The sequence below is a fragment of the Mobula birostris genome, chromosome 6 (genome assembly GCF_030028105.1).
Source record: "Mobula birostris isolate sMobBir1 chromosome 6, sMobBir1.hap1, whole genome shotgun sequence".
Classification (NCBI taxonomy): Eukaryota; Metazoa; Chordata; class Chondrichthyes; order Myliobatiformes; family Myliobatidae; genus Mobula; species Mobula birostris.
Window position 1 is genome coordinate 74,545,850 of NC_092375.1, and position 288,358 is coordinate 74,834,207.

General features: G+C 42.8%; 3 protein-coding genes and 1 long non-coding RNA gene across 7 annotated transcripts; all 4 read left to right on the forward strand.

The window, feature by feature from the left end:
• The first annotated feature begins 4,100 nt into the window (after window positions 1–4,100).
• On the forward strand, window positions 4,101–52,358 carry LOC140199821 (ribose-phosphate pyrophosphokinase 2-like). Of its 3 annotated transcripts, none has more exons than XM_072262322.1 (8): window positions 4,101–4,222; window positions 24,143–24,326; window positions 27,249–27,257; window positions 37,388–37,486; window positions 41,111–41,235; window positions 41,420–41,593; window positions 51,842–52,001; window positions 52,088–52,358. In XM_072262322.1, the coding sequence occupies exons 1-8, from the start codon at window positions 4,101–4,103 to the stop codon at window positions 52,178–52,180; spliced, it is 966 nt and encodes a 321-aa protein (XP_072118423.1). In that variant the 3' UTR covers window positions 52,181–52,358. The 3 variants fall into 3 exon arrangements, with proteins under 3 accessions (XP_072118423.1, XP_072118424.1, XP_072118422.1); XM_072262323.1 differs by lacking the exon at window positions 27,249–27,257 and adding an exon at window positions 30,640–30,648; XM_072262321.1 differs by lacking the exon at window positions 27,249–27,257.
• Window positions 52,359–58,274: 5,916 nt separating this feature from the next.
• On the forward strand, window positions 58,275–111,097 carry tlr7 (toll-like receptor 7). Of its 2 annotated transcripts, XM_072260653.1 has the most exons (3): window positions 58,275–58,362; window positions 59,204–59,268; window positions 105,529–111,097. In XM_072260653.1, the coding sequence occupies exons 2-3, from the start codon at window positions 59,239–59,241 to the stop codon at window positions 108,673–108,675; spliced, it is 3,177 nt and encodes a 1,058-aa protein (XP_072116754.1). In that variant the 5' UTR covers window positions 58,275–58,362; window positions 59,204–59,238; the 3' UTR covers window positions 108,676–111,097. The 2 variants fall into 2 exon arrangements, with proteins under 2 accessions (XP_072116754.1, XP_072116755.1); XM_072260654.1 differs by lacking the exons at window positions 58,275–58,362; window positions 59,204–59,268 and adding an exon at window positions 90,428–90,626.
• Window positions 111,098–127,956: 16,859 nt separating this feature from the next.
• Window positions 127,957–137,103, forward strand: LOC140199113 (toll-like receptor 8). The gene is made up of 2 exons (XM_072260655.1): window positions 127,957–128,005; window positions 132,333–137,103. Exons 1-2 carry the CDS (start codon window positions 127,970–127,972, stop codon window positions 135,474–135,476), a joined length of 3,180 nt encoding a protein of 1,059 aa, XP_072116756.1. The 5' UTR covers window positions 127,957–127,969; the 3' UTR covers window positions 135,477–137,103.
• A 59,000-nt stretch (window positions 137,104–196,103) lies between these two features.
• On the forward strand, window positions 196,104–197,820 carry LOC140199822 (uncharacterized). Its single transcript, XR_011886498.1, has 3 exons — window positions 196,104–196,212; window positions 196,783–196,923; window positions 197,331–197,820. It is a non-coding gene; the product is annotated as an uncharacterized lncRNA (long non-coding RNA).
• Window positions 197,821–288,358: the final 90,538 nt, after the last annotated feature.

Genomic DNA, 288,358 nt, shown 5'->3' on the forward strand with positions numbered 1-288,358 from the left:
AGCTTATGTAGATAATGATCATTATTGTACCTCCTCCAAACTCCTCAGAAACCTCAGTCAAGTTTGTAAAGAAAGACCTACCCCACTCCAAGTTATGCTGACTGTCTCTAAGCAGGCTCTGCCTTTCTAAATATGCATTAATCCTTTCCCTCAGTATCCTGTCCAATAGCTTCCACTAATATGAGGCTGCCTGACCTACAGTATAATTACCTTGTTTATCTCTATTTCCTTTCTTGAACAAAGGAACAATATTTCCTCCCCTCCAGTCTTCTCAAGCTTCATCTGTTGCTAGTGAGGACACAAATATTTTTGTCAATGCCCCAGAAATCTCCTTACTTGTTTCTTTCAATATTCTGGTCTACCTTAATCTCAAAATATCCCAGCTCATTAGCATGCCCCACTCTGTCTGCACTATCTTTCAAATCCTTCTCCTTCATGAATACTGAAACAAAGCACTCACTTCGTACTGCAGCCACTTGTTCTGAATCTAAGCACAAATCCCCGTCTTTATCACTGAGTGGACCCACCTTCTCCTCAGTCATCCTCCTTTTTTGTAAAATGAGCATAACATGTGTTACATGCTCAAGGAGATCTGTTTTTTTTTTGAGAATGCTGTAATGGTCTTTTGGAGGTCACCTGATGTGCTTTTCCCGCCGATGTGAGGTCATGTGATGACATGTGCCCCGTGACGATATAAGGGTCGACTCAGGTGACGCAGTAGGGTTTCTGAGTTTGTAGATTTCCAGGTAGAATGTGTTGTGCCTCCGTTTCTGTTGTGTGTTTGTTTTTGTGATGCAGTTTCATTTTTAAAACGGAAGGTGTGTTCTCTTACAAGATATGGTATTATTGGACTGGAAATTTGTGGCTGGAAGTGCCAATTTACTCAATTCCAACAGTTTTGAAGGGAGAGTGAAGAATTCATCGAAGTGAAGGATCGAGAGAAGTTGGCATTATTTGGCAGTTTAATAAAGAATCGACCTTATTGAGTCTTCGTTGAAGAGAACCTGCATCGAGATAGCTCTTGCAAAAAGGCAATGAGTTCATGCAAAAAGGTGCTTTCTCTCTCTAAAGGAATTTAAGGTCAGTTGATTTAAACTGTTTATTTTTGGCATCGGGAGTCCTGTAGACAGAACCAGCAGTAAAGGTGCGTCTGTGAAGAAATCCTTCTCCAGAGAATTCTCTCCCAATTGAATGTGTAAAACTGTTGGACTTTCGAAGTTATCACTTTAAGAACTATATTTGACTGTATCACTTTAAGAACTGTTTTTGCATTTAACGCTTTAAGAACCAGAGCCGAGTGGAGTTGGTGAACAGCTGCGTACCTGTTAACCTCCGGTTAAAGTTTTCCTTTGTTTTTTTTTCCTTATCGTTTATTCGTGTTTAATAAATGTTTGGTTGTTTTTATATACCCTGTCTTGATTAATATTCATTGTTGCCGGTTACGTAACACATGTTTTAGGATTGTCTGTGATCCGTCTCATCAAGGACACTTTATGGCCTGTTTTCCTAAACCTTATGTAGGAGCTTTGAATTATCCAGGATTCCGTTACCTTACTGTCCTTACTGGAATGTACTCCCTACTGTTATAGACTGATCCTGAACTCTAATCAGCGGCTCTTTAAGCAACTCCTACATGTCATGTGTGGACTTTTCCAACACCATTTGCTCTCAAACAATGCCCAATGCTCCTGGCTTATCTTGTTGGAAATTGCTCTCCCCCAGTTTAGTACCTTCCCACAAAATCTAATTTTACCCTTTAAAATAACTATCTTAAAAAATAATGAGTTATGGTCACTATTCTCAAAACATTCACTTACCATCAGGGCTAACACCCGGCCTGGATCATTTCCCAAAACCAGGTCCAGTATGTTCTCTCCTCTGGTTAGATTCTCCACGTACTCTTTCAAGAACCTCTTTTGGATACCCTGAAGAAATCCTGCCCTGTCTAAGCTTCTTGTATGACAGAAATTGAGGAACAATATTGGGGAAGTTGAAGTCCCTCACTATGACAAACCTTTTGTTTCTGCACTTTTCCCTAATCTGATAACATATCTTCAGAACAGAGGGACTTAGGGGGTACAAGTGCATACTTTATTGAAAGCAGCATCCCAGCTAGACAGGAGGGTGAAATAGGTGCTTAACACATTGGCCTCCATCTACCAGGGTATTGAGTATAGGAGTTGTGCAGAGTATAGGAGTATAGGATATCTTATAAGTAGTTGCTGAGGCTGGACTTGCAGTAATATATACCAGTTTTGGTCTCCCTGTCATAGGAAAGACATGGGTAAACTAGAAACAGTGAAGAAAAAATTTACAAGGTTGTTGCCAAGTGTGGAGGGCCTGAGTTAGAGGGAGAGATTGTCCAGGTTAGGTCTTAATTCAGAGCATCTGAGAGTAATATGATTTTACTTTCTCAAAGATATTTTAGGGATGTTCTTTTAGAAGAATGGAGGAAACTTAATAGAAATGTTTCAAATTATGAGAGGTATAGATAAGATGGATGGTCTTTTTCCTAGCATAGAGGAGACCGAAGCTTGGGGGCATAGCTTTAGGGTGAGAGGGGAAAGATTTAAAAGGGACCTGAGGAGAAACTTTCTCATATAGAAGGTGGTGAGCATATGGAACAAAATTCCAGAAAAAGTGTTTGAGGCAGATATAATCGTTTTTTTTTAATTTATTCATTTATGGGATGTGGGCGTCGCCAGCTAAGCCAGCATTTATTGCTCTTCCCCAGTTGCCCTTGAGAAGGTGGTGATGAGTTGCCTTCTTGAACCGCTGCAGTCCCTGAGGTGCAGGTTCACCCACAGTGCTGTGAGGGAGGGAATTCCAAGATTTTGACCCAGTGACAATGAAGGATTGGCGATATGTTTCCAAGTCAGGATGGTGAGTGACTTGGAAGGGGATTTCCAAGTGGAGGTGTATCTGCTGTTCTCGTCCTTCTAGCCCGTGGTGATCATGGGTCTGGAAAGTGCTGCCTTAGGAACTTTGGTGTATTGTCGCAGTGCATCTTGTAGATAGTACACACTGCGGAAACTGTACATCGATGATGGAGGGATTGGCTGCTTGTGGAAGGGGTACCAATCAAGTGAGCTGTCTTGTCAAGCTTCTTTGAGGGTTGATGGAGCTGCACTCATCCTGGCGAGTGGCAAGTATTCCATTACACTCCTGACCTGAGTCTTGTAAATGGTGGACAGGATTTGGGGAGTCAGGAGATGAGTTGCATGTATCATTGAAGAAGCACTTGGATGGGTACATGGAGGGCAGGGCTTAGAGGGATGTGAGCCAAACACGGGAAATTGGGACTAGTTGTATCGGCATTCCTGCCATTGTCTGTAAGGAATTTGTACCTGCTCCCCGTGACCACGAGGGTTTCCTCCAGGAGCTCCAGTTTCCTCCCACAGTCCAAAGACATACCGGTTGATAGGTTAAATTGTCCCATGATTAGGCTAAGATTAAATTGGAGGGTTGCTGGACAACTTGGTTCCATGCTTTATCTCAATAAATAAATTTTTAAAATTGTGAACTGGTAAGGTTGAAGGGTCTGTATCTGTTCTGTATTGCTCATAGCAATGGTGGCTGGTGGGGGCCTATAGTATAACCCAAACAGCATGATTGCACCTTTCTTGTTTCTGAGCTCCACACAAATTGTTTCTGAGGATTCTTCCTTATTACTACTGCAACACCTCTACCTCTCTTATCATCCCTCAATCACTCCAAAACAAGCAAACCCAGGATAACTGAACCGCCAGTCCTGTCCGTCACACTACACGCCACTATAATGGCAGCAATCTCGACAGGAGGAAGCGGGACGGAGTGTGGGGGTTGACACGCCTGGGAAGGGTGGTGCACGGTCCCCTCATTGACAATCAGGAGCGTAGGTGGAGATTGCGGAACAGGACAGCGGGTCTCATTCACGCTGGGGAAAAGGGGGCGGGCCTGCTCCTGATTGATAGGAGAGCAGCGCCTCACCTCAATGGCCAGGAGGTTCGAGCCTACTTTCCGATTGGCCAAGCGGGCTGGGGCGTGGGGGCGGTGTCATTCGCTGGGCGGTGGCTCGCCTTACCGCGCCAGCTGAGCCTGGTGCTCAGTTGCTTGTCACCATGCCGAACATCGTGCTGTTCAGCGGCAGCTCGCACCGGGAACTGTCGCAGCGGGTAGCTGACAGGCTCGGGCTGGAGCTGGGAAAAGTAGTGACCAAAAAATTCAGCAACCAGGAGACTTGGTGAGGGGAGGGGAAGGACGTGGTGAGGAGGCAGCGGGGACACGGGTCCGGACATGAGACGTTGTCAGGGCTGCACCGGGTTTGCCGTGCACTCATCTCCCTTCTCGTGGGTCCAGCCGCACCTGACTCTGGTTGGCGTGACCCCGCCGGTACAACAGAAAGCTTCCCGCACCTTCCCGGGCACTGGAGAGCAACGCTCTCTGAGAGAACGGAAGCTACTGTGCATTTCCATCAAGAGCTTTGGGTGCATGCCCTTGAATGGCCAGGCACGACACCACTGCCATGTGGCTGGGCTGCTGTTTAACGTGTGCTGGCTGAAAGCTCGCAATTTCCTATATGCAACTCGGCAGCGCCCTGCTTTGTTGTGCCGGGGTGAGAATCTCTTCTGCTGGTGGGCAGCTCGATTACCGGCCGTTTCAGCTGCAATATAAGCGATGTGGCTGTTAGCTTTTGTTGTGGAATAAACGTTGCTGAAAGTGTTTACTCTGCCAGCATCCAGTAAATAATTATTGAAAGTGTGCGTTGTATCTTTTCGGGGGAACTTGCTGTCACGTTGCGCTTTTAGAATGAGTTGATCATTACGGTGATGCATATGGGTTTGTATTTTACAACCACGTGAGTATGATATTGAAACAGTGATGCTCTGCAATTTCAGTTTACATTGCAGAAATGACGGAATCCTCTGCCTTTCTAAGTGCAGCTGTGTCATAAATCATTACTAATTTGTCTTATTTTTGCGAGGTGCCTTAAATTGTTCACGTTAAATGTGTAATCATAAGTAGATTTGAGGGACTAGTACATGCAGCTACAGATGGAAAAAGCAGAGCAAAGGCAGGTAGAAAGTAAACTTTATTATTGTGCGTGATGAACTTTGCGAGGACTAACAAGATAGGAACCAATGAATGGAAGGGCCATAACTTGTATTGAAGACCAGGGCGATATATGTATGTGATGGTATGTAATGCATGTTTCTCGTTACTGCACTATAAAGAAGATACAGAAAAAATGCTGTGAAGCTTTATCAGGATGTTCAAAGTAAATTTATTATCAAAATACCTGTATGTCACCAGAGACAACCAGGAGATTCATTTTATTGTGGGCCTCTGATGGAGACATAGGACAGGCTGGTTAGTTTTCCTTGCACAGAGAAGGTTAAAGTATGCAAATGAGGTGTGTATTTATCTACAGGAAAGTTCCCTACTGAGATGACCCAGCATAGGGGCAAGCAGGGGTACCAGTTTTGGAAGAGATCCAAGGACGGACTTTTCTACCTAGAAGGCAGTTGGAATAAAAAGATTTTTAAAGATTAGTTTTATTTGCATTGAAACACACAGTGAAATACATCATTTGCATCCAACAGCCATTGCAGGATGTGGCGGGAGCAGCTGGCGAGTGTCACCATGCATCGGGCGCCAACGTAGCATGCTTTCAACTTGCTATCCGCACATGGTTAGAATGTGGGAGGAAACCAGAGTACCTGGAGGGGACTCTCTCAGTTACAGGAAGAATATATAAACTTACAAACAGAGCCTCAGTTGCTGGTGCTGTAAATTGTTACCCTAACTGCTGTACAACCACACTGCTCTTGTCTGGAATTTGGAACACCCTCCCTGATTGGGTGATGGAGTAAGCTATTTTGTAGCATTTAAGTATCCAGATGAACATTTGAATAGCTAATTTATAGAAGATGCGATTGTATTCGTAAACAGGAGTGGTATAAATTAGGTAGTTGTTGGTTCTCATGAATATCCTTTTGTTAAAGTCCGATGACGTGAACTCTGAAATCTGTTTGCTGTGGTCAAAACTGGAGCAAAGACCTCCAAAGGAAGGTTGTCTAAGATGTAAAGCCATGGGACATTGTTTACTCAAACATTTAAATTAATTGTTTGCCCAGCCAATTGGCAAAATGCAGTGTGATGAAATCAACATGAGATTTTGTATGAATTTTTTTTTGAAGCTGTGGTAAATTTCATCCTGTGAAGACTAGAAATTCAGTTTTGTCTGAGGACAACTGGGGATGTTTGGACTAGATACAATAGTTGGTAATGGTTTTCTTTAGTTGATCTGATACAAAACTTATTCGATTATCAGCATCTAGAGGGAAGTTTTAATGGTAAAGGTGTACAAAAAATTAAGAATTTTAGAAACAAATCATGTTTGGTAACCAAGACTTTAATTACATTTAAAACAACAGAGTGACATTATTATTGTGTTTAATATGAGACAGCAGTTTTCCAGAGCAGATGAATATTTGAACAAAGAGAGTTTAAGAAAATTACTAGGGACCAGAAACTCATGAGACTAATTTGGCCTCTGGATCTCTGTCACATTGCTCTAAGGGTAGATTGAGACTACAGAAAGATTTGTAATTTTTTTTGGTGTTTTTGTACAAGCTTGTAACAAGTAATAGTTGTGGCTTTTTGGTGCAAACTCTGCATATGCTTTAAGCTTATGATTCCTTAAAATTGTGAGTTGTAAATTAGAGTTTAATATCACATGGATGAAGTTGCTGGTGATTTGTGAATTCTTGTGGACTGTAAGCCTTTTTCGAAGTCATTTCACTATAAATTAAAAGCAAAAATTTAACCTACTGCTGCAATCTAATGATATTCCATTTGGTCCAGGTTTTGACTCATCCCATGTCACTTCAGCATAAATGCAGGGAGGTTCAAATCTTTGTATTTAAATTTACTTTGAAATTTTTGAGGATGATAGTAGATAGGTGCACATTTAGCTTTGACTGGTTAAGGCAAAGGTACCTGTTACTATTACAGTACTTGACAGTTCTGATATCTGAGATTTTGTGACTTTAAAGGGTACAAATTTTTTTTTTCTTTTGGCAAGCAGAAGCTAGTTATGAAGAAAATGTTAAGCATCATTAACTTTTGACCTCAAAGTCAGTAAGAATAAAGTGTTAATATTTTTCTCCTCCAACTTGCCTCCATTTTTGGTTTTTTTTAAAGTTTAAAATAAGTTGCTTTTCAGAGGACTGCTTCCTAAAGGTGATTCAGGTTGGAGCATAGCATCCATTCAAATTCTGAGATGGATGATGAGTACATTTTAGCACTGAGTATTCCTCTCTGGGTCGCTGATTGAGGAGAACTAGGGAAGGTACATTCCTTCCACAATTTTCATCGGGCTTCATGTGATCCTGACTAAGAGATTCTTAGTTCTTGGTGTCATGCCAAGTGGTCAGGTTTCCCAGTAGTTTATAAGAATATTATGCTTTTTCAAGGAGGGTCTGACAACAATTTTTGGAAGTATTTCCTTCATCCTCCTGCTATGACAGCTGAATCTAAGTTTTGAAGGTTTTGAAATTTCTCGTGTAGATTTGACTGTCAATCAGAACTGGTAATTTGAGTACCATCTTTGGATGGTGCCCTGGAAAAGGGGATTGCTGTTGGTTTGTGTATCCTGCCAATAAATTTGGATGATTTTGTAGGGCTGGTATTGGTTGTATCTTTCCAGTGCTCTGTGCTTATTGTAGATGTTCTGTGTCTCAAGTATATACCAACATACTGCATTTGAGCCTTGATATTGATGGTTAAAGGCTGTGAAAATGCCGGGTGGCTAATTTTGTATCCACTTTTGCTAAGAGGTGGCTCAGGAAAATGAAAAGTGGCCATATTTTCCTTGTCTGATTGTAGAGATTTAATGTCAGATACCAGTACTTTGCTGATGCTTAGCATAAGCTTTTTGCACAGCTCTATTGAATGAGTTAATTATGCTTTGCAGCTTGTGAATGTGTACATTGCAAATATCTTTGCATTCCAAATGCCTTGCTGGTTGAAGTGACCTTCTGCATTGGACCTCCTTTATTTTGATAATTAGATTCACTCCAGCGGGGAGCCTGTTAGAGGTGATATTCAATGTTGCAGTGAACAAGGTTGAGAAAACTGGATGGTAATTCAGCTTTTCTTGAACTGGTATTAGTGGCATTATGGCCCATCTAGCTAGTTTCATGGTTTGTATACTACCATGTAGCAGATGTAAAATGGAGATTTTTTTTTAATGGTAGCTAAATTTGCAAAATATTTTCTGTAATCTTTAACAGTGAAAAATTAAGGTCAAAAGAGGCAATGTATTTTTTATGCTCCATGCATTTTCCTTGGACTTGTACAGTGAAGATCAAATCCATATTGCCACTTGACGAACTGAATCCACACTAATTCGGAAAGCACCTCTTTAGCCACTTGAAACAGTTCTTGACTCTTTGAGGCAGGTCATCGTTGGTGTTTGTTGTAACTGAATTGACTGTTCACAGAAATTAACTGAGATATGAAAGGCTTTATTGAACAGAACCTATCTTCTGGAGAGAATCTCGAATAATGTTCTAATATTTCACTGTTTCAATGTACATGTGATAATAAAATGACTCTGAATCTTCTAGCACAATGTTTTATACTTTTTATACACAGCCATAAATGATTAGCCACAATATCAATGGCTCTATGTGCATACTTTAACATTTTGAAGATAGACCAATAGTAACACACCCCAACCAGCAGAGCCTCTTTGAATATTCAATATCTGTTCCTAATAATAAAGTGGCCAAGTGGTTAAGGCACTGGACTAGTGACCTGAAGGTCGTGAGTTCGAGCCCCAGCTGAGGCAACATGTTGTGTCCTTGAACAAGGCACTTAATCACATATTGCTCTGCGATGACACTGGTGCCCAGCTGTATGGGTCCTAATGCCCTTCCCTTGGACAACATTGGTATCGTGGAGAGGGGAGACTTGCAGCATGAGCAGTGAAAGTGGCAGGCCGACAAATCCAGGGCAAGCATTAAAAAGGGCCACTTTTCAACATAATTGTATAAGGGCTAAGAGAGTTGTAAAAGAGTGCCTGAAGGCTTTGTGTGTCAATGCAAGGAGCATTTATAAAAAGGTGGATTAATTGAAAGTGCAGATTGTTATTAATGATTATGATATAGTGGGTGACCAAGGATGGAAGCTCAACATTCAGGGATATTCAATATTCAGGAGGGATAGACATGAAGGAAGGGGAGGTGGGGTGGCGTTGCTGGTTAAAGAAGAGATTAACGCAATAGAAAGGAAGGACATAAGCCGGGAAGATGTGGAATCGATATGGGTAGAGCTGCGTAACACTAAGGGGCAGAAGACGCTGGTGGGAGTTGTGTACAGGCCACCTAACAGTAGTAGTGAGGTCGGAGATGGTATTAAACAGGAAATTAGAAATGTGTGCAATAAAGGAACAGCAGTTATAATGGGTGACTTCAATCTACATGTAGATTGGATGAACCAAATTGGTAAAGGTGCTGAGGAAGAGTATTTCTTGGAAGGTATGCGGGATGGTTTTTTGAACCAACATGTCGGGAACCAACTAGAGAGCAGGCTATTCTGGACTGGGTTTTGAGCAATGAGGAAGGGTTAATGAGCAATCTTGTCGTGAGAGGCCCCTTGGGTAAGAGTGACCATAATATGGTGGAATTCTTCATTAAGATGGAGAGTGACATAGTTAATTCAGAAACAAAGGTTCTGAACTTAAAGAGGGGTAACTTTGAAGGTATGAGACGTGAATTAGCTAAGATAGACTAGCAAATGACACTTAAAGGATTGATGGTGGATATGCAATGGCAAGCATTTGAAGGTTGCATGGATGAACTACAACAATTGTTCATCCCAGTTTGGCAAAAGAATAAATCAAGGAAGGTAGTGCACCCGTGGCTGACAAGAGAAATTAGGGATAGTATCAATTCCAAAGAAGAAGCATACAAATTAGCCAGAGAAAGTGGCTCACCTGAGGACTGGGAGAAATTCAGAGTTCAGCAGAGGAGGACAAAGGGCTTAATTAGGAAGGGGAAAAAAGATTATGAGAGAAAACTGGCAGGGAACATAAAAACTGACTGTAAAAGCTTTTATAGATTTGTAAAAAGGAAAAGACTGGTAAAGACAAATGTAGGTCCCCTACAGACAGAAACAGGTGAATTGATTATGGGGAGCAAGGACATGGCAGACCAATTGAATAATTACTTTGGTTCTGTCTTCACTAAGGAGGACATAAATAATCTTCCAGAAATAGTAGGGGACAGAGGGTCCAGTGAGATGGAGGAACTGAGCGAAATACATGTTAGTAGGGAAGTGGTGTTAGGTAAATTGAAGGGATTGAAGGCAGATAAATCCCCAGGGCCAGATGGTCTGCATCCTAGAGTGCTTAAGAAAGTAACCCAAGAAATAGTGGATGCATTAGTGATAATTCTTCAAAACTCGTTAGATTCTGGACTAGTTCCTGAGGATTGGAGGGTGGCTAATGTGACCCCACTTTTTAAAAAAGGAGGGAGAGAGAAACCGGGGAATTATAGACCGGTTAGCCTAACGTCGGTGATGGGGAAACTGCTGGAGTCAGTTATCAAAGATGTGATAACAGCACATTTGGAAAGCGGTGAAATCATCGGACAAAGTCAGCATGGATTTGTGAAAGGAAAATCATGTCTGACGGATCTCATAGAATTTTTTGAGGATGTAACTAGTAGAGTGGATAGGGAAGAACCAGTGGATGTGGTATATTTGGATTTTCAAAAGGCTTTTGACAAGGTCCCACACAGGAGATTAGTGTGCAAACTTAAAGCACACGGTATTGGGGGTAAGGTATTGATGTGGATGGAGAATTGGTTAGCAGACGGGAAGCAAAGAGTGGGAATAAACGGGACCTTTTCAGAATGGCAGGCGGTGACTAGTGGGGTACTGCAAGGCTCAGTGCTGGGACCCCAGTTGTTTACAATATATATTAATGACTTGGATGAGGGAATTAAATGCAGCATCTCCAAGTTTGCGGATGACACGAAGCTGGGTGGCAGTGTTAGCTGTGAGGAGGATGCTAAGAGGATGCAGGGTGACTTGGATAGGTTGGGTGAGTGGGCAAATTCATGGCAGATGCAATTTAATGTGGATAAATGTGAAGTTATCCACTTTGGTGGCAAAAACAGAAAAACAGATTATTATCTGAATGATGGCCGATTAGGAAAAGGGGAGGTGCAACGAGACCTGGGTGTCATTATACACCAGTCATTGAAAGTGGGCATGCAGGTACAGCAGGCGGTGAAAAAGGTGAATGGTATGCTGGCATTTATAGCAAGAGGATTCGAGTACAGGAGCAGGGAGGTACTACTGCAGTTGTACAAGGCCTTGGTGAGACCACACCTGGAGTATTGTGTGCAGTTTTGGTCCCCTAATCTGAGGAAAGACATCCTTGCCATAGAGGGAGTACAAAGAGGGTTCACCAGATTGATTCCTGGGATGGCAGGACTTTCATATGAAGAAAGACTGGATGAACTGGGCTTGTACTCGTTGGAATTTAGAAGATTGACGGGGGATCTGATTGAAACGTATGAAATCCTAAAGGGATTGGACAGGCTAGATGCAGGAAGATTGTTCCCGATGTTGGGGAAGTCCAGAACAAGGGGCCACAGTTTGAGGATAAAGGAGAAGCCTTTTAGGACCGAGATTAGGAAAAACTTCTTCACACAGAGAGTGGTGAATCAGTGTAATTCTCTGCCACAGGAAGCAGTTGAGGCCAATTCATTGGCTATATTTAAGAGGGAGTTAGATATGGCCCTTGTGGCTATGGGGATCAGGGGGTATGGAGGGAAGGCTGGGGCGGGGTTCTGTGTTGGATGATCAGCCATGATCATAATAAATGGCGGTGCAGGCTCGAAGGGCCGAATGGCCTACTCCTGCACCTATTTTCTATGTTTCTATGTGTTCTATACAACCCTGTCCAGGCCTGCGCCCTGGAGAGTGAAGACTTTCCAGGCGCAGATCCATGGTCTCGCAAGACTAACGGATGCCTTTATTTATCTATCTGTTCCTATAGTTTCTTAGAAGGACCTGCAGACACCCAAAGTATACTTCTTTTTGTTACAACAACGTACAATTTCTTTCCTTCCACCGATATTGCTCGGCTTGCTGAATTCTTCCAAAAGATTTTTTGTTACTCTAAGTTCTAGCATCTGTAGTCTCTTGTCTCTCTATTACAGTATGGAGGGATGGCTCCCTCAGTATACAATTGGACAAAAACGTCTGTGTTTGCTGTGTTGGTTCTATTATTTTGTCCATTCTTTTAGTTTTAGTTCTTAAAACAGTTTTTATAGATGTATTTTTCCCTGTATTGCACATCAAACTATGTAATACTAACTAGCTTCATGAGTAGTCTGAACCTTAGTATATACTGGTGGTTGACAATCCATCTGGTAATTCTACCTTTTTTTAAAATATTCTCACAGCTGCTTTACCATCATGCCACTGATATGATTATTAAAGTAGAAAAGCTGCTATAAAACTTGGCTCAGGTAGCAGGGATATGCCTTTAATTATGTGTTTATACAGGAGACGGCTACTTAATGCCTTCACTGATCTCATTCAGAAGTTTTCAATGAACACCGATTTAAAATGAATTGTTTTCCCTTACTGGTTTGTAATAAAGATCTGAATATCCCACACCCAGTGATCAGTTTCAAGAGCCTTAAAGTTAAATTGAGGCCATGAAGTTAAATTGTGAAGTTTTTTCTCCCTGAAGGCTGGTTCTGCAGTCTCTTGTCCTCATTTTAATTAACTATCTAGAATGTAATTCCAAAATAATCCCTAACAGTCTCAAAAGCGATAACGAATCAACACTTCAAAATTATCAGGAAGTTGTGGGATCATTTTCCATCCAGTATAGTTCGGGTATTTCTTACTTTAGTGTGCCTTAATGCATGGACCTTCAAATTGAAGGCAGCTTTGGACTTCTGGTTAATTGGGCATTGATTATTCAATTACATTCCTATCATTCACTAGTCCTGTTGCCACAAAGTAAGAGATTTCATTTTGTATGTCAGTGATAGTAATTCTGAATCTTGCAATCCCACTTTGTCTATGACACAATCTAACGTGCCGTGCGCCAGTGCTGGGTTTGGAGGATGCGACTATGGTTTCAATCCCCGTGCTCCCCCCACCCAAGTTTCCTTTAAAATTGTGTTGGTTGTTTTCAAAACGTCTGAAAAAGGAGAGGGCCCCATTGCCGATTCTATTTTCCAGTTTTTGCAACTTATCCTAATGCTGAAGCTGCTTAGGAGGGTTGGTTTGCATCCCTCTGGAATGTTGGCGAAATTTAACTCAGTACAGACTGTGGTGATATCGTGTCAGAACGTGATTGGAAAGAGTTCTGAGCATGCGCAGAAATGTTAGAATGATCTGGAACGTGGCTTGGTAAAAACGTGGTTTGGTTTTGTTGCTGTAAATAAAAGTTCTAATTCTTCCAGAATATGATTCTTTATTGTCAACCCACGGTATGTATAAATATAAAGACCACAACATGGTGTCAGAAGTCGGTCTGGAAGAATAATACGTTCGCTAACATGGGAGAAGCGAAGATAATCGAAGAAAAAAAATTCGAACTGTTTTGGTGTTTGCTAACAGTTTTTAAAAATGGAAGGTTTGCAACCTCCACCGACACTTCAGCTGACTGGGAATGTAGCTGAGAACTGGAGAAAATTCAAGCAGCATTTTGAAATACATTTATCGTTGATTGGAGCTGATGATAAACCGGAAAAAACAAAAGCTGTGCTTCTACTCCATGTAATAGGTGATGATGCAATTGAGGTATATAACCACTTAATTTTTGAAGATGGAGATAATATAAAATTGGAATCGATAATGGACGAATTTGAAGTATTTTGTATACCGAAGTGCAATTTGTCATTTGAAAGGCATAAATTTTTTACACGTGCGCAGAGATCTGCTGAAACAATTGATCAATATGTTACTGAATTGAGACACCGGAGTAAAATATGCAGATTTGCAGAATTGACACACTCTCTCATTAAAGACAGAATTGTTTGTGGCATTCGGGATAATGGTCTGAAAGAAAGACTGTTAAGAGAACAAGATTTAGACTTGGAAAATGCTTTGATGCTTTGCAAAGCTTCAGAAACAGTGACGTTGCAGACTAAAGAGCTATTCACTGAGGGCTGCCAGGTAGACGCTGTGAAAAAGTGCGAACATATTAGAAATAATAATAAAACAACAACAAAACCAACAGAGAACAAGACACCATCTGAGAGAAAAAAGCTATCTGATCGCTGTGGGCGGCAGCACCGGCCAAAACAGTGTCCAGCGTATGGGGAAAATGTGCAACGACTGCAGTAAGTATTTTTCACACTGTTGCAGAAGTAGAAAAAAAAATAAAACAAGTAAATGCAGTGCTTGAAAACGAACTTGAGCTTTATATAGATGTGCTTTGTGAAAACAAGCAAAGTGAGAATGACTGGACTATTCCATTGCAAGTGAACCAAAACAATATTCAGTTTAAGCTTGATACTGGAGCACAAGTAAATGTTCTTGCAGAATCTGAGTTTAATGCATTAAAGCCAAGACCAAAGTTACATAAGACAAATATGAAAGTGACTGGGTATTCAGGTGCAGACATTCCAGTTAAAGGAACATTTATGGCAAAAGTATCACACAAAAAGATTGTGCACACACTTTCATTTGTGGTGGTGCCAAAGAATGTACAGTCAATACTGGGTCTATCTGTCTGTGAGAGACTGAATTTGGTGAAAAGAGTATTAGTCCTGGACAGTGATACAGACTCAGAATACAGTGACAGAATGGAACGGCTAGAAGTCATAAAGAAAGCTCCCAGACCCATCCGTTTATTACCAGCATCTGACAAAGCGTTGCCACCAAAACCAGGAGTTGCGATTTTTCCCTCTGGAAGTAACGCACATGCATCAATGGGCCATGCATTCCATCACAATCTCACCTCTGCAGGAGGATAGAGGCCAAACTTGCCGGTACAGTACAATACGGATCTGAAGCCAAAGAGTGACAAGAATCAGGATCCAATTGAAGAAGTGAAAGCACAAGTGAGGCCTGGTTAAAAACGTGGTTTGGTTTTGTTGCTGTAAATAAAAGTTCTAATTCTTCCAGAATATGATTACTTATTGTTAACCCACGGTACGTATAGATATAAAGAACACAACACAGACCTCATCCGTAGATTTGTTTTTGGTAGATAGTGGGGGTTTCTGCTAATGGGCATGGCATACTGTTTTTACACTAGTGAGTCAAAGGTCCCTTGTCCCACTAGAATTGTTGAGGCATTAAAACATATTTTTGCTTTAAGGCAAAACCCACCCACCTCATGTATCGGTCCTTGCCCTTCCTGTGGCCAAGTTGTTAAGGCGTTCGTCTAGTGATCTCAAGGTCGCTAGTTCGAGTCTCAGCTGTGGCAGTGTGTTTATGCCCTTGAGCAAGGCACTTAATCAGACATTGCTCTAGTGTCTGAGGAGTGGCGCCCCACACAGACTTCCAATCTGCGCCTTGTAAGGCATGAAAATGCCCGATGCGCCTCATGGTCTGAGTCGACGCTTCCTGCCGCCCCCCCCCCCCCCACCCCATGAAGATTGCATTACTATGATTACCTTTTGGAGGTATAGCCAACATGTTGTATTTTGAATTGGTCTTCTCATCACAGTGATGAAGAAATAACAATCAACAAAGACTGTCCAGCAACTAGCTACTGGCTAGTTAGAGTGTCAAAACACTCCAGACCCTAGGCTTCATATTGAGAAGTGAAAGGTGCATAAATGTGATTTCATTTAACACTGCATAGCTATGGCCTATCGGCTAACGTGGGTTTGATGGTGAAGTCTTGGACCAATGGTATAATTGTCTTAGTTTTTCCACTCTCCGGCTCCCTCACTATCTCTTGTTCCCTACCAACCTCTCACACACCACCCCATTCTTTCCTCAAACTTTAGGCACCCTTCCCTTCTTCTTTCCCTGACCTTTTTTGCATTCTCCCTTCTCTCCACAGCTTCTGTCACTGTTCTTCAGCAAAGTGCAGAACAAGAACAGACCCTTTGGCCCACAATGTCTACACTGAACATGATGTCAAATTGAACTGATTCTCTTCTACCTCTATCAAATCCATACCCCTCCCTCTCTGCAAAATTCTTTTGACTGTCTAGCAGCCTCTTGAACCCCATTATCATATCTGCTTGCCCCACACCCCGGCGGCTCATTCTAGGCACTCACCCCTTTTTGTATTTAAAAAGAAAAGTCTCTGCATGTCTCCTTCAAACTTTCGTCTTCTCACCATATTTTCTAGTACTTAACACTTATACCTGGGTTTGAGGGGTTGGTGGAGTAAGGGATTCTGATTATCTACCCTATCTATGCCTCATGTAAGCTTATAGACTCTCGCAAATTTCTACTGATGTACTGTGGGCACGTGGCCAGGTGGTTAAGGCATTCGACTAGCGACCTGAAGGTCGTGAGTTTGAGCTCCAGCCAAGGCGGCGTGTTGTGTCCTTGAGCAAGGCACTTCACCACACAGCGCTCTGTGACGACACTGGTGCCAAGCTGTATCGGTCCTTGCCCTTCCCTTGGACAACATCGGTGTCATGGAGAGGGGAGACTTGCAGCATGGGCAACTGCCGGTCTTCCATACAACTTTGCCCAGGCCTGCGCCCTGGTGAGTGAAAACTTTCCAGATGCAGATCCGTGGTCTCGCAAGACTAATGGATGCCTTTCTTACTGTGGAGAGCATTCCACGTGGTTACATCTCTGTCTGGTCTGGTATGCCACTGCACAGGATCAGAAAAAGCCGCAGAAGGTTGTAAACTCAGCCAGCTCCATCAGGGGCACTGGCCTCCCCAGCACCAAGGGCTCCTTCAAAGGGTGATGCCCAATAAAGTGGCATCCATTACCCAGGACATGACCTTGTCTCATTGCTACCATCAAGAAGGTTTTACAGGAGCCTGAAGACACGCACTCAATGTTTCAGAAACAGCTTCTTCCCCTCCACCATCAGATTTCTTTTTGCAGTACTTATTTGGTTTAATTTTTAAATATGTATTTCTTAAAGTAATTTTTAGTTTGTTTATTGTAAGTTCAAAGTAGATTTTATTATCAGTACATAGAGTATGGCTGGGTGGTGAGGATCTCTGAGGATGGATGCTGCTTTCTTACAACAGTTTGTTGCAGATGTGCTCAATTGTTCAGAGGGCTTTACCCATGATGTACTGGGCCAAATCCACTATCTGTTGTAGGATTTTATGTTTTAGATGTCATGCCAAATCTCCACAGACCCCTAAGACGTTGCCATGTTTCCTTTTCACAATTGCACTTACATGCTGGGTCCAGGACAGGTCCTCTGAAATAGTAACATGCAAGAATTTAAAATTGCTAATCCTCTCCACTTCAGATCCTCCAATGAGGACGGGCTCATGGACCTCTGGTTTCCCTCTCCTGAAGTCTACAATCAGTTCCTTGGTCTTGCTGACATTGAGTGAGAGGTTGTGACTACACCACTCAGCTAAATTTTCAATCTCCCTCCGGAGTGCAGATTGATCACCACCTTTGATACAGCCCACGACGGTGGTGTCATCAGCGGATTTGAATCAGGTATTGGAGCTGTGCTTAGCCACACAGTCAAAGTGAGTACAGAAAGGGACCAAGCACACAGCCTTGTGGTGCACCTATGCTGATGGAGTTCGTGGAGGAGACGATGTTGTCAATCCAAACTGGGGTCCAAAAATGAGGAAATCCAGGATTCAATTGCACAAGGAGGTATTGAGGCTAAGGACTTGGAGCTGATTGACTAGTTTTGAGGGGATGATGGTATTAAATACTGAGCTGTAATTGATGAAGAGCATCTTGATGTATGCATCTTTGCTGTCCAGATGTTCCAAGGTTGTGTTAATAGCCAATGAGATGGCATTTGCTTTGGACCCATTGCTCCAGTAGGAAATCGGAGCGAATTCAAGTCGCCTCTCAGGCAGGAGCTGATGTTTCATCACCAGCTTCTGAAATCACTTTGTCACAGTGGATGTAAGTATAACCGGGTGATGGTCGTTGAGGCAGCTCACCACACTCTTCTTGGACCCTGGTTTGATTGAAGCCTGCTTGAGGCAGCTGGGGACCACACACTGCCAAAGTGAGAGGTTAAAGATCTCAGAGTACACACCAGCCAGTTGGTCATCACAGGATTTTAGTATGTGGCCAGATACCCTATCCTGTCTTTTCTTGATTTCGCCCTCCTGAAGTCTGCCTGTACGTCAGCTCGGATACTGAGATCATCAGGAGATGTGATGGTTCGTGATGGTTCCTCCCTGTTCTGATGGTCAAAGCTAGCATAGAAGACATTGAGCTCATCTGGAAGCGGCCCTGCTGTCCCCCATGTCTCCTGATTGAACTTTGTAGCTGGGTATAGCAATCAAACCCTGCCACAGCTGCCATTTGGTCTGGAATCTCCCCCGTGAGATGGCTTTTCAGAGATCATACCTGCACCTCTTCGTCTCAAGACTCGAATGCCTCTGATCTGGCCCTCAGCAGATTTTCAGTGTTATGGTTTATCCAGGGCTTCTGATTGGGGAAGACTGAACGATTTAGTGGAGGCACCCTCATTTACAATTGTTTCAATAAAACCCATTACACCCTGTTCTATTCATTTAGATCTCTAGATGAGTGCTTCAACACTGCACAGTCCACTGACTCAAAGCAATCTGCCTCCTGCGACCACCTCTTAGTCATCCTAATCTCCAGAGACTTGTTTATTTTTTTTGCTCTGCCTGTATGCAGGTAGTAGGACAGCCAAGTAATCTGATTTAGTAAAATGCAATCAGGATCACATTTGGTAGGTGTTCCAAGTTGGGGGGAACACAAGTTGGACATAACTGTCACATTGGAGCACAAGTGAGCATTGGCCGTAAAACATACGCCACTTCCCTTAGTCTTACCGGAGTCTGCAGTTCAGTCCATTCTGAAAATCGTAGATTGTTCTGATCTGACTGCTATGTTCGGCGTATCTGTAGATAACCAAATCTTGATACAGTAAACAATTGAGAGATTTCGCATCTGCCTCTACAGCAGACTTGTCCTCAGATCGTCAACTTTATTCTCATGTTTATGACTAAACATTCACCAACAAGATACTGGGTGGAGGAGGCCTCATTCCTCTGTGTTTCAGCCTGGCTTGGATTTTCCCTCTCCTGCAAAACAACAAATCTCACGATGTATGCCAGTGACATTAAAATTGATTCTGAAACTTCTATCATCTCTCCCTTCAGCCTCTGCTGCAAAGATAACAAAGTTTGTCAACTTCCTTGTAGTTCATACCCTCTAATCCAGGCAGTATCCTGATAAAACCTAAAACACTTAACCCTTTCCAGAATCTCCATTATCTCTTATAATATGGTAACCAGAAACACAAATAAGTAATACAGTTGGCAGAAATTTTTTGAAGGGTTTCAATTCACCACTGATGTGAAGCAGGCTGAACTACTTATCACTCAGCTACAAAGTTATGAGGTCCGTTATCAGCTGGAGAGAGGGAAAAAAATAGTGTCGTACTTTGAAGTTGTGCGTTTGCCAGTGCTGTTTACAAGTCTTCCATTGCATTTATGTAATGGCTTTCGTAATACAAGGATGTTCCAAAAGTACAAGAGCTATTGCCACTAGTTTAGCAATAGCTTTGTGTGCAATAATATTTAGCATGCTGGATCTATTTTAATGCTCATTGAAGACTTGACATTGGCTAGAATGCAAGAGCTCTGTCTTTCTTATATGTTAACAATGCAAATGGAGGTTCATTGCAAAAGAGGTTGCTTTGGATTCTTGGGGGAAAATCTTCATCAGTGATGGACTTGCAACTTGGAGATGAAAATACATGATTTTATAGGGAGTAGGTTTCAAGGGTTTGAAGAAATGAAAATGAAGAACAATGTGTTCAGACAGGTGGAACTCTGCAGGGCCAGTAGTTGAGAGACCAGGACGGAAGTGGACAGCATACTGCTCCAGAGGCTGAAAATGATAAGCAATGCAACATGGTCATGGGGTGTATCATGAGTGTCAACTAGAGGGTGTGTGGAAGGGAGGAAGCTGGAATGAAGGGGTTCAACTTTTTTTTAAATTGTGAGCTGGCTTGGAACAGGTCCTTCCAGTCCTTTGAGCCGTGCTGCCCAGCAATCCCCAATTTAATCCTATCTCAATTATGGGACATTTTACAATGACCAACTAACCTACCAGTCAGTGCATTTGTGGACTGTGGGAGGAAACCATAGCACCCGGAGGAAACCTCAGTCACGGGGGAATGTACAAATTCCTTACATGCAACGATGGGAATTGAACCCGGGTCACTGGCAATGTAAAGCATGGTGCTAATCACTACGCTACTGTGCCACTCCTGTATGAAGATCTGATCCATATATGTATGATATAGTGGTTGATAATGGTTTCAGATTTGCAGTTTATTGAATAGATTTGTTCATTTATTTGCATTTTGCTCTTGGCTATTGAATGTATTAGCGGCATATAGGAACATTGGGAAATTTTACATGTTGCCCTCTGCCCAATCCAAAACAGCTCACTGGCTTTATACATCATTGCATTACAGTGCAGCATACAGTACTGAATCATGTGGTACTGCCTTGAGAACTGAATGTTCAATAATTCCATAATTGCAGTGCTTCTGTGAAGAGCGGCCACAGTATGATAACTGCAGGAAATAGGATACTAAGTACATTATAAGGCTGTCATGATTCATGTCAGCCTCAATCTTCAAATCTACTCCATTCATAATTTGTGGAAATAAATTCTTGGTCTTGTATAGGAGACCTTTTTCATTGAGCTTTATATTTGAGAAACAAATGGTATAAAGATATTTTATACCCTTCACTAAATCTGGCTGGAACTAATCCTTGTTATGGGACACAACTGTTGATATTGGCAAAATAAACATTTTAAGTAGTTTCATTGATGCTCTAGGCAGCCTGCTATGAGCTCTGTATTTGAATGACTGCACAGTTAAGATTCAGTCCTTGGTTATTTAGCAGAAGTATAATATTTGGCTTACGATGATTATTGTTTGCTCGTTGTTCTCATTATTCTGTTGAACAGGATGGCAAGGCATTGTTTTATATGGATTGAGCAATAGTTTTTTCCTGTATTTGCATACACATCAAGTTGTGCTAACAAATTCTGTTCTAACCATCGGAGTTACTGAGAGTTCCTCCAGTCCCAAAATGTAATCATAATGGCTAAGAAATTCAGTTTGGTTTGGAATGCCTATGCTTTGATAGTTTTACATCACCAAGCTTTACTATATGTGATCCAACAATTGCAGTTAAGGCAGCCCAGCTATTGATAGGAAAGATGGATCATGGTGTGGGGATTGATACTGTGGGGAACTGGTAATAATTCAGCCAGAATTGGGCTGCCTGCATAATTTTGCAATATAGTGAGGTTGGTACCATAATTCTGTGTATTCATAATGGGCTGACACTTTGCATTTTGCTAAAAGCTTGTTTAGAATCAATAAATTCTTGAACATAAGTAGGTAGTTGATTAAATAGATGCAACTTTTTTGGGGGGCGGGGGGTGAATTTGCATGTTGTAATAAAGCAGTTGAATTAGACTTCAGTGCAAAGTTCCATCTGAGGAAACAGGGTGGATTTGGTTTCTTCTGAAGCCAGTCATGACCTTCATTTACTAAATTAGTTAATTTCATTTACTAAAATTCAGGCTTTAAATGGCTTTTTAAGAAGAAAACCTTTATATTTCCAAATCTAAAATTTGAAATACCTGCAGCTTGCATATGCTATTTGCTTCATAATATTTTAATACCAGTTTAATACTATCAGTTTCATTTTCAGCTGAACATTCTATGCTCTGTCACTTCATTTGGGTGTCAACATTGAAGCTAACTTTAAAATAACTTTGGATTTTAATTATGATCAAAGTCGATGATTACTGTTTCATATAATTGCCTAATAAAATGAAATGTGAACCAATCGTAAGAATAATGGTCGAACTACTAAATGCCCAGTGCATTAAGCCAGTACGGAAGATAGCTACCTTAAAACAGTTGTATGACGTTACCTACCTCCTGTGAATATAAATAGTAGGTAAGTGAATGGAACACATTTTTTCAATTATTTATGGTCTAAAGAAAAATATCATTCTACATAGTATATAATGGTGAAAATTAACCCTGGGTTGGTTGATTTGCAGTTTCTACAGAGCACTAATACTAGAACTATCTGGTCTCTTCCGATTTGAGAAATATGGTCAGAAATATACATGACATAAATGCCCCTTGGAACAAGTGAAATGTTACTATCTGAAACTCAGATTACCAGGTGTGTTCTCAGTTCAATTGTTTTCTACCATGTGAGAGGCATTTCTACTCTGAACCAATACCGATAACAATGTGTCTACCCACCTAATTCCCAGTGTAGTGTAGTCTTATTAAACTGTATAATGTCATACTACAAAAACCTCAATGTTTTGAGTAAAAATGTGCAATACTTTAAAAATTATTCATGGTGGTAAAGATGTGAATATTCTCGGAAGTATCTGAAGGAACAGTAGTATTTCATTCCATAATATTCTAAGTTTTCTAATAAGATGCTTGAAAATGTTATGAACTATTTCGGAGTTTCTCTTCCGAAGTTGTTGAAGTTCTGTAGAATTGCACTGCACACGTATGCTCTCATATGAACAGAAATTTCAGTTATGCCATCCAAGCAGTTTGCATGAGTTCAACTTTACCATCCCAGTGCGGGGATATAGGCTGATACTGGAAAATTACAGATTAAAGATCTCTCTGAATCTTATTGAAAGACAGCAGGAATAATGGTCTGTTTCTGGTCCTTCCGAGGTGTTGAAACTGAAGTACTTCATTTAGTAGGAATGAAAATTGATGCTGTGACTTACTCTTTTAGTTAGTCTTAATAATGTTCTATGGTTATTTTCTGTGCTGATTTATACAGCACTATAAACTGTTTGTCCACAGCATATTCTATATGTTTATTTAAAAAAAACACATGGGGTAGAAGACAGTCAGTCAAACCATTATTTAAATGTGGGTAGTCTACCCATATCCAGTTTGCAGAGGAAAGTTCAAAATGATTGGTCTGACTGTGTGGAGTAGCATTTTAATTGTATTTGTTATTTAATAAGATTTTGCCTTTGTGTTTACACTAGTACACGAAGGATGTGTTCCCAGAGTAAGAATACTAATGGAATTAGCACTAAAAGGAGTAATTGAACCTTTGTAGAGAGATACATTACTGACAGTGCTGGGAATCTGGAGTGAATTCCTAGCAGTGCAACAGAGTTAAGGAACCCTTCACAGTCCAGCAGCAGATTACACCGTGGCTTGGTGTGGCCAGGCTGTCATTGGGGTATGGTATTGGAAGAGCCAGGGTAAGTACCTGCTCAGTGCAAATGTATGGGACTTTAGGCTGTATCCTGCTGCTGTGCAGAAACAAGCCATTGTTGGGCAAATGGCCAATGTTCTCCACGGTACTGACAGATCATCCTGACTCTATGGTCTCCTGTGTTGGATGTGCTGCCTTCCTTTCTTTGTTTGACTGCACAACGCTTCTCAGCCCTGATATTTTAGTTAAGTATGATGGAAGTTACCCTTGACTTCCTTTGAGTGACTTTTATTGCATCCGATAGAAAATTGAGAGATGTTGGATCCTTAGGTCTGTCAGCACATGGAGTGGTCACTGCCAATCCCCAGCAATGGCTTTCATTCTTTGTGCTGCTCAAGATACTTAAGCCACATCACGGCACCAAGCAGCCTCCCTACTTAGCTGAACTAGTTCCCACAAACAACTCTCCACACTGAGTGATAGGTGACTCATTACTCCAGAGGGCAGGGATTTACACTAGGTTCCTGACAAGGACGCAACGAGGACAGTTACCGGCCTAGTTTCTGACATCACAGCTTGTAGCCTGAGTGGAGGCTCTGTACCAGTGAGTGATGTAATGTACTGACGCTCTGTGAGATGACCCCGACCAGGTATCTCTGCTCCTGCTAGGAATTAAACAGTGAGTTGGTTTCTTTTTAAATATTGTTTTTTCTACAGAACATTTCAACAATGATGGCATGTCTTTTGTTTTGCAGTGTGGAAATTGGGGAGAGTGTGCGAGGTGAAGATGTATACGTCATCCAAAGTGGCTGTGGGGAAATCAATGATAATTTAATGGAGCTATTGATAATGATAAATGCCTGCAAGTTTGCATCGTCATCTCGAGTCACCGCAGTTATTCCTTGTTTTCCCTATGCTAGACAAGACAAGAAAGACAAGGTACCACTGACTCTGACCATTTGTCTTTGCGTATATTGGGGAATGCAGCTGAAAGTTGGTAACTGTCAAATAACACACCTTGATATCAATTTAGGATTGTTACTTATGGACTAAAATGTTGGTGTTGAAATGTGACTAAATATAGGAGAGATCTTTAATTTCCACTTACAATATTTTGTGTTTTTGCAGGCTAATTGCTTAAATCATAAGGTCCTTTTAAATTCTGAAATCAGTTCATATGGAATGCCTGCTAAGTGAACTCATTTGAAAGTTGAGCATTCTTTTTGTGTTGGAGTGAATTCTTACAAGTGGTTGCTTTGTAATATCATGCAGTCATTGACCTACTGGATGGAGATTCCTATATACTTAAATAGAGTTGGAAGTTGTAGAACATTTTCTTTTGCAGCCTATTAAAAATCCTGTTTTGCCTGTGCACTTAATGCCTGCAAAATAGCTTGCAAATGTTCTTGGTAGTTTTTCATCCAGCTTTCAGTTTGGAAATTACTCCTACTTAAAGACTTAAGTGAACTAAGTAAAACAAGGTTTTTCATAAGTTAGACTGAACTCTTTAAATAGATGTGGCCAAAAGCAACAGAGCATGGTCAACCAACTCATTAAAAATGAATGTTTCTGTTGTTGACATTGTTTCGGATGTTAGTCTGTGCTGCAGGCAATATGAATTAAAACTTTGCACAAGTCTTTATTTTTTGACCTGCGGCTTTGAACAGGGTTGTCAAATTAATGTAAACTAGTGGAAGTAACTAGACAGTTTTTGAGAACATAGAGCATGGATCAGTATGCACAGTACAGGTCGATTGGGCCACAATGTTGTGCCAATCTTTTGACCTAAGGTCAATCTAATCCTTCCCTCCTGCAAAGTGTTCCATTTTTCCTTCATACATGTGCCTATCTGAGTCTCTTGGATGTCCCTAATGTATCTGCCTCTACCATCTGTCCTGGCAGTGCACTCCGTCTCCTCATCACTCTGTACCTTAACATACCTCTGACATTCCTCTTATATTTTCCTTCAATCACTTTTAAAATACCTTCTTGCCTAGGGGGAAAAAGGTGCTGGCTATTCACTCAAGTAACCCTTCTTGCTCCAAAGAGAGAAGCCCCATCTTGCTCAACCTTTTCTCATAAGATATGCTCTATAATCCGGGCTGCATCCTGGTAAATCTTTGCACCCTCTCTAAAGCTTCCAAATCCTTCCTGTACTGAGGTGACCAAAACTGAACACAATAGCAGTGTGCTCTAGCATGAGTGTAGCTGCACCATTACCTTGTGGCTCTTCAACTAACGAAGGCCTACACACCATAAGCTGCCATAATCACCTCATTAACTTTGAGTGCTAAGAGAAGTGAATTTAGACCATAAGATGTAGGAGCAGAATTACAAACAAGAGAAAATCTGCAGACACTAGAAATCCAAGCCACGGACAGACATACACCCACATACACACTGCTGGAGGAACTCAGCAGGCCAGGCAGCATCTAAGGAAAAGAGTACAGTCAACGATTTGGGCTGAGACCCTTCATCCTGTCCTGATGAAAGGTATGGCCCAAAATGTTGACTGTACTATTTTCCATAGATGCTGCCTGGCCTACTGAATTCCTCCATCATTGTGTGTATGTATGTGTGTGTGTATGTTGCTAGGAGCAGAATTAGGCTACTTGGCCCATCGATTCTGCTGCACCATTTCATCATGGCTGATCCATTTTCCTCTCAGCCCCAATCTCCTGTCTTTGCCCCCCTCCCAATTATGAGGGTTAGGAGGGGTGAATTTAAATGAACTACAGTAGTTACTAGAAGCAAGTTTTCTTTCTGGAAGGATGGAGATTATTTGTTTAAATTTAGCAAGCCAGTGAGAAGTTTAGCATTAAAATATAATCTGTCTTCATTTGAGCAAGAGGAGGCAGATGGAGTCATCTTCCTCATAATGAATCTGGTAGTTTGTTTTGTGAAAAAAGTGATAATGAGAAAAATGGCTGCTGAAACTTTTTTTAAAAATGCCTAATTAAGTTCTGGCTTTCACCTTGTGTTTCAGATTATTTTAAGACACTTAAAGTGAAAGGAATTTGATGAATATTGATCCATTTGTAATTCAATGGTGTTTCACTGGTCAATCTGAAAATGGGAATTTGTGTAAAATCACTGTTCTGCAGTTACTGATGTGAATTATGAAGACTTCTGTGGCTCTTGTTTTTGCATGGTCCAAAATAACTTTTGTAAACTGCTATATTTGGATAAATGTCAAAGATTCCGGAGAACAAATTAAATTTATACAGGACAGGGCACATTTATTCATTCACCCAAGCAGAAAATAAATGAGTATAGAGATAATTCCTGAATGTTTGAATAGTGTGTAGAGTGCTGTGCGCATTTTGTTCACATTACAGGACAAAGTTGATTACAGAAAGGTGGTTTACAGCTGTGTAACAGGAATTATATCTACGGCTAAACTGGAGTTATTTGCTTTGGAACTGAGTCTCTCTCTCTGTCTCCCTCTGGCTATCCATCCCATAAGATGATGATGGTTCCCTTCAGTCAGTTAGTGGGGTAGTACCCCACTCCTCAGAAAGGAACAGCGTGTGCGTGAGTGGATTTTAGGTGAGTAGGGGTTTGCACTGGTCCAGACCCACCCTCTCAACATCCCCTCCCGGATCCAGCAGCATGGTGGGGTCCAAGATGGCTGGAGGAAGTTCTGTTGCAGTGAATGACCAGACCAAGCTTCGATGCAAGGGATGCTTTTTCCGCGCTTCACAGCACGTGTTTGCTAGATGGCCGTTGACCCTATGACAGGGTTCATCCGCCCTTTGACAGGTCTTGTTTTTCGTCCTGCAGGGTGACTAGCCACCCTCCTTACCGGGCGAGCCTGGTGGGGGAGCCGGTTTAGTTGCCGACCACCCGACCATGCGACAGGTGGGTTACGTGGTACCAGTAGCACTCAGATGAGTGTATACATTTAAGGGAGATTTAGCTAATTGTCTTCAGAGAGGCTGATAGCCAAGCATCGTAAAGTTAAAATAATTAGTATACAATTCAGAGGGAAGAACTTTTACTAAGATTGTCTTGAAGTTTGCTGCTGAAAGCATAATAGAGGGAGAAACCCTATCTCCTTTCATTTTTAGAAAAAGTACATGGATGTGCATATCAGTTGCCATACGTATTACATAGCAGAGCAACGTAGGGGACTAGGCTTTCTCGACTAACAGACAGTTGTCTGAATGGTTGCCACCTACCTCTCAAATTTGATTCTCTGAATGCAATTGCCTTACTATGCTCACTTTAATTGAGCTATTGTTCAAGGGGAATTGGCGTACTTTCTGAGTGAAAGTGAGTGGAAGGACATCATTTTGCCTGTTTAGGTCAAATAAGACTTTAAGGAGAAATACTTTTTTTTACAATTTCCTAATTTTTAGACATTATTTTGTAGAATTAAGTAAATAACACCGTCTGGGCCAGTTGCTAAAGAGGAATATTTTTATGGTTGAAGTATGTCATTTTCATCTGTACCTCTACCATAGATCTTGGGGAGGTATTTGTTCAACAAGGACCAGGATTGAGACCAAGATCTTGCACTTTGTTTGTTCAGCCACTTGGGTGCTGGTCCCACTGATAAGGGAAATGCATTGACACTCTTAGGCAATTTTGAGTTCTGAAGTGACTGATCAATCTGTTCCACAGTTGAGACGGGATATTCCTGAAGGAGATTGCGGCCATAAGTGCTTTCTGCCATTTGTTTATTCTCATTCCCAAGATCCATTCCATCTGACCTTCTGTTGCAGTCTTGCTTGTCTTTGTTTCCTAATCATAATTGTAAGTTCTGCAAGGTATCATGGACTGTCAGTTCAGTCAGACACATTTTACCATTCAGAATACCGTTCGAATGGCATAATTCTAAATGGTGTGCAATATGTCAACAGCAGGAATTCTGCAGATGCTGGAAATTCAAGCAACACACATCAAAGTTGCTGGTGAACGCAGCAGGCCAAGCAGCATCTCTAGGAAGAGGTGCAGTCGACGTTTCAAGCCGAGACCCTTCGTCAGGACTAACTTTTATGTGTGTTGCAATATGTCAACATGGCTGTAATTGTGCGTGGATATCTGAATGTTGCAGGACAAGTTGGCAGACGATTCATTTTAACTGCATTAGAACTTGAATATTGTAAATGGAAGCATCTGAAGCATAACAGAAGGTGACAGTAAAATAAGGATGGGGAGAATGCTGCTGTTGCTCAGCCAGATACTCAGGATCTCTGGAAGGAGGCAGAGTTGTTTCAGACCAAAGATTTCTCACCAGAATAGAGAGAAGTTAAAAATCAAATATGTATTGAAGAGAAATGTGCTGCATCTTTCTCTCTCCACATTTATGATCTGGCCTGCAAATTTGGACAGAGAAACAGATTTTCCAGCATTGATTATGCTTTTTATAAATATAGTGATTTGCATTTTGGTTCCATCATTTCTTTTTATTTTAAGTTCTCTCAACTCCATTTCCGTTCAGCTTCTTTTGTTTCCTCCAGATGCACCATGTGTTTAAAGTGCCTTCACTACCCCCACAATGGCTGCCATTCAGTCATGGACTTCACTTGGTCACAGGCATTATTTTTGCTCTCTGCATCCTTCCTTTCTACTTTGCAACCAAATGTTTCTAATTTTTGAGTTTCATTCGCCCGAAACAATAACTTTCTCACTGTCTGTCCACAAATGGTATCTGACCCACCCTGCATTGTTTTGTATCTTTGCAGCTGTTACTATTGATTTCAGTTTAACATGAGACATTAAGTGCTTCCATCAATCTTGTGAGGCCTGCTGTTGTCTATGTTTGTATACATTGCCTGTTTATTTAAAAGTTTTGTCCAATCATTGATGTAACTTTTGAATAAACCAGTTAGTCAGTTATTCAAGTATCAGAATCAGATTTAATATCACTGGCATATGTCATGAAATTTGTTGTTTTTCCGCAGCAGTACATTGCAATACATAAAAACTATATATGGCAGTGTATATATATAAAAAGATTAAACAAGTATTGCAAAAAAGTGACAAAAATACTGAGGTAGTGTTAATAGATCCTTGTCTATCCTTATTATGGGAGGGAGAAGAAGATGGTGGTGCGACGCAGTGCGCGCAGCCATTCCGAATGAATATCGTATGTGTTAACTAGGGGGCCATGCATCAATCTGGATTTGATGGGGACAGCCATGAAAGCACAGAGGAACATCTGGTGAAACTTCTGAAATGCCTGCTTCGCTGCCGCTGCTACTGTGCGATCGAGAATCTCAAGAGACAAAGGCCCCAAATCCTTTGCTTTGCGTATCACCTCTTGCTGGGGCCGCAGTCGAAACGCTCGGCAGAGATGGTGCTCGGTGTCGAATAAGTGGTCGGAGGCTCAGAGTTTTTTGGAGGGACTCGGAGTCGGACTGTGGTCGGATGCTTCCGGGATGCTGCAACGGCAAGTTGGCAGTGCTGGGGGCTTACTGTCTGCATGAGATGATGGGAGTTTCAGGAGACTCTTGAGACTTTTACTGTGCCATGGTCTGTTCTTATGAAATTACGGTATTGCTTTGCACTGTTGTAACTATATGTTATAATTACGTGGTTTTTGTTAGTTTTTAAGTCAGTTTGTCATGTGTTTTCATGATATCATTCTGGAAAAACATTTTTATCATTTCTTAATGCATGCATTACTAACTGACAATAAAAGGGAACTGCGTGTCCTCATAATCATAATCATATTCAGAAATCTGATGGTGAAGGAGAAGAAGCTGTTCCTGAAATGTTGAGTGTGGGTCTTCAGGCTCATGTACCACCTCCTTGATGGAGAAGATGAGAAGAGGGCATGTCCTGGGGTTTTGGGGGCCCTTAGTGATGGATGCAGCCTTTTTGAGGCATCACCTTTTGAAGGTGTCCTTGATGCTGCGGGGGTGGGGACTAGTGCCCATGATGGAGCTGGCTGAATTTACAACATTCTGCAGCTTTTTCCGATCCTGTGTAGGGCCCCTCCACACCAGACAGTGGTGCATCCAGTTAGAATGCTCTCCATTGAACATCTGTGGAAATCTACGAGTGTCTTTGCTGATATATCAAATCTCAAACTCCTAGTAACAATATTGCCGCGGTCGTGCCTTCTTTATAATTGCACCTATGTTGGGCCCAGGATAGATCCTCAGAGATGTTGACACACAGGAACTTGAAATTGCTCACCCCTCGCACTGTTGATCCCTGTGAGAACTGGTGTGTGTTCCTTCAACTTCCCTTTCCTGAAGTCCACAACCAATTCCTTGGTCTTACTGACGTTGAGTGCAAGGTTGTGGCTGTGACACCGCTCAACCAGCTGATCTATCTTGTTCCTGTACGCCTTTTTGTCACCATTTGAAATTCTGACGACAATAGTTGTGTACCCAGCAATTTTATAGTTGGCATTTGAGCTGCACGTAGCCGCACAGTTGTGGGTGTAGAGAGAGTAGAATGGTGGGCTAAGCAAGCATTCTTGAGGTGTGCCAGTATTGATTGTCAGCGAGGAGGAGATATTATTTCTGATCCACATAGACTATCATCTCCTAGTGAGGAAGCCAAGGATCCAGTTGCAGAGGGAAGTACAGGAGCTTGTTGGTTAGAACTGAGGGTATGATTATGTTGAGTGCTGAGCTGTGATCAATAGGCAGCAGGTTGATGTAGGCATTACTATTGTCCAGGTAATCCAAAGCCGAGTGGAGAGCCAGTGAAGTTGCATCAACTGTAGGTTTATTGTGGCAGCAAGCAACTTCCATCAGGTGCAGGTCCTTAGGCAGGAGTTGATTCTAGCTACGAGCAACCTTTTATCACTGTAGATGTGAGTGCCACGGGAGAATAGTCACTGAGACAGCTCACCCTGCTCTTCTTGGGCACTGGTGGGATTGATTCAAGTAGCATTAAATGGTTTGACTGCTTTGATCATTCATAGTTTGAATGCAGTATACTTATCCTATCTAATCTATTCCCAGGAGTATTATTTATATTTGTAATCAAATTCTTCCCCCTTAGTGGCCTCTGAATTGCCTCAGTATTGTTCAGCATTAATCTCTTGCTCTGGTTTATGCCACCATCTCTGTTGTTAATAACCAATCCATGGTCCTCACAAAATCCACAAAGACACTGATTTTTTTTTTAAGTTTTTAAAAGAGCTGTATTTTATCTGCTTATTGGTCCCTTTATGAAATTAATTGTATGCCTTGGTTTGAAAGCTGCTTCTATTACAGGGAAAAAACTTTCTTTATCCATTTTGCACATTCACTCTTAGCATGGTAAATAAAATATGACGTGTACAGTTAGTGCTGTTATGCTTTCTGAGTCAGCAGTTTTAGTACCAGCAGCATTTATATGCAACCTCATCTCTAAGTTTTTTTTACTTGGACATGCAGTAATGTGGTTCCTTTTGCAATTACTTCACTTGCAGTAGAGTCACAGAGCAATACCGCATGGATACGGACCTTTCAGCTCAATCCGTCCCTGCCAAACAGGTCCCTTTTAAATCTCTCTCTAAATCTAGTAGGTGGGCACCCTAGTTTTGGACTCCTCTATCCAGGCATAAGATTGTTATTGTCCACCTTATCTAATCCTAAACATTTTATTACCTCCTCTAATTTTTCTACAAGCCAATGTCTTTGAGATAGTAAAACCACTTTATTCTCATATGCAGTGATACTTTGCTTTTCATTGTTAATCAACAATGAAATCCCAATTACTGAGAGTATAATTTTCTGATTTAGATTTCTAGTTATGTTTGAAATGTTGACCATATATGAAAGATTTTGGCTCTCAAGTTTTATTTTTCTGAGATATATAAATTGGTAAATATCTTTTAAATGTTTGCCAGTTTAATTCTTTGGCTGATGTCAGAACTAATTATTGTAGTTCTCTGCTCTTTACCTTAACAGGATCCTTGTTAAGCAGCAGTTATTTTCAACAGCCTCTTCAGTATTTCAAATTTAATGTAATCCCTTCCAGTCATTTCAACATTCATGACATATCTGCCCTTTCAGATTCCAATATCTTAATTTAATCGATATTTATTAGCATCAGTCTTTGGCCTTGCCTTAAGCTGTGGGGTTGATGTGCCGGTTCTGGTTTTGTTTGTTTTTTTGTGCAGAGGAGGGATTTGGGGGTTGATGATGGTGCTGCCATTCTTTTTTTCTTTTCTTTCTGGGTTTCATGACTATCTGGAGAAGAAGGATTTCAGAGTTGTATACTTTGATTAATAAATGAACCGTTGAATATTTTTTGAACCTTTTGAAGTTGGAAATCCCTAAGCTTTCTTCAAGAACACATCCTGAAGCCATCTCTGCTTAAACTTATCTTTTAAATTTGTAAATTTTTTGCAGAACTTGTTAGATATTGTGCTTGAAACATTGCAGTATATTAAAACTGTTAATGAAGTTTGAGTTATCAGGTTCTAGTTGCAGTGGGTCTAGCCTATTTGACTCTAAGCCAGTAAAACTGATCATGTTACATTTAATATTTCACTTCAAGATTGAATTGTAGCTGTTTTGTTGATGTATTGAATGCAAGTGTGGTATTAATGAAATATTAACTAGTGGGGAGTTTTTAAATAACAAGCTTCATTTAAGCTTATTGCAAATAAGTGTAATTTATAATGTAAATTTTACTGTTTATATGCTCACATTGAGTTCAGTAAGGATTTTAATTACAGTAAATAAAGGTTAAGAATAGTTTTGATTATGCATGATTTTCTTAAATATTATGGCATAACTTTAGATTGTTTTTTAATAATCTGACAAACACTCTAAATTATTTGTGGTTGGTTAACACAATACACTGTTCAAACATAGTAAGCCAATTTACATTGCATGGTTATCTTATTAATCTAATTATTAGAATGTCTCATTTTTCTTTAAGTTGTATTACTGCCACTTAATGTACATCAGTCTTGGGATAAGTTGTTAATTTCTTTCTAGGCTGTGTGAGAGTTTCAGGTTTTTTGTTAGTGTTGATTTCATCTTTGTTGCCTAAATACTGATAGAATTCATTCTGAAGACAAATAAAATAGCTTTTGGTATCGGATGCAATTTCTGCAAATTCATACAGCAGTGGGTACAGTGGAATAGATAGATAGATATACTTTATTGATCCCGAGGGAAATTGGGTTTCATTACAGCCGCACCAACCAAGAATAGAGCATAAATATAGCAATACAAAATCCACAAACAATCAAACAACAAAATGCAAACTATGCCAGATGGAAATAAGTCCAGGACCAGCCTATTGGCTTAGGGTGTCTGACCTTCCGCGGGAGGAGCTGCAAAGTTCGATGGCCACAGGCAAGAACAACCTCCCATGACGCCCAGTGTTGTATCTCGGTGGAATATGGCCGGAGTCCAACAGCAAAAAGTTCAATATCTGGTCTACAAACACGTTCCTCGATCATAATATGACCAGGATTGCACCATCCGTAGTTAACCAGAACAGCAAGCCCCCAACTCCTTTACGCTTACCACTCTCAGTGCACTTCCGGTCAGCCCGAACGGTCTGGAAGCCATCCATGGAAAAGTTTTGATCGGGTATGTCCTCATGCAGCCCCATTTCATTAAAACACATAACACTGCACTTCCAAAATGTTTTCTGACTCCTGGCTAGCGCCGTCACATATCACATATTTTGGTGGATAATCCCCATTCCCTCTGCAGTGGCACAGTAATCCAGCCAGACTGGAATTGTAGCAAAGTGAGCAAAAACAGAACCAGCCAATTAATCTCAGATTCAAGAATTTTTAAGGTGTGCCAATAAAAACTTGCAAATTGCTCCTCCATAAGGGCGATGCGTCGTTCACGGAGCTGTTCCACAGTCTTATCCAAGCAAAAGCCCAAAGTTATTCTTGGCGTCTTTTGAAGTAATGTCCATTTAATTGATATGATAGACCTCCCAGAAGTTGTGGTAAACAGGCAAAATAATCACCTTGTACTTTGCGTTGACTCTGGACCACATGCAACCTCATGGCATCATATAGTGGCTTCCTTCAGTTAATGAGCTTAGTAGAAGTATCTGTGCCATGAAAACAATGTGTACTTTGAGTAAGGGACTTTGGTTTCCAATTTGAAGATAAGTTTGAACACTGGTTAGGTCCATACCTAACCCAAGGATATTGCTATAGGAGTTCCAATGTGCTGTGTTCTATACAAATCACTTTCAGCTTCATTATCTTCAGCTGCTTCATAGGTTGGAATGTTCATGGACTGCAGAGTTGAAAACCCTTCGCTTTTATCTGTTCAAAAGACATAAGAGCAGAATTAGGCCATCTGACCTATCAAGTCTGCTCTGCCATTCAATCATGGCTGATCCTTTTTTAATCTCCTCCTCAACCCCAGTTCCTAGCCTTCTCCCCATAACCTTTGATGCCGTGTCCAATGAAGAGCCTATCAACCTCTGCCTTAAATACACCCAGCAACCTGACCTCCACGGCTGCATGTGGCAACAAATTCACCACTCTTTGTGTTGGGCACATGGCCAAGTGGTTAAGGCATTCGTCTTGTGATCTGAAAGGTTGCTAGTTCGAGCCTCAGCTGTGGCAGTGCGTTTGTGTCCTTGAGCAAGGCACTTAACCACACATTGCCCTAGTGTCTGTGCGAGGAGTGGCACCCCACACAGACTTCCAATCTGCGCCTTGTAAGGCATGAAAATGCCCGACGCAGGCCTCTCATGGTCTGAGTCGATGTTCCCTCCCTCCCCTGACTGAAGAAATTTCTCTGTATCTCTGTTTTGAAAGGGCACCCCTCTATCCTGAGGCTGTGCCCTCTTGTCCTAGAAGCTTCCACCATGGAAAACATCCTTTCCACATCTACTCTGTCTAGGTCTTTCAACATTCAAAAGGTTTCAATGAGATCCTCCCTTCTCCTCCTGAATTCCAGCGAGTACAGACCCAGAGCCATCAAATGTTCCTCGTATGATAACCCTTTCATTCCTGGAATCATCTTTGTAAACCTCCTCTGGACCCTTTCCATTGCCAGCACATCCTTCCTAAAATGAGGGGCCTAAAACTGTTCACAATACTCAAGGTGAGGCCTCACCAGTGCTTTATAAAGCCTCAGCATTACATCCCTACTCTTGTATTCTAGGCCTCTTGAAATGAATGCTAACATTGCATTTGCTTTCCTCACCACCAATTTAACCTGCAAGTTATCCTTCAGGGTGTTCTACACAAGGACTCCCAAGTCCCTCTGCATCTCACGTTGCTGTATTTTCTGCCCGTTTAGAAAATAGTCCGCACATTTATCTCTACTACCAAAGTGCATGACCATGCATTTTCCAACATTGTATTTCATTTGCCACTTTCTTGCCTGTTCTCCTAATCTGTCCAAGTTCTTCTGCACCCTACCTGTTTTCTCAACACTACCTGCCCCTCCACCAATCTTCATATCATCTGCAAATTTGGCAACAAAGCCATCTATTCCATGATGGATTTCATGATGGAATGCAAAAAAATTCTGCACGATATTCAAGCATGGATTGATGAATAGCTGGTACAGGGTTCTCACCTGGGGTCTACAAACAAACAAAAGGGTTGTGAATCTCTAATCTCACCTTATTATTATTATTATTATTATAATAATTATTATTATTATTGTTGTTGTTCAGTGAATTTTCCAGCAATTATGGTATAGTTGCTACTGTATTTTTCTAGAAGCTGCCTAGTTTTCTGTAGCTGGTATCACATTCTTGAATCTGGCTCTTTTATAGTTTAACTATTATTGGAATTTTTTTATCTCTAGACTGACTATGAGACATCCATGTCTGCTTTTTCCTTTTCCCTTTTCTTCTCTTCTGTACTTTGTTCACTCTTTGTTCGTGTAACACTTATAACGGCCAATGAAGCTTTATGCCTCATTCTTGACATCTGAAGAACCTTTGGATCACAAATGCGTCAGGATTCAGCCACATTATGTATCTGTTAAGGTGCAGCAGAAATGAAATTTAAATGCTGCTGAAAATTAATTCCATGATGTAACATTATCATCAAAAGGAGTAAAAATCAAATGTAAACTCTGTAACAGGCTTCTTCTTGTGTATAAAAAAAACTTAATTCATTGCTAGCATGTAAAAAATTGGATAATGCCATGTCTGAGAATTCATGATTTTAACATAATTCTGCACCAGTTGTACGATAATAGAGCTCTATTCTTTAAATGTTACCATTTTATATAATTGAGATTTTTGTTTGTTTACAAATTTGAACTGTCTGATTTAATTTATTCAATTAATTGTCACATCTTTATTGGCATAAATCACAAGGCATAGGTTCACCTAATTTGATCAACAGTAGCTCTGGGCATGCAGGTCCTGCTTGGTACGGTTGTGACTGCTGAGATGTACAACTAAGCAGATTTGAAGGATTGTTGAAGGATTGCTGCTGTAACTAAAACATAGGAGGTTGAAAATAGTAGCATTTTATTTCACAGTCCTTCGTTAGAGCCTTCAGCAATTTGGGCATCGAGGGAGAGAGGAAGAGGAGAACCATCCGCAGTACCACCGCTGCGGCAGAGAGGGCCTCAAGATGGCTGTGGCTCAAAAGAGGGGAGCCATGGAGTCATAAGTAGCTAGCCATCTGGACACAAAGTGGGGTCTGATCAGCCCCAGCTGGGTCACCTGGAGGAGGTTGTATGATGTTGAAAGACCCGAAACACCCGATGATTCCAGGAACATCACTGAAGATGTGTCCAGAAGCATCAGTAGATGTATGTACACAGCAGGTTATTGAAGGGCATAATTCATGGAAAGTGGTTATTTCTTCCAACACCAATGTACAGAATAGGATTATTGGCCATAGACTTGGCAACTTAAGAGGCATTTAAACTGACAAGAATAGTGTTACAGGCAGATGGGGTTAGTTTAGATCTGTACAGTTAAGGGGCATGTTCCTTTCCTCTACTACTCTATATTCTGATTAATGTCGCATCAACCTCATTCTCCTATAGTAAATCAATTCTTGCAGAATGTTAATTGAGGCACTTTCTGGCGATTAAACATTTATACTAGAGATTTTATTCAATTATGTCTTATTTTAGAGCCGTGCCCCTATTTCTGCAAAGCTTGTGGCCAACATGCTGTCGGTTGCTGGAGCAGATCATATTATCACCATGGATTTACATGCCTCTCAAATCCAGGTGAGTGTAAACCATAACTAGCAAACCTCTGTCCTCATGAGGTGTGTTTCAAGTTTAGTTTCATTGTGTGAAATTTCTTCAAATGTTAATACTTAATACTTATACTTTATATCTTATTGTTGCCAAACAATTGATACTAGAAGGTACAATCATCACAGCGACATTTGATTTTGCACTTCCTGCTCCCTGGATTACAAATTGATAGTAAATATTAAAAATTTAAATTATAAATCACAAATAGAAAATAGAAAAATGGAAAGTAAGGTAGTGCAAAAAAAAACCGAGAGGCAGGTCCGGATATTTGGTGGGTATGGCCCAGATCCGGGTCAGGATCCGTTCAGCAGTCTCATCACAGTTGGAAAGAAGTTGTTCCCAAATCTGGCCATACGAGTCTTCAAGCTCCTGAACCTTCTCCCGGAGGGAAGAGGGACGAAAAGTGTGTTGGCTGGGTGGGTCGTGTCCTTGATTATCCTGGCAGCACTGCTCAAACAGCGTGCGGTGTAAAGTGAGTCCAAGGACGGAAGATTGGTTTGTGTGATGTGCTGTGCCATGTTCATGATCTTCTGCAGCTTCTTCCAGTCTAGGACAGGACCACTTCCATACCAGGTTGTGATGCACCCTAGAAGAATGTTTTCTACGGTGCATCTATAAAAATTAGTGAGGGTTTTAGGGGACAGGCCAAATTTCTTTAGTTTTCTCAGGAAGTAAAGGCACTGGTGGGCCTTCTTGGTAGTGGACTCTGCTTGGTTGGACCAAGTCAGGTCATTTATGATATTGACCCCGAGGAACTTAAAGCTTTTGACCTGTTCCACTTGAGCACCACCGATGTAAATGGGGTCGTGCGTTCCGCTACTCTTTCTGAAGTCAACAACCAATTCCTTCATTTTGCTGACGTTGAGGGATAGGTTATTGTCTTTGCACCATGCCACCAGTTTCTTAATTTCCTCTCTGTACTCAAACTCATCATTACCCGAGATACGGCCTACAATTGTTGTGTCATCAGCAAACTTATATATTGAGTTCGATTATTTAAAAACTCCATGATTCATTATTTGATATTATTTAACTGCTTAAGTTTCTTTTACATGACCAATAGAAATTTATAAGATTTATCTTTCACATATTAGTCTTCCCATTCTTGAAGAAAAACAGTATTTAATAATCTATAAAGGAATGGTTAATATTGATAGCATGTACTAAGCTAAAATTCTGTCTTTTAACATGTTGTACCATTCCAGTTAGCACTTTGTGAAAATGTTAGTTGAACTGTGTTGGGATTGGTATACAGGTGTTTTATTTTGACATTGTAACTGGTGGAACTATCGCATTGTGGGACACTATTAAACCTCGAATCAGCATGGGGTAATTCCAATGTTGATACGCATTGAGATGTGGCTCCTGAGTGGGGCAATAGATTGAGGCAGATGTAAATTGGGGCAGATGTAAATTGGATAATACTGTGGAAGAATTGAATTGCCAGCCTTCCCTAGTGTATTCTTTTAATGAATGCCCACTACAGCACCTACTTACCTGATGTCCATAGTGAGGTGCTTTCATGGTATTCTTAAGCAGTCTCTCTTGGTAGAAGGTAGCTCCTACAGTTCTGTGGGTCTGGAAGTGGCTCTTGTGGGGCCAGTATATGATGCCACAGTTAAAACAGGTGGTGGTTGGTGGGCCACCTTGGGGTGTTGCATGAAATGCTGTATACCCATGCCAGTTTGGTGCTTGGTTTTAAATTCAAGTTGCTCAGTACCTTCCCAGATGCTGTTCCTCCATTTTAAATGGCTACAGAACAGGGATTTCCCATTGGGGGAGATGTGACTTCCCAGGGAGGCCCTCTGTATATCCCTTACATCAGCGGTCCCCAACCACCGGGCCGCAAAGTATGTGCTACCAGGCCGCGAGGAAACGATATAATTTGGTGATATGACTCAGCTGCAGCTTTCCTCATTCCCTGTCACGCTCACTGTTGAGCTTGAACGCACACGAGGTCATTATGCACGCGTCATCCATGTCAGAGCGGGAAGGAGATCAACTCCTTGAGCTTGCAAATGACGACGGGCTGAAAAGTATGTTTGATGTAACATCTCTGCCGGCATTCTGGATCAAAGTCAAGGCTAAATATCCTGAGATAGCCACGAAAGCACTGAAAATGTTGCTTCCATTTCCAACATATCTCTGCAATGAATGCAACGAAAACTAAATGGCGGAATAGACTGGACATAAGGAACCCCCTTCGAGTATCGCTGTCTCCCATCACCCCTCTATAGGACCGTCTTGTTGCAGGGAAAGAAGCTCAGGGCTCCCACTGATTCAGCGATATTGGTGTGTGGCAATGATTTTATATGTTCATACAGGGAAAATATGTGCTGTGTGTTTAATATCCAAATGTTACTTAAAATGTTATGATGCTATTGACTTATAAGGGACTTGAATAACCGTATAACCATATAATAATTACAGCACGGAAACAGGCCATCTCTGCCCTTCTAGTCCGTGCTGAAAGCTACTCTCACCTAGTCCTACCGACCTGCACTCAGCCCATAACCCTCCATTCCTTTCCTGTCCATATACCTATCCAATTTTTCCTTGAATGATAATATCAAACCTGTCTCTACCACTTCTACTGGAAGTTCGTTCAATACTTACTTCAAGCTCCCCTGTCCTCCCCTGATAATTGACTTATCACTAAATTCATGCGAGGAAAATATGCGCTGTGTTTAATATTAAATTTGTTTTATAAACCCTTTTAGAAATTGAGTGTATTAGCCACTTATCACCTATATTCCGGTTGTGATTAACAATCCCCCCCCCCAATACAGAATCACCAAAAACCATTTGTAGAAAAAAATCGGCAAGTACACGCATGCGTAAGTCACACATGCGCACTGGTGCCCGCGCAAGGCTTCATGGTCATTGTAGTCTTTCTCGGGGTAAACACCAATGTATTTGACCGCTACTCTTGTCCGTTGGCAACCCTACCACCCCCCACCCCCCCCCCCACCCCCGGCCGGGTCGGCCGGTCCACAAGAATATTGTCAATAGTAAACCGGTCCACGTTGCAAAAAAGGTTGGGGACCCCTGCCTTACATGGTTTCTGCTCTGGAGATGTCATGCTGTGTGAGACTTTAGGAGCCTGGTATCAGACATTGGGTGGTACAGCCTGCACACCAGAGCAAGCTGATGTTGGGAACGCAGGTCTAAAAGAGGAGACTGACCTCATCGCCTATCCTACCAATTCATTTGTACCTGAATGCTTCAAACTTTTCAATGGCCCTAATAAAAGGAATATGAACATTTTTAGTTTGATTGAAGATCTTTGAATTTAAAATTACAATGCAGTGGACACTGTGCACAAAGCTGTATTTCTATTTCCTTGTTCAATTAGTACATTTACTGCCTGGACCAGGACATGAAATGGGTGCATTTGAAAAAAGCAATGGTTGTTGCTTAGTAAAAATGATATTTTGCTATAGCATGTTGAAAATGGAAATCTATGTGTTAAATAAATAAATAAATTCCAGGTAAGAGATTTGTAGCCAGGAAATTTCAATCTTCAAACTTTAGTTAAACAAAATGTAACCATTGTTGCTTTACAAATTGGCACTAATTTTCTTTGGTTAGGGTTTCTTTGATATTCCTGTGGATAATTTGTATGCGGAACCAGCAGTACTGAGATGGATAAAGGAAAATATTCCAGAATGGATGAATTCTATAATTGTCTCTCCAGATGCTGGCGGAGCTAAAAGGTGAGTTGGAGAGGGCGATTTGGGGAATTGCATGACTTACGTTTGCTCAAAGAAAGAGGAATTGATGCAATTTGCTGTTTCCAGTTAAGGAGAAAATTGCATTTAAATTTGAATCACTTGTGCTTTAGAAACACAAATTAAGATTAATGGTTTATTGTAATCCAGTTACCTTCTCTACCTTCAGGGTGACATCAATCGCAGATAGACTGAATGTTGAATTTGCGCTAATCCACAAGGAAAGGAAGAAAGCAAATGAGGTGGACAGAATGGTGCTTGTTGGTGATGTTGAAGGCAGAGTGGCCATTCTTATCGATGACATGGCAGATACATGTGGAACCATATGTTATGCTGCTAATAAGTAAGTGAATCTGGCCAAGTAGTTTCTGAAGGTTAGTTTTACCAGTGTGGTTTCTTGATTTTTGCATATGTGCTTGGAGGAGACAGTTAGGGGAAACCTCAGACTTTAAGCCTGCTGTTTCCTTGAAATGCACTTCAGGATTAAGAAAGATGTAATAGGAATTAGGACTAAAAAGTTCAAAGTATATGTATGTCACCATATACAACCCTGAGATTCATTTTCTTGCAGGCATACTCAATAAATCTATAGAATAATAACCATAATAGAATCAATGAAAGACTGCCCAACTTGGACGTTCAACCAAAGTGCAGAAGACAACAAACTGTAAATATAAAAAGAAATAATAATAAGCAATAAATATTGAGAACATGAGGTGAAGAATCCTTGTGGATGTCCTCAATGGTGGGGAGGGCTTTACCGTGATCAGCTACTTTTTCTAGTATTTTCAGTTCAAGGGCATTGGTGTTTCCATACTAAGCTGTAATGCACCGAGTCACTGCACACCTATAGAAGTTGATCAAAATTTTAGATATCATCCTGCATCTCTGCAAACTCCTGAAGAAGTAGTGGAGCTGCTGTGCTTTCTGGGCCAGGACAGGTCCTCTGAAATAGTAACACTGCGGAATTTAAAGTCGCTAACCCTCTCTACCTCTGTTCCTTCAATGAGGACTGGCTCATGTTCCTCTGGTTTCCTTCTCCTGAAGTGAATAATCAGCTCCTTGGTCTTGCTGACCTTGAGTAAGAGGTTGTCATTATGGCACCACGCAGCCAGATTTTCAATCTCTCTCCTATATGCTGATTTGTCACCATCTTTGATTCAGTTTACAATGGTGGTGTCATCAGCAAACTTGAATATGCCATATGAGCCACACAGTCATAAGTGTAAATGGAGTAAAGTACTTGTATTCCATTTTGCAACCAAAATTGATGTCGCTTAAGCGATTAAGCATCTTAAAAGCCCACTCACAGTATTTATATTTAAATTTCATCAGTTGAAGATTTTGGATCTCTCTTTAAGATCCAACTTTTATGAAATCAAGTGCTGTGCTGTGCTAGTTACATCTCCAAGAATTTTGCAGTGGCCACTCTGCAGTATGTGCACTAATTTATTAAAATAAGACTTCTGAATCCTGCAAGGTCTGTTCCTTTTTCTAATGGCTGGACATTAAGTCACTGCAATGTTACTGCTTCCTGTCCAGGAAATCATTCTTAAATCTTTGAATGATATGATGCCCTGCTAGTGTGCACATAGTGATGACATGGAGATTGCTTCTAAATTATGTATGTTCTCTTTCTGTGGTCCTTGGAGGTCATGAGAGCATGTTACTTTCTGTCAAAGTCATAGAGTACTAGAACACAGAAACAGTCCCTTCAGACCAACTCGTCCATGCCGAAATTTATTCTGCCTAATCCCATCATCCCACATCCGGACTATAGCCCTCCATATGCCTACCATCCAGGTATTTATTTAAATTTCTCTTAAATGTTGAAATCAAACCCACATTCACCACTTGCGCTAGCAGCTTGTTCCACACTCTCAGCAATTTTCCACTGAAGAAGTTCCCCTTCTGGTTTCCTTTAACTATGAGGTCTAGTTCTATTTTTCACTCGACCTCAGTGGGAAGTAGTCTAATTGCACTTACCCTGTCTATGACCCTCATAATTTTGTATATCACTATCAAATCTCCCCTCTATTTTCTTTGCTCTTGGAAATCTAATCTATTCAACCTTTCCTTGAACTTAGATGTTCAGATCCTGCAAACATCCATGTAAATTTTCTCTGCACTCTTTCAATCTTATTGATATTTTTCCTGTAGGGAGCTGACCAGAACTACACATGATCCTTGAAATTATTCTTCACCAATGTCTTGTACAACTTCAGTATAACATCAGAACCCCTGCACTCGATAGTTTGATTTAATCAAAGGTGTACATGTTACTTTTACTACTTTTAATGTTTCATTCTTCATGTATGTCCAAGTCAACAACTCATTTGTTGACAACTATCAATTGGGAAAGGACCCGAGTTTTATTTCCTTTTGAGATCAACTTTAATTAAATATTTCCATGGTTGCACACAATGAATAAACCTTAAACGCATATTAAACACTCAACTCTCCCTCCAGTACAAGCATGACTCCTCCAGAAGTTACTAGTAAACTCCAAACTAGAAATGCCAAAGAAATTTGCTGAGTAGGAGTTTGGAAAAGAAATTCCCTTTTAATGCACTACTACCACTCTACATGTGATTCTGCTTCCCTCGTGCAGTTTATACATAATGGGTGAGTAATTTGTTTTAATGGTTGGTGAAAATCTCAGTGCTTTTCTTTTGTTCCCAATATGGTCTTGATATTATGAATCTCAGACTTCTCAGCCGGTCTGTGCAGAAGTGAAAGATTTTTTTTAAAATGCTTTGTTTCAAGCAGTAATTAAAATGGGTCACTGAAGTAGTGAGTGTGAAATCTATGCAAGAGCAGGAAGTACTGAAAAGGGCAAGCCTCATTGTGTGCGAGTTTCACTTGGGTCAATAAAAAGATGAGGTTTAAACAGAGCAGCTTTTGTTGGAGTGGACAAGATTAGAGTAGGGAACTGAGGTTTTGGCTCACGAGGTGGAGGCCAAGGTCTTGGAAGCCATTTTGGATCGGCTATGATGTGAGTGGGCAAGTGTCAAAGTCTGAGATCTGATGCTTTGGCTCAAGAGGTTTCAACAAGGGGGCACAGGTGAGTAGCAGGTAAGAAGAGCCAGGGTTTCTTTTTATAGTAGTTAACAAAAAGGATACTAAATTAAAGCTGATTAAATAAAATAGAGATGCAGGATCAGGTCATGTGATGTAGCTGCATGATGTGGGAGCTAGTGGACTCCATTGTGGTTCTGGATGACTGTATCTGCAGAGATGTTGGTGGCCTGTGGAACTTGGACTCAATGTCTACCTGGAATTTGATAGTGATGCATAAGGGAGAGCAGAGTTATCTGGGCACTCTGCTTAAGGAGGCAGTCATACCCTTTAGGTTTACTAGTTCAAGTTTAGTCTTGTGTCCAGGGAAAAGAGGGCATGACAACCCTTAGGGAGCTTAAGGTAAGGGAATCCTTAGGAGACAGTCATCATAATATGATAGAATTCACTGTGTAGTTTCAGAGGGCGAAGGTAAAATCAGATGTGTTTATATTACAATTGAGTAAAGGCAACTACAGGACATGAGGCAGATGGCTGAGTTGATTTGGAAGGGGCCACTAGCAAGGATAAAGGTAGCGCGGCAATGGCTGGAGTTTCTGGGAGTAATTCAGAAGACGGAGGATTGGTTCATCCCAATCCTAGGTTCATCATGTTTATACTAACATCCCTTGTGCATATCAAGCTACTCCTTGTCCCTACTTATCCCTGACCATTTACCTCTTCATCTAATTCCTGCAAACCAGCCACTGATTAAACCACTTCAAAGGGGAGATAAAGAACTGGCCAGAACGAGCATCCTCAGTATTAAAGACCATTTTGAAAACCGCGGACTGGAACATGTTCAAGGAAGTGGTTACGTATGACTATCACATTAATAGCGATGAATATATGAGATTTGTGACAGGCTAAAAAAGAGAAGTGCACAGAGGACGTCACCGTTTTTAAACACATCTAACGTGAGGGCAAACCAGAAGCCATGGCTGACAGCAGAGGTACGAGGACAGCTGAAGAATCGGGATGCTGTTTTCAGGACTGGGGGATAAGATGGCTCTCGGGCCAGCAAGACCTGTGCTTTCCCACACCATCAGTAAGGCAAAACGGGATTATACACCGAAAATATACAACCATTTCTGTGACACCAGAGACATGAGGTGCATGTGGCAGGACATTCTGACCATAACAGACTACAAGTCCACCCTGGGCACCAACCACAGTGATGCTTCTCTTCCTGATGCACTGAATGCCTTTTGTGCTTGGTTTGGTGCATGGAATGATGTGCTGGTGATGAAGGGCCCCTCCCTCCCGAGGAGCAGACACTCAGTCTGGCTGCAGTTGATGTGAGGAGGACCCTAGCCGGGGTCAACATCAATCGACATAAAGCTGCAGGGCCTGATAACGTACCTGGTTAGGTGCCGAGTGACCATGCAGCATAATTAACTGAGTTCTAATGGACACCTTTGTGGTAACTTCTACTTTGAAAAAGGACCACTTGACAACTTCATGCCAAAGGGACAACTTTATCTGGGACAGCAAAACTGATTTTTACATACAGAGGCTTTTACCAACCCGTACGGTATGGCAGAGAAACTATATACAATGCACACCGGAAGTAAAAAGAACGGAAGTAAAACCCCACCAACCCCGAAACCAGCCTCTCTTTTAAAAACAGCTTCCCGTAGTGGGAGTACTGCTATATTACCATTATCCTAATTAGTATTTACTTTTACTAATGCTCACATTAAAACAATCTTCAACATCTTTTTGGAACAGTCTACTGTCCCTTGGGCTTCAAGGCAGCCACCATCATCCCAGTGCCCAAGAAGGCAACAACAGCCTGCCTCAATGACTACTGTCCAGTGGCACTGATCTCAACAGTAATGAAGTGCTTCGAGCAGTTAGTTATAAATCACCTTAACTCCCATCTTACTAAATTGGACTCTGTCCAGTTCGCTGCCATAGCCATAGCCATTCAATGCCGTAGCCTCTGCACTCTACTCTGTCCTGTCCCACCTGAAAAATAGTGTCTCATATGCCAGAATGCTGGCATACAATGGTTTATCTGCTTCATCACAGTATTTAATACAATCATCCCTGAAGCTGGTGGGTAAACTGTCATTGAATGGTCTCAACACCTGTCTCTCTGTCTCTCTGTCTCTCTGTCTCTCTCTCCCTCTCTTTCTCCCTCTCTCCCTCTCTCTCTCTCCTCCCCCCCCCCCACCCCCCAGAAAGGCCAGAGTCAGTCAGTGCTAGCAGAAACATCTCTGGCTCCAGGGCTGCATCCTCAGCCTGCTGCTGCAAAAGTCACTCCACACTTTAAGAAGGGAGGGAGGCAGAAGAAAGTAAATAATTGGCCAGTCAGTGGTTGAGAAGATGTTGGAGTCCTTTATTAAGGATGAGGTTTCAGGGTACTTGTTGGCACATGTTAAAATAGACCAAAATCAGCTTGGCTTGCTAAGGGGAAAATCATGCTTGATAAATCTGTTGGAATTAATTGAGGAAATAACAGGCAGGATAGACAAGGAGTCAATAGACATTGTTGATTTTCAGAAGGCCTTTGACAAGATGCAGCACATGAGGCTGCTAAACCAGCCAAGAGCCCATGGTACTGCAGGAAAGGTAATAGCATGGATCAAAGATCGGCTGAAGGTAGAGTAGGAATAAAGGGGGCTTCTTATGGTTGGCTGCCAGCAGCTGGTGGTTTCTGCAGGAGCTGGTGCTGGGTCTGCTACCTTTTGCGTTGGGGTCCGCTACTTTTCACATTACATGTTATTGATATGGATGATGCAATTGGCTTTGTGGCCAAGTTTTCAGATGATACAAAGCTAGGTGGAGGGACAGGTAGTGTTGAAGCAGGGAGTCTGCAGAAGGACTTGGACAGATAAGAATGGGCAAACTAATGGCAGAGGGAATGCAGTGTTGGGAAGTGTATGGTCATGCATTTCGGTTGATGGAATAAAACTATTTTAAATGGGAGTAAATTCAGAAATTGGAGGTGCAAAATGACTTGGCAGGATTCCCTAAGGTTATCTTACAGGTTGAGTTTGGATTAAGGAAAGCAAATGCAATGTCAGCATTTGCTTCAAGAGGACTAGAGTATAATAGCAAGGATGTAATGCTGAGACTTCAAGGCATTGGTCAGACCACTTTTGGAGTATTGTGAGCACTTTTGGGCCCTGTATCTACGGAACATTGAAGAGGGTCCAGAGGAGATTTAAGAGAGTGATGCATGGATTGAATAGCACAGCAGATTCAATGGGCTATATGGCCTAATTTTGTCTCTGTCTTGTGGTATTCACTGCCACATATTTGATATTGTTAGCTTCAATGAGTATAAATGTAAGTGTGACTGGTTGCTGGTGTTTGCACAAGTTTAGTGTTGCACAAACTTTTAGTGTTTAGTGTTTAAGTTTTGCACAAAGATGAACTCCCAGATTCTACTTGGAGGACTGGGAATGTCAAAAAGAAGGCAAAGGTGAGCCTTTTGTATTTTGGGTATGCTCTAAACTCCAATCATAAAGCACTAAATACATTTGAGGATATTTACCCATAATCTTTGTTTTTTCCATGCTAATTATCTTGTGTATGAATGAAAGAATTTACCTGCTTGTGAATCCCCCTCTCTGATTCTATATTGCTGCAGATGAGCACGTTGTAAAATTATTACAGAACAAGTTCTGAAAAGTACAAATTACTGAAATTAAAGCAATGAAAATTCCCAAATTTGACCTGCAGGAAAAGTGTAGCATTCCTTGGTGTAAGCTTCAGTTCGGCTGTTTTGCTACTGTTGTGACAATATGCTCTTCTGTACAAATCTATTTTGCTTGCTCAAATACACCCTACCCCACTACATTTCTTGTTTCCTGATGAAAGGAATCAGAAAATTCTTAGGGAGCAGAGTTGAGGGCTGCTGAAAAATGGCTGCATCCATGAACAAACTGCAGGCTCACCTTGATTATAATCCGTGACCACTTTAACCTGTTTTCCATCGGTTTTAGGAGCTTTGTATGGATGAATACCGATGAGTGCATAATATGGTTTTCATCAGCATTGATACTAGCATGATTCATCATCAATCCAGTACAGTCAAAAGCTGGCTTCTAAAATGTTGTGCTTGAAATCCAGCTGTCACATTGAAAACAATTGGAATAAGTGTGCCATTTGTAGGCTGGGGAATGTAACTAGCAGGGAACCCATGGGATTAGTTTTTGGCCAACCAGTTGTGTACTTTTTGCATTAATGACCCAAAGAAAGAAACAAAATGTAAGACTTCTAAGTTTGCTGATGTATTTTAGATAAGTACCTGGGGTGGGAGGGATATAGAAGGCTATGGTCCAAGTGCAGGTCAATAGGAATACGGAGAATAATAGTTCAGCACAAACTAGATGAGCCAAAGGGCTTGTTTCTGTGCTGTAGTCCTCTGACTCTATGCAAATAGGCGATGAGCTTTGTGTGAAAAGGATATTACAGAATCAGAGTTGGGTTAAGTGATTGGACAACAATCTGGCAAATGGAGTTTAATGTGGAGAAGTATGACCTCATGCACTTCATTAAGAAGAACCAAAATGTGGATTACTATGTAGATCAGGGGTTCCCAACCAATACAATTAAGTAAATGGTCCGTAGACCCCAGGTAGAGAACCCCTAATCTAAATAGAGAGAAACTATCAATGAGTGACGTTCAGAGGGATTTTGATGTTCTAGTGTATGGAACACAAAAGATTAACAGGTAGGTCCAACAAGTATTTAAGGCAAACAGCATGTTGGATTTTTTTTTATGAAGGAGGTGGGGTTTAAGAATAGGGAGGTTGGTTTAAAGTTGGACAAGGGGTTTGAGATCATACCTGGAATACTGTGCACCTAAAAGAAAGATGCAGTAGCATTGGAGGAAATCAAAGGAAATTCACCTGAATAATTCCTGGGATATGAGTTGTCCCATAGAAGAGAATAGATACTTTGTGTCCATATTCCTTGGTGATTAGATAAAAGTGAGATGAGCTTTATTCAAAGATACAATTTAATGGGCTCAGGAGTTGTTTGACAGGGTAGATGTTGACATATGCCTTCACTTGGGGTAGAATCATTAACGAGCAGATATTATCACAAAATAAGGATCCAGTTATTTAAAACTGTATGATCTTCCTATTTCTGGCCTCACTAGCATGTAGCACGGTTAGCAATCCTGAGATCACAATTCTGGAGGTCCTGTCTTTAACTCAGCACCTAAATTCAGAACTCACTTTGCAGAACCTCATCACTCTTCCTACCTATGCCATTGATACCTACATGAACTACGGCCTCTAGCTGCTCACCCACCCACATAAGAATGCTGAGGACTCAGGTCCTGGACCCTGGCAGCCGGGAGGCAACATACCATCTGGGAATCTCATTCTCATCCACACAACTTCCTTTCTGTTCCCCTAACTAATGAATCTCCTATCACCATAACTCACTTCTTATTCCCACAGCCTTCCCTTCTGAGACACAGAGTCAGACTTGGTGCCAAAGACCTGACCACTGTGACTTTCCTCTGCTAGTAATCCTCTCCAACGGTATCTGAAGTGGTACACCTGTTGTTGATGGGGATTTCCACAGGGTACTCTGCACTAGCTGCCTAATCCCATTCCTCTTCCAGATTGTCACTCAGTTTCCTGTGTCCCATACCTCGGTGTCTTTCTGTCCTATCTATCACCTTCTCAGCCTCCTGAATGATCCGGAGTTCATCCAGTTCCAGCTCAAAGTCCTTTGTATGCACTGCTTGCTGGTGAAGTTGTCAGAGATACTGCAGATCTCCCTGCCTTCCCACACCACACAAGAGGAGCATTTAATAATCCTGCCTGGCATTCCTACTATTCTAACTGTGCAAATATAAAGAATGAAACAATAAATGGTGGAAAAAAATCAACCTACAGCTTTTTTGGCTTCTCTCACTCAAGCCCCTCCTCGCTTGAAGCTTCAAAGAGCTGAAGCTTCAAAGAGCTAAAGCTTCAAATAACCACTCTAACAAAAGGCCAGGCTCCACATTTTTATTTGTTCTTGCTTATCAATTCTGATCACTGATTGGCCACTGTTCAAACACCAAACTGCCACAAATTGATAGCCTTATGTACTCAATGAATCTGTGAGCTACCAGTCGCTGATTGGCCACTGTTCAAAGTCACCTGGAAAAGATGAACTATGCCTAAAGATTCTCAAAGAGGCAGCTGAAGAGATTGTGGATGCATTAATAAGAATCTTTCAAGAGTAATTAGATTCTAGACTGCTTCCAGAGGACAGGAAAATTGCAAATGTTGCTCCACTCTTTAAGACAGGGAGACAGAAGAAAGGAAATTATAGGCCAGTTATCCCGAACTCGGTGATTAGGAAGCTGTTGAAGTCCATTATCAAGGATGTTGCTTTGGGGTACTTGGAGGCACATGATAAAGGTGGCCAAAGTCAATATGGTTTCCTAAAGGGGAAATCTTGACTAACAAACTGCTGGAATTCTTTGAGGAATTAACAGACAGAATAAACAAAGCAGTGTCAGTGGATGGTGTTCACTTGGATTTTCAGAAGGCCTTTGACAGGGTGTAACATGTGAGACTGCTTAACAAGATAAGAGCCTGTGGATAGAAGATTGGCTGACTAGAAGGAGGCAAAGTGTCAAAATAAAGGTGGACTATGCTGGTTGGCTGCTAGTAACTAGTGGTGTTCTGCAGGGATTGATATTAGGATTGCTTCGTTTCACATTACATGTCAATGATTTGGATGACAGAATTGATTACTGTGGCAAAGTCTGCAGATGATACAAACATGGGGGTAGGGGCAGGTAGTACTAAGGAAGTGGGGAAGCTGCAGAGGGACTTGGACAGATTGGGAGAATGGGCAAAGAAGTGGCAGATGGAATATAGTATAGGGAAGTGTATGGTCATGCACTTTGGTTGAAGGAATAAAGGTGTAGACTATTTTCTAGATGGAGAAAATTCAAAAAATAATCAGAGGTGCGAAGGGACGGGAGTTCTTGTGCAGGATTCGCTAAAGGTTAAATGGCAGGTTGAGTCAGTGGTGAGGAAGGCAAATGCAATGTTAGCGTTCATTTTAAGAATTTTAAAGTATGAGAGCAAGGATGTTATGCTGAAGCTTTGTGAGTCATTGGTCAGGCCACACTCGGAGTATTGTCAGCAGTTTCAGGCCCCTTGTCTAGGAATTCATTGCTATGTATGGTTGTTGTTGCTGTGACTCATTGAGTGTATTTAAAGCAGTTTGATTGGTTTTTGGTTTGTCAGGGCATGGAGAAGACAGTAGAATGGGGTTGAGAGGGATAATGAATCAGCCATGATGGAATGGCAGAGCAGACTCAATGGGCTAAGTAGTTTAATCTGCTCCTATGCCTTTTTTCAAAAAAAAACAGCTTTACCTTCCCGTGCCTCCAAGCCTGAACACCATTGTGTTTTACATTGTACATGGGTTCAGAGACAATATGAAAATCACAGAAATCATTGCTTAGTCAACCATTGTCTTTCAGATGCTCAAAGGTAATTTTTTTTCTCTCTTTTACTGTTATTTGCTCAAACTTTTGGTCTTGTTTTCTATTCAGATTGTTGAGTGTTGGTGCAACCAAAGTTTACGCTATTCTTACCCATGGCATCTTCTCTGGCCCTGCAATTAGTCGAATAAACAATGCTGCTTTTGAAGCCGTTGTTGTAACAAACACCATTCCACAAGAAGGAAAAATGAACAATTGCTCAAAGGTTCAGGTAAAAATAACCAGTATTTAACTTTCATAGAAGATAATGAATAATGCTTTGAATGCACAAACTTAACATGCCTACTTCCCTTTCAGGTGATTGATATATCTATGATCCTCGCTGAGGCAATTCGTAGAACTCACAATGGTGAATCTGTGTCATACCTATTCAATCATGTTCCCTTGTAAGCTGAGTTTCCAACACTTCCCTTTTTGCTGGACTAACATTGTTCTGCATTTCTGAAGAGATCATCACTACTTACAGGAATATACAGTTAACTAGTCACCAATTGAAAGGATTCACTGTCACTACACATACATGCTGAAAGCATGAAAATGTAACTATTTCTACATTTTATGGATTGGTTTGTACTTACTATCAGCAATTCTATAAGAAAAAAACTGTGCTATATATATAGACAAGGTTCTGTTTTTTGTACTTTATTAGAAATGTAAGCCCTTCAGGTGAATTTCTATAAAATATAATTCTTGTTAATGGTTATGTGGCTTTTCTACACCACAAACTATTTAAATACTTGTTGTTATATGCTGATGCCTTTTATGTGAAACAAATGTTTGGGGGAGAAAAATGCAATGTTTAGGATACAATGCAGTAATTCTCAAACAGACATTCCATTGAAATCGACACCTGGTCCCGGCTGGAAGCCTAAGATTGTTTATGAGACATTCCATTAGATTATTAAAAAATGATTTGGTGGTATTGTCACCTATTTGCATGCTGCAGCAACAGGAGCAAACTAATCAGTGGATTTGCAAATTGATTTAATCAAATCACTATCCGATTCTTTAAACAATTGCAATGCACTGCGTCGTTTGTAAGTAAAAACTCTGAAGTAAAGGGTTATCTGCAGTAATTCATAATTTTTGGTCAGAAGCCAATTGTGTGTGTGAACGCAGACACGAGGAAATCTGCAGATCCTGGAAATTCAAGCAACACACACAAAAAATGCTGGTGAACACAGCAGGCCAGGCAGCATCTATAGGAAGCGGTACAATCGACGTTTCGGTCCAGGACCCTTCATCAGGACTAACTGAGAGAAGAGCTAGTAAGAGATTTGAGAGGGGGAGGGGGAGATCCGAAATGACAGGAGAAGATGGGGGGAGGGGTGGATCTAAGAGCTGGAAAGTTGATTGGCAAAAGGGATACCAGGCTGGAGAAGGGAGAGGATCATGGGATGGGAAGCCTGGGGAGAGAGAGAAGGGGGGAGGGGAGCCCAGAGGATGGGCAAGGAGTTATAGTGAGAGGGACAGAGGGAGAAAAAGAGAGAAAAAGGGGTAAAAATTAAAAATATATTTTAAAAATACTAAATAAACAAATAAGGGATGGGGTGTGAAGGGAATGAGGGGCATTAACGGAAGTTAGAGAAGTCAATATTCATGCCATCAGGTTGGAGACTGCCCAGACGGAATTAAAATGTGTGGCCACTGGGAGATCTTGCTAACACCTACGCTCTGTCCGCCAGAGAAAGCAAGATCTCCCAGTAGCCACACATTTTAATTCCACGTCCCATTCCCATTCTGATATGTCTATCCACAGCCTCCTCTACTGTCAAGATGAAGTCACACTCAGGTTGGAGGAACAACACCTTGTATTCTGTCTGAGCAGCCTCCAACCTGATGGCATGAATATTGACTTCTCTAATTTCCGTTAATGCCCCTCCTCCCCTTCACACCCCATTCCTTACTTGTTTATTTAACATTTTTAAAATATATTTTTTATTTTTCCCCCTTTTTTCTCTTTTTTTTCTCCCTCTGTCCCTCTCACTATAACTCCTTGCCCATCTTCTGGGCTCCACTCCCCTTTCTTTCTCCCTAGGCCTCCTGTCCCATGATCCTCTCCCTTCTCCAGCCTGGTATCCCTTTTGCCAATCAACTTTCCAACTCTTAGATCCACCCCTCCCCTCCTGTCTTCTCCTGTCATTTTGGATCTCCCCCTCCCACTTTCAAATCTCTTACTATCTCTTCGTTCAGTTAGTCCTGACGAAGGGTCCCAGCCCGAAACGTCAACTGTACCTCTTCCTATAGATGCTGCCTGGCCTGCTGCATTCACCAGCATTTTGTGTGTGTGTGTGTGTGTGTGTGTGTGTGTGTGTGTGTGGAAACTGTGAATCTAAGCTCTTAAACATGAAGCAACTTTTTATTCACGTCTGGTCTCTTGTTTCTAAATTCTGTAAAGTTCAAATGTAACAAATTAAGTTGTTTACTGAAGTACTGGGTGAAGCATGTGCTTTTAAGCATTGCAAGTAACCTTAAGCAGATTTTATTGATTACATGAGCAGACTGTTCTGAAATTAAGAAATTGAATAAATGATTTGGAGAACTTTTTAAAAAAATTGTTATCTCTATCTCTTCGCACAGCATTGCTAAAGAGACTGCAATATTGTACAGTATCTTATAAAGGATTCAGCCCCCAGCCCTTTGTTCATGTAAATGAGTATTACAACCAGAGATTTTGATCAACCATCTGAGAAATTTTATTTGTGAATGACATGCTCCTTCATTCATGGTACCGCCCAAAAAACATGAGAAGCACCAAGAAAATGCCTGTTACTGGTGTACGCTAGTACCAAAACCTGTTGGACTGACTGTGGTTAATTTTGCTGTTGTCTCCAATTTAAACTGCAAAATAGTAACAGATTTTTACCACAAAAAAAAATCAGTGAAGTTCTCAAAGATGTTACAAAAATATCTGGAGCTACATCTTTCATGCAACCTGATTTCTCCTTCTCCAAAAGGCCTATAGAGTATCTATAATATCTGTCTGCACTGGTCCCCCATAATTAGTGCTAGCTTAAAAAAAAAGGAATAATTTAAAGTGAATGACCAGGAGTTAACTAACTGCAAATGTGAGTGTTTCTGGATTGGCAACTTCGCTTTCCATGAGAAGCTCCATGGGCATGGGTAGACCAAGGCCAGCAGAAAATCCAAGATCTGAAGAACAGGTGGTGGGCTGAAAGTGCAGCAGATCCAGCACCTAACCATGACATCTGTGATTTGAAGTACCAAGAGCCAAATTGGACTGATCGGACACTGGAAAGACCAAAGATCCTCAGAGTTGTGACTCTTCTTAATTTGGACAAACCCTCCGATTTCCTCACAGCAAGCTTGCTTTATCTTTTTTGCCAACTCTGACCAACTTATTTTTTTTTTTAAAAAGCCATCTGCCAGCTTACAAGTCTTAGTGAGCAGTTAGTATCCCTGCTGATGTCCCAAAACTTAGAAAAGAAAACAGTCTGTCAAATTTGCAACCTCATCACCACATGTACCTGAGAAGAGGAGGGTGTACCAGGGAACCTCTGACTGTAGACATGGTCACCTTCAGGAAAGGAGATGATCTATGGTGACTGCAAGATGGTCTCCTTGGTGTCGGTCATAGGCAAAGTCCTCATCAGGGTTCTCCCAACCACTTATCACAAAGGCTACAGAGCTGTTCCCTGAATCAAAGTGTGCATTCAGTCCATCTAGAGATAAATGACATAATCTGTATATAACTCCCAAGAGGCACATAAGGAGTAGCACCAACCATTATAGATGCTCTTTTTAGATTTGCTAAGACCTCTTGACCACATTTAGTGGGAGAGCTTGTGAGGCAGTATCCTCTAATTCAGGGGTTCCCAACCAATTTTATGCCATGGACCAATACCATTAATCAATTGGACTCTGGAACTCAGGTTGGGAACTCCTGCTCTAATTTGACTCCAACAGAAATTTATGACCATCTTATGTTTGCTTAACACTAGATCCAATCTCAGTACAGACCAGTGTCAAGCAAGGCTAGATCATTGCTCTAACACTTTTTTCTCACCTCAGTGCTCTAGCAAGTGCCTCCCACTATCCAGGTCATGCTCCATTCTTGCTACTACCACCCTGGTAGGAGGTCCAGAAGCTGTGGGTCTCACATCACCAGGTTCAGGAACAGTTATTACCCTACAACCATCAGGCTCCTGAACCAGTATGGATAACTTCATCACAATTCTGAACTGATTGGAAGTGTTAACTCATGTACTTAGTATTTCTTGTGTTTGCACAATTTACCTTCCTTTGCACATTAATTGTCAGTTTGGTTTTATGTATAGTTTTTCGTAAATTCTGTTGTGCTTCTTTACTTTTTGTAAATGTGCACAGGAAAATGTATCTCAAGGTAGTATATGGCTACACATACATACTTTAATGATAAATTTTACCTTGACTTTGCCAAAGTGGAATGAATGTACAAAACTGATAGCATACTGTTCAACCTACCTCATCTGTTCCCTTGGCCTCTTGTTACACTGAGGAACACTGCCAATGCTTGTATATGTGCACAAACAGCCTGAACTCTATTGTAAACATGCTCACTGAAGCACCCACCACTTATTCTCCACCAATCTGCACCCTCCTGTGCAACCTGACAATAAAAGTCTATGATGAGGTTTGGGAGAATGAGGCCTGTCTTGGGAGCCATTTCTCATCAAAACCAGATTGCTGATGAAATTCACTGTCACCTTCAGTGTGCCAGCTTGCCCTTTGGGCCTCTGAAGAAGTATGTATGAAGATCAGTAGCTCAAACTTGTCACAAAGTTCAGAGTTTATGGGGGAACAGTGATTTTTTATCTTTCTGTGCACTTTTGAAGCTTTAAGGAGACTGAAAGCATGCTGCTATGATGTAAAGAGCACAATCCATGAGTAGGGTAAGCAAGCCCACATCAGTGGCAACGTCCCCAGTACCGAGTGCCTGATTTTAATCAATTGGCTCTGTCAGAACGATGACATTATTAGTGTTCCCAGCACCTGGTCCCCAAACAGGCTTTTGCCATAACAGAGCTCAGAACAGAGATTACCAGCTGCTTTGAAGAAAAGATTCAAGGTTGTTCTAAGAGCCATCTAAAAACACATGACTTGGAAATCTCTGGCCTATGATTGTTCCAAGTGGTCCAAAGATGTGAAGAAGTTTTCCAGCTGGCACATCTGCCTCGAGCTCCTACACAAAAGCCTGATGTGATCTATAAGGTGCATCTCCTCTGCTCTACCTGTGGCAGATATATTGGCCTCGTCAGCCTCCTGAAAACTGTCAGAATATAAATGGAAGTGAACCATCCTGTTTTGAAGTGATTTTTAAAGTTGTATACTACAGCATTACTACTTCACATTCCCAAGATGTAACTACTGTATTCAGCTACTCAACTCATTCAGAATTCAAGTTAAGTCATACATGGTTACTATTATGCCAGGTAATTTAGGATGAGTACCTGAGCTGTGCTGACCAAGTAAAATTCTTGCTAAATTATGGAATTCTTCAGAGTTTTCAGATTTGAATTGTGATTGTTGGGGGCATCCTAAATTGGCCTTGCCTTTTATTATTGTATTATTAGCATGTATTTTATGTTACTCTTTTGTGGATGGAAACCCAGCTGATGGAAAGCATGTTGAAAGTAGGTAAGAGACATAACATGTTTGAGGGAGCTATTTGCTTTCATGATTAGTGGGTTGAGGGGATGTGGGTGCCTTTGCACTTTCCTGGGAGTATCTGTGAATGTAAGTATGGGGAAATGGCAAGTTTTTATGTACTAGGGTTAGGTTGAGTGGCGAAATTAGATATGGTGTTTTAGAGAAGATTTTTTGTCATCTTTGAGCAGTGGGCAATCAATATTGTATTTTTGGACAAGCAGTAACTGGTGAACTCAATACTGAGGAAGTAAATCGATGACTATGGCATTTGAATGAGATCTGCTCTGCACTTAGAGAAAGTGTGACTCTGAGAGAGAAAACCTGACGGTGTTGCAAGAGCCAGATATTGTATTGGGAAATGCCTAAGTGACTCAGAGCTTAAATATGGAAGTATGTGTGTGTGGAGTCTGGGGGATCGGGATCATGTTGTTAAGTAATATGACAAATGTGGGCGAGGGATATTAGAAGTCATTGTGAATACACAAATACCCTTATTCTCGCCAATGGAAACATTTCGTGAATGAACTACAGTGCAGGATTAACTAAAGTGCCTAGTGCCAGTACAACAACTAATTGTAGATTTGTAATTACAGTATAAATCATCAGACTTTAAATGACCCCAACATTTAAAGTTCTGGCCCAGAGCCATCAAAGCTTTTAATGGAAATGCACTCCTGCTGTGAGAAAGGCCCTGTAGCCACATTCGTGGCCACCAGCAAAGTTTAATCAGCTTTTACTTTGGAATTAAACTTCCTGATAATGGCTAAATATAGTCACTGTACTTGGCAGAAGTGAGAGAGTAGTCTGGGTGTGCGACACAGTGCCAGTAGTGTAGCAGGAAGTAGGGAAATGTTAAGTAGTCTTTGTGGAGCTGCAAGTGTAATAGAAGCAGTGGCAAATGGTAACTAAGGATCCTGGAAAATGTAAGTGTATTCTTATAATAAACTAGATAATCTGCTTGATAATGGAGATAATATCTTGCAATGCATTAATTCATGGAGTTTTGAGGTTAGCTGATTAGAGGTGCTAAATGTTAGTTTAGAGATCAGTAAGTTGCTGGTACAAAGCAAGTTTCTCCTATGAGACTAGACCTGGAATATTATGTACGGTTTTTGATTCATTGTCTAAACAAGAATATAATGGGGAGTACAGCAGTACTTTAAAAAAGATTGTGTTGCCTGGACTATGATTTAAAGAGAAGTGATCTAATTGAAAATACAAAGGCCTTCCATGGCTTAACAGAGTAGATGTAGGGATAATGTCTTCTCTAATGGGGTTTCTTGAACCACTGTCACAATCTTTTTAAAAAGAAAACAAGATTGGCAAATCAGGACAGGGATGAGAAGAAATTTCTTCACTACAAGTGTAGTGAATCTTTAAAATTCTCAGCCCAAGCAAACTATGGTTTCCATTACTGAATATATTCAAGACATTTGGATAGATTTTGAATATTAAAAAAATGATTATAAGATATTAATGTAGGAAAATGAATCTGAGGGAAATGGTCAGCTGTGATTTTATTTAACGGCAGAACAGGCATCAGAGACTGAATATACAGTATTATTCCTATTTCTTATTAAATGTGGCAAACAGAATGGCTGACAATAGATCAGATAGCATCTTTTTTTAAACTTATTGTCAATGTCATATGACGTACAGGCTTGCCTGCACAAGGTCTCCTGACTGTTTTCCACCCAGGCTTATTTCTGAAATTCTCTAAATTCAGCTCTACTGTTTTCTTTTTTGTTTTTGGATGTGCTATAGTTGCCAAGTGGTGATCATTCTGCACAACTGCAGTTATGAAGCAAATCATCTCAGATGCCATAATGGTAAGTGCAAGGATTTAGGAATGTGAGTAAGCAGGTCATGGGCTTGTTGAGTATGCAAATGCTGAGTGGGCACCACTCCCATTTTGAAACTCAGTGCCCGTCCCTGTTCAGTTTCACCATGCATGAGTTCAACAGTAGAAAAATAACCAGCATTGCTATTGTTACAATTCCAGGTTGGTTGGGGCTTGATTACTGCTGGCTGCTGTCTAGGTTTTTTATAAAATTGTTAATATCTGCAGGAAGTAGTGGTAACTGCTGAGTTGTTTAGTTTTGCTCTGTGGCTTCTGCAAAAGCCAGTTGCTTCTGGATATTTGTACAGCACAACTGGAGATTGTCTCATAGTTCCATCACACAACCACACGTGATTAAGTTGCATGCAAAACACATTACCCTGCTGTGTGAAATCCCAAGCAGAAAACAAGATAAAACAGAGCACTGATATCCAAAAGTCAGGCCTTTGACTACCTAGACTGTTCTGGAGTCTTTTGACTACCTGGACTTGCAAAGTGGCTGTGTGTGTGTTCGTGTCCATGTTCGTTCCGGTGGAGCTCAACTATAAAATCTGCTATTATTAGAATGGGGATTTTATTACTAATCTATCCCACTGCTGCCCTAGTTTGTTTTAAACCAGGGGCCCTTCCAATTGTAAATGTACTGTTACCTCAGTAGTATACTCCATGTCAGATTAAATTCTGACAAAAGAGAACAACCTGGACAAACTCTTCGTCCAGCCTGTAAGCACATGACCAACTTTTCCTGACTTGCCTTGGGGCAGATGATGCACTAAAGTGTCAACAAGTTGCTTCCATTATTTAATGAAATCCTGGATAATCTAAACTCAAACTCTGTTGAGATTTGGTCATCAAAACTATCAGTTTTAGATCTCAAGTTAAGAATTCAATTGCTATCTTTAGTGCAGAGCTCCAAATTTGTATCACTAACTGTATGTCCAAGTGTTTCCTCACTTAATTCTTTAAAGGCCTGGCTCTAGGGTTAGTTCACGCTGTTGCCTTCAGACTGCACCATCTCAACGTGTGGCAGCAGCCTAAGCTGATAGGAAACAGCAGTGACACTGACAGATTAACAGTGCTGGAATCACAAATGGATCACCTCGATAGAAGAGAGAAGACCTGCAGCTCCATAAAACTGTAGGCACTCTTAAGACTCTCCCAGCCATCACAGGAATGTGCCAGAAAACAGATTACTTTGCACTTTACACCCAACAAGTCCTGAAGAATAATAGAAATTAAAGACATGATTAATTCTGTGCATCCATTGTTGTAACTGGATACTGGGTTGTTTCACTTGCAATGGAAGATTGTTCATCAGCTGCCGTGCTTAAATTGTCCCATCAATATCTTTATCTTATTTCCTCTATCAGTTCTATTGAAGAGTCTTCAATCTGAAACACTAATTACTTTCCTTTCCCACTGAGATTGTTATTTGTGTTTTTGTTGCGTATTTTTCATATTTCCTGATGTCATAGAAAGAGGCCAATCAGCCCATCCAGTCTAGACCATCTCTTGGAGCAATTCCAACAAATTCCATTCCCCCACATACTTTCCCATAACACATTCTCTCCAATATGGACATGGCATCAAAGGTTACGTGGCGAAGGCTGGGAACAGGGGTTGAGGAGGAGATAGAAAGAATCAGTCATGATTGAATGGCGGAGCAGACTCGATGGGCCACATGGCCTAACTCTGCTCCTATGTCTTATGGTCTTATATGCTCATGTATTCTACTCTGATTTTTCCTACTACTGACCTACGAGGAACATTTTACAATAAATTAATAACCTACCAATCAAGTGTTGGGAGGAGGGTAGGAGGCAGAATTGGAGCCCATACTATAACAGGGAGAGCATGTAAACACCACAGACAGCACAGAAGGTCAGGATTGGACCACAGGTTTTGGATCTATACATATGTGTATAGGTAGGGTTGTAATAAGTGTGTGGAAAGTCTACTGCAAAATAAGAGGTGCAAATTTACATCATGCAGTTTATAAAGCAGAAGGATTTGTTGGAAGAGAAAATATTTGGATGTGTGATACAAACACTGAGTATCAAGTATTAATAGTTAATATTAATTAAGTATTAGGTAATCTTCAAACATCTCATCCCTGTTGTGGGCTGCATCCTCACTACAACTCTAACGATGATCGTGGTGCGCATGATCGTCCCTATATAGTCCAGCTCCCAATTATGTGGCAAGGACACACTTTTGGTTTTGTGTTCCTGCTGAAAAACAAAGGTAACATTTCACTGCTTGAATCAGAATGCACATTTTTTTTTATCTGCATTAGGAGTAAGTGATAAGGTATTACCACTGACACTGTCAATGACCCTGTTCCCTAGAGCTGCCAAAGGAAGATAATCACATTTACAGCAAAATACATGAAATAGGATAGACAAGTTAACCTGTTTTTTTTTTCAAAAGGATGGAATCTGATGGACTCCACTTATAGCACCGTGGGGCCATTGCAATGACACATGAGCAACTTAAATTTGGCTGCCTATTCTATGCCCTGGATATAATTGGAGTTTGGCTTCCAGAAGTTTGTGGGTGCCCAGAGTAACACGTGGTCAATCTAAGCACAGTTGTCAGGCCCTACTTTCAAAATGGCTTTGACAACTGATCAGGCCTCTCCTTCCTTCAATTCACCTGGTTGTGGAACTTGTCACATAGAATTGAATGTTTGTAAATGTCTTCAGCTGCGAAAGCATTTAGAAAATCTAGGAGTCAATGGATTTATAATTCTCGTTATTTTGTTATGTTAATAAATATTAGCAGAGTTGCTCTCCAAGGATTTTAAAAAGTCCAGGGTTTCTTTATTAGTAAGAATGCATTGAGTTAGCATTTATTTGGATGGCATCCATTAGTCTTGCGCGACCATGAATCTGCGCCTGGAAAGACTTGCTTCAGTCTCTCCAGGGCGCAGGCCTGGGCAAGGTTGTATGGAAGACTGGCAGTTGCCCAAGCAGCAAGTCTCCCCTCTCCATGCTACCAATGTTGTCCAAGGGAAGGGCAAGGGCCGATACAGCTTGGCACCAGTGACATCGCAGGAGTTGCCAGAACGAGGTTGAAAACAACGTTGGACTGCCTTAGGGATTCCAGCTCCGGATTTGTCCTCAGGGTTTACTCCTGAAGCCTTTCCCATAAGTGGGTATGGCTGCAAGGCAGCGGAGATTTGAAATCAGATTTTCCCCTCTCTTGGATGAACTGCCTTCCCAGGCTGACGAGCTCCATCTACCCAAATGCATTTATTTACCCACTCCTAATTGCACAGATAGAATGGGTTCCTTCAGCACATTCAGTTCTTTTGTTGTTAGTTAACAAAAACACATTTTGTGGGATTTCAAAATGTTGACCCCGGTGTCGCCCCTTGAAGTTATGTACTGAGTCAACACAGTGTGTCAATACCAATGGTACTGTTAAATTCAGTGACAAGAATGCAAAACACCTTTATGCCACATGGTATTAAATTGAATACCCTGTGATGGGTTGAAAAGGACCAGCAGAAATGGAACACACCTGGAGTCTGGTTTACTATAAATTAAGACTATATTTATTACTCTACGAATTAATATCATTAAACCGAATAATACAATACAGGTTATAAACTATTATATATATGTGTGTGTGTGTATGTATATATATATATATCGATCCGTAAATGCGTGTGTGGATACAAAAAAAATAATAGACCAGGAGGTAGATATCAGTCTTACGATGTCAGGTATCAGTCTTAAGCAGTTCAGTTCACTTTGTGTTGCATTGAGTTGAATTGATGGAGAGAGAGAGAGAGAGAGATAATTGAGTTGATGTTCAAGTTGGCAGCTTTAGTTGTTCTTGCTTCCGAAGTCTTCAGAGTCACTTTGTGTGACCCCCACACAGACACAGATGGACAGAGCCCCTCCTAGGGAACGGTCTACTAACCCACGGCACGGGTTCACCACCAGCAGACACCCACAGGCAAGCTCTTACCTGCACTGGTAATCACGGGTCGAAATTAATCGGTCGGTTGCCTCCACACTCGTGGTGGTCTTAAGCTCCACCAGTGGTTTCTCGGGTAGCTTCCGCAGTTCTCTCGTGTCGTGTCTCCTCTGCCGTTATCAGACCAAAGGATCAACTTTTTATAATCCATCCAAAATTCCAGCGTCCATTAGCTCAATCACCCTGAGCTGTTACCATGGTGACTTCCCAGCTCGTGTCTCAGCTCACGCCATCTCAGTTCATTAGACTGCTGAACTTTCTAGCTGTTTCTCACCTGCGTGACACCTTCCCCCTTTTGGGAAAATTTTGATCTTTGAGCAAAGTTTTTGCTCACTCACAGATTCTACACACCAAGCACTACATTCTACTTCACAGAGTGTACATTAAGCATTTACACAGTTTGTCAGCATTTTTTTAACAGCGGGATAGGCAATCCGCAATGACATCTGCCATACCCCTTAGGTCTTATCTCAATTTCGAACTGCTGTAAACACAGGCTCCAGTTTACTAAGCGCTGATTTTGATCTTTAATCTTATCTAAAAACTCCAAAGGGTTGTGGTCAGTGTACACCACTAACAGCTTTTGTGAGGGACTAATGTAAACCTCGAAATGTTGAAATGCAAAAATGAGGGACAGCAATTCCTTTTCTATTGTCGGCTAATTTTTTTGGTGCGCATTAAACTTTTTGGAGAAGTATGCCACCAGATGTTCAATACCATCATCTCATCTCTGTAATAACACCACCCCTGCAGCTTCATCACTAGCCTCTGTCGCTAGGGAGAACAGCTTAGTGAAGTCCGGTGCCTTTAGCACTGGATGGTGACACAGGATACCCTTTAACCATCCGAATGCCTCTTGGCAACGCTCATCCCACACAAATCGTTCACTCTTTCTCAACAGTTTTGTCAGTGGAAGGGCAATATCCGCAAAGTTCTTGCAAAATTTTCGATAATACCCCACCATATCTAAAAACCTTCTCAATGCTCTCTTACCCGTTGGAATGGGTACATCAGCAATAGCCTGAACTTTCCCTTTCACAGGAGCCAGTTGACCCTGGCCCACCACGTAACCAAGATATATGACCCTGGCTTGACCAAACTCACTCTTGGCAAGGTTCACTGTCAGATTAGCTTTAGAGAGCTGATCAAATAACTTCTCTACTGTTACAATGTGTTCCTCCCACGTGTTGTTCCATACTACTAAATCGTCATTGTATGCCCCGGTATTCTTCAAGCCTTGAATCACAGAACTTATCATACGTTGGAATGTCCCAGGGGCATTCTTCATCCTGGAAGACATCACATTATACTCGTACAACCCCAGGGGGGTGACGAATTCTGATATCGCTCGAGCCCTATAGGATAAGGGAACGCACCAGTACCTTTTTAGCATGTCAATTTTTGTTAGGTACTTAGCCTTTCCCACCCTATCGATGCAGTCATCTATTCTGGGAATAGGGTAAGCATCTGTTTTAGTTATTGCGTTGACCTTTCTATAATCTGTGCAAAATCTCGTTGTACCATCAGGCTATCACCACGGGGAAGCCCATACAGAGGTGGATGGCCTGATTATACCATTGGCCAACATATATTCGATTTCCTGTTCCACTACTTTACTACATTCTAAATTCATCTTGTAGGGGTGCTGTTTCACTGGATCAGCCTGCCCTAAAATGACATTATGGGTAGCTATACTACACTGCCTCGGTGTATCTGGGAATAGAAACATAGAAACATAGAAAATAGGTGCAGGAGTAGGCCATTCGGCCCTTTGAGCCTGCACCGCCATTTATTATGATCATGGCTGATCATCCAACTCAGAACCCCGCCCCAGCCTCCCCTCCATACCACCTGACCCCCGTAGCCACAAGGGCCATATCTAACTCCCTCTTAAATATAGCCAATGAACTGGCCTCAACTGTTTCCTGTGGCAGAGAATTCCACAGATTCACCACTCTCTGTGTGAAGAAGTTTTTCCTAATCTCGGTCCTAAAAGGCTTCCCCTCTATCCTCAAACTGTGGCCCCTCTTTCTGGACTTCCCCAACATCGGGAACAATCTTCCTGCATCTAGCCTGTCCAATCCCTTTAGGATCTTATACGTTTCAATCAGATCCCCCCTCAATCTTCTAAATTCCAACGAGTACAAGCCCAGTTCATCCAGTCTTTCTTCATATGGACGTCCTGCCATCCCAGGAATCAATCTGGTGAACCTTCTTTGTACTCCCTCTATGGCAAGGATGTCTTTCCTCAGATTAGGGGACCAAAACAGCACACAATACTCCAGGTGTGGTCTCACCAAGGCTTGTACAACTGCAGTAGTACCCCCCTGCTCCTGTACTCGAATCCTCTCGCTATAAATGCCAGCATACCATTCGCCTTTTTCACCGCCTGCTGTACCTGCATGCCCACTTTCAATGACTGGTGTATAATGACACCCAGGTCTCGGTGCACCTCCCCTTTTCCTAATCGGCCACCATTCTGATAATAATCTGTTTTCCTATTTTTGCCACCAAAGTGGATAACTTCACATTTATCCACATTAATTTGCATCTGCCATGAATTTGCCCACTCACCCAACCTATCCAAGTCACCCTGCATCCTCTTAGCATCCTCCTCACAGCTAACACTGCCACCCAGCTTCGTGTCATCCGCAAACTTGGAGATGCTGCATTTAATTCCCTCATCCAAGTCATTAATATATATTGTAAACAACTGGGGTCCCAGCACTGAGCCTTGCGGTACCCCACTAGTCACCACCTGCCATTCTGAAAAGGTCCCGTTTATTCCCACTCTTTGCTTCCTGTCTGCTAACCAACTCTCCACCCACACCAATACCTTACCCCCAATACCGTGTGCTTTAAGTTTGCACACTAATCTCCTGTGTGGGACCTTGTCAAAAGCCTTCTGAAAATCCAAATATACCACATCCACTGGTTCTCCCCTATCCACTCTACTAGTTACATCCTCAAAAAATTCTATGAGATTCGTCAGACATGATTTTCCTTTCACAAATCCATGCTGACTTTGTCCAATCATTTCACCACTTTCCAAATGTGCTGTTATCACATCCTTGATAACTGACTCCAGCAGTTTCCCCACCACCGACGTTAGGCTAACCGGTCTATAATTCCCCGGTTTCTCTCTCCCTCCTTTTTTAAAAAGTGGAGTTACATTAGCCACCCTCCAATCCTCAGGAACTAGTCCAGAATCTAATGAGTCTTGAAAAATTATCACAAATGCATCCACTATTTCTTGGGCTACTTCCTTAAGCACCCTGGGATGCAGACCATCTGGCCCTGGGGATTTATCTGCCTTCAATCCCTTCAATTTACCTAACACCACTTCCCTACTAACATGTATTTCGCTCAGTTCCTCCATCTCACTGGACCCTCTGTCCCCTACTATTTCTGGAAGATTATTTATGTCCTCCTTAGTGAAGACAGAACCAAAGTAATTATTCAATTGGTCTGCCATGTCCTTGCTCCCCATAATCAATTCACCTGTTTCTGTCTGCAGGGGACCACATTTGTCTTTACCAGTCTTTTCCTTTTTACATATCTATAAAAGCTTTTACAGTCCGTTTTTATGTTTCCTGCCAGTTTTCTCTCATAATCTTTTTTCCCCTTCCTAATTAAGCCCTTTGTCCTCCTCTGCTGAACTCTGAATTTCTCCCAGTCCTCAGGTGAGCCACTTTCTCTGGCTAATTTGTATGCTTCTTCTTTGGAATTGATACTATCCCTAATTTCTCTTGTCAGCCACGGGTGCACTACCTTCCTTGATTTATTCTTTTGCCAAACTGGGATGAACAATTGTTGTAGTTCATCCATGCAACCTTTAAATGCTTGCCATTGCATATCCACCGTCAATCCTTTAAGTGTCATTTGCCAGTCTATCTTAGCTAATTCACGTCTCATACCTTCAAAGTTACCCCTCTTTAAGTTCAGAACCTTTGTTTCTGAATTAACTATGTCACTCTCCATCTTAATGAAGAATTCCACCATATTATGGTCACTCTTACCCAAGGGGCCTCTCACGACAAGATTGCTAATTAACCCTTCCTCATTGCTCAAAACCCAGTCCAGAATAGCCTGCTCTCTAGTTGGTTCCTCGACATGTTGGTTCAAAAAACCATCCCGCATACATTCCAAGAAATCCTCTTCCTCAGCACCTTTACCAATTTGGTTCACCCAATCTACATGTAGATTGAAGTCACCCATTATAACTGCTGTTCCTTTATTGCACACATTTCTAATTTCCTGTTTAATACCATCTCCGACCTCACTACTACTGTTAGGTGGCCTGTACACAACTCCCACCAGCGTCTTCTGCCCCTTAGTGTTACGCAGCTCTACCCATATCGATTCCACATCTTCCCGGCTTATGTCCTTCCTTTCTATTGCGTTAATCTCTTCTTTAACCAGCAACGCCACCCCACCTCCCCTTCCTTCATGTCTGTCCCTCCTGAATATTGAATATCCCTGAACGTTGAGCTCCCATCCCTGGTCACCCTGGAGCCATGTCTCTGTGATCCCAACTATATCATAATCATTAATAACAATCTGCACTTTCAATTCATCCACCTTATTACGAATGCTCCTTGCATTGACACACAAAGCCTTCAGGCGCTCTTTTACAACTCTCTTAGCCCTTATACAATTATGCTGAAAAGTGGCCCTTTTTAATGCTTGCCCTGGATTTGTCGGCCTGCCACTTTTACTTTTCTCCATAGTACTTTTTGTTTCTACCCTCACTTTACACCCCTCTGTCTCTCTGCACTGGTTCCCATCCCCCTGTAGTGAACTAACCTCCTCACGCCTAGCCTCTTTAATTTGATTCCCGCCCCCCAACCATTCTAGTTTAAAGTCACCTCAGTAGCCCCCGCTAATCTTCCTGCCAGGATATTGGTCCCCCTGGGATTCAAGTGCAACCCGTCCTTTTTGTACAGGTCACGCCTGCGCCAAAAGAGGTCCCAATGATCCAAAAACTTGAAACGGAATTTTTACCAATTAGCTCCTTTATCTGTTGCTGTTGTTTCAGTTCCAGGTGGTTAATTTTACTGTCTATGTTCTCCAAAACACTAGCATTCTTGGGTCGAGCTGAAACCAGACACTGCTCATTACACTACCCCGTTATCTCTGGGCTAGTCTTTGCAGCTGGGTCTTGTTTGGTCGTGACCCTAACTGATATGGATTTAGAATCAAAATAAGGTTTGATTAGGTACACATGCACTAATTGAGTGGTCTTCCTACTACCAGGTGTCCTGATAACATAGTTCAGCTCATCAATTTTCCTCATTATTTCGTAAGGGCCACTAAATTGAGCCTGGAGAGGGTTATTCTCCAAGGGAAACAAAACCAAGACCTTATCTCCAACCTCATAGCTTCACACCCTCGCCTGTCTGTCATACCAGCGCTTCATATCAGCCTGGGAGTCTTGGAGACTGTGTTTTGCAAGGTCACAAGCCCTGCACAGACTGTCTCGAAACTCTAAGACATAATCCAATACACCAATTTGCACTTCCTTATCAGACCATTGCTCTGTCAGTAAGGTCAAAGGTCCTCGAGGCCTATGACCGAGCACGAGCTAAAACGGACTGAACCCCAATGACTCCTGGATCGAATCTCTTATCGCAAATAGAAGTAAAGGTATACTCTCATCCCAATGTTTTTCGTTTTCCATACAGCATGCTTTAATCATGGTTTTGAGGGTAGAGTGAAACCTCTCTATTGCTCCCTGGGATTGGGGATGGTATGCCGTGGACAAAATTTGTTTCACTCCCAGTTCCGTAAATATCTGTTGGAATACACCCGATGTAAAATTACTGCCCTGATCCGATTGTATCTCCTTGGGCAGACCCACTAATGTGAAGAACTTAATAAGTGCCTTCACCACTGTTTTAGCCTTTAGGTTCCTGAGGGGTATTGCTTCTGGGAACCTAGAGGCAGCGCACGTAATGGTTAACAGGTATTGGTGGCCACCTGCAGTCTTTAGCAGTGGGCCAACACAATCCACAATGACCATGGAGAAAGGTTCGCCAAAAGCTGGTATGGGGCGAAATGGCGCTTTTGGGATAGTCTGATTCGGTTTCCCTACCACTTGACAGGTGTGACAGATTTTACAAAAAACCACCACATCCTTTCTTATACCCGGCCAATGAAATTCTTTCATAATCTTGTTCCCTGTCTTTCTAACTCCAAGATGTCCCCCTAAAGGCACTGTATGAGCCATCTTTAAAATTTCTGTACGGTAACCCTTCGGAACCACCACCTGGTGCACCACTCCCCAATCCTCATTGGCAGGTGCTGTCAGTAGCCTCCACTTTCACATTAATACCCCATCCTTTAGATAGTAACCCATTGACTCCCTCTGAATTTCATCCTCAGAAAGAGCTGTCTCTTTTAGAATTACAATCTGAGGAACCCTATCCTGCTCTTCCACAAGCTTCCGCCTGGACAATGACAAACCCTTCTTATCCGCCTCACTACCTGGGTCCTGGTTGAACATAGACAGTAGAAAAGTTTCAGATCAGTCAGTAGGATCCATACCCCATCTTTGCTATCATGGGTATCTGACCCCTCCCGTCCAGATCGCTTCACCTCTGCAGCCTTCCTTGTCATACTTCTTGTGACCTCACATGTGGGATGAAGTTCACTGTCTGCGCTTGTCTCACTAACAGCAGGCTGGCTTGTTAGCTGTAACCCTGGGTATACATCTTTTCCTGCCAGGTCATTTCCCAACAAGGCGTCCACGTTAGCTATCGGTAATTTAGGTCGTATCCCTATCTCAACTGGTCCAGACACTAAGTCACATTTCAAAATTATTTTGTGCAAAGGCACAACCTCTGTTCCCTTGCCAATACCTTCCAGAATATTCACTTGGTCCGTTTTTGTCTCGTCACCAAATTCTAAGACATCACTTAATATTAGTGACTGAAAGGCTCCAGTATCGCGCCAGACTCTCACTGGAACTAGGGGTGACCCCTCCTTGATAATGAACCACTCAATCCCTTCCTGAACTTGGCCAGACTCCACCTTCCTTCGTGTGGTCTCAACCGCCGGCGCACATGCATCAGGGGTTTTCCCCTTCTCCTTTCCCATTTCTTTCTTCCAAATAAGACAGTTAGACACCACAGGGCCAAGCTTTCTGCAATAGTAACAAGTAAAACTGGAAAACTTATTTTTGGTTGGTTTCCCCTCTTCTTTACCTCTATCACTAGCCCCTGCCTTGTTTTCTGTTTTACTCGGCAGATTATCCCGGTAACTCTTCTGATAACCCTTGCTTGGGAAAAACTTAATCTTGTGAGTCAGGGCAAACTCATCCGCTAACCTAGCGGTCGCGGAAAGGATCTCAACCTCTTTCTCTTCTACGTATATCCATATCTCACTAGGGACACACTCTTTAAATTCCTCGATCAGCATCAGCTGTCTCACTTTGTGGTAGTCCTCGTCTACCTCTTTCGAGCCACACCACCAATCAAAGTACCTCTCCTTTATCGGGCAAACTCTACATATGTCTGGTTCCCAGGCTTCCTCAAACCCCGAAACTTCTGTCGGTACGCTTCTGGCACCATTTCATAGACCTTAAGCACAGCCTCCTTCACAGTATTATAATTAGTCGACTCGGTCACAGATAAGGCAGAATATGCTTGCTGCACCTTCCCTTTTAACACACTTTGCAGCAATACTGCCCAGTCCTCCCTCAGCCACTTCCTGTTCTGAGCCACTTTCTCAAAATGTAGGAAGTACCTATCAATGCCTTCTTCAGCAAATGGAGGTACCAACTTAATTTCCTGACTGACATTAATTAGTACACCCCTCTCGCCACCACGGCCTGACACTTGACCCTCTTGACGCCGCATCTCCCTCTCAAACTCCCTCTGTTTCTCTGCCTCTGCAGCTTCGAAATTAAGTCTCTCCATTCTTAATTGTTCTAGTCATTACAGGAACTCCTCATCACCTATCGGAAACTCCTGTAGCGATGCTTCCTCAAATAACTCTTTCCCTACACAATATTCAGCTATTTCCCTCTGAATTCCTGCCTTCATCATACTCTTCTGTATTCCGGAAAGTTTCCATTTCTTAGCAATGTCACATAGAACCTCCTTTCTGGCACTCCACAAAAACAGCAGAGTAGGGTTCTCTATGAATTCACTAGCCTCCATTTCTGCTGTTTTCCATACACAGATTAATTACAAGGGATTTCCCCAATCGAGACAAGCCCCCACACAATTTCAAAAATTGGCTCCAACCAAATTTGTTCAGATCCCGGACGCAGGCCCCAATTTTGTCACAACCCCGTGATGGATTGAAATGGACCAGCAGAAATGGAACACACCTGGAGTCTGGTTTACTATAAATTAAGACTATATTTATTACTACTACGAATTAATATCATTAAACCCAATAATACAATACAGATTATAAACTATTTTATAGATATAGATATATAGATATCTGTAAATGTGTGTGTGGATACATAAAAAATAATAGTCCAGGAGGTAGATATTGGTCTTACGATGTCAGGTAAGTTTAAGCAGTTCAGTTCACTTCGTGCTGTTTCAAGTTGAATTGATGGAGAGAGAGAGAGAGATAATTGAGTTGATGTTCAAGTTGGCAGCTTTAGTTGTTCTTGCTTCAGAAGTCTTCAGAGTCACTTCGTGTGACCCCCACACAGACACAGATGGACAGACCCCCTTCCAGGGAACGGTCTACTAACCCACAGCATGGGTTCACCAGCAGCAGACACCCACAGGCAAGCTCTCACCCACACTGGTAATCACGGGTCGAAATTAATCGGTCGGTTGCCTCCACACTCGTGGTGGTCTTAAGCTCCACCAGTGGTTTCTCGGGTAGCTTCCGCAGTTCTCCCGTGTCGTGTCTCCTCTGCCGTTATCAGACCAAAGGATCAACTTTTTATAATCCCTCCAAAATTCCAGCGTCCATTAGCTCAACCGCTCTGAGCTGCTACCATCTTGACTTCCCAGCTCATGTCTCAGTTCATTAGACTGCTGAACTTTCAAGCAGTTTCTCACCTGCGTGACTCCTAAACCTAACCACAGCCTACGTAGATCTTGCCTAGCCTAAGCAGAGGTTTGAATCAGCCTTGTGCCTGCCTACTGCTACCTTAACCAGTGCTGCATTACTGATAAACTTTATTTATATCAGTTGTCAATGATTTGTGAAATAATTTGCCCAGAGTGCAAAAGAGAAAAGATAACCAAATGTATTCACTAAATTATCTCAGAATCTTCAAACTCTAGTAGTTCATTAAAGCAATAAAATTGGTACTAATTGCAAAAAAGTTGATTATAAACAATCTTTTAATAATGTATACAAATAATCAAATGGTGCAGCAAAAATTGTATGTATGGGAATGTTCCTTGAAGGAAATTTCAGTCTTTCCTAAAATAAGGACCCCCATCTGTGGAACTAACACAAGAAAAAAGCCATGCATGCACAGAAAGGCTCTTGACATATTCCTGAATTGGTGCACTCATCTCAGCCCTATAATCTAGTTGAACTCCATCCACTGCTGTATTCTGTAACTTTGTTTTGTTCTCTCATGCTTTCTAAAACCAAAGATTACATATACCCTTATTAACAGCCTTATTAGCATACCCTGTCATCAGCAAAGATTTCTGTATGTGAACCTCCGATCTCTCTATTCCTAATGGCATCTGTAAAAGAATACTATTTTAATTCTAAGTTTTCTCAATTTTTATTCACCAAATGCATCACAAAATATATTTGTATGTTAAAATTCACTCACCATTGACCATATCACAGTTTCACGTGCTGTTCCTATTGCTCATTGTTCACATTCGGTCTTTGCCTTGATTCAATAGGTAGGTCCATACTCAACAGGCAGCCACTAAAACCACATCGAAGCCTGAATTGCAGCATCTTTAGACCCACATTTAATGGAAAGTGTTGAAGCTGAACGTAGCTACAGCAGATGTTGAGCTAAATTTTAAATGTCAGCACATTTACAGCTGGCATTAAATGTAACTTCCAGACAGTATAAATTGGGTTTCTTCACTCTGTTCCACTCAAATTGAGCACTGATCAGATATAGTAATAGCTGTCATTAAACAGATCCATAGATGAAAAGATGTGCGTCGGTATTTATATAACTAAGGTCGCAGCAACAACCTTGCACTCAACTTCAGTAAGACCAAGGAATTGATTGTGGACTTCAGGGAGGGGAAGTTGAGGGAAGACAAACAAGTGCTCATTGTGGGAGCAGAATTGGAAAGGATGAGCTGCTTCTGGTTCCCAGGTGTCGACATCTCCAAGGATCTCACCTGGGCTCAACACACTGATGCAATAGCAAAGAAGGCATAACAGCAGCTATATTTCATTAGGAGTTTGAGGAGAATCAATGTCACTAAAGACACTCACAAATTTCTACAGTAATACTGTGGAGAGCATTCTAGTTGTTTGCATCACCATCTAGTAGGGAGAGGCCATGGCACAGGATCAGAAAAAGCCATAGAAAGTCATGACCTCTAGCCTCCTCGGCATCGAGGACACTTTCAAAAGGTGATGCCTCAAAAAGGCAGCATCCAGCGTTAAGGACCCTCCTCGTGCAGTATATGCTCTCTTTTCATTGCTACCATCAAGGAAGTACAGGACCCTGAAGACACACTCAACGTTTCAGCAACAGCTTCTTACCCACCATTAGATTTCTGAATGGACTACAAACACTACCTCAGTACTTTGCCCCCTGTCTTTGCACTACTTATTTAAGTATTGTGTGTGTGTGTGTGTATATATATATATATATATATATATATATTATAGTAATTTAGAACTTTTATTATGTTTTGCAATGTACTACTGCTGCAAACCAACAAAGTTCACAACATGTATCAGTGATATTAAACCTAATTCTGATAGTTATCAGAATGCAGAATGGCTCAAGATCAATATGAGATTGAAATATACATTTCCATTTAGGGTCAGTACATTCCAGCTTTGTTTGCACTCAGGGAGAGTTATGTGGTATATTTTGCTAATAAATATTGCACCTTGTCATTAAGGAAGGCAAAACAGCCATGCATTTTGCAAAAAAAATAGTTAAGGTATTGTCCCAAGCATGCATCTGTGAGCTTCTGATTCTGTGTTGTTGCTATCTCACTGAGACGGTAACCCTGGTGAAGTTCTGATGCTCAGCAGTAATGAGATTCTACTGTCCACAAAATGGAGAAGGTGCATTTGGGTTTCATGGTTGTACTCACCAGCTTGAGCCCTGCAATAGGAGAATACAGGAGCCCAGAGTAAGTGGTGAAAGGAGTACACTACCTCAGTCTATACACACATCTGTCCTGTCAGACACCACCTAATACGTCTGTGGAAGATTTTGCACTTCCCACGTCGTTCTCATCGATCACTTTGAATCCACAATGGAAACAAGTCATCCTAAGGGACTGCAACACCTCATATTCCATCTGGATAGCCTTCAACCTTTAGACATGAACATTGATTTCTCCAACTTCCAATTAATTTCTCCCTTCCCCTTCTCTCTTTTTTCAATTCCCCATTCTGGCTTGCTCGTACACCACTTATGTACATGTACACATCACCTCCCTCTGGTGTCCCTCCTCCTTCCCTTTCCCCCATAGTCTGTTGCCCGCCTATCAGATTCCATCTTCAGTCCATAACCTTTTCTACTTATCATCTCCCAGCTTCTCATTTCAGCCCCCACCCACCAACCTTCCCTCTCACCTGGTTTCACCTGTAATCTACCAGCTTGTACTCCTCCTCCTTCACTCACCTCTTTGTTCTGGCTTCTTCCCCCTTCCTTTCCAGTCCCAATGAAAGGTCTTGCTCTGAAATCTCAACTGTTCTTTCACCTCCTTAGATGCTGCCTAGCCTGCTGAGTTTATCAAGCTTTTTATGCTGATTGCCAAAGAAGTTACCAGTGGCGTTTCAGTCCATAAACAGAAAATATAATTTCTGAAGTAACTTTGTGGGCTTCCATGCAGTGCTGATTTGCAATGAGGTCACAAGATGTGGATGCAACAAATTAATTATGTAGCAAATTAAGAGCATAACTGTCATAATTAAAATAAGAGGCCAATTCTTAGTTCAAAAAGATGTGACTAGACGTACTGAGTGATTGCTGCCCAGGATCTGAAAGCATTATTCTGATCTCAGCTAGCTGTACAGTATAAATACTTAACGGATGTAAGCCAAATGTGAAAGAATGTGACTGCCGTTTCCTCGCTCTTCCTAAATTTAGAAGAAGCTCAGAAGATTTAGAAGCTATGCTGCTTACAAATTCAGCAGTTTTGCATTGGATGTGCCAGAAAATCATATGACTTTTAGTTCTTTAATGAACAAAATTTTGGGGGAATGATAGATGATTTTCTGCGGTTGTAGACTTAAGTGTTAGTAAAAGATCTGCGCCTGATTAAGTCATTGATCACAAGATCAAATTTGAACAAAACTTTGTAAAGCTGAGCATTAAAGAAGATGAACATTTCTTTCTTTTCATAGTAAAAAGTTCCTCAAGGGATTTATTTAAAAAATAAATATGATAGGTGTTTACAAAAACTATTTTTACCTTTTTAAGTTTATTGTTCACGAGCATTACAGTTGAGAAGTCTTGGGTTCTTTCTGGTGCCAGGATCCTGACATACACAACAGAAAATCTGAGGTTCTGAATTGTGGGTCTCAATTTATCTTTGAAACTATAAATTGTGTGTTATGCTGACTTAAAGCAGTAACCTCATGCTATGAAAAATTGCAGGTTTTGAGAAAGTTACTTAGAGTACCCAATATTTAGTGATGCATTATAAATTGGACTAGGAGGTATTTTTAGCTTTGGCACATGAAAGGCCCTAAGAGAAATGGCAAAACTTTGCACAAACTCTTGAGAGTTAACCAGTCTAGTCACAATAGGGCTATTTGCAGGAACTGTCTAGGGCAGATAGACTAAGGAAGTTGTGAGGAGGAAAGAAAACTTGTGGGTGCAATGGCTATAAAAGCTTTCAGGTGACTAAAGATTAGCTTCTAATGTCAAAAAGTCTTTCATCTAAATGCACAGGGGACAATATCTTCTCTGCAACTCCAGCTCCAAGAGAAATAAAGTATCAATCAGTCTACATAGCCCTTTGCAACCTCAGTATACCCTCTATCCTTAATCTTCAGAACAAATGGGAGATTATTCAGTCTGCAGTGACTACCCTCCAGCACCATCGTCAGCCCAATGTCACCTAGTCAAGGCGCCCAGTGTAGATAGTTTTATTTGCTAAGCTGCAAGCTATGGTAGACTCATTCACTGAAGCATATGAAAGATTGAACTTGCACTTAAAAATTGTAAGACCAAAATCTAAAAGCTGCCCCTGCACCACTCTCACAATAGATCACATTATATGTAACCTATAACTTTGTATTGTTTAAAGCAATCACTTAATTTCTACCAACAAATCAGGTAAGAAGAAACTAATTGGATGTCAGAGGTAGGTTTTTTTGACGGTAATGGGTGCATGGAATGTCCTGCCAAGGGTGGTGGAGGTAGAGTCAGATACATTCGGAACATTTAAAGAGTTCTTAGATAGGGACATGGGTGATAGAAAAATGAAGGGTTACGTAGGAAGGAAGAGTTAGATTGATCGTAGAGTAAGCTAAAAGGTCAGCACAATATCGCAGGCCAAAGGGCCTGTACTATGCTGTGATGTTCTATATAAATCAGTGAATCATAAATCTATGCTTCATGGAAGCAGGCTACGGACTTAACTCATTCATGCTGACCAAATTACCTAAGTGAGCTTGTCCCATTTGGCCCATATTTCTCTGCTTCTTTTTTCCCTATCCATGCAACTGTCCGAATACCTTTTTAAATGTCATAATTGCACCTGTCTATCACTTCCTCTTACAGCCTAGTCCAAATTCTCAACACCCTCTGTGTGAAAAAGTTTCCCCTCAAGTGCCTTTTAAATTTTCCCCCTCTCACCTTAAGTTTATGGCCTCAGGTTGCCCACCCTCGGGAAAGGAGTTCAGGTATTGAACGTATCTGGTGCATAAGGTAATTTTATAAACATCTGTAAGATCACCCTTTGGCCTCCTACACTGCAGGGAATAAAGTCCCAGCCTCACTGATTTCTCCTTATAATTCAAACCCTCCACTCCAATATCATCCTCCTAAATCTTTTTTGTACCATCTCCAGTTTAATGACATTCTTTCTATAGCAAGGTGACAAACAATGCACTCAGTACTCTGAATGTGACCTTACCAATGTTGAAGTATTCTGACAGCTGAAGACAAGCATGTAAAATGTCAGCTTCAGCACCCTATCTACCTGTGTTGCTATTTAACAGAATTATGTACCTGCACCCATATGTCACTGAGGGCCAGACCATTTATTGCATAAATTCTGCCTTCATTTGCCTTACAATGCATTCATTATTCCTAACATGAGCATTGATATCGGTATTGCAGATGACATTGGATATACAGACTGTAAAAGAGATCTGACACTGCCCTTAACTTTGACCCAGTACAACCCTCAGCACTGTCACATAACAGTGCTTAACAGTACTGCCCTCTTACACAGTTCTTCAACACTGCTCTCTAACTCCGCCCCCTAAGGCAGCCCCAAAATGTAACACCCCACCCCAACGCATGCAAAATATTCCCTAATGCTGTCTCCTAACTTAGTCCTGTATATCTCCCTGATGATGTCATCAAAATGCAGCCTCTTAAAGCAGCCCCCAAAGGCTGTCCTATTGTACCGCCCTCTAATTACAACCCTCTAAACGCTGTGCTCTTCCTGAGGCCCAGAAAAGCATAGACATCTTCTCACGTATCTGGAGCCACCAGCTCGTAGAGCCAGGTATTGATGATGTCAGCACCTCCACCACTTGATTGAAGAGATGGTTATTTGATTATCAAGACCTCAATTCTGACCTAAAACTACTGATCTGCATGGCAGCAGTGCTTCCTACCCTCCTGGATGTTTTGGGAACCTGTACTACCAACAGCAGGCGTCTCAAGTCACTGGGAAGATCCAGGAATGCTGTTTCTGTACAGCCCTCTAAATGCACGAGAAGGATAAGTAAACCAACATTAGCAACTGAGAGCCTAATTACACTAAGTCAGCCATGTTGAGCAGACTTGTCATTATATGCTTGAAATTAGGCTCCAGAAAAAAGATTTATTTTCCAAGCTCTTCACAATAAAATATAAGAAGGACGACAATGAAAAAGGTTTAATGTTCTTAAGACCTCCTAAAATTACCACACACCCACTGACACTTGGGGCAGGATTATCCAAAATAGAGAGGGAGCATTCAGGATGTTACTGAGAAGCTGCAGACCATGTATCAGGAGAACATGGAAGCCTAGCACATGAGACAGAAAAAGCACGCCAACTGCCCACATAGCCCTTTAAGCACCGGCCTCATTTGCCACTTCAGAACCTACAGAATGGAAATGATAGTCGTCATTGATCCCAAGGGACTGTCTAAGAAATCTTGGAGTCCTATAGTCATAGAACGGTACAGTACAGACTCATTGAGTCTGCATTGACTATCAACCACCCATTTACATTAATCCTATATGAATCCTTTTTTATTCTCCTGACATCTTGTCAACTCCTTTCCAATTCGAGCATTCACCTACACACCAAGGATAATTTACAGAAGCCAATTAACCTACCAACTAGCAAATCTTTGATTTGTGGGAGGAAACCAGAGCACCCAGAGGAAACCCACTGGGAGAATGTGCAAACTTCACACAATAGATGATAAAAACTGTAAATTACAGCAGGAAGTACATAATTTGCACACATATACAATTAAAAAGTTAAATATAGTGCAAACAGAGAGAAAAGAAATTAGTGAGGTACTGTAATAGTGTAAATGGGTTCAATGTCCATTTCGAAATCTGACAGCAGAGAGGAAGAAGCTATTCCTGAATCATTGAGTGTGTGCCTTCAGGCTCTTGTACCTCCTCCCTTATGGTAGCAATGAGAAGGGATGCCCTAGGTGATGGGGGTCCTTAATGATGGATGCCACCATTTTGAGGCACTGCCTTTTGAAGATATCCTGGATGCTGGGGAAGCTGGACCCATGATGGAGCAGACTGGGGTTACAACTTCCAGCAGCTTATTTGGATCCTGGGCATTGCCCCCTCCCCTCACACCAGACAGTAATGGAGTCAGTTAGGATGCTCTTCGTGATACATTTGTAGAAATTTGTGTGTGCCTTTGGTGACAAAGCAGATCAGCTCAAACTCCTAATGAAACATAACCACTGTGGTGCCTTCTTTGTAATTGTTTCCTTGTGCCGGGTCTCAGTGATAGATCCTCAGAGATGTTGACACCCATGAATTTGAAAATGCTCCCCCTTTCCACTTTGGATCCCTCTGACTGCTGTATGTTCCCTCGTCTTACCCTTTCTGGAGTCCACCTTGAGTGTAGGGTTGTTGCTGTGGCACCACTCAACCAGCTGATCGATTTCACTCCTGTGCACCTTGTTGTCACCATCTGAAATTCTGCCAACTACAGTTGTGTCGTCAGCTGCACCTAGCCCCACAGTCATAGGTGTAGGGAATAGAGCAGCGGGCTAAGTACACATCCTTGAGATGTTGATTATCAGCGAGGTGGAGATGTTATTTCTGATCCACACACTGTGGTCTTCTGGTGAGGAAGTCGAAGATCCAATTGCAGAAAGAGGTACAGAGGCCCAGGTTTTGGAGCTTTTTGATCGGAACTGTAGGAATGATTGTGTTAAACACTGATCTGTAGTCAATATACAGTAACCTGCCACAAATATTAGTATTGTCCAGCTGATCCAAGGCACGCTGACGGGCACATGTTCAGGGAGGCTGCAACCGATGGCAACTCTACCAACTTAGAGGAGTACACAGCATCAGTGACTAGTTACATCAGCAAATGCATCGATGACGTCACTGTGGCCAAGACCATCACTACACACGCTAACCAGAAGCCATGGATGACCGCGGAGGAGTGTGCGCTGCTGGGGACCCGTGACTCCACCTTTAGAGCAGGCGACAAGGCAGCCCTAACAACAGTGAGGGCCAAACTGTCCCGGGCCATCAGAGAAACAAAGTGTGCACCCGCCCAGCGAATCCACTGCCACTTCCAGGACAGCGGAGATACGTGGTGCATGTGGAAGGGCATTCAGGACATCACCAACTACAGGACAGCATCACCTGCCTGTGCGGGTGATGCCTCCCTCCCAGATGCATTGAACAACTTCTACGCTTGGTTTGAGGTGGAAAATGACGTGGCGGTGAGGAAGACCACCCCTCCTCCAAATGACCAGGTGCTATGTCTTACAGTGGCCGATGTGAGGAGAACCCTGTGCAGGGTCAACCCACGGAAGGCTGCTGGACCAGACAATATTCCTGGCAGAGTGCTTAGGGGATGTGCAGACCAGTTAGCTGAGATTCTCACTGACATCTTCAACATCTCCCTGAGCAGCACCGTCATTTCTACATGCATCAAGGCCACCACCATTGTCCCCGTGCCGAAGAAGTCTTCAGAGTCCTGCATCAATGACTACCGTCCTGTCGCACTCACATACATCATCATGAAGTGTTTCGAAAGGCTCGTCATGAGGCACATCAAGACCCTGCTGCCCCCCTCACTGGACCCCTGCAGTTCGCGTACTGTCCCAACCGTTCAACAGATGATGCCATTGCCTTCACCCTCCACCTGGCCCTAACGCACCTGGACAAAAAAGACCAGTACGTTCGAATGCTGTTCATAGACTTCAGTTCAGCATTCAACACAATCTTCCTCAGAAACTGGAAAGCTGAGCCTACTGGGCCTGAACACCTCCTTCTGCAACTGGATCCTAGACTTCCTGACTGGGAGACCTCAGTCAGTCTGGATTGGCAGCAGCATCTCCAACACCATCACACTGAGCACGGGGGCTCCCCAGGGCTGTGTGCTCAGTCCACTGCTGTTCACTCTGCTGACCCACGACTGTGCTGCAACACACAGCTCGAACCACATCATCAAGTTCGCCGATGACACGACCATGGTGAGTCTCATCAGCAAGAACGATGAGTCAGCATACAGAGAGGAGGTGCAGCAGCTAACGGACTGGTGCAGAGCCAACAACCTGTCTCTGAATGTAAACAAAACAAAAGAGATGGTTGTTGACTTCAGGAGAATCTCACCTGGTCCCTCAACATCAATTCCATAGCAAAGAAAGCCCAGCAGCGTCTCTACTTTCTGTGAAGGCTGAGAAAAGTCCATCTCCCACCCCCCATCCTCACCACATTCTACAGAGATTGAGTTGAGAGCATCCTGAGCAGCTGCATCACGGCCTGGTTCCGAAATTGCACAATCTTGGAACGCAAGACCCTGCAGCGGATAGTGAGGTCAGCTGAGAAGATCATTGGGGTCTCTCTTCCCGCCATTAGAGACATTTACACCACACGCTGCATCCGCAAAGCAAACAACATTATGAAGGACCCCATGCACCCCTCATATAAACTCTTCTCCCTCCTGCCATCTGGAAAAAGGCACCGAAGCACTGGGGCTCTCATGACCAGACTATGTAACAGTTTCTTCCCCCAAGCCATCAGACTCATCAATACCCAAAGCCTGGCTTGACACCAACCTACTGCCCTCTACTGTACCTATTGTCTTGTTTATTATTTGTTGTTATTTATTGTAGTGCCTGCACTGTTTTGTGCACTTTATGCTGTCCTGGATAGATCTGTAGTCTAGTGCAGTTTTTGTATTGTTTCATGTCGCACCATGGTCCTGGAAAACTTTGTCTCATTTTTACTGTGTTCTGTACCATTTCAGTTATGGTTGAAATGATAATAAAAAGTGACTTGACTTGACCTAAAGAGCCAATGAGATCACATCCATTGTTGACCTATTGTGGCAATAGGCAACTTGCAGTGGGTCCAGGTCCTTGCTTAGCCATAACCACCCTCTCAAAGCACTTCAGCACCGTAGATGTGAGTGCTATGGTATGATAGTCATTAAAGCAGCTCACACTGATCTTCCTGGGCACTGATATGATTGTTGCCCTTTTGAAGCAGGTAGGAACTTCCAGCTGTGGCAATGCGAGATTGAAAATGTCTTTGAACACACCCGCCAGTTGGTTGGCACAGGTTTTCAGAGCCAATCAGGTACACCATCGGGGTCTGTCACCTTGCGAGGGTTCACCCTCTTGAAAGATGTTCTGAACCGATGTCTCTGCAGTTCTATTAGCTGCACCACTGTGCCTATTTAATTTATTTTGAATCTTGATATATAGTGAGTTAAAAGTTCAAGTAATTTGGAATCCCTGGTTTATCAAGTGGAGACAGGGCATTTGGGGTGAACACTGAGAATACTGACTTAATGCCTCAGGTGAGTGTCAAAGCCATACTACCTCTCTAACTAGCCCATCCCATCAAGATCCTTCTGCCCCATCTTTGGTTGAGCCTGCCAGACCTACCATTGACCTCTCCCTCACCCCAGTACCCATAGATTTGGGGTGGAAACAGAAGGCCCTCTACCCTGAGGGACTGTCGAAGAAAGTATTATCTTTAATGCAATAATGCCACCACCTACTGGTATAATGTGGGAAAACTGTTTATGAAGAAATTATTTGAATACTTAAAGCAATGCCATTTAAAGATCATTAAGTGTTACTCTTCACAACCACTCCTATATTATATGTAATCTATTCATTAACTTCCCTTTTTCAAATCAAAATAAATTTGTTTTTATCAAAAAATAATCTGTTATATTCATGAACAGATTATATTATGAATAAAACATGACGGAGGGTTGACAATATCATTGAAATTAATAGTGAGGAGAAAGGATTCTTATAAAGTATTTGATAAAGATAATGTGATAGAACTACTTGCTAGGATGAAGCCCATGAGTTTAATAGGACAATGGCACAAGATTAGTTATTAGATGGAAAATAGAGAATGAGGCAGAATAATTGTTTTCCTGATTTAATAGATATCAACAGTAATGTTCTACATTCATGGTGTTAGGATTATTGCCCTTTCTCATATGTGTTGGTGGCTCTAATGCAGATATTTGCAGCAAAATTTCATGAAACTAAGAAACTAGAGAACAGTAACGTTATGGTGAAATGAATAGAATAGTGCAGGACTTATTACTGAAATACCAGGCGTTACATCGTCTCAGGAAGAATGATCAATATAAATAATATAATAATAGAAGAGGGCCAGAAGAACCTTGGGTGTGTGAACACCATTTTGTGAAGATAGCTCAACAAAATGCAAAGACTTCAAAAAAGCTATGGGTGCCTTGTATTTATCAATAAAGGCATAAATTACCAAATGCATTCATAGCTGGTCACCACACACCTGGAAAGGCGCTAAAGTCTTGGAGAGTGCTCCAAAGGTTTACTAGAATTGGAATGAGGAAATGGATGTCAATGCAAGAATGAAGATGATGGAAATATTCTTAGGGAAGTGATTAAAAGATGATGTAATTCAAAATCATAAGAATTTGCCTTCAATTTCTCCTTGTGAAAATAATCTTCAGAATTCAAACTACTCTAGGACAAGGGCTTCCGTTAATTTTCAGTTCTTGTCTATTATTTGCAAGCATGAACTATATTATATTTAAGGCCTTGCCTGCAAGCGGAAACATCATCTTTATAATTATCTATCAAACACTTCGATAATCTTAAAGATCTTACAAAGGGAACTGAATGTGTCATTGATGGCTTGATGCTGACCTCCCAGTGGGTGTAAAATCAAACATTACCCCAGTTTGCTTTGCTGGAGAGGTACCAACAGAACCAGCAACGAGAGAAAAAAAACACTTTAAAGAAGAGTGGTAATGTCAAACATATAACTTTCAATAACAGGTGTATAAATGTGGCAATTAGGAGCAGACTAATTCCTAAAAACATTGAAACTATTGTAGCAGTACACCCTGCCACATCTAACCCACATCTGTTTTAAACCTCTAGTGTAAAACTAGCACAGGTTAAAAAAAAAAATCAGAGATTGGTGGGGTTCCACATACTTCTGAAGAGAAAAGTTCACATTATGAGTCCACAAAACAATGAAACAAAAGGGATATGCTGTTCAAATTAAGAAGTGTGTGTGATACTCAGTAGTGGGGAATGGCAGGTGAAAAACTCAGGCATTACATGGTCTGCATTTATCCAGGATATTGCTGAGGGTGATTAGGATTGGCCCAGGTGGCCATGGAGTTATTGGCGGAAGCCAGAAGCTGTGTTGGTCGTTGTGTGGGTAGTGATATGTGGTGGTTGATCTTCTACTGGATGTGGAAGCTGGTGGTTTGGAAAGTGTAGTTAAAGGTAACAGTGAAGGGGGAAAGAGTTAATGATCGTACAGGAAATGGAGAACAGCCAGTCAAGGGCAATGTTAACCACAATAAAGGGGCATACTAGACCAAACAGAATCAGATGTACTTTGGAAGCACTAATGTGGACAGTAGCATTATCAGAGCACAAAATGGAGGTAGTGAATGTGGGACAAAGGGACAGAATATTAGAATGATTAATTAAATAGCCCCATTATAAAATGAAGAGCAATCAGAATCAGGTTTATTAGCACCAGCATGTGTCGCGAAATTTCTTAAGTTGGCAGCAGCTGTTCAATGCAATACAGAATATAGAAGAAAATAAATAAATAAATAAATAAATAAATAAATAAATCGGCTACCGTGTACGTATATTGAATAGATTAAAAATTATGCAAAAAAAACCCAGAAATAATATATATTAAATAAGTGAGGTAGTGTCCATTTAGGAATCAAGTGGCAGAGGGGAAGAAGCTGTTCCTGAATCACTGTGTGTGTGCCTTCAGGCTTCTGTACCTCCTACCTGATGGTGAGAAAAGAGCATGCCCTGGGTGCTGGAGGTCCTTAATAATGGATGCTGCCTTTCTGAGACACCGCTCTTTGAAGATGTCCTGGGTACTTTGTAGGCTAGTACCCAAGATGGAGCTGACTAGACTTACAACCTTCTGCAGCTTCCTTCAGTCCTGTACAGTAGCCCCTCCATACCAGTCAGTGATGCAGCCTGTCAGAATGCTCTGCACGGTACATCTATAGAAGTTTTTGAGTGTATTTGTTGACATACCAAATCTCTTCAAACTCCTAATGAAGTATAGTCACTGTCTTGCCTTCTTTAAAACTGCATCGATATGTTGCGACTAGGTTAGGTCCTCAGAGATACTGACACCCAGGAACTTGAAACTCGTCACTCTCTCCACTTCTCATCCCTCTATGAGGCTGTAGTGTTATTGATAAGCCTTTGGACAGAATCATATAAGTTACATTCTCTCTTAATATTTTGGGAAAGGTTAAGACCCAGAGATTATTTTTCTTGGAGATTATTGGTTTTTAGAATAAATTCAAAATGTGTGGTGAATATGAATCCTTTTGCAAAAAAAATCAAAATTGGAGTTGGCTAAGACTAATGTTGCTATGTGAATAAAGTAGATGGTATATTGGATAATGTGCCTCATAAATATGGCTAAATGCAAGAAGTTCTTTTTAATTACATCTAACAGCAGAGAATATTTGCTCCTTGACCAAGATTTGTGTAAACCTGCCTTTTATCGCTCCAGGGAGATTACAGAGCAGGTGGTAGATGAAAGTGTTGATAGACAAGTTTGTTCAACTGTTTTTAGGATGGATCAATTGGCCTTTATCAAATTGTCTTCAGCATATATACTTGCAATATTATTTACTCTAATTGTGGTACAGGTCGACCTTCACTAATCTGACTAATTGTAATCCAGTTCCTTCGATAATCCGGCACTGATTATACTTTATGTGATCCTTCTGTAACTCAGCATTTTCACTAATCTGGCACTCCTCAGGTCCCAATGGTGCCAGATTAGTGAAAGTTGACCTGTATATGATTGCGCGTAATAAATAAGAAATAGAATTTCTGAGTCAATAAAGAATCACATGCTTCAAGTCTGTGGAGATGCCTTGAAAAGTCTTTCCAAGTATCCAAAAGCACCTTCTGTGTTAAGGGTGCTGAATCTGAAACATCGACTGTTTCTTGCTCCACGTTGCAGCCTGGCCTGCTGAGTGTTTCCAGCACTTTCTGCTTTAGTGTCAGATTATAAAATATCCATTTTATTTTAATGTTGCACACATTGAAACAGAGATGTACATTTCCCCTTCATGTAAGATGAAGACAGAAAATGCTAAGAATATTCAACAGGTCAGATAATGATGTCCCAACAAAGATCATGGAACTTTATCTCTACTTCATTTGGGCACATTACTGCCTTCTGAACTCAACAGAGAGTTCAACAGTTTTAGGTAATCAGTCTTTAGCATTTTGATTTCATATTTCCAGAAATTGGTCATCAGTACTGTGAACACTCTCATAATTTTTCTGCACTTGCAATGCCTCCATTATGCTACTTACACCTTCTTACCCCTTTTGTCATTTAATCCTATCAGTGTCTTACCATACTGTAGGTCTTCCATTTTGTCCTGTCCTCCCATACTCTTTCTCTTTGCATCTGCAATTTTTTTTTTATCTTTAACTGATTGTAGTTCTGATTAAAGATCAGAATCGGAATTAGGTTTATTATTACTGACATTTGTTGTTTTGGGGCAGAAGTATAGTGCAATACACAGAAGTTCCAAGTAAATGTATCATCAGAGTACATATACATCACCATATACAACCATAAGATTTCTTTTCTTGTGGACGTACTCAATAAATCTACAGAATATTCAAACATAATTGAATCAATAGAAGACCACCCAACCTGGGCGTTGAACAAGTGTGCAGAAGACAACAAACTGTGCGCATACAAAAATAAATAAATAATATTAATAAATAAGTAAGCAGAAAAATATTGAGAACATGAGATGAAGAGTATTTGAAAGTGAGTCCATTGCTAGTGGGAACATCTTAATGATGGGCAAGTGAAGTTGAGTGAAGTAATCCTAATTGGTTCAAGAGCTTGATGATGAGGCATAATAAATGTTCCTGAACCTGATGGTGTGAGTCCTGAGGTTCCTGTACCTTCTTCCTGATGATGGCAGTGAAAAGAGGGCATGGCCTGAGTGGTGGGGACCCTGATAATGGATGCTGCTTTCCTGCGACAATGTTTCATGTAGATGTGCTCAAAAGTGGGGAGAGCTTTTAGTGTGATGGACTGGACCATATCCACTACTTTTTCTAGAATTTTCCTTCAAGAGCATGAGTGTTTCCATACCAGGCTGTGATGCAGTGGAAACCTGATTGGTTGAGCACTAACCAATCAAGAGGGATGGACAATGGGGGTATATATACCACTAGAGTAGACATGCCTAGGCATCATCCCTGATGAAGATGGCAGAGTTTGTCATCGAAATGTCAGTTAAAATCAATACCTATACCTGGCTGGAAGCCCAAGAAGAGCTTATTCCTCTATATTATATTTGTTGATCAGGTGTAGGGAGGGAGGAGGCTCAAACGATGTCTAAGTACTTGAATGGACTGACTAGCTTATATGACCAACTTCTGTCTTACATGTCCATTGTGTGGTCAGAGTATCACAGTGGCACAGCTTAGTAGAGCTCCAGGTTCAATTCTGACCCCGGGTGCTGTCCATGTGGAGTTTGCATGTTCCACCTGTGACTATATGAGTTTCTCAAGAATGCTTCAGTTGCCTCCAATGTTCCATAGATATGCTGATTGGTAATTAGCTACGGTAAATTACCCCTGGTGGAGGTAGGAGGCAGTGGAATCAATGGTGTTGATGAGTATTTGTGGGAGAAAAACCATGGAGATTAGAGATTGATGAAGTTGCTTTGAAAGACAACATTGATAGGATGTGCTGGATGGCCTCCTCCCTCACCACCATTCAGGGCCCAAAGCGGTCCTTCTAGGTGAGGCGACACTTCACCTATGAGTCTGTTGGGGGTCATATACCATGTTCGGTTCCCCCAGTGTGGCCTCCTGTATATTGGTGATACCCGACGTAGATTGGGAGACCGCTTCTCCAAGCATCTACACTCTGTCCACCAGAACAGGCGGGATCTCCCAGTGGCCACTGATTTTAATTCCACTTCCCATTCCCATTCCGTTATGTCCATCCATGGCCTCCTCCACTGTTGGGATAAGGCCACACTTAGGTTGAAGGAACAACACCTTAAATTTTGTTTCAGTAGCCTCCATGGCATGAACATCGATTTCTCAAACTTCCAGCAATGCCTCCACCACCCCCTCTCCTTCACCATTTCCTATCCCCTTTCCCTCTCTCATGTTATCTCCTCCCCCACCCCCTTCTTCTTTCTTCCTTGGCTTTCTGTCTATTTCATCACCCTACCACCCCACCAGTTTCTCTGTCCAGTGCATAATTCTCCAAATTCTGCCATCTCCAACAGGATCCCACCACCAAACACATCTTTCCCACCCCCCCCACTCCCTGCTTTCCGCAGGGTTGCTCCCTATGCGACCCCTTGTCCATTCGTCCCTCCCCACTGATCTCCCTCCTGAGGCTTATCCTTGCAAACGGAACAAGTGCTACACCTGCCCCTACACCACCTCCCTCACTACCATTCAGGGCCCCAAACAGTCCTTCCAGGTGAGGCGACACTTCATCTGTGAGTCTGCGGTCATGTACTGTGTCCGGTGCTCCCGGTGCAGCCTCCTGTATACCGGTGAGACCTGGTGTAGATTGGGAGACCGCTTCGCTGAGCATCTACACTCCGTCCACCAGAGCAAGTGGGATCTCCCAGTGAACACCTTTTTTAATTCCACTTCCCATTCCGATAGCTCCTTGCTTCATCCTTCCCCCTCCAAGTTTCACCTATCGTCTGGCATTTCCCTCTCCCCTCCCCCCACCTTTCAAATCTACTCCTCAGCTTTTTTTCTCCAGACCTGCCGAAGGGTTTAGGCCATGTAAGAACCATGTTAGTAAGCTAAATGTACAATTTTCCTCTTTGACATAACGGAGCATAGTAACTAACCATCAAAACACATGCCAGATTTTTTTTTCTTTTTCTGTATTAAAATATGAATTATCTCAAGATTACCTCCAGAATGCTATGCTGGCAACTTCTTTATCCAATCTATTTGTCACTATCCTTTGTTCTGAGCTAAGTATCTGTCAAAACCTAAAACACACCTTTACTAATATCCTCTTATGGATAAATAATCAGAAAACCTGTTCCAAATAAAAAGTTAATTGTAAATCTAAAATTAAAACAGAAAATGTTAGAAACACGCAGTAGGTCAGGCAGCATCTGTGCCGAAAGGAACAATATTAACATTTTAAGTCAATAACCTTTCTCCATGGTTGAATTCTCATGAAGGTCATCAACATGAAACATTTACTCAATTTTCACTCTACAAAAAGTAGCTGAAATGCTGAGCATCTCAAGTATTTTACATTTTATTTTTACAAAGAAAACTTAAGCAGGATCTTAAATATAACATTTTTTTACAGGATTCATCTTTTAACAAGTTACAATTTCCAAATTATTTAGTATTGGTGGATTAATGGTGTTGTTTTCAATAGTTGGCCTATCCCAGAGTTTATGGTATATCTCCTCATACTAACTTCATCTTGTCTAATCAAAACAATTTTTCTCCATTACGTACACTCCTAACTTCTCAGTAAATATGTCTTTTCTATAATCTTCTTGGTTCCAAAATGAAAACAAGACCACACTATTTCTTACCATCCAATTATTTACTCTGCAGAATATCTATTTAACTTTTTCTCAGCCAAATCCTTTCACTTCTGATTCTCCAGGTAGTCTGATATGTTACTTATAGAATAATATTTTTCGACATTCTTCTTTTATGACAAAACTGATATGGTTCAGTTTTGTTAGAGATAAAATAAAGCATCAAGTTATTGCCAGCAGTTTGACATTCCTTGATTGGTTTCAAGCAAAAACAGCAATAAATATTGGTGCAACACGCTCAAAATGCTGGTGGAACACAGCAGGCCAGGCAGCATCCATAGGAAGAAGCACAGTCGACATTTCCAGCCGAGACCCTTCGTCAGGACTGTGGTATACCAATAACAATTGGTAACAGGTGTGTAAAATGCACAAAATAGAATATGTATTACGAACAATTGCTAATGCGTGGCTACAGCTTAGGAACAACGCAAGAGGTTTTCTCATGCTATCTTTAGAGAGGCGGAACCAATTACAGAGTTTCACTTTCTTACTTCTCGATCATGTGAAACTTTATCCAGCTTTAGCTTCGAGGTGTAACTGCTCCTGGATCTACAGTAACAGACAGAACGAAATACTTCATTTGCCATTAGAACCAGGTATTGCTGAAGGCACTGTCATTATACAAAGAATATTCTGTCAGTTTAGTTTAAAAGAAGATGTAAACCCAAAGAAACAGCTGCAGCAAGTCTAAGCAACAGAAAAAAATGGTAGGTGCTGTATCACTTCCACTTTTTACCATGTGTTATTCTTTGGAAGCTTGAATATAATCTATTTTGTTTCATAAATTTTAGATATATTAAGATATAGAGTGATACTTGTACTATAATTTCAAGCCAAGTTAAAGGCAGCACTTTAATTGTATTTGTGTCATATGGTTCTTTGGCATAGAAAGCAGCTTACATCATAGTAGAATCTATCTGATGTAAGTTATTCATTGCTGAAGAAATTGTAAAAGGTGGTGATTTTAAAGGATGGCCATACCTTCAGCACAGAGCAGTGTACTGCGATGTATGGGTACTGTTCAGAATGGGGGTGAAATAAGCAGGTTTCATCCTGATCTGCCCTGAGCTGATTCATGTCTACTAACCTCAGTATAACTAACCTAAGGAGCAGGAAATGAGCCACAGTTCTCACTGTTGAACCCTGTTGATGATTTATGCTGGAAATTGTGTATCATTGAGGTACAGTATAGCGAACAGGGAAAGTGGGGCTCCTGGGCCTTCAACTGGTTACCTATCCGACACACGCTCTCTCAACCAACACAAGGAGAATGGTCAATTGCCCAGTCTGCAGGATTTTTGGTGCTGGATCTCATTATAAAGTAATAAGATACCAAAAACTAGCATAGTGGTAGCTGTCTCTCTGCAGAAAAAAATGAAAATATTTGTTTCAAAGAATTCCTGATTGGCAATTTGTTCCACCTCTCATGCGTGTGACCTTTGGAAACTATTTGCAAACTCACAACTCACTGTTACAATCTTTTTGTGTATAACTATCCTATAACAACATACGTTATAGAATAGAAGTATTTATCAGCCAAAGATACCATATGTAGTCCATAAAATAAGACATGGTAAAATATGTGTAAATGTATATTTTTCTGTAACCTTTGATAATTTACTCAACATACTGTAGACATTAGAGATAACAGCGTTTTCAGATGCTGGATATTCAATTCAAGTGAGCATTCTGCATTTATTATAAGATGAATCAGAAATATTCTTCATCCAGTGCGTTTTTATGTAAAAAACCTTTCAGTTTATTTTACAAGCCACCTAAGTTCTTCAGACATTTTCTAAAAGCTGATGTTGTGTATATTTTAACATGGTTACAAGTTAGTAGAATGCACACAAGTTATTGCAAAATTAAATATATGCCCCAAATTGGAGTTCTATCGTACATGGATCTGCTTAATATTTAATTATTTTACACACATTTACTGCAAATAAAATTTCTGGAACAGAGAATATAAATTTAGTGGTGGAAGTGGAACTTATTACACTTTTTGTGGTGAATTTATTGTTTATCAAGTTATGGCATATTGCCTCTGGAAACAGTTTTCACCATTGAAAGACAGCATCCAAAATCAAAATCGGGTTTATTATCACCGGCATGTGTCGTGAAATTTGTTAACTTAGCAGCAGCAGTTCAATGTAATACATAATATAGAAGAAGAAGAAACAACAATAATAATAATAATCATCATCATAAAGAAGTAAGTAAATCAATTACAGTATACATAGAGTGAATAGATTTAAAATCATGCAAAAAACAGAAATGATATATATTTAAAAAGTGAGGTAGTGTTCACAGGTTCAATGTCCATCCAGACAGATGCTGCACTGTTATACCATCTTCCCATTTTCCACCATTCATCCTTCCTATTATCTTAGTGAGCAGCTTTACACAGTAGGGTTGTAGCCACAAGGAACCAGATTGAGACAATCTAATTTCACTTTACACCAATACTCCAAAAAAAAGCAGGAGGAACTGCTTTTAAAACCCAGTTATGGAATGGGTGGATGCTATTTACTGATTCTAGTAAATTTTATCTGTTGAATCAAATATCTTGAAATACTGATAATGTAAGTTGGCTCGCCCAAATCAACAAACAGGTGCATCAGTACATGAAATAAATATATACTTGAGCTTGTAAGCACATTTGTTTTCAGAAGATGGATTGAAAAAGGTAATGGCAGTTCAAAGTCATCAAGATTATAAACAATGATATAACCAAGCTACAGAGAGAGGGAGAGAGGCTCGTTGGCTTTTTCAGTCTGCACTGGTTCTAGAGTGATGTTTTCCACTTAAGCTTTGACCATTTATCTTTCACACCCCTCCTCCTTCCTCACTAAATTTTAAAGGTGCTTATCTAGTTTTCTACTGAACGTTACTACCGCATCAGCAAACTCCAACTTTTCATCTGGATTTTTGCATTCTGAATCACAACAACTTGCTGTGCAAAGATATTTTTCCCATACAGCAAACAAAAGAAATGCAGATACTGGACATCCGAGTTGATGTTTATATCTGTCATCTTTTGTCTGACATCCCCTTTCCACAGCAGCTTCTGTGTCAGTATGACAGAGCAGGTCTGCACAAGTAATTTCTTCCTCCTCCCACAACCCCCCATTGCTCCCCAGTAGCCCCATCGTTCTCGTATCCCTGTCTGGCAGCGATGACGTCACGCTTATCAGGCGCACTCGCTAGGCTAACACACAGCATGGACACTTTTGTTTGTACTTGCACACTCCAGGATTGTGGCATTCTTTGACACGTCCTTTTTGTTGTTGCTTTCAGTTTCAGAGAGGGGACCTGACTTCTTCTTCTCCTTCGAACTTTTAATGGCAGTTGTCAGTCCAACTTCAAGGTGAATTACCACCTCCAACTGGACTGGAGTGTGGAAATAAAACCCCTACTAGTTCTTTATCAAATGAAAACTAAATTACCCTTATGGATTGTAAACATTGAAGGACAATACTGTGAATTAAATTAAAGTTATTGATTGATTTTGATTGGGCAATGTCATTGTGATCTTATTGTGATGAATGCTTTTGTGAACATTTGTGATTGTGAAGAAGGATGTGAATTCCTGTGTTTTGTTTTCATGTAATTGTTCACACTCCTGATAACAAACACTTCCACATTCCAAAGAAATGACTATCCCTTTTCTCCTAGACTAAGGAGGTCCTTACTTAAAGGCCTATTCTGGTGTAAGTAGGGAAGGCAGAGGCAGTGTGGTAAGATGTATTACTTCAGACTGATGTTTTGCTAGCTGTGTCCTAAAGGGCTGATGGTATATATTGGCATTTTCTCTTTTGTCATTCTTTTTATTTTGCCAATTTTTGCACTGTAAATATTTTTGCACTTTTTCTATTTTTTTTAACCTTTGGCACATAATAAACACATTTTAACTGAATGTATTATTGCAAACTGCCCTCTGATGTTTAAAATCCACACAATCATAAGGGTACCTGGCCCTCACTAAAATCAGACGGTATGACAGTCAGAGTCTGAGAATGAAAATAAGTTTCTAGTATTTACTGTTTTTATTCTTGACATCCAGCATCTTCATTTTCCCTTTTGTTTGAACAAAGAATCTTAACGCAGATTGTTGCAACTTTTGTTTTTTTTTATTTCTCCCTGCTTTGCCTCTGATACTTTTGTAGAATGTCCTAATTCTGTTCTCCCCTCAACAATCATTCTGCCAGTGGATGCAGTTTCTTTTTATTCATTTGAAAAAAAAAATCCTGATTCTGAGTGTTTTCTCAAAACCACCTCCCATCCTTTCCTCATCTAAGAATGTAAACGATGACTTTTCTGCCCTGAAGGTCTTACCCAAGCCACCATTCTCAAAAATCTCTTGTCTACCATCTCCGGCTCTCTTTCCACTGTATGCTTGTGCATATGAACAAGTGAAGGTACTTTGCATTTTTTTATAAAGGCTCTGCATAACTTCCAAATATCCCATAATAAGTTAATGACAGTTGATCAACTGTCCAGCTCTTGGCTCCATCCCTCTCCCTCCTGTCTTCTCCTATCATTTCTGATCTCCCCCTCCCCCTCCAACTTTCAAATCTCTTACTAGCTCTTCTTTCAGTTAGTTCTGACGAAGGGTCTCGGCCTGAAACGTCGACTGTACCTCTTCCCAGAGATGCTGCCTGGTCTGCTGCGTTCACCAGCAACTTTGATGTGTGTTGCTTGAAATTCCAGCATCTGCAGATTTCCTCGTGTTCTCATTTATATCTCCAATTTTGTAGCATACTATCTTTACTTTGCCTCCCAACACACCTCATTTTCAATTTTCAATCACAACCATCCTTAGTAAAATGAGGCTAGTTATGTGCACACATCCATGGCTTCATATTTTATATATTTTGGTTTTCTTTTAGGCTGAGGGCTTTTCTCTACCCTCCCTGCCCCCATCTCATGAATTCACAATCTCCCCAACCACCTTTTTTGTGAGAGAGAGGTTTGGGGATTTGATGTTATTGTTGCAGTTTTTTTGTGAGGGAGGGGTTTGTGGGTTTGATATTATTATCACTGTTTTTTATGAGGGAAGGGTTTGGGGTTTGATGTTCCATCCAGCGTTTTCTGTGTGGGCGAACTTTTGTGCGAGTGAGAGGGTGGGGGTTTGTGGTATGTGAGTTCTGTTTCTTTTTCCTTTAAGTGCGGGGAGGGAGTTCATGTCCTTTCTTTCAACAACTTCCGTGGTTTCTTTTCTGTATTTCATGGCTATCTGGGGAAGATGAATATCAGAGTTGTATTGTATTAAATCGCCTCTGCTAAGGGGAAGAGATTTTCACTATCTACCTTATCTATACTCTTCATTCTTTTGTAAATCTCAGTCAAATAGGTCTTCACGCTCTTTGGCTCTAAGAGAAATCAAACCAGGCTATGGAGTCTTTCCACTGAGCTACACCAAGGGATCATCCTGATGAACCTCCTCTGTACTTCTCCTGTGTAGTACATCCTTCCTATAGTGCAGAGAGCAAAACTGCACACAGTATTCCACACAGTATGATGGTGCTGTAACGTCCCTGATGTTATGTCTGTGCAAGCTTTCAGCATGCCTTCTTCACCCCTTCTCTACTTGGCCTGCTGCTGGCAGTGATCCTTGAGTATGTAAATTAACAGCCATTTGTTACTCTAACTCACACCATATTTCTTTCTCTGTCAACTTGCACCAATGTCATTATGTTTACTTTCTGTCATTATGTAAGTTGTGAGCAATTCAGTTTAGTTTACATCTAATGTAAAAAAATTTCATTTCTATGATTTAATAATTCTGTAGGAAGATGAGAGGTGACTTGATAGAGATGTATAAACTGATAAGTGCCATAGATAGTGGACAGCCAGTGACGCTTTCCTCAGGGTGGAAATAGAGAAATGGCTAATATGTTGGGAGATGGTCAATATAATTTTAAGGCAATTGGAGAAAGATATAGGAGTGGATATCAGAGATTTTTTTTTTTAAACACAGAGCGGTAAGTGTACGGAATGCACTGCCAGGGGTATGGTAGAGACTGAGGGGATTTAAGAAGCTCTTTGACAGCCACGTGGATGATAGACAAATGAAGGGCTATATGGGAGGGAAGCATTTGATTGATCTTGGAATTTATTAAAAGATTGGCACAACATTTTTGGCCCAAAGGGCCTGTACTATGTTGTACAGTTGCATGATCTATGTGCTATGAACTGTGCTGCAAAAAAAATCTAATTTTCATGGCATTTATATCCTGTCTATGTACTGTATGCCTGTGACAAAAAAATTGAACTTCAGTCACTCAGTACTTTTCTGGGTCTTATCATTCTTTGCACAGACTTAGTAGCTGAGAAAACTTAATTAATTAATTAAAAATCAAGAATAAAGACCATAAGACCACAAGCTATAGGAGCAGATGTAGGCCACTTGGCCCGTTGAGTCTGCTCCACCACTTCATCATGTCTGATCCATATTCCCTCTCAGCCCCGATCTTCTGCCTTCTCCCCGTATCCCTTCATGTCCTGCCTAATCAACAAACTATCAACCTCTGCCTTAAATACCCCCAGTGACTTGGCCTCCACAGCTGCCTGTGGCAATGAATTCCACAGATTCATCGCTCTCTGGCTAATGAAATTCCACAGACCATAAGGCCATAAGATATAGGAGCAGAAGCAGGCCATTTGGCCCATCGAGTCTGTTCCGCCACTCAATCATGGGCTGATCCAATTCTTCCAGTCATCCCCACTCCCCTACCCTTTGATGCCCTGGCTAATCAAGTACCTATCTATCTCTGCCTTAAATATACCCAATGATGACACCCAACAACCAAATTCCTCCTAATCTTTATTCTAAATGGACACCCCTCTATTCTGAGGCTGTGTCCTCCTCTGGTCTTAGACTCCTCCGACAAGAAACATGCTCTCCACATCTGCTCTATCTAGGCCTTTCAATATTCGATAGGTTTCAATGAGATCCCTCCTCATTCTTCTGAATTCCACTGAGTATACAGGCCCAGAGCCATTAAGTGCCAATATGCGTAATGGCAGCTTTAAATCTATCAGGTTATTATAAAATAGCATCTGGCTTGTGAATGTCCTCTGGTGAAGTAAACCAGTCTTCCTGACAGTCTGGTCTGTGAGTGACTCCAGAGGCTGACTCTTAACTATCCTGCAATGAGGCCCAACTGTCTCAGGCAGGCAAAAATGTCAGTGATACTTCCCCAATACTGCAGCAGATTATGTGACTCATTCATTTGATTCTCCTACTGTCAATAACAAACCATTATGAGAAAACTTACAGTAATGCAGCTGGCAGAACTGGCAGCTCCACAGTTCAATCCTGATCCCCAGTTCTACACAGGCGGAGTTTGCACGTTCTCCAACGTGGCTGCATGGGTTTCCTCTGGGTGCTCAGGTTCCTTCTCACATCCCACCATTGATGGTATGGCAAAGTGGGGTGGCAGTCAATGCTGCTGCTGTAGCATTCCAGCAATCCAGCATCAGTCCTGAGCTTGAGTGCTGTCTTTGCAGAGTTCAGGTGTTCTCCCTGTGAATACATCAGTCTCATCCCACATCCCAGAGACATGCTTGGTGGTAGGTTAAGTGGGACCAATATCCTCGCGGGCAGGTTTGTTAGAGCTGTTGGTGAGTGTTTAAACTAACTTGGCTGGGGGTGGGAACCGGAGTGTAGGGACTCAGGAAACGATGAATAGTTAAAACGTAAAGATAGCGTGCAGTCAGAGTGTCAGGAAGGACAGGCAGGTGATGGGACTTAGTTGCAGCCAACAGGCTGAGTATCAAATCATTAGGGATGCAGAGTGAGAAAGGACAGCAAATACAGTACTCAGTGTGTTGTATCTAAATGCAGGTAGTGGATGATCTTGTTGCAATATTACAGATTGCCAGGTATGATGTTGTGGCCATCACTGAATCGTGGCTGAAGGACAGTTGTAGTTGGGAGCTGAATGTCCAAGGTTACTCTTTATATCAGAAGGATAGGAAGGTCGGCAGAGGGGGTGGTGTGGCTCTTCTGGCAAAGAATGGCATCAAATCAGTAGAAAGATGTGACATAGGATCAGAAGATGTTGAATCCTAGCGGGTTGATTTAAGGAACTGCAAGGGTAAAAGGACCCTGATGGCAGTTATATACAGGCCTCCCAACAGTGGCTGGGAGGTGGACCACAGGTTACAATAGGAAATAGAAGAGGCGAGTCAAAAGCGCAATGTTATAGTAGTCATGAGAGATTTTAACATTCAGATCGATTGGGAAAATCAGGTTGGTAATGGATCTCAAAAGAGTGAGTTTGCTGAATGCCTAAGAGATAGCTTTTTAGAGCAGTTTATCGTTGAGCCTACTAGGGGATCAGCTATACTGGATTGGGTGTTATGTAATGAACCGGAGGCGATTAGAGAGCTCAAGGTAAAAGAACCCCTTGGAACCAGTGATCACAATATGATTGCGTTCAACTTGAAATTTGATAGGGAGAAAGTAAAGTCTAATGTAGCAGTATTTCAGTGGAGTAAGGGAAATTGCAGTGGTATGAGAGAAGAGCTGGCCAAAGTAACTTGGAAAGAGCTGCTGGCAGGGATGTCAGCAGAGCAGCAATGGCGTGCATTTCTAGGAAAAATGAGGAAGGTACAGGACATGTGTATTCCAAAAATGAAGAAATTCTCAAATGGTAAAATAGTACAACCACGGCTGACAGGGGAAGTCAAAGTTATTGGAAAAGCAAAAAAAAGGCATACAACAAAGCAAACTTTAGAGGGAAGATAGAGGATTAGGAAGTTTTTAAAAACCTACAGAGAGCAACTAAAAAAATCAAGAGAAGGGAAAAGATAAAATAAGAAAGTAAGCAAGCAAGTAATATCAAAGTGGATAGTAAAAGTTTTTTTTCAAATATGTTAAAAATAAAAGCAAAATAAGAGTGGGTATAGCACCACTAAAAAATGAGGCAAGAGAAATAATAACAGGGACAAGGAGATGGCTGACGAACTAAATGAGTATTTTGCATCAGTCTTCACTGTGGAAGACACTAGCAGTATGTCTGATACTGTAGCATGTGAAGGAAGAGAAGTGGGTGCAGTTACTGTTACAAGAGAGAAGGTACTTAAAGAGCTGAAAGACCTAAAGGTACGTATGTCACCCGGATCAGAGGGTTCTGAAAGAGGTAGCATTGGAGATTATGGTGGCATCAGAGGTGACCTTTTAAAAATCATTGGACTCTGGCAAGGTGCCAGAGGACTGGAAAATTGCAAATGTTACTCCACTCTTTAAGAAAGGAGGAAGGGAGCAGAAAGGAAATTATAGACCAGTTAGCCTGACCTCAGTGGTCGGAAAGATGTTAGAGTCAATTGTTAAGGATGAGGTGATGGAGTACTTGGTGACACAGGACAAGATAGTACAAGGTCAGCATGGTTTTCTTTAGGGAAAATCCTGCCTGACAAACCTGATGGAATTCTTTGAAGTAGGATGGATAAGGGGGATGCAGTGGATGTTGTATATTTGGACTTTCAGAAGACCTTTGACAAGGTGCCACACATGAGGCTGCTTACCAAATTAAGAGCCTGTGGTATTACAGGAAAGTTACTAACGTGGTTAGAGCATTGGCCGATTGGTAGGATGCAGCGAGTAGGAATAAAAGGATCCTTTTCTGGTTGGCTGCCAGTGACTGGTGGTGTTCCGCAGGGGTCGGTGTTGGGACCACTCCTTTTTATGCTGTATATAAATGATTTAGATGATGGAATAGTTGGCTTTGTCGCCAAGTTCACAGATGACACGAGGATTGGTGGAGGGACAGGTAGTGTTGAGGAAACAGGTAGGATGCAGAAAGACTTAGACAGATTAGGAGAATGGGCAAGAGAGTGGCAAATGAAATACAATGTTGGAAAATGCATGGTCATGCACTTTGGTAGCCGAAATAAAAGTGCGGACTATTTTCTAAATATGGAGAAAATCCAGGAATCTGAGGTGCAGAGAGACACTTGGGAGTCCTTGTGCAGAACACCCTGAAGGTTAACTTTCAGGTTGAGTTGGTGGTGAGGAAGGCAAATGCCATGTTAGCATTCATTTTAAGAAGTCTAGAATACAAGAGCAGGGATGTGATGCTGGGGCTTTATAAGGCACTGGTGAGGCCTCACCTTGAGTATTCTGAACAGTTTTGGGTGCTTATCTTAGCAAAAATGTGCTGGCATTGGAGAGGGTCCAGAGGAGGTTCACAAGGATGAAACCAGGAATGAAAGGGTTATATGAGGAACGTTTGATGGCTCTGGGTCTATACTCGCTGGAATTGAGAAGGATGAGGGGGGAATCTCATTGAAACCTTTCAAATGTTGAAGGGCCTAGACTGGGTAGATGTGGTAAGGATGTTTCTCATGGTGGGAGAGACTAGGACAAGAGGGCACAGTCTTAGGATAGAGGGGCGCCCTTTCAAAACAGAGTTGTGGAGAAATTTCTTTAGCCAAAGGGTGGTGAATTTGTGGAATTTGTTGCCACATGCAGCTGTGGAGGTCAGGTCATTGGGTGTATTTAAGACAGAGATTGACAGGTTTTTGATTGGACATGGCATCAAAGGTTATGGGGAGAAGGCCGGGAGCTGGGGTTGAGGAAGAGATAGCAGAAAGGATCAGCCATGATTGAATGGCGGAGCAGACTCGATGGGCCAGCTGGCCTCATTCTGCTCCTATGTCTTATGGTCTATTGTCTAACTGACTACAGTAAACTGGGAGGCAGGAAATCTGAGAGAGAGAGAGAGGGTAGATTACAGGAAAATTAGTGCATGGGTGGGATTAGCGTGATTGTTCTGAAAACTGGCTTAGACTCAAAGGTCTGGCTGGCTTCTTTCAAAATCAGATTTATTATCACTGACAGACTGTTGTTTTGTGGTTCAAAGGCATAAAATTACCATAAATTATAAACATAAATAGATAGTGTTTAATAAAAGGACTATCAAGTTGGTATTAATGGTGTCATGTACCCCGTAACTGGGTTGCCAAACCAGCAGAAATGGACCACTAGTTGGAGTCTGGATTACTGGAAACTAATAAAGTTTTATTAAAGAAATAAGTAACCCAGTACTCTAATAGTAAGGATATAAATGCAACAGGTTAGCAATGATAACACACACATGTACACAGAACTAGGGTAATAGGATCAACCAAGCTCTATCGCAGTCTAGGGGTAAAATGATCAGTCTCAAATGACGCAGAGTTCAGTTCAGCTTAGTACAGTTCTCAGTAATCGCTGTTGTGCAGTTGGAGAGAGAAAGAGAATGCAAATTTGATTCAGCACACCTTTGATGTTCACAGGTGGTTTCGGGCGGACCCTTTTATGTCTTCTGTGGTCACCGACTGTGACCCCTCTGTTCCGGATATGACCGTTCTTCCGCGGTGAACCCCGCACCCAGGCAAGGGCGGACACACACACCAGGTTCCCACCGATCATACCCTTTTCACCCTGTGCGTCTATGGTTGGTTCCCGCGACCAGACCTTCAAACTGCCGCCAACTTGTGGGGGCACACCGCACTTCCAGGGTCTCGTTATCTCGCGAACTCGTGGTGTCTGTTGTGCCTTAGCAAACCTGTTCTTTTTATCCCCCTACTGGGGTATCGCCTGTCCATCAAACTTCAAACAGTTCAGGTTCAAAGCAATCGGTCTGTCAATACTCTGACTAGTGTCTCTTTTTGTTATCTCTCTCCTCTCTCATTAACATTTTGAACGTTTCTCCATTTGTCTCCCTTATCTCTCTCATAGAAACATAGAAACATAGAAAATAGGTGCAGGAGTGGGCTATTCGGCCCTTCGAGCCTGCATCGCCACTTATTATGATCATGGCTGATCATCCAACTCAGAACCCCGCCCCAGCCTTCCCTCCATACCCCCTGACCCCCATAGCCACAAGGGCCATATCTAACTCCCTCTTAAATATAGCCAATGAACTGGCCTCAACTGTTTCCTGTGGCAGAGAATTCCACAGATTCACCACTCTCTGTGTGAAGAAGTTTTTCCTAATCTCGGTCCTAAAAGGCTTCCCCTTTATCCTCAAACTGTGGCCCCTCGTTCTGGACTTCCCCAACATCGGGAACAATCTTCCTGCGTCTAGCCTGTCCAATCCCTTTAGGATTTTATACGTTTCAATCAGATCCCCCCTCAATCTTCTAAATTCCAACGAGTACAAGCCCAGTTCATCCAGTCTTTCTTCATATGAAAGTCCTGCCATCCCAGGAATCAATCTGGTGAACCTTCTTTGTACTCCCTCTATGGCAAGGATGTCTTTCCTCAGATTAGGGGACCAAAACTGCACACAATACTCCAGGTGTGGTCTCACCAAGGCTTTGTACAACTGCAGTAGTACCTCCCTGCTCCTGTACTCGAATCCTCTCGCTATAAATGCCAGCATACCATTCGCCTTTTTCACCACCTGCTGTACCTGCATGCCCACTTTCAATGACTGGTGTATAATGACACCCAGGTCTCGTTGCACCTCCCCTTTTCCTAAACGGCCACCATTCAGATAATAATCTGTTTTCCTATTTTTGCCACCAAAGTGGATAACTTCACATTTATCCACATTAAATTGCATCTGCCATGAATTTGCCCACTCACCCAACCTATCCAAGTCACCCTGCAACCTCTTAGCATCCTCCTCACAGCTAACACTGCCATCCAGCTTCGTGTCATCCGCAAACTTGGAGATGCTGCATTTAATTCCCTCATCCAAGTCATTAATGTATATCATCAGCATCAATCTTCTGATAACTTGGTTTTTTCATCACAATGGGTTCAGGTACCATTCAGAAAGCTGATGTCCGAGGGGAAGAAACTGTTCCTAAAATATTGAGTGTGTCTCTTCAGGCTCCTGTGCATCCTCTCCGATGTTAGTAAGAAGAAGAGGGCATGGCATTGATGGTGGGTGAGGGCCTTAGTGATGGGCACTGCCTTTTGAAGATGGCCTCAATGGCGGAGAGGGTTTTGGCCTGTCATGAGGAGGGGGCAATAGAATTTGAAGGGAATTAATGGGAGTGCAGCAAGATTTTTTTTCTGAAAAAATGGAGTAAGATGAGTGTGGATGCACGTTTTGGGAGGGCCTGTTTCTATGGATACAACGGACCGCTGATGCAGAAATTTGGAGGAACAAACAAGATGCTAGAGGAACTCAGTTAGGCAACATATACAAAGGGATGTAGGTTTTATAGGCAACACACACAAAGTGCTGGAGCAACTCAGCAGGTCAGGCAGCATCTAAGGAAAAGAGTAAACAGTTGACGTTTCGGGCTGAGAACCTTCATCAGGACTGGAGAAAAAAAGGTGAGGATTCAGAGTTAGAAGGTGGGGGGAGGGGTGGAAGAAACACAAAATGATAGGCAAAACATGGAGGTGGTGGGGGATAAAGTAAAGAGCAGGGAAGTTGACTGGTGAAAGAGAAATAGGGCAGGAGAAGGGGGAGTCTGATAGGAGAGGACAGAAGGCCATGGAAGAAAGAAAAAAGGGAAGGAGCACCAGAAGGAGGTGATGGGCAGGTAAATAGATAAGATGAGAGAGGGATAAGGGAATGGGGAATAGTGAAGTGGAAGGGGGGCTGGATGCATGACTGGAAGTTCAAGAAATCGATGTTCATCTCATGCCATCAGTTTGGAGGCTACTTAGATAGAATATAAGGTGCTGCTCCTCCAACCCAAGTGTGGCCTCATCACGACAGTAGAGGAGGCCATGGACTGACATGTCGGAATGAGAATGAGAAGTGGACTTAAAATGGGTGGCCACTGGGAGATCCCATTTCTTCTGGAGGACAGAGGGTAGGTGCTCAGCAAAGCAGTCTCCCAATCTACATCAGGTCTCATCAATATACAGGAGCACCGGATACAGTAGATGACCCCAACAGACTCATAGGTGAAATATAGCCTCACCTGGAAGGACTATATGGGGCCCTGAATAGTAGTGAGGGAGGAGGTGTGGAGTCAAGTGTAGCAGTTGTTCTGCATTCAAGGGTAAGTGCTAGGAGGGAGATCAGTGGGGAGGAACAAATGGACATGGGAGTCGCGTAGGGAGCGATCCCTGGGGAAAGCTGTAAGTGGAGGGGAGAGAAAGATGTGCTTGGTGGGGGGATCCTGTTGAAGATGGCAGAAGTTGGATGCGGAGGCTGGTGGGATGGTAGGTGAGGACAAGAAGAAACCTTTCCCTGGTGGAGTGGCGGGAGTATGGGGTGAGGGCAGATGTGAGTGAAATTGAAGAGATGAGGTTGAGGGCAATGTTGATGGTGGAGGAAGGGAACTCCTTTCTTTGAAAAAGGGGGACATCTTCTTCTTGTTGAGCTGCCCTCAAATGCAATATGTCCTCCTTCTTCAAAGAAAGGGGCTTTCCTTCCTCCACCATCAACACTGCCCTCAATTGCATCTCTTCCATTTTGCGTACATCCTCCCGCAACTCCACCAGGATTAGGGTTCCCCTTGTCCTCACCTACCACCCCACCAGCCTCTGCGACCAGCACCTAATTCTCCGTAACTTCCAACATCTCCAAGGGGATCCCACCACCGAGCACATCTTTCCCTCCCCCCACCCCGCCTTCTGCTTTCTACAGGGATTGCTCCCTATGTGACTCCCTTGTCCATTCTTCCCTCCCCACTGATCTCACACCTAGCACTTATCCTTGCAAGTGGAACAATTGCTATACCTGCCCCTACACCTCCTCCCTCATTACCATTCAGGGCTTCAAACAGCCCTTCCAGGTGACACGACACTACACCTGCCAACCTATTGGGGTCATATACTGTGTCCAGTGCTCCCAGTGTGGCCTCCTGTATATCAGTGAGAACCAATGTAAATTGAGTCTCTCAGTGGCCATTCATTTTAATTCCACTTCCCATTTTTTACAACATGTCCGTCCATCGCCTCCTCTACTGTCGTGATAAGGCTATACTCAGGTTGGAGGAGTAACACTTTATATTCTATCTGGGTAGCTTCCAATTTGATGCCATGAACATCGATTCCTCAAAATTCTGGTAATGCCCCCTCCCCTTCACTGTTCCCCATTCCCTTTTTCCCTCTCTCACTTTATCTCCTTATCTGCCTATCACCTCCCTCCACTGCTCCACCCCCTTTTCTTTCTTCCATGGCCTTCTGTCCTCTCCTATCAGCTTCCCCCTTCTCCAGCCCTGAATCTCTTTCACCAGTCAAATTCCCGGCTCTTTACTTCACCCCTCCCCTCCCGGTTTCACCTATCACCTTGTGTTTCTCTCTCCCCTCCCCCTCTTTCTTACTCTGACTCCTCACCTTATTTTCTCCAGACCTGGTGAAGGGTTTCAACCCGAAACATTGACTATACTCTTTTGCATAGATGCTGCCTGGCCTGCTGAGTTCCTTCAGCATTTTGTGTGTGTTGCTGGGATTTCCAGCATCTGCAGATTTTCTCTTGTTTGTGATAGTTTTTTTTGAGGAATGATATCCTCCATCTGAGCAGAAAAACAGAGGGGAGGCAGCCCGTGTAATGAGATGAGTAAAAGGAGTGGAGCAAAGCTGGTAGGTGATAGATTTGTAGATCCAGGTGACGAGGGGTGACAACCGCTAAAGCAAGGTCCTCCAAACGCTTCACAAATGGTTGCTTCAGCTACCCTTTGTTCTTTCCGTTGCAGGTCGCATTAACCAGATGGTCTCTCGTGCTGATTTACATCATCTTCCTGTGGACCCCAGTTTTGAATTTGGGCCAGTGGTTTCCCAAAAGCCTCCCGTGTGATGTGGGGCAAGTGGGCTCCGAAGTCCTTGTGGACTGCAGCAACCGGCAGCTGCACCATGTCCCGACTGGCTTCCCCTTCAACTCCACTAACATCACATTGACTATCAACAGCATCTCCAAGGTGCTCCCGTTCTCCTTCTCTGGGCTGAACCACTTAATGGAGATTGACCTCAGGTGTAACTGTGTGCCCGTCAGACTTGGACCCAAAGACCGGGTGTGCACCAAGCCCCCACTAGTAATGAAAAATGCATTCTCTTCTTTGCCAGCATTGAGATCATTGTACCTGGATGGTAACCAATTGTCTGGCATACCACAAGGGCTGCCTCAAACCCTCACCTTACTCAGCCTGGAAGCCAACAGCATCTTCTCTCTGGGCAGGGCAAACTTTTCAAAGCTGACCAACCTCGAGAGCATCTATCTTGGCCAAAACTGCTACTACCGCAACCCTTGTAACACTACATATTGGATTGAGCAGGACACCTTCTACAACCTGAGCCACCTTGCTATCCTGTCGCTCAAAGACAACAACTTGACTCATGTCCCCCAACATTTGCCTCAAAGCTTACGGCAGCTCATCTTGTACAACAACGTGATCTGGCATATCAACGAGACAGACTTTGCCAACTTGGTCGAGTTGGAAATCCTGGACTTGAGCGGGAACTGTCCCCGCTGTTACAACGCTCCATTCCCTTGCCAGTCCTGCCCTCCTCCAGGATATATTGATATCCCTCACAATGCTTTTGATGCACTGCGAAAGCTAAGAATCCTGCGCCTCCACAGTAACTCACTGACAACCGTGCGCAGCTCTTGGTTCAAATACACCACCAACCTCATGATGTTGGACCTCTCTCAGAATTTTTTGGTGAAGGAAATGGCTACTGCCTCATTCTTAAAACACCTCAATAGTCTGAAGGAGATAGATCTGTCCTTCAACTACCAGCTGTCAGTGTACCCCAAGTATATGAACTTGTCCACCAACTTTTCACATCTCAAGTCCCTGCAGAGCCTGAAGTTACGGGGCTACGTATTCAAGGATCTGACAAGCGAGAACCTCAACCCACTACACGGACTCAGCGAGCTCAAGCTCTTGGACCTGGGGACTAACTTCATCAAAGTGGCTGATCTCCAGATCTTCACCCATTTCCACAACTTGCAGGTCATCAACCTCTCGGAGAACAAGATCTCACCCTCTTCCACTGAGTCAGTAGGTGGCTCCTGTGGGCTGACCAGCCACTTGCAACAAGAAGTTGGGTTGTTTTACGGATCCTCAGACCAGTTGCGATACTTTCGCTATGATGAGTTCGCACGGAGCTGCAAGTCCAAAAACAAGGCATATTACTACCTGCCACCAATCACACAAAGTGAATGCAGCCACCACTTCTCCACTTTGGACTTAAGCAGGAACAACATCTTCTACATCGCCAAGGAACAGTTCAAGAACCTGTCCTTCATTATGTGCCTGAATCTCTCAGGCAATGCTCTCAGCCAGGCACTCAATGGTTCCGAGTTCTTTCACCTTCCTCACCTGCGATACCTGGACCTCTCCAACAACCGCATTGACCTCCTCCATAAGTCAGCCCTCCAGGAACTGCAGGAGCTGGAAGTGTTGGACCTCAGCAACAACAACCACTATTTCCAAATGGAAGGCTTAACTCACCATTTAAACTTCATCCACAACCTGGGTAACCTCTCAAAACTCATTTTGAACAAGAATGATATCTACTCATCGACTGACCCTCAGCTGATGAGCGAGTCCCTGAAGGAGCTGGAGTTCCGAAGAAACCAGTTGAATTACATGTGGAGTGATGGTAATGACATGTACATTGGGTTCTTCAAGAACCTCTCCAACTTGAGCCGCCTCGATCTCTCAGAGAACAGACTGAAATTTGTCCCACCCGGAGTCTTCGATCACTTGCCCCATGTCCTTAAGGAGTTGGTGTTGAGTGATAATGAACTGCGGAGCTTCAACTGGGGCAGGCTTCATCTGTTGAGCCAGATAGAACTGCTGGATCTTGGGAATAACCAATTGAGCACCGTACCTCGGAAACTGTCCAACTGCACCCGCACTCTCCGAATCTTCAACCTCACCCGCAACCAGATCTCCAAGCTGACAAAGGACTTCCTCCAGGGTGTTACTTCCCTGCAGCACCTGGATCTGAGCTACAACAACCTGAAGACCATCCAGAAGTCCAGTATCCCGGACAGCGCTGTCATACACCTCCGGGAGCTGCTGCTGAACGGTAACCACTTCCTCTGTACCTGTGATGCCGCCTGGTTTGTCTGGTGGATCAACCACACCACGGTCCATATCCCCCGCCTAGCTACTGATGTCACCTGCGCCTCCCCTAAAGCCCATCTTGACCATGCTGTGGTTACAGTCGACCTGCACTCCTGTGAGCTGGACTATCTCAGCATTTCTCTCTACTCCTTCTCATCCCTGACCACCTTCTTGCTGCTCGTGACCTCCATTGCCGGCCACCTGTTCAGCTGGGACGTCTGGTACAGCTACCACTTCTGCCTGGCCAAGTTCAAGGGCTACCGGCGTATTCCCAATGACAAGACAGCCTACGGGGCATTCGTTGCTTATGACACCCATGACAACGAGGTGGCGGACTGGGTCCTAAATGAGTTGATAACTAATTTGGAAGAGCAGGGAGAGCGGCAATTCACTCTCTGCTTGGAAGAACGGGATTGGGTGCCAGGTAAACATGTCATGGACAATCTGTCGCAGAGCATCCATCAGAGCAGAAAGACCATTTTTGTCCTCACCAGCTGTTACGTGAGCAGTGGGAGCTTTAGAAGTGCTTTCTACATGGCTTACCAGCGGCTGCTGGATGAGAAGGTCGATGTGATCATTTTGGTTTTCCTGGAGAAGGTCTTGCAACGCTCCAAGTATGTCAGGCTGAGAAAGCGACTGTGTCCGAACTCTGTCCTGGTGTGGCCCTGTAACCCCCATGCCCAGCCCCTGTTCTGGCAGCGCCTGAGGAATGCATTAGCGACAGACAACCATCCACAGTATAGCAAGGTCTTCAGTGACATGATATAACTGTCTACCTTAGATTAGTGTGAAATTATTATCTAACGAACCTAAGTGGACAATGTAACATTGGAAAACCTTTGCTATTTTTACTACAGTCATACAGGGACTTTGTATTCCTGGTGTGTTATGTGCAATTTTGGTCTCCCCAACCATGAAAGGATACACATTTGTCTTGGAGGGAGTGCAGCAAGGGTTCACCAGACTGATGCCAGGGTTAGCTGGATTGTCCTTCAAGGAGAGATTGAGTCAACTAGACTTGTATTCCAGAAAAGTAGGAAGCTATTTTATTGAAGCCTACAACATTCTAACAAGGTTTGACAGGCTAGACAGGAGGAACATTTTTCTCCATGCTGGAGGTTTGGGTTAAAGGTTATCATCTCAAGATAACTGGTCAAGATATTTAGGAGTTTCTCCACTCAGGAGGTCAGGTGAGGTGAGGGCCTCTCTCGGTCAGAGTTGACCATGAATATTCCATCCTAGCTGTACGCAAGCCTGGGCAGTACGATATGGAGAGCAAGCTGTTGCCCATGTAGCAAGCTCCCCCTCTCCACACATCTGAGGAGCACAAAGAAACAGCAGAGACCCATACAGTTTGGTACCAGGAGCATTGCAGGAGTTCCCAGCCAGCACTGAACTCAATGTAAGACTGCCTCAGGGACTCATGCTCCGGATCGTTCCCTCGGAGTTTAGTCCCGAAGACTTCCCCGTGAGTGGGTATAGCAGCGAGGCAACAGAGGTTTGAGATCAGAGTTTTCCTTCTCCCAGATGAGCTGCCAACCACGGCTGATGAGCCCCATCTGCCCGGAGCGACTGATGTTAAGGCTCCAGTAACCCATCTTTGCCCCCTCTCCTGTTAGTTCTTCTGGGCTTAGTAGCTAAGCCACACGTGAAGGCCAAGAGCTGGACTTGATTGTCAGAGTGTTTAATAGGTAGTAGGAGCTTGTCCCCGTTACCACTCCCACCTATAACCTTTAAGGAACCAGAAGGTGGTGAACCTGAAAAGCTCCTTGCTGCAGAAGGTACTGGAGGCCAAGACTATTAAACAGGTTCAATGCAGATTTCTAGACAGCGATGAAAGCAGCGCTTTTGAATATTTGTAAGACAGAGGTAGGCAGATTGTTGATAAGCAGGGAGAGAAGAGGTGTTTAAGAAGATAGGGAGTGGACAAGAATATGGTATGAGATACAAGATTTGCCATGATTGTATTGAATGGCAGAGCAGGCCATATTTTCTATGATTAACATTATAATACCAATCAAACAATCAATGTAAATGTTGGAAAGGAAAGCAAATAAAGCAGGAGGTGCTGAGATCTGAAGCAAAAATGTTGGAAGAATTCAGCCAGTCAAGGAAACAGAAACCAGTGAACTTTTCTGGACAAAGACCTTTATCAGATCTGACCTGTTAATGATGCTGTTTGACCAGTTCTGTTCTCCAGGCTTTTCTGATTTTGTTTTAAATATAAGAAAGGTTTGTGTTTTGTTACATTGTCAAACTATTAGCCACCCTGTATGCCTGTCATACGTATTGTCTCAGTTGATACATGTGAATTAGGAGCAGCCATAGCCATTAGCCCGCTCAAGCCTGTTCCACCATTCAAAGAAATCATAGCTGATCTCAGTTTAATAATGACTACCCATAGACGCCTCTTCACTCCCTGCTTATCAACAATCTGTCTGCCTCTGTCTTAAAAATAGTCAAAGCTACTGCTCTCACTGCCCTTTGAGGAAAAGAATTCCAATCACTTATAATCCTCAGAGAGAAAAGAAATTAATCTCTTCACTGGTGCAAGTAATCAGACCCTTGTTTTTAACTTTCTTACTTACTTACTGCCTAATATGCCACTGGCATTTAAGGCAGCAATGAAGGTCCTTCATCTCTGACGGTTTGCCAGTCAGAGTTGTTAGCCCTGAGCTGAACCCACGAACCCGGAGGACCAATGGACCACTCTCATTCTGGCCTCTACCCATTCATCTGTCTGACATTGGTTGCCCTACCAAGAGCCAAAGCATAAAGCCCAGTCAACATAGCTCTCAGGGTCATTGAGGCACACAAGCCTCCAAACTCAACAACATGGCTGTAGTCCTCTTGGAAGTTATTTTTAAGCAGTGACCCCTAATTCTAGATTTTCCCATAAGTGGACACAGCCACTCCTCATCACTACTATCAAAATGCTTTAGGATCAAGAAAATATCTGGAAGAAATCACAAGTTAGTGAATGAGATAAATCTTATGACTAATTGGTACAAAAGTTGAAAGTAGACAATTTGCATAATTGCTGTCAATTATTCCCCTGATTAACATCAGACTGAATTTTTAATCACAGGCTTTTCAGAACTCAATAAGTGACAATTCCTACATCCTTGTATAATGATGTGATTTAATGTATATCACAGCAAGAACTGTGCCAAATAAGCAAATAAAAGGATTGAAAGAAAACTGTTTAAAACTCATATTGTTTTTACTATTTTGGTGCAAATACTTAACAGTTCAGCGAGCATCTGTAGAGAGCTGACTGAATTGAAGCTGAAGTTAAATAATATTTTATCAGAAATGGGCAAGTTCAGAGCATGGGCATATTTTAGGTTGTACAGAAAGCACAGTGTCTATGTTAACATCTACGATGAATGGAGAAGAGAGAATTCATGACAAAATTTGTGTCTCGTGAATGTATTAAATATGTAGCCTGGGGAAAAGTACACACTAAGGACAATACTTTTTTGGGTCTTTAATTCCTTTATCTGTTTTAATGCAGATAAAATAAAAATGACAAAATGGATTTTTAAAAAAACACAGTTCCCACTGTTACAATTTCAGCTTAATTCCGGTACACACCCTTGTTATGTATGAAAATATATAAAACAAAATATACAAGACCAATACGGTAGTGGCAATTCTAAAATAGAACAATTCAAACAATATCTGAATCCTGACAACCCTGTACCTTATACACAACATCAAAAATATAAATATATACATCTCATCTTAACTAAGAAGCATACTCACTTTGGTACACACGTGCTTAACTTCCAAGCACATGCAGGCTAGGCCCTGAAACGAGTTCTGCTCGTTCACCCAACGTAAACAGAGATTAACCCATTCACATTACTCTGTTACATTCACATTTGGTGATGAAACAATAAAGAAAGACAAAAATAAACTTTTATAAAATCTCTAACAATATATTGTTGTGGAGTTTAAATTACTAAAAGACTAACTTACCAGGCCAATAAGGAACTTTGCACATCCACGCTATCCAGCACTGATACCTTATTCGCGAAAATCTAAACCATTCACATGTAAAACATGTCAAATTACTGATATTCTAGATTTACAATCAAGTATAAATGAATTTAGAAGAATATTGTCAAATATTATTCACCTTTCCTCACCATACAACCAGACTTCGCCATTCTTTCTAGAGCCTCACAACGTTTCTTTCTACTTCACACGTGTATAATGATATCACCGCTTTCTCTTAAATGCACAGACAGCTATTTTAGCATTACCAGGGTGAATACATAGTGCACCTTAACAATAAAAAACAATATTCAACAGTCACCTGGTTAAAAGTACTACTTTTATTTATAGAGTCATAGAGCACTGCAGCACAGAAACAGGCTCCTCGGCCCTTCTAGTTCTTACTGAACTGTTCTTCTGACTAGCCCAATTGACCTGCACCTGGATCATAGCCTTCGTACCCTGTTCATTCATACACCTATCCAAATCTCTCTTAACTGTTAAGATTGAACTTGCATCTACCCATTAGCAGCTCGTTCCACACTTGCACCACCCTTTGAGTGAAGATCCCCCTCATGTTCCCCTTAAGCAATTCAGCTTTCACTCTTATCCCATGACCTCTAGTTCTAGTCTTACCCAGCCTCAATGGTTAAAGGCCTACTTGCATTTACTCTATCTATACCCCTCATAATTTTCTATACTGCTATCAAATATTCCCTCATTCTCCTATGCTCTTGGGAATTAAGCCCGAACCTATTCAAGCTTTCCCTATAACTCAGGTCCTCAAGTCCCTGCATATTCCTTGTAAATTTTCTGTGCACTATTTCAATCTTAATAGCTGCCCTAGAGATAGGTGATGAGAACTGCAAACAACACCCCAAATTTGGCCTCAATAACAAAGTATGCAATTTCTTCAGTACAGTATACAATTTCTTCATAACATCCCAACTCCTGTATCAGTACTTTGTTATGAAAGCCAATAAGCCAAAAGCTCTCTTTATGACCCCACCTAACTGTGACGCCAATTTCAAAGAATTACGGATCTGTATTCCCAGATCCCTCTTTTCTACTGTATGCTTCAGTAAGTTCTCTGTCTAAGTCCTGCCCTGGTTTGTGCTCCCAAAGTGTAACACCACACATTTGTCTGTATTAAATTCCATCTGCTATTTTTCAGCCTATTTTAGTCCAGACCTCACTTCAAGCCTATAAGGTTGGTTAGCCATGACTTACCATGCACATAGCAAGTTATCTATCCCTACTCAGGTCCAGTCTGTAGACATACTTACATATCTTGTCCCTTGGAATACCTTCCAGTAACTTCCTCACTACTGGTGTCAAGCTCGCCAGCCTATAGTTTCCTGGTTTATTTTTAGAGCTTTTCTTAAACAGCTGAACAACATTGGCTACTCGCCAATCCTTCGGTACTTCACCTGTTGCTAAGAATGATTTAAATATCTCTGCTAGGTCCCCTGTAATTTCTGCACTTACCTCCCACAGGGTCTGAAGGAGCACCTTGTCAGGTGCTGGGGATTTATCCACCCTAATTTGCCTCAGGACAGCAAACACCACCTCCTCTGTAATCTTTACACAGTCTATGACCTCACCACAGTTTTGCCTCATTTCTATAAAATCTGTGTCCATGTCAGAAGCAAAAAATCCATTTAAGATCTCTCCCCACTATTTTCGCCCCATGTATACTGTAGATTGCCACTCTGATCTTCCAGAGGACTCAATTTTGTCCCTTGCTATCCTCTTGTTCTTAATGTATCAGTAGAAGCCCTTGGGATTCTCCTTCACCTTGTTTGCTAGAGCAAACTCATGTCTTATTTTTGCCCTCATGATTTCGTTCTTAAGTGTTCTCTTGCATTTCTTATACTCCTCAAGTACCTCATTGGTTCCTATCTGCCTACACTTGCTATACACCTCCTTCTTCTTCTTAAGCAGGGCCTCAAAATCTCTTGAAAACCAAGGTTCCCAAAACACGTTTGCCTTGCCTTTTATCCTGACATTAATGTGCAAACTCTGTACTCTCAAAACTTTGCATTTGAAGACCTCACGTTTACCAAGTACACATTTGCAAGAAAACAAACTGTCCCAATCCATTCTTGCCAGATCCTTTCTAATGCCATCAGAATTGGCCTTTCTCCAATTTCGAATCACAACCCGAGGACCAGACCTTTTCCTTCTCCATAATTGTCTTGCAACTAATAGAGTTATGATCATTAGGTCCAACGTGTTATCCTACGCATACTTCTGTCTCTTGCCCTGTGTCATTCCCCAAATGGAGATCCCATATCACACTCTCTCTAATTGGGACCTCTATTATGACCCACTAATAACCAGAGCATTTGTTACTTTGTGTAATTAGATCCAGTGTTAATTACATTCTAATCAGATTAAATCTATCAAAAGACACAGAAGATACTGAAATAACTCAGCAAATCAGTCAGTATCTATGGAGGCAAATGGTCAGTCAAACTTTTGGATCAAAACTTCATCAGATGAAAAGTCTCAACCTGAAACGTTGATTGTCCATTTCTTTCCTTAGCTGCTGCCTGACCTGCTGAGTTCCTCCAGCATCTTGTGCAATGTTAAATATTCCAGCATTTTGGGTCTTTTGTGTCTCTCTCTGAAGACAACCTACAATTGCTTTGGATTACACCTTTCAGACTGCATGCAGGCAGGGTGAACAAAAGTCATCCCAATTTACTCGTAAATTGTTTCATTCCTTGCATATTGTGATGTCAAACAGGTATAATTCTCAGTTGCAAGTGGTGGTTGTGTGAAGCCGTTTCTCCTTTGAGTCCTACAGTGTCAATTTTCAAGCAAGTGATTTGAGCAAAGCAGGCCTTTGCATTCTAACTAATGATGCATTTTAACTGAGGTAATCTCAACACAGTAAACATGTCATAAAACATTTTGGGGATGAGGTACAAGACTAATGAATTCTGTAATCTGTTTCTTTGTGGATGATTACATTGAACTAAGAACATGTCTATGATTCCATGCATTAACTGACTGAGGTCTTGGAGGCCTTTAGGTAGGAAGCCTGAAAATGGAACAGGGCTCACATTTATAAAACACCTTTGACAGCTTTACCATGAACTACAGTACATTACAATGAAGCAATTTATTAAATGTTGTAACTGATTTTCGGAGGAAGCATGGCAAATCTCTGCGAGTCCGGTGGGGAGGTTGAATCGTGATGTCTCGAGGGGCCTAAGTCTGTGTCGACTGTGTCCTTTAGCCTGCTCTGGGGCTAAAGGACTGTGCATGTGTGTGGGTGTGGGGGGGGTGATGAAGGGCTTTGCTTTTGTTGTTTGTTGCTTGTTGTGTTCTGTTTTGCTCTGCCCAGTATTGTGGGCATACTAGGTTGCTACTGGAATGCGTGGTGAAGCTCCAGCACACCCTTGGGTGGGTTGGTTGTAAAACAATTGATGCATTGCACTGTATGTTTCTATGTACATGTGACTTGAATCTTCAACCTTGATTATCCAGGCAGAGCAAGATAGCACAATCACCAATGAAATGATTGAGTGAAAAATCTCTCCACTTATTTTTGTTTACTCTTGGATTGGTATCTTTTTCACCCAGTCACAATAAAATGCCTTAGAAATGTTTCACTATGTTAACACATACAATTGGAAGTTGTTGCTGGTTAACCTTTTGGTTTAGTATCCAAAACATCAGTGTACTTCACTGAAGCAAAGTACCTGGCATTTTAATAGATTTTAAAAAGGAAAAGACAATAGAAGTGGAAAGAGTGAAATAATTGCCATTTTATGAATTCTAGTTACAAAGTAATCAATTTGAAAAATGATCAACTAGGATAGTGGCTTTCACACATTTGCTTCAAATGGAAAGCTCATCATCATGGCATTCAGAATTGTCAGCAGTTCAGCTGTGCAAGCTTAAATTCTAATTTAAAATATAAAATACATGAAAGGAAATGCATTCAGAATTATTCAGTGTAACATCTTGTGGAAACATTCTAAAGATGATCACAGACAATTAATTCCTTTGAAATGCAGTCAATGATTTTATACAAAGATAAACTTAGCAGCTTTTTTGCATATAGTAAGGTCTCATGAACACTGATTTGATCAGCTATCACTTAATTTGTTTGGTTCACTCTGGAAAGAATATTGGACACAAACTCCCTTCTCTCCTCAATATAATACTGTGAGATCTTTAAATGTCAAACAAGTAGCTGGATCTGAGAATTATAAGTAGATTCATATTCCTAAGTAACAAATTAACTAATATAACTGGGCAAGGAAGTCAAAATGATAATCTGGCATAGCAATCAGTAAATATTGTCCAATAGGTGGCAGTATAAGTGGCTCTTAATCTGAAATAAGTGGGTGGAGGATAATCATTTAACTCAAGTTTGATTTTTTTTCCATTGCATAAAGCAGTTGGGATGTAATTAAAAATGATTTAATAATGTATTCTGTAGATTTCAAAACTGTGGAGTGCCTTAATTCAATTGAATCCATCTTTCAAAGCTCCAGTGTAATATAGCCAATGTAACATCAAAATGTAAGAGGGAGAGTAAAAGAAGGGAACTTAACCCACCTAGCTGATATCTGTGGCTTGCAATAGCAGAAGTCCATCAAGCGGGTAATGATAATATTGTAGCGAGCATTTGGTCCATGATGATTGTGAGAAGAGCTTGTTTATAACTGCCGGTTCTATTGTGACAAGCACAATAACAGACAGAGCGCCATCGGCCGGTGAGAATCCACAGTCACATACAGACTGGGGGAGGTGATTATTACCCACTCCGGTTACGGTGAGGGTGACACACAAACAGGGTGAACAACTGTATAACCCAAGCTATAATGTAACAATAAGTGACCTTGAAAATCTCACCATAATTCCACGGATGCATTTTAAAACAAGAACAATAAGTAGAACTGGCTGTGAGGGATGCTGGCGTGAGCTGTTGACCACACCCCCAGAGCACCACATTGCTCCCACGTGATGGCTCAGCCCGTCAACCCCTGAGTCCAAAACAAAATCCAAAAGTCTCACTGGTGACTGATGCCGCCGTCTGGGGTACTAGGGAGTTTCTGGAGACCCCCGTGGAAGGCACTGCTTGGTGAGGCAAGAGGCAGGACACACAGAGTGATATTTCTTTCCTTCAGACCCGCTGGGTCAGTGGTGGCATAGGGCTGATACATTGCCAGCCGGTCTGGGTGCAGCACAACTGCTTTCTGCCACTCAGGCTATTGCACCTGGTGTGCCCCATCAGAGATGCATTTCACCGCCTCTCCTCTCCGCTTCCAGTGGCTTCCAAGCCTGGGGGATAGTCCCTTCTTCCAGGTGGGGCAATAGACCCATACTGGGGCCCCCACCAGGTACTGCTGCATTAGCGCTCCGGACTGGCTGCCCGGCCCTTTCTGGGATCTGCAAGTGTCTCTGCAATGTCATGAACGGCTCCACGTCCTGCCCGTAAGCAGGCCAATAGAAGCATCTGCACAGCTTGCCCAACATCCTTGTGACTCCAAAATGGCTGGCCCCGTCCAGTCTGTACACTGACCGCAGCACCATGGCACGGAGCCCTCCATCTGCAGTAGATGTTTGTCACCAATGGAAAATTGCCACATGTTGCACACCTCCAGTGTGCCCTACTGAGGGTATAGGGCTTTGGTCTCTGGATCCAGGGCAGAGACCTCTGACCACACCGGCCGTTGCCCCCGACTCTCAGCCATTGCCTCACCCATGGCAGCACGGGACCACTCCCCTGCTCGTTGCGCAGCCTCTGTGGCCAATGGTGGGGAGGTCTACCTCATCACCGGCTGCCACCTGAAGCACTGGCACCACCGCTTGCCGCCTGGCCCCGCTGTGTTGCACTGGGCCGCTGCAGGGTGTGTTGCAGTGCGTCCGGCAGCTGTGAGACAGGTGGTGGCTGTCGCTGTGCCCGCCTGGTCCGCTTCCTGGAGCTTCAGTGCCAAGGTAGAGCGTAACCCCCGGCACATCCACATGGGCCCCCAGCAGGACAGCAGGTCCACGCCAATGATGAAGGAATCCCGGATGTCAGCCCGCAATACCTCGCGTCCCACTGTATCTTTTCCCCACTGCGATGCACAGCCACCTCTTCCCTCACATCAGCGCACAGTCGCCGGTGACCGTAGCCAGCTGGTCTGCCCAGATGGGGATGGTTGGCCCATGTTGGGCAGGATACCCGGACAGATGATGGTGATGGTTGGCCCCGTGTCCACCAATGCACAGCACCTGATGCCCTCCGCCATACAGACCATACATAAGCCTTGCTCGTCACCCAAATGGCCCACCCAGAGAGGTGAAAATGGAGGGTTCTGCTGGAGGTTTTGGGGGACGCCGCCTACTCTGCACTTCCCAATGGCTGTGCTGGGCCGTAGCGTAATGCTAGTGTGGGACAGTCCCGGGCCAAATGGTGGCAGAGATTTCACCGTGGCCTTCGGCAGGATCGGTGCAGCACTGGTCAGACCTGTCTCACGGGCTCCTCCTCGTCAGTTTCCTCCTCCACCTCGGCGACACAAGCCTGGGCTCACAGCGTGTGGGGCGATGCTGAAGCACCTCGGGGGGGGGCTAAAATTGCCTCTGCCCTCCCTGCCTCTGCCATCGCCTCGCCCAGCAATGACGGTGGTGTCAGGCGTATGCGCTGCCGAAGGCGCTCTGGTGAAAACACCTTTACAAAGGCATGGAGGGGAAGCTCTTCCTGGGCCGCGAGAGGGAACTGGGGGCAGCCTTGTCAAGCGCATAGACGGAGAGCTGCTGCCCAGGCCTTCTCTCACGGCTTCCTCCAGTGGCCTCTGCTCAGAACGCCGTCCCAGCACTGCTACAAGGGCCCGCAGGGCATCCCCCTCCAGCTCCAGGGCAAGGTGCACCGCTGTCTCAATGGAATTCCACCCCTTGTCCAGTCTACAGGAGCCTGGTGCAGGGGAGGCATACTGCTCGGTCCCTCGATTTATTCCCCGGGCCTTATGGTGCTGCATCTGATGGCATAACTCTTCAAACTTGCTGTCATTTTCTAATCCACTCCTGACCAATGTGGCGAGCATTCAGTCTGTGAAGACAGACGAGAAGAGCTTGCTTATCCCAGTTGCCAGTTCTATAGCGACGACCGCAATAACAGACAGAGCGCCATCACTCGGTGAGAACCCACTCAGTCACATACAGGTGGGGTGGGTGTTTATTGCCCACCCCCAGTTACAGTCAGGGTGGCACACAAACACACACGCAAACAACTGTATAACCCGGGCTAAAATATACCAATAAATGAACTTGAACATCTCACCATTATTCCACAGATACTTTTTAAAACAAGAACAATAAGTAGCGCTGGCTGCTAGGAGTACTGGGACGAGCTGCCAACCGCGCCCCTGGAGCACCTCAATGTTATTTTCTAATCACAAGACCATGAGGCTGAGTTAATGTGTCAAAGAAAGTTACATTTGATCACTGATTGTTTTTTGAAGATACAATTATTTGAGTAAGAACTGGGAGAGAATAAATATTTTATATTTGGATTCTCCAAAGTTATTTGATTTGATACCACAAATAAAATGTTTGTACATAAGACACAAGAGGTGCTGGGAATCCAGGGCAGCATACACATACTGCTGCAGGGACTCGGCAGGATGGGCATCACCTCAAGAGAGGAATAAACGGTCAACGTTTCCGGCCAAGGGCCTTCAGCAGGAGAAGTTGGGGAAGGAGAACAATCTGGACTAGGTGAGTGGGTGAGGGCGGGATGAATGAAGTGAGGAGCTGGGATGTGACAGGTAGAAGAGGTAAAGGGCTGAAGAGGAAGGAATCTGATAGGTGAAGAGAGTGGACCATGAGAGAAAGGGAAGGAGGAAAGGCGCCAGAAGAAGTTGATGGGCAGGTGAGAAGAAGAGAAGAGGTAAGAGAGGAGCCAGAATGGGGAATGGAAAAACTGAGAAGGGGGAGGGAGGAAAAACTACTGGAAGTTAGCTAAATGGACATTCATGCTGTCAATTTCGAGGCTGCCTAGATGAAACATGCTCCTCCAGTGGCCTCATTATGGCAGTAGAAGAGGCCATGGTCCAACATCTCGGTGTGGGTATGGGAGGAGGCAGATGGAGGGAAGATGCTCGATGAAGCAGTACCCCGGCCTATGTTAGGTCTCACCGATGTAGATGAGGCCACAATGGGACCACTGCATAACCTGACAGACTTGTCGTTGGAGTGTCGCTTCACCCTGTCGGGGTGTTTGGGGCCTAAATGGTGGTGAGGAAGGAAATGTAGGAGTAGGTATAGCACTTGTACAGCTTGCAGGGATCAGTGCCAGGAGGGAGCTCAGTGGCGAGGGACGAATGGAGAAAGGAATCACGTTGAGGATCTGTGGGGACAGATATAAGATATTGATTCCCACAATCAATGGTATTACATTATCAGAGTTTTGTTAAAGGACTGGCAATAGATTAGAAATGTGTTACTTTTCAGATTGGCAGAGTATTTCCAGAGAGATGTAACAGTAATCAGCCCTGAAGCACTCACAGTTGATATTAAAAACAGAGGAAAAGATACAGACATCTAATGACCCCTATTTATTTGTTTATGTTTGTGGTCATGAAAGAGACTGTGCTTTCAGAAAGTATATCATATTTATTTGCTTTACAATTCATTGTCCTTCAACTATTTAGTCCATTGCTGTTGTCACTATTTTTACAATTGATGGCTCAGAATCCTATGAATTATGCAGAACATGCAGCTGAGAAAGATAACAGTTAAAGTGAATAAAACGAAGTGTTCAGTTCTTTTTATGCATCAGTTATTGGAAGTGAAGCTGTAATCCTGACCCGTGACTTCTACCACTGAGAAAAACAAGAGCAGCATGCACATGGGAATATCACCTTCTGTGGGTTCCACTTGAAGTCGCACTCCAAGCTAACTTACAATAATAACACCAGTCTTTATCAGGCCCAAATACTGGAATTCCCTCCCCAACGTTCATCAGAAGGACTGCAGCAGTCTGAGATAGCTCATTGCATCCTCCTCAAAAGGCAACCAGAGATGGGTAATTAAAGCCCAACAATGCCTAGATTTTGAAAGATGAACAAAAAAACTAACATAATTCTGAATATTATGAATGATCTTGCTGGTAGAGTGCAGGTCATAAAACTGAAAGCACACTTCTGCATTCTTATCTCCATATTGTGCATTTATTAAAGGCTATATTCAAAAGTGCTCAAAATGACAGGAAAACAATGTGGTCTTGCATTCAGATTTACTGGACCCTCTCTGTAAAACAAAGAAATTGCCTAAATTATTAAATATCATGCACAATTTTAAAAACTGACATTTTCACAGCATCTTAAATAATTTTGGGACATCTCGAAATGATTTGCAGTCAAAGAAGTGCAAGGCTGTAATGTAGGACGTGTGGCAGCTTATGGGTGCACAGCAAGATCTCAGATGAAGTCACAAGTTAACGACCAATTAACAGAAGCAGATAAGTATGGGCCAGAAGTTTAAGGTGGGTTTCCCTGCCTTTCTTTGAATAGTGCCATGGAACATTCTATGTGCCGTGGAGAGGCCAGATGAAGGCTTGGTTTAATGACACACTTGAAAGGCGAAATGCTACCTGGAGCTTTAGGAGGCTTCAACTCATCGGGAAGTGGATATCATGCATTAGTCAGCTATTATAATGCGGTGCTGACAGAGCGATACTCCATCAGCAGTGACGTCCATAGGCTGAAAAATTAAATCAAAGCTCCATCTGTCCTTTGAGGTGAGACACAGCACATCGCTAGTCAAAGAATAGGTGAGACTTCTCCAATGGGTGGCATAGTGGTACAATAATCAGTGCTACCGCTGCACAGATCCAGCAACCCAGAATTCATTCTAACCATCAATAGTTCAATAGTTCCATTTACTATCAGGGAATGTATATGTAATGTCCTGGCTTAGATCTTTACAGCTATGCTCAGGTTTTTCATTTGAGCAGTTCTGTAAGAGCAGTCTGTTCTGCTTTCAGCCTGTTTGGGTTTGAGCTGAGATAAGGGGGTTTGTTGTTCAGCTTAGGCTCTGGTGTCAGTCAATCAGGATGGTAGAATTGGGAGAAGGTTCTAGAGAACGCTAACCGGAGAGGTCCTTTTTGACAGGAGCTGGGAGAAGACAGGAGGGAAGATGGCTGAGGATGCCATCCCCATTGCACAAGGTGCTTAGTGCAGAGGAAGGGTTTCTAGGAAGAAGGACCAATATTCCCGCAGGAGACCCGTTTGTTTGAGATGGACCTTGAGCAACATTCAGAAGGCGGTGTGTGCTTTCATGCAGACCAAGGGTATAGTGCGTGTGTAACACCTGTGTAGCGTTTGTCTTGTCTCATATGACTGGTCACCGCACTCGTTATGAGAAAAATCTAATTGCATAGTACTACAATAGTACTGCCAAAGGGTTTCGGCCTGAAACATCGACTGTGCTTTTTTCCATAGATGCTACCTGGCCTGCTGAGTTTCTCCAGCATTTTGTGTGTGACACTAGGTACTAGTAGGCCAACAGAAGTCTGGATATCAGAAGGAGACTGTGAGGAGAAAACACACTCTTCTGGAGGTAAGTTCTGTTTATTAAAAAAATCAAGATATTTGCATGAGTAAGAACAATTCAAAATTCCAGCATTCTGTTAGGTTCCAAAACTCAGAGATATCCCAGACATATCAACAAAAACCAAATTCCTGTTTAGTTAGAATCAGTGAGATTCATTACAGTAAACTTTGTTACTCTAATTTCTCTAACTAACTAGATCTAGTGTTATTCTCCAGTTAAAGGTTTACAGACTAACTTTTCCTTTTTATTTATCCCTAGTTAGAAAACTAATTGAATTCCTATTCTTAAGTATTATGGTTGACTTCAGTTTCAGTTCAGGTGAGTATGTCTACAAATTGAAATTCAAATTCAAAAATTTTTATCTATACAGCTTAACGCCTTTCATGACAACTCTCCATCATCACAACTTTTAAACAAAGTAAATCCCATTCAGTAACTTACCAAAGTCTTTGCAAAAATAATCAGTTCTTGCAGAAAATTAAATTCAGATCCTTTGAATGAAAATAAACTTATACGTCCAACCATATTAAATCCTCGACATCACAAAATATCTCGTTCCTGCAATGGTTCTTCATCTTGGTTGGCTCGTGATCTTGTTTCTTGGTTCATTGGATGAAATAGTTGATCATCCATGGAAAGTCAATTCACAACATTTACACAAAAAAAACCTGACCTGTATAAAACAGGATTACCATCTGTAAGATTTATACACATTCTATTTTCTATTTCAAATTAACCCAATGTCACATTGTCACTTCCAAACATTTTACAGTTACACTACTGAATGTATTTCACACACAAATTTATATACTCGGAACAATAAAAGTTTTATCTCACCAAATCCCTTGGTGTGATTTAACAGAACTAAGTCCCGGTTATGTGGTAGAGATCTTGGACATTCGTCCTGCTGATATTGTCTCGTTACAGCTGCTGCTTGTTATAGCTGTAGCTTCAGTAGATCTTTTATCACTATCATCTCTCCTCCAGGGAGTTCATCCTGAGGTTTTCAAGTAAGTAGGTTAGAGATACTCACTACTAATTCCACTTTTAACAATTTATATCTTTACTTTCTAATGCGATGCATCAGCCATGCCTAGTTCTCACATAACTTTTTTTTAATCCAAGTTCTCTCGTTTTTAAATTAGGTAAACTTCGTTTTCATCACTCAACAGGTGGAGCTTTCTAACATTACATACGTGGGTTTAATTAACCTAGGTTACACGTGAGTTAGACAAGTTCAAGATGAGCTCCAACTTATTTGCACAGTTGACTGTTTAATTGAAATTGGCCCTTTTTATTTGTTTCTTTCTTTTCTTTTATAACTCTTTGGTTAAGTTAATGTTCATAAATATATTTTCTTTATAATTGTATGCAGTGTGCGATCTGTTATTTCTTATCAATGTGTGATTGTGGGGCGGGGAAGGGGTAGTAAGTCATTCAGCATTCACACAAACCGTGCTTTGGATGGCCGAGACATCCCAACCTCAAGGGTTTGGTGTGACCAAAGTCATATACACTGTAGATGTACCGAGCCTGACAAAGATGGATTTATCGCCATGGAGTCCAGCACCTGTTAGCAAGGGGCTAACAAGCCACATTTCCAAAGACACCCAGTAAAAAGGGGTTTCATATGCAATATACAACCTGAGATTCTTACTCTCCATAGACATCCTCGAAACAGAAGAAAAACCCCCAAAGAATGAATGACAGAAAGAAGACGTAAGAACCCCAAAGTCCTCTGCCCCCTCCCCAAATTATTCCAGCAAAAGGTATCAGAATTCCCACCACCCACCATGCAAGCAACAGCAAAGTCCCTGAGGAGACACTATGATCTACAATCCATCGAAAACTAACTGTTCACTCCAACGATTCGACATCCCACAGGCTCTCTCACAAACAAGAGAGAGACAGATATCGCTCCTTCCACAGTGACAGGGGAGACAACAGTCGCCATTTCAATGTTACAGTCAGTCTGTAGTGTTGCTTTTTGATTTCAAGTTGCTAACTTGAGAATTGGCCAATCGATTACTGAGTGCAGAGCCCTCTGACAGCCGGTCTCGCTGTCTTCGATGTTTCGACTCCTGCTGCGCTTCAGTGCGTGACACCGGTGTGAATTCATGTCCACAGGGGCCGCACGTGCCCAAAGTCACTTGACTTCAGGCCAAACCTGGACATACCGAAACACAGCCGATCGGTAAGTTCCAAGAACAGGAACATGCAGTCATGCAGAACCGCAGTTTTTGAGTGCCGCTGTAAATCAAAGATCCTAACAGGACACCAGTCACCCTGAAAAGGAAAATAAAGACATTAGAATAGGATGAATCTAACTATTTCACTGATGGGCTGGGAGAAGTCACCCTCCGGTGCCATCTTTAGATCCACACACTCCGTCCAAGTTGAGTTGACAAGTTCTGTCTGTGACCGCATGAGCATTCTGTTTTTTTTCCATGCCCCAGATACATTCTGGTTAGTAGGTTAATTGGCCAGTGTAAATTGCTCCTGTTGTAGGTGTGGTGATAGGTGAATCAAGGGCTGGGAGGGCAAATGTTGATGGAATGTGAGAGGGAATAAGTCAGAGGGAATGAGACTCATTGGGAATGCTCTGAGAGCCATCTTAGATTCAATGGGCCAAATGACCTCTATATTATATAAAGGAATATGGGAAATGGTTCAATCTTACAGCTTAGAAAGCATTGCAGTCCATTGTCTTTTAAAGTCATTCAGTTGGTCCACACTTGTTCCCCATTGCAAAGAATATTGTTCTCATTTTGAAATATAGATCCCATTCTCCTTTGAAAGTTATATGGAATCATAAAACTCACATTGTTAAGAAGAAACTCCTCTCCCCTTATTTGCATTTATCTTTATTCTATCTTCTGGTTATCTTACCAACGTCCTGGCCAAAGTCTATTTCTTGGCCAACTCGACTAAGACAAACGTTATCGTTGTTTATTTTTTAGCTAAGTATATCCTTTTGCTGGGCCTAAAAGGGAGTCAGTATTTGTTCCATTTCACCTGCGATTAGATTTTTTGCAATACATTCTTCACTGAGTCCTGTAGATTTTATGATGCTCTAAAGCAGTAATTTTTAAAAAGGTTCTCATGACCCTTAGGGTGTTAAAAATAAAACCATACTTTCAAAACAAATGGCCATTCTACAGACTGGAGAAGTTGTTGTTATTATTATTGGGTCACCTGGATCAACCATTGTTACACTTATATCAATCCCTTTTACCTACTTTAGGTCCATAACCTTGGATATTTAAGTGGCTGCCTACATGCTTCTCAAATATTGTGATTGCATTTAACACAGCACACAAAAGTCTCGAGGAACTCAGCAGGTCAGGCAGCATCTATGGAGGGAAATGGACAGATGCCATTCGGGTGAAGAACCTTCATCAGGCCACTGTCTCCCATACTATCAAAGACCTCATCACCTGTGGAGATCTCCCCTTTAGGGCCTCCAACCTGATTGTTCCCCAAACCCACATTGCTTGTTTCTACTTCATACCCAAGGTTCACACCAAAGCTGCTCGAATTGTTTTTGCCTGTTTCTGCACCACCAAACTCGTCTCTTCATAGCTTCTTGTCCTCCTGGGTTCAGTCCCTTCCTACCTACGTATGTGATACTCACTTGCTCTCTCTCCATCACTTCAAGAGGGATGTTATGTTGAAGTTGTATAAGACATTGATGAGACATAATTTAGAGTATTGTAGGCAGTTTTGGTCACCTACCGACAGGAAAGATGTAAATAAGGCGAAAAGAGTACATAAAACATTTACAAAGATGTTGCCTGGTCGGGAGGACCTGAGTTATAAGGAAAGATTGAATAGGTTAGGACTTTATCCCATGTAAGGTAAAAAATTGAGAGGAGATTTGATAGGTGTATACAAAATTATGAGGGGAACAGATAGGGTAAATTGTTGTTATTCCTCTCCATGCCTTGTGGCGCATTAAGTGGCAACCTCTGCCATTTCCTTAGCATTTCTCTGGGTTTTTTTACAAGGCCAAGTTGCTAGCTTGATGCTCAACCCAGCACAGTTGGAAAGCATGCAAGGGGCCAGCTGGATTCGTAACTGGGACCACTTGCCTTGAAGTCTGGTGCAGATACCGTTAAACCACCAGCCGGCAGTAGGGGAAAATACAAGCAGGCATTTTCCACTGAGGTAGGGTGGGACTGCACCAGAGCTCATGGGTTAAAGGTGAAAGGTGAGAAGTTTAAGGGGAACATGAGAGGAAACTTCTTCACTCAGAGGGTCGTGAGAGTATAGAAAGAGCTGTCAGCGCAAGTGGTGCATGCAATCTCGATTTCAACATTTAAGAGAAATTTGGATATGTACATGGATGGTAGGGGTATGGAGAGCTATGGTGCCAGTACAGGTTGATGGGAGTTGGCATTTTAAATGGCTTAGTGAAGGACCTGTTTCTGTGCTATGCTTCTCTATGACTCTAACTTAAAAATTCAAGATAGCCCAACTGTTTGTGATTTTGCTTTACAATGGCAGAGGACAGGGCCTGGCAGGAGGGTGGTTGTTGTAAAGATTGTGCATGTCTATAAATAAAAATAGAAATATCATTAATGTGGGATTTTGAAATTGTTTAACCACGTTTTCCTAATAATCTAGCCATCTGTTGAGTGAGAAGAAAGGAACAACTTCGATTACACTTTCGATGAGAACTGCAACTGGATTATTTAGGGCTATACACAAGCCCACAAATACCAACAGGTGCAAATTGCATAGAAGGTGGTAGTTTCATAGTCTCCCAGCTCTCTCAGAGCTCTGTCCAAACAAGGAAGATGTTTTCTGGTCTTAAGAGGAACTTTATTCACTTCTCTGTACATAACCAAAAGACTAAAATGAAAACAACCATATGTTGTTTAAGAGGAACATTGTTTTTCTAAGAAGGAATATTTTTTTCAGGACTTTTCATTGCACTGAGGATGCCTGATATCCTTCGATTGAAGTTAGTCAACAAGAAAAATCAATGCTATTCCCTTTAGGAGTTTAGCAGCCACAGATTTGGAGATGAACCATTTACTTTGTGTTGCTTTACCTTCAAATAATGTGGACAATGGAAAGGTCATCAGTATGTGGAATGGTTGTTCTATCATCATACCACCAGCGACAATAGGGTTCATGATTTACCTTTGTGCTTCACAGGGAAATACTTTCAATGTTTCCCATTGTTAAGGTATTTATGTTTGCTTACAGCTGATAACTTCCCTGCACATCCATTCACCACTTAGCTGAATTCCTGCTTTAATTGTGGTTAATATCTGGGCATGGTTATTCTGTCCAGTGTGGCTTCGGTAGCTTCTCAGACTAATTTTAGTCACATGTAGTGTTTTGCAATACCTAAGTAAAAACTATTGGGGCAAATGAAATATTGCCTTGACGTAGTAGCTTGAGCTGAACTGCTGGTGTTGTTCCTCTTTGATTAAACACACACTTCCCCAATTTTGTCTTTGCATCCATCTACTAAGATCATTGCATTTTAATGCTAGAGGAAGCCTCCAGCAGAGACTCTATAATGGTGAGCAAAATCTTTCCTTTACTGAATTGTTTCTGTTAAGCAGACTTGATTAAAGTTGTGTATTTTAACTCCAATTGGTAGCACAAAGGGGCTGTAAAACTTACTTGTCCATTTATAGTACTGGGCTTTCAGTTGCTTGGTATGAAGTTATGGGTTTGTAGACCTTACAATGACTCATTTGGATGTACAGTAGGATTTTATGGGATATTTTGATGCAGGAAATAATTAATGTTGAGCATCTTGGTGAATCGACCTATATTGTTGTAAATCATAAGATTCTCTGCATTGAATGTGAATATGTAATAAAATAACTTCAGCAACATTTTGCTGATTTCTGGAAGAGGTTTCCTGCTCCAAGAAAAACTTATTTATCTCTGTTAGATAAAGTTGAAGGATACATAACTATATCACATTAAAAGGAAGATTTCTATTGATTGGGAATTATAAGATAGGAAAAGACAGCCTAGCTGGGTGATAGATATGATTATTGATCACTGAACTATCAATTGCTTTTTCTCATGAGCTCTTACACATGCAGATATCTCTGAATTCTGAAAGGCTAATTGCAAACAGAATTGTGATCTCTCTAGGAAAATGATCCATCCATGCCTTGCTTCAAACATTATCAACATTAAGAAAGCTGAGTTGTAACAAGTGATAACAGCAAGGACATTTTGTGCTGGGACCGGGTGATGCATCAGGAAGTTTAATTCCCAGTGCTGCATTTTTAAATGTGGAATTAAAATAGTAAGTTCTCATCATACATGGTTAACTAGTTAAGAATTATACTCTTCCCTAAAGCAAATAATCTTTGAAAACTGTTTCAAAACATGAAGAATTATAACTACTGATATAACTGGTTTGTTGAAATACTGTATATTGCCAAAAAAACATATCATGGAGCCACAAAAAGTCAAACTAATTGATCTGTTTGGTAATGTATTATCTTACATTAATTGACTTAGACCTCAAAAAAAAAATCAGGCTTTCTGGGTGCATGGCTGTGTTATGGTGAGTGCTATCACACTCGCCACCCTTCACAGTGGCGTTGTAGTCCTTCGCAAAGTGACTCACAGAAGCTCAGCTCTTAAAGTGAATTCCATTCTCTTTGAGAAAGGCCCTTCTTTCATTGAGGGTCTTTGCTCTAAAGCCGCTGCATTGCCTGAGTGGGTGTGGCTTGTTATGAATGGGTCAGTTCTTCCCTGGTCTACCACTCCTCTTTACAGAGGAGTCCACATGCAAACCCTCAGCTGAGGAGATCTCCATCCTGCGGACAGACATCGTGCTCTATGTTCTTCAGTTCTGTCTGATTTCCTGGGTGCGCTGCTGCTACTCAGAACAGTGAAGCTAGGGTAGATTCCTTTGCGTGCCTCATAGCAGATGAACCTGGTGAGGTAATTAAGTGGAGGAAAATACCCTCTGTTTTCTTCCTTGAGTCTCATGCCAATGGATATTCACTTTTCTGTAGTCCCTGGAGGAGTTTCTCCACTATGGAGCTAATGCCACAGGCAGTTTCCAGGTAGGCCAAACCTGGCAAGTACCCTTTGTCCTTAAGACACTGAAGTTCCATTAGAAAGGTTTCCCACTTCTCCTTAACTTGACCTGGCCCTTGCAGAGTTTCTACGAAAATCATCTAACTTCTTAAATCGAGACCTCCCAATAATTTCGGATGCGGTGTAACATACTTGGAGCCATTCCCATGCCTTCTCTAGAGCTGCCACAGGGTCACTTACATGCACTGAGGGTATCCTCCTGACGTCCTCACTGGATTCTTTGCCAAGCCACCTTGCCAGTAGATCCGGCACTTCTGTCGCGGTGAGGCAAAGCTCCTTAGTGGCATTGTTGAATGACGAACGCCACACTCTATAGCTCTCAGGTTTGCCATCAAACTGGTAAAGGCTTGTGCTCACTAAGTCACAGTGAGCCAGATATCGTGCAAGGGGCTCTGTTGCAGGTGCCAAACTGGTAGAAGCTGCCTTGTTCTGGGAACATACGACTCTGCTGTAGCATTCAGTGGTGAGCTGTGGAGGTGGTGAGATGTCTTAGCATCCATCCACTGCTCATTATCCCTGTGGTGGGCCCTTGGGTTGGTATTTTTGGGAAGAGGTATCAAGGTATCAATAAATGTATCATCAGCCATAGGGGATTTACTGGCTCTGGTGGGTTGTCGGCGTGAGCCATCAACTGGAAGGAGATTGCCACATAATAAAGCTGCCACCAGGAAACACTGAAGTCAGGGAAGTGGCAGGAAAAGCTGCTGGGCTCTCTGACACGTGAAGTTCAAGCTGTGCTTTCATGTATTCGCCTGTACACTCCGCAATGTCCTTTTCTGACACAGCTTTGCTGTCCCTTTCCAATTTCGTTACTCCCTCCAGTTCTCCAGCTGCCTCTAAGGCCTCAGCCTGTGCGATGGCTACAGCTTGCTCTCGGTGCAGGGTAAGCGCGCTTAGTTCAGCCTCTAAATTTACCTCTTCCAATTGCACTTCTGCTTTTTCTATCTCAAGCTTTGCCTCCTTCTCAGCAAATGAAGTGCATTCCTTTGCTGCCTCTACCCTTGCGTGGACTCTTGCTGCTGCACGAGCTGACGACGCTGATGTATGAGAACTCTAAGATGTGGAGATAGAAGCACCTTGATTCTGTTCCATGATGCAGTTTTTTTAGATGTAAGGAGGTTTTAGCTGTAGCTGCAGTTGTTGAAGCACCTGCTGATCTCTACTTTTTCACTGTACTGCCCTTGCTGAGTTATTGTAACATCAACTAGACAGTCAGCCAAACTCCATTCAAAAATGACATGAGAATCAGGATACAGCCTCCTAGCTCCTTGGTTTTATTGCAGACTCAATGGTATAACATAGTGAATAAGGAGTAAAACTGGAAAAACAACACAATTCAGTGCAATTACCACATTGCTCCATTCACACAAGTAAATATACACACATAAGTAAGAACTTAGTTAGGTTTCCTGCAATTAAGTATTATAAGATTCCTACATGTAAGAACTAAAAGTAAGTAGTGTATGCAGTCCATTAGCATCTATGTTAGTGTCTAATGAACTCAAAATTAATATTTTATTTCAGCAAAATCTTATTGATACCTTTAGATTAACTTCTAAAGAATATAACATCAATTTACAAGCAATGCCTCTGCTGGGAAAACAACAGAATGGCTTTAGATAGAAACTGCTTTAAGCTCCTGACATAGACCTCTAGTCTTCTGCCAGTCAATGTGTTTTTCTACTTCTTATTCTCTGTATTAGGAAGTGACCTAATACAGATCTGAAACTGCTCATTTCAAAATTAAAGCTAAATGTGCTTAATCACATAGAAAAAGAACATAAATCAATTGACTGAAAGGCAGAACAGGTAGAATCTTCTTGTTCCTGGAATTCAAAAACATAGAGGCTTTTAACCAACTGTAGGTTACAACAGAGATCTGGTGGCATTGCCCTGCTGGGATCTTGTAGCAAACTCCTGCCACTGCTGGCTTCTCCAGCAGTGAAACTGTACCACAACATCACACTGCTTGGTTTGCTTCTGAGGGCTGGGGCTAACGGTGCTGCTGTTCCTTGCCGAGATGTGGGGCTCTCCTGCTCAGCCCAGCTGAGTACAGAAGACACCAACTCCCAACTTATCCAACACGGGAAAGGTGAGAGACAGCAGGGTCCGAGTGGTGTGTAGTGGATTGGAGCAGCCACTGCCCAAGCAACGGCCCACACTCACCATGTCAGCCAGGGTGCAGCCCTGAGACCCCACATCTAAATACTTAGTAGCCGCACTGGAGCACCCTCACAGGTAGTCCCTCACTACCAGCTCATATGCTCACACCCACACTAATGGGGTGGCAAGATCACTTCCTGCATTTCACTGGTGTGCCAGTGCCAGTGAAGGGCTGATCCCAGAACCACAGCATTGTCAGTAACACACCTTTTAGACCTACAATGCAATAAAAACTAACACCTGTTAGCTCTGATTCCAGGGCTGCTCGCACTCCTGGGAATTCTAAGCAAAATACTGCTGTGATGAACTTGACACTTGCAAACCCAGGGTAAATAGGATTTTACTCATTCTGATGTCATTAAGTGGTGACAAAAGCATTCGCTTTTGAACTATATAAAAATAAAGCAATGATTTATGTAAACTGTTTAAAAAAATGCAGGCAAACTTCCTGGATTTCTTTTTTTTAATGGAGGTTTGTGACTCTATTTTCTTGTGACAAAATTAAGAGTCAAACATGTCTCCTTTCAAAGAAAATTATTACTTTTAAATATAGAACATGACAAGTAAAATTAACTTCCCTTTTTTTTAATTCATTTGAAATGCTTCTTTAGGCAAAAGGAACTCCAGCTCCAATGCTGACTTTAATGTGCTTCCTCCTGCTGCTCAACTTTGTCGTAAATCTGCTTGCAGACAGTTGGATACCCAGAACTCTCCCTTGTGACGTGAGTATAAAGAAAAATGGATCCTCCATTCAATTGGACTGTAGGAATCGCCGCCTTAAAACTGTCCCTGGAAACATACCTTCAAATACAACCAGTCTAAATCTAGCAGACAATCAGATAATGAATATTTCCAGTTCCTCATTTTCAAATCTCCAATATCTAACCAAGCTAGATCTGAGCTATAACTATCATCCTGACAGTTCAGAGGCGAGAGGCATGATAATTTCAGAGGACAGTTTCTCCTCACTGGTAAAACTGCAAGAATTGTACCTGGATGGAAATAACCTCCTCTACATCCCAAAGGGTTTGCCATCCAGCTTACGAATTTTAAGTCTCAATGAAAATAAGATTTTAAAAATAATGAATAAAAGCCTACCAAATCTCTCCAACATAGAAACACTTTATTTGGCAAGGAACTGTTATCATTACAACCCCTGCAATGTCAACATCCATGTGGGAGATAAGGCATTTTCACGTTACACAAAGCTGAAGAACCTCACTCTTGACTTAAATAATTTGACCTCTGTTCCTGGTTACTTGCCAAAAAGTTTAAGATCACTCCATCTCTCTTTCAACAAGATACAAACCATAAATGACAAGGATTTCAGTCAACTTTTTAAGCTGGAGCTCCTTGATTTAAGTGGAAATTGTCCCAGATGTTACAATACTCTTTATCCTTGTGAACCATGCCCTGGAGGTCTTTCTATTCAGATACATCCTCATGCTTTTCGAAGTCTTGCACAATTGAAGACATTATTTCTTTCCAGCAATTCTCTAAAAGAATTACAAAGCAGCTGGTTTCAGAACTGTACCAACTTAAAGGGCCTTTACCTTCGCTTTAATTTCCTTACTTCTGAAATTGCTAATGGTGACTTTTTAAACCACTTGCCTGAACTGGAAGAACTTGATATATCATACAATTATAAAATAATGGCTTATCCACAAAATATAAAGCTTTCACAGAATTTTTCCAAGTTAGTGTCCCTGAGGAAATTACATATTGAAGGCTATGTTTTCAAAGAGCTTAATCATCAGCATCTGCAACCACTGTACAAACTGCGTAACCTCACCATCCTAAACTTAGGTACAAACTTCATTAAACAGGCAAACTTATCGATCTTTAATGAATTTAGAGCACTAAGGTTAATATATCTACCAGAAAATAGGATATCACCTCTATCAGGTGATGAAGATCTTTTTTACGGTTCAGTTTACCGAGGTAAGCATTTTCCTTACATGGAATCAGGTTTTAAAGATCCATATTTACTCTTTGAAAATGATCATCAGGTTTATGAATCACATGATGTTAATGATAATTATCATATTGAAAGACCAACAATAAAATGGCCTTGTCAACGTTACGGAAAAACATTGGATCTGAGTGCAAACAGTATTTTCTTCATTAACCCAAAGCAATTTGAAGGCTTTAATGAAGTAAGGTGCCTAAATTTGTCAGAAAATGCGATTGGGCAAGCTTTGAATGGGACTGAGTTTATGACCCTGCCGAATTTGAAATATTTAGATCTTTCTTTTAACAGACTTGATCCAGCTTATGATAATGCTTTTAAAGAGCTGAAGCATCTTGAAGTATTAGACTTAAGTTACAACAAACACTACTTTGTCGTTGAAGGTGTCACACACAAAATGGGCTTTATCAAAAATCTTAAATATTTGAAAGTTTTAAACTTAAGCAGCAATGCCATCTTCACCTTGACAGAATCAGGGTTGAACAGTGACTCACTGGAGGTTCTAGAATTCAAAAGTAATCGTCTGGATATCTTGTGGAAGAAGGAAGACAAACGTTATAAAAAATTATTTAAAAATCTAATTAATTTAGCACATCTGGATTTATCCTCCAATAACCTTGAGTCTATCCCACGTCAAATTTATAAATACTTACCATGTAACTTGACATATCTGTCTTTGAGTAATAACAAGCTAGAAAAGGTTCATTGGAAAGAATTGCAATATTTGAAGAGTCTGCTGACCTTTGATCTCAGTAATAATAAATTAACCGCTGCACCCAATAAACTCTACAGAAGCACCAAATCTCTCCAAAAACTTTTACTTGGAGGAAATAGAATCAGTAAGCTTCCTTTAAGTTTTCTTACAACAGCAAATAGATTAAAATATCTTGATTTAAGCTATAACAGAATTACAACTTTCAATCAATTAATTTTCCCTGCAAGTGAAGAGCTTTTCCTGGAAGTACTGATTTTGAAAGGGAATCCATTTTATTGTACTTGTGAACTGGCGCCACTTATTGCCTGGATTAATACATGCCACCTGGATATTCCTCAACTGGCTACTGATGTTACCTGCTATTCACCTGAAGATCATCGGGGGCAGAGTATTATTCTGCTTGATCGATATGCGTGTACAATGGATGAAGTTGAAGCTTCATTATGTTTGGCTTCTGCCATTATAATTGTTTCCACTGTGGTTATAATGATTACCCACCATCTGTTTTACTGGGACGTATGGTACTTTTACTATTTCTGCACCTCCCGGTTAAAAGGGCATAGCTATTGTTCTCTTGCGATGCATAGCTGTTTTTATGATGCTTTTATTGCTTATGACACTTCTGATCTGGCTGTGACAGACTGGGTTGTCAATGAACTATTAGTTCACTTAGAAGACAAAGGAGAAAGGAACCTCTGTTTATGTTTGGAAGAGAGAGACTGGGGCTTAGGCTTAGCTGTTGTCGACAACCTTTCTCACAGCATACACAGGAGCAAAAAGACTGTGTTTGTGCTCACCAGAAATTACGTCAAGAGGGGAACATTTAAAACGGCCTTTCAAATGGCTCACCAAAGACTATTGGATGAAAGCGAAGATGTGATTGTTCTGATCATGTTAGAGCCCGTTTTAATAAACTCAAAGTATCTGAGACTGCGGAGAAGGCTGTGTAGCAGCTCTGTGCTGCAATGGCCAAAAAACCCTAAAAGTGAGAATTTTTTCTGGCAGTGCTTAAGAAACGTAATAGAAACTGACAATCAGTTGAGATACAATACAATTGCCGAGTTCACTTAACTTCAATTGAATAATTTTATTTTTATCCACAGGCTGAAAATTTAACTGTGTCTGTTTAATTAATTATCCTCAACTACATCTGGACCATCTTAAGCCCAAGTATGTCTCCCTTCCTTGGATTACCAGTAATTCTATATTTCTCGGAAGGGATTAATTTAATTAGGCACTGTGAGCTTAATTAGTCTGTGTTCTTTGTTCATCTTTTTTTCTTGGTTATAAACAGTAAAACTATCCCCTCTGACGATACCTTTCAGCTCCTTCCATCTTCACGGTGTGGACCTCACATTCACTTTTCTGCCCTCAAAATTAGGTCACCCTACTGTCAATCTCCAGCTGATCTTCCACTGTTGTTTATTGCACTCCCACCCAACTTCCAACATTATAAAACCTACTTTTTCCTTTCAGCCTACCATCTATACTCCCTCAGTTTCTTCTACTGTTAAACTCGATTCTCTTTTGGCGTGGCACAGTTGCAAAGTCCTGGAATGCATGGTTGCTTTGCAATTTCAAGCACACTTCTCCCACTCACATCCATTTGAGGCCTACCAGTCTTCTTCTTTACATAGACAACAAAAACTGCAGCGATCAGTGACACTAATAAATTCTTGTGTAACCACACTTCAGTTCCTCCTTGGCCTCCCTACTGTTTATGCACCAACTATTCCATGAACAAAGATTCCCTTTGGTATTTCTCTGCCTTTTCTCCATCTAGAGGAGTCAATTTCTGCCGGAATGTCTGTGAAGCCTGTTGCTCCCCACTCACAATCAATCCATGATTGACATCTCTTGTTAACTACTTAACCAGCACAACAGCCCAGATAAAACATGATTATCTCTAACTTAATAAAAGCAATCATATTTACTGCTGACAAAGATGTGGGATTTTTAGTGTTGCTCTCATGAGCCTCCCAGCTACCAGGCCAGATTGATGTTTGAAACATTGCAAGTCTGTTGGCTACTGCACTCAATGTTCTCTACAATATTCAATCAATCATTCAGATCATTTTCTTCAATCACCTGGAATTCGCTCACTCTTCTCCCTCAGCCACAAAAGTTAAAATTCTGCCTTTAAAAACCATGCAAATATACGTATGCCTTTGTGTTCTTTTCTTCCTTCACCCTCCGTACATTGCATTGTTTTTATTGCAGCAAAATTACCCTAATGTTTTCAATAGCTATCAGCTGAGGAAGTCAGATCACAATCAAGACTTGACTGCACTATTTCAGTTATGTACATAGAATTATGAACTTTTAACTTTTACACATGTCATGAGTTCATTCGCTCACAAAGGTGTTGTAGATGTGTTTGGAATCAACTGACCATTCCCCTTTCCGTTCTTTGTATACTTCATACAATTTGAAGGTTGTATAGTGTATACACAATTTGATAATAAATGTACTTTGAACTTTCTATTTGCATGGTGCTTTACAAGAAAGTAACAGGCATGTTATTGGAGGCCTGAATGCATGAAGGATAATGGGAAATTAACCTTCCAAACTCATTCTGATTTGACCTACTAATTGTTTATGGTGATAGGAAGTCATATTACTGCCACCTTGATTACTTAACACATCTAAAGATGTGCGGTTTATAAACATAGTTCACGTTTTAATTACCTAAAGATATATACTGTTCTAGTACATAAATACATATATTTTGTTGTTCTATTTATTTCACGCTGCCTCAATAAACTACTTTTACCTTATTCACCGTGTCTAATATTCCATTTCATTTTCATGTCTGGAAAAATCTTGTGGATGAAACTCAGGGTGGTAAGAAGCTTTTCTTCCAGAAGTAGAAGAAATTACACACATCAAAGTTGCTGGTGAACGCAGCAGGCCAGGCAGCATCTCTAGGAAGAGGTACAGTCGGCGTTTCAGGCCGAAGGGTCTCCGCCTGAAACATCGACTGTATCTCTTCCTAAAGATGCTGCCTGGCCTGCTGTGTTCACCAGCAACTTTGATGTGTGTTGCTTCAATTTCCAGCATCTGCAGAATTCCTCGTGTTTGAGCAGAAGAAATTAGTTTATTTTCAAAAGAGTGTGAGCTTATTTGCACAACCATTAGAATAAACTGATATAAATTTTATATAATGTCAGTAACTCATGGGGCCACATGGAAAGCAGTCTTTAAAATAATTCTTCTATCTGAATGGTAGCAGGGGAATGAAGAGCTGGGATCACTTTCAGAAAATTCTGGGGCTATTTACTAGGTCAGACAGTACCTGTGGAGAGAGAAACAAAGTTGATATTCCAGGTTATCAAAACCAGGTGAAGTGGGGTAATAGTGATGTTTTAAGTTGCAGAGGGGGAGTGGAGAAGCAACAAATACAAAGGAAATATCAGGTAGAAAAAATGCATGAAACAGATTGGTGTCAAGAGGGAGGGTGCTGAAGACTTGTTAGTGGAACCGATCTTCCTGGCAGAAGTGGAGAGAAGCAAAAACAAACCATGCTAGAACCTTAGGATTTAGAATACAGTAGTTTGTGAAAATCCAAAATAAAGAGGAATTCTGGGAAGGCCAAATGGATCTACGACGTCTTGGAGATAGTAAAACTGAGTTACATCAAAACCTGCCGCTGATTGAAAAGCAAAAAATTAAAACAAAAACAAACACAAAAGCTGGAAACTTGAAACAAGAAGAAAAAGTGTTAGAAACATTCAGCAGGCCAGACAGCATCCATGGAGAGAGAAACAGATCCAATGTCCCAGGATGACAACCTAAAAGTCATGCTCTTCAAATGCCAAACCTTCAACAGGAGATTCTAAAGAAGCTGGACAGCTTGCACCACACACACAATATACAAAGAAAATCAGTAGGTCAGGCAGCATCTATGGAGGGAAATGAACATTTAACTTTTAGGCTGAGACCCTTCATCAAAACAGGAGTACACTCCTTCCCCTCCCCCCACTTTCTCATTATGGTGTCTGCCCCCATCTTTTCCAGTCCTGATGAAGGATCTCAGCCTGAAACACTAACTGCTCATTTCCCTCCATAAATGCTGCCTGGCCTTCTGAGTTCCTCCAGCAGTTTGTGTGTAATTTTCAATTTTTATTCTAGAATTGGTCATTACTAACATACAAAAAACAGGTAACACACATCAAAGTTGCTGGTGAACGCAGCATCTCTAGGAAGAGGTACAGTCGACGTTTTGGGCCGAGACCCTTCGTCAGAACTAACTGAAAGAAGAGCTAGTGAGAGATTTGAAAGTGGGAGGGAGAGGGGGAGATCCAAAATGATAGGAGAAGACAGGAGGGGGAGGGATGGAGCCAAGAGCTGGACAGTTGACTGGCAAAAGGGATATGAGAGGATCATGGGACGGGAGGCCTAGGGAGAAAGAAAGGGGGAGGGGGGAAAAACCCAGAGGATGGGCAAGGGGTGTAGTGAGAAGGACAGAGGGAGAAAAAGGAGAGAGAGAGAAAGAATGTGTGTATATAAATAAATAACGGATGGGGTACGAGGGGGAGGTGGGGCATTAGCGGAAGTTTGAGAAGTCGATGTTCATGCCATCAGGTGGGAGGCTACCCAGACGGAATATAAGGTGTTGTTCCTCCAACCTGAGTGTGGCTTCATCTTTACAGTAGAGGAGGTCGTGGATAGACATATCAGAATGGAAATGGGACGTGGAACTAAAATGTGTGGCCACTGGGAGATCCTGCTTTCTCTGGCGGACAGAGCGTAGGTGAGCGTAGCAGAGCGTACCTCTTCCTAGAGATGCTGCCTGACCTGCTGCGTTCACCAGCAACTTTGATGTGTTTTGCTTGAATTTCCAGCATCTGCAGAATTCCTCGTGTTTGCGATACAAAAAACAGGTTGGTCTTTCGGAACCATTGACCCCTTGAGTTCTCGATAGCTGTTTCTGGAGATTTCATTGGGGTTGTTGAAGGAAAGCAAGTATCCATTATCAGGGACCCCCACCACCAAGGTCATGCTCTCTTCTCAGTGCTGTTATTAGGAGGAAGCTACAGGAGCCTCAGGACTCTCACCACCAGGTTCAGAACCAGTTATTATCTCTCAGCCATCAGGCTCTTGAACCAGTGGAGATAACTTCTGTCTCATCGCAGAACTATTCCCATAACTTTTAGACTCACTTTCAAGGACTCTTCATCTTATCTTCTCGATATGACTTGCTTATTTACTTATTATTATTATTCCTTTTTTTTGTATTTGCACAGTTTGTTGTCTTTTGCACACTGGTCATTTGTCTGCCCTGTTGTGTATGGATATTTAAATTGATTCTACTGTGGTTCTTCCATTCACTAAGTATGCCCACAAAAAATTGAGTCTCGGGGTTGCATAATGTGACAATAAGTATCTTGACAATAAATTTACTTTGAACTTTGAGTGTAAAAACTCCCAAAAAAACCCAGATAGGTCAGATTGGGAATAGGAAAGAAAAAGACAGTGATAGGAACTATAAGGTTTTAAAAACTGAAGATTTTGCATGACTTCATTTTCTTGTAATGTTTTAACAATTTTTAAAAAAATCATTTTCTCATGTGCTTTTGAATGTTTTATGAGATAGATTCCCAGAAAAATTTTAAAAGGGTTCCTCAGCTGCATTTGCTCCACCAGTCCCACTCTAAGTAAGATGCAGAATAGCTAAATGTTCAAGAGTTTAAACTGAGTACAACCTTGTGAAAAGCAAGCACATGTACAGGGAAGAGGTTCAAATAAGGTGGTAGCATTTAGCTGGATGTTCATGACATTTACTTGATGGGGTGGGACTTCATGATCCATATTCAAAGAGACATAGACTCTTAAATATCAGATCTAAGTGACTGACACCTTGTCAGTAATAGTTGTGCTACATTCCTCTTCTGGCCATGGGGCTGCTCTTTGTAAAGTATCATTGCACGATGCAAACAGAAAATATCCTCCGCCCGATTGATTTTCGGACCTGAAACATTTGAAGCTACTTGTGTTGATCTTCAAAAATGATGGGTTTCAACATATAATTCCTCAGGAAACTGGATGAAGTGTACCAGCATCATCTCTGAAGGCTGTGAAGAATAGGCTTTTAAAGTTCAAAGTTCAAACTAAATTTGTTATCAAAGTACATACAGTAAATGCCACCATATACAATCCTGTGATTCGGTTTTCTTCTGGGCATGCACAGTAAATCCAAGAAACACAATAGAATCAATGAAACACCACACCTAACAGGATGGACAAACAACCAATGTGCAAAAGACAACAAACTGGACAAATACAAAAGAAAAAAAAAATAAGCAATAAATATCGAGAATATGAGATGAAGAGTCCTTGAAAGTGAGTCCATAGTTGGTGGGAACAGTTCAGTGACGGGGTGAGTAAAATTGAGTGACTTTATCCCCACTTGTTCAAGGGCCTTATAGCTGGGGGGAATTAATTGTTCCTGAAACTGGTGGTGTGGGTCCTGAGGCTCCTGTACTTCCTGATGGCAGCAGTGAGAAGAGAGCATGATTTGGGTGGCGGGGGTCTTGATGATCGATGCTGCTTTCCTGCGACAGTGCTCCATGTAGATGGGCTCAATGGCGGGGAAGGTTCTACCTGGGACGGACTGGGCCATATCCACTAGTTTTTGTTGGACTTTCCATTCAAGGGCATTGGTGTGTTCATACCAGGGCTGTGATGCAGCCTGTCAAAATAATCTCCGCCACACATCTATAGAAGTTTGTCAAGGTTTTAGATATCATGCTGCATCTTCATAAACATGTAAGGAAGTAGAGACGCTGCCATACTTTCTTCATAATGCTGGACCCAGGATAGATCCTCTGAAATGATAATACTGAGGAATATAAAGTTGCTGACCCTCTCCAATGCTGATCCCGTTAATGACTGGTTCACAGACATCCAGTTTTCTCCACCTGGAGTCAATAATTAGCTCCTTGGTCTTGCTGACATTGAGTGAGAGGTTGTTGTGGCACCACTCAGCCAGATTTTCAGTCTCTCTCCTATGTGCTGGTTCATCACTACCCTTGATTTAGCCAGTGGCAGTGGTGTCGTTAACAAACTTAAATATGGCATTGGAGCGGTGCTTAGCCTCACAGTCGTAAGTATAAAATGAGTAGAGCAGGGGGCTAAACGCACAGCCTTGTGTTGCATCTGTGCTAATGGAGATTGTTGCCAATTTGAACTGACTGGGGTCTGCAAATGAGGAAATCAAGGATCCAATTGCACAAAGAAATATTGAGGTTAAGTTTCTGAAGCTCATTGATTAGCTTTGAGTGGATGGTAATATTGAATGCTGAGCTGTAGTCAATAAAGAGCATCCTAATGTCTGCAGTTTTGTTGTCCAGATGTTCCAGGGTTGAGTGAAAAGCCAATGAAATGACATCTGCTGTGGACCTGTTGTGCTGAAAGGCAAATTGGAGTGGATCCAAGTCGCTTCTCAAGCAGGTGTCGATATGTTTCAACACCAACATCTCAAAGGGCTTCAACACAGTGCTACTGGACGATAGCCAGTGAGGCAGATTACCAACTTCTTCTTAGGCACCAGTATCAGTGAAGCCTGCTTGAGGCAGACAATAGACAATAGACAATAGGTGCAGGAGTCGGCCATTCGGCCCTTTGAGCCAGCACCACCATTCACTGTGATCATGGCTGATCATCCACAATCGATACCCCGTTCCTGCCTTCTCCCCATATCCCTTGACTCCACTATCTTTAAGAGCTCTATCTAACTCTTTCCATTCAGAGCATTGGCCTCCACTGTCTTCTGAGGCAGAGCATTCCACAGATCCACAACTCTCTGTGTGAAAAAGTGGGTGCATCAGACTGCCAAAGTGAGAGGTTAAGGATATTGGTGAACTCTCCAGCCAGTTGATCAGTACAGGTATTTTTGTACCCAGCCAGGTACCCCATCTGGGCCGGATGCTTTCCATGGGTTGACCCTCCTGAAAGATACATTGGTCTCAGAGACTGAAATCACAGGTCAGCAGGGGCTATGGGAATTCATGAAGGTTCCTTTAAACCCAAGGAGCCAAAGGTAGATGTGTCTTTATGGGTGTACTGTGGAGTTCCTTAAAGCAAAGTCATTGTCACAGCTGCTGAAGTAAGTGAGCATTTAACTTGAATAATAACATGTTTGGAAATTTTTAAAAAAGCAGCAGACTGGGAGAATAGAATCCTTTCCCAATGATATGTTTGACCTTTAATGATAGCTGCTTGGTTTCATTCAACTGCTTTCTTGATCTTGGGGTATTGTACTGTTTGGTAAATTGAAATTTGCTTTACATATTGCAGCAGCATTCCCTAAAGCAAAAGACGAATTTTAACAACTTGCTTGGCGTATGTATTGACTGGCTCACCTTCTGAGTTACTTCAAAACATCTCTCACGATACAAAGCTCAAAAATGGTGGTGATTTCAACAGCAACCTGGCAAGGTTTTTTTTGATTTATTCAAGATTATGGCCAGAGGTGAATATGTCCATCTCCAAAAGCATCTCCTCACTAAGAACAGGTCTGCTAGGAGCAGGAAGGAAATGATCTTCCAAGGACAATCTTTGGAGTAATCAAATATTACTACACAGGATGTGGCTCTTCAACCCTCAGCTCCGTACCAGCCTAAACAGAATTCAAGTTATTCCTAATTCCCAGGTCCAGGTCCATCTCCTTGCAGGTTATTGCTTTTCGTGCTGTATAACTGTGGGTGAGGGTACTCCCATTATCAGTGATCCAAGGCATATCTGAAATAGAAGGAATGGGTGAGAACTTCCTAGCAGGTCAAACTCATTTTGTGTGTTAGCACAAAATGGACAACAATGAATCAATACTCTGGTTTAAAACCCACCTAATTTATTTTCTCTGTTGAGATTTGTATACAGAGTACAAAATGGACTGCTGCTTTTCTACAGAGTGTCTAGTGCCACTGTGCAAGTAAATGACTTCACCCTTACTCCACTGATTCCATTATCAGGAGCATTGTGATCAGAGAAACCCAGAAGAGACTTTAAAAATCTTCTGTTGTGTTGAGCTGTTGCGCCCTCTCACACAGAATGCCATTAGTTTCTATAAGCTGTCCCTTTCAGTAGTGACCAGCAGATGGCACCATCTCCCTCCTCCCCTCTCTGTAACGGCCAGCTCTCCTTAACATACCCACAGCACCTCAACCAAATGCTTTGCAAATTACATCTCATCAAGTTTAATTTTCAGCTGAGCTGGCTTCCACCACGTTTCAAGCTTCTGACTTGTAATGCAAATTATATCCTCTCATTCCCCCAGATTTTATTCCATTTAACTCAAATCTGTATCCCTCTGGTTCAGGTCTCCCCTGCTAGCACCTCCTCCTCATCTATTCTCAGTTCAACACCCCTTATCAAACTTTCCCTGAACACTCTCTCCTTCAAGAATAGTCCCAGCTGATGACGCCTCTGAATCCAGATGCATGTGTCCCTTCACTAACTCCAGTGGAAATCAAGAACAAAGAGGTCTGAAAACAAAAAAGCAAGCCTTCAATGGTGTAACTGTTAGATATTCAGGAATTATGGAATTGTCAGGATCGGAATCAGAATCAGGTTTATCATGTGATGTGAAATTTCTTAACTTAGCAGCAGCAGTTCAATACAATACATAATCTAGCAGACAGAGAGAGAAAAAATAATAATAAATAAAATAAAACCTAATAATAATATTCAATTACATATATTGAATAGATTATTTAAAAATGTGCAAAAGCAGAAATACCGTATATTTTAAAAAGTGAGGTAGTGTCCAAAGCTTCAGCGTCCATTCAGGAATCCGATGGAAGAGGGGAAGAAGCTGTTCCTGAATCGCTGAGTGTGTGCCTTCAGACTTCTGTACCTCCTGCCTGATGGTAACAGTGAGAAAAGGGCATGCCCCTGGGTGCTAGAGGTCCTTAATAATAGACGCTGCCTTTCTGAGACACCGCTCCCTGAAGGTGTCCTGGGTACTTTGTAGGCTAGTACCCAAGAGGGAGCCGACTAAATATATAAAACATTAATTCAAATGAGAATTGGTATTTAGTTCTTAATGTAAATTGCAAGCAGTTTGAAGTTAAAAGGACATCTTTATAAACAGACAGTGCTGACTACAGAACACAGGCTGCTGGCCCACAGTAGGGGCTGATTGCTCAAGAGTATGGTTTGCAAAGTGAAGTGACCATATGCATCTGAAATTCTCATATGCACCAGGCAAACATTAGACAATGGGGTTATTTTCATGGGCCTATATCAAACCAGATAACACTGGCTAAGTTATTTCACATCGTAGTGACCAAGTTCAAGGAAGCTTGCAGACCAGACTGATTTTGTCACCCAGCACGTCAAACGTAGTCAAGGGCATTAATGCTTCACAAATAGATGGGAATATTGTGCACATAGAGACACATCCCTCACAGCATTAATTTTTGGTGCCTGGCATCTCTGTCCTCTGGAGTTTTTAGCCCAGCCTGAGAATTACCTTGTCCCAGCAGAGATGTTTGACCATTCAGAGGTGTCTGACCATTCAGAGGTGTCTCACATTGTGCATTTGTAACTCAGTGGAAGCATTGTCGAGCTAAAAATACTGAAGTAACTCAGCGTACACAAACTGTTGGAGGAACTCAGCAGGTCAGGCAGCATCTATGGAGGGAAATAAACAGTCAACACTATAGGCTAAGACCATTAATCATGACTAGACAGGAAGAGAGCAGAGGCCTGAAGAAAAGGGTTGGGGGGAAGGGCAGGAGCAGGAGCTGGCAGGTGATGGGTGAATCCACAGGACAGGAGGAAGGCAGGTGGGTGGGTGAGGAAGAAAAGTGGAATAATATGGGAAGCGGGAGGAGATGGATGGGGGAGGTAAATACTAAAGAAGAAGGAATCTGTTGGGTTAGTACAGCAGGACATGGATTAAGGGAAGGAGCTAAAGAACCAAGGAGAGAAGGTGATGAGCAGGGGTTGGGAAAGCAAAGGGGTAATGGGGTCACAGGGAAAAGGAAAAGAGAACATAGAGGAGAAGAGGGAAAGGTGATTACCAGAAGTTCATTTATTTATTTAGAGATTGTTGTCATGAGGGATTTTAACTTCCCCTAATATAAACGGGAACTTTTTAGTGCAAGGGGCATAAATGGGGCAAAATTTGTTATGTGTATAGAAACATAGAAAAACCTACAGCACAATATAGGCCCTTCAGCCCACAATGCTGTGCTGAACATCTACTTACCTTAGAAATTACCTAGGCTTACCCATAACCCTCTATTTCTCCAAGTTCCATATAGCTATCCAGAAGTTCCTTAAAAGACCCTATCATATGCGCCTCCACCACAGTAGCTGGCAGCCTATTCCATGCACTCACCACTCGCTGCGTAAAAAACTTACCCCTGACATCTCCCCTGTACCTACTTCCAACTGTGCCCTCTCATGTTAGCCATTTCAGCCATGGGAAAAAGCCTCTGACTATCAACACGATCAATGCCTCTCATTATCTCATACACCTCTATCAGGTCATCTCTCATCCTCCACTGCTCCAAGGAGAAAAGGCTGAGTTCACTTAACCTATTCTCATAAGGCATGCTCCCCAATCCAGGCAACATCCTTGTAAATCTCCTCTGCACCCTTTCTATAGTTTCCACATCCTCCCTGTAATGAGGTGACCAGAACTGAGCACAGTACTCCAAGTGGGGTCTGACCAGGGTCCTATATAGCTGTCACATTACCTCTCAGCTCTTAAACTCAGTCCCACGGTTGATGAAGGCCAATGCACCATATGCCTTCTTAACCACAAAGTCAACCTGCGCAGCAGCTTTGAGTGTCCTATGGACTCGGACCCCAAGATCCCTCTGATCCTCCACACAGCCAAGAGTCTTACCATTAATACTATATTCTGCCATCATATTTGACCTACCAAAATGAACCACCTCACACTTAACTGGGTTGAACTCCATCTGCCACTTCTCAGCCCAGTTTTGCATCCTATCGATGTCCCGCTGTAACCTTTGATAGCCCTCCACACTATCCACAACACCTCCAACCTTTGTGTCATCAGCAAACTTACTAAACTATCCTTCCACTTCCTCATCCAGGTCATTTATAAAAATCATGAAGAGAAGAGGTCCCAGAACAGATCCCTGAGGCACACCACTGGTCACCAACCTCCATGCAGAATATGACCCATCTACAACCATTCTTTGCCTTCTGTGGGCAAGCCAATTTTGGATCCAGAAAGCAAGGTCCCCATGGATCCCATGCCTCCTTACTTTCTCAATAAGCCTTGCAAGGGGTACCTTATCAAATGCCTTGCTGAAATCCATATACACTTCATCTATTGCTCTACCTTCATCAATGTATTTAGTCACATCCTCAACAAATTCAATCAGGCTCATAAGGCACCACCTGCCTTTGACAAATCCATGCTGACTATTCCTAATCATATTATGCCTCTCCAAATGTTCATAAATCCTGCCTCTCAAGATCTTTTCCATCAACTTACCAACCAGTGAAGTAACTCACTGGTCTATAATTTCCTGGGCTATCTCTACTCCCTTTCTTGAATAAGGGAGCAGCATCTGCAACCCTCCAACCCTCCGGAACCTCTCCCGTCCCCATTGATGATGCAGAGATCATTGCCGGAGGCTCAGCAATCTCCTCCCTCGCTTCCCACAGTAGCCTGGGCTGTATCTTGTCTGGTCCCGGTGACATATACAATTTGATGCTTTCCAGAAGCTCCAGCGCATCCTCTTTCTTAATGTCTATATGCTCAAGCTGTTCAATCCGCTGTAAATCATCCCTACAAATGCCAAGATCCTTTTCCGTAGTGAATACTGAAGCAAAGCATTCATTAAGTACCTCTGCTATCTCCTCGGGTTCCATACACACTTTTCCACTGTCACACTTGATTGGTCCTATTCTCTCATGTCTTATCCTTTTGCTCTTCGAAGAGGGTTTCTTTAATCAATATGTAAACAATGTAATGAAAGGAGGTGCCGTACTGGACCTGGTGTTGAGTAATGAGCCTGGCCAGGTGACTGACCTTTCAGTGGGTGAATAGTTAGGGAACAGTGACCACAACTCCTTATCTTTCAGGATAGTTATAGATAAGAATAGGTATGGTCCTTGTGGGAAGAGTTTTAAATTGGAGTAGGGCAAATCACAAGGGGCATGAGGTGAGAACTAAGGAGTTAATTGGGAGCACTATTTTTCTGATGGTATACATGTGGTAGATATTTAATGATCAACTGCACAGAGTACAGATAAGGTTTGTTCCTGTTAGAAAGAAGGACAGGGAAAGACAAGAGAGCCTTGGATGTCCAGAGAGGTGATGAATTTAGTCAAGAAGAAAATGGAAAAGTATGTAAAGCTTCAGAAGTTAGGATCAAACGAAGCACATGAAGAGTATAAAGAAGCCAGAAAAGAACTAAAGAAGGGAATGAGGAAAGCCGAGGGGTGGGGGGGTGGCATGAAAAGTCCTTGGCCAGTAGGATTAAGGTGACCACCAAGGCATTTTATACATGCATGAAGAGGAAGGAAATAACTAGGGAGAGGTGGGACTACTCAATGATAAAGAGGGGAACATTTGCATGGATGTGGAGAATGTGAGTGAGGTCCTTAATGAGTATTTTACTTCAGTATTTACCAAAGAAAAGGACATGGAGGACCAGGAGATCAGTGCTGAGTGTATAAATATGTGAGGGCACTTAGAAGTCAAGGAGGAGGAAGTGTTGAGCCTCTTGGATTAAGGTGGATAAGTCCCCAGGACCTGATGGGATTTACCCTCGGTTATTGAGGGAGGCAACGGACGAGATTGCTGGGGCCTTGACCAATAACTTCACGTCCTCTCTAGGCAAACATGAGGTTCCCGGAGGACTAGCAAATAGCTAATGTTGCACCTCTATTTAAGAAGGGAATAAGGGAAAATCCTGGAAATTATAGACCAGGGAGTCTCTCATCACTTGCAGGGAAATTGCTGGAAAAAATTCTTAACGACAGGATATATGAGCATTTGGAAACCCCTGGCCTATTTAGGCAGAGCCAGAATGGCTTTGTGCAGGGCAGGTCATGTCTCATCAACTTAATTGAGTTTTTTGACAAGATGACGAGAGAGATTGATGAGGGTAGGACAGTAGATGTTGTCTACATGGATTTTAGTAGGTGTTTGACAAAGTCCCACATAAGAGGCTAATCCAGAAGATTAGAACACATGGGGTAGGGGTGAATTGGCTTTCGGATTCAGAACTGGTTTGAGCACAGAAGACAGAGGGTCGTGGTCAAAGAGACTTATTTGAACTGGAGGTCAGTAATTAGTGGTGTTCCGCAGGGATCAGTGCTGGGACCTCTGCTATTTGTGATATATATAAATGATCTGGATGAAAATGTAGATGGTGGGTTAGTAAATTTGCGAATGATACCAAGATTGGTGGCTTTGTAGATAGTGTAGAAAACTGGCAAAGAATACAGTGAGATATAGACCAGTTGCAGATATGGACTGAGAAATGGCAGATGGAATAGCGGTGCGCTAACCATGATGCTACCATGGAGCCCCTCGCTGACGCCATTGTACTGAGCCAACTGCTGTTACCTTTGTACTGAGCCAACTGCTGTTACCTTTGTTCTCAAGCGTATTAAAATATGATGCACTTTGAGTTTGGGAGACTCTTCTGAGAAGGTCTCCATTGAGAATGCCTGCTTGTCGTGTTCAATAAAGATTCTTATCAAAACAGCTTCGGTGTCTCCCCAGTAACTCAGCCATAACAGTAGAAAAATAAAACAAATGCAGGAGGAAGTTTTTTTTCCCCTCTGTGGGTCTCTGGTTGAAGGATTAACCTTACCCACTCTCAGCTACAATAGCCATTCACACAGACTGTTGACTGCTTCAAGGTCAAGCAGAGCTGGTGTGAAGGGAACTTTCATTTAATCACTTCACATCCGTAAGTTTAACCACTCAGTGGAAAGTCCCTGCTTTTGTTAAGAGGAATGTTATGATTAGATTTTAACAATTACTGTAACCCTGGGTGTGGAGTGTAATTATGCTGCTGCAACCTTCAGGGAAATTGTGTTGTATTTGGTCATCTTCCAAATAAGTCCGAACAGTTATATTTTGGAATAACATGAAAACTAGAAGCAAAGTTAGGCTATTTAGCCCCTTGGTCCTGCTCCAGCATTTCAGAAGATCCTGAATGACCTTTTACCTCAGTGTCCTTTTGGCACTAATTTCCTTAATACTCAAAAATTCTATTGGCACCTATCTAGAATGTCCTCAGCCACTGCCTCTATAGTTTTACTGAAGGGAATATTCAAAGATCATTTATTATCAATGTATGTATACCATATACAACTTTGAGATTCATCTTGCCAGCAGTCACAAAAACAAATAAAGAAGCACAATAGAATCCATGAAAAACTCTACACCACAAAGACTATCAAACATCCAACGTATCAAAAAGAACAAATCATGCAGACAATAAAAAAGCAAACAAATAACAACACAGAATATGAACAGCAGAGCCCCCGAGATCCCCTTCTCTCAATTCTGCCGTCTGCACTGCATCTGCTCTCAGGATAAGGCTTTTCATTCTAGAATGAAGGAGATGTCCTCCATTTTCTATGAAAGGGGCTTCCCTTCTTCTACCATCGACGCTGCCCTCAAGTGCATCTCTTCCATTTCATGCACGTCTGCTCTTACCCCATCCTCCCGCCACTCCACCAGGGATAGGGTTCCTCTTGTCCTCACTTACTACCCCACCAGCCTCCACATTCAGCTCATAATTCTCTGTAACATCTGCCATCTCCAACTAGACCTCACCACCAAATACGTCTTACCCCCCGCCACTTTCTGCAGGCACCGCTCCCTATGTGACTCCCTTGTCCATTCGTCCCTCCCCACTAACCACCCCCCTGGCACTTATCCTTGCAAGCAGAACAAGTGCTACACCTGCCCCTACACCTCCTCCCTCAGTACCATTCAGGGCCCCAAACGGCCTTCCAGGTGAGGTGACACTTGACCTGTGAGTCTGTTGGGGTCATAAACTGTGTTCGGTGCTCCCAGTGTGCCTTCCTGTATATCAGTGAGCATCTACACTCCATCCGCCAGAATAAATGGGATCTCCCAGTGGTCACCCATTTTATTTCCACTTCCTATTCCTATTCCGATACGTCCATCCATGGCCTCCTCCACTGTTGTGATAAAGCCACACTTAGGTTGGAGGAACGATACCTTATATTCTGTTTGGGTAGCCTCCAACTTGATGGCATTAACATCGATTTTTCAAACCTCCAGTAATACCTCCCCACCCCCCGCCCCCAACTTCACCATTTCCCATCCCCTTGTCCCTCTCTTGTGTTCACAACACGCTGGCGGAACTCAGCAGGTCGGGCAGCATCCGTGGAAAAGATCGGTCGGCGTTTCAGGCCGGAACCCTTCGTTAGGACTGACGAAGGGTTCCGGCCCGAAACGTCACAGTCCTGACGAAGGGTTCCGGCCGGAAACGTTGACCGATCTTTTCCACGGATGCTGCTCGACCTGCTGAGTTCCTCCAGCATATTGTGAGCATTGCTTTGACCCCAGCATCTGCAGATTATTTTGTGTTTACCCTCTCTTGTGTTATCTCTTTGCCCGCCCATCACCTTCCTCTGGCGCTCCTCCCCTTCTCCCCTTTTATCTTTCTTCCATAGCCTTCTGTCCTTTTCTCCAATCAACTTCCCAGCTCTTTGCTTCATCCCTCCCTCTCCAAGTTTCACCTATCGCCTGGCATTTCTCTTGCCCCTCTTCCCACCTTTTAAATCTACTTAGTTTTTTTCCCCCAGTTCTACCAAAAGATTTTGGCCCGAAATGTCGACTGTGCTTTTTGCCTTAGATGCTGCCTGGCCTGCTGTGTTCCTCCAGAGTTTGTGTGTGTTGCTCACATTGCCTTCATATACAGATTTTCCTTGTTTGCCCCTGAGAGGGAGTCCACAGACATGGAGCCAGTTCAGTGCTGAGGAAAGTGCAAGCCGATCCAGGAGCCCGACGGCTGCAGGCCACAATTCAGTTCTGCTCAGCCCAGAGGCGAGTAATGCCTCATGGAGCAGTGAGCTGAACACCAGTTCATCCTTTGTCACTGGCCTAGACGCCTTCACCTTTTTAATCTGGCTTGGCACACTAATCAGCCAAATACCGTTTTGTTTTTCACTCTCAGGCTTGGACCCTGTCTTTTCAGGCCCAAAGTCTGGCCCAACAAAAGCCATCATGGCCATAACTGCGTTCTCCACAGTCCCAAAGTATATCGCTCTCTCAGTGAGGAACTTTATTATCTCTTTAATAAATGTCATAGTGCAGATGATGACTGCTGGTTCTAGACACCCCAACCAGGGGAAACCTCATTCCTGTCATGCTCTGTAAGCTTTATTTTATGTTCCAACCACAATTCTGCTCTAGAGAGTGTAGGCCCATTCTGTTTCATCTCCCCTGCCCTTCTGGGAGTCAAACTAGTGAATCCTCACTACTTTCCCTCCATTGCAGATATATTCTTGGTTGTGTCTGGAGAACTGACCAGCATATAATATACCAGCTACATTCTCAACAGGGCCTTAAGTAAATGGAGCAAGACATGCCTACTCTTACTCTCAATTTTTCTCGCAAGAAACATCAACATATGTTTCCCTTCTCATCTGCTTTCCATCCCTGCATTTTAATTTTTAGTGCACAAGGACACATTGATCCCTCCAAATAATACCCTTCTGTTTTTCACCAATTAAGAAGTGTTCAAGCCTTCCACTTGTTCTTCTAACATAATCTAAATACAGATGTCCACAGTATAATGGCCAGCATACATATAGAAACATGTCAGAAAGCAGTAAACATAATATAATATAAAGATGGAAAGGAGGGTGAGAAGGAGAGTTGGTAGAAAAACATTCTGCCACTAACATTTATTTTCAATCATTTTTCCAAGATGTTCTGACTAAACAATAACTTAAGCATTTGAGTGGACTTATGTTTATTATAATCATGTGGGCCAATGTGGACCATTTTCACCAATGTGCTGTTATCCCTGTTAACCGCAAAATAAATATTTCTCACCTACTATAACTTAGGTAGATGCTTGCTATTGTAAAGTTTTACCAGCACACTTTATCCTTGCAGTTTTTATGATTCGCATTCTTAAATCCTTTAAAACCATGTTTCAATCTACAACTCTAGCTGAGGGTCGAGCACCATCCATCGTCAAGGATCCTCGCCACCCAGGCCACGCTCTTTTCTTGTTGCTGCCACCAGGTAGAAGGTACAAAGCCCTCAGGACTTGCACCAACAGGTTCAAGAATAGTTACTGCCCCTCAATCATCAGGCTGTTGAACACAAGAGGATAACTACACTCATTCAATTTCTGGTGATTCCACAATGGATGGTCTCACTTTAAGGACTCTTTATCTTGTTATTTCATGCTCTCATTATTTATTGCTACTCATTTATATTTGCTTTTGCAGAGTTTGTTGTTCATTGCTTCTGTTTACAGTTACTGTTGTGACCAAATGACCAAGTTATCAGAAGATTGATGCCGATAAGAGAGATAAGAGAGACACAAATGGGGGAAACATTTAAAATGCTAATAAGGGAGAGACGAGAGAGATTAACGAAAAGAGTCACAGTTCCGAGTGTTGTCAGACCGGTTGCTTTGAACCTGAACTGTTTGAAGTTTGATTGTCAGGCGATACCCCAGCAGGGGGATAAAAGGAACAGGTTCGCTAAGGCAAGACACACCACGACACCACGAGATAATGAGACCCTGGAAGTGCGTTGTGCCCTCCCCCCCCAAAAAGTTGGTGGAAGTTTTTGGAGGTCTGATCGCGGTGCCAACCATAGACACACAGGGTGAAAAGGTACAATCAGCGGGAACCTGGTGTGTGTGTCCGCCCTTGCCTGGGTGCCGGGTTCACCGCAGAAGAACGATCGTATCCGGAACGGAGGGGTCACAGTCGCTGACCTCAGAAGACATTACAAAGGGCTCGCCCGAAAGCTAACTGTGAGGTATATCAAAGGTCTGTTTGAATCCTATTTGAATATCATCATTCGCTCTCTCTCTCTCTTCCACCCCTCCAATGGCACAACAGCGATTACTGCCAACTGAATTAAACTGAACTGAACTCTGTGTCACTTGAGACTGATCATTTTACCCCTAGACTGCGAAAGAGCTTGATTGATCCTATTATCTTAGTTCTGTGTACATGTGTGTTTTATCATTGCTAACCTGTTGCATTTATATCCTTATGCTTAGAGTACTGTGTTGCTTATTTCTTTAATAAAACTTTCTTAGTTCCAGTAATCCAGACTCCAACTAAGTGGTCCATTCCTGCTGGTTTGGCAACCCAGTTTTGGGGTACATAACACTGTTCTATAGATTTGCTAAGTATGCCCGCAGGAAAAAGAATTTCAGCGTTGCATGTGGTGACATGTACCTATGTACTCTGATAATAAATTTTACTTGGAACATTTGAACTTTGAACTTTAGGTTTAATCTCAAGGCAAAACTATATTTCAGAAACTTTTAAGACCACTCCCAGGGTGGTGGTAGAGGCTGATGCAATAGGGACATTTAAAACACTTTCAGATAGGCAGATGGGTGTAAGAAAAATGCAGGGTTAGAGGCTGTGTGGGAGGGAAGGATTAGATTGATCTCATAGGATCATTGTGGATTGAAGAGCTATGTTCTTCTCCAGATCCCTTTCAAGTGGCAGTTTGAATCTGGGGCAGCAGTCGCCAACATAAGGTGAGTACTCAGTCGTGAGTTGCTTGGAACAAGATTGGAATTAAAGGGAACATCCTGTAATAATGGGCTGCAGTCACCTTTTGAAGGAAGTGGATAATGTAATATTAACAAAGGAGTTTCCAAGGAGGAGTTGTTTTTTAGCTGTTTCATCAGTAACATTCCTTCATCTTGCCGTCAAGGATGCTACTGTTCTCTGTTCATAAATCCTTCAGAAATTACTTAAGTCTGCATTCAACAAGGACCAAATATTATCTAGCTTTCAACTGATAAGTAAAATGCAACTTATATGTTGTCTTGATGCCATATTGTGAACAGGAGAAAACTCATCTTCTTTTACGAGGAGAAGATTCTATCACAGACATTCGAGAGGACAAGAATACAAGAGCAAAGATGTAATGCTGAGGCTTTAGAAGTCAGACTGCACTTGGCAGTGTAAGCAGTTTGGGGTCACTTATCCAAGAAAGGATGTGCTGGCATCAGAGAGGGTCCAAAGGAGGTTCACAAGAATGATTCCAGGAATGAAAGAGTTAACATATTAGGAGTGTTTGATGACTCTGGGCTCTGTGCTCATTGGAGATCAGAAGAATGAGGAGGATCTCATTGAAATCTATTGAATATTGAAAGGCCTAGATAGAGTGGATGTGGAGAGGATGTTTCCTATAGTGGGTGAGTGTAGGACCAGAGGGCACAGCCTCAAAATAGAGGAACATCCATTAAGAACAGAGATGAAGAGGAATTTCTTTAGTCAGAAGGTGGGAAACTGTGGAATTCATTGCCATGGATGGCAATAGAGGCCAAGTCATTGAGTATATTTAAAGTGAAGGTTGATAGGGCTAGAGTGTTTCTTTGGGGTTAGCAGATATAACAAGTAACTTTGGCAACTGACTTCAGCCACTAGTCTTCAGAGTCAAATGTGAACTGTGGATTAAATCCAAAATACAGCTCTGTTACAAGGGTTCCTAAGAACCGTGAACCACAGTTAATTAGAAGACCAGACAATACTGATTTAAATTCATTATTTTGGGTGTCATTGGCATCTGTAGTGTGAGTGTGAAGTGCGAGGAGTGAGGGTGGTGTGTAATTCAAAGGAAGCATTATGAATACGGAATTCACCTGAATTGTCCTTGGATCTTTAGCATTTACATTGTTGTGTAGTGTTGGGTCAAGCAGGTCTTTTTCCTCCAAAAGGGATCTCAATATGACAGTTGCTCAGTCTCATGTTGTTGACTAAAAAGGCTGCTTCATATCTACCAGTATTTCTATCTGGTGTCTTTGTTCCTGTGACAACAGATAGCTTCTTGACTATTCAGGGTGTCAAAGGTTACAGGGAGAAAGCAGGAAAATGAGGTTGAGAGGGATAATAAATCAAGCATTGTTGGAATGTTGGAGCAGACTTGATGGGCTGAATGGACTAATTCTGCTCCTATAGTAATGATCTTATAGTCTTATATCAGGTTCTAGTTTAGTTTGGGACAGTCACATTTCAGGTCAACTGTGGTGAGGTTGTGCAATTTGGGAAATTAATTGTTTTAAATATTTTGTATTTAGATTATTACCCCCATGTATTGTTCATTAATATTGGAAGGAAAATGCTCCCTGGAATCTGAGGAAATTTTTGGACTGCAGTCAAATTTAATGAGCAGCATCAATGGACATCAGCATCATTGCTTTTTCCTAGTAGGAGGACATATGGTCTGAAACCTCCCTATCTTTGCTTTGAATGGTCTTTGCTCATGTAAGGGGATTTCGATTTTTATGTTACTGCGGAGGCTAATTAAAATGGCGTTTTTGTTATGTCAATCTGGGGAATGCGGCTTTGTTGTGCTTTAACGCTGAGAAAGTTTGCGCTAGCAGCTTATTGTGGTTTAGAGGGTGATGAGAGGGTGCTATTAACCAATTGGGATAGTTGTTATGGTTTTGGTGTATTTGAAGATACTGTATGCGTGGGGTTTTGGGGCAGAAGGCTGGAGAGCGAGACAGAGGATGGACCAGGTGCTGTGAGTCCGCTAACGGGGTCGGACCCCGAGCGGGACGTTCGGCGAGGAGACGGAGACGGACTCGTGTGGAGCGTCTGGTCGACCACCGTTGTTGGTCCCAGGCGGCCGGTCGAGGTGGTCCGAGGGGTCACAGGGTGAAGAAGAAGGTCCTTAAGCTCCAACGGTTTTGTGCACGAAGAGATTGAACTTTGATAAGTGTGGCGCCTTTTTTTCCCCTTTTATATTTTATTCTCTTTTAATTATATAGTTCCAGTAATATCTATAAACTGTAAATCATTTAATTGCATCTGGTGTATTGTCTGTTATTTGGGCGGGGTGGGGTACCTCACACAGCATCCACACCAACGAATTACCCAGTTTGGCGGGGCCGAGGCTGTTTCCCTAGATGACAGTGAGCCGAGCGACCCTGAGGGTGGCCAGGGGGGCTACATTGTGGGGGCTTTGTCCGGGATGCTTGAGTCTGTTGGTATGCTGTGTGGGTGCCCTGATTAAATCTGTAATGTGTGTCTCTGTGGGTTATTTGCTGTTGATTGCTGTATGCGTTGTGGGTGCAGTCTTTGTTCGAGTTCAGATTAGCATTGACGAGTTAGAGGTGGCACTCGGGGCTGTCCATGCAGTTGGGAGAGAGAGGAAAGAGTGGTCTGATTTGGAGGTAGAGTCTGCAAATAAATGTTCTAGCTCTGGCAGGCTCCGCCTGGCACTGGGGATAGTGTCCACCCCAGGAGGGGCGGAGGCGTGTGAGACGTGGGCGGAGCAGATCTCTCAGTTGTTAGATGAGTGGCAGTGCTCGGTTGAGGGAGAGCGACAGGGATTGATTGAAAGTTTGAGTAGGCGGGCTGGTGACGGTGTCAGAGCTGTCAGGTTCACTTACACCGTAGTGACAGCTGTCAGTTATTTGAAAGAGGGGGGAAAGTTTTCAGTGTGTCTTCTCTGGCGAGGAGGGCGGCTAAATTGCTTGCAGTGCCAGGGGGATCATTTCAGGGGATCAGTTGTTCAGCTGATCAGAGAGGTGTCGGGAAACTTAGTGGAGGCCCAGTGGGGGTACGGCCTGCGGTCTCTGGGGAAGCACGTTCCCAGCAATGTACCACTGAACTTCCGCAAGGAAAAGGCCCTATTCCTGAAGGCTTAGAGGGGCCACGCCCCAGGGTGTCGTTATGGATAGAGGGAAGCGATGCTAAAGCTATCCTCGACCCCGGCGCACAGATCAAGTGGTTGTACAGTTCGTTTTACAACCAGTGTCGGAAGCATTTATCCTTGACAACCGCAAGGGCACCGGAGACTTTGGGTACCAGTGCCGGTAATTATCCAGAAGACGATGATTGGTTAATGACCCTGGAGTTCATGGGGGCATTGTCTGGGCACCCAGTGTGTCGAGTTGCTTCTGAGGACGTGTGTAGCAGCCTTGAGCCAGTACCGAATTTAAATGAGACCCAGCGGTGGTACGGCTTGGGGAAAGTAGCTGAGGGTGAGACCCTCTTAGTAGATGCTCCGAACCACCACGAGGGAGGGGAGTTGACCGCTGAAGACACCTCAGTGAGAGAGAGGTCGCGGCAACTGGACCCTGGCGGCGTGGAAGATGAAGGCAGCATGTGTGTGGATGATGCGACGTGGTTTAATGTGCTGCATCTGAGGGGTGGATGTTGCCAGATCGTGAGGAGTGCGGCTGTTGAGCCGAAGATGGCCTTTACTAGTTCCCTAGGATTCTTCTGATCCGGAAAGATGCCCAAGGGCATATCCGGAGCCCCTGCATCCTTCCTGCGGGGCATGAGGAAGACCATGGGGGAAGTGAAGGTGTGTGGAGTTTTGACGTATGTGGATGACCGCCTAGAGCTTGGATTCGCCTGGGGGGACTATGAGGCGAGGCGAGTGGCTGAGCCCGGGCGACCGAAGCGAAGTGTCAAATGTGGAGGAGTTTTTGGCCGGAGGAGTTTGGTGCAATGTGAGGAAAATGACCCGACATACCAGTTGAACTTCCTGGTGTTGGGACAGACGGTGGTGGACCGGGGGATGGAAACCCAGGTCGTCAATCTGAATGAGACACAGGGAAGAGAGGGGATTTGCACCGCACTGCGGTCATATACTGACGAATTAATCCAGCGAGAAGAAACAATGACCCACCTTCGAAGGGATCAGCAGAAACTCAAGACGTCCATTCAGAACAGATTGGAAGACTTGCAAGTTGGGGAAGATCAAGGAAGTGTTCTGATTAAGGTCAACAGAAAACCGAGAGCCCAGGGAGGGGAGTTTGACTACACTCCCGAGGAGGTAAAGAAAAGGAGGACAGATCTCGGAAAAGGGAGGCGGACGCTTGAAAGGAACCTGAAGATGACTATCGCGAGTTTAAATGAAGTGGAAAAACTGAAAGTTGACCTGGAAGACGCCCTCAGGAAGAAACCACCGGAGGCTGAACATCCTTTAACTGCTGCTTTTCAGGTCAGGGAGGAAGAAGCTGGTGGGGTAACTGCGTCCCAGATTGAGATGGCCAGGAACCCTGAGTCAGAACTGCTGAGGCTGTGGCGAGAGTTGAAGGAGTCCCCGAAGAAGCTGACGTCTCGACTGCAGGAGGCTGAAGGGGTAGCCCCGGCTAAATGTTCCAGTTTGGAGAAACTTAACCAGCAGCTACCGATCGAAGGAATGAGAAAGAATACGGATTCGAAGGATGATGTGCTGCAGATGTGGAACATGCGGCCTTTCGCTAACTTCCCCGTGATTCAGGAAGAGACCTTTGGCCCTTCTCCCACTGAGTCAGGTGTAGTGGGGAGGGCTAGCTGTGGGCAGTCTGAGTTACGGCAGGATCAGGAAGGAGGAGAGGCTGGGCCCCGGACACGGGACAGGGGGCTCCGAGCTGTAGTGGTGGCCTGAGTGAGAGAGGAGTTGGCAAGCAGGCCCGAGGTATCCCTAGTAGTATCTGAGCCTTTTGGGTTTAGGTGAGGGGGTACGGAGGTCTCAGAGGGTTAAGAAGCTCCCAGATAGGTTGGCCTATGCAGCGCCCGTGGGACGGGAGTAAGGTCTACTGTTTGGGGAGCACTGTCACTGTGTGTATCTGTGTGTGTGTGTGTTGTGTGTCTGTAGGACCGGGTGGCGAGTTATTTAGAAGTCATGAGGACATGACTTTACTTGGTGGGGGGAGAGTGTAAGGGGATTTCGATTTTTATGTTACTGCGGAGGCTAATTAAAATGGCGTTTTTGTTATGTCAATCTAGGGAATGCGGCTTTGTTGTGCTTTAACGCTGAGAAAGTTTGCGCTAGCAGCTTATTGTGGTTTAGAGGGTGATAAGAGGGTGCTATTAACCAATTGGGATAGTTGTTATGGTTTTGGTGTATTTGAAGATACTGTATGCGCGGGGTTTTGGGGCAGAAGGCTGGAGAGCGAGACAGAGGATGGACCAGGTGCTGTGAGTCCGCTAACGGGGTCGGACCCCGAGCGGGACGTTCGGCGAGGAGACGGAGACGGACTCGTGTGGAGCGTCTGGTCGACCACCGTTGTTGGTCCCAGGCGGCCGGTCGAGGTGGTCCGAGGGGTCGCAGGGTGAAGAAGAAGATCCTTGAGCTCCAACGGTTTTGTGCACGAAGAGATTGAACTTTGATAAGTGTGGCGCCTTTTTTTCCCCTTTTATATTTTATTCTCTTTTAATTATATAGTTCCAGTAATATCTATAAACTGTAAATCATTTAATTGCATCTGGTGTATTATCTGTTATTTGGGCGGGGTGGGGTACCTCACACAGCATCCACACCAACGAATTACCCAGTTTGGCGGGGCCGAGGCTGTTTCCCTAGACGACAGCGAGCCGAGCGACCCTGAGGGTGGCCAGGGGGGCTACACTCAAGCACAAACTTGACTCTCAGCGGTAGCTCTCACTCCATTGTTAACAAATCATATCACTGCCTAGTAAAATCCTGCAAGTGAAATTTTTACTCCTGATCCATCTTGAGTCTTTTTTAGTAAGTGCTTCCAAGTGCACAGATCCATTACTTAAATATTACGGCTTTCTTTCATGTTGCATACTGTTTGAAGTTCTCTTGAATGCATTCTAAGAATCCTGCCCCATATCTGCCTTTTAGTGTTACTATCACAACCCTTGCAATGTGTCCATGGAGATGAAATGTATTCCAGTGGCAAAAAATTGGAGCTGGAACGCATTAAATTCTGTTCCTCATTATCTGTGTTTGTTCGCCTTAACTCCATAGAAGCAAGGTTTTTAATTTTAAAACAAGTTGATTTTAGTTACTTAATGGATTTACAGCCACTTAACTGGAAATTGCCCCAGAAATTACAATGCTTCTTAGCCATGTGACCACTGCCCTGGCTATGACTCAGAGCACCTACATTGTTCTCTTTTTCAACACCTGAAATACTTGCACACCCCTGCCATCCATCCAAATTCTTTCTTAAAATAGTTCTGGAGACAACTAATTTAGAAGTTCAGCAGCTGAAATGGAATCAATAAGTAGGGTAGGAGACAGCAGGGAAAATCCATGTTTTGAGAGGGTCACAGCTTAGTTCTCCTTTGGCATTGTGCCACTATCCCTTGATTCCAGTAGTTTCGCTCTTACCCTCAGCATGGCAAAGGATTCTAAATGCTCACAGATCTGTGAATGAAGATATTACTCAGCCCACTTCTGAATATCCAATCCTTCACCCAGTGTCTCTGCCCTCGAGTTCTGGATTGTTCTGTCCTTTGGTATTTGTCAAACCAACTCGAATAATATATTTCAATGAGGTTCCCTCCCATTATCCCTCATTCCAGCGTATATAGAATCATTCCACCCTTTTTGGGACAAACCTCTTATCTCAGGAATCACTTTTATCAATCTTAGTTACACTATCTTTGAAGTAAATTATATCTTTACTTGGGTACAAAAATCAAAACTCCAAATAGTTTTGGTCTGATTTTGTCAAAGTTTGTTCACCTCAGCAACATTTACTTATTCTCTTTCACTAAGTGCCTTGTAATGCATCCCAACATAGTTCTGCATTTCTCACTGCTGTCTGCACTCATAGTCACAGTCATACTTTATCAATCCTGGGGGAAATTGGTTTTCATTACAGTTGTTCCATAGATAATAAATAGTCATAGAACCATAAATAGTTAAATAGCAATATGTAAATTATGCCAGTAAATTATGAAATAAGTCCAGGACCAGCCTATTGGCTCAGGGTGTCTGACCCTCCAAGGGAGGAGTTGTAAAGTTTGATGGCCACAGGCAGGAATGACTTCCTGTGACGCTCAGTGCTGCATCTCGGAGGAATGAGTCTCTGGCTGAATGTACTCCTGTGCCCACCCAGTACATTATGTAGTGGATGGGAGACATTGACCAAGATGGCATGCAACTTAGACAGCATCCTCTTTTCAGACACCACCGTGAGAGAGTCCAGTTCCATCCCCACAACATCACTGGCCTTACGAATGAGTTCGCTCATCCTACTTCTGTCAATTTCTATACTGTCAAAATCTTTCAAAATGTCAATGATCTATTTTAGGTCTCTCCCTAGCCTTCTGCTTTCAAGGGACTTTAGCTGTTTCTCCTTTCCAGGAAGCTATACTTTCACATTTTTGGTACCAACGTGGTAAATGATTCCTGTCATACACTATGGTAGTGTAGTGGGTAGCATGATGTCATTGCACTCAGGGTGTTGGAGTTCAGAGTTCAGTTCCAATATATCCGTAAGGAGTCTGTACATCCTCCCAGGGGAATACATCGGTTTTCTCCGGGTGCTGGTTCCTTAAGGTTGTTACAGCCAGGGCTGGTAATGGGGACAAGCTCCACTACCTATTAAATACTCCCAATGGCGTGCACCTCAAATAGCCTCTGACAACCAAGTCCATCTCCTGGCCTTCACGTGTGGTTTAGCTGCTAAGCCCAGCTGAACCATTTCTACTGACAAGAGAAGGGTTACTGGCACCTTAAAACAAGTCGCTTTAAGCAGATGGGCTTGACAGTTGTGATTGGCAGCTCACCTAGGAGAAGGAAAACTCTGATTTCAAACCTCCGCTGACTTGCGGTTATACCCTCTCAAGGGGAAGGCTTCGGGAGTAAACCCCGAGGCAAAAATCCGGGGCTGGAGTCCCTAAGGCAGTCCTGCATTGACTCCTGCAACGTTACTGCTACCAAACTGTAACGGTCTCTGCCATTCCTTTGGGTTCATCAGATGCGTGGAGAGGGGGAGCTTGCTACATGGGCAACAGCTCGCTCTCCATATCATACTGCCCAGGCTTGTGTATCTAGACAGCTGGGACACAACGTCCATGGTCAACTCTGAACGACGGAGGCCCTCACCTCACCTTTCTGGGTGCTCCAGTTTCCTCCTACAGTCCAGAGACATACCAGTCAGTAGGTTAATTGGTCATTGTAAACTTCCCCAATTTCAAGTTCGAGATCAAGCTTAATTGTATTCAACCATACCCATGATTACAGTCAAACAAAACAATGTTCCTCTGGGGCCAAGGTGCAGAACACAAAATCAACAGTCACATACAGCACACATAGCACATATAATTATGATGGCAGAAAAACATACAGTTACAAAAACATTTTGAAAAAAATAATAAGATAGCCCAAATCCCTGAGTGTTATGGCCTGTAGATTGATGGTGCGTGGATGTTGTCCTGAAGCCATGTTTCTGCAAGACCAGCTCACAGCAGTTCCTCATATGGCACAGTGCAGCTGCAGGCAAAGGCCATCCAGCTTGTCGCCTATCGACTAGACACTAGGGGGAAGCACCAACGGGAGAGCTCAGCCTCCAACCCAGCACAGCATCCAAAGACACACAGCCAGCCCTGCCATCCCCTTTGTGGATGGCCACGCAACAGGCAGCTCTGCGGCATGAGGCATTGGTCTGCGTATCAATGGAAACAATGCAGCTCCCCAGCCATCGGCCTCGCCAATGAACCAGTGAATCAGACTTGCTGTATTCAACATTACCAATGTCCGACAGAGTCTTGCCATTCACAGCAAAAACATCCAAAGCAATCACCTGGACGGACTGTAGGATTGCGTGCCACCTCTGTGCGCCTCTGAGGCCTTCCACCTGCTTGGCTGAAGCAGGCTGCAACATGTCCAGCTTCTTTGCTGTCCAGCAACTTGCTAGTGGGTTAGCAGTGTTCCATGTTCCGTACAACCAGCAGTGTCTTGTGATTGTGAAAAAGATGTAAAGAACGAATAATCACACCTTTATTTGGTCCCACTGAGGCTGCTGTAATGGAGAGTGCTGCCAGCTGCAACCCATGGTTAGGATAGGGTTAAATCGAGGGTTACTGAGTGGTGTGGCTCGAGGGGCAGGAAGGACCCATTCAACATTTTATCTCTGAATAAATAAGTAAAATGCACTCCCCACTCTACCTTTCCACTGATGTTGTGACCACAGCTGTGCACAGTATTTCAAACACGGCTTAACCAGGGACTGCCAAAAATTACTCCTCATTTTTCAATTTTATCCCAGTGAAGAAACCTCAGTAATTGCTTGAAACTGGAAGAACTCAAGGTCGAGCAGCATCTGCAGTAGGAAAGGAATTGTCCGTGTTACAGGTCGAAATGCTGCATCAGAGTTTCCATACCAATCCTGGTTCAGGTTCGAACGTCAATTCTTCCCCCCCCCCCCACTGATGCTCTTCGATCTGCTGAGTTCGTCCAACAGATTGCTTGTCACACCATCTGCAGGCCCTTGCGTCTCCGCTGAATGGAGCTTTCCCTGATTCGAGCATCAGTCTAGAATCACACGCTCTGTATTGCCTATACATTCTCCCCATGACCACTCCCACTCAGATGTAGAGTGTCTAGCAAGATGCAGCAAACCTCAGCGTCACTAGGCATCAGCTAGTAGAGGCAAGGGATCACCCATCGCTGACAGTGGAGCTGGGTCTCCTGTCAAAGCTGTGAGTGGTATTAAACATTTTTAAATGCCCAACATTCAAACACTGTAATGATTGAAACAAATAATTAAAATGATTGAAATTATTTTTTAAAGAAACAAATATAGTGTTCATTACAAAACACAAAAATGGCTTCCAAATCCTTAAAAATATCGAAGTAATCGATAAAGCCATTTTACCATTCTGCAGGCCAAAAATCTGCATTTAAATAAATGGGGTCTCTCATCACACCACTGGTCAAATGCTACAAGTTCCAGCAAGACTCAATCTTCAACTGAAGTTCAGAGAGGAGGTAAAGCAACAGATCTGGCAGCATCAGTCTGTCAGCGTGCCCTCTAACTGCAGCAGGTCCACATGGCTCAGAGATCTACCTCAGTGCAGACAGCTGAACACTGGCATCCCTCCTCAGAGCCACTAGCTGCAGCCATGAAAATTGGTCTCATCCTTCAGTAACTTCTACCGTGGGGAAGATCATCCTGGTTATCACTTGGCTCTCCTTTTCCTCTGCTGCTCCTGCGTCCGTGTTCACTGCCTCAGACTGTACAGGTTGCAATCCCACTGAGAAGAGTATAAGATCCATATATATCCCCATCCTCAGCTTCAATTGCTCTTGTGTCACACTTTGCAGGAAATGTCTCTTGCTGATGGCAAACTTGATATCTGGGACCCAGGTGAATAAAAACATGAACATCAATAAGCAGTCTGTCAACATTACGAACCACTTAGTCCAGTAAATCATCTCCAACACATTGATATGAAATATGATCTCACACATGCTTTACATTTTCAAAGTATAACATGCTTACTTTTGCATTTAGTCCTCCTGTCACTTAAAGCAGTGGTCCCCAACCACCGGGCCGCGGACCAGTACCGGGCCGCGAGGAAACAATATGATTTCGCGATATGAAACGATATGAGTCAGCTGCACCTTTCCTCATTCCCTGTCACACACTGTTGAACTTGAACACTGCCCCCCCACCCCAGTCGGCCGGTCCGCAAGAATATTGTCAATATTAAACCGGTCCCTGGTGCAAAAAGGTTGGGGACCTCTGACTTAAAGAATTCATCTTCAGCAGATCAGTCAGCACTGTGGAAAGGGAAACAGCTCAGCACTTCAGGTTGAAGGTTTCTCCAACAGCTGAGTGTTTCCAACACTTCCTCTTTCAAGATGGTACCAAGCTGTGGTCTTGGTTGAGGTCACAGCTCAGAACTTATTTATTCTTTCTGAGTTTTTAAGATTCATAGGGATGCTTTTGAGGTCAGGGTGGATACTTAGGGGTCAGGTTAGGGTTTAGGGACAGGGATAGTGGGGGGAAATTAGATGATGGAAATTAGAAGATGATCAGAAAGCCTTTGACAAGGTGCCACACATGAGACTGCTTACCAAGTTAAGAGGCCATGGTATTACAGGAAAGTTACTGTCTTGGTTAGAGCATTGGCTGATTGGAAGGAGGTAGTGAGTGGGAATAAAAGGATCCTTTTCTGTTTAGCTGCCAGTGATTAGTGGTGTTCGCAGGGGTCAGTTTTGGGATAACTTCTTTTTATGCTGTACATCACTGATTTAGATTTTGGAATAGATAGCTTTGTTGCCAAGTTTGCAAATAATACGAAGATTGGTGGAGGAGCGGGTAGTTTTGAGGAACCAGGTAGACAGCAGCAGGACTTGGATAGATTTGAAGAGTGGGCAATGTTGGAAGATGCATGGTCATGCACTTTGGTAGTAGTAATAAATGTGCAGACTATTTTCTAAGTTGGGAGAAATATCCAAAATCTGAGATGCAAAGGGACTTGGGAGTACTCGTGCAGAACACCCTAATGTTTAACTTGTGGATTGAGTCAGTAGTGAGGAAGGCAAATGTGATGTTAGCATTCACTTCAAGAGGTCTAGAATACAAAAGCAGGGATGTGATGCTGAGGCTTTATAAGGCACTGGAGAGACCTCACCAGGGATGCTGCATAGGAAGCACTAGGTACAGGAGGCAACCCAACAGATTCACAGGTGAAGTGTTCCCTCACCTAGAAGAACTGCTTGGGGCCTGAATGGGGAGAAAATGGAAGTGAGGGAGGAGCTGGATGGGCAGGTGTAACACTTCTACCGCTTCCAGGGGCAAGTGCCAGGCAGGAGAATAGTGGGAAGTGATGAACGGACATGGGAGCCATGGAGAGAGAAATCCTTGTGGGGAGAGGAGGTAAAGATGTGTTTGGAGAAGGATCCCATTGAAGATGACAAATGTTGCAGAAAATGATGAATGTGGAGACAAGGTGTGGAAGATAAGGACAAGAGGAACTCTATCCCTGTTAAGGTGACAGGAAGAAGGGGTGAGCAAGGATGACTGGGCAATTGGAACAGATGCAGGTAGGGCAGCACCAATGGTGAGAAATGGAAACCCCATTCATTGAAGGACATCTCTGATGTGCTGGAAAGGAAAGCGTCATGCTGGGAACAGATGTGGCAGAAACAAATTAAATGAGAAAAGGGAATGGCACTTCTACTGGAGCAGTGTGGAAGAAGGTATAGTCAAGATAGCTGTGGGAATTGGTGGATTTGTAAAGGATGTCTGCAGACAGGTTGTCTCCAGAGATAGAGACAGAACAATCAAGAAAGGGGAGACCAGTGTCGAAATGGACCAAGTGGGTTGAAGGGCTGGGTGAAAGTTGGAGGCAAGGTTGAAGAAATTGACACACTCAGCACGGGTGCATGAAGCACCACCAATGCAGTTGTCAATGTAGCGCAGAAGGAGTTGGGAGGCATTACCGGGGAAGGCTTGGAACATGGACTGTTCCACACAGCCAACAAAAAGGCAGGTGTAGCTGGGCCCATCTGGGGGCCCATGGCTACATCTTGAGTTTGGAGAAAGTGGGAGGAGCTGAGAGTGAGGACCAGTTCTGCCAAATGCAGGAGGGTGGTGATGGAGGGGAACTGGTCTGGTCTACTGCCAAGAAAGAGGCAGACAGCTTTAAGCCCTTCTTGATGGGGGATAGAGGTGTATAGGGACTGGACACCCATGGTGAGGTAATCAGGGCCAGGGAATTGAAAGCTGCTGAGGAGATTGAGAGCATGTGAAGGTTTGCAGATGTAGGTGAGAAGGTATTAAATCAAGGGGGATAAAATGGAGTTGAGTTAGACAGACACAAGTTTAGTGAGGCAGGAGCAGGCAGAAACAATGGGCCTACCTGGACTTACGTACATACATCAAGTACTCATCATGATGTGTACACATCAGTTGGTGCACAACTGGAATCATTTCAGTGCCACTTCAATGCCTTTACACTTTCAGTACATTCTGTGACAATACCAATATTACACAAAACAAGGTACTAGAATAATGCAATTTACTTTGTTGTTGCACAGCTCAGAGGCCAAGCAAAGTAGCCTAGAGACAAAGATGTATGGGAGAGTGAGGAAAGCACTCGATCATCTGCTTCAACAAGGGCGTCAAGAATAACAAGTTATAAACATCTGAAGTATATTACACTGTAAAATAGCTGACCGCTTGTCGTACTTTTTTTAAACTTGTTTCTGGAAGTGGGAGAGTCCGGTGTTGCATTTAATGCTTGACCCCGATGCCCTGGCAAAATGTGAAGGGAAAGTTTTAAAAGACTGTTCTCTAAAAAAAAAACCACAGTCCACATTAATAGAAGAACTCAGCTTGCATTGTCAGCATCCTTAGGAAATGGTCCCTGTATTTGCATAAGGCCTTCAAGGCTCCACAATACTTTTCATAACACCATGCTATGTTACTTAGCAGAAAGTCTATAAAATGAATTGCAGTCTGTTGGTAAATGCTCCATCAATGCTACTGGCTATTGAATTCAAGCACCTTGAATGAGCAGTGATGGAAGATTCATAAAAGTATGCACAGGTCAGGTTAAGGTAAAACTTAGTGGTAATAGTGAGTAGGTGCTGATGGTATCCCAAGGCATTGCTAAAGCTGGTGATGTCCCAGCTAGAAACCAAGGGATGATGTTTCTGTGAGTGTGTCAATGCATTCTGTAAGGCATTCACAGTGCTGAGAGTGCATGCTTAGTGAGGCTCAGTGTCAGCACTGTTAATATTTGTACAAGTATTGTTTATTCTGGATAGAGGCAAGGTCACTGAATGTCACAGAGCTATTAAATATGGCAGGAAAGTTTGCTTTTTCACCACCAGAGGGCAGTGGAGATTTTAAAAAAGTTGGACCCTAAGACCACAAACACAGTAGCAGAATTAAACCATTCTGGAGGTGTCCGCTCTACCATTCCATCAAAGTTAATTTATTTTCCCCCTCAATCCTATTCTACTGCCTTCTTTCCGTAACCTTTGATGCCCTTATTAATCAAGAACTTATCAACTCTGCTTTAAATATACCCAATAACTTGGCCTCCACGGCCATCTGTGGCAATGAATTCCACAGATTCGCCATCCTCTGGCTAAAAGAATTCTTCTCATCTCAGTTCTACAGGGAAGTACTTCTATTCTGAGCCTGTGCCCTCTGGTGCTGGGATTTCCCATTATGGGAAAAATTCTCCCCACGTTCACTCTATCTAGCCCTTTTAAAATCTTATAGATTTCAAATTTTGTAGATAGCTCACCACCTCTCATTCTTCTAAACTCCACGTATAGGCCCAGAGCCATCAAACGCTCCTTGAATCTTAACCTTTGCACTTACAGGATAATTCTAGTGAACCTGTTTTATCATGGGCCTCCAAATAACCCAAAACCTCCTCCTAATAATGGACTGTAGCATCTTCTCAACCACTGAAGTCTGGCTAATTGGCCTATAATTTCATGCCTTTTGCCTCCCTCCCTTCTTAAAGAGTGGAGTGATATTTTCAATTTTCTGGTCCTCTGGGACCATTCTAGACTGATTCTGGAATGATTCTTGAAACATCACTCATAATGCCTTCACAAACTCTTCAGCGACCTCTTTCAGAACCCAGGGGTGTAGTCCATCTGGTCCAAGTGACGTATCTACCTTCAGAATTTCAGCTTCCCAAGCACCTTCTCCTTTTTAATAGCAACTATACTCGCTCCTGCCCCCCGACACTTTTGAATATCTAGCATTTTGCTGATGTCTTCCACAGTGATGGAATATACTTACTCAGTTTGTCCACCATTTCTTTGTCCTCTATTTCTACCTCGAAGGTACAATGTCCACATTTGCCCCTCGTTTACGATAACATGAACAAACTTTTGAAATCCTCTTTCATATTACTTGCTCGGGTTATTTACTGTTGTGTTGTATCTTTCAAGATGGTGCTGAGCTGCGGTCTCCGTTGAGGTCATCGGTCAGATTTAATTGTTTTTTTTAAGGTTGGTATGAACTATTTTGAGGTCAGAAAGGGGAATTAGGGTCAGGATAAGGTTTAGGGACAGGGGTGCGGAGGGATTAGTGAATGGGCTAGATTTAAGCTGCTCCATGTTTGAAGGGCAGCAACATGGTCATGGGACACCCGTGGTCGGATGTCAGATAGGCAGACCAGCACGAGAGAGGGTGGGTGACGCCCCACTCCCCCAAGGTCTGCAAGCTGTTAGTGGGTTCCAAAGTCAGACTTCCATGCAGTTAGGTGGAATGAGGTCTGATGGGAAACAGTGAGACCAGGTTCAGTATTCAGTGATCAGCAGTCCCTGGGGTTGATGCTGAGGATTGAGGCCCGAGGGTCAATTTGAAGCCCAGAAGTCGAGCCCAATGTCTGTGAGCCTACTGAAGGCTGGTGGCCAAAGCCAGCCCGCCCTGGGTTTGGAGAACTGTAAATGTGTGCCTGGTTTGGTGGGTGTTAGGGAGGAACAGGGCTTGTTTTGCTGTTGTTGTTTTGTTGATTGATGTATTCTGTGTCACTCTGCTGAGCAATGCGAGCATGCTGTGTCGGTGCCGGAATGTGTGGCAACACTCGTGGGCTGCCCCCAGCACACTTTCAGGTGTTTTGGTTGTCAATGCAAATACCGTATTTCACTGCATGTTTTGGGGTACACATGATAACTAAATTTGAATCTTGACCATGAATCATTCCTTCATATTTCTTTTTCTCATTATTGCTTTTTTAAAAACATTCCCAGTCCTCTAATTCCTACAAATCTTTACTGTATTGTATGCCTTCTCTTTAGCTTTTATACTATCCTTGCCTTCTCTTGTCAGCCATGGTTGCCTTATCCACTCTTTAAAATGTTTCTTCTTTAGGATAAACCAATTCTGTGTGTTCTGGATTGCTTCCAGAAACTCCAGCCATTGCTGCTCTGCCATCATTCCTGCTAGTATTCCCTTCCAATCAAATTAGGTAACCATTTGGAATGTGATGTATGCCACATTCCCACTGATCCCAAATGACAGGTGAAATTATTTCAGAACTGTTATATTTGGGAAATGACATGTCCCCCAGTATCTGTCAGTATAAGAAGCCTTGCACAAAAAACCATGACAAGCATTAAAATTGAAAACTGCTTTTCATTGAAACAGAATACAAGTGGATAAGGCAATAAAAAAAAGATGTATGGCTTGGTTGTCTTCATCAGAGTTCAATATGAAAGTCATGTGGTATGTGTATAAATCTTTGATGTGGCCCTTGCACTTTATTGATCTACCTGCAGTGCACTTTCCCTGTAAATACAACACTCTATTCTGTTTCCTTTTTCACTTCCTCCATGAAATTATGTATGGCACAATCAGTCTAGATGGCATACAAAACAAAGGTTTTTCACTGGTCCATTATTGTCAGATGCACTGAGACAATAAACAATCCAATCCTCTTTCATTCCCTTCCCAATCTCCTACATCTGATCTTCCCTTCCCCTACCAAACTGTCTTCCCTCCCCTTCCCAAATTCAATATTCCTTTTCCCCACCCACACCCAATGTTCCTTCCTCAATTCATGCCCATTTTTCTCTCTGCCCGCCCCTCACCCTGGCCTCTCTTTCCCCTTCCATTCCACACTCAGCTGCATATTCAGTACATTAAGATCAATCTGCTCTTCTCTATATTGGAGAGGATTCAGGTACCTGGACAAATTGTGGGCTGTCTTCCAGGATATTCCCAGTTCGGCTTGGCAAATTACCTTGCACAACTGTACACTTCCTCGGCAACTAGACTCTACTGGTCCAACAATGAAGAATGAAATTTCCCTGAGACAGAACTTGGAACATAGAGCAGAGAACCTAAAACATTACAGCACAATATTGGCACTTTGTCCCACAATGTTGTTCTGTCCTTTTAACCTATTCCTAGATATCAATCTATTTCATCGCTCTCACATTTTTCTTTCATCCATGTACCTATCTAAGAGTGTATCTTCTTCTACCAAAACTTCAGCAGTGTATCCATGCATTTACCACTGTGTAGAAAACCTACCTCAGGCATTTACTCCCTCCACCATACTTTCCTCCAATCACCTGAAAAGTATATCCTCTTATATTAGCTATTACTGTCTGTCCACTCTATCAATGCCTGTTACCATCTTATACAACCCTATCCAAGTCTCCTTTTATCCTCCTCCACTCTAAAGGAAAAAGCCCTAGCTTGCTCAATTATTTCTCATTGGACATGTTCTCTAATCTCAGCAGCATCCTGTTAAATCTCCTCTGCACTCTACCTAATGTTTCTGCTTCCTGAAATATGGTAACATCTGATTAAATTATTGGGGTTGTAGTTTAGAGCTGTGAACTATAAATCCAAGGTTCAAGGTACATTTATTTTCAGAATACATATGTAGTATACAACTCTAAGATTCGTTTTCTCTAGACAGCTGCAAAAGAAAGAAAACCATGGAAGCTGTTCAAAGAAAAATATCAAACTCAAAAAAAAACAGCAAAAAGAGCATCAAACCCCTCCCCCCCCACGCACAAACAGATCGTGCAGACAGCACTAAGATCAAATCCCAAAACCACACCCCTTTGCGCAAAAGAAACAAATCGTGCAAACAGCAACGAGCATCAAACACCAAAACACTTGCGCAAAAAAGCAAATTGCAAATGGCAACAAAAAACTTCAAATCCCAAAACATCTCTGCACCGAAAACACAAGTTGTGCAAACAGCGACAAGAACACACCCCAAAACATCCCCGCACCAAAAAAAAACAAATTGTGCAAACAGCAACAAGAACACCAAACCCCTGGCACAAAAAAAAACAAATTACATAAACAACAGCAAGATCAACCACCTACCCCCACCCCATGCAAAAATAAACTTAAATCCAGAGATTTATGTTCAAATCCGTTTATGACAGTTATGGAATTTAAATTAAATGGATCTGGAAATAAAAGGCCAGTTTCAGTAATAAGCATAAAAATGGCTCAGATGTTCTTCAGGAAAAGAAATCTATGGATTTAACCAGTCTAACCTGTAAGAATGCTCAAAACCCTGTCAGCTGCCTGGCTTTTTACTCCTCCACAATTCAGGACAATCAGGGTTAGGCATCGTTGCCAGCAACGTCACATCCTAACCACCTATGGATGTGATGGAGTCACAGCAGGGTTAGGAAACAGTATGAGTCACAGAGCAAGATTTCCAGCATCAGCAGTTTTTCATGTGTGTTGGGGAGGTGGAGATGGGTAGTATTGGGGAGGGGAAGGGAAGGGGTAATGGATATTATGCTGTATTTGTCAAGGGTCATAGAAATTACTGCAAGGCTGTCTCAGGTCCTGGGCTCACCCAGATTCCGTTGCCTTAACAATGCATTTTCCTGCTCGTTAGGCTTTAAAATAATCTAACCCACAGAGAAAATTATTCGCTGACACACAAGAATAGAAACGCAGACTGTTCATTACAAATCTATAAGCTTACAACCACAAAAAAAATGGCTTTACATATTCATTAATACAAGATGTTTCCAGACAAAGGTCTAACCTACAGACAAATGGGCAGAATAGATCTCTTTCTGTGTTACAACACTAAATCTAAAACAGAATTAGAGATTGTTATGATCTGAAACAGAGTAGATATCCTGCCCATTCATTTACACAAAGAATGTGTCCTAATTCACTCTCTATCTTGCCATCTTATCTGCCTTTTTTATATAAAGGGAAATCTAAAATGAGGTTTATCGTTCCACAGGAATACATATTCAGAGCTGTGCACACAGCCGCAATCTGACCTATTGTTTCTTTATCAGTGCCTCCAAATCAGGTGTCATCCAGCAGTGAATGCCTCACTCACTGACTAAAGATCTTGCATTTCAGTTCAAAGCCTTCCAGTAACCAGGCACAAGTTTATAAGAGGTTCATCAATAAGTAATTTTAATCAATCACTGGCTGCCTGCTCTGAAGTCACAGTCTTATATTCTTACCATATACACATAATAAGGTTAGCCAATAGATATGGACTTCTTAAAATCTTAATACTAACTTTAGGTTGCCACTCATCAATTTGTTCATTATGACAATACAATCTCATGAAGTGATAAGCCATAGTCAATAATGCTGAACAATGCCCGGCAGGAGAGATTGCTGAAATCCACGACAGGATTATTGCCTAACAATATTATCCAACTTTGGCCAAACATCTTTCCTGCAAGTACCCTTTTTTGTAACCCTTTGGGGTTGATTTGAAAAGAATAGAATTCATAAACATGAGAAAATCTGTAGTTACTGGAGATCCAAAGTAACACACACACACAAAATGCTGGAGGAGCTCAGCAGGCCAGGTGACATCTATGGAAATGAGTAAACAGTAAACCTTTCAGGCCAAGACCCTTTATATTCCCCCCCACCCAACCTCCTTCCTCCATAGGTACTGATTTCTGATCAGCTACAGACTGACCTCGATTTGTCATTCTCCACCACATCCAGTTGCTCATTGGCTACAGTAAGCATAGGTAACATTGCCTGAGGCTTGTGTATGTGCACATCCTGGTGTGGTAGAGAGCTGGAACCACTTTGAGTGCACAATAGGAAGATGAATACCCACCTGAGCTAAAAGCATCAGAATCAAGCTTGAGTCAGGAGCTTGCTATAAACCCCAAAGAGCAGGCAGAAACCATCCTCTTGCATTCCTCCCTATTAAAATAATTTTTTTGTTGAGTTGAGAACAGTTTTCTCAATACAAGATTAAAGATTGTCCATCATCTATTTTTATTACAAGCAGCTGATTCCCAATTCTATTTCTTACGTTGTCGGCGAATTTAATCCTCTGGAAAAGGCTGGTCCAGAATGTCAGCGTTGTAATGAAAGGTACACACAAGAGATTCTGCAGATGCTGGAAATCTGGAGCAACATGCGTAAAATGCTGGAGGAACTCAGCAGGTCAGGCAGCATCTATAGAAATGAATTAACAGTCAATGTTTGAGGCCAAGACCCTTCTTCAGACTGGAAAGGAAGGGGGAAGAAGCAAGAATTAGAATGGTGGGGGGCGGGGGAGCCAAAAGAGTACGAACTAAAAGGTGATAGATGAACCCAGGTGGGTGGGGAATGGGGGAAGAGATGAAGGAAGAAGCTGGGAGGTGATGGGTGGAAAAGACAAGCAGCTGGAGAAGGGAGAATTTGACAGGAGAGCAGAGTCGACCATTGGAGAAAGGGAAGGAGGGCACAGGGTGGTGGGGCAGAAGCCTCTAGATATGGGAGGGGGAGAGAAGCAGTTCGAGGGGATCCAGAGCAGGGAACTGAAGAGGGAAAGGGAGGGTGGAAAATTACAAGAAGCTGGAGAAAGATGTTCTTGCCATCAGGTTGGAGCCTACACAGGCAAAATGAGATGTTGCTCCTCCAACGTGAGAGTGACCTCATCGTGGTAATAGAGGAGGCAACGGACTGACATGTTGGAATGGGGATGGGGATTGGAATTAAAATGGTCAGCCACCAGGAAATCCTGCTTTTAGCAGATGGAGCAGAGGTGCTCAACAAAACTGTCCCTCAATCTATGCTGGGTCTTACCAATGTAGAGGAGGCCACATAATATAGACCTGATTATCTGCAGCATCATAGCCCAGTTGCATCACAACCTGATATGGAGGTTCAATGCGCAGGATTGTAAGAAGCTGCAGAGGGCTGTAGATTTAGCCAGCTCCATCATGAGCAAACCCTCCCCATCACCCAAGACATCCATATAAGGCAGTGCCTCAAAGGAGCAGCATCCAGCACAAAGGATCCCCTCTATCTGGGACATGCCTTCTTCTCTTTCCTACCATCAGGTAAGTAGTAAGGAGTCATAAGGCCCACATCAACAACTTAAGAGCAACTTTTTCTCCTCTGCCATCAGATGTCCGAACAGTCCATAACCCCATGAGTATTCCTCCCTTTTAGCACTATTTATTTTTGTAATTTAAAATTCAAGTTTATACATCACATATACATTGAAACCTACAGTGAAATACATCATTTGCATTAACAACTAACGCACCCAAAGGTGTGCAAGTGTTGCCACACATTCCATGCCCACATAGCTCAGCAGGACAACACAGAACACACAAAAAAAGCCCCATTCCTCTCTCCTACCCACACACCCAGTCCTTTAACCCCAGAACAGGCCTCTAGCCTCCAGCGGACTGACTCAGACTTGAGGGATTCACACACCCAGCTCCAACCCATGAGCTTCAACTTCTGGACTTCCAGTTCGACCCTTTGCACCGCACTGCTGCTGCTGCAAAGTAACACATTTTATGTCAGTTAAGTTAATGATAATAAAATCAGATTCTGATTCTCATGTGGGAAGCCCTACTACTCAAGATTTGCACATTTTTCCCACGTCACTGCTAAGCATCAATGACTGACTGACATTGCTCAGTTTGCTTTCGTCTACCAGAAGGCCATCTAGCATCCTGGGGTGAGACGTATACTGTGTAAAACTAAACAGAGCTGTGGCTTAAACAGAGTAAAGTGATATCCCATTATAAGCAGATCATCTGGTTAAACAAGCTGGAAGAGACCGGTCAGTGACACATTTTACTAACATTGACAAGGTCAAATTTAACAATCAAGAGTGGGATCATCAACTAGGATCCCTAACATCCAATCACACCCCCAGAAGAATTGCTTGCACTCAAGGCTTGGCTGCGATGTTCACCATCTTCATATCAGAGAAGCAGACCATCAATCCTCATGTTAAAGAGGAATGTATTAGGGTGCTGTGGATGGACCACGCCAGAGGATGTGTGCACTTCTGAGAAAGTGATGAATTTAAAGATAAAAATAAGATTCAGCCTGAAAGGTGGTATGTACACATCAGACTGGTTGCTTCTAGCAGGGGATACAGGTGCTATTGAGCAGTACACTTGGTGTTCCTCAATCATGAGTATCCCAGGCAATTGAATATAAAAAGTGGAGGTACTGGTAACATCCAGCAGGTCTGTCAGCATCTGCGGAGAAACAGTTAATGTTTCAGGTCTGAACTGGTATCATAACAGAACGTATTACCATGGCTACTAGGCAAAGTAAATACAACTTTTTTTACATAGCCAATTTTTGCCTTTAATTTTGCAGTTATAATATAAGATCAGAATTCTGCAGATGGCACAAAGCTGAAATGAAGCAGAATGCTGAGAATTCTCAGCGTGTCAGGTGGCATCCATAAAGGGAGAAACAGATTAAAGTTTTAGGAATATATCAAATTACACTGGATTGATTCTAGGAGGGAAAAGATTTTCCTCTGAAGAGAGATTAGCAGATTGGGGTTCCACTCAAGAAAGTAGAAGAATAAGTGATCTCACTAAAATATAAAAACTGTGAACACAAGAAAGTCTGCAGATGCTGGAAATCCAGAGCAACACACACAAAATGCTGGAGGAACTCAGCAGGTCAGGCAGTATCTATGGAAATGAATAGATAGTCGGCATTCCAGGTTGACACCCTGCTGCAGGGCTCAGAAGGGGAAGAGGCCAGAGAAAAAAAAAGGTGGGGCGAAGGGAAGAAGGCTAGCTGGAAGTTGATAGGCAAAGCCATGTGGGTGAGAAAGGTCAGGGCTGGAGAAGAAGAAATCTGTTAGGAGAGATGAGTGGAGAAAGGGAAGGAGGAAGTAAAAGGCAGGTGAGAAGAGGTAAAAGGTCAGCATGGAAAATGGAGGAAGTTGCCAGTGGGTTTGTTTACCAGAGTGAGAAATTGATATTCATACCATCAGGTACATACAAAATATGACCCTTGACAGGGTAAATGTAGAGATGATGTTTCCTATGGTCCAGTGTAAAATCCTGGACGTCACAATCTTAGAATAAGGTCACACCCATTCAAGCAGAGCTGAAAAGATGTTTCTTCATCCAAGATAATGGTTTTATGGAACTCCCTACCCAGGGGGGCGTGGTGGCTCAGTCACTGAATATATTCAGCAAGTGGGTACAATTACAATGTTTAAAACACATCTGGACAGGTACCTGCATAGGAAAAGTTGGGCAGATATGGGCCAAACTGAAGTAAATGGGACTAGCTCATGCAGGCAACTTGGACAGGTTGGTCCAGACAGCCCATTTCTGTACAAGCTCATGATCCTATGGAGATCAAAAGATTTTAAGATAATAACAGAAGATGAGACTAGCACAGGACAGTGGTGAGGGGTGGGGTGGAGGTGAAGAATCACTCCTGATCTTGTTGGATGCTGGAGAAGTCCAAATAGCCTGCTCCTATTTCTATTTATGTTGCTGTGCTGGACTTGTCTTGCAGAAAGATTTCTCAGGGTGTGCCATCCTTTCACCAACTACTATTGGTAAACAAGAGAAAACCTGCAGATGCTGGAAATCCAAGCAACGCACACAAAGTGCTGGAGGAACTCAGCAGACCAGGCAGCAAATATAGAAAAGAGTAAACAGTCGATGTTGCAAGCTGACACCCTTCGACAGGACCGTTGATTGTATCCTGACACGGGGCTTTTAGGACTCACCTCTGCTATTCTCTGTTAGAACAAGCATTTCCCCTTGATGGCTGAAGTGAAACATAATCAACCAAGAGAAATATGCACATCACCAATGGATAAGCTAACTGAGACTCAACCTGAATCCAAATCAGTTTGTGGTTTTATTTGCAAACCATTTATATCCTTACCAAACTACTGCCAGAACTCTCATTTATTCCATGTCTTCTGGAAAGAAGTACTTGTATAAACTGTACTTGTCTGGAAGCCAGACAGGTACAGGTATCAATTATAACCAACAATTCAATGACAAAATGTCATCTTCTTAGATGGCACTAGAAGAAAACACTAGATATTTTTTCAAGTACTTGTATGCTCATACATCACCTGATCTCCAATCACTTTTCTTGCCCCTGTGTGACATTGGGTTGCCCTGGTGTTATCACAAGAAAAATAGCCTTTGTAAGGAGGTACAACTGATTACAGCAATTGAGTCAATAAAAAAAATAGAATATTTTTGTCAGGACACTGGAGCAGGGATCCAATCACGGACCCAGTACTGTGTACACAATGATATTAATTGAGTAACAAATCCTGAGGTGCAAGCAATGTCAGCATCAAAGTTCAGGCAGAGATCAAAACATCCAGAGAAATCCAAAAACCAGAACTGGCAAACAGGCGGAGTTGATATTCAGATGGACAGAATACAGATACAAATGCTGGAAAATTCACTGGTACAATCTGGCAACAAACAGGTGAAAACACAGGACTGAAATACACTGAGCAATACACAGAGAGGGTGATGATAGGTGGAGCACAATGAGACACAGGGGGCAGCAATACAGGTAATAATGAGAAGCAGGTGAGAGACGGAGTACTCAGTAATACAGGGGCCAGAGTAGAGCAGGAGTGGGGACAGGAGCACATGGCAATACAAAACCACAGACTGACAGCTGGGGGAAAACACACAAAAAAACCAGAGTTCAACTGGAGGTACTGACAGTACCCCTCCCGCCCCACAGACACCTCCTGGCATCATGGCAGGTAGAGCTGGGTGCTGGCGATGAAAATCCCTGATGAGAGAATGGTCCAGGATGTTATGGGCAGGGACCCAGCACCTCTCCTCAGGACCGTAGACCTCCCAGTCCGCAAGGTACTGGAGGTCACTGCCCCAGAGATTAACATCCAGCAGTCGATGCACCATGAAGGCCACTGACTCATCAATGAACCGGGGGGGGGGGGGGCGTTGGGGACAGGGGACAGGACACAGGGAGTGTTCATGAAAGGTTTGATGCAGGTCATATGGAAGGTGGGATGAATGCAGCGGAGAGGAGTTTGAGATGGACGGCAGCAGGGCTGATGATTTTAGCAATGGGAAAGGGGCCAGTGAAGCGACAGGTGAGCTTGCAGGAATCCATCTTGATTGGCAGGTCTGGGGTTGAAAGACACACACGCTGTCCCTGGCGGGAACATGGGGCCTTGGAGCGATGGCGGTCAGCTTGACACTTGATCCTAGCAGAGGCACATAGAAGGGCAGAGTGAGTGTGCCTCCACATCCGCTGACAACAGCGGATGATTGCCTCGGCAGATGTAACGCCAACCTCCTCCTCCTAGGCAGGAAACAGTGGAGGTTGGTAACCAAGGCAGCACTCGAAAGGGGACAGACAGATGGATGAGGACAGATCAGAGTTCATAGCGTACTCAGCCCAGAGTAGCTGCTGACTCCACACAGAGGGGTTCTGGGAGACCAGAAACCTCAATACTGTCTCTAGCTCGGTCTGGCCATTGGTCTGTGGGTGGAATCCTGAAGACAGACTCACAGGGGCACCCAGATTATAGAATGCCCTCTAGAAGTTGGATGTGAATTGAGAGCTCCTGTCTGACACAATATCTACAGGTAAACCATGTAATTTAAAAACATGCAGTACTAGTAATTTAAAAACGCAAGCACGAGGAAATCTGCAGATGCTGGAATTTCAAGCAACACACACAAAAAATGCAATTTCTAATCTCTTACTATCTCTTCTTTCAATTAGTCCTGACGAAGGGACTCGGCCCAAAACGTCAACTGTACTTTTTCCTATAGATGCTGCCTGGCCTGCTGTGTTCCACCAGTAATACTAGTACCAGTAATTTGGCTGTTTCTTTGGCCAAGGGGAGTTTAGGTAAAGGAATGAAGTGTAGAGACTTGGAGAAATGATCAACCACTGTGAGAATGGTGGTATTACCATCTAATGGGGGGGGGGGAGTGTGGAAAACTAGTAACAAGGTAACAAGATCCAGAGCAACGTGGGACCAGGGTCTCTTGGGGATAGAAAGGGGTTGTAACAGACCAGGTGACCGGTTAGAGTTCTTGCCTTGAGCACAGCCCAAGCAGGCTGAGACAAAGTTGCGGATGTCATCTTCCATGGAGGGCCACCAGAACCGCTGACTGATGAAGGCCTGAGTACGCTTGGTTCCAGGGTGACAGGATAACCGGGAAGAATGACCCCACTGCAATACCTGTGAGCAGACAGAAATGGGAACAAAACACGGTTAGTGGGGCACTGACTAGGGGCTGCCTCACTCTGTTGAGCAGCTTGCACCATGGCTTCAATGTCCCATTGCGCTGCACCCATGAGACAGTGAGCAGGGGCATGACATCGGGGACCTCAGGGGTCTCAGAGGAAGGAAACCTTCAGGAGAGGGCATCAGGTTTTCCATTCTTGGAACTGGAGCAAAAGGACAGAGTAAAATTGAATCTTGAGAAAAACAGGGACCAACGAGCTTGACAGGAGTTGACGCTTGGCCATATGGATATATTCCAAATTCTTGTGATCAGTCCAGAATAAGAATGGCACCTTGGCTCCCTCCAGCCAATGCCACCACTCCTCCAGAGCTAGCTTCACAGCCAGCAGCTCCCGGTTTCTGAAATCGTAATTCAGCTCCGTGGGAGTGAGGAGGTGAGAGAAGGCAGCGCAAGGGTGTACTTTCTCATCCTTGGCTGAGCACTGAGAGAGAACAGCTCCTACACCAATGTCAGATGCATCCACCTCTGCAATGAATTGCCGGTTGGTGTCCAGTTGAATCAGGATGGGGGCAGAGGTGAAACTTTCCTTCAGGTCAGAGAATGCTTCTTCAGCAGCAAGGGACCAGGAGAATCTGACAGCTGATGAGGTAAGAACAGTGAGTGGTGCAGCCAGTGTACTGTAATTTCTGATGAAGCGGCGATAGAAGTTAGCAAAGCCCAAGAAGTGTTGCAACTCCCGATGAGTTGAGGGTTGGGGCCATTCGACCACCGCCTTGACCTTCTGTTGGTCCATCTGAATGGATCCGCCTGAAATTACATACCCCAGGAAGGAGACTATTGCGATGAAGCTCACATTTCTCAGCCTTCACAAAGAGCTGGTTCTCCAGAAGATGCTGGAGAGCTCTGCGGATGTGACCTAAGCAAGGGATTTAGGAAAAAAAATCAAAATGGCGTCTAGATACACAAAAGCAAATTGTCCCTGAGAACGTCATTTACCAGGGCTTGGAAGACGGAGGGGCCATTGGTGAGACTGAACGGCATGACCAGATACTCGTAAAGGCCTGAGGTGGTGTTGAAGGCCGCCTTCTACTCATCCCCTTCGCGGATGCAGACAAGATGGTAGGTGTTACAGAGATCAAGCTTGGTGAAAACTGAGGCTCCTTGTAGTAGTTCAAATGCTGAGGTCATGAGCGGAAGGTAATGGTTCTTGACAGTGAGTTCATTCAATCCCCGGTAACCAATGCATGGACACAAGGAGCTGTCATTCTTTTCAACAAAGAAAAAACCAGCACCAGCTGGGGGGGAAGACGGCCAGATGATGCCTGCAGCCAGAGACTCTTGAATGTGCTTATTTATGCCTTCTGTTTCAGGTATGGACAGGGAATACAGACGGCCCCTTGGGAGAGATGTGCCAGGCAAGAGGTCAATGGCACAACTATATGGACAATGAAGTGACAGGGAAGTGTCCCGGGACGTGCTGAACACAGCCTTGAGGTGCATGTATCCAAGAGGGATGGCATTAAGGTCTGGAAATTCCTCTGGGGTTTCTGGGCTTGGAGACAAGGGAATCTGAGCATGGCGGAGGCAGTGGGAGTGACAGAATGGGCTTCAGCCTACAATCTTGTGTCTGAGCCAGTCAATGTGGGGATTGTGTCTGACTAACCAGGGATGGCCCAGGACAGTGGGAGCTTGAGGGGAGTCAATAACAAAAGGTTCCTGATGGTTGCCAGGTAAACTGAGACTCACCGGGGCCGTGACATAGGTGACGTTAGCCAGTCTCTGACCGTTCAAGGTGTTGGCCATTAATGGTGACTGGAGGGCAGACGTGGGTAATCCCCACTGGGCAGCCAAGCCAGAATCGATAAAACACCCCTCCACACCAGAACCGACCAAGCTGGAGACTGCTCAGTGTTGGACGCACCACTCCAGAGAAGCAGGTATGAGAGTGAGTGGCGTCAAGGAGGGCCAGACAGGGGTCACGCTCACCAGTACACCTCGTCCTGCTGGTGAGCGCTGGCTTTTACTGGGCAGGTGGAGATGAAATGGCCTGGTCGGCCACAGTACAGACAGGAGTGGGTGCTAATTCTCCTTTATCTTTCAGTCAGCGTCAGGCAGGAACAGTCAACATGCATAGCCTCATGCTCTGGAATGGGAATTGTAGAAGGAGGGAAACGGCAGGGCAATGTAGACTGACGAGAAGCTTGGAACTCACCCAGTGCCCCCAGGGACCCTCTGGAACCCCTCCCTCTGTGGCACTGCTGAAGACAAACATCAATACGGATGGCCAAATCTGCCAGGGCTTAAAAGATGGCAGGAAGGTCCTGGGTGACCAGCTCATCTTTGATGTCTTCAGAGAAGCCATTCAGGAAGTTGTCATACTGTGCCTCTGAGTTCCAGCTGCAGAAGGTGGCTAGAGTCTGGACCTCAATAGCGTAATCTGACACAGATCTGCACCCTGATGCATGTGCTTCATTTCACGGGCAGCCTCTCTCCCGTGTTTACAGCAATCAAACATTTTTCTCATCTCCTCAGAAAATAACTGAAAACTACTGCAGAAAGGGGAGCCTGCCTCCCAGACGGCTGTTCCCCATTCTCTCGCCCAACCAGACAGTTAGGTGATGATAGGCTCGAGGCTGCCTTGGCTCGATCAGTCAGAAATGTTGTTGGTTGCAATTCAGAAATGAGGGTGCACTGGGAAAGAAAAGAGCAGCAGGTACCGGGCTCACCGGAGTACTTTTCTGGAGGAGGCAGATAGGGCTCTTGGACAGGAGGAGCATGCGAGGATGCAGAGGGCAGGATAGAAGATGCAGTCACAGAATGCTGATGGGTGCTCTGGGACAGCTAGGGTGACTGAATCTGGGCCACAAGATCAGCTACATTGGCAGAAAGCGACTTTGCTGCCCTGAACACAGAGTCCAGTTGGTTCTGGTGTCTCCCCAGCATCACTCCCTGTTGTTCCAGGGCAGCTCTCAGACAATTGGAGTCTGCTTGATCCACTCTGGACAGATTGTACTGTCAGGATGCTGGAGCAGGGATCCAATCGCAGACCCAGTACTGTGCACACAGTGATATTAATTGAGTAACAAATCCCAGGGTGCAAACAAAGTCAGTATCAAAGTTCAGGCAGAGATCAAAACATCCAGAGAAATACAAAAACCAGAACTGGCAAACAGGCAGAGTCAATATTCAGGCAGATAGGGTACAGATACAAATGCTGGAAAGGCTCAGGAAAATTCACTGGCATAACCTAGTAACCAACAGGTGAAAACACAGGACTGAAATACACTGAGCAATATACAGAGAGGCAGATGATAGGTGGAGCACAATGAGACACAGGGGGCAGCACTACAGGTAATAATGAGAAGCAGGTGAGAGACGGAGTACTCAGTAATACAGGGGCCAGAGTAGAGCAGGAGTGGGGACAGGAGTACATGGCAATACAAAACCACAGACTGACAGCTAAGGGGAAACACATAAAAAGACAAAGTTCAACTGGACGTACTGACAATTTTTAAATTTCATATTATCAGGGATGATAAAAATGTTCAGGTCAGCAACAGAAGAGGAAGAAATATTGAACTCAAACCATTATTAGCATAAGAGTAGATATTCAGACAGTCATGTTCTGTTTTATGTTGTAGAATTTGTTTTGTAACATTAGTTTTGGGCGGCTCTATTGGCAAAAATGAAATCAAATCATTAGAAAGAGGTGATATACGATCAGAAGATGCAGAATCCTTGTCAGTAGAGTTAAGAAACTGTAAGGGCAAATAAACCCTGATGGGAGTTACATTTAGAGGCCACTTTATTAGGTACGGCGTCTACCTAAGGGAGTGGCCACTGAGTGCATAATTCTGGTCTTCTGCTGCTGCATTTCATTCACCTCAAGGTTCAACTTCTTATGCATTCAGATGTGCTCTTCTGCACACCACTGTTGTAATGTGTGGTTATTTGAGTCACTGTCACCTTCCTGTCAGCTGGAACCAGTCTGGCCATTCTCCTCTAACCTCTCTCATTAACAAGGCGTTTTACCCACAGAACTGCTGCTCACTGGATGTTTTTGTTTCTCACACCATTCTTTGTTAGCTCTAGAAACTGTTGTGCATGAAAGTCCCAGGAGACCAGCAGTTTGTGAGATACTCAAACCACCCCATCTGGCACCACTGTCAAAGTCACTTAGATCACATTTCTTCCCTATTCTGATGTGTGGTCTGAACAACAACTGAACCTCTTGACCATGTATGCATGCTTTTATGCACTGAGTTACTGCCACATGATTGGCTGATCAGATATTTGCATTAACAAACAGGTGAAAAGTGGCCACTGAATTTATATACAGGCCTGTAAACAGTAGCCAGGATGTGGGGTACAAATTACAACGGGAGATTAAAAAAAGGCATGCAAAGTGGGCAATGTGATAATAATCATGGGGGATTTCAAGAGTTAGGTACATTGGAAAAATCAGGTTGGTACTGGACCCCAAGAGAAGAAATTTGTAGAATCTCTATGAGATTGCTTTTTAGAGCAGCTTGTGATTGAGCCACTAGTGAAAAGCCAATTCTGGATTGAGCGCTGTGTAATAAAAGAGATTTAATTAGGGATCATAAGCAATGTTCCCTCTAAGGTGTGCGCACACACACATCTTTTGCTACTAGCGCACAAAGGAACTTAAAATGTGCACAAAAGGTTGTCACCCTCTACCTCGTTGGCATGTGAAGTATATTTCACTATCGTAAGCAATCACATTTCCTTTTCCGGTTTCTGATACAGATGGTGTTGACAACGTGGAGTTTGCGATGATTTGTCTGCAGATTTTAGAACTGGTTTATTTATACTGTTATTATTGAAGAAATTATTGATTCACTATGTCAAATTCCAAAGAATCAAAGTGCATGAAGCGCAAAAGAACTGCTAGTTCATTTAAAGTGGACTGGCTTAATGAAACAATAGAAACTGCTACACCAAAAGCTCATGAAGTCAGGAACATGTAGCTACAAGAAATACTGATGTACAATGCAGAAACTGGTATTACCTGTGTGTACTGTCGCAATGCAAAAGTTGCTGGAGAATTTCCAAGTGGGAAGAAGTTGAGTGATATTTGGAAACTTGACCTTTTAAAGAATCACTTAGCAAGCAAATCACATATGAATGGTGTGCAAAAGCTCTGGTGAGAAAATTCTTCATTACCTGCTACAGGCCTGCTATGCATGTTTTGTGAGAGTTCAGATGAACGAGAGTGAAAACAATCAAACCCAGACATCAAAGTTCTTATTGACAGTTATTTTATTTCTTTTAAACAATGAGCAACAAACTGGACTTGGTAGTTTATTATCCTTAGAATAGCTTCAGGCTTACTTCCACTTAAAAATTCAATATACATATGTTGGGTCAATGGGCAAAAAATTGAACGGCATATGATTTTTGCACACACTGGTCATTACAAAATTAGAGGGAACATTGAGTTTAAGATTAAAGGACCCTTAGGAGGTAGTGATCACAGTATGATAAATTTCACTCTGCAGTTTGAGAAAGAGAGGCTAAAATTAGATATATCAATACTAGAGTAGAGTAAAGGGAACTACAGAGACATGAAAGAGGAGCAGGCCAAAAGTTGATTGGAAGGGGACATTAGCAGGGATGATGGCAGAACAGCAATGGCTGGAATTTCTGGAAGCAATTTGGAAGGTGCAGAATAGATAAATCCCAAAGATGAAAAAGTATTCTAAAGGGAGAAGAAGGCAACTATGGCTGATGTGGGAAGTCAAAGACAGCACAAAAGCAAAAGAGAGGCCATATATTGCAGAAAAAATAGTGAGAAACTAGAGGATTGGGAAGCTTTTAAAAACCAACAGAAGGCAACTAAAATGCAATAAGGAGAGAAAAGATGATAAAAAGGTAAGGTAGCCAAATATATAAAAGAGGATGCCAAAAGCCTTTTTTTTTTCAAATATATAAAGAGTAAAAGAGAGGCAAGAGTAGATATTGAACTGCTGGAAAATGTTGTTGAAGAGGTTATAATGTGGGACAAAGAAATGGCAGATGCAAGGAATAAGTATTTTGTGTCATATTTTACAAATGAAGACACCCACAATATGCCAGAAATTCAGGAGTGTCAGGGTTAGAATCATTTGAAGAAATAACAGACAGTATGGACAAAGGAGAGTCAGTGGATGTTGTTGGAACATTTGATGGCTCTGAGTCTGTACTCGCTGGAGTTTACAAAAATGATGGGGATCTCTTTGAAACCAATTGAATACTGAAAGGCCTAGATAGAGTGTACATGGAGAGGATGTTTCCATTAGCTGGGGAGTCTAGGACCAGAGGGCACAGCCTCAGATTACAAGGCCATACATCCCTTTTGAACAGAGATGAAGAGGATTTTCTTTAGCCAGAGGGTGGTGAAAATGGGGAATTTTTTGCCACAGATGGCTGTGGAGGCCAAGTCTTTGGGTATATTTAAAGTGGAGGTCGATAGGTTCTTGATTAGTAAGGGTGTCAAAGGTTACAGGGAGAAGGCTGGAAAATGGTGTTGAGAGAGAAAATAAAACAGGCATGATGGAATGGTGGAGTAGACCTGATGGGCCCAATAGCCTAATTCTGCTCCTATGTCTTATAATCTAATGGTCTTATGACCTTAGAAACAACAGAATTCCATGTATATGATATCTCTAATTTTGCAAAATGTGCTTCATAGGAGCTTTATCAAACAAAAGTGAGATTTTAAGGCATAGGTTGGGTGAATAAGGGCAGTTTGGTTTTTTCTCCCCCAAGGAAATAAAACCAAAAACTCAAGGGCCCAGATCTAAGGTGATTTAATAGAAATCTGGGGGCGACAACTTCTTCAATATTGTTGAATATATGAATATTCCTCTGCTGAAGGGAGTATTGTATATCTGATACATATTATCACACTGATTGTTGCAGTAGCTATGAATAGCCAGAGATGAACATAATGAAATATGAGCACGCTGATGCACAAGGTACTGTATTGAGTGAGTTATCAACCAAAGATTTCTCTCCAGCATTTGATCTTGTTGGAGTAAATGCACTTTACATGTAAGTTATCTGTTGGAGATGCCAGGGCCCAGGCGTCACCTCTGTTTTTAGGTGGTAAATGCCTTGCTTGTTGGGGAACTGAGCTAATGATAGGGGCTGAGTTCAATCTCTGCTGACTGAGCTGATCTCTTCCAAGACGGTCACTTGAACAATGCAAATGATTTTATTCATGCTCTGCTTATCTTCAGAGATAGATTCATGTGTGTTTAATCTTGATGATGAGCTAGAGTGTGTAACATAGATTGTCATTTCAATCCATCCTGGTAACGGCATCACATTACTGATCTTTCTGATGTAATTTTAAATCGATGCATTATCTGCTTTCTGAGACAAATGTAGAAGGTCCACTAAATCAGAGGATCCAACCCTTTATATGCCATGGACTCCTACCGGCAACCAAGGGCTCAGTGGATCCCAGGTTGGGAACCCCTGCACTAAATTAGTCATAGAAGAGAAGGGAGAGGCAACCTTGATCAACACCACTTCTCTCATCATCCCCTCTGCCCATCAGTGAAGCTCCATAGTTGACACTTGCTTTAACTATCTAGCTAAACACTTTGCTGCACCACTGCAGGGATGTTGCTGTTTTATGTGGGAGTTATTATATCTCATGTTTCTGGCTGACTGCCTACAACCTTTGTTAAGGATTCCACTCCGTAGGCCGAGGATCCTGACCAACCTTCTACCCACAATTAAACCCCAAGAATGCTGCTCAACACCACATGGACCCCTGGCAGGGCTCAGCCAGTCTGATCTCTGTAGGTACCACTTTTCCGGTAGATTTTATTTTCAGCTTTAAAGTCCTCACCTCTTCTGAAGTATAAGCATCCTTTGGGGTGGGATGGTACATAGCACCTTAATACCTCCCTCTTTAACACGAGAATTAGTAGGCATTTTCTGCCATGAAGACAGAGAACAACACAGACCAATAAAACAAATGGATTAACTCTCAAATCATCTAGTTCTGTTGATGGGGTTTTGCTGGTTTGTTCTGATAACTGAGTTTGTCTGCTTTGAATAATCATTAAACTGGAGGAAATGGTCACCAGATTTTAGTGCATGCCCGCACTTACACATTGAGCTATTGATCCTTCCTGGCAATTCATTGGTATTAAAGTATCTAGTTCTAGAGGGAATCGTATTCCATTCAAATCATTAGTTGTGGAGTAGATCTCACCTCAATGGAAGAGATTTTGTGATTTGATTATAAAGTGGTTGCGATAATAAAAATTTTTATCCAGTGTTCAATCCCTTGGGTGCTGCTCTTCATGTGGTCATTTTGCTCCATTAGCTATACTTTCCCCCCTGAATAAGCATCTCCAGCAATAATTGCCACAAAATGCTATGAGGCTTCTTTCTTTGGTTTTGATGGATGCAAGGGAGGTATTGACTGAAAGTTAACAGGAACATATTCCATACATAAGAAAATCTGCAGATGCCAGAAATCCAGGCAATACACACAAAATTCTGGAGGAACTCCAGGAATATATTCCATATTTAATTAATATTCTACCAGGCCCCTGCATTGCCATGGACAGAAAGGATGCAAACCACTGGGAAGATCTGATTGCCAGGGAAGGAGTTGGAAGTGGAGAAAGCTAGTTCCAAATGAGCCTTCTTGACAAAATGCATGGAACACAACGTTTTATAACACATCTCACAGCCACCTGGACTATACCGCATCCCACCCTGTTACTTGTAAAAATGCTATCTCCTTCTCTCAGTTCCTTTATCTCCACCACATCTGCTCTCAGGATGAGGCTTTTCATTCCAAAACTAAGGAGATGTCTTCCTACTTCAAAGAAAGGGGCTTCCCTTCCTCCACCATCAATGCTGTCCTCAACCGCATCGGTTCTATTTCGTGCATGTCTCCCCTCACCTCATCCTCCCGCCATCCCACCAAGGATAGGGTTCCTCTTGTCCTCATCTACCACCCTATGAGCCTCTGTATCCAGCCATCTCCAACAGGATCTCACCACCAAGCACATCCTTCCATCCCCCCACCCCCACTTTATGTTTTCCACAGGGATCACTCCCTACGCAACTCCCTTGTCCATTTTTCCCTTCCAACTGATCTCCCTCCTGGCACTTATCCTTGCAAGTGGAACTGTTGCTACATCTGTCCCTACACCTCCTCCCTCACTACCATTCAGGGCCGCAAACAGTCCTTCCAGGTGAGGCAACACTTCACCTATGAGTTATTTGGGGCCATCTACTGCATCCAGTGCTCCCGGTGTGGCCTCCTGTACATTGGTGAGACCCAATGTAGATTGGGAGAGTGCTTCACCGAGCATCTATGCTCTGTCTGCCAGAAAAAGCAGGATCACCCAGTGGCTACCCATTTTAATTCCACTTCCCATTCCCATATGTCAGTCCTCTACTATCGCGATCAGGCCACACTCAGTTTGGAGGAGCAGCACTTTATATTCCGTCTGGGTGGCCTCCAACCTGATGGCATAAACATCAACTTCTTGAACTTCAAGTAATATCCACCCCCTCACTATTCCCCATTCCATTTTCCTCTCTCACCTTATCTCCTTACCTGCCCATTACCTCACTTTGGTGCTCCTCCCCTGTTTCTTTCTTCCATGGCCTTCTGACTTCTGCTATCAGATCCCCCCTTCTCCAGCCCATTATCTCTTTCACCAATTTCCCAGCTCTTTACGTCACCCCTCCCCACTTCCTGGTTTCACCTACATCTTGTCCTGCCAAAGGGTTTCGACCTAAAATGTCAACTGTACTTTCTTCCATAGACGCTGCCTGGCCTGCAGAGTTCCTCCAGTATTTTGTGTGTGTTGCTTTGGATTTCCAGCATCTGTATATTTTCCCTGGATTGTGATTTTATAACCAAAGCCAGTCTCACCAGGACAAGACCTCATACTAACTCCCTGATCCCGACACTACCAGATAATGTTATCTATTGGGCTAGGGTAGCAGTGATTGCTGTGATCATCCCAGTCTGATCTGTCACATGAATTTCAGTTTCAAAGACTCCAGGATGAGTGATGAAAATTCTCCTCAGCCAACACCTTACAGGGAACAAAGTTACTACCAGCTAGCTGGATCAGTTGGCGGTCCACCAAGTTGCCAAGAGATTGGGAAGGGATTGAATATCAAAGAACTGAAGACGCTGGAGTTCTGGGAAGACAATGGTGGCTTCACCACTAAAAAAAAGCTCTAGGACTTAGTAATAACTGACTGCAAAGATAAGGTGTTCCTCTTCTACTGTAGATAGTCATAAGAGGAGACATGAAGCAGTAGGTTTTTTTTGGTAAGACCCTGTGCCATTGTTGCAATCTCTGTCTGAGCATCGAATGTACCGACTGAAATCATTGGTTACAACAGGAAACTAAATTTCAGGGCTTTCCAGCCTTTCTCACTGAGTTACTCTCTGGATAAATCTACTGCATCATCATGGGATCCGTAATTTTAATCAAGAAGTGGCAACTGAATACTGAAATATTTTCACAACCACGGTGAATGTTTGCTTTAGTTTGTTGCAGAACAAAAGAAAAAAATAATGTAGGGTGGCCTGGTGAACACAAAAAAAAGATAAAAAGCAGAAAAGGGGAAAAGGTTAAGTGAAGGGCAATATAAAAGGGGAACAGAATATAAGAAAATAGCTCGATTTTCATGTCTGTGCAAGCTGCAGTTACATTTTGTGTGTTGCTTCTTGATTCCTTTGTAAAGTGCCCAAAGTGGACACTGTGACTGTTGGGAAGCAATGGCACTTTGCTTCCTTTCCAGCTGTGAGACATAAAGTACTCAGTGCCATTCTGGAGCTCCCTCCAGTTTGAGTTGTCCTGAGCCAGCTGGAATTTGGCTGCTCGTGGAGAAATGGTTGAGGACTGAAAATTGCTATGAAACGTTTATATCCCTAAAGTATGAATAGTGATCAAACAAATATCCCTTAAAAAGCTCACATTTTAAGGCACAGACACTCATGTATACAATCATATTCTTCACAATTTAAGCCAAATTATTTCCAAAATGGTTTCTGTTTACATTTGTCAGAGAGGAAACTGGTTCTAAGTTGTACAGGAATTTGTACAGGCACCAAAGGACTGGTTATGCACTACTGTAGGCGACTGCTACATTGCATTACTACAAGCAAAAGTCCACAATAAATTATATATTGATGTTTAAAATTTATGTCCCAGTGCACACAGCCAGAATGTGTCCAAACTGGCTATGAGGCCCATGAAGAGCTCTATCTTTGATGTTAACTCAGGTTTCCTCAGATACAATTCAAGTGCTGCTCAAAATGCATCTGTTTGGAGTCAGGGCTCCAGGGCAAGTCACAATTAAACACCTTTTAAAGACCTTAAGACCATAAGACAAAGGAGAAGATGGCCATTCGGCCCATCGAGTCTGCTCCGCCATTTTATCATGAGCTGATCCATTCTCCCATTTAGTCCCACTCCCCCGCCTTCTCACCATAACCTTTGATGCCCTGGCTACTCAAGATACCTATCAATCTCTGCCTTAAATACACCCAATTTGCTGCCGCCCGTGGCAACAAATTCCATAGATTCACCACCCTCTGGCTAAAATAATTTCTTCGCATCTCTGTTCTGAATGGGCGTCCTTCAATCCTTAAGTCATGCCCTCTCGTACTAGATTTCCCCATCATGGGAAACAACTTTGCCACATCCACACTGTCCATGCCTTTGAACATTCGAAATATTTCTATGAGGTCTCCCCTCATTCTTCTAAACTCCAAGGAATACAGTCCAAGAGCAGACAAACGTTCCTCATATGTTAACCCTCTCATTCCCGGAATCATTCTAGCGAATCTTCTCTGCACCCTCCCCAACGTCAGCACATCCTTTCTTAAATAAGGAGACCAAAACTGCCCACAGTACTCTAAGTGAGGTCTCACCAGCGCCTTATAGAGCCTCAACATCACATCCCTGCTCCTAGACTCTATTCCGCTAGAAATGAATGCCAACAATGCATTCGCTTTCTTCACCACCGACTCAACCTGGAGGTTAACCTTAAGGGTATCCTGTACGAGGACTCCCAAGTCCCGTTGCATCTCAGAACTTTGAATTCTCTCCCCATTTAAATAATAGTCTACCCGTCTATTTCTTCTGCCAAAGTGCACAACTATACACTTTCCAACATTGTATTTCATTTGCCACTTCTTTGCCCATTCTTCCAATCTATCCAAGTCTCTCTGCAGACTCTCTGTTTCCTCAGCACTACCAGCCCCTCCACCTATCTTCGTATCATAGAAACATAGAAAATAGGTGCAGGAGTAGGGCATTCAGCCCTTCGAGCCTGCACCGCCATTCAGTATGATCATGGCTGATCATCCAACTCAGAACCCTATACCTGCCTTCTCTCCATACCCCCTGATCATCAACAAACTTAGCCACAAAGCCATCTATTCCATAATCCAAATCGTTGATGTACAATGTAAAAAGAAGCGGCCCCAACACAGACCCCTGTGGAACACCACTGGTAACCGGCAGCCAACCAGAATAGGATCCCTTTATCCCCACTCTGTTTCCTGCCAATCAGCCAACACTCTATCCACGTATGTAACTTTCCCGTAAATTCATGGGTTCTTATCTTGTTAAGTAGCCTCATGTGTGGCATCTTGTCAAAGGCCTTCTGAAAATCCAAATATACAACATCCACTGCATCTCCCTTGTCTAGCCTACTTGTAATTTCCTCAAAAAATTGTAATAGGTTTGTCAGGCAGGATTTTCCTTTAAGGAATCCATGTTGAGTTCTGCCGATCTTATCATATGCCTCCAGGTACTTTGTAACCTCATCCTTGACAATCGACTCCAACAACTTCCCAACTACCGATGTCAAGCTAATAGGTCTATAATTTCCTTTTTGCTTCCTTGCCCCCTTCTTAAATAGCAGAGTGACATTTGCAATCTTCCAGTCCTCCGGAACCCATGCCAGAATCTATCAACTTTTGAAAGATCATCGCTAATGCTTCCGCAATCTCCACAGCTACTTCCTTCAGAACATGAGGGTGCATTCCATCTGGTCTGGGAGATTTATGTACCTTTAGACTATCCAGATTCCTGAGTACTTTCTCTGTCGTTATTGTGACTGCGCACACTTCTCTTCCCTGCCACCCTTGAGTGTCCGGTATACTGCTGATGTCTTCCTCAGTGAAGACTGATGCAAAGTACTCATTTAGTTCCTCCGCCATCTCCTTATCTCCCATTACAATTTCTCCAGCATCACTTTCTATCAGTCCTATATCTACTCTCACCTGTCTTTTACTCTTTATATACTTGAAAAAGCATTTAGGATCCTCTTTGATATTATTTGCTAGCTTCCTTTCATTGTTCATCTTTTCCCTCTTAATGACCTTCTTAGTTTCCTTTTGTAAGCTTTTAAAAACTTTCCAATCCTCTGTCTTCCCACTAATTTTTGCTTCCTTGTATGCCCTCTCCTTTGCTTTAACTTTGGCTTTGACTTCTCTTGTCAGCCACGGTTGCATCCTTTTTCCATTCGAAAATTTCTTCTTTTTTGGAATATCTCTGCCTTGCACCTTCCTCACTTCTCGCATAAACTCCAGCCACTGCTGCTCTTCCCGCCAGTGTCCCTTTCCAGTCAACTTTGGCCAGTTCCTCTCTCATGCCACCATAATTTCCTTTACTCCACTGAAATACCGACACATCAGATTTCGGCACCTGTTTTTTCAAATTTCACAGTGAACTCAATCATGTTATGATCATTGCCTCCTAAGGGTTCCTTCACCTCAATCTCTCTAATCACCTCTGGTTCATTACACAATACCCAATGCAGTACAGCCGATCCCCTAGTGGGTTTAACAACGAGCTGTTCTAAAAAGCCATCTCGCAGACATTCTACAAATTCTCTCTCTTGAGATCCAGTGCCGACCTGATTTTCCCAATCCACTCGCATGTTAAAATCTCCCACAATTATCATAACACTGCCCTTCTGACAAGCCTTTTCTATTTCCTGTTGTAATTTGTAGTCCACATCCCTGCAGCTGTTTGGAGGCCTATAAATAACTGGCATCAGGGTCCTTTTACCCCTGCGATTTCTTAGCTCAACCCATAAATTTTCTGCACCTTCCGATCCCATATCACCTCTTTCTAATGATTTAACATAATTTCTTACCAATAAAGCCACGCCTCCCCCTCTGCCTACTGTCCTATCCTTCCAATACACCGTGTATCCTTGGTTGTTCAGCTCCCAGAGACATGTCTCAGTGATGGCCACAATATCATACCTGCCAATCTGTAGCTGTACGACAAGATCATCCACCTTGTTCCTTATGCTGCGTGCATATAACACCTTAAGACCAGTATTAGGTACTTTTCGCTTTGATTTCACTGTAACTTCCCTTGATTTCACTGTAACTTCCCTTACTCCTCGTTATATCAAAGGTTAGGATCTAATTCATTGAAATTTTGCAAAACCAGAATAGGGCTGCAAAGAGTTATCCTTCTACCTTAACCAAACCTGATGCCACCTGTTGAGCTCCAGCAACCCTTTGCTTCCCAAAATTCTGGCTCCTGGTTCATCCTTGTGAGCATGCTTAAAATTAATCATGTTGCACAGTAGAAGTGTCTTTAAAACAGGTCTGTTCACAAAACGTTGTGGTGTGGGGTGAAGTCATTGCCTTTATTTGCAAACATCCCACCTCATTACTGGGTTCTAGCTTCATCTTAAAGCAAAGTTATCTTTTGCTTTCCCCTGTCCAATCAGAATAGTGTATTCAGTTTTCAGCAAATTTGCAAAAAAAATCTCCTTTTTCTTCTCTCTTTCCTAACTTAAAAGCTGGCCATTTGGACTGTAGTGTGTCTCGCTGCACTTCTACTAGGACCAGTCCTCTACTTACTCCCTGAAACCTATCTCTCTCATGTACCAGTGAACTCCTCTTGGTCCTCCTGCTACTCACCTTTGCATCAACTTACGACTTATTGACCAATCAACCGACACAATTTGCGACGGCGAAGCACTGTGGAGCACCAGGGGAAGCCCATATCATTTCAGGGAGCATTTGCAAAGTTTTCACAGGCGATACCAGAAGTCAGGTTCACTGAAGGTCATTGGAGTAGTGAAATTAAATGCTGGTTCGTACTGTAGCTTTTTATATCAAAGTCACACAAAACAGGCAAGTATGCACTCAGATTCAGGGAACGTTAGATAGTAGTCACATTTTGTCTTCTGTGGCTATTAATACACACTTTTCTTCCCAAGTATCCAGAACCCTGCGATCCAAACACATTAGGCTGGGCCCCCACAGGAAATCAAACTTGGGCCTGTATTTATATAGAGCCATTCCAGTCCCTTTCTGGACACTCTTGACCTACTGAAGCTCCCTTTAAGTGTGCTCTGTTGAGGCAGGCAGCCTATTTACACATTCATGCACAATATTATTTCATAAGTATTTCTTTAGAATAACTTTTCTTATTACTTCTGCTCCTCTACTTTTCTAACCCTCTGTTTTACGTAGTCTGATGACACCATGTCTCCTTAAGGGTGCCATGACATACGTTGGGACTGCAAGCCCCACGTTATTGTTTTAGGCCGCTATGAAAACGAAACTAGACGCTGCAGTATCAGTACAGTGGGGTAAGGCGGAGGGGGGGGGGCTACCCTGTATGGACAATATCCCACTGATTTCGCTTGATGTCGCTATTCGTAAATGTTGCAAGTGTTCGAAGGTGAACGAATCTGCGAGGAAATACAGCCGGCGAGACCCCTCCCACCAGCCCGCCCATAGTCCTGGCTCCTATGCAATAGCTAATGAAACCCTGTCGGACAAAGGGCGGTGTTGAGGCAGAAGCTGATTTGCATAAACCCCAATATAACAGCGTGGCCCCAAGGCGATAGTCGTCAGTCTTCCGTGGAGAGAGTTACCGGCTTTTTTTTCCAAAAAGGGAATATTGCCGTTTGGTAAGAGGTTATCAGCAATTTGTCGTTTTTTTTTGTTTGTTTTACTAATTTAACTTGTAGAATATTGCTCAGATTTGCAGTTTCATTTTTCACTGGCATGTTCTTTGTCCAGCCAGCTGGCGCGAATGATAGTTTAGCATTTCGCAACGCGTCGGTTCTTTTGCATTCTTTGTGTTGCATTTTTGCAGATAGTGTTGGATTCTTTAGCAAGCGGTTTTTTTTTAAAATAACTTCAATAGATTTATTTTTATGAAAAAGATGTGGGGTAAGGCTTGTGGGGTGGGTATTAAAGAGATGAGTAACACGGGAATGAAATATTAAGAAGGGAAAGAGTTGGGCCAACAAAATCTTGTATTGGAGAGTGGTGGTGGTAGTTGTAGAGGAAACTGCTTGTATTCCTATCGACAATGAGCGGTGACCGCCTTGCCCACATAGCCGCTGTGACTGCCATCTGAGCCAGGAAGTGGCCGGACGCGTGGGTTTGCAGCGCTGCATACCCGTTAGGAGACGCCGTGTGCCCTCGAACTGCCACAGAACGCCCCTCAGGTTAACGCTTATGTTCTGGTGCAGGTCGCCAGCCCTCCGAGATGGCAGACGAGGAACCCAAGCACGCAATCGGTAGCGATCTGCAACAGGAGATCACTGGCTTCAACAAGGAGAAACTCCAACAAACTAAGACGGAGGAAAAGATCAAGTTGCCTGATGCAGCCAGTGAGTGGAACTAATGCAGAACCCCCTTAATGGGAAATTTTTTTCAGGGGTAGTGAGCAATTTTTTTAAAAAAAGCATTATATGCATACTTAAGTTTTTTTTGTCATGCCTAGACTTTCACAAGCCTATAGTTAATAAGTGGTTTACTCAGAACAATGAGCACTAACTGAATTTTGGGAGGGCGTTTTGCCGTTAATTTTTAGCTGTAAATGGGCTTTGAGGGAGGAGCGGATAACATGGACCTTGCCAGACGCGGTGATGTAATGGCATACCCCTATCATCTAAATTCTCTAATCTCTTTATCACATTGTGGTTGCACCCCTTCCAAGAATGTTCCTTCCCCTGGATTTTACTGGGTGGGGTGCCCAGGTTGGATGTAAAATTAACCCTTCTCTGCTCTCTTTCAGCAATCGAAGCAGAAAAGAAAGCAGCGAAAGAAGCGTCAGGACAATGAGAGTGGCTTTCTAATTTGTGCTGTACATTCCACAAGCATTGCCTTCTAGCTATATATCTTTGTAAAAGGAAAAAAAAACCCTTTTGGATGCAGTGTGATGGGATTAAGTGAAATGGCTGGCTCCTTCCCCATCCCACTTCCCCTTTCATTGTTTCTTCCCCGCCCTCATTTTGTTTCTTCCTGGCCTTGGTTTTTTTAAAAAAAAACACGAATTGGAACTACTGACCATCTGACTTGGCTTGTCTTCTGATGGCACTAAAGAGCTTGCATGTCAAGAGGAGCCTGGAAAACGACTGCAGGAATCTTAACCAAATGTCTGTGAATGGAGCAAAGCTGCCAAGGACCTGTGTTCGGTTAAATCGAATGTAGAGTGCCATTTTTGTTAGGTTCCTTGGGTTGCAGAGTAACTGTTTTTGATATGCAAATAAACATTCAAAATTGAATTGAGTTGTGCTTTGTTTTTAATTTATCTTTATGGTTACTTGATGCAGTTAGAGGAGTAATGATTGATCAAACTTCCAGTGTTTAATAATGCTGTACCAGAAGTAACTTGATGCTGTGTAAGTAAACATCCTCTAAAGTTAAAGCTGTAAATTCAGATGATTACAGAACTTTGAAGTCAGAAAGCACGTGTTACAAACTAGCCTTAAATTTTCTTTCTTCCCCCTTCCATGTTTGCCTCTGTGGGAGCAGTGAGTCATAAAACAGGTCAAACTGCTGTCATCTGTTCCTTTGGTCAATGCTGTAAAATAGAACTTTATTCTTCCTAGTGCCAAATGGAAGGTGGTAGTAAATGGGTTGATTTAGAATTTTTAATTGGTGCTCATTCAGTTTATTAGTTTGTAGGTCTAGTATTTCTAACTATAGAGCATTTTATGCAGATGTTACTGATGGAGAAATTAAATAATGTGGCAACTGAATTTAATGCATGCATGATACAGTTCTAAACTGTTTGACTTAATGACAGAATATTTTCATTTATTTACTGACTGTAATTCGGCTATCTGAAAGCTCCATGGGGGGGGTTTTGATGGTGGTATCTAGTTTATAAATTGTATGCTTTAGGATTAGGCTAAGTAAGTACACCTCTTCCAATCACAGTGGTGTCTTGCCTTAATTCCAACAAGGGCGTGCATTAGTGGGTAGGTGCTCAATGGTGAAAAGGAGTACTCAAAATGGATGGTGGGGATGGCTTCCTTAACCGAAATTGAATTCGGTCTGGTGGCAACCACTTGACTCTCCGGAGTCTGGATATCACACTTCCTGTGAGGATTTAAAAGTGTTTCTGCTTCTCAATTCTGCCTGAGGAACTCTTGGTGATGGATATCATGACAGAAGTCCCTCTTGAAAAGAGTGCATTGTCTACATGAGCTTTGCATACTAGACTGAGAAGAATGCATTTCCCAATGTGAAGACTTGTGTTACCTGTTGCAGTAATCTGCTCCATCTGCAGCAGTAAAGTTCCTATGCTCCTTGTGTGTCCATTTAAAAAGGCTAAAACAGCAGATGTGTGTTACAAGGTGCTCTGAAATTACTACAGTGAGCAGGTAATTAATATCTTTTGGAATTTACTCTAAAGCCCTGCAGGTGCTGTCATGAAAAATATTAAAGGAAGTGATTAATTTCTGGATTATGTGGGGATATTTGGTTATGGGAGGGTCAGGTGTTAAAGTAGAGCTGAGGCCAATGGTCAGATATGTCTGATACTGTTTGGCATAGCAGGTCCTAGTGGTTATGTGAGTCTTGTTTGATCATATTCTGATTGATCCTGAATAATAAATAGTGCATATATGGAATGCTCTGCCCCAGAAGGCTGTGGAGGTCAAGTCTGGATGCTTTCAAGAAAGAGATGGATAGGGCTCCTAAAGATAGCGGAATAAAAGGTCATGGGAATAAGGCAGGAACCGGATACCGATTGTGGATGATCAGCCATGATTGCAGTGAATGGCTCGATGGGCTAAATGGCCTACTCCTGCATCTATTGCCTATAACCTTCCATTCCTACATAGAGGCAACAAAACCAGGATAAGGCTTTGAATTACTCATTGCTGATTTCCTAAAGTTTTTCAGGAGGAAGCCATGTGCTAGTTCTTGCAGATGACTTCACTACCTTCTCGGGTTGCAAGGGCTTCCATTTCCTTAAAAGAGGGTGAGTGTATGATTCCCAGCAGGACTTGATGCAGCACCATGTGTGCATCCCTTGCAATTGCACAATGTTTTTAATGTTGTGCCAGTCTTCCATTTCTCGTTTTGCTATGATAGATTAAGTACGCATACTGATGGCTTGGAAACAAGGATGAGCCCCAGTAAGTTCATAGCTCCTCTGAGAAATCGATGTTACGTAGTCTACACTCAACACAATGGATGTGCTACCTTTGAATCTGGATTAAGTCTGCATTTTATTAACAGTTTTGGTTGCACATGCTTTCTTACATTGTGAAGCTAATTGTGAACCGATGATTTTGTCATCTTATCTATCCCATAGTCAAAATGTGGTAGCAGAATAAAGCCCTGAAGTCCACAAGATTGTAAGCTTTCCCAAAGACCAGTGCCCAGCAGAAAGCTCATCTTCTGGGTTTACTTAATCAGCATTTTGTTTTTGGTTTCTTTCCTGCCATTGGTGCTACTTGACTTTGAGTTCTTCCAGGGGATTGTGTGTTGTTCCAGATTCCGGCATTTGTGGTTTCTTGTGTCTCGTGTTATTTGGCAACATTAAAAGAGATTGTGACAGAGCATTTTCATTCCTCTTTCATCAAGCTATCCTGCTGTTACCTTCCCAATTTGTAACCTTTAAATAAGCAGTTTGGTGAAGAGGAGCCCTGAACTTTTAACGAGACAATACTAGGTACATTTGTTTAACAGCTCAGTCCACAGGTACTGCAGTTGACCATAACAATGATCCTCATCATCTTCACTAGACTGAGATATCGGCTTGCCCAGAAAAGAATATGAATTGAATCTTGTATCTACTCCCAGGATACATTGAGCAGTTCAGGGAGTGTGTGTAACTAAATCAGTTTAATAGCAAAGCTAGACATTTTGTAGCACAGTTGCCACTATCAGAGGGATGAGAAATAAATACTCAAGAATTTGCAGCTTTGCTGGTAGGCTGAGGAAGGCACAGTATGAGCTTCTCAATTCCGAAGCTTCTGTTAAATTATCAGCTTCTGTAAAATGACAGCATGTAAAGGATTGCAGAAGAGGATGCTAATCACAAGGTGCTTGCAAATTTCAGTTATTTTGGTTCATTGATGTCCTTTTGATAAAATACCACTTCCTCAACAACTCCATTTCCTTAGCAACTAAAAGAGAAAAAAAGAAAATTTAGCTGCTATGTCAAAGGAACTTCTACTGGTTTAGCAATCAACTGAGTCATTTGCAGAAACCAGTATGCTGGTTGAGAAGAATTGCTTCTGCGCACTGAATACATGTTTTAGAATGTCCTACACCAACCACAAAAATCTACTTCCTTATTTGGTTGCACAATAGTATTTGGCAGAATAAATTGGACTGCAATAATTTTTAAAATTTATTCGTATGTAGTCACTGAAGAAAAGGTATACAATCATATAATGGTGTTGGTTATGTTGATTTAAGTGCCATTCTTTGCTCTATTTTAACAGCTACAAATTTTTGTGAAAACTTGGTGTCTTGACGTAAATGGCTTATGGTATTTTAAACCATAAGATTTCTGTACCGGAATAGAAGTTATAAAGAGTTAAGTTTTTTTTAAGCTGGCCTCTTTTTCTATGGACAAAAAGGCAAGCATCTACTTCCTGAGTTTGATATGTGGTGTCGTAGTTAAGCAGGAATAAGCATGTAGTTGACAATTGCTGGATGTATGGATTGTTGCCAAGTGGAGATATAAAATGGACAATAGGTGCTTTTTGAAGAAAAGGGTCAGAATTGATGATGAAGTAACAGGGCAGAATCAGAGGAAATTCTCTTGCTCAACAGATGGCCAGAGCTGAGGGTGACCTTGTTTCCACTAAACTTCGAAGGTTTCTGAGCTGGTTGATGAAGCCAATGTGGGGCCTGCAACTCGGAGCAGGTGGGCAGTGGGAGAGGGGATACTGTTCTCAGTAGGATTTTGTGTGCTCCTGATGAAGGGTCTCAATGTCTAGAATCCGATAGCAGCTGCACTGGTTTAATGAGTTCTGTCCCATGCATGTTGCATACCTCACCTGTATAACTCAGCAGAAAAAAGCTTGGCATTACTGCTTAATACATATCCGAGGAAAGGAATTCCTGTTGAGGATGGGGTGACCTGTTGTGGAGTGGAGTCACAAAGGTACAAATGTAAAGAGATATAATACGTTTATAAGCTTGAGTATGCAGTGATGTTTAGGTAATATTCCTACCTGAAACAATATGCAATATTATACATTATACCGGAAACATTAAGGCAGTGAATTTGCCATTTTGCATGCCACAACCCTGAAGAGACCCCACCACCCCTCCACCCCTGGACTGTATAGAGGGAGAGAGAGTTTAAAAGGAGTGAGTGGGGGCAGTTGGTATATTTTGCATGCCACAGTCCCAAGGAGAACCAGATTGCATACAGGGAGAAGGCGTTTAAAAGAAGCAAGCAGGGACGGCACATTTTGCGTGCTGTAATTCCTGAGGAGACATTGGATTAAGCATAATTAAGCACTTGGCAAACATCAATAAAGATAGGTAGTTTTTAAACAAAGTGGCTATTGTGTGAGTAAGCCAGTGTTGGAGTGGGGAGTTGAGGAGAGGCCTAGGCCATAAGTAGATTATATTATTTCGTCATTTCTCTCTTATCTCACATTTAAGCAGTGAGGATGCTAGAGAGGATAGTGCAATGCTCCTCTTGCGGGATGTGGGAAGGCAGGGAGACCTCCAGTGTCCCTGGCAGCTATAACTGCAAGAAGAGCATCCAGCTGCATCTTCTAACAGACCATGTTAAAGAGTTGGAGCTGGAACTGGATGAGCTCTGGATCATTCAGGAGGCTGAAGTGTTGATTGTTGATAGACAGGACATACAAGGATGCAGTTACACTCAAGGTGCAGGATACATGTAACTGTTATGATTCTATGGTTCTATGGTATGACTGTCAGGAGGGGGAAAGGGGATAGACAGCCAGTGCAGGGTACCCCTGTGGCTGTTTTTCTCAACAACAGGTATACTGCTTTGGATACTGTGGGGGGTGGGTGTTGTGGTTTGACCTAGCAGAGGAAAGCCATAGTGGTCAGTTCTCCGGCACTGAATCTGGCTCTGTGGCTCAGAAGGAAAGGGGGAGAATAGGCAAACTATTGCCTATAGGGGATATATTTGATAGGGTAACAGAAAGAAGGTTCTGTGGACAAGAACAATATTCCCAGATGGCTTGTTGGCTCACGGGCGCCAGGGTCAGGGACATCTCGGATCAAGTCTACAGAATTCTTAAGTGGGTGGGTGAGCAGTCAGAGGTCATGGTCCATGTCAGTACCAATGACAGGGGCAGGTGTGGTGATGAGGTCCTGCAAAGTGAGTTCAGGATGTTAGATACAGTTGACGTTTCGGGTCGTCTTCCCATAGATGCTGCCTGGCCTGCTGCATTCCACCAGCATTTTGTGTGTGTTGCTTGAATTTCCAGCACCTGCAGATTTTCTTGTGTTCAGGAAGTTAGGTGTTCAGTTAAAGGACAGGACCTCCAGGGCTGTGATCTCAGGGTTGCTGTCTGTGCTATATGTTAGAGAGGCCAGAAGTAGGAAGATCATACAGCTTAACACTTGGCTAAGGAGTTGGTGCAGGAGGGAGGGCTTCAGATTTTTCGATCAATGGGCTGCTTTCCAGGGAGGTTGAGACCTGTACAGAAGGGAGAGTTCAGACATGAAGTGGAGGAGTCTAATAACTAAGCAGGAATGTTTGCTTGAGTTGCATAGGGGGCTGGGCATTGAAACTAGAGTTGCAGGGGGATGGGAACCAGGGTGCCAGAACAGACAGTGGAGTTGTTGCAGAGAAAGATGTTGTTAAACCTACATGCGATTTCAGGAATCAAAAGGTCAAGCATGGTGGGACTAATGTCCTGAGCTTCATATACTGTATTTCAATGCAAGAAGTATTGTAGGAAAGGTAGATGAGCTTAGGGCATGGATTAGCATGTGAAATTATGATATTGTAACTGGGAGTTAGCGAGACTTGGCTGCAGGAGGAGCAGGACTGGCAGCTCAATGTTCTGGAGTTCTGTTGTTTTAGATGTGATCGAGTAGGAGGGGTTTAAGGAGGAGGGGTGGCATTACTTGTCAGGAAAAATGCCATGGCAGTACTCAGTCGGGACAGACTGGAGAACTTGTCAAGTGAGGCTTTATGGGTGGAACTGCGGATTAAGAAATGTATTGCACATTAATGGGATTTTATATATAGAACACCCAACAGTCTGTGGGATTTAGAGGAACAGATTTGTAATGAGCTCACAAACTGTTGCTAGAAACGTAAGTTTGTGATTGTAGGTGATTTTAACTTTCCGCGTAATGACTGGGACTCCCATGCTGTAAAAGGGCTGGATGGGAAAGAGTTAGTCAAATGTATTCAGAAAAGTTTCCTTAATCAGTACATTGAGGTCCCAACCAGAGAGAGTGTAATGCTAGATCTCCTATTAGAGAATGAGACAGGGCAGGTGACAGAAATTTGTGTAGGGGAACACTTTACATCTCAAGGTTCAAAGTAAATTTATTATCAAAGTACTATTATGTCACCACATACAGCCCTGAGATTTGTTCTTTGTGGACTTACTCAATAAATTCAATAATGGAATCAATGAAAGACCACAACAAAAAGGCGGACAACCAGTGTGCAAATATAAAAAGAAAAGTAAAGAACAAACAATAAATATCAAGAGCATGAGATAGAGTCCTTGAAAGTGAGTTCATAGGTTGTGTGAAGGGTTCAGTGATGGGGCGAGTGAAGTTATCCCCTCTGGTTCAGGAGCCTGATGGTTTAGTGATCATAATGCATTAGTTTCAAGGTAATTGTGGAAAAGGATTGGTCTGGTCCTTGGATTGAGGTTCTAAATTGGAGAAAGGCTGACTTTGATGATATCAGAAGGATCTGGCAAACATGGATTGGGATAGATTGTTTTCTTGCAAATGTGTATTTGGTAAGTGGGAGGCCTTCAAAAGTGGAAATCTTAAGAGCACAGCATTTCTCTGTGCCTGTCAGAATAAAAGGCATGGATAACAGGTTTATGGAACCTTAGTTTTTGAGAGATATTGAGGCTTGTTTTACGAAAAAAAAACAGGAGGTACATAGCAGTTATAAGAATGTGCTTACATTGTAGAGGGTTGAGACAGCATTCACGAAATTGATTCTAGGAATGAAAGCGTTATCATATGAGGAGAATTTCATGGCTCTGGGCCTGTACTCACTGAAATTTAGATGAATGAGGGGGATCTTATTGATCTCCTAAATTTCAGTGAAAGGAAGAGATGGAGTGGATGTGGAGAGGATGTTTCCTATAGTGGGCAAGCTCAGAACAGAGGAATGTTCATTTAGAATGGAAAAGAGGAGGAATTTGTCTAGCCAGATGGTGATGAATCTGTGGAATTCATTACCACAGTCAGCTGTGGAGGCCAGGGCATTGGGTGTATTTAAGGTGGAGGTTGATAGGGTCTTGATTAATCAGGGTGCGAAATGTTACAGGAGAAGGCAAGAGGATGGGGTTAAGAAGGAAATGGATCAGCCAGATGGCCTAATTCTCCTATGTCTTATGGTCTTAAGGGATATTATATTAATATATTACATTAGATTAAGAGCAAAAGGATAGCTCTTTTAAAACATCCTTAGCTGGGGTGGGGTGTCGTGGGATTGGAGAATCATTTTTGTTCTGTTATTTAAGAAATACTCTAAGAATAAGCCAAGAAGTTACAGGCCAGCAAGCCTGGTATTGGTAGTGGGGAAAATTATTAGAAAGTATCTAAGGGACCAGATATATAAGTATTTGATTAGACAAGGACTGATCAGGCATGGCCAACATGGCTTTGTGCATGGTAAGTCATGTCCAACCAATCTTAGAGAGTTTTTCAAGGAAGTTACCTGGAAAGTTGATGAAGGCAGGGCAGTGGACATTGTCTACATGAACTTTAGCAAGGCCTTTGCCAAGATCCCACACAGGAAGTTGGAGAAGAAGGTTCAGTTGCCCCGCATTCAAGATGAGGTAATAAATTGGATTATGCTTTGGCTTCGCGGAAGAAGCCAGAGAATGGTTATAGATAGTTGCCTCTCCGACTGGAGTCCTGTGACTAGTGGTCTGCCACAGGGATTGGTGCTGGGCCCATTGTTGTTTGCCATCTGTATCAATGATCTAGTTGAAATTGTGATAAACTGGATCTGCAACTTTGCTGATGACATCAAGATCAGGTGTGTAGTGGAGAGCAAAGAAGACTGTTAGAAGCTTGTAGTGGGATTTGGCCTAGCTGGAGAAATGGTCTCAATAATGACAGATGGAATTTAATGCAGACAAGTGTGAGGTGTTGCGCGTTGGGAGGACCAGCTGTGGTAGGTCTTACACAGTGAGCGGTGTGGCACTGAGGGGTGCGTAGAACACAGGTGTCTGGGAATGCAGATCCTAGGTACATGGATGGAAAGGGTATAGAGGGTTATTGTCCAGGTGCAGGTCAATGGAACTAGGCAGATCAATGCTTCAGCATGGATTGGATGGGCCGAAGGACCTGTTCCTGTGTCGTAGTGTTCTACGACTCTGTGACTAGAATGCTTACAATAATCCCATGGTAGTGGAGCGGTTAGCACAGTGCTATTACAGCTCAGGGTGTAAAGTTCAGTGTTTCATCCCGATGTCCTCCCTACGGAATGCATGAGTTTTCTCCAGGTGCTCCGGATTCCTCCCACAGTTCCAAGACTTAGAGGTTAGTAGGTTAATTGGTTATTGCAAATTGGTCCATGATTAGGGTAGGGTTAAATCAGGGGTTGCTGTGCGGCGTGGTTCGAAGAGCTGGAAGGGCCTATTCCACGATGCATTGTTAAATTCTAAATGGATTCCAATTTTATGGGTTTGCAACCTCCAAGCGTGTTGAAAAAATGTGAAATGATTACAAGTTCCCTTCCTGAGTTGTTCACCACCATACCCATGGTGAACAAGTGGTTCATTTCTCTAATCAAGTAAAATCAGACTCATTAATATACGAGCAACACACATCAAAGTTGCTGGTGAACGCAGCAGGCCAGGCAGCATCTCTAGGAAGAGGTGCAGTCAACGTTTCAGGCCGAGACCCTTCGTCAGGACTAACTGAAGGAAGAGTGAGTAAGGGATTTGAAAGTTGGAGGGGGAGGGGGAGATCCAAAATGATAGGAGAAGACAGGAGGGGGAGGGATGGAGCCAAGAGCTGGACAGGTGATTGGCAAAAGGGATAAGAGATGATAATGGGACGGGAGGTCCGGGAAGAAAGACAAGGGGGGCGGGGGACCCAGAGGATGGGCAAGGGGTATATTCAGAGGGACAGAGGGAGAAAAAGGAGAGTGAGAGAAAGAATGTGTGTATAAAAATAAGTAACAGATGGGGTACGAGGGGGAGGTGGGGCATTAGCGGAAGTTAGAGAAGTCGATGTTCATGCCATTAGGTTGGAGGCTACCCAGACAGAATATAAGGTGTTGTTCCTCCAACCTGAGTGTGGCTTCATCTTTACAGTAGAGGAGGCCGTGGATAGACATGTCAGAATGGGAATGGGATGTGGAATTAAAATGTGTGGCCACTGGGAGATCCTGCTTTCTCTGGCGGACAGAGTGTAGATGTTCAGCAAAGCGGTCTCCCAGTCTGCGTCGGGTCTTCAAGTTAGATCAGTTAACCACACTCAGTATGAGAGCATAGGTCCAAATGACTAGATGTGATCTGGATCACATCACTTCCCACTGGACATTTCAGAGCATTCAGTACATGATCAAAGGATTAGCCAGGCTTCTACAGAGAAAGAGGAATCACTGAATGTAATTGTTTTCATAGACACATTTTTCAAACTAGAGCATATTGTTAAGAACTAAAGAACAAAATGTGATGGAAACACTGAGCCTGTCAGGCAGCATCTGTGGAAAGGGGAACAGTGAATATTTTGCACTGAAGACCAAACAGCATAATATTTTTATTAAATTACAAGTTTTCCACAATGTCTCACATTCTCCTGATTGCCAGTGCCCAGCACGATGACCACTCCACTGCAACTTAGGAAATCCTGGGCAGCCTCTACTCAAATTTCCAACCAGTAAAATGTGAAAATGTTGAAAACACCTATAGCTGGGTAAGTTATGAGCTTTTCCTGTTAGACTGTTCGAGGAAACTTATTTTTAATTCTTTCTTACTTCTCCTAGTATTTATATATTTGTACGTTTGTGCACTTGAAATGCTCCTGTGAAATGTAAATTCCTTTGGGATCAATAAAGTATCTATCCAACTTAACGTGATTTAGCTATGCCATGATTTAGCTATGCCATTTTCTGTTCAATTCCATATATCAACTTATTCCATTTTAAAGATCTATCACTCCACAAGTAAACATATCCGCTGTGGTTACACTGATTATTTTTCCATTCAGGGAGTGGGGCAAAGGAAAAATAAATAAACTGAAACAGCATTAAACAGTCGTCCTTAATTGCTCTTTACTCTTGTTTGTTTGCCCATTTCAGAGTAAGTTGAAAGAGGCAGTCGTAAGTCAACTATATTGTTTTATGGGTCTGCCATCAAACATAAGTTAGTCCAAGTAAGGATGGCAGAATTACTTCCATAAAAAGAACAAATGAATTAACTGGATTTTGTAATCTGATATCTTAAATCACAATTATCAGTGTAGCTTTTGGTTGTGGGAGGGGCTGATAGCACTGTAAAATAATGATATTCAGGTAACTCGTATATTTTGTTTCAGGCTGCTTCCAGGGTATTTCAGAGACTCTTCTGTTTGAATTGTGTGCACACGAGGAGACCATTCAGCCTTTGGGTTCCATTTCCTGATATGCTGCACTCTCTCACTCATATCTGTCACTCCTGTTTTGATTCCTGTTTCCACTAACCGGCAATAGCCACTTAACCTACAAGCGCACCTTTGAGAAACAAGTGCACCCAAAGGAAATCCTTTGGGTGATCTCAAATGAATGCAGTGTGAATACTGAGGTTTTGTGTAACATATTCACCTGGGAACCTTCATCTCCAAGATACTGAAGCTAAAATAATAATGGAAAGTTTATTGATTTGTTTGTTCGCATGTACCAGAAACTCCAAAGGGATTCGGCAAAGGGAAAAATGGAAAACTTGGTACAGCAGTATGAATAGATTCTGCTTATTTGCTGTCAAGTTGGAGTCACAGTGTTTATTTACATTGGAATAATAAGATCCACGTATGAAAGTGGTCAAAGTGGCAAGCAAACATTTTTGTTTCATTTTCATAACATTTTATTGGTTTAACTTAAATAAGGCAAGAATGCCTAAAGATGAAGGTATCGTGGACCATGTCTAAATGTTTGAGTTCAACCTCTTGGGTTTTTTCCACGTGAACATAGGTAATATATAAATGCAAAGAGTGGTTTCTCTTCTGAAGATTGACGGAATTGATGAAAGGAGTTCTTAAAGGCATATGGACAATATCTTTTACACATGCATGCCTTCTGGGGAACTTGTGCTCATGTTGCGGTGCAGATCTTGATCTCATCCCATACTGGATGGAATCCGGAGATACCCTAACAAGAAAATATCATTTCCCTCAGTGCCTATAAAGTGAGCAGTATATGGCAGAGTTAAAACCTTGCATTTAACTTAAACATTGAGTGTTATCATTTCCACAGTCACCAGACATGCCAAGTACTTTGATGAGATACTTTTTCTATTTGTTAATGGGACACCAGATTCAGGTAAGGCCAGCATTAAACAGTTACCCCTAATAGCTGTAACTTTCGTGTTTGTTTGCCTATTTCAGAGTAAGTTGAAAGAGGCAGTTGTAAGTCAATTATATTGTTATATGGGTCTGCAATCAAACATAAGTTAGTACAAGTAAGGATGGCAGAATTACTTCCTTACAAAGCACAAATTAATTAGCTGGATTTTTTATAATCTGATATCTTAAAGCAGGAGTACCCAACTCTTTTTATGCCAATGAGCCTTATTATTAACCGAGGGGTTTTTGGATCCTTTGTTGGGAACCTGTGCCTTAAGGTCACAATTATCAATGTAGCTTTTGGTTGTGTGAGGGGCTGACAGACCTGCAAAAATAATAACTGTTCAGGTAACTCTTTATGTTTGGCTTCAGGCTACTTCCAGGGTATTTCAGAGACTCTTCTGTTTGAATTGTGTGCACACGAGGAGACCATTCAACCCTTTGGGTTCCATTTCCTGATTTTGTTGCAATCTCTCACTCATGCCTGTCACTCCTCTTTTGATTCTTGTTGCCATTAACCCACAGTAGCTGCTTAACCTACCAGCACACCTTGGAGATCGGGACAGAAACAGGAGCACCCGAAGGAAATCCAAGAGATCAGAAGGAGAACATCTGAACATTGCCTGGATGGCACCTGAGGTCAGGATGGAATCTAAGTCCCTGAAGCTATGATCATGGCAGCAGCATTAACCATTGTGCAACTGTGCCAACAGATTCATAAATAAGAGCAGCATCGGGTTTAGGCTGCAACATATTGTGCTTTATTTCTGGTCATTGATGAGGTGATCGACCTCATCTGAAGTAATTGTAGTTCATTACAGGTCGGTGTATTAAGAAGGAGGGTGGGCGGAGATACTACTAGTTAGCGCTCAAGCCCCTCGCTACTAACCACTGGCTGACTGGAAAGTGCAGACGCTGAGAGCAAATGGGGACACAATAAGGCTGGGCATTGCTGCGGAATGTGTTGAGTATTTTACTGGTACTCACTAAGCAGTGAGGAATGGACACTTGGGTGAGAAGCTGAATGGGTGGGTACTGTCGGTGAAATAGCATATCAGTTCAAATCAATTTCTTCAGAGGTGACAGAGGGAGATAAGCATATCCAATATTTCAGGCTCCGAAAAGTAGAGGAATTAGATCAAACTTTTGTTACATTCTTCTTTACTGACTTCTGGTTGTTTTCACAGGAAAGCAGTCTCTAATCTTTGCAAGAAAATTTTACTCACGAAATGCTTCCATTTAATGAATATGTAGGTTGCCTCTCTTATCTGGTAATCAGCAAAGTGATTCATTTGTAAACTACAGCCCTTACTATGCATCATCAGGGTGAGGATGTTCCTATTATGTCTCATCACTGCCTGGCTGCATTCGTTGTACAGTTGGTAGAGATTCACAGTGAGAGCTCCTGTTGAGTTCCAAGATCAACAGAGGACCAGGCCAGAAGTCACCTCAGGTGCCCTTTATTTTCACCACTGATCAGTGCAAAATGCAAAAGAAGACAGGAAGGAGGGATATTATTATATGTACAACCTCCTAATGTCATTAAGAAGCACATCCTGTGATACCTTACAAACTATGTTACGAAAGTAAATTAAAAATAATTTAAAATCATGACTGAAAGGCATCAATGGTAGGCAACACACATAAAAATTGCTGGTGAACGCAGCAGGCCAGGCAGCATCTATAGCAAGAGGTACAGTCGATGTTTCGGGCCGAGACCCTTCATCAGGACTAACTGAAAGAAGAGATAGTAAGAGATTTGAAAGTGGGAGGGGGAGTGGGAGATCCGAAATGATAGGAGAAGACAGGAGGGGGAGGGATGGAGCCAAGAGCTGGAAAGTTGATTGACAAACAGGATATGAGAGGAACATGGGGCAGACAGGATGCCGAGGGAGAAAGAAAGGGGGAAGGGGAAGCCCAGAGGATGGGCAAGGAGTTATAGTGAGAGGGACAGACGGAGAAAAAGGTGAGAGAGAAAAAAAATATAATAATAAAAGATAAATAAATAACGGATGGGGTACAATAAGAAGGTGGGGCATTAACGGAAGTTAGAGAAGTCAATGTTCATGCCATCGGGTTGGAGGCTACCCAATGGAATATAAGGTGTTGTTCCTCCAAACTGAGTGTGGCTTCATCTTGACAGTAGAGGAGGCCGTGGATAGACATATCAGAATGGAAATGGGACATGGAATTAAAATGTGTGGCCACTGGGAGATCCTGCTTTCTCTGGTGGACAGAGCGTAGGTGTTCAGCGAAATGGTCTCCCAGCCTGCGTCGGGTCTCGCCAATATATAGAAGGCCGCGCGGGAGCACCAGACGCAGTATGTCACCCCAACCGGCTCACAGGTGAAGTGTCACCTCACTTGGAAGGACTGTCTGGGGCCCTGAATGGTCGTGAGGGAGGAAGTGTAAGGACATGTGTAGCACTTGTTCTGCTTACAAGGATAAGTGCTGGGAGGGAGATCAGTGGGAAGGGATGGGGGGGAACGAATGGACAAGGGGGTCGCGTAGGTAGCGATCCCTGCAGAAAGTGGGGGGGGGTGGAAGATGTGCTTAGTGGTGGGATCCCGTTGGAGGTGGCGGAAGTTACGAAGAATAATATGTTGGACCCGGAGGCTGGTGGGGTGGTAAGTGAGGACAAGGGGAACCCTATTCCTAGTGGGGTGGCGGGAGGATGGGGTGAGAGCAGATGTGTGTGAAATGGGAGAGATGTGTTTGAGAGTAGAGTTGATGGTGGAGGAAGGGAAGCCCCTTTCTTTAAAAAACGAGAACATCTCCTTCGTCCTGGAATGAAAAGCCTCATCCTGAGAGCAGATGCGGTGGTGACGGAGGAATTGCGAGAAGTGGATGGCATTTTTGCAAGAGACAGGGTGAGAAGAGGAATAGTCCAGGTAGCTGTGAGAGTCTGTAGGCTTATAGTAGACATCAGTAGATAAGCTGTCTCCAGAGATAGAGACAGAAAGATCAAGAAAGGGGAAGGAGGTGTCGGAAATGGACCAGGTAAACCTGAGGGCAGGATGAAAGTTGGAGGCAAAGTTAATGAAGTCAACGAGCTCAGCATGCGTGCAGGAAGTAGCGCCAATGCAGTCGTTGATGTAGCGAAGGAAAAGTGGGGGACAGACAATAGACAATAGGTGCAGGAGTAGGCCATTTGGCCCTTCGAGCCAGCACAGCCATTCACTGTGATCATGGCTGATCATCCACAATTAGTATCCATTTCCTGCCTTATCCACATAACCTTTGATTCCGCTATCTTTAAGAGCTCTATCCATCTCTTTCTTGAAAGCATCCAGAGACTTGGCCTCCACAGCCTTCTGGGGCAGAGCATTCCATATATCCACTACTCTCTGGGTGAAAAAGTTTTTCCTCAACTCCGTTCTAAATGGCCTACCCCTTATTCTTAAACTGTGGCCTCTGGTTCTGGACTCACCCATCAGCGGAAACATGCTTCCTGCCTCCAGTATGTCCAACCCCTTAATAATCTTATATGTTTCAATAAGATCCCCTCTCAGCCTTCTAAATTCCAGAGTATACAAGCCCAGTCACTCCAATCTTTCGACATATGACAGTCCTACCATCCCGGGAATTAACCTTGTGAACCTACGCTGCACTCCCTCAATAGCAAGAATATTATTGAGATGTTATCAAGAATGACAGATACCAGTATAGGCTTGGAACATGGATTGTTCCACAAAGCCAACAAAAAGGCAGACATAGCTGGGACCCATATGGGTGCCCATGCCTACACCTTTAGTTTGGAGGAAGTGAGAGGAGCCAAAGGAGAAATTATTAAGAGTAACGATTAATTCCACTAGACGGAGCAGAGTGGTGGAAGAGGGGAACTGGTTAGGTCTGGAATCCAAAAAGAAGCGGAGAGCTTTGAGACCTTCCTGGTGGGGGATGGAGGTATATAGGGACTGGACATCGATGGTGAAAATAAAGCAGTGTGGGCCAGGGAACTTAAAATCATCGAAAAGGTTCAGAGCGTGAGAAGTGTCATGAACATAGGTAGGAAGGGATTGAACGAGGGGAGGTAAAACAGTGTTGAGGTATGCAGAAATGAGTTTGGTGGGGCAGGAGCAAGCTGAGACAATGGGTCTACCTGGACAGGCAGGTTTGTGGATCTTGGGTAGGAGGTAGAAACGGGAAGTGCGGGGTGTGGGAACTATAAGGTTGGTAGCAGTGGATGGGAGATCCCCTGAGCGGATAAATTTGGTGATGGTGTGAGAGACAATGGCCTGGTGCTCCTTAGTGGGGTCATGATCGAGGGGTAAATAAGAGGTATCCGCGAGTTGTCACTGTGCCTCAGCAAGGTGGAGGTCAGTACGCCAGACTACAACGGCACCCCCCTTATTGGTGGGTTTTATAGTAAGGTTAGAATTAGTGCGGAGGGAGTGGAGAGCAGAGCGTTTGGAAGGAGTGAAGTTGGAAGTGGAACAAGATGTGGTGAAGTCGAGACGGTTGATGTCCTGTCGGCAGTTAGCAATAAAGAGATCCAGAGCAGGCAGAAGACCAGAGCGGGTTGTCCATGAAGAGGAGGAGGGTTGAAGATGGGAGAAGGGGTTATCGGTGGGAGTGGGAGAGTCCTTGCCGAAGAAATAGGCTCAAAGACGGAGCTGGCAGAATAGAGTTCAGCATCATTATGAACGCGGAACTCGCTGAGGTGTGGGCGAAGGGGGACAACAGTAAGGCCCTTACTGAGGATAGAGTGCTCTGCCTCAGGGAGTTGAAGGTCGGAGGGTATGGTAAAGACCCAGCATGGATGAGAAGTGGGATCGGGGGGGAGGGGGAGGGAGGCTGGTGGTGTCAGTGGAGAGGGGAGGGTTGGGGTGAGAGGAAGAAGGAGCCTCCGAGGGCCCAGGAGTAGACGATGGAATGTGAGGGAGACGGGGTTGCAGAGTGGTGGTGGGGGAAAAGGAGACGGGAGTCACAATAGCAGCACGTGAAGACCCGGCCTGGAGTTCAAGGCTGGAGTCTTGAGAGCTAGGATCAGAGGGGGGAGGGAGGTTGGTAGTGTCAGTGGAGAGGGGAGGGTTGGGGTGAGAGGAAGATGGAGACTCTGAGGGTCCTGGAGCTGACGGTGGGATCTGAGGGAGACGGGGTTGCAGAGTGGTGGTGGGGGAAGGGGAGACGGGAGTCACAATAACAGCACATAAAGACCCGGCCTGGAGTTCAAGGCTGGAGTCGCAGCTGGTGGTCGCGCAATCGCTTCGAAGGTGTCCATGGTCGTTGCTGGAGTCCGGGTTTTGAATATGCCCTGGGGTGCTAGCACTGGAGTTGTAGTAGAGAGGGCCAATTATTTTTTTGGCGTTGCATTTTCTTTTTTTGATTATCTATGGGTTATCACACTGTACTTGAACCAAATTTCAGCAATGTTCATCAGTTTCTTCACTCAGTGTCCTTGTAAATAAACTGCAGGAACATATCAGAATTCTTCAAGTGATTCCTTATTAGGATTATCAAATCTATTAAGTTAAATTGTTTCATAATCTTTTAGGGTTTTACCCAAAAGGTCACTTCTCAATACTCTATTTATGCTGCTACCAACAGGAAGAAGGTACAGGATCCTCAAGGCTTGCACTACCAGTTTAGGAAAAGTTATTACCCCTCGACCATCGGCTCTTGAACCAGAGGGGATAACTTCACTCAACTTCATTTAACCCATCACTGAACTGTTCCCATAACCTATGGACTCACTTTCAAGGACTCTTTGTCTCATGTTCTCGATACGTATTGTTTGTTTGTTACTTTTCGTATTTACAAAGTTCATGGCTTTTCCTCACACATTTGTTGTTGTCCATCCTGTTGGGTGTGGTCTTTCAATGATTCTTTTGTTTTTCTTGTGTTTACTGTGATTGCCTGCAAGAAAATGAAGCTTTGTGTTATGTCTTGTAACTTCAGAAACTAAATGTAAGAAAAACAAGGGAGCCAGAGATGTGTCTACTTCATTTTTGCTCTGGTAGGGCACACACTTATGACATGGTGATGTAATGATGTATGCCCTTCACGTACATTTTACATATAATCCATAATGAATTATGTAAACAACAAAGAATGCTTAATCAAAAAATATATTTACAATATTACTCAAATACTACTGAAATATTACATACACAACACTCCTCCTTGCTTAGTTATAAATTCCAACACAATATAGAATACATCTCAACTCATGCAATGCATAGTAAATTTATTATTGTCCCATTCAGGCTTAAGAATTGAATTGCTGAGCAATATTTCTTACATTCGTGGGATAAAATCTTTCCTGACCAGGGGGTGGGCAGTCACTTTTTTTGGCAGTTGAGTCTTGTGGCTGTGAAACAATCTCAGGCTCTGGGGCCTCCTCTGTGGTGGTTGTAGGAGTTGACTCTGGGACTGCAGGAAGTGGTTCTGACAGCTCTGGACACCTTTCTTCTCTAACAATTGACTCTGCTCCCCTCAACAATTCAATGTGTCATTTCCAGATAACATCAGACACGTAGGAGAGTGGTCTAGTTCTGTCCTTAATTTTTCCAAATGTCCATTTTTGATCACCTTTGTAGTCAGTCTCTCGCCAGGACTGCTTGTCCAGGACTGAAACATTGAACCTCCTTGTTTGAGGAGCCCTCAATTTGTCTCAGCTGTTTGCCTGGCTACTCCTTCTGAGACAGGGTTTGAAGAGATCCAAGTGTGAGTGCACGGGACAACCCAGGAAGAGCAGAGCTGTTGGTTGTGGAGTGTGCTGCATTGCAATATGGAAGCAGGAAATTGGTGAGCTTGTGATTCAGTGTTGGTGTAGTGTTTTCTGCTAACAGTGCGTTCTTCAGACTGGACAAACATTTCTGCCAAGCCATTTGTAGCTGGGTGGTACAGTGTAGATGTAATAAGTCTTATTCCATTCATTTTCAGGAATGACTGAAGCTGTTCTGCAACGAACTGCTGTCCATTGTCACCAACTTGTGTTCTGGAACACAAGTCCTTGAGAAGAGGCTTCTCAACCCATCAGAAGTGTGTGAGGCTGCGGTGCTGGCTATTGGGAACATGTCTGGCCATTTGGCAGCTGCATCCACTGCTACCAAGAAATTTGAGTGGTCCAGAAAAATGCACATGGATCCTCCGGCAGGGCATTGCAGGCCATTCCCAGCAATGGGGAGGCACTGTCCTTGGCATCCTGAGCAGTGCTTGGCAAGCTGCTCCATCTGCTGATCTTTCCTCAAGTTTCAGTTTCCTGCACAGTCCTTGTATCCTCTAATTATTTTCATGCCTCAGGGATTTGAAACCATTGGACAGTTGGCCATTCCCCTGATTTTTTACTCCTAGTTCCTGATTCCTCAAACTAGGAAACAATTATGTCTCAATGAAGTCACCACCCCCTTCTAATATTTGTCTAGATTACTGAACTCTTCCTCATGGGGCACAATTCTGCATTCTGTTATTGTTTCACCTTGTACTTTCTCATTGCACTGTGTAATGATTTGATCTGCATGAACAGAAGGCAAGACAAACTTCCCTGTACTTCATTACGTGTGATGGTAATAATAACCCAATTCCAATTCTAATTCCATTTCCAAAATGTTTAATATCGCTGGTGTTTAGGGCAGCAAGGAGATCCTCCACCCCTGGCAGTGTTCAGGTCTTCCTTCATCATGTCAATAGCCTCCTCTCAGTTTTCTCTCTGTCACTCATGCAAATCCCGGGAGGAGACTCAGTAATGCTACCGCACTCAGACGTAGGATGATTCCTCATTGCTGCTTCCATGACAATTTCGTTTTACCGGTCAGGGTTGTTAGCCCTGATCTGAACCCCTGAACCTGGAGGACCCGAGGACCACTCTTAGTCTGGCCTCTACCCTTTGACCTGTTTGGCATGGGTGACCCTATCAAGAGCCAAAGCCTCAAAACTTGACTCCAGTCAACTCACCGCTCCAGGTCACTGAGGCGTATAAGCCTCCAAACCCAGTGACAAGGTTGTGGTCCTCTTGGAGGCCATTCCCAAAAAATGACAGAGTAGCTTCAAAAATAGTGAAGAAAACCTTTGGTACAAGAAATCAAACCAGCAGCTAGAGTCATCATGCTATACAGAATACAAGAAGGCCTTTCAGCCCGCAGAATTCATGCTGATCATCCCACGTTAATCCTCATCGTTATTCTCATCACCTCCATCCAAATGTTTCCATTCCCCTGCACACTGGGGTCAATTTACAGTAGTCGGTTAATCTGCCGACTCACAAGTCTTTGGAATATGAGAGGAAACCATGTAAAGAATCAATAAGGAGTCTGTACATTCTTTCCATGCCCAAGTGGCTTTCCTCCATGTGCTCCAGTTTCCGCCCATATTCCAAAGATGTAAGGATTATTTGGTCAGTTGGTCACAGGGGTGTAATTGGAGAGCATGGGCTCGTTTAGTTTGAAGGAGCTGGTACCATGCTGTGTGGCTATTTTTTTTTAATAACAGTGCACCCAGAGAAAACCCACATGGTCAGGGGGACAATGTTCAAACTCCATACAGCTGCAGAATTCAGCCTAGGTCACTGGCACTGTGAAGCACTGGTGTTCTGCTGTGTTTTAAAACAAAAAGGTTGATGCATGTATTTAAGACAGGTACATCAATTCCATCATTATATCTACTCAGTCGGATTATTACATGACAATCTGTGTCCAGGACACATTCTAGTTACTGTAACACCCAGCAGTCCTGGAAGGCCTCCAAAGCGCAATCAGACTCGATATGCTTCTTCTCCAGGGACACCCAATAACAGACATACTCTTAGAAGAGTAGCAGCCGGTTAGCCGTCAATGCCCCATTGCCTGGCCACCTTGAGTGGTCCAGGTGGCCGACTCATCGAATACCGAAAGGTTAGGAGATCATGGGGCTGAACTACAAGCAGATCTCGAGGGACAGCCCCTTTGAGTGTGTCAGGAGAGGCTGCCACTCAAATTCTGGCTGCACTTCAGCCATGCGTGTCCTCCTCCAGGCCGCAGAAATGGCAGCTGAAGCAAGGAGTGTGCGAACAAGCATAAAAAAACCTTTTGCATGGCGCTGCCCTGTGTACACCTCTCTACCCCAGGAATCCCATGTAAAGGGGGAGGCTTTTCACATGGAGAACCCTCTTCTGTGACCCACTCCCCACTTAGGTATAGCATAGTACTACCACCACAGCAGACAAAAGCAAAATAGTGCAGGTGCAGCCCAATGGGAAGTGCCTCCATGTGGCGTGGAAAGGCATGGAGGGTGCTTCCGAGAAACAATTCATGTTTGGTAGGACTGGCTTTCAAGGAGGTTTTTGTGCTTTGGACCCATGAGCAATTCACATCATCTGACACTTACAAACCTTCTCATCATTGATTGTGATGGGATGGCGAGAGGCTTTCCTCATGAGCCCCAGTGCCATGGTGTTTGTTTCCTGCTCTTCACCAGGCCACACTGGTAGTGAAATTACCTTCACTCATCAGCGAGGAACTCCTGCTCCCTGACGGAAGGTGACCATGTCGCAGACTCTGAAGAGGTCCTGGTGGAAGACAGGCAACTCCTGCAGAACAGAGCCGCCGCTGCCACTTGCCGATGGGTGCAGCATATCATGCTGAGTGTCCACAGCAGAAGAAATAAATCACAAGCCCACATCGTCATGGAGGATGCTCGTTGCACAGGTGGGGAGACACCACCTAGGTTCAGACACACACCAGTGTCTGACTGACCCTCCTCGACCAGGAGACTCAAAGGTGTGGCAAAGGCTCAGCGGAAACCCAACAACTTTTTCTTGGTCTTGGCAGCAAAGGCATGGCGCAGGACTGAAGTGACCAACTGGTACCAAGGCATGGCTGTTACCAGTTGGTTTACAGCTGACTCTCAGCCCCTGGACGAATGCATTCGGAGCAGTCCTAGCCCAGTGGTGACTCTCACTTCTACCTGCTACTGACCAACCTCAAGTCTGTATAATTTCTCCAATTGTGATCCATTTGATCTTATTGGTGAGAGTTCATGAAGTCTGCAGCCCCACACTTAAAGTCATGCTACAATTGAGACATTAACAATTGAAATGTGGATTGCTCAGTTACAGTCCAACGCACTGCAGATAAATGCAGAAATTAGCAGACGGGGAGTGTGTTAGCTCCTGACATGATGGAAAATCAACCCCATACCCCCACCACCACTGCTATTCACTCCAAATTCTTACATGTCTGGACATTAAAATGTCTCCCTCCTCATCTGCTCAATTCCCTGGAGCTAATCCTTGGAGCAACACCATGATTAGAAACAAGAGCTGAACAAAGTGAAGAGGCCAGAGGCAAACAAAAGGAAGTTTGCTCCTGCCACGGATCTGTCCCCTAAGGTCTTGTGGCTTCACAAAGCAACAAAAGACACGGGCTTTGAAACGGATTCATAACATGCATGGGATTTGGAGCATGTTTCAGAATGTGGGTTCCGTACATCTTCTAACTTATCAGGCAAGGAACTGGTTACTCTTTTCTGGGAGGCTCTGCTCCAGTAGATGAATACTCCAGCTATACATTTACTTCACAGTTCCTCAGCCAAAATTCTTCCATCCACATTACAAATAGATCCTGTCAGTGTTTCTTACTGTCTAATTTTGGTTGTAGTATTTGTAAATGTGTATATATCTTCTCTTCAAGTTTATCTGCTCATAACAATGTTACCACAAAAGCAGCCAGATAATCAAATTGTGTAGCCTAACCAATTATCTAGCTTTGTCTGTACAATTTTTGTTTAAAAAATATATACATTAATCAATTTGACCTTCTGCATTCAATACTGCATGTATTCAAATGTATTCTTATCATAAGATCAAGGAAGGTTACAGAAACATTGTTTCATTCAGAACTCCTGTCCTTTTTCAAACTTTTGTCACATTGAAGAGAAATTTGGATACATTTGGAAGTCTGTATGGATGAGAGGTCTTTGAATGCTTGTAGTCTGCGTGCAATAGATAGGACTAGGCAGAAGACCATGTCCGTATGGACTAGATGGGCCAAATGGCATGTTTCTGTGTTGTAGTGCTCTATGACTCTATTACTTATTATTATAATTATTATTTATTATTATTATTATTATTATTATTATAAACCAGCTACCTAGTCTCTGCCGGTCTGCTGCACAACTAAAGGCAGATGCTAATCCTAGGTGCACTCAAACTAATGTTTGTGCCATTTTAAGGAATAGGCTATGTTTACTTTGAGCAGAGAACAGGAGCATTTATTCAGCGAAGGTCTGAACTGTAACAAACCCAAACGCCCACTTATTGTTCAGTGAGGTTAGTGAAGGGTTTAACATTTAGAGTTCAATATTCGCAGCTGTGGTTGCAAGTGGGTCAGCTGCACCCCGCAGGAGCACATTGTTCTGTGACATGCCATCGAATTACTTGGGTAACACACACAAAATGCTGGTGGAATGCAGCAGGCCAGGCAGCATCTATAGGAAGAAGTACAGTCGATGTGTCGGGTCGAGACCCTTCATCAGGACTAACGGAAAAAAGACATGGTAAGAGATTTGAAAGCGGGAGGGGGAGGGGGAGAACCAAAACGTCAACTGTACTTCTCCCTTTCGACGCTGCCTGGCCTGCTGCGTTCCACCAGCATTTTGTGCATGTTGCTTGAATTTCCAGCATCTGCAGATTTTCTCATGTTTGCGTTAGAATTACTTGGGTGCCTGTTCTCCCAGACATTAGTCTTAAATGCGCAGATAGTGGGCTGATAAGCACCATTGAGGCAGACTTAACCCATTACGACCCAAACCAGGTCCAGTCATTGGGCATAGGGTGCATTGTGAGGACTATTGTGCTGTTCACATACCTTATGTGCATTGGTGGTGTCTCTACCAAGCAACAGGAGAATCAAGGGAGAGAATTTTGTCAAAATTCAAAGTGCAAAGTACATTTATTATTAAAGTATGTATACATTATGCATACTTGAGATTCATCTCCTTACAGGCAGCCACAAGACAAAGAAACCCCAAAGAACCCGTTAAAAAAACACTGTCAAAGACCTAATATGCAGAGAGAGAGGAAAAATCAAATTGTGCAAACACTAAAAATCAGCAAATAGCATTTATATTGTAAGAGAGTTCTCAGACATAAAGCCTGGAACAGCCAGAGCAGATCACCGCCTCAGCCTCAGTGCAGTGCAGACTGAGGGAAATATTGTGGAGCAGTCAGCAGGACCAGACCCACCCTTGCAAGGGGAATTAAATTCAAAATACAGAGGTTATGTTTCAGTAATGTAGGATTCTGCTTCAGTAATAAAGGGTGCTGATGAGGGTCATGAACTGTTAATCCGTAGGTGATGCCTGACATACAGAGGTCCTCCAGCATTTTGTGTGTGTTGTTAAAAAGTTGGGGAATCATTACCAATTCAGGCCTGGAACAGGGACTGGTTCGTGTCATCAGCAACATGGCAGGCGTAACTATCCTGACCAAGGGTCCCAGCCCAGATGTACTGTAACTGTTCATTTCCCTCCATAGATGCTGCCTGACCTGCTGAGTTCCTCCAGCATTTTGTGTGTGTTGGTCAAGATTTCCAGCTTCCGCACAATCTCTTGTGTCTCCAAAATTACAGAGCAGATATTGAGATGACTTCACTGGTAGGAGGGACTTAAATTAAGGGGGTGGATAAGGGGGGTAGTTACTTCCAATTGAGGTGTGGAGGAAATTCTGCTCAGAGGGTGGTGATGTTTGTAATTCTTTATCTTTCAGGTTGCAGATGTTTGAGGCTTTTAAGGAAGAGATGTGCTTTAAGATTAGGGGTCTTTAGGCTCTGTGGAATGGGTGCTCTAGAGTTGAAGCTGGGGGAAAAATGCTATGATACTGTTGAAGAGCAGAGTAGGCAGCCTTCTTCTGCAGAATCAGAATCAGGTTTAATATCATCGACATATGTCGTGAAATTTGTTAACTTTACGACAGCAGTATAATGCAATACATAACAATAGAAGAATACAATGGCGTCTAGTGCTCATGATAGAGCTGGTTAAATTCACAACTCTCCGCAGCTTACTCTTATGTGCCAACCTTTCTGCCTTTTAAGCACCCAATTCCTTACCCCTGTCAGAGTAAGCAGCTCCCACAGTGTCCTCCTCAGCAATGATGGACTGAAGGCTCGTTCTGGCCCCAAGAGACTAGTCTAAGGAGGAGGAGGAGGAGGAGGCAATGGAGATGACTAATAACAATGTCATGACATTGGCTCTTGCACAGTGGCAGGGCCTTGCTATTGCACATGAACAACTGGTGGTCCCAATGACAACCAAACAGGCTCTTAATCTTCAATCAGGCACTAAAACTGGGGAAGGGGCAAGTTTCAGAATTCACAAATGGAGTATTACATAAATTATAAATTGTGACATGCATAGGGGGTTCATTACAAGACATCTGATTTTAAAAAAGGATTGATTTATGATTTGCATTGCTCTGCTGAAAAGAAAATAAAACATCTCAAATGGTAACAGACTTTGAATAAAACCCAGTGTCAATCAGCAAAGTCTGAAAGGAATTTCCTTTGGAAGACTTATTCACAGCTTTTGAGCACATGAGCATCGTGTCACACTGACACTGGGAGCTCCCAAAGCCTTCAGCTGCTGCTGGCATTCCTCTCTGTCAAAACGACTGCTGTTTGAGGAGGTGAAAGGCAGGTTTTGAATGGAGTATTGTTTCTAAGACAAATACAAGTCTGATCAGTTTAATCAGGCACAGGCAGTTCCCTGGATTCTGGGGCTGGAGAAGATGAGAGAGGCATCAAAGGCAAGATCCGTGAAAGAATGGGCTTTCAATGATGTGTCTGAGAGACTTCGCTGTATCTGTGTACTCAATGTGATACACATTAAGGATGTCTTTGCACATTATCCCTGTTCATTTTCTCCACGCAAGCTGTAAGACCACAAGACATAGTTGCAGTATTAGGCCATTTGGCCCATCAAGTCTGCTCCATCATTCCATCACGGCTGATTTATTATCCCTCTCAATCCCATTCTCCAGGCTTCTCCCCATAACCTTTGATGCCCTGACTGATCAACCTCCACTCTAGATATACCCTATGAATGGCCACCACAGCTGTTTATAGCAATGAATTCCACATATTCAACTGCCTCTGGCTAAAGAAATACCACCTTAGCTCTGTCCTAAAAGGACGCCCTTCTATTCTGAGGCTGTTCCCTCTGGTCCCAGACTCCCCCACTATTCGAAATATCCACTCCACTTCCACTCTATCTAGGCCTTTCAGTACTTGATAGGTTTCAATGAGATCCCCTTCTCATCCTTTTATACTCCAGTGAATATAGACCCAGAGCCATTAAAATGCTCATTATACATCTCCCAGTAGCCACGCATTTTAATTCCATTTCCTATTCCCACTCCCATTCTGATATGTCCATCCACGTCCTCCTCCACTGTCTTGATGAGGCCACACTTAGGTTGGAGCAACAACACCTTATGTTCTGTTTGAGTAGCCTCCAATCTGATGGCATGAACATTGATTTCTCAAACTTCCGGTGATGCCCCCAACCCTCCCCCCCACCTTCACTATTCCCCATTCCCTTTTCCCTCTCTCACCTTATCTCCTTGTGTGCCATTCACCACCCTTTTGTGCTCTTTACCATTTTCTTCCTTCCATGGCATTCAACTTCCCAGCTCCTAACTTCCCTCCCTCTCCAGGTTTCACCTCTCACCTGGGGTTTCTCTCTCCCCTTCCCCCACCTTTCAAATCTACTCCTCAGCTTTTGTCCTCCAGTACTCCCAAAGGGTCTCGGCCCAAAACGTCGACTGTACTCTTTTCCATAGATGCTTCCTGGCCTGCTGAATTCGTCCAGCATTTTGTGTGTGTAGCTCCTAATACATTAACTCTTTCATTCCCAGGATTGTTCTTGTGAACCTTCTCTGATGCCAGTACATCTTTTTTTAGATAAAGGGCACATACAGATATGTACACACATAGACAGCCACACATACACACACACAGACACTAAGACACACACAGACACTAAGATATAAATCAGAAATGGTTACGTGGATCTTCATACAATCTGAGGATAGAGAGGTTACAATCGGTTTCAAGGTAAGTTCAGGGGGACACATTAAGCTGGTCTGACTTTATAACAGAGGGGTCTTAGCAAAAATAATAATTATCTTTCGAAAATCAGGCTTTTCGCCTTTGGTTTACTTTAAATAAACCTTCATCTCCCTGAGAACATTAGTCATTTTATACAATGGGTCTGGTAACACAAACCAGGACACCCTGGGCTCAGCTAACATAGCCATTGATGAAATGGCAGGTCAGGGAATTTGCCTCAGTATCCCGGTAGCAAGACAGAGAAAAGCAGTCATTCATCAGACAGCCTGGATGGAAAGTGAAAATGTGTCCTTGCCAGATGAGGACCCGATCGGACATAGCTCTGACACCCTTCACAGTCGAATACTCTGCCAGCTCTCATTAGCCAGACTCACCCATGAAGAATAGATGCCCGGATGGAGTATTGAATTGTTGGCCAGCTTTGTGCTTTGTGGAGGAGAGAGGATTGGACAAGCTGCTGCAGAAGTGTAGGGAAGAGAAAAGAGTAAATAATATTGGCCACCAGCCTGTTTCCATTGAACTAATCAACCATGCACAGCACAGCCACGATCAATTGTCAGTCTCTGCTCTGCCTTCGTTTTCCGATGAGTTCTCAGACTGTTTTGGAGGACTGTCCATGTATCACCTATGGCTTCTTTGGATATGTTGAAAATTAGTCAGTGACAGACAGTGAAGGAAAAAAATAGAGAAAACCATTGCAAATTTCTAACACAAAGTAATCTTCTTTGGGAATGATTCTGGAGCATGCCTGTTGCTATTAAAAAACAATGACTGCTGAGCAAGAAGTGAGAAGTCTGAACAAACTCGTTGGAGTTTATTAGGATTTGTAGATAATGGGTTGAGTTTAGGACAGTGAAGAACATATCTTCAACTGCAGTAATTGATCAAGTGGCAGCTGAGATATTACAAAGGTCCTCCAACTCACCCCACTCTTAAAAGCTGCCACTGGAATCATCTTTGTGCCACATCCTCTGTTAAATAGTAGCTTTACATTTTGAGCTGGTCCTGTCTCAGAGCTGCAGCCAATGCCTGCAACAAAGAACCACTACCCAACTATTTCCAATTGAGTAAAGTCACCTATGGCATTCAAATGTGATTCAGAATTCTTGCCACAACTTGTATAATTCTAAGCAGTATTACTGTGTAAGCTGGTTTATTATTGCCACATATACCAGAATACTGTAAAAATCTTGTTTTGTCTATATCCATACAGATAATTCCATCACAACAGCGTATTGAGGTAGTATAATGGAAAACAGAATGCAGAATAATGTGTTACAGTTACAGAGAAAGTGCAAACAGAGAATAAAGTGCAAGATCATTATGAGGTAAATTATAAGGATGAGAACCCATCTTATCTCACTGGTAGACTGATCAATTGTCTTATAACAGTGATACAGAAGCTGTCCTCGAGCCTGGTGGTACCTGCTTTCAAGGTTTTGTAACTTCTGCTCATTGGGAGGGGTGAAAGAGAGAATGTCTGGGATGGCTGGAGTCATGGATTATGTTCACAGATTTACTGGTGCAGTGTGAAGTATAAGCAGAGTCCACGGACGGGAGGCTGCCTTCCCTCATGTGCTGATCTGTGTTTTACAAAATCTAGGGACGAAAAAGCTGGGAAACAGAGTTAATTGATGACTTGTTGACCAAAAGTGTTTTATTTGCAATTTGTGCCTCAGCGTACAGAGAGTGGAAATATCAAAGGAGACTGTAGTGCTCAGAGATACAATTAGACAAAAAACTCATTAGAATAGAAAGTTGTGAATAGTGTAGAGTGGGTAATTGCAATTATCCATCTTAACTCTATGTTCAACTTTCATTCTAAGTGAAGTGAGAGCAGGGTGTTGTGAACTACTAGCTGTTCTGAGATCACTCATTTTGCACTACACATGTAGTTGAAAATTTCCCCACTGAAACGCAGGATAATTGGCTAATCTGTCATGTCAGCTTGTTGAAATATTACGCCAGCAAATCAATAGGAAGAACGGCCCAGAAACAATTGGAACTCAATCTACTTTCTGAATAGTTTTTCACTTCTCACTCAATGAGCTCTCCATCTCAGGAATCAAACTTTTCATCTTTGCTGCATCATCTCTCAGGCAAGTATATCCTCAGACACAGAGGCCAAAGCTGCCTTCCAAGAGCTGTCTCCATGATGCCTTGATTAATTTTAACTAGACTTTCTTCTCTTGAAGAAATCTTTCCAAGTCCGAAGCACCTCTTGTTTTCCTGCACGTTGACTTCTTATATTTCCAATGTTGCACGCACAATCCTTCTATTCACCACCATTCCCACAACAAATTTTTTTTTATTTCAAAATATACTTTATTCAAAAATAAGTATATACAATAAACCATTCAATAACTTTTCCTCCTTTACATACGTTTCCATTATACTCAGTAAAATATCCGTATTTATAGCCACCCACGTGGTACTCCAGTAGTTCAGCTTAGCATATCATTGTTGAGGGGTATACTCCCCGCCCAGCGACCCCTCCCACTCCCACGGGTGGAGAAACCTATACTGTGGTCCTTCCCCACCAGACCCTTGCGGTGGCTGCACCGAGTTTCAGTGCGTCCCTCAGCACGTACTCCTGCAGCCGAGAATGTGCCAGTCAGCAGCATTCTCCCACGAACACCTCCATGTGCTGGTAGATCATCAAGTTTCGGGCTGACCAAAGAGCGTCTTTCACCGAGTTGATGATCTGCCAGCAGCACCGGATGTTGGTCTCCGTGTGCGTCCCCGGGAATAGCCCGTAGATCAGAGAGTCCTCTGTTACGCAGCTGCTGGGGATAAAACGTGACACTAGCCCGTCCATCCTCCTCCACACCCTCTTTGCGAACTGGCAGTGTGCAAAGAGGTGGGTCACAGACTCCTCCTCACTGCAGTCCTCCCGTGGGCAGTGGGGTGCGGAGACGACATTCCGGGCGTACAGGATGGCTCTGACTGGGAGGGCCCCTCTCACCGCCAGCCAGGCGAGGTCTTGGTGCCTGTTGGTGAGATCTGGCGATGAGGCGTTTTGCCAGATGAACTGGACAGTCTGCTCAGGGAACCACCCCACTGTGTCCATCACGTCCTTGTCCTGCAGTGCCTGCAGGACACTTCGTGCCGACCACTGCCTGATGGCCCTGTGGTCAAAGGCGTTCTCCTGGAAGAACTTTGCTACGTGGGATAGGTATGCCGGCAACGACCAGCTGACTGGGGCGTTGCGCGGGAGTGAGGCCAGACCCATCCTTCGTAGCCAGGGCGACAAGTAGAACCTGGGCACATAGTGGTACTTGGTGCCCACATACCTGGGCTCTACACACAACCTGATGCAGCCACATACGAAGCTGGCCATCAGGGTGAGGGCGACATTGGGGATGTTCTTGCCCCCGCTGTCCAGGGACTTGTGCATGACGGTCCGTCTCACCCGCTCCATCTTGGATCCCCAGACGAATCTGAACAACAATTTTTTTTTTTTTCCCCCAAAAATACTTTATTCAGAAATATTACAAAATAAAAATAATTACATACAGGAAAAGAAAACCATTCGTTGACTGTGAGTCCTTATTCAATACAGTTATTAACAATAAAAATTTTGCGTTGACTCTGTTCATTTACAAATGAAAGATGTTTACAGTAAATCTTGCGTTTACTCTCAACCCTTGGTCAAGTGTTAAGACTTATTAACAATCAAAATTTTCAACAATAAAGGCAGGCAATGGCTCTAATACTTTCCCAAATTAACAATTCCACCCACTCCTTGGGCACCATGTTGATTATCTGTCCACACCGCTGATGAGGGTAGGTCTCCCCCTCCTATGGGTGATGAACGTTAAACTGTGGTCCTTCCCCACCGGGCCTTCGCGGTGGCTGCACCAAGTTTGAGTGCATCCCTCAGAACGTACTCCTGCAGACGAGAGTGTGCCAGTCGGCAGCATTCTCCCACGGACATCTCCATGTGCTGGCAGACCATCAAGTTTCGGGCCGACCAACAAGTTTCGGGCCGACCAAAGAGCGTCTTTCACCGAATTGATGATCTGCCAGCAGCACCAGATGTTGGTCTCCGTGTGCGTCCCCGGGAACAGCCCGTAGATCACGGAGTCCTCGGTAACGCAGCTGCTGGGCATGAATCTTAGTACTGTCCCTTCCATTCTCTTCCACACCTTCTTTGCGAACCCACAGTGTGCGAAGAGGTGAGCCACCGACTCCACCCCATTACAGTCCTCCCGTGGGCAGTGGGGTGTGGAGGAACTGTTCCGGGCGTACAGGAGGGATCTGACTGGGAGGGCCCCTCTCACCGCCAGCCAGGCGAGGTCTTTGTGCCTGTTTGTGAGATCTGGCGATGAGGCATTTGCCAGATGAACTGGACGGTCTGCTCAGGGAACCACGCCACTGTGTCCATCACGTCCTTCTCCTGCAGTGCCTGCAGGACACTACGTGCCGACCACTGCCTGATGGCCCTGTGGTCAAATGCGTTGGTTTTGAAGAATTTTTCTACGAAGGACAGGTAAGGGGGCAACGACCAGCTGACGGGGGCGTTGCGCGGGAGTGGGGCCAGACCCATCCTTCGTAGCCAGGGCGACAGGTAGAACCTGGGCACATAGTAGTACTTTGTGCCCACGTATCTGGGATCCACGCACAACCTGATGCAGCCACACACGAAGCTGGCCATCAGGGTGAGGGCAACATTGGGGACGTTCTTGCCCCCATCGTCCAGGGACTTGTGCATGGCGGTCCGTCTCACCCGCTCCATCTTGGATCCCCAGACGAATCTGAAGACAGCCCGGGTGATTTCCGAGCTGTAGGAGCGGGGGACGGGCCAGACCTGCGCCAAGTACAGCAGCCCTGAGAGCACCTCACACCTGATGACCAGGTTCTTGCCCGTTATCGACAGGGAGCGCGCTCCCCACAGTCCCAGTTTCTGTTTCACCTTGGCAGTCTGCTCCCGCCAGTTCTCGTTGCACGCCTCGGCCCCTCCGAACCAGATCCCCAACACCTTCATGTGGTCAGACCTGACGGTGAAGGGGGAATCTGAACAACAAATTATTTTTTTTTTCCAAAAATACTTTATTCAGAAATATTACAAAATAAAAATAATTACATACAGGAAAAGAAAACCATTCGTTGACTGTGAGTCCTTATTCAATACAGTTATTAACAATAAAATTTTGCGTTGACTCTGTTCATTTACAAATGAAAGATGTTTACAGTAAATCATGCGTTTACTCTCAACCCTTGGTCAAGAGTTAAGACTTATTAACAATCAAAATTTTCAACAATAAAGGCAGGCAATGGCTCTAACACTTTCCCAAATTAACAATTCCACCCACTCCTTGGGCACCATGTTGATTATCTGTCCACACCACTGATGAGGGTAGGTCTCCCCCTCCTATGGGTGATGAACGTTAAACTGTGGTCCTTCCCCACCGGGCCTTCGCGGTGGCTGCACCAAGTTTGAGTGCATCCCTCAGAACGTACTCCTGCAGACGAGAGTGTGCCAGTCGGCAGCATTCAGTCACGGACATCTCCGTCAGCTGGCAGACCATCAAGTTTCGGGCCGACCAAAGAGCGTCTTTCACCGAATTGATGATCTGCCAGCAGCACCAGATGTTGGTCTCCGTGTGCGTCCCCGGGAACAGCCCGTAGATCACGGAGTCCTCGGTAACGCAGCTGCTGGGCATGAATCTTAGTACTGTCCCTTCCATTCTCTTCCACACCTTCTTTGCGAACCCACAGTGTGCAAAGAGGTGAGCCACCGACTCCACCCCATTACAGTCCTCCCGTGGGCAGTGGGGTGTGGAGGAACTGTTCCGGGCATACAGGAGGGATCTGACTGGGAGGGCCCCTCTCACCGCCAGCCAGGCGAGGTCTTTGTGCCTGTTGGTGAGATCTGGCGATGAGGCATTTTGCCAGATGAACTGGACGGTCTGCTCAGGGAACCACGCCACTGTGTCCATCACGTCCTTCTCCTGCAGTGCCTAACAAATTTTTTTTTATTTCAAAATATACTTTATTCAAAAATAAATATATACAATAAACCATTCAATAACTTTTCATCCTTTACATACGTTTCCATTATACTCAGTAAAATACCCGTGTTTATAGCCACCCACGTGGCACTCCAGTAGTTCAGCTTAGCATCTCATTGTTGAGGGGTCTACTCCTCGCCCACCGACCCCTCCCACTCCCACGGGTGGAGAAACCTATACTGTGGTCCTTCCCCACCGGGCCCTTGCGGTGGCTGCACCAAGTTTCAGTGTGTCCCTCAGCACGTACTCCTGCAGCCGAGAGTGTGCCAGTCGGCAGCATTCTCCCACGGACATCTCCATGTGCTGGTAGATCATCAAGTTTCGGGCTGACCAAAGAGCGTCTTTCACCGAGTTGATGATCTGCCAGCAGCACCGGATGTTGGTCTCCGTGTGCGTCCCCGGGAACAGCCCGTAGATCAGAGAGTCCTCTGTTACGCAGCTGCTGGGGATGAAACGTGACACTAGCCCGTCCATCCTCCTCCACACCCTCTTTGCGAACTGGCAGTGTGCAAAGAGGTGGGTCACAGACTCCTCCTCACTGCAGTCCTCCCGTGGGCAGTGGGGTGCGGAGACGACGTTCCGGGCGTACAGGAGGGCTCTGACTGGGAGGGCCCCTCTCACCGCCAGCCAGGCGAGGTCTTGGTGCCTGTTGGTGAGATCTGGCGATGAGGCATTTTGCCAGATGAACTGGACAGTCTGCTCAGGGAACCACGCCACTGTGTCCATCACGTCCTTGTCCTGCAGTGCCTGCAGGACACTTCGTGCCGACCACTGCCTGATGGCCCTGTGGTCAAAGGCGTTCTCCTGGAAGAACTTTGCTACGTGGGATAGGTATGCCGGCAACGACCAGCTGACTGGGGCGTTGCGCGGGAGTGGGGCCAGACCCATCCTTCGTAGCCAGGGCGACAAGTAGAACCTGGGCACATAGTGGTACTTGGTGCCCACATACCTGGGCTCTACACACAACCTGATGCAGCCACATACGAAGCTGGCCATCAGGGTGAGGGCGACATTGGGGACGTTCTTGCCCCCGTTGTCCAGGGACTTGTGCATGGCGGTCCGTCTCACCCGCTCCATCTTGGATCCCCAGACGAATCTGAAGACAGCTCGGGTGATTTCCGAGCTGTAGGAGCGGGGGACGGGCCAGACCTGCGCCAAGTACAGCAGCCCTGAGAGCACCTCACACCTGATGACCAGGTTCTTGCCCGTTATCGACAGGGAGCGCCCTCCCCACAGTCCCAGTTTCTGTTTCACCTTGGCAGTCCGCTCCTGACTTGGCAACAATTTGACACTAATGTCCTAGAAATTTGACCAGAGAGAATCCAGTACATTTCTGAGACTAATGTCTAACTAACAATAGGAAAAATTGTCAGGTACATTTTAGACTCAAGAAATCAAAGCAAGTTCAAAGCATAGGGCACTCCTGCCTCTGGTGAATGGAATACTGTACTCGTAGAGTAATGAGATATAATTTGTGATCAGTTTGCTGTTGCAAAGGATTCAGGGATACAAGCTGAGCTGTTCAGAAGCCCTCAGGCTGCTGCACGTCAGCAAATTGCTCTGTTACCTGAACAGGAAGTTACCAAGTGTGAGAAAGCCACTCACTAACAGGAGCAGAGAAACTGTCATCTCTTTCTTACAGGAGCCGTGACCTACTAATATGACTCCTCCCAACTTGCTCATTCTTGTCTCCCTCCCCTTCCATTGGGTGGAAGACAGAAAAGCTTGTGAGCACATACCAATAGGCTCAAGAACAGCTTTTTACTGTATAAGACTCTTCAGCAGACATCTTATATGGTAAAGAACGGCACCTTTTCTGACCACCTGCACTCCACTTTCTTTGAGTGTAAGATTATACTTTCCATTCAGTTTTGTTTTTCCTTTTGTACTACCTCTTACTACATGCAAATAAAACCTTTCCCTGTATATCTGTATATGTGAAAATAGTAAACCAAGTATTTATTCTTGCCTGAAAGAATTGGTTGATTTTACAATCCAAGGATTCTCAATCCAGGAGGAGACTACTTGATTCACATCTTGCAGGTTTTTGTGATGGAACCCTGTAAAAACATTCCTCTCCCTCTCCCATTGTATGAACACTGAAATATCTATCCCTTTAAATTGTGGAGCTCTTTCCCTTACTTCTGCAGTCTTCTCTCCTCTCTGTCAATATGACATGTGCTGCAGATGTATTATCTGTTGCCTGGGGTGAAGACACATGGTGGAGTGGGGGGGGGGGGCTGCCTTTAAGAGATGATACCAAGATGTTGACAGTATTGTCAAGCTGAATGTAACCCAGCTAGGAACCAGGTACTGTGGATCTGATTGTAACTCATTTTGGCCACTGTCATGTTTTTCAGCTTGAATCTTACTGTAGTAATGATACTGTGCAAAATACTGTAGTAGTTTTGAACACTGAAAGAGGGTGAGATCCAGACTCAAAACTTCTGATTCATAGCACAGTGCCTATAATGCGAATGCTTATGCTTAAGAAATAAAACCTATATTTACAATATTAGAAGGCTTTTTTAAAAAGCCCAGGGAAATGCGACATTTTGCAGAATGCATGCACAGGAAGTGTTTGGCTGCAATAAATTTAGCAACTCAAATGACAAGGTAGTGTGTGGGAAGTTTGAACGGCAGAACGTGGCCAGTTCTGCACTGCAAAGTGAAATAGTTGTCATACCTAAACCAAACAGTTCAATGTGATTTCTTAATGCAGGAATGAGGAAGCACTGAGTCTTGCAGAACTGAGAAGGTTGCTCATTGAAGTCAGATGCTGTGTGTGAGAGTGAACACGTGTTGTACATTGAAGAATGAAAGCCAAGCCATCTGCAGATCCAGAACTTTTATTTTCTGGCTGTCATACACTTGTTAACAACAGCAACTACTGGCCCTCACAATGTTTCTTAAATACAGAATAACATCCAAAGCATTTAAAATTATTACAACATTTTGCCTTCCTCTTTTCCCCAAAGTTGGTGAATCACTGTTCTTCTCTATCCCGGAGGGTTGTGGTGGCTGGATCATTGAGGGAATTAAAGAGGAAGTAGATACCTTTTAGAAAGATCAGAGAACTGAGGGCTATGGAGATCTGGCCCAGAGGAAGAGCAGAGACATGAGACAAAACAACTATCACAGTTATAGAGTACTACCACATAGAAAAAGGTCTTTCAGCCCATCTAGCCAATGACAAACTCTTATTCTCCCTAGTCCCATCAACCCACACCTGGACCATAGCCCTCAATACTCCCCCCATCCATGTATCTAAACAAATTTCTCTTAAATCTTTTAATATAACCTGCATCTACCACATATGCTGGCAGCTCATTTCATACCCCAACATCTTCTGAGTGAAGAAGTTTCCATTCAGGTTCACTTTAAATATTTCCCTTTCATCCTTAACCTATGATCGCTAATTCTACTCTCACCAAACCTCAGTGGAAATAGTCTGCCAGCATTTACCCTATCTATACCCCTCATAATTTTATTAAATCTTCCTTCATTCTCCAATTCACAATGAAGTTAAGCCCTAACCTATTTACCCTTTCTCTCTAACTCAGGTCCTCAAGTCCTGGCAACATGCTTGTAAGTTGTCTCTGTACTCTTTCAATCTTATTGATATAATTCCCTATAAGTAGGTGACCAGAATTGCACATAGTACTTCAAATTAAGCCTCACCAATGTCTTATGCAACTTCAACATAACATCCCAACTCTTGTACTCAGTAGTTTGATTTATGAAGGCCAATGTATCAAAACCTTTCTTTATGACCCTATCTACACGTGATGCCACTTTCAAGATATTATGGACCTGTATTCCCAGATCCCTTTGTTCTACTGTACTCCTCAGTGCCCTACCATTCACTGTGTAAGTCCAACAATAGTTTGTCCTCTCAAACTGTTACACTTCATGCTCGTCTAACATTAAATTCCATCTGCCATTTTTCAGCCCATTTTTCCAGATGGTCCAGATCCTACTGCAAGATTTGATTGCATTCCTTGTTGTCCACTATGCCCCAATCTTGGCGTTATCCACAAATTTCCTGATCCGGTTAACCACATTAATTTTGATAATAAACAAAAACAGACCTAGCATCAGTCTCTGCAGCACCCAACTAGTCACAGACCTCCAGTTAGAGAGGCAACTATCTACTACCACTCTACCATCTGCTAGCTCAGAACTATAGACTCTAACGAGTAAATGCAAATACATAGAAATTTATTTTCGATCTCCCTCATCTCTCTGACCTCCATGCACAGATGACCACACTGATCTTCAGTGTGGTCATCTGTGCGAATTCTGTCCACTGCTAACCATTTGCTCTTAATGTATTTGTTGAAGCCTTTGGGATTCTTCTTCACCTTGTCTGCCAGAGCAACCTCATGCCTTCTTTTAGCCCTCCTGATTACCCTCTGAAGTGTTTGTTTGCATTTCTTATACTGCTCATGTAATTCATTTGTTCTTTGCTGCCTGTACCGGCTATGCACTTCCTTCTTCTTAACCAGGACCTCAATGTCTGTCAAAATCCAAGGCTCCCTAAGCGTATTAGCCGTGCCTTTTATTCCGACAGGAATGTACAAACACTGTACTCTCAGTATTTCACTTTTGAAGGCCTCCTATGCACCAAGCGACTCTTTGCCAGAAAACAATCAATCCCAATCCACATTTGGCAAATCCTATTTGATGCCATCAAAATTGGCCTTTCTCCAATTTAGAATCTCAACCCAACAACGAGCCCTATCCTTCTCTATAATTGTCTAGAAACTAATGGTGTTGTGAGCACTAGTTCCAAAGTATTCTCCTCTGCTCACTTCTGTCGTCTGCCCTGGCTTGTTGCTTAATAGGAGATCCAATATCCCACTCTCTCTAATTGGGATCTCTATATATTGATTAAGGAAACTTTCCTGAACACATTTGACAAATTCTATCCCATCCAGTTTGTTTACAGTAAGGGAGTCCCAGTCAATATGTGGAAAGTTAAAATTATCTACTATCACAGCCTTATTTCCGTTATCTCCCTTCAAGTATGTACCTCTAAATCCTGATGGCTATCAGGAGATCTATAATATAGTGTCATCTATTAACATTGTCATCCCTTTCTTATTCCTCACTTCCACCCACCAGTAGATGAACCCTCTAGTCTGTCATGTCTCTTGTGACATTTTCCCTGACTTGTAAAGCCATCCCTCCCTTTTAATGTCTCCAACAACAGAGCCCAATATATAGATCTGCCAATCATGTCCCTACAGCAACCAAGTCCCTGTAATGGCTACAATAGTATGATTCTACACTCCACGCTCTAAGCTCATCTGCCTTACCTACAGTACTCCTTGTACCAAAATAGACACAGCACAAACACTAGTCCCACCTTGATCAACCTTTTGTTTCCTGGCTTTGTATGTGGGATTAACATCTACATTTCCCACAACCAGTACACTCTCTGCCCAGTCGCTCTGGTTCCCATCCCCCTGCAACTCTAATTTAAACCCTTCCCCTCCCAGAGCTGTACCGTCAAACCTTCCTAGATCAACATCCCGCTCCAGTCAAGGTGCAAATTCTCCCACTTGTAGAGGTCCCACCTTCCCTGGAAAAGAGTCCAATGATTCAAAAATCTGAAGCCCTCTCTCCTGCACCATCTCCTCAGCAACACGTTAAACTCTATGATCTTCCTATTTCTGTCCTCACTACATGCGGCATAGGTAGCAATCCTGAAATGACCACCCTGGAGGTCCTGTCCTTTAACATAGCACCTAACTTCCTGAACTCACTTTGCAGGACCGCGTTGCACATCCTACTCAGGTCATTGGTGCCAACATGGACCACAATCTCTGGCTTCAAAGCTTCCAAATTGGGAATGCAATGTACTCAATACAAGATGTCCCTGATCATGACACCTGGGAGGCAACATACCATCCAGAATCTTGTTCTTGTCCACAGAAGCTCCTGTCTGTTCCACTAACTAATAAATCACCTATTATTACTGTTCACCTCTTCTCCCCTCTCTTCCCATTTGAGTCACAGAGCCAAACTCTCTGCCAGAGTCCTGACTGCTGTGGCTTTCCTCTGCTAGGGTGTCCCCACTCAACCACTATCTAAAGCGGTAAACTTGTCATTAAGGGGAGTGGCAGCAGGGGTACCTTTCATTACCTGCCTATTCCCTTTCTCTCTCCTGACAATCACCCAGCTACCTGCTTCCTGGAACTTAGGTACGACTACTTCCATGTAGCACTTACATATCACTGCTCGTTCTCCCGAATGATCTCTAGGTCATCCAGCCGCAGCTACCTTTCCCTAACAGAGTCTGCCAGGACTTGCATCCAAATGCATTTCTCGTAGATGTAGCAATCATGGAGATTGGCAGAGTGCACCACTGACCTAGGATCCATTCTCACTACTCTAGCTTGACCCTAATAAATAAAGAAATAAAAACTTGATGAAAACCTCAACTTAACTTCAGTCTCTCTTTGCTGAAGCCTCTTGAGCCCAAGCCTGGCCCATCTGCCTGAGCGACTGGTTTTAAGGCACCCGTACCCACCTTTGCACTTTTTCCTGTCAGTAGAAACAGTTCCTCCAGGCTTAGCTAAGCCACACATGAAGGTCAGGAGCTGGACTTGGTTATCAGAGGCTATTTGACACGCACACCATTTGGAGCATTTAATAGATAATGGGAGTTTATCTCCACAATAACAATCTTAAGGAACCATTCCATACTGCAAGCACTGAAAACATACAGAGAATTGTATGTAGTTTGGTTTTGATTGAAAAGTTCTGTATGTTATTGAAAGTGAAATTTACCTTTGTTCACCAGTGCTAAACATATGTGAAATTACAGGATTCCAGTTGGACACACTTTCCACACATTCAGTTGCACTGAAGTCAATAGAACTGAATGTGTATGAGATAGGTTGGCCAGTATTTTGGCCAACGACAGCTCACAGGGACTTATCGGCAAGCAGCCAATGAAAATCTCCCCCAAAATACTGTAGGAAAAACAGTAAGAGTGGCCACTTTTAGTTACAGTATGTAAGAAATATTTCGCCAGTCAACGGACAACAGATTCCACTCTAACTCCGAAATTCACAGTTGTTGAAGACAATGGAATGAACAGAGAACATACTGTATGTATTTATTACTTAGCGCTGCAAACTGCAGATGAATTTCTAGGCACTGACGCATTAAAAGTAGTTAAAAAAAAAGACGTGCAATATCAGGAAAACTTGATGCTACATAATTGCTAAGAAAATGGAAGTAGAGTCAAGGAACTTCATTTTGAAAGCGATTTCACCTCATCTAAAATGTATTACAAGACATCTTACGACTTGATTAGATTGTAACCTGATCTGAGAATGCTGTCTCTTCTTGAAATTGCCAAAGTTCGCAAGTGCAGTTTTACTTTTTTGCAGCGTTCCCAAAGTAAAAGAGCAAAACAAAAGCAAGGTCAAAATATAATTGCTGACCTGATAGAGAAATAAAGAGAGTGATAGTAATTGGGCCTTTGAAGTTTGTACATTGTAGGAGGTACAAACCTCATTCAAGTCTTCATTGCAGATCTATAGATCAGAACCTTGTAATTAGAAGGGTTAAGAGTTGAGACTTTGTGATGTGGATTCACTATGGATGACTAACTATACACACTCCGCTTGGAATTTCTGTAATTTCCAAATTTTGATATATTTTTTCAGGAATTTTTGATACCCTATATAATTTCCTGAATATCACACACCTGTGACTGGATTTTCAATGGGCGGGCATGGTAAACTGTACAGTGTTTTCTTCAAAAGCTTGGTGTCAGTTAAGTGCTAGGAGTGGAATGAGAAATCTCCCCAGACACTCGGAGAGAGTAACATGGAGCTGCTGTCAACAATCGACCATTTGTTGCATTGTGATAGTGGCTGTGGAAAAGACTGCCGAATCAGGACACTGTGAGGAAAATGTGTGACCTTACTGATTGCACACGGTGATCCAAGAAATTCAGTTCTTGAAAGTAGGAAATTTGTCCTATTGTCCTGTTGGTCTATTGGCCAAGCAGCATGTAATCTCAGCAGAGAATGGCAACAAGCTAACAGATCAAACTGATTTAACAAGAAGTTCTGATTGTGCCAACAGGGGTTGAATAAAGGATAATAAGAATGTCTTACACTTTTTTCTTTACTCAAAAAACATTGAGACCAGTTGCTGCTGCCCATCACTTAGCTCAATCAGCTGAATTAGCAAAATCATCATAGACCAGGGATAAACCCATGGTCTACAAGGTTCAACCAGTCACTAGAGAAGGTACCTGAGCTATTAAATGAGTGAAGTAGTTCTCCAAACTAGACCACACAATCCTGATAGAATGTCTGCAGCATTTTAAAGGAAGTGGCTCATCATTACCTTATTAATGGGAATTTTCAAAATTAGATTCAGATTCAGGTTTATTTATCATATGTACATCGAAGCATACAGTGAAATGCATCATTTGCATGAACAAACAACACACCCTAGGATGCGCTGGGGCAGCCCACTAGTGTTGCCACAAATTCTGGCTCCAACATAGCATTGCAGAATGCATGGTAGAACAACGGAGAACACAATGAAATAGAACATACCAAACAACAAAGCAAGAACAGTACAACAAACTCTTGTTCCTCTGTCCCATTCACCCACATGCATACACAGTCCTCCAACCCCAGGAGAGGTCATCTTTGGCCTCCAGCTTCCAACGGACTCATAAATGGACAGATATTGGGCCTTTGACCTCCCCAGCAGACGCACAGAGATTTGCAGATTTAAGGCTCTGTCCATCAGACCTTAATTCTGGACGTTTGATCAACCTTTAGGCTTTGGTCTGGACTTACATTCAACCAACAGGTCTGAAGCTTCAGTATCGACACAGGGCTCACTGAGGATGAAAAATGAGGACCGTGGAGGAGGTCCCGAACTCCAGGCCTCTAATGCCAGACCTACCAATGAGAGACCCAAACACTAGGGTTTGAAACCTGGTCTCGCCACTTTACATATCTAGAGGGTCACCATCAATCCTGCTTCCTGCATGCATGGAACTCCAAATGACCTGCTGACCTGGGGAGGTCTTCCAGCCCTTGGCTTCACTGGCCTGTAGTCCCAATATCTGACCACCTCCATGTCGCTGGCCTTTGAACTTAGAACAGAAGCTTAGACTCCTGCCAGTCCTTTAATTCCCTCACATCCCTGTTCCTAAACTATAACCTGCCTCCTAACTCCAATCCCTGTCCCAAAAGCCATCCCAATAAAAGACAACTAAATCTGAGCTGTAACCTCGACAGTATCTGTAGCTAGGCTCCATCTTGACTGGACTTACGTTATTAGGTTGCAGGAATTACAGTACATTACAAACCGCCCACACTCGTGATGCTAATTTACCAAGAATTAAAGAAATGTTTGCAGCGAGTGGTGAAAAATATATTACTAAAAGCCTTAGAAAAGTTTTCAAACATTATGCTACTAAATACATGGCTCCAAATTCTGTATACTGACGTTTAGCTATGGCTATGGAACAGAACTGAGACATGATTAATACAATAAGGATGTTGGTTACGGTGTTTAGGCTGGTTCCTCAAGGACAAAATGAGCCGAGTCATAAGTGCTATGCACAGGAGCAAGCAAATGTTTTACAAATAATGACGAGCAATTTCTTGCAGCTCCATTGGTTCACTCCACACCAATAGGCTTGTGTTTTTTTGTCTGGTTTGATCTGTCAAGAGCAGTGATTGCTTAATATCAACAGCTCTCATACACTACTTGGGGGCTGTTACCCTCTAATACCTTCGTTAAGTTTCTTATCCACATGTGGGTCTGACAATATCAGCAGGCTATCTGCTGGTCATCCATTCTTCAGCCAACATCTTTTTCAGAACAGGTCACTGACTAAAAGCCTAAAATAGTGTTGCCCCTGACAATTTCCCCCACCTAACTAAGAATGCCTTGCGTAATGTACTGCTTCTTCCACTGCCCTGATTGTCAACTTCATTATAACTGATTCAAATTTTGGATCTGGTTTGCAGGTACATATTAAGTTACCCACAAAAGCATTACACAAAAAGATCATATTCTGGGAAAAATGCACAAAAAGATAAAATGTTGATACCTGCAGGCATGGTGCATCTGAAGATAACATAGACACACATCAAAATTACTTTGTATAAATGAGCTGGAAGCAGCTTGTTCCCGGTAGTTGTAACAAAATGCACAGCCTTGGAAAGAAGTCTAATTATATAAATTATGCATCAGAGAGCAAGAGAAACATTTTTACTTGCTGACTTCTGAGCTTAACAGGCTATTGCTCAAAATTGGATTGAGCAGATGAGAGAGATAATGGATAAATGGATAAGAGGCATTGTGGGTAAATGTTCCCTCAGGTACGGCTAAATGTGACTGTGTCTGTACCTTTCGGTGTTAGATAGTGTCATTATGATCGGAGCCTTATATACAGGAATATGCGACTATAATAGTGTCATTCAGACTGTCACCTTTAGGTGCATGCAAATATAATTTCACCTGTATCCTCTGATCCAGGCAAAGGTAATTATAACTGTACCTTCACATGAAGTAAATGTGGTCCTAATTGTACCCTCAGGTGGAGGTACGTATCGTTATGGTGGATCAGGGTTATATGTAATTATGGCTGTACCCATAGATGGAAGGTGTACATGCATTGTGACTGTTACACAGGTAAGGTTAAATATAATTCTTACTGTATGCTCAATTGATGATGAATGTGGTTAAGACTGGGCTGTCAATTAGTGCCAGATGTTAATATGATTTTTGGTATTAGTTTATTATAATCACGTACTGCGATACAGTGAAAATCTTTTCTTTGCATGCTATCCAGGTGAATAAAATATTAGTTTTATACATTGAGGTAGTACAAAGGGAAAAAAATACAGAATGTAGAATAAAGTGTTGCAGTTATAGAGAAAGTTCAGTGCAGGTAGGCCAATAAAATGCAAGGGCCATGAAGTCGTAGATTGAGGGATCAAAAGTTTATCTTTTTCATTCACGATACCTGTTCAAGAGTCTTATAACAGCAGGATTGAAGATGTCTTGGTGGTATGTGTTCTTAAGAGAATGACTGAGTTTGGGAGATGTCCTTGATTATGTTGGTTGCTTTCCTGAGGCAGCAACCAGCGTGGACAGAATCAGTGAAGGACAGGTTGGTTTCCATTATAGATTGGGCTGTGTTTACAACTTTCTGCAATTTTTTGTGATCTTGGGTAGGGTGTTTGCCATGATAAGCTGTGATGCATCCGAATAGGATATCTTCTATGATTCATCTATAAAAACTGCCTAGGATCATCAGGCAAATTTCTGAGCCTCAGAGGAAGCTGAGGTGTTGCAAAGCTTCTGGAAGCAAAACTATATTCTTAATGGACTGGTTGGACCTAGTTATAATCTCTGTAAATGTAACAGGAGAAGAGTGAATATGGGGTCAAGTGGGACTAAAACCAAATGATAGGCTGAGGCTGCAGAGAGGAATAATCCCTCTATAAAGGCAAGTGTTCAGTGACTGAGTAGAGTACAGGGTACAGGCAGATTTGGGAAAAACAACTGGTCTCAAAGCTAATACCTTTTCTCTGAATTCTAGCCAATGGGTATAAGTAAAATTCTACAGTAATTGTTTGAGAACAACAACAACTCACACATATAAACCCAAGAAAGTCTGCAGATGCTGCAATTCCAAAGCAACACAGACAAGATGCTGGAAGAACTCAGCAGGTGAGGCAGCATCTGTGGAAATGAATAAACAGTCAATGTGTCAGGCTGAGGTCCTTCTCCAGGACTGAAATTGCACATCAATGGCATCTTTGATGTAGGAAAGTGCACCAATATATTTTGTGCAGTGAGTCACATAAGGAGATATTGGGATCGAAAGAATCAATAGAGTAAGCTTTAAGGACAATATTAGAGCAGGAACAAAAAGTCAGGGTGAGGTAGGAGCCCTTCATCAGAAATCGAATGGAGAGAAAAGAAGCTTGTTAAACTACAGAGGGAATTGGGGAGGAACTGTCTCTGATCGTGTAAAGGCAAGGTGACCATGGGAACAAGCTGTAAATAAGATTCTCTGGTCAATGAATGAGAGGTTAAGAAGGTAGACAAAATACTGAAGGAATTGCAAAACGTTACATCCTTTTTACCAATTTTGTCTAAGATGGGAAAAGATGAGAAGTGCTTGCTTGATTGCTTATTGATCGAGTGTTTTCTTTGTCTCTATATGTTCATAAGTATTCACTTTCTCCTGATTGATTGCTCTGGCAAATGTTGAATCATTTTTGCTCCTATTCATGCACTGTGAGGTGTGGACAGAAATTGTTTCCATACAATGCTTGTTTACAACTGCAATGGAAAAAAAATGAGGAAAAACATGGAAAGGAAAACAAAGCACAGGGTCACCCAGCAAGAAGCAGATGCTCTTCCCACCAAATGTATCATTGTGGTGGAAGAATGTCCTCCACCCAGTTCAGTACAGGATCGAAACTATTCTCCTCAATTGTGCAAAGTAGAATATACCAGACAAAAATTGTGAATTGAGATACACAATTTACTCACGCTAGATAACCAGTGTTTCTCATAGATGGTTCAGATTTAAGAGGCAGCAAGAAGTTTGGATGTGGACACTTATTAATCTCACCATTGGATTGTCCTCCAGCCATCAATCTGAAGCTCCTGTCTGTCTATGCTCAATGTCGTAGCACGGAATTATTCAACTGAGCACTGTGCACTTGTGCAACATTATACACAATGGTGACCAGGCACAAGTTCAACTATTGGAGGTAGGGACATGCATAGGAACCTGCTGGCTTTTGGAAGAAACCATGCACGTCATTTAATTTTAATGGGGTGAATGTGCCCATAACCTGGTAATGAATATTCCTTACAGTTGCATATTGAGAGAGGGGAAACATTTGAACCTGTTTGCCAAATCCCCCTTTCAACAAATGTGACCATATACATTAGTCTTCACTGCCTAGGGCTTGAAGGCAGAAGTACAGCTCCTCCCATATAATCACCAGTAGAAATGTGCAACACTAGGTGAAGGTTACCATTGTAACCCACCAACCACTTAGAACTGTTATGGACATATCTACATACCCCTCCAAAGGCCGTCAAATTTAAATTCCCAAGGATGACTCTACCAAGCCTATTGTAATAGATGCACCTTCAAAAGTTGTTGATGAATTCATCCAATCAAGGCCTCCTCATGTATTGTTGTGTTGGCTTCCCTAATTTGGAGGATCATTGAATTCAATTGTAACATTTAACTGCAGGATGCAATAGGAAGCTATTAGGAAATGGTTGTTTTAGAGCCTCAGCAAGAAGGAGAGCAGAGAAGCCTTTGGAAGGAGTTTCTATCTTGGACTGATATAACTGAAAACACAGCAGATAAAACAAACCAAGGTGCTGGAAATAAAAACTTGGTACATAATGGTTCCCTGGATGTGAACCAAGAATAATGCAATCTGCATGATTATGCAACTATCTTTGGAGTCTGTGCAGATGTTTCCCAAAACAGCAACTTCCAAATTTTACCAATATTATTCTTTTAGTAAGACATGAGTATAAGTCCTTAATATTATGGGCAAATGTGTTCATATATTTTTCTTGTCTGATTATTGGGAGGAGAAGGGAATATATAACCCTGCTTGCTAAACCAACCCTGCCTCTGTCCACAACTCTACATCACCCTGTCCAAGGGGGCGGAAGCAGTGGCCAGTTCCCTTCCCTCCAAAAGCCAGCTGCAAAGTACGCTGTGGTAATGCAGGACTATAATGGTCCATGCACACACCCGCCCCTGATAACATTATGGGCGCACGTGTGTTCCCATCCAAAAGCAATAAAATTTAAATTCCCAATCCCAGGAGGTTCGTGTAATGGAATCATGGAATAATTCACCCAGCTCAGCTGTATAAAAATGTGAATCAATGCTGTTTCCAATTATCTAAACACACCATTGATCAGTAGCTTGAATATGCTGCTGAATATCCTATGGCACAAAGCATACACAATATATTGGAGGGAGCAATCTATGCCATGGATACCTTCGTTTATCTCCTAAAATATCTTGTGCTTTTTACTCTTTCCTCCTTTTCCTTGTTCCCAAATCTAAACATCTCCAAGTATGAATTTGGAATTGATTATCAGAGATTGCAGAAAGCAGGAGAAACTGAAATAAAAATACGATCTATTTTAGCCTTTTGTTTTAATATTCAGGACAGTTTAGAACATATTTAAACATATACTTATAATACATATCTGTTTTAACAAACGATGTGATTATGCACAGCTTAATCCAACAAAACTGAAATAAAAGGCAACAATACAAACCCAACAGGATGTTATCTAAATCATACCTTGGCTCAAAGGCCAGGGACATTTTACTAATTGGGGGAGGGGTGGAAATAATGACATTTCAGGCCTTCTCTTCCCACAGAAGAGATGCATCATTTTCCATTGGGGGAGAGAGGTTACAATGAGCAGCTAACCTCCAGAGCAAAAAATGCCAGGCTTTTTTTGTATTTCTTTGAACATGTACTCTGTGATTGGATGAACTTGCTGGTCTAACTGATATAAATTGGCAAATAATGATCCTCTCTGTGGTCACCGACTTCTTCTTCTTTCACTGTGAGAGACATTTTTCTTTTAATATGATAACAATAATTACTTAAGAGCTCCAGTAACATTTGGCTGTTGCTTTACCAAGCTAATATCAATTTTAAAAAATTACATTGACATTTTCCAATCCATCAGCATGGGCCAAGTAAACATTTAGTATTTTTCATTTGTGTTAATGTGAAAAGTTTCCTGAGTGCTGTCTCTGAGCAGAGCTTCCTGTTTATGGCAAGCATCATTCCTGCAAGTGACCTACATTTATAATTTCTGCTCTTCAGGCTTGTCCTGATCCAACAGGGCTTCTTCTGGACTGACTCCTGATATCAATGACCAGAGTTCTAAGAAATTGCATTTCCTGACGTGTTCTGCTGTCAAGAGTTAATCCAGTTTTTCTAACTTTTCCAGTCTTTCAGAGCAACTTTATTTATGCTTACTTTAAAAGAAACTCACTGCATGCCAATTCACCCAGAAAGATACAGAGTAATTTCTTCCAAGTTTATGAGCATGTGCTTGACCTTTACTTTTTATTTTCATAGTCCAACTAGTCGCAGTTTAATGTATTTCAGGTTTACACTACTTTACGATGGGCTTGGGGGGAAGGGGGGGGTTTGTGATGGAGACATTAAACATTTCACATAGTTTGGGGATTTGACAACGAGGCCGAATGTCTTTTCCAATCATCTGCCCTTTCTAAATACGTTACGCTCAGATGCAGATGAGCTGAGCAGTCTAAAGAATTTGGGAAATGACAAAACTGAACAGCAATTACAAAGCTGTAAAACAAGCTGATGAGATGTCGTCCTAGAATGTCAAGTGAAAGATCAGGGAGATACGGTATCATAACAGGAATGGTCTCAGTGTTGAATCTTTTCTGTCAAGCGGTTGTTCTCTCAGGGATTCATTTGGACTATTTTAAAATTATGTGCAATGTTCCAACTGCTCACCTCTCAAGCTGCTTTCAGCAGAGCAAGTCGTTGCGTTGTCTTACCGGCCCCAAGTGTTTCACAATTCTCGATGTCTACACCCACACCTCAATGGGCTGGATGGATTTTGCTAAAAAAAACTCAAGCACCCATACTTTCTGGGAGCCACTATGAAAACTTTAGAAAAACTCAGCAGATCAGGCAGCAGGTGTGGGAAGAAGAAAAGCCAATGTTTCAGCCCTGTGGCCTTGCCTCAGTGGTTTTTAGAAAGCCAGAGTCACCCCACTTTCTGCAGAATACATCCAATTTAAATCCCATTGCAACAGATGCAATGAAAACCAAATAGGTTCTACAATTGTCAGACCAGATTCTCACTGTATAATATGCACAAGAAGAGACCAAAACTAAAGTCTTCCCTGCAGCTCAAATATAACACCCTTATTACCACTGAATCAGATTTCCAGTCAGAGATCCAAGGTTCACAGCACAAAGTAGAGTGAATTTCAGCGCCAAGACACACAGCTTATTTGCACATCAAAATACTTACGTTGTGGGGGTGAATTTCTGTTGGGCTCCTGACGAGGTTGAGCAGAAGGTTATGTGGCCCTCTATGGGGATGGGGAGGAGAGTGAGTAATTTCTGCGGAAAGTTTGCTGTATAGCTTGATTAGGAAACTATAATTATGTAGGTTGCCTTATGATCTTAGGACAACTTCAACCTTTATTAATACTTATTGAAGAGCAGTCGCTATTTTAAAATAGGACTACTTAAACCTAGCAATTTTCCAAAAACAGCAATGTGACAATGAGCTAGTAATTTATTTTTAGTAAGATTGCTTGACTGATAACTATTGTCAAGACACCAAGAAGACTTTCATTTTGCTTCTTCAAGTGGGGGTCATACGATCTTATGCATTCACGTAAGGGAACAGATGGAGACTTACATATACACTGCCCCATTTGAAGGATGGGATATTTGATACTGCAGCACATACTCTCAATACTACATCAAGGTGTCATCTTAGATCATGCACCCAAGTCTCTGAAGTGGAACTTGAACCAATGCTTTTATGATTCAGAAGCAAAATCATTACTTTGAGTCATGGCGGGCATCTAACTAATGTCAGGCATCCTTCACTCACAACGAGAGAGGCATAATGGAATAAAGGGAAAAGCTTGAAATGGAGAATTCCATTATGTCCCAAATACATTAAAAGACATTAAAAATGAAGACCATTCTATGCACTGGGAATGATGGATATTAAGTGATATTTTTGGACTGGTGGCACAGTGAGATCAGCATCGGGCTCGAGAACGGAGGTTCCCGAGTTCGATCCAGTGACAGACCACCCCCGTGCATGCTCTCCATCCGCGCCAGGTTGATGTCTAGCTCGCAACTCGGCCTCGTAAAATAATACAGCGAAATGTCTGTGCAAGGAGTGGTGACCCACACAGCCTTCCGAACTGCACCTTGTAAGGCATGAAAATGCCCGACGCTGGCCCCTCAGGTCTGAGTCGATGTCATCATCATTTGGACAGAGAGGTACTATGTGGGAAGGACGTTGTCCTTTGCAATTATACGCCAAGCACTGTGCTTATCAAAATTACACTCATTTGACACCAGGTAAATGAAGTTTTTATTGTAATAGTGAGCCATACAGTTTAAAAGCATTCTGCATTCACTTCCTGGCCTGTGGGATGGAGAAGATAAAAGCACAGCCAAAGCACCTCGCCTTTCTCTGTATGTCTGTGCTCATAGAAAGTGAATTAATAGGGTTAAGCGGCCTGGAACTAAAACAAAAATTCTCCCCTCTTTGAAAAAGTTCTGAGGATTTCTTCCAAAATTCTCCAACTACCTGCTGTGGAGGAAAATGTATTTATTAAATGGCAAGCTGCTAATAAAGCTGTCGATGTTGGTCAGGCCTTAACTATGTGATTTTCAGTCACAAGCTGCATATCTAAGCATTCCATTTATGCTGTAATTGCAACTGTTCCTGGAAAAACAAGGAAGGTTTATTAAGCAGCATTACAATATTATCTGCATCTTTTTCTTCATGTTCTTTTATGCATTCTTTTCTCTTTCCTACTTTTTTCTTTCTCTTGCTCCTCTCTTTACAGCTCGCATGGGAGATTTCCAAGTGCTTTTCTTCGTAGCCATGGAGATAGCCTGCCCCAGTATTCATAGCTAAAGTAAGACTACTCTTTTGAAACTATTGACACAGCTCCAAAAGGCATGCCAAGAACTACAATTGGACTTGTGAGATTGCTGAGCCATGGGAGAGTTAATCAGAATCGCACAATGAAATCGCGAGGTGAATATTGGCATAAATGCAGCTGTATCCTTAAAAGAAATGTATTTTACAAACTTTCCACATATCTACATCTGGCAAGTTATATTTTATATGGTAAACAATGTCCTATTAAGTTACCATAGTTAATAATTAATGGAATATCAACAAGCTCTCCTGTAATATTTCAGACAGACAAAAAGGGGTCGTTTCAATTTATGTCTGCCCTGTTACACTCCTTCCTGTTTTCTGTGTTATATTCCTGCCTTTCACCACAGCTTCATGCCTTCTTTCTGCATGCATCTCTCCCTTATCTGTTTTTGTCTAGGGTGCCCCTTTCCATGATTTGTCTGTGTGTTGTCTCTTTTTTCCATTTGTCCAGCCACACAAATCCAGGCAAGTGTGAAGTGTTGCATGTTGGGATCTCAGACATAAAGGGAAGGTACACATTAAAGGTGGTGTTGATGTACAGAGGGACATTGGGGCCCAAGTCTCTAGCTCCCTAAAAGTAGCCGCAGAAGTTGATAGGGTTGTAAAGAAAGTGAATATCAGGTTTGACTTTATGAGCCAAGCAGTGAGTTGAGGAGTCAGGAAATTATGTTGCAATCTTACAATACTCTGGTTAGGCCACATCGAATGTGTTGAATTCCGGTTGCCCCATTGAAGGAAGGATGTGGAGGCTTTGGAAAGTGTGCACAAAGGCTTTACCGGGACGTTTCCTGCATTAGAGGGCACATGCTTTAAGGAGAGGTCAGATGAACTTGGGTTGTTTTCTCTGAAACAGCGGAAGCTGAGGGAAACCTGGCAGAAGCTTATAAAGTGATAAGACAGCAGGTTTATATGACAGGCATAGCTAGAGTAGATAGCTTGCATCTTTTCCTCAGAGTCATAATGTCAAATATTAGAGAGTACGCATTTAAGGAGAGTGGGGGAGTATTCAAAGGAGACATACAGTGCATGTTTTTGTTTTACGCAGAGAATGGTGGATGTCTGGAATATACTGCCAGGGGTGTTGAGGGTTCAGGTATGATAGGGGTTTTTAAAAAGCTCTTAGATTATGCAGAGAATAATTCTGCTCCTATATTTTATGGTTTTGCGTATATGCAGGCAGAAAGGATTAGTTTAGTTAGTTTGGACAGCATCATTGGCTGAAGTGCCTTTCCTGTGCTGTACTCTTCTCTGTCCTATGTTCACACACTGCTGGACTAATCTTATCAGATTTGGAGATAGCAAGTCGTGTACTACAAGCAGACAGTTGTAATCTAGATCTAAATAACTCTGCTTGTTTATTATTTTTGCTATTAATTAAACAGAAAATACTAACTGTATTTTACTTAAGGGGAAGTCAGAAGGAAGTCACACAAGGAAGAATAGTGACTACATCTACAAACCACAAAAAGAGCCTTTCACTAACAGAGTATAAAATATTGATTCGCCGGTGACAGCATTTTGTTTCAAGTTATTCTGGTTTACGTCACTCGTGGTTGCTTGGCGGTGGGGGGGGGGGGGGCTCCGCAATACCAGAATGAGAAGTTAAACCACTGGCGATACACAGGCATTGCTTTGGGACCTGGTTGACCTTGGGGGGTGCCATCTTCTGCCATTCTTATTTTTACTTTAATCTTCAACTGGCTAGCAATTAGCAGTTTCCATTTTGAGGTCTTTAATGCCAGATTTGTAACAGCTAACACTGGGTCTGAGATTGGGAGAGCTCCTGATTATCATAGTAGAGAAAAAGTCAGTTTAACTTCTGTGATTTCATATACGTGTCAGTAAAGGGTTCCTGTTCAAGGAGAACAGCAGGAACTGAGTGCTTGGATGATGCACTTTTTTGTGTAAGGACAGATTAAGCAAGCTGGACGTGTCCTGTCTTGCGCTTAGAGGAATGAGAGGTGTGCTGCGGCTTTGTGATTCTATGCTGGCGTTGGTCACTGAGGCATCGCAGGAGAAAACAGAATATCATGATAAGCGGATGGTTGGAGGTCTCCACTTGGACACCCCCCCCCCTTCTCTCAATGGCGTGGGAGAGTTTGTTGCCGATTCTCGAGTTGGAGAACTTGGGGGGAAAAAAAACGAAGTGGCAGACTTTAAATTCGCAATCAACGAGTTGTTTTTCTTTTGTTTTGTTTTGTCTCTGGGGTTTTGCTATTGCTTGCTTGGTGAGTGGAGGGTGCTGAGGCTTGTTGTTGTAGTAGGCGGGGAAGGGGGAGGGTTGACGCTTGCAGCTGCTTGTCAGTGGGAAGGAGGAGTGGGGAGCTTCAGGGTTGTAACACTTTGACTGTCACCCATTCTTTGAGGTACCCTTCTGTTTTTGTGGTTGTCTGCAAGAAGCAAGAATTTCAGGATGTATATTATATGCATTCTCAGATACTAACTGGAACTATTGAACTAAATTTATTGAAACATGCAACATTCCTTTGGGACACAGCCAGTGGATGGAAGCAGGGATAACTTTTCCCCTGTCTCATTCCAGAAGGCTAATCAATTCCTTGTTTACTGGCAGGAGGCAAGCACAAATTAAGTCCTGACCAGGTGATGAAACATACATTTGTCAGAGCCATAACAGGATCAATATGGAGCTGATGTTTTCCTTGGCTGCTGTGTTTAGACCCAAGGGTCACAGTCTCGAAACAAGGAGTTAACCATTCAAAACGAAAATTGTGAGAAATTTCTTCACCCAGAGAGATGTGAGTGTTTGGAATTATCTACACCAGGAGGTTGATAAGGCTCAGACACTTGGGAGATTATGTATCAAGTGAAATCAATGGTCAGAGGGGTAATGCAGGAAACTGGTGCTGAAGCTAAAGATTGTCCTTGATTGTGTAGAGTGCCAGAGCAGCTTTAATGGCTTACTGCTGCTTATGTTTCTTGTATTCTAAGTTATATTCTTAGGAAACAGCAAAATTGTTGCTATTGAGGACCTTAATGAGAGCTCAACGCAATAGTGGTCATATTAATTTTGTAAACAGGAAATATATCTTTCAGTTCAATGTCACACATCGACTTGAGCTGATTTGTTACCTTGTGACTGGTGCCAGCTATGCAAAGAAAAATCCTCTTTTAATTCAAGGGGTACTATCTTGATGGCACCAACTATTGGCATGAGTTCTCACCCCCAAATCTATCGGAAGCAAACAACTACGCAAAAGCCCAGGTGATTGGCATCTTCACCACCAAGTCCCAGAAGGAAAGGAGAATAATGTCCAGAATGCGATGACAATCATCAGCAAAAATACAATTCATCAACCATTAGGTTCCGATTGATCATTAATGAGGTGGTTATAATTACAAAGGGCACTTACTGCATCAGCAAATCTGTTCTTCACTATTGGGAATCTATGGTTGATTACTATAGCCAAAAGCTTTTGCGACCTTATTCAGGGCTTAATATCAGGGCATCTACAGGTCCTTGACTTTGTGAAGACTGAAATTCCACCTTCATCAAATCAACTCACCGTCATGAGAGGAACCAGGGAAAGTCGTATCTTAATGCCCAGATTAGAACACTCCGGGCAGCTCACTGGCACCTGATACCCGAGCTGAGACTCGGCTAATTAACTTAATGCATGGATGGACTGACTACCACCAAGAGTCTTAAGCCTCAACATGCCAATGACTTTTGAAAATAAAAACAAAGTTTTGAGGGGGAAACAAGTGAGTTCATTCTGGAAAAGGCCTGAGAATCCCTGCTCCCACTTCTCCCATCAACATCTACTTCCCAGTGACCATAGACAGCTAAAACCCTCCTCTGTCAATAGTTACAGAGAATTGATACACTACCTCGGTCGAATAAGGCTCTAACTTGCCTGGGGCATGTTGGAGAACTCACTGGCTTTAGTTACAGATTCATAGGTACAGTATATAATCTAAGCTGAGCTATTAATTCCCAGCATCAATGGCACAATCTTGGAGTGCCGAAACGGCTCTCACCGGTTGATCAGAAGTATGTTCAGGCACCACTTCAGAGAGCTTTACCCATAGCTGGGCTGATAGTCCAGTACAATGCTGAGGGACCACTGCACTAGTCATGGTGCTTTGATTCACATGGAAGGTTACGCCAAGGCCTCAACGGCCTCAAAAACAGAAAATGTCAGAAGCACGTCAGGCGGCATCTGCGGAGAGGGAAATGGTTAATGCATCCTTCATCAGAACTGGGGAAAATATAATCAACATGTGTTTCAAGCCTCCTAGGGAGGAGTGGTGGAAAGAAAAACTATAATTTCCACTGAGGTTGGGTGGGACTACAGCTGGGTGTCATGGGTTAAGGGTGAAAGGTGAAAAGTTTATGGGGAGCATGAGGGGAAGGTTCTTCACTCAGAGGGTGGAACATGAGGGGAAACTTCTTCACTCAGTGTGAAACAAGCTGCCAGCACAAGTAAAACATATGAGCTTGATTTAATTGTTTAAGATAAGTTTGGAGAGGTACATCGATGGTAGGGGTATGGAGGACTATCGTCCCAGTGCAGGTCAATATGGGTAGGCAGTTTAAATGGTTTGGCACAGACTAGATGGGCCAAAGGGTCTGCTTCTGTGCTGTACGTTTCCATGACTCTATGATTCTATGATAGGGTGAAGATCCTTGGTTCTGGATGGAGGGAACAGAAACAAGCAGGCATGTTAGAAGAACAAATACAGAATGAAACTAATATTACAGTTTCTGACCCTCCCTTTCTCTGCATCTTCAAAGTACATTTATTTGCTCAGCTTTTAGATCTAATGAAAAGCCATTGAATCCTTCTCTCTTGCTCTCTCTATAGATGCTATCTGATGTGCTGAATCTTAACAGTGATTTGTACGTTCATTTCCGATTTGTAGTATCTGCGTCCTTTTAACTCCAAAGACTTGTCTGCTTTCTCAAAGAGATATAGAAGATGCCATTTCAATATCACAAAGATGAAATTCATGGTGCCCTGGTGGGCATTATTTGTTCTCTATTTGCACATTGTTGTTTCTAAAGTCAGGCTGCTCAGTTCATATTGGTTGCTACATAGAAGAATTTTACTGCCCTTTGAGGCTCTAATTTAAGGATATTAATGAAAGTCTATTAATATGCAACCTGTTTCACCTTTTTTACAAAATCTTAACCTAGCTGCTTGTAATTCAAAAAAGGCCACTAGCCAGCTGACAGAGTCAAAAAAATCTATTCGTTAAGTGAAGAGTAAATGTTCAGCAGGGCAGTTAGGGGCTGTGGATAGAGACAAAGAGTTGACATTTCATGTCCATTACCTTCCATTAGAACTGGGAAATATTGGACGTAAAACATATTTTCAGGTACAGAGCAGGGTTGAGCTTGAGACTGAGGGGAGGGGAATGGGCTCGGGAAGATTAGATTAGTAGAAGAGTAGAGGAGAGATTTTATAGACAAATGGGCAATAGTGTAAATTGCAGAAATTGATAAGAGATTAGGAAATTATAAAAGTTAAGTCTGGAGAAGGTGTAAACGCAAGAAGATGAATAATAATCTTAAATTACCATAAGAATAAACCTTTAAACCGAAGTGTTTGATGGCCCTTGGCCTGTCTTCACTGAAATTCAGAAGAATGAGGGGGATCTCATTGAAACTTATCAAATGTTATAAAGGCCTTGATATAATAGATACAGAGAGGGTGCTTCCCATGCTGGAGGGATCTAAAAGCAGAGGGTACAGTCTCGGAATAGAGGGACATCTATTTAGAATGGAGATGAGGAGGAAATTCTTCAGCCTGAAGTGGTGAATCTGTGGAATTTGTTGCCATGGGCAGCTGTGGAGACTAAGTCATTGATTATATATAAGGCAGTGGTTGATAGATTTTTGATTAGTCGGGGCATGAAGGGATATGGGGAGAAGGCAGGAGATTGGTCTGAGTGAGAAATGGATCAGCCACGATGAAATGGCGGAGCAGACTCGATGGGCCAAATGGGTTAATTCTGCTCCAATATCTTATGGTGTTACGGTCTTATATATGCTGAAACATGAACTTTGAAAGAACATAGGGATTGGGAGCAGGGATCAGCCTCAAGGTTGCTCATCTGGAATTGCTAAATACCTGGCATTGTTGAGTTCAATATTAAGTCTCACTCAACGGGGAAAGACATCTCCTTGCACAGTGACAAAGGATGATTTTTGACCTGACCAGGCAATGATGATCTCATTGCACATGTACCAATTTTATGTGGCTTGATAGGTAAATGTGGAGATGATATTCCCCAGAGCTGGAATCCCTAGAACCATGGGTAAATCTCTCAAAAAAGGGGCTGGTATTTAGCACTGAGGTGAGAAGAAGCTCCTTCATCCAATGGCTCTTTGGAGTTCTCCACCTAAGAGGGTTGTAGAGACTCAGTAGCTGAGTCTTTTCAAGACCAGAATTGAAGGATTTTAGATGTTAAGTAGCTCAAGGGATATGGGCTTCATGCAGGAAAGTGCCACTGAGGTAGATGAATTTGGATTCCACTGAAATGCAGAACAGGCACGGGGGACCAAATGGTTTACCCTTGCTTCTATTTCTTCTGTTCTTACCAAGACGTGGTATCAGGACTTTCACTGGCTGTGAAAATGCCATATCACAGTAATTATCCTTCAGACATATTTCCTACCCAAATAAGTTGGAACACGATCCATATAGGCGTAGGGAGTGAGGAGAAGTGACAGTCTCACTGAAGTCTGAGAGACAAATTTCTGAAAAACTCTTTTGATGCAGATAGAAAGGTATCTCATGATAGACAGCAAACAAAAAAAACTCAGCTGAGAAGTGACTCTGGAGTTTAGTTTATTAGACTTTGATGTCATGTGGAAAAGGGTTGACTTGGTGAAGTTTATGTAGATTTATTACAGATACAAAGTGGTCATGATTCTTCTGGAACCATGGACTTTGACAATGCTTTGGCAGATACTTTGGTTTGTGCACACTCTACATTTCTTCAAGGAGGGAGTTCAACTGGAGCAGAGATTAAATAATGTAGACAGGAATGAACTTTTGAAATAACTTTTGGCACGTATAATCTTCTCGGCTGGTTTGAGCCAATTTGGATTATTTGAGAGCATTCTCTGTTTTATTGCCTAATTTTTCTGCCTTTCTTGGGACTTATAGGATTTGGGAAAAAGGTATGAGGGGAGAGTGGGAATTATCTGGTCAGACAGTTTGATCAAATGTCTAAATTAAGCTTTCTACTTCATACATGACTGATACCCAGAGAATTCTTCAGAGAAATATCTTTATTTAAGATGATAAATTTTGGGGTATTTTAAACAAGCGTATTTTACTATTGAAGGATATTAGATTAATAAACTGTACCATCTGGATTTTCAGTAGATTAATCATCATCACCTCCTCTGACAGCATTTTTTGTGCAGTGATGTAACTTCTAAAACTTTGGCATGGCGTTAATTGTACTACTATCCAGAAATTCAATTCTTCCACATGAGGATATTAAATAGTTTCCAGCAAAGCACAATTCTTTTAAAAATATTGGATCAATTCAGCTCAATTCTAAATGGCCAAAGGAACCTTTTTGGAGTCAGGGTTCTGAGATTTGAATTGTGATCAAAAGCAATATCCTGCAGGCGGCTCACGAAATTACTACTACTTCTTCTTTTCAATATGCTTCTTCTCCTGAAGTGCGATCCATTGCAGTCTGTAACTTCCATTTTGATGACGTATTTTTGAGCTGACTGAACACTCTGTGACTTTTGCATCTCTTGGGGAGTTTGGCAAGGACTAGAGTGAGTGTGCAGCCTAAGCTGTCACTTCTGGGCCATTTTCGGGGAATCTACAGTTTGATGTTTAGTATTCCGTGTGTTAATTGTTCGCTCTTTGCGCAATTTGTTTGTTTTCTGGGCGTTGGGTATTTGATACTTTCTTTTTATAGGCTCCATGGTGTTTCTTTGTTTCATGGCTGCCTGTGGGGGGATGTATTGTACATACTTTGATGATAACTGTACTTTGAACCTTTGAACCATTTGAGCAGCTGAAGGCCCTAACTACACAGCTGTTGGAGCACTGCAGTAGCTTTTTGTTTCTTTTTAAACACTTGTAAAACCACAGAAGAATGGACATTGTTGCTGAAGGTAAACATTCCAGGGATTCCTTCCATTATGTGTTCCATGCTGAGTTCTGCTTATGGTGTCCTTCTCCTTTACTCACTTTTGAAAAAGTACCTATACACTTACAGGACTGTTACAGGTAATAGAACAATGCATGCCAGATTTTAAGTAACTTTTGCTAGATATTTTGGAGCAAGCTAGCTGGGGGCAGACACCAATGTCCACTTCATCATTGTCCTTCAACTGAAATCTTCAACAATAACTAAAGCCCAAGACCTCTAGCACAGCTCCCTGGGAATTGCATATTTTTAAGCACTGTGGAAATGTCACCTTACACTCTTTTGAGATTGACCTATGTTGTGCCTGAGGGAATTGGTATCTTTGCTATCTGTTCATCTATAATATTTTCAATATGATAAAATATATCATTTTGTGTTAAAAAAGAAAAGAAAAAATCAGAGTGGTTCAGTGCATAGGATGCAGCTGGCCGACTATATTTTTGCACATTATGTCATTAGTTATTTTGTCAGTCTCCTACATTCAAAGACATCTGCAAGAGACAACTGTGTTACACAGCAGTATAATAAAGCCTCTCCCTTTCCCCTCTCCATATGAGCAACAAATTCAATATGATAATCTCACATATATCCTCCTGAAGGTTTCTCCAATAGGCCGAGAAGAACTCTCTGTTCGGAGGAGGTGAATGAAAATTAACAATATGGATATACAGTGTGCGATGAGAGCTCAGCTTCTGTTTAAATGAAGAAAAATTTGAATGATCCACATTATTTTGCCTTTTCTGGCATTCCTCCCTGTATTTGCCATTTTGCATGCAATTTTCTGCAAGAATTTGATGGTCTGTTTGTGAACTTTCTGTGACATCTTTAATCACATTGACTACTGTGCCCTACATTCAAGGACAACTCCACCGGTCTGACTCCAACTGTTTGAGTCATAGAACACAGAAAACAGAACAGTACAGCCCAGAAACAGGCCTTCTGGCCTACAATGTTGTGGCAAACCCAATAACAAGTAAATCAGAAACCTCCCAAAATCAAATCCTTCTTACCTATGCAAGAGGGATTATCCCTCCATCTTCCTCATATCCATGTACCTATCTAAACGTCTCTTAAAAGCCTCCAATGTACTTGCCTCTACCACCATACCAGGCAGTGCAGTCCAGGCATCCACCGCACTCTGAGTGAAAAACATACCTCTCCCATCCCCCTTGAACCTACCCCCTCTCACCTTCAATGCATGGTCTCCAGTATTAGACAATTCTACCCTGGGAAACAGATAATCCCTGTCTACTCCATTTATGCCTCTCATAATCTTGTAAACCTCTCTCAGATCTCCCCTCAGCCAGAGAGAACAATTTAAGCTTGTCCAGCCACTCTTGATAGTGCATGCCCTCTAGACCAGGTAGCATCCTACCGCATTCAAATGGATGGAGCTGTACGAAACCAGTGGGCATGACTGGTGATGAATATCAAACTTCACTGATTGTCTGAAAACAAACACAGCCTCTCAAATCCTAATCCACACCTGGCAGCCTTACTTCTTTGCCAAAGAAGAGGTAAACGAAGGACATAAAAGTACAGCTCAGGAACAGACCCTTTGGCCCACAATGACAATGCTGGCCAAGTTAAGTCAAATCCCTTCTGGCTGTACATGGTCCAAATTCCTCGAATCCCTACGTATTCATGTGGCTCTCCAGGCATCAAAGCCTGCAAGGCAAACGTCTTCCTGACTGGGGAGTTTCACCGAAGTGTTCCCTCAGCATTCAATGTGCTGCTAAAGATGCCATCAGCTGCATTCTCCTCTGTCTCCACCAAAGTGTAACCTAATATCTTTCACAAGACATTGTGGAAGACCACAATGGTAAAACCTCACGCATGCTAAACTCGTTGACTTCATAAACATTGCCTCCAATTTTCACCCTGCCCTCAAGTTTACCTGGTCCATTTCCGACACCTCCCTCCCCTTTCTTGATCTTTCTGTCTCTATCTCTGGAGACAGCTTATCTACTGATGTCTACTATAAGCCTACTGACTCTCACAGCTACCTGGACTATTCCTCTTCTCACCCTGTCTCTTGCAAAAATGCTATCCCCTTCTCGCAATTCCTCCGTCTCTGCCGTATCTGCTTTCAGGATGAGGTTTTTCATTCCAGGACAAAGGAGATGTTCTCCTTTTTTAAAGAAAGGGGCTTCCCTTCCTCCACCATCAACTCTGCTCTCAAATGCATCTCTCTCACTTCACGCACATCTGCTCTCACCCCATCCTCCTGCCACCCCACTAGGGATAGGGTTCCCCTTGTCCTCACCTACCACCCCACCAGCCTCCGGGTCCAACATATTATTCTCCATAACTTCCGCCACCTCCAACGGGATCCCACCACCAAGCACATCTTTCCTTCCCCTCCCCCCTTTCTGCTTTCTGCAGGGATCGCTCCTTACACAACTCCCTTGTCCATTCGTCTCCCCCATCCCTTTCCACCGATCTCCCTCCCGGCACTTATCCTTGTAAGTGGAACAAGTGTTACACATGCCCTTACACTTCCTCCCTCACCACCATTCAGAGCCCCAGACAGTCCTTCCAGGTGAAGCGACACTTCACCTGTGAGTCGGCTGGGGTGATATACTACATCTGGTGCTCCCAGTGTGGCCTTCTATATATTGGCGAGACCCAACACAGGCTGGGAGACCGTTTCACTGAACACCTACGCTCTGTCCGCCAGAGAAAGCAGGATCTCCCAGTGGCCACACATTTTAATTCCACATCCCATTCCCATTCTGATATGTCTATCCACGGCCTCCTCTACTGTCAAGATGAAGCCACACTCAGGGTGGAGAAACAACACCTTATATTCTGTCTCGGTAGCCTCCAACCTGATGGCATGAATATTGACTTCTCTAACTTCCGTTAATGTCCCTCTTCCCCTTCTTAGCCCATCCCTTATTTATTTATTTGTTTGTTTGTTTGTTTTTTTATTTATGTATTTATTTATTATTTTCCCTTTTTTCTCTCTCTGTCCCTCTCACAATAACTCCTTGCCTGCTCTCACTATATCTTCCTCTGGTGCTCCCTCCCCCTTTCTTTCTCCCTAGGCCTCCCGTCCCATGATCCCCTCCGTTCTCCAGCCTTGAATCCCTTTTGCCAATCAACTTTCCAGCTCTTAGCTCTATCCCTCCGCCTCCTGTCATTTCTTGTCATTTCGGATCTCCCTCTCCCCCTCCCACTTTCAAATTTCTTACTATCTCTCCTTTCAGTTAGTCCTGACGAAGAATCTCAGCCCAAAACATCAACTGTGCTTCTTCCTATAGATGCTGCCTGGCCTGCTGCGTCCCACCAGCTTTTTGTGTGTGCTGCTTGAATTTCCAGCGTCTGCAGATTTCCTCATGAATGGTAAAACCTGTTGGATTCTATTCAGGAATAATCCAGTCTGTTCTCTGTTCGTCCATCACTGTCTGGTTTGGATCAGCTACCGAACAAGACAAGAATAGATTCCAAAGAACTGTCAGGGCTGCGGAAAGGATTATTGGTGTGAAGCTGCCCTCGATCCAGGACTTATATGCATCTAGAGTCAGGAAGCGAGCAAGCAGCATAATTGTAGACCCATCACACCCTGGACATCATCTGTTCCAACTACCTCCTTCTGGTAGGTGCTTTAGATCACTGTATGCCAGGACAAATAGGTACAAGAACAGTTTCTTTCCGTATGCCATCAGTCTTATGAACACTTGAATTTTAGTCTATTATAAACCAAGTCCACCTGTACATACACAGGTATACATCATTGTATGTAGTTCACGATTATTTGCACTATTGTTTTGTTTGCTTTCTGATTCTCTACAGCGAGAGCTCAGGGAAACCGGCAACAAATTCATTGTATGTCCACATACTTGGTGAAAATAAAGGATTCTGATTCTGATTCTGATTCTGTTTTAAACAAACATTATGTACGCAACAGTGTCACTGTAAGGCAGACTATATAATGCATGCATGTAATCCCCCAAAACAACACTTAATATACTGTAAAGCACAGACATGAGAAAGTCTGCAGATGCTGGAAATCAAAATAACATGCACAAAATTGCTGGAGGAACTCAGCAGGTCAGGCAGCATCTATGGAACAGTCAACATCTCGGTCTGAGAGCCTTCATCAGGACTGAGACGGAAGGGGGGAGATGTCTGAATTAAAAGGTGGGGGATGGGGGAAGGAGGCTAGCTGGAAGGTGATAGGTGAAGCCAGGTGGGTGAGGACAGGGTCAAGGGCTGGAGAAGAAAGAATCTGATTGGAGAGGAGAGAGGACAATAGGACAATAGACAATAGGTGCAGGAGTAGGCCATTCGGCCCTTCGAGCCAGCACCGCCATTTACTGTGATCATGGCTGATCATCCACAATCAGTATCCAGTTCCTACCTTAACCCCATAACCTTTGATTCCGCTATCTTTAAGAGCTCTATACATCTCTTTCTTGAAAGCATCCAGAGACTTGGCCTCCACAGCCTTCTGGGGCAGAGCATTCTATACATCCACCACTCTCTGGGTGAAAAAGTTTTTCCTCAACTCCGTTCTAAATGGCCTACCCTTATTCTTAAACTTTGGTCTCTGGTTCTGGACTCACCCATCAGCGGGAACATGCTTCCTGCCTCCAAGCGTGTCCAATCCCTTAATAATCTTATATGTTTCAATAAGATCCCCTCTCAGCCTTCTAAATTCCAGAGTATACAAGCCCAGTCGCTCTAATCTTTCGACATATGACAGTCCTGCCATCCCGGGAATTAACCTTGTGAACTTACGCTGCACTCCCTCAATAGCAAGAATGTCCTTCCTCAAATTTAGAGACCAAAAATGCACACAGTATTCCAGGTGTGGTCTCACCAGGGCCCTGTACAACTGCAGAAGGACCTCTTTGCTCTTATACTCAATTCCCCTTGTTATGAAGGCCAGCATACTATTAGCTTTCTTCACTGCCTGCTTTACTTGCATGCTTGCTTTCAGTGACTGATGTACAAGAACACCTAGATCTCGTTGTGCTTCCCCTTTTCCTAACATGACTCCATTTAGATAATAATCTGCCTTCCTGTTCTTACCACCAAAGTGGATAACCTCACATTTATCTACATTAAACTGCATCTGCCCACTTACCCAGCCTGTCCAAGTCACCCTGCATTCTCATAACATCCTCTTCGCATTTCACACTACCATCCAGCTTTGTGTCATCGGCAAATTTTCTAATGTTACTTTTAATTCCCTCATCTAAATTATTAATATATATTGTAAACAGCTGTGGTCCCAGCACTGAACCCTGCGGTGCCCCACTGGTCACCGCCTGCCATTCCAAAAGGGACCCATTAATCACTACTCTTTGTTTTCCGTCAGCCAGCCAATTTTCAATCCATATCAGTACTCTGCCTCCAATACCATGTGCCCTAATTTTGCCCACTAATCTCCTATGTGGGACTTTATCATAGGCTTTCTGAAAGTCCAGGTACACTACGTCCACTGGCTCTCCCTTGTCCATTTTCATAATTACATCCTCAAAAAATTCCAGAAAATTAGTCAAACACGATTTCCTCTTCATAAATCCATGCTGACTCAGACCGATCCTGTGACTGCTATCCATATGTGTCGTAATTTCATCTTTTATAATAGACTCCAGCATCTTTCCCACCACCGACGTCAGGCTAACCGGTCTATAATTCCCTGTTTTCTCTCTTCCTCCCTTCTTGAAGAGAGGGGCAACATTAGCCACCCTCCAATCCACAGGAACTGATCCTGAATCTATAGAACTTTGGAAAATGATTACCAATGCACCCACGATTTCTAAAGCCACCTCCTTAATTACCCTGGGATGCAGACCATCACGTCCTGGGGACTTATCAGCCTTCAGACCCAGCAGTCTATCCAACACCATTTCCTGCCTAATATAAATTTCCTTCAGTTCAAACATTACCCTAGGTCCTTTGGCCACTATTATATCTGGGAGATTGTTCGTGTCTTCCCTAGTGAAGACAGATCCAAAGTACCTGTTCAAATCGTCTGCCATTTCCTTGTTCCCTATAATAAATTCACCCATTTCTGTCTTCAAGGGCCCAATTTTGGTCTTAACTATTTTTTTTCTTTTTCACATACCTAAAGAAGCTTTTACTATCCGCCTTTATATTCTTGGATAGTTTACCTTCGTACCTCATTTTTTCTCTGTGCATTGCCTTTTTAGTTAACTTCTGTTGCTCTTTAAAAGTTTCCCAATCCTCCGGCATCCCACTCATCTTTGCTATGTTATACTTCTTCTCTTTTATTTTTATACTGTCCGTTACTTCCCTTGTCAGCCACAGCCTCCCCTTACTCCCCTTGAGGATCTTTCTTCCTCTTTGGAACGAACTGATCCAGCACCTTCCACATTATTCCCAGAAACGCTTGCCATTGCTGTTCCACTGTCATCCCTGCTAGGGTATTTTTCCATTGAACTTTGGCCAGCTCCTCCCTCATTGCACCATAGTTCCCTTTGTTCAACTGTAACACTGACACTTCCGAGTTTCCCTTCTCCCTCTCAAATTGTAGATTAAAACTTATCATATTATGGTCACTACCTCCTAATGGCTCCTTTACCTCGAGGTCCCTGATCAAATCCGGTTCATTGCACAACACTAAATCTAGAATTGTGTTCTCTCTGGTAGGCTCCAGTACAAGCTGTTCTAAGAATCCATCTTGGAGGGACTCCACAAACTCCGTTTCTTGGGGTCCAGTACCAACCTGATTCCTCCAGTCTACCCGCATGTTGAAGTCCCCCATAACAACTGTAGCATTACCTTTGCGACATGCCAATTTTAACTCTTGATTCAACTTACACCCTACATCCAGACTACTGTTTGGGGGCCTGTAGATAACTCCCATTAGGGTCTTTCTACCCTTAGAATTTCTCAGTTCTATCCATACTGACTCTACGTCTCCTGATTCTATGTCCCCCCTCGCAAGGGACTGAATATCATTCCTCACCAACAGAGCCACCCCACCCCCTCAGTTTGTCCTTTTGATAGGATGCATATCCTTGAATATTCATTTCCCAGGCCCTGTCCTGGAGAACGGGAAGAAGCATGGGCACCAAGAGGGAAAGTAATAGGTAGGTGAGAAGAAATGAAAGGTCAGTGTGAGGAATAGAGGGGTGGAGGAATTTTGTTCACTGGTAGAAGTTGATATTCATGCAATCAGGTTGGAGGGTACCCAGATGTAATATAAGGTGTTGGTCCTCCATCCTGAAGGTGACCACAATATGGTGCAATCAAAACCTAAGGCCTAAGTAGATCTGAAGCAGATTAATTGCTGAAATGAAATGTAATGTAAATGAATGACAGATGACACTTGAAGATAGTTATCTCATATACCAACATAGCTGAAAAGTAATTCTGCTTCATCCATGTTCAGTGAGATGTATTTACTTTACACATTCTTTTTAGGGGCTTTCGTTTAAGTTAGTGATGAAATCAATGCTCACACTGCAAAATTTGTTTAATCCCATTTGCATTTATGTGGAAGAGATACAAATTCTAAGAAGCACCCCTTTGCAGTTTTTAAAATAAATGATGTCAGTGAGTGAGATTCACAAAACTGCAATCAGTGGCAGTTTGCTTACTGGCTTCTGGGAATTTTGGCAGAGATACTGTTCAGTTACAGAGAAAAATAAACACTATAGTGTGGTGCAATTACTTTAAAATAATTTTACTCTCTGTAGAACAGGATAATCATGGTGGGCGGGATTGCATTGGTAGTGTTCATTAGACTAGTACTAGTTATGACTTGTTTGTATTTCTTGGAAGGATGTGGTACAGTTCTTCCTTTCCATAACTTTTGGTACACGTAGTATCATTGGAATTCAGTACCCAGGAGGACATTGCAGGGGTTAGTATATCCATGGATATGAAAGGAAAATGAGGTTTGGGTTGGGAAATCAGTCACACTATTATGGAATAAAAAAGGTTCAAGGGGCTAAGTAGTCTATTCATGTTTCTATTTCTTATAGGTGTGTATGATACATAAAAAGCTAATGTTACTTAGCAGTGTGCAGAAATTCACATGTCCACAAATTTCTTTTTATTCAGTACAGTTGTATCTGCGCTACTTAAAGAAGGCAGAGGATGTGTATATTACTAAATTCGCATTCATGCTTTCTTTCAAAGCCCGAGGATTCTATCCATGCCTTTAAGCCATGTGAAATTGTAACCTTTCAGCACCTTGAGGGTGTCATAGTTAGTTGACTCAACTTTTTCCACCTCTCGTAAGCAACAGAAGAACTCTGGTCCAAAGAGCAAGAGTGCCAGTTCACATGGTCCACATTGGTAGCAGTTTGCAGATGGGGAGCAGTAGAAACATTTCTTTGCCCTCAATACATTGCCTGATAATAAACAGTTCTCTCCCTGCTAAATACAGAACCAGGCAGCTTGTGAGATGGGAGTTGCTAGGAAGATGGTATCAAGAAGTACAGTTATAAAGATGAAATTTTGTCATCAAACTCAAAGGATATCCAAATCAGAATCAGAATCAGATTTAAAATCATTGGTAAGTGTTGTCTTACCAGCAGCAGTACAATGTAATACATGATAATAGAGAAACAAAACGAATTACAGTATATATAAAATACTTGAATAAGTGGTGCAAAAATGGAAGTAAAGAAGTAGTGAGGTAGTGTTCATGGGTTCAATGTCCATTTAGAAATTGGATGGCAGAGAAGTAGTTGAGAAAAAGGCATGACCTGGGTGATGGGGGTATTTAATGTTGGATGCCGTCTTTTTGAGACATCACTCCTTGAAGATGTCCCGGATACTACGGAGGCTAGTGCCCAGGATGGAGCTGACTAAAGCCCAATTTATACTTCTGTGTCAAATGTACACCGTAGGTACCACGTACCCTATGCCGTAGGGTGATGTGCACCTCCCCAAAAAAAACTCACGCGTTGTGGCGACGCAGACCACAACGACTGTGATTAGTCCACTTGGTAGCATTGCATTTCCCGTTGCTTTTCTCCGCCATGTCTGTACACTGATGCGAAATAAATGGTTGGAGACAATGAACTAAATCGTCGAATCTACCTGCCGACATCCGAAAATATTTGAAATGCATTTCCTCGTCCATGTCGCTCACGAAGAAACTCAACACAGTGATATAGAAACCCCACCACCAACTAGCGTTTTGGCGGTGAATTGCAGAGCGACGCAGACACAACTACGCATACTCGCTACGGCGTAGGGCTACGCAAAAGTATAAATCAGGCCTATGGCGTAGCCCGTACACACAAGTATAAATCAGCCTTAAGTTTACAACTCTCTGCAGCTTACTCTGATCCTGTGCAGTAGCACTGCATACCAGATAGCGATGCAGTCTGACATTAGTAAATTAGTGAACATTAGTAAATTACTGACATTAGTAAATGCTATGTTTTTATGCTTTTAGTTCAGTTTTAGTATCTTGTTTTGCACACAAGCCCTTCTCAAGGAAAACTCTCTCTTCATTAAAATACTATTTACTATTCATGAATCACAGTCAGGATAGTGATACTGCTGTGTACATTGTCGGGCAGTTCAAATCCATGGTACTGTGAATGTGTTTAAGAATGTCACTTGGAATCTTTGCACTATTATAATGATGTACACTAAACAAAACATTAACTGTGCCACAAGTAGAGATAACACCGGGTGGCTACAAATTTTGGCAAATTATTTATCCATTGCTGCCAAAATCACTCTCAAATACAGTTCATTTTGAGTTGCACGGGAACTGTGGGAACTCTACTCAACGGCAAAGGCGTGCTAATCTTGTCAAACTCAGTCATGAGGTCAAGGGTCACATTAAGGAAGGGAAAGGGGTCTGACCGTTTGTCAAGGGTGTAACGGGGGCTAGAAGGCTGGGGAGGGATGTCAGAGTCATGATCAAAAGCATTAGGGAGGGTTGGGATCCAGTGGATGTGTGGAAGGTGTAGAGACACGGTTGCAATTTGCCCTAGGGTCTGTGAAGGGGGAGCCCAAGGAAAAGCACAGCTGAAGGAAGGAAGTAGAGAGTAGCTATGTAAATGCATAACTCAAAGGCCAGCCACCTGAATATGGTTTCAAACACCAAGACCTTGGAAGTAACATGCAGGGCCCTTTCAGTGACATCCAAATGGGAATTGAATGCCATTAGTACCCTGCCCATGTTCAGGCACTGCTGTGAGTTGGAATTCCTCCATTATAAAGGAACTATAATGCCCTACCTAAAACGTATGGTAAGAACTTGATCAGCGTGCTAATTAAATTTGATACTGGAGAACACTTAAGCATGGAGTGATTGGATTTCCATCCCAGAGTACAATAAATCACTCTTGTGCCTCCACTTGTGCAACAATGTTAACTCAGAGCTACAAGATATATAACTCTGGCATGGAAAATCAGGGACGTGTCAGCTCACTGCATCTCTACAAGATGCAGACAGGTAATAATTAAAAGCCAAGCACAAGGAGGCAGGGCCTTGTTTTGTGTGAGTTTTCACATCCTTCTCAACAGGAATTACTCTGTGGACTAACACACATCAATATAACTAAAGTAACATGCACAAAATGCTGGAGGAACTCAGCAGGTCAGGCAGCACCTATGGAAATGAATAAACAGTTGATGTTTCGGGAAGGGTCTTTGCCCAAAACATAGACTGTTTATTCATTTCCATAGATGTTGACCGACCTGCTGAGTTCCTCCAGCATTTTGTGTGTTTTGCTTTGGATTTCCAGCATCTGCAGTCTTTCTCATGTTTATCAATGTAACTAACATTTCTTGGACCTAAAGGGAGTTAACGTTGCTTTTGGTTTCCTGCTGAAGGCGATATTGTGCCTAATATTTTTATAGAAAATGCATTTCATGTTCTGTAGCCGATCCCATTCACCTTGCAAAAATATATGTGGCAACTTCATCACTGCATGCAATTCTGCATAATAAATTGACTTGTATTTTGACCATTTAGTGTAACAATCATTGGGATGAGATTACCTACTTATTCATTTAATTTATTCATGGCGGGACACATTACAGGTCTTTATCACAATGGAGTATCCAAATAGCTCAGTGTGGTCAGATAGCAGCTTATAAAATGTCTTCAAAAAGGGGCACTATCCATGCTTTTCCATAGGCCAGGAGTTTGGCAGTGTGAGAGAGGAGGAGAATAATCAGTTTCACATGGCTATATGGCTTCATGAACACATGAATAGAGCAGCAACAGTAGACCACCAGGCCACTTTACACAGCTAGAGTAGTATCAACTGATCTTCTGTGCTGGTTCTCTATAACATTTTTAATTCCCTAATCTTTCAAAAACCTATCCACCTTCCCTTTCAATTTCCAAGTGACAAAGGAACTTCTTCTCCAATGCAGACAACTTAAGGGTTGAGGGACCAATTATGCTTGAGGAAAACTTTCTCATTACATTTGCCTCTCCCCAGAAGGGTGTCCACCTTGAAAGATGGATGTTCTGCATGAAAACCAGTGCCTCTTAGAAAAGAAGAAACAAAATGGAGCCTAGTAACCACAACCAGCTCTTTGTTAGGGGGCTGATCACTATGGAAGTCTTCTGGCTGCTGCTTTTGCAGAATGTCCATTATTCACCCTGCTTCCCTACTCCCCAAGCCGGAGATGCTGTAGTTGACTCTGGCCTACAACAGCATTTGGAGTTGTGTATGTCCCCTGAGGTGACAGGCTTGTGCTGTGGGAGCATCCGGCCTTGGCTAAGGAGCCTGACGACCACCAGGAATCCTGGTAGATGTCAGGCCATATCAGACAGTTCACAATCCATCTGACTAATGCCCGCTCAAGAGGAGGAGAGGAAAGCCTTGATCTAAGAATTACATATGTAGTACATTCACTAAACAATTCTAAGTGTGACAAGAATTATTTTCATAACTTTGATTTGAGTGTCTACAGCTTTGAGCTTCTGCAACTAACTTGTTTCATTCTCAGTTTTCAAAGATTATACATTCAATCATTAATTGGATCCAGTGAACCATGAATATCTTTGGGATGACGTGTGTGCATTGAGCGCCAAGCCCAGAGAGCTGGCAAATCTCAATCCGCTAGCAGGAATGGTTACATTATCTAGTCCCTAATGCACTGCTGTTTTATTCCTATTTACACCCCTGGTGATCTCTAGCTGTTGCTTCGAGTGAGCCTCCTCAGTAAGAAAAGTGTAGATATCCCCAGTCAGCATGCCATGTGCCATGTTGCTGAAAACCAGGACTAACGAAGTGCAGGGTGCGGTGAAGGGCAACATTTCATCCGAAGCTGACTACGAGGTTGGGCTGATGCTGATTTTATTCAATGCAATAGCTTTGAGTGGACCATTAACCCATTCTTCAAGCAGAAAAAAACTGAAGGGACCAGGTACAAGACTGTTTGGTTGAGGGCAAGATGACACAGCTACTCCCCTGATTCCTCAGATCCAATGTACCTGTGTCATTTCTTAATGGTACATCTCCTCAGACATCACAGAAGTGGTGAAAAACTAGCCATAGATTTAATCAATGTTACTGCTAAGCATTATTTGGCTGGAGTTGCTCCCACTTTAGTTGTCCTGAAGCTGGTAATAGTGTCCTCTCACCATCAGCACAGGTGCACCACAAGGCTGCATGCTTAATTCCCTAGGTTACTCACTTCATACCTATGATTCTACAGCTAAGTACAGCTTTAATGCTGTATTTAAGTTTGTTGATGGCATCAACTGTTGTTGGCCAAATAAAAGGTGGTGTCAAATTGGTATATCGGAGGGAGACTGAAAATCTGGCTGAATGGTGACACACCAACCTCTTACTCAATGCCAGCAAAACCAAAGAACTGATTATTGATGTTATGTTTTGTAACTCCAAAAACGAATCAAAGTAAAAACACGTGAACTGGGGATACTCAAGTTCTTCATTTTTCTTCTTCTGGTGAGGCGCTCGCCTAAGACATGATGGCGTAATGACTCATGCTGTTCATGCACTTCTTACATACAACCTGTAATGAATTATGTAAACAAAGTATGCTTAATCAGACAATATTAATCAAATATTGAATAAACTATACTTCTCCCTGCTTAGCTATAAATTCCAACTCAATATAGAACAAACCTCTGTAGTATGATTTTATGGAGTGGTGTATGTTAGCCCAGGTTTGGCAGGAACCTGTTACAGTAATTGACAGATCCTAAAAAGGACCACATCTGTAACACACCCCTTAGCCTTGGGGCATCCAGCTCTGCTTGAATTATCTCAGCACACTTGTGTAATTCTTGTGAATCAATGGTGTGACCAGTTTTGAAACTGGCAACTTGGCTTTTTATCTTTGTTCCCCTACACAGTCCATTTATATTTGTCTGCCTGACATGCTCTTTGTATGTGTCCTACTTCATTGCATTTTCTGCAAGTTTCACCTTTAAACCTGTATTGGTCTGGTGTATGTGAGCCCCCTGCCACAACAGCAACACAATTTGTTCAGCCAGGCTGGTTTCTATTTAGACATTGCAGTTTTGTTCATGCTCGCTTTCCCTCCTGACTGCAGCTCAATTCAAGTTCAAGTTTAATTGTTATTGAACCAAAAATGAATACCCATAAACACAGCCAAACATTATTCCTGGGCCAAGCTGCAAAACACAGCACCAACTGTTGCACACAGCACAAGGCACAGAGACCACATATGAGATAGCAAGCACATATAAGATTGCAGTAAAATACAGTCAAGCAAGAAACTATACAATCTAGAATCCTGAGTCTCTCAGTCCCCAAGGACATCCTCACAAATCTAAAAAAAACAATGAAAGAATTAAGCAATTAAAAACCAACAAAATCTGAATGCCTCAGTGGATATGAGTTCAGATTGCAGGAGAGGCTGTTTTCACTTGCAGAGACTTTGGTGAATGGACAGCACAGGTACAATATAATCATCAAAAGAGCCATAGGGGGTATGAGGATGCTAGGTGGTATCTTGGAACACGGGACATGAAATGGTTTCATCATGGCTTGGTATGGAAACACCAATGCAAAGGAATGGAAAAGTCTACAGGAAGCGGTGGACACAGCCCAGTCTATCACAGGGAAGTACTCCACACTATGTCTCCCCTCTCACCATGAAATGGGGACACCTCTTTTTCCCTTATTAGTGAGAGAGAAAGATCCTGTGGTATGTCGAATTACTGGGTGAACGAGTAGTCTTTGGGGTACTGCAAGCCTCTGTCTTTATTGACACTTGCTGCATGCTTGAGTTCTCTATGGAAGGCACCAATGCGTTTTTGCTGGTGCACCCCGGAGTGTGTCATTGCCTTGCTGCTGTTTGTGTGTGGGGGGCTTTGGGGCTCTTACGTTTAACTATCATTCATTCTTTGGGGCACTCATCTGTTTTCCTGGATGTCAGTGAAGAAAAAGAATTTCAGGATGTATATTGTATACATTTCTCTGACATTAAATATATCTATTGAAAACTATTGAAACCATTGAGTACATTTACATGGAGCGCTGCCTCAAGAAAGCAGCCTCCATCATCAAAGACCCCCACCATCCAGTAAATTCTCTCTTCTCGCTTCTACCATCAGGCAAGTTAAGGAAAAGAGGAAAAATTATTACCCAGCAACCATCAGGCTCCTGAACTGCTGTCGATAACCTTATTGACCGCAGCTCGGAACAGATTCCTCAACCTACGGATTCACTTCCAAGGACTCTTTTACAACTCATTTTCTCAGGGGGTTTTTTGCACACTTTACCTTCTTTTGCACCTTGGTTGTTTGTCAGTTTTTGTTTATGTATAATTTTTCAATGATTCTATTACATTTCTTTATTGTTGCAGTAATTGCTTACAAAAATAATTAATCTCAAGGAGGTATATGGTAATAATTACTATTATAATAAGTTTACTTGTTCTTTAAACTTTGAATGTATTTTACCTTTTGATATTTGTTTAGTTCAGATTGCAGGAGAAGCTGTTTTCACTTGCAGAGACTCTGGCACAGATACAGTACAATTGGCAAAAGAGTCAAACAGTAAATGAGGATGCTATTTGTTTTAACTCTGCAAGCTCATATGAAATACCTGTTAATGAGCTGAAGGACTTCATTCAATTGGAGGTTTCAGAAGAAAACCTGATGAATACTTGAGAAGGAAATATTTGCAAGGCATTGGAGTAAGAAAGGAACTTCCATAAAAAAACTTGTTCAAAAAATAGCACAGACACAATAGGCTGAAGTTTCTGCTTTGTTTGATACTATCAGTGCTCAGATTCTAGCTTTCTGTCTCTGCCAACAACAGAGCTATGGAGCTGCATTTTCCATAGGGCAATGTCTCTACTACAACAATACTACAATGATTTTATTTTGAACGGAAGCAGATTAAGTGGCCTCATTTTTCCACAATCCGCATAAAGTGAGTGACATTGTGCAGACAAAAAGCTATTCTCTTTCAGCTGTGGTGGCTCATGTTATAGTTGAGTTTCCAGTTTTCCTTTATCTATTCCCAAGGGCATTGACATCTGTTGGGGTTAAATTCATAAGATGATACCAAGGCGACAGTATTCTTGGATGTGAGATATGAAGTATGCAAACATTTATTTACTAAGACTGTGGCTAACATAGGATTCTCTACCATGACCCATTGTTAGATAGACTTCATGTATATAGTTATATCTTAATTGCTTACAAAAGCAGAGTATCGAGGAACTCAGTGCAAATAAGTTGAAAATATATTAGACACCTCAGCCAATGGTGTGGGCTGATGGTTTTGAACATATGCAGAGAAAGACCAGCAGGTTCATCACTCACTGAAGTATCACAGCTCAGATTTCAGGTTTGTAGTCCCCAGGGATGGCGATAAAGCACGTAAAAGCTCAAGTCAAACAAAAGGAAACAAAAAATCTGTTTCAGGTTTTGGAAGCCCAGCCATCAGGATCACATGCACTTTGTATATGTTAGCTCTCAATTTTGTAAAATACTACAACTGTAAGCAAATATTTTCCATCTCCTGGGTAGGGGAAAGCAGGGGGTGTTTTGTGTGGGTAGGGTGTAAGGTTCATTGCTGACTTTAATTCTGGGCAAGAACCAATGTGCTCGAGGGATTTGGCAGGTTAATTAGTGTCTGTGAATGAAAGGAGCTGGCGGCGTTTTGGGGTGAGCCCCCATTCTCAGTCCCGATGTAGGGTTTCAACCCAAAAGATCAATACTTTCTTTCCCCCGACAGGTCCTGCTGAGTTCCTCCAGCACACTGCTTGTTGCTGCAGATTCCAGCACTTGTGATCTTTTGTGTCTCTGTTTTGACTTTAATTCTTTCCTGATTGGACGAAAACATTAATGCATACATTCTTGTCCGGCATCAGAATCAGATTTATGATCATTGACATGTGTCGCGAAACTTGTTGCTTTGCACTAGCAATACAGTGAAAAGGCATAAAAATCTATAAATTGCAAAAATGAATAAACAGTGTGAAACAAAAGGAATAGTGAAGTAGCCTTCATGTGTTCCTTGTTAGTCAGCTTCTACACAGGCCTAGGTACAATTCTCTCGTTGCCCCAGACTAACAGACTAACAGTTGTACCACCCAGATGCTTCCCTGGGTGACATGAGGTCACACAGTACCGACTCCTGCGTAAAATGATCAGAGTTGCTTTACTGAACATTCAGTGTCACAATGGGTCAGCTGTTTACCTATTCAGCCAATAGCTAAGCACTGAGCCGCCATTTTTTCCAGGTAATCTTTAGACTTGTTGAGATGATGGATATTAATGGTGAGTGAATAAAGTACTTTTTATTTTCATTAGATGTAACAGTTGAACATCCCTAAATCAAATGACCATATATCTGAAGTTAATGAAAATTCCTTTGCAGTTCATTTCTTGGAAGCAAAATAAGAAAAAAAATGGGGCACACATTATTTTTTGACTCAGTGAAATCACATCTAAGTGATATGAATTTGACAAGTCATGTCAATGCATTTTGTAAGAGGTTACACAAACAGGTCTCTGTGAAGATTCTGCCTATTTAATCACAGCTCAGTTCATTGTGCAGAAATAACAAAACCATCGTGGATTTATACCAAGAGCCTGAGTCTGGAATCCATCCCGTTTTTAACACAAGACAGACTCTATAGCACCAGGCCAAAAATAAAACCCGCTAATTACCTTTACATTAGCTCTACGACCACAACATGCTAATCTGAAAATTGTTGTGCTAAACTTCATTTCCTGTATTTAAATCAACACGCCACTCCCCCTTTCATTCTATTGATTAATTCCATAAATCTGAATCATTGAAATTTATTCCATACACCTTTGCCACAAATCTCATCTTTAAAAATCCAGTACATATCTATGAGGAGTGATTGATAAGTTTGTGGCCTAAGTTAGAAAGAGTCAATTTTAGAAAACCTAGCACATTTATTTTTCCTACATTTACACACGTAGTCCAGCGGTCGTGGAGCATACGGATCCCTTCTTTGTAGAAGTCAGTGTCTTGGACCTCCAGAAGTGGTCCAGAGCAGGGCTGATTGATACGTTCGTGGCCTAAGGTAGAAGGAGATGAGTTATTAACTTCAAACTTTCTGCATTTTTGCTCAAAGAGTTGTACTGCATGTGCATGTAACAAGAGCTGTATAACTCATCTCCTTCTACCTAAGGCCACAAACTTACCAATCACCCCTGCTGTGGACCACCTGGAGGTCCAAGACGCTCTCATTACATACACATGCAAGTCAACTCTTTGAGTGATAAGCAGAAAGTTTGAACTTAATAAATCATCTCCTTCTACCTTAGGCCACGAACTTATCAATCACCCATCTGTGGACACTTTCTGGAGGTCCAAGATCCGTATGCTCCACGACCACTGGACTAAGTATGTACATGTAGGAGGGGACTATGTTGAAAAATAAATGTGCTCGGTTTTCTAAAATTGACTCCTTCTGCCTTAGGCCAGGAACTTATCAATCACCCCTCGTATTTGATTAAGTTTGGAGTCACCTGAAATTCCTTTCTTAAACTGCCACACGTTCCCAGCTTTAAAAATCCAACAAAACAACCACTTGAGCTTTGAATCAGATCTTCCAGTTGCTCTTTTCTTTGTGTGCCATGCCAATTCCCAATGCAAAACTCATTGAGATGTTTTCTAAAAGTGGTGAAGGAGTGATATACTGTTTAAGCACAAGAGTTGCAGCAATTCCAGAAATCCAGAGGAGCAAACATAAAATGCTGGAGGAACTCAGCAGGTCAGGCAGCGACCATGCAGATGAACTGTCAACTTAATCAGGGCTGGGAAGGAAGGGGGAAGAGGTCAGAACACAAGGCGGGGAGAGAAGAAGGGGCGATATAAGACCATAGGCCATAAGACATAGGAACAGAATTAGGCCTCTCGACCCATCAGGACTGCTTTACCACTCCATCATGGCTGGTTTATTTGCCCTCTCAACCCCATTCACCTACCTTCTCCCCGAAACCTTTGACACCCTGACTAATCAAGAACTTATCAACCCCCATTTCAAATATACTCAATGACTTTCCCTCCACAGCTGCCTTTGGCAATGAATCTCACACATTCACTACCCTCTGGCTAAAGAAATTCCTCCTCTTCCCTGTTCTAAGTGGATGTCGCTCCAGTCTGAGTCTGTGCCCTCTGGTCCTAGACTAATCCACTATCAGAAGTATCCTCCCCACATCCACTCTATCCAGACATTTCAATATTTGATAGGTTTCAGTGAGATTCCTTCTCTTCTTCTAAGGGGAGGGAACGTTGACTCAGACCATGAGAGGCCTGCGTCAGGCATTTTCATGCCTTACAAGGCGCAGATTGGAAGTCTATGTGGGGCGCCACTCCTCGCACAGTTACTAGAGCTGATTAAGTTCCTTGCTCAAGGGCACAAACACACTGCTACAGCTGAGGCTCAAACTAGCGACCTAGAGATAACTAGAAGAACGCCTTAACCACTTGGCCACGTGCCCAAAACAACTTCAGCTAAACTTCAGTGAATACAGACCCAGAGCCATCAAACACTGCTCATATGTTCCTTTCATTCCTGGAATCAATCTTATAAGCCTCCTCTGGAGCCCTCCAATGCCAGCACAACCTTTCTTAAATGAGAGCCCCGAATCTGCTCACATTACTTCCAAATGCAGTCAGACCACTGCCTTATAAAGCCTCAGCATTACATCCTTGCTCTTATATTCTTGTCTTCTTGAAACGAATGCTAAAATTACATTTGCCTTCCTTACCACTAACTCATCCTGCAAGTTAGCCTTTTGGGAATCCTGCACAAGGACTCCCAGGTACCATTGCACCTCAATTTTTGTATTTTCTCTCCATTAACAAATAACCTATGCCTTTGTTCCTCCCAGCAAAGTGCACGGCCCTGCACTTCACTACGTTATAGTCCACCTGCCTCTTCTGTTTGCTCATTCTCCCAACCTGCAGACTCCTTGCTTCCTCACCACTACTTGCTTCTCCACCTGACCTTGTACCGTCAGCCAGCATGGCCACAAAGCTATCAATTCCATCATCCAGATCATTGACACGTAACGTGAAAAGAAGTAGTTCCCAACACCGATCCCTGTGGAACACTACTGATTCCTGGTAGCCAACCAGGAAAGGCCTCCTTCACTCCCACTCTTTGACTCCTACCAGTCAGCCAATCTTCTATCCATTCCAATATCATTCCTGTAATGCCATGGGTTCAGCAGCCTCATGTGCAGAACCCTGTCAAAGGCCTTCTGAAAATCCAAGTGAACAAGATCCACTGGCTCTCCTTTGTCCACCTTGCCTGTTATTTCCTCAGGGAATTTCAAAAGAATTTTCAAACAAGATTTCCACAAGTGAAACCATGCTGACTTTGGCCTATTTTTTCATTTGCCTCCAAGTACCCCGAAAACTCATCCTTAATAATGAATGCCAACATCTTCCCAACCACCAGAGTCAGGCTAATTGACTGATAATCTCCTTTCTTCTGCCTCCCTCCCTTCTTAAATAGTGGAGTGACATTTGCAATTTTCTAATCCTCCGGAACCATTCCAGAATCAAGTGATTCATGAAAGATCATTACTGATGCCTCCACAATCTCTTCAGCTACCTCCTTCATAACCCTGGGGTGTATTCTATCTGGTCCTGATGACTTATCTACCTTCAGACTTTTCAGCTTCCCAGGATCCTGGGATATTAATTGTAATCTCAAATAAAATTAGAACAACAGGCTATCCTTACTGAGAGAAGTGCCTGCACTATCCTTTCACCTACCATATGCCACAGTAGGGTGTGTGGGACTGATTACAGAAGCAGATTACAGAGATAAGGGACGATAAGAATACTAGAGCTTGGTGTGAGTTGGGAGATCAGCAACAGGATCTTACATGAGACAAGGCTTATAGAAAGTACTTACAGAGAAACAAACAGGCAGGCAGGGTAATGTATGGATTCAGGCTCATAATCAGCAAAGAGATAGTTGATAGTTAACAGAGAAGGCGAAGAATGCTTGGATCAGACTCTGCAGAGAGACATTAAGGAGGATACTGTTGGCAAAGCTATGGGTGAAAATACAAAATCTGGAGAAATAATCGAGGCACATAACGTTGCTGAAGTGAGAATGTCGGAAGGATTGCAGTGAGCTTTTATTTGGTAATGTAATTTGCTACATTTCAAGGACAAGCATTGACTTTTACTTCAATAATTCCCAGTGTATCAATGAAGCTATAGGTTGTTTCTCTAGTCCTGTTACCTCATTGCATTTTGCAATGGAAGATTGTGTGCTTTTGGATCTTAAGTAAAATAAAAGTTAATTGTAAAATAAAAACTGCAGTGAGAATACAGTTCTCTATTTCATGCCACCTGCCCTGCATATCCAGAAAGGTCTCACACTTCCATGGTTGGTATCACAAGGGACAGACTTCTGAGGCAGTTCCCCTGCATTTCAAAGAATCATAGAACCAAAAGAGGTTATTCAGTCCACTGCCATTGCTTCAGATGTCTGTAGGAGCTATCAATAAGTTCTATTTCCCCATACTTAACCCACAGTGAGTTTTTTGTTCTTTTTAGATAGATCTACAGTTCCTATTTGAAAGTTACTGCTAAAACAGCTTTCAGCCAATGTATTCCAGATCCTAACCATTTGCTGAGTAGAAGTATTTCTCATCTTCCTCCTTTTAACCAATTATTTTAAAACTCTGCTGAAACGCCCCTCAATTTTCTTCCCTCAAAGCTGTCAGGGAATACAGGCTGTAAGATCCAACAAAGTGCGCATCTACTGGAAAGGTCAGCAAAAGCACTGGAGATATCATTTGAAAAAATACTTAAGAAATTTGTTTTTGATGCTACATTCTCCACTGGACAGCTCAGCTGGTCTAAACTACTGTGCTATTTTATACCGCATATCTCACTCTACAAGCAGCAAACTTGATCTGAAACTGGGCAGGCTGTGGAGCTAGTCTTTAAGATTACAGTGATACCTAAACTGCCGTCACATCTTCTGTTCAAGCCTGCATAACTAAACTACGAGTAGAATCATAAAGCCATGCAGCAAGCAAACAGGTCATTCGGTTCATTGGGCCTTGACAGACGATCAAGTACTCATCTACACTAATGGCATTTTTGTTCCTTTAACATTCCCGTCATTTCCCTCCCTTATTCTATCATCAGGGGCAATTTGTAATGGCCAATTACTGTTCCAAAACTCTACACAGACAGCACTGGGAGGTCAGGTCTGTTTCTGGGTTACTGCATCTGTGAAGTTGTGGCTGTACCTGCTGCACCACTGTGTGACCCAAACCATTAGATGTAATGTTTCCCATCAAAGCTGTCTGCCAGTCTTCAAAATAACAGCAGTATGCGAATGTTGGGGTTTGATCTGTAGTTATGTGAATATAGCAGATATTAATTCATGCAAGAGCTAGTCCTCAGTTTTTATTGTAAATTGTAAATTGCAAGCAATAAACAGTCTGAAGTTCAAAGGACAGCTTTGCAAACAAACAGCATAGCCTATAGAACACAGGCTGCTGACCAACAGCAGGGGACTGGCTGCTAAGAGATATGGTTTACAAAGTGAAGTGACCATGAGACGTTCTCATCTACATCTGTCAAACATAAGACAACGTGGTTCAACCAGGAAACATGGCTGAGGTATTTGCACTGTTGTAACTGAGTTCAAACTGGCAGACAAGACTGATGTTGTCTCTTAGCATATCAAATATGGACATAGGTATCATTAATCAATCAAATATTTGTGTACTCAGACCCAGCCCCTCTGTCCCCAGAAGCCTTTAGGCCACCTGTGTGAATTACTTTGTCCCAGCAAAGATGCTTGAACATTCAGAGGTGTCTCCCACTGCGGATATTTAATTCAAAGGAAGCATTATCAACCTAAAATATTGAAAACATACAAACATAGAAAACATAGAAAACCTACAGCACAATACAGGCCCTTCGGCCCACAAAGCTGTGCCGAACATGTCCTTACCTCAGAACTACCTAGGCTTACCCATAACCCTCTATTTTTCTAAGCTCCATGTAACCATCCAGGAGTCTCTTAAAAGACTCTTTTGTTTCCGCCTCCACCATCGCCGCCAGCAGCCCATTCCACGCACACACCACTCTCTGCTTAAAAATCTTACCCCTGACATCTCCTCAGTACCTACTTCCCAGCACCTTAAAACTATGCCCTCTCATGCACACCATATGTGACCGGCCTCCATGCAGAATATGACACATCTACAACCACTCTTTGCCTTCTGTGGGCAAGCCAGTTCTGGATCCACAAAGCAATGTCCCCTTGAATCCCATGCCTCCTTACTTTCTCAATAAGCTTTGCATGGAGCACCTTGTCAAATACCTTGCCGAAATCCATGTATACTACATCTTCTGCTCTACCATCATCACTGTATTTAGTCGCATCCTCAAAAAATTTGATCAGGTTCATAAGGCAAGACCTGCCTTTGACAAAGCCATGCTGACTATTCCTAATCATATTATGCCTCTCCAAATATTCATAAATCCTGCCTCTCAGGATCTTCTCCATCAGCTTACCAACCTCTGAAGTAAGACTACTGTTCTATCATTTTCTGGGTTATCTCTACTCCCTTTCTTGAATAATGGAACAACAGCCACAACCCTCCAATCCTCCGGAACCTCTCCCGTCCCCAGACGCTCAGCAATCTCCTCCCTCGCCTCCCACAGTAGCCTGGGGTACATCTCATTCGGCCCCAGTGACTTATCCAACTTGATGCTTTCCAAAAGCTCCTGTACATCCTCTTTCTTAATATCTACATTCTCAAGCTTTTCAGTTCGACTTACTTTCGTGATTTGGTTGAGGAATAAGTATTGGCCAAGTCAAGTTCCACAGATTGTTGAAATATTTGCCCTTATACATCCCTCCCACAAATCAGACAGCTCAAGACTGTATTAATTATTTCTATAGGAGACAACACTTTCATCAGTGCAGCATTCACCCAGTACTGCAGTGGACATGAGACCTGACATCACGAATGGTACAATATCCTGCTGCCCTATGACAGAGGTGGAATAATTCATGTCTAATACTTCTGCTTAGCATTATGGAGTTACTAGTTTTATAATAGTTCTGAAAGAGCTTTACTAATAAAAAATATTACTGAATATGTGGGTAAGCCTATAAAGAATGTACTTCTGTGGGGATCTCCTACTTATCTACAATGAACTCAGTGGGAAGTCACAAAAATTCTGGAAACCTACACAAGTCGTGATATTATTGTCTTGTCTAGATTGAAAGTGGAAGAGTCCCTCTGGAAATTTATTTGCATTCTGATGAGAAGTAAGTCTTAAATTTGTTCAAAAACATTATTTTTCAATCCATACAGTCTGTTACACTTATTAGAAAGCATGTAAGAACCTGGTTGGCCAATCAACACCTCAGACATCTGATGGCATTGCGGCCAAGTTTGAAGATAATTAGAGAGACCAGGAGGATCATGGAAGCAGGGAATCTAGAACAAGACTCATACAGACCGGGAGAGTGGGCAAAGAATACAACAGGACGAAGTGTGGAGTTGTGCACTTAAAGTCAGTAGGAAGAAGAAGGTATGGATGATTTTCTAATGGGACAGAATCTGGAAATTCGATTAGATTAGATTAGATTAGATTCAACTTTATTGTCATTGTGCCGAGTACAGATACAAAGCCAATGAAATGCAGTTAGCATCTGATCAGAAATGCAAAGAATAGTGTTATTTACAAAATAACTGCGAATAAAAATAAGTGCTACAGCACACAAATATAAAAGTACTGAGACAGTACAATATGGGTGCAATACTGCTTAGCACTGTGATGTGAGGTTCAGCAGGGCCACAGCCTCAGGGAAGATGCTCTTCCTGTGCCTGCTGGTGCGGGAGCGGAGGCTCCTGTAGCGCCTACCGGATGGGAGGAGAGTAAAAAGTCCATAGTTAGAGTGAGATGCACCCCTGATAATGCTTTTCGCCCTGCCCAGGCTGCATTTATGGTTGATGTTCTCAATGGTGGGCAATTGGGTGCCGATAATCCACTGAGCAGTTTTCACCATGTGCTGGAGTGCTTTGCGGTCCGATACAGGACAATTGCCATACCACACTGAGATGCATTTGGTGAGTATGCTCTCAGTGGTACAGCAGTAAAAGCCCATCAGTATCCTGGGACAGAGGTGAGCTTTCTTGACGCTCTGCAGGAAATAAAGGTGCTGTTGTGCCTTTTTGATCAGGATGGAGGAGTTCAGGGACCAGATGAGATCCATGGAAATATGGACATCAAGGAATTTGAAGCTTGAAAGAAGACTTCAGGGTCCACATGTAGGATTTCCTAAGGTTAACTTGCAGGATGAGTTGGTAGTAAGGAACCCAAATGCAGTGTTAGTATTCATTTCAAGTGGACAGCACGCAAAGTCAGGGTTGAACCCAGGACACTGGAACTGTAAGTCAGCAGCCCTACTCAAATCTAATCAATAAGCTCCAAGACTTGGACCGCATTACCTCCCTATACAACTGGATCCTTGATTTCCTCACTTACAGTGCCTAGTCAGTACAAACTGGCATAAACACTAGTGTCACGCAGGTGAGAAACTGCTAGAAAGTTCAGCAGTCAAATGAACAAGGAGGCAATTAAAAGAGAGAGAGAGAGTATGGCGCAAGCTGAGGCACGAGCTGGGAAGTCACCATGGTAACAGCTCAGAGCGGTTGAGCTAATGGACGCTGGAATTTTGGATGGATTATAAAAAGTTGATCCTTCGGTCTGATAACGACAGAGGAGACACGACACGAGAGAACTGCGGAAGCTACCCGAGAAACCACTGGTGGAGTTTCAGACCACCACGAGTGTGGAGGCAACCGACCGATTAATTTCGACCCGTGATTACCAGTGCGGGTAAGAGCTTGCCTGTGGGGGTCTGCTGTTGGTGAACCCGTGCCTTGGGTTAGTAGACCATTCCCTAGAAGGGGTTCTGTCCATCTGTGTCTGTGTGGGGGTCACACAAAGTGACTCTGAAGACTTCGGAAGCAAGAACAACTAAAGCTGCCAACTTGAACATCAACTCAATCAATTCTCTCTCTCCATCAATTCAACTCAACGCAACACAAAGTGAACCGAACTGCTTAAGACTGATACCTGACATCGTAAGACTGATATCTACCTCCTGGTCTATTATTTTTTGTATCCACACACACATTTATGGATATATAATAGTTTGTAACCTGTATTGTATTATTCGGTTTAATGATATTAATTCATAGTAGTAATAAATATAGTCTTAATTTATAGTAAACCAGACTCCAGGTGTGTTCCATTTCTCCTGGTCCTTTTCAACCCATCACGGGGTTTGTGACACTAGAACTAGGGGAGTTTCAGGGGAGTAGGTTTAGGACGGAGATGAAAAGGAACTGCTTTTCCCAAAGGGTGGTGAATCTGTGGAATTCTCTGCCCAATGAAGTAGTGGAGGCTACCTCAGTAAATATATTTACAACAAGGTTGAATAGATTTTTGCATAGTAGGGGAATTGAGTGTTATGGGGAAAAGGCAGACAGATGAGTCCATGGCCAGATCAGCCATGACCTTATTGAATAGCTGAGCAGGTTCAATGGGCCAGATAGCCTACTCCTGCTCCCTTTTCTTATGTTCTTATGTGAAAGTTCTAACATCTCCTCCACAATCACTATTAGCACAGGTGCACCACAATGCTGTGTGCTTAGACCCCTGCATTCCTTGCTTTATATCTATCATTGTATAGTTACTATAAGTACCGTTCCAGTTCCATATTTAAGTTCGCTGATAACATCACTGTTGTCAGCTGAATCAAAGGTGGTGGCAAATCGGCATGGAGAAGGGAAGTGGAAAATCTGGTTGAATGGTGCCACAACAACAACCTTTCACTCTGCCTCATCAAAACCAACTAGGTGATTATTGACGACAGGATTGAGAAGCTGGAGGTCCGTGAGCCAGTCCTCACTAGGGGATCGAAGGAGGCGAGTGTCGATAATTTAAAATGCTATGCTGATCACATGTCAAAGGGTCTGATCTTGGATCAGCATGTAAGTGCCATCACAGAGTCTTAGAGTCATAGAAAACTACAGCACAGAAATAGGCCCTTTGGCCCACCTAGCCCATTCTAAACCATTCAAACGGCCTCGTCCTATCAACCTTCATCAGGACCATCCCTTCAAACCCCTCCCATCCATGTACCTATCCAAACTTCTGTTAAACACTGAAATCGGAATTGAATCCACCACTTGTGCAGGCCACTCATTCTACACTCTCACCACCCTCTGAGTGAAGAAGTTTCCCCTTATGGTCCCCTTAAACAGTTCACCTTTCACCCTTAACCCATGATCTCTAGTTGTAGTCTCACCCAATCACCATAGAAAAAACTTACCTGCATGTATCCTATTTAGATCCCCTCATAATTTTGTATACCTCTATCAAATCTCCCCTCAATCTTCTATGTTCTAAAGTATAAAGTTCTAACCTATTCAGTCTTTCCTTGCAACTCATATCCTCCAGTCCTGGCAACATCCTTATTAAATTACTGTTCTCTTTCAACCTTATTTACATCCCTCCTCTAGGTAGATGACCAGAACTGCACATAATACTCCAAATTGAGCCCTACCAGCAATTTCAATATAACATCCCAACTCCTGTACTTAATACCTTAATTATGAAGGCCAATGTGCCAAAAACTTTCTTAATGATCCTATCTACCTGTGACACCACTTTCAATGAATTATGGGCCTGTATTTCCAATCACTTTGTTCTACCACACTCCTCAGTGCCCCACCGCTCACTGTGCACCCTACCCTGGTTGGTCCTCCCACAGTGCAACACCTCACACTTGTCTTCATTAAAGTCTATTTGCCATTTCTCAGCCCATTTTTCCAGCTGGTCCAGATCCCGCTGCAAGCTTTGATAACCTTCCTCACTGTCCACTACAGCCCCAATCTTGGTATCATCCACAAATTTGCTTTCTGAAGGCACTTTCTGAGAAGTTTGCGCAAATTCAGCATGTCACCTAAAACATTGACAAACTTCTATAGATGCCTGTTGGAGAGTGTCCTGACTGGTTGCAACTTGACCTGGAATGGAAACGTTTACAGGGATGGTGGACACAGCTCAGCCCATCACAGGCAAAACCGTTCCCATCATTGAGCACAGCTACATGGAGCGCTGCCACAAGAAAGCAGCATCCATCATCAAGGACCCCACCATCCAGGTCATACTCTCCTCTCGCTACTACCATCGGGCAGGAGGTACAAGAGCTTTAGGTCTCACACTGCCGGGCTCAGGAACAGTTATCACCCTTCAACCAGCAGGCTCTTGAATCGGTGTGGATAACTTCACTCACCACAACTCTGAACTCATTCCACAATCTACAGACTCACTTTCAAGGACCTTACAACTGATGTTCTCAGTATTATTTATTTTTTATTTGTATTATTTGTCTTATTTTTGCATATTGGTTGTTCGTCATTCTTTGTTTAAGTATAGTTTTTTCTCATAAATTCTATGTATTTCTTTATTTTTCTATAAATGCCTGCAAGAACCGAATCTCAACATAGTATAAGGTGAACATACTATACATAATTTGATAATAAATTTACTTTGATTTTAACTTGGACTTTCACTACTAGCTGCACCACTCTATTGCTCAGTGTTCAGATCACCTACTATTCAAAATTAAATTGGTTGAGTATCACACCTTAACTGAATATCAGTCGAACTACTATTGGAATTGTGGAGATAGAAGAAGAACTGCAATATGAAATGTAGTGAAGGAATGTATTTTTTTTAATTTATTCTTTCAAGGAGTGGGGGTATTGCTGGCGACTTCAGCATCACTGCCCATCCCTTTTTCTGAGCAAGGTGGTTTACTCTGCTATTTCAAAGGGCTGCAAAAATATCAGACAGGCACATTTCCATCCTTGAAAGACAAATGGTGTAACAGCCCTGTATTTATCGGAGTGCAGTAAGGTTACACAGGATACACAGTGATATTTGTCCAGCTTCCCCTCGAATGCACTTACTCATATCAAACCCTCCTTGTGATGCGAGTTTCGCACCTGCCCCACTCTTTGGACAAAACATTCCCTATCAGTCAACACTGCTGACAAGTTTCAGAATTTAAGTAACAGGAAGTTAAAATCCCCTGGACACACTGTTCAATTTGAACTCAAGTATTCATATCAAGTTTCCATACCCATTGAATACAACAGCACAATGCTTTACAGAACAGGCGGCCTGAGTTCAATTCCCACCGCTGCCTGTAAGGAGTTTGTGTGTTCACCCCGTGAGTGCCTGGGTTTCCGCTGGGTGCTCCAGATTCCAGGTTAATTGGTCATTGTAAATTATCGAACGATTAGGCTAGGGTTAAATCGGGGGTTTGCTGGAAGGACCTATTCCATGCTGTATCTCAATAAGTAAATTTAATCACAATGCCACTGTGCCCTCATTAAAGGACTAAAGTGCAGCAAACAGCGTATAAACTCTGAATCCTGAGTGTACACTTGTTTCTTGCAGGAAGCCTCCTTGTGTTTCAGTATCTTTTGCTTTAAACCATAAACTCTCTCCGCTGCTGAAAAGTAGGAACCCACTGCCCATTTAAGCCAGTCTATTATCCTTTATGTGTGGCGGAGAGTAATTGTGCCCTGAGGGAAGAAATCATCAGCAGAGTAATTAAAACTAGTGAGAATGAAGTAAAAGGAGCTTCTCAGTTCATGGTGAACAAACCCTGACCCCAGTGTGCACAGGGGAGGGATGATGGGGGCTGGGATGGAGGTAGAGCTGTAGAGTGTGACTCATACCAATTGCCTCTAACGTTGCTGGGATGGGAACAAATGTGGACTAAAGGCCAGCTGGCCTGCATCAACAGTTAGTGGAACTTATCCAGATTTAGAGTAAGACGATGGAAGTATAATTAGATGAGCAAATTCAAGCCAGTTGTTTTCTGGGGAAAGAATCTATGGCTTGATTTACACATTGCCTTCCTACTTACACCCCTCCCTCATACATACCTTTTGTATTTATTTACCTCCCTCTGAAATAAAGACATAAAGTGCAGCAGGTCAGGCAGTACATGTGGAAAGAAAAAGAGAATGAATGCCTCAGATTGGAGACTTGACTAGTCAGGGCATGGAAGACTGCACCCCATCCCTGGATTACTAACGCATAACTTGCGGACACTCCTATATACCAATGAACTCCGAGGGTATTATTAAATTTACCTCCAATGTAGATACATATGAACAGCAGAAATAGTTTCCTCTCTCCATCCATATTGAGTAACTGTTGTTTCTTAGTAGTCTTACATGGTTTTGATGCTATTCATTATTATACTGTGGTTATCACACGTAACTTAGGAGAAGACAATGGCACCTAACGGCGACTCCTTCGCTTGCATCTTCAGAAACAGCTCTACTTCCATCTTTAATATCTCTATTTTTCCCTTTCAGGGTTCTTTTGAAGACTCTGACCTGGAGTTACACACTGACTTCGGTTCTTTGTGGGAATGTGCCCAGCTCTCGTAGTTTCACAACTGGCCGTTATTTGATATGCCAAGGATGCGGCCTAAGAGGTTAGCTCTCCTTCGGATTTCCGGGATCTCGTGGTTCTGGAAACGGGCAGACCAAAGGTCGGTGACCCAGCAGGAAATCAGTGTGTCGTGGGAGACAAAAGATCTCTGGCTATCAGATCTTTGGGTACAGAGCTTGGAAAAAGCCATGCAATGGACTTTTAACATCGTAAATCAGCAAGTTGTTTGTTATGTCTCCCCTCTCGCTGTGAAACAGAGTCACCTCTTTCTCCCTTATTAGGGAGAGAGAGAGTCTGTGGTATATCAAATACTGGGTGAACGAGTAGTCTTTGGGTACCGCAAGTCTGTGTCTTTGCTGTTGTTTTGCTGCACGCTTGAGTGCTCAGTGGTGGGTGCCGAAGCTCTTTTTTGCTGGTGGGGGAGGGGGGATTGTTGCTTTGCTGCTGCTTATGTGTGGGAGGGAGGAGCTGGGAGTCTGTGGAGTTCTAACACTTAACTGTCATTCATTCTTTAGGGGCACTCCTCTGTTTTCATGGATGGTTGCAAAGAAAAAGCATTTCAGGATGTATATTGTATACATTTCTCTGACATTAAATGTACCTTTGAAACCTTTGAAGTGAATTTTGTGTGTTTTTTGATTTATGGACAAAATTGTTTTATGGATATTCTTTAAAAATGGAACCAAGCCTGTATGCGCCAAGTACTGGTTAATGGGATTGATGAACGTGATGGCCATCATGGACGTAATTGACTAATGGGCATGATCAACGTTCAAAGTACATATATGTCACCGATCATTTTCTTGTGGGCATACTCAGTAAATCCAAGAATCAGAATAGAATCAGTGAAAGACTGCACCCAACAGGGTAGACAAACTATTGTTCTTGAACCTGTTGGCGTAGGTCCTAAGGCTCCTGTACCTTCTTCCTGATGGCAGTAGCAGGAAGAGAGCATGACCTGTGTGGTGAGGATCCCTGATGATGGATGCTGCTTTCCTATAACAGCATTTCATGTAGATGTGCTCAGTGGAGGGGAAGGCTTTAGCCATGATAACTGGGCCATTTCCAATATTTTTGTAGGATTTTCTGTTCAAGGGCATTGGTGTTCCCATACCAAGATGTGATGCAGCCTGTCAATATACTGTCCATCATACACCTACAGAAGTTTTTCAAAGTAATAGAGGTCATGCTGGATATTCATGCAAACTTCTAAGCAAGTAGAGGTGCTTGTTGCTTTCTTTGTAATTGCATTTACATGCTGAGCCCAGGACAGGTCCTCTGAAATGATAACACTGAGGAATTTATACTTCCTGACCCTCTCCACCTTTGACCCCCTGATGTGGACTGGCACATGGACATCTGGACCTTGGTCTTGCTGACATTGAATGAGAGATTTTTGTTGTGGCACCACTCAGCCAGATTTTGAAACCGCCATCTATATGCCAACAACAGTCGGCAAACTTGAGTATGGCATTGGAGTTGTGCTCAGCCTCACAGTCATAGGTGTGAAGTGAGTAGAGCGGGGGGCTAAGCACACAGCCTTGTGGTGCAACTGAGCTGATAGAGATCATGGAGGAGCTGTTGTTGCCAATCAAAACTGACTGGAGTCTGCAAGTGAAGAAATTGAGGATTGAATTGTACAAGGAGGAATTGAGGCCAAGATCTTGAAGCTCACTGACTGATCTTGAAGCTTTTGAACTGTATGAAACTATGACTCCATGTCCCTTTCACAGAATGTCAGATCATTCTCAGATGGCACCACCACCATTTGTGTGATACAGTTTCTCCTTCTCGCTATCCTATCACAAGCATTCATATTTGCTCTCTCTGCCCCTCTCCATTTCCCCTGCAAACTGCTCTATTGCATTGCTGACTTCTGATGGAAATCTACCTGGATTTCTCTTTCTATAGACATGGTCTGAGTTGCTGAGTGATTTCACGTTTTCTATTTTGTTTAACTTCCCATATTGTCAGCCTTGGATGACAAACAAAAACAAATCTTTAAAAAACAACTGGTTTATTTGAGAATCTTTGATAATCACTGATCTAAGTCACTGGAGACACTGAAGCTGGTAATACAGAAATTTCTGTTCATCACAACAAGTAGGCATTCTCCCAGAGACTCTCTCAGTAGAGTTTCCAGGCTCCAAGTACATCACATTTTATATCCTT

Excerpts from the sequence above, each read along its gene's own strand:
- LOC140199821 (XM_072262322.1), top strand. The coding sequence starts at position 4,101 with ATGCCGAACATCGTGCTGTTCAGCGGCAGCTCGCACCGGGAACTGTCG. Across the intron at positions 4,223-24,142 it reads TTCAGCAACCAGGAGACTTG|TGTGGAAATTGGGGAGAGTG; the intron begins GTGAGGGGAGGG and ends TTTGTTTTGCAG. Across the intron at positions 52,002-52,087 it reads ACAATTGCTCAAAGGTTCAG|GTGATTGATATATCTATGAT; the intron begins GTAAAAATAACC and ends CTTCCCTTTCAG.
- tlr7 (XM_072260653.1), top strand. The coding sequence starts at position 59,239 with ATGAAGCAAATCATCTCAGATGCCATAATG. Across the intron at positions 59,269-105,528 it reads TCATCTCAGATGCCATAATG|GTCGCATTAACCAGATGGTC; the intron begins GTAAGTGCAAGG and ends TTTCCGTTGCAG.
- LOC140199113 (XM_072260655.1), top strand. The coding sequence starts at position 127,970 with ATGCTAGAGGAAGCCTCCAGCAGAGACTCTATAATG. Across the intron at positions 128,006-132,332 it reads CCAGCAGAGACTCTATAATG|GCAAAAGGAACTCCAGCTCC; the intron begins GTGAGCAAAATC and ends ATGCTTCTTTAG.